The 288,358-nt window shown below is 36.9% G+C and overlaps 2 protein-coding genes across 3 annotated transcripts; both read right to left on the bottom strand.

Moving 5' to 3' along the window:
* Positions 1-49,673: 49,673 nt before the first annotated feature.
* Positions 49,674-54,711, bottom strand: SPIN3 (spindlin family member 3). The gene is given in 2 exon segments (XM_014861373.3): positions 49,674-53,721; positions 53,723-54,711. Coding segments are annotated over 2 exon segments (774 nt in total). The 5' UTR covers positions 53,995-54,711; the 3' UTR covers positions 49,674-53,219.
* A 101,691-nt stretch (positions 54,712-156,402) lies between these two features.
* On the bottom strand, positions 156,403-158,389 carry LOC106836456 (spindlin-2). 2 transcript variants are annotated; one of them, XM_014849367.3, is made up of 2 exons: positions 157,963-158,389; positions 156,403-157,348 (listed from the first exon to the last, which is right to left on the bottom strand). In XM_014849367.3, exons 1-2 carry the CDS (start codon positions 158,279-158,281, stop codon positions 156,570-156,572), a joined length of 1,098 nt encoding a protein of 365 aa, XP_014704853.1. In that variant the 5' UTR covers positions 158,282-158,389; the 3' UTR covers positions 156,403-156,569. The 2 variants fall into 2 exon arrangements, with proteins under 2 accessions (XP_014704853.1, XP_014704871.1); XM_014849385.3 differs by having other exon boundaries at positions 156,403-157,368; positions 157,963-158,334.
* Positions 158,390-288,358: the final 129,969 nt, after the last annotated feature.

Raw genomic sequence — 288,358 nt, 5'->3', positions numbered from 1 at the left:
GTGAAAGAAAGTGCTCATCCTGTCCTGCCTAGTGCACCAGCTCAGCTGGTCCCATGCCAATGCAGTGGTCCCACACAAGAGCACCTGGGCATGTATGTGTGACCTGCCAAGCAGCTGCCGACAGTGGGCAAATGCAGATGAGCCCTACTGGCACATCTTCTAGCACGCAGCAGGTTCAGAAAACACAGCTCCTGCCCACCTCAGAGGTGATAGGTGGAATGTGCTACCTGATACTATTAAAAAGGCCCTAGTAAAGGATCAGTTCATCAAAAAATATGAAAACTACAGTAACAATACGGAGCAGAAGGAAAATGACAAGTCTCCAAATACCAATCCTAAAGTCACAGAAATTTATGCTGTAAATGGCAGAGAATTCAAAAGACATCATAAAGAAGCTCAATGAGCTCCAAGAAAATTCAGAAAGACAGTTAAATGATCTCAGCAATAAAATTAATGAGCAGAAGGAATAGTTCACCAAGGAGATTGAGAATATTAAAAAACAGAAATTCTGGGGGCTGGCCCCGTGGCCGAGTGGTTAAGTTCGCGCGCTCCGCTGCAGGCGGCCCAGTGTTTCGTTGGTTCGAATCCTGGGCGCGGACATGGCACTGCTCATCAAACCACGCTGAGGCAGCATCCCACATGCCACAACTAGAAGGACCCACAACAAAGAATATACAACTATGTCCTGGGGGGCTTTGGGGAGAAAAAGGAAGAAAATTAAAAAAAAAATCTTTAAAAAAAAAAAAAACAGAAATTCTGGACACGAAGAAAACAGTTACGTAAAAAACAAAATACAATTCATTTTTTTCCATCAGTTTTTTTTTTTTTTTTTTTTTTTTTTTAGATTCCACATGTGAGTGAGATCTTACGGTATTTCCCTGTCTGACCTATTTTGTTAGCATAATGCCCTCAAGGTCCATCCATGTGGTCACAAATGGCAAGATTTCATTCTTTTTCATGGCTGAAATATAGTCCATCGTGTGTGTATACCACATTTTCTTTATCCAGTCATCCGTCAGTAGACACTTCCCAGTTTACAGAGAAGGAAACCGAGGCTCAATTATGTGAAATTAACTTGCCAAAAATTCATAGTAACCAAGTGGTGGAGCCAGGCTTTAAGTTCAGGTCTGTGTATGACTTCAAAGCCTGTAGTTTTTTTCCTTGTTTTTTTGAGGAAGATTAGCCCTGAGCTAGCATCCACCACCAATCCTCCTCTTTTTGCTGAAGAAGATTGGGCCTGCGCTAACATCTGTGCCCATCTTCCTCTGCTTTATATGTGAGATGCCTGCCACGGTGCAGCTTGATAAGTGGTGTGTAGGTCTGCGCCTGGGATCTGAACTGGTGAACCCCAGGCCACTGAAGCAGAGTGTAAACTTAACTGCTATGCCGCTGGGCCATCCCCTGTACTTTTGTTTGTAAATATTAATTAATTTGTTTGTCTAATATTAATTATCAAAATCTAGGCTTTTTACAATAGTCACACATAATTCTGAGTTTCTTCACTCATCTATTCAAATGATTTGACACTTCCTAATATCTTTAATATTAAGTTCTCATATATCCAGAGTTAAAACAACTACAAAGTTTAATTTATGCTCTACCTACACCCAGACACCCTCCTTATTTTTAAGAATGAGATAAATGGCAAATAGGATTGCCCAGGACAACTCTTCTATTTGGGGCCTTCAGGGAAGGAGGAGGTTTGGATAGTTGAAAGTTTTGATTTTTTATTTTAATTTTTACTTTTATAGCAGTAACATTGGATTATAACATTATGTAACTTTCAGATGTACATCATATTTCGAATTCTGTGTAGATTACATCATGTTCACCACCCAAAGACTAATTATAATCCATCACCACACATGTGAGCCTAATCACCTCTTTCACCCTCCTCCCTCCCCCTTCCCCTCTGGTAACCACCAATCCAATCTCTGTTGCTATGTGTTTGTGTGTCGTTGTTTTTGTCTTCTACTTATGAGTGAGATCATATGGTATTTAACTTTCTCCCTCTGACATTTCACTTAGCATAATACCCTCAAGGTCCATCCATGCTGTCACAAATGGCCAGATTTCATAATTTCTTATGGCTGAGTAGTATTCCATTGTGTATATATACCACATCTTCTTTATCCATTTGTCCCTTCATGGGCACCTAGGTTGCATCCAAACCTTGGCTATGGTGAATAATGCTATGATGAACAAAGGGATGAATGTATCTTTAGGCATCTGTGTTTTCAAGCTATTTGGATAAATACCCAGCAGTGGAATAGCTGGATCGTACAGTAGATCTGTTCTTAATTTTCTGAGGATACTCCACACTGTTTTCCATAGAGGCTGCACCAGTTTGCACTCCCACCAGCAGTGTATGAGTGTTCCCTTCTCTCCACATCCTGTCCAACACTTGTTGCTTCCTGTCTTGTTAATTATAGCCATTCTGACCAGAGTGAGGTCATATCTCATTGTACTGGTGATTTTCGTTTCCCTGATAGTTACTGATGTTGAATGTGTTTTCATGTGCCTGTTGGCCATCTGTGTATCATCTTTGGAGAAATCTCTGTTCAGATTTTTTGCCCATTTTTAAATTGGGTTGTTGGGTTTTTTTGTTGTTGAGACGTATGAGTTATTTGTATATGGTGAATGTTAACCCATTATCTGATAGATGGTTTGAAAATATCTTCTTCCAATTGTTAGGTTGTCTTTTCATTTTGTTGATGGTTTCCTTTGTTGTGCAGAAGCTTTTTTAATTTGATGTAGTCCCATTTGTTTATTTTTTCTTTTGTTTCCCTTGCCCAGTCAGACTTGGTACTGGAAAATATGCTGCTAGGGCTGATGTCAATGAGCATGCTGCCTATGTTTTCTTCTAGAAGTTTCATGGTTTCAGGGCTTGCATTCAAAGCTTTAATCCATTTTAAGTTGATTTTTGTGCCTGGTGTAAGATAATGGCTGTCGTTTTCCCAACACCACTTATTGAAGAGACTCTCCTTTCTCCATTGTATGCTCTTGGCTCCCTTGTCAAAAGTTAGCTGTCCACATATGTGTGGGTTGATTTCTTGGCTCTTGATTCTGTTTGATTGATCTCTGTGTCTGTTTCCATGCCAGTACCATGCTGTTTTGGTTACTATAGCTGTGTAGTACATTTTGAAATCAGGGAATGTGATACCTCCAGGTTTCTACTTTTTCCTCAGAATTCCTTTGGCTATTCGGGGTCTTTTGTTGTTCCACTTAAATTTTAGCATTCTTTGTTCTATTTCTGTGAAAAATGTTGTTGGAACTTTGATAGGAATTGCATTGAATTTATAGATTACTTTAGGAAGTACAGACATTTTAAAAAGGTTAATTCTTCCAATCCAAGAGAACAGAATATCTTTCCATTTCTTTGTGTCTTCTTCAATTTCTTTCAATGATGTTTCATAGTTTTTAGCGTACATATTTCACGTCTTTGGATAAGTTTATTCCTAGGTATTTTATTCTTCTTGTTGCAATTGTAAATGGGATAATATTCTTAATTTCTCTTTCTGCTACTTCGTTGTTAGTGTATATAAATGCTACTGATTTTTGTATGTTGATTTTTCATGCTGGACTTGACTGTATTCATGTATTGTGTCTAAAAGTTTTTTTTAGTGGATTCTTTAGGGTTTTCTACACAGAAAATCATGCCATAAAAAAATGGTAACAATCCCACTTCTTCTCTTCAAATTTGGATCCCTTTTATTTCTATTTATTGCCCGATTGCTCTGGCTCTGACTTCCAATACCATTTTAAATGAGAGTGGTGAAAGTGAGCATGCTTTTCTGGTTCCTGTTCTTAAAGGGATACTTTTCAGTTTTTCTCCATTGAGAATGATATTAGCTGTGGGTTTGTCATATATGGCCTTTGTTATGTTGAGGTATTTACCTTCCATACCAATTTTATTTAGAGTTTTTATCGTGAGTGAATTCTGTACCTTGCCAAATGCTTTCTCTGCATCTATAGAGATGATCATGTGATTTTTATTCCTCATTTTGTAAATGTGGTGTATCACATTGATTGATTTGTGGATGTTGAACCACCCCTGCATCCATGGAATAAAACCCACTTGATCATGATGTATGCTCTTTGTTTTAGGAAGATTAGCCCTGAGCTAACATCTGCAACCAATCCTCCTCTTTTTGCTGAGGAAGACTGGCCTTGAAGTAACATCCATGCCCATCTTCCTCTACTTTATATGTGGGATGCCTACCACAGCATGGGTTGCCATGTGGTGCAATGTCTGCACCTGGGATCAAAACTGGCAAACCCAGGGCTGCCAAAGTGGAGCGTGTGAACTTAACTGATGTGCCACCAGGCCAGCCCCATGGTGTATTCTCTTCTTAATGTATTGTTACATTCAATTTGCTAGTATTTGGTTGAGGATTTTTGCATTGATGTTCATCAGTGATGTTGGCCTGTAACTTTCTTTCTTTGTGTCGTCATTGTGTGGTTTTGGTATCAGGATAATGTTGGCTTTGTAGAATGAGTTAGGAGCCTCCCCTCCTCTTCAATTTTTTGAAACAGTTTGAGAAGGACAGATATTAAGACTTCTTCGAATGTTTGGTAGAACTCACCAGAGAAGCCATCTGATCCTGGACTTTTATTCTTTGGAGGTTTCTGATTACTGCTTCAATCTCCTTACTGGTGACTGGTCCTATTCAAATCATCTACTTTTCCGTGATCCAGATTTGGAAGGTTGTAAACAATAGAGCTGATGATATGGAGGAGAAAGTCACTGATTTAGAGGATAGAAATATAGAAATTGTTCAGGTGGAGGAGGAGTAACAGCTAAGATTTTGAAAAACTGAAGAAATTCTTGGAGAAATATCTGAACTCAATTAGGTACTGTCACATAAGATTATAGGTATTCCAAAGTGAAAAGAGAGGGAGAATAGAGAAGAGAGCTTGTTGAAAGAAACAATAGCTGAGACCTTCCCAAACCTGGGTAAGGGGCTGAATTTTCAAGTAAAATAAGCTAACAGGACTTCTAATTATACCAATGTAGAAAGATCTTCTCTAAGAAATATATTAGTAAAACTGGCAAAGTCAATGATAAAGAAAAAACATTAAGGGCAGCCAGGCAGAAAAAAATAACTTACAGAGGAAACCCTATCAGGCTTTCAGCAGATTTCTCAGCAGAGACCTTACAGGCTAGGGGAGAGTGGAATGATATATTCAAAATTCTGAAAGACAAAACCTTTTATCCAAGAATATGCGATCTAGGGAAATGATCCTTCAGACATGATGGAGAAATAAAACCTTCCCCAGATAAACAAAAGCTGAGGGAGTTCATTGCCACAAGACCCCCCCTTCAAGAAATGATCAAGAAGGCCCTTGTACCTGAGAAAAAAATCAAGAAAGGGTTTACAAAGCCTTGAGCAAGGAGATAAATAGGCAGACAAAATCAGAAAATGCCAGCTCTCTATCAGGACAGGTTACCAAACCCTTAATTATAACATAAAAGATACAAGGAAGGAAAGCATAAAAAACCTAGAAACACATCAATTTAGTCACAAACTCACAACACAAAACAATAATTTGTGACAATAATAACTCAGAAGGGGAAGAGAAAAGGAATGGAACCTGCTTACCCTAAGGAAATAAGAGCCATCAGAAAAAGGACTATCTCATCTACGAGATTTTTTACACAAACCTCACAGTAACCACTAAACAATCAGAACAGAGACACAAATGATAAATAAAGAGAAAACTGAGAAAACCATCATAGAGAACTACCAAACTAAATTGGCAGTCTAAAATACATGGGCTGAGAAAGAAGGGAAATACAGAGCAACCAGAAAACAAGTGATATAATGGCAGCATTAAGCCCTCACATATCAATAATCACCATAAATGTAAAGAATTCTCCAATCAAAAGACACAGAGTGGCTGGAAGGATTAAAAAGCAGGACCCAACATTATGCTTCCTCCAAGAAACACACCTCAGCTCTAAAGACAAACACAGACTCAGAGTGAAGGGATGGAAGACGATACTCCTAGCTAATGGCAACCAAAAGAAAGCAGGTGTTGCCATAATTATATCAGGCAAAGCAGACTTCAAGATAAAAAAGGCAATAAGAGGCAAAGAGGGGCAGTATATAATGAAAAGAGGGACATTCCACCAAGAGGACATAAACACATAAATATATGTGCGCCCAACACAGGAGCACCAGAGTACATAAAGCAACTATTAACAAACCTAAAAAGAGATATTAACAGCAACACAATAGTAGTAGGGGACCTTAAAACCCCACTCACACCAATGGATAGGTCATCCAGACAGAAAGTCAACAAGGAAATAGCGGACTTAAATGAAAACCTAGATCAGATGGAATTAATATATATATATAGAACACTCCATCCCAAAACAGCGGAATACACATTCTTCTCAAGTGCACATGGAACATTCTCAAAGATAGACTATATGTTGGGAAACAAGGCAAGCCTCAAAAAATTTAAGAAGATTGAAATCCTATCAAGCCTCTTTTCCGACCATAATGCTGTGAAACTAAAAATCAACTACAAGAAAATAGCTGGGAAGGTCACAAATATGTGGAGCCTACACAACATGCTACTGAACAACCAATGGATCATTGAAGAAATTGAAGGAGAAATCAAAACGTATCTGGAGAGAAATAAAAATGAAAATACACCAAACCAACTCATATGGGATGCAGGAAAAGTGGTCCTAAGTGGGAAATTCACAGCAATACAGGCCCACCTTAACAAACAAGAAAAATCTCAAATAAGCAATCTTCAACTGCACCTAACAGAACTAGAAAAAGAAGAACAAAGCCCAAAGTCAGCAGAAGGAGAGAAATAATAAGAATTAGAGCAGAAATAAATTAAATAGAGACCAAAAAGAACCCAAAAAACAAAAAACAGGAGAAAAGATCAATGAAACTAAGAGCTGGTTCTTTGAGAAGATAAACAAAATTGACAAATCCTTAGCCACACTCACTAAGAAAAAGGAGAGAAGGCTCAAATAAATAAAATCAGAAGTGGAAGAAGAGAAATTACAACAGTTACCAGTTACCAATAGGAGAATACTATGAAAAGCTATATGCCAACACATTGGACAATCTAGAATAAATGGATAAATTCTTAGACTCATACAACCTCCCAAAACTGAATCAAGAAGAAAGAGAATCTGAATAGACTGATCACAAGCAAAGAGATTGAAAGAGGAATCAAACACTTCCCCCAAAATAAAAGTCCAGGACCAGATGGCTTCTCTGGAGAATTCTACCAAACATTCAAAGAAGATTTAATATCCTTCTCAAACTATTCCAAAAAACTGAAGCAGACGGAACACTTCCTAACACATTTTACGAGGCCAACATCACCCTGATCCAAAAGCCAGACAAGGGCAACACGAAGAAGGAAAATTACAGGTCAATACCGCTGATGAACGTAGATGCAAAAATCCTCAACAAAATATTGGCAAACTGAATACAGCAATACATTAAAAGGATCATACACCATGATCAAGTGGGATTTATACCAGGGATGCAGGGATGGGTCAACATCCACCAATGAATCAAAGTGATACAACACATTAATAAAACGAGGAATGAAAACCACATGATCATCTCAATAGAGGCAGAGAAAACATTTGACAAGATCCAACATCCATTTATGATAAAAACTCTCCATAAAATGGGTATAGAAGGAAAGTACCTCAACATAATAAAGGCCATATATGACAAACCCACAGCCAACACCATACTCAATGGAGAAAAACTGAAAGCCATCCCTCTGAGAACAGGAACAAGAAAAGTGTGCCCACTCTCGCCACTCTTATTCAACATAGTACTGGACGTTTTGGCCAGAGCAATTAGGCAAGAAAAAGGAATAAAGGGTATCCAAATTGGCAAGGAAGAAGTGAAACTCTTGATATTTGCGGATGACATGATTTTATATATAGAAAGCCCTAAAGAATTCATCAGAAAACTATTAGAAATAATCAACAACTACAGCAAAGTTGCAGGGTACAAGATCAACTTACAAAGATCAGTGGCATTTCTATACTCTAATAATGAACTAGCAGAAAAAGAACTCAAGAATACAATCCCATTTCCAATCGCCACAAAAAGAATAAAATATCTAGGAATAAATTTAACTAAGGAGGTGAAAGACCTATACAATGAAAACTACAAGATACTATTGAAATAAATTGATGATGACACAAAGAAATGGACAGATATTCCATGCACATGGGTTGGAAGAATAAACATAGTTAAAATGTCCATACTACCTAAAGCGATCTACAGATTCAATGCAATCCCAACCAGGGTCCCAATGATATTCTTCACGGAAATAGAACGAAGAATCCTAAAATTCAAATGCGGCAACAACAGACCCCAAATAGCTAAAGCAATCCTGAGAAAAAGGGAACAAAGCTGGAGGCATCACAATCCCTGACTTCAAAGTATACTACAAAGCTATAGTAATCAAAACAGCATTGCACTGGTACAAAAACAGATGTACAGGTCGATGGAACAGAATTGAAAGCCCAGAAATAAAACCACACATCTATGACAGCTAATCTTCAACAAAGGAGCCAAGAATACACAATGGATAAAGGAAAGTCTCTTCAGTAAATGGTGTTGGGAAAACTGGAGAGCCCACATGCAAAAGAATGAAAGTATACCATTATCTTTTGCCATATACAAAAATTAATGCAAAATGGATTAAAGACTTGAAGGTAAGACGTGAAACCATAAAACTCCTAGAAGAAAATATAGGCAGTACACTCATTGACATCGGTCTTAGAAGGATCTTTTCAAATGCCATGTCTACTTGGGCAAGGGAAACAAAAGAAAAAATTAAAAAATGGGGCTTCATCAGACTAAAGAGCTTCTGCAAGGCAATGGAAGCCACAAACAAAATGAAAAGACAACCCACCAACTGGGAGAAAATATTTGCAAACCACATATCTGATAAGGAGTTCATATCCAAAATATATAAAGAACTCATACATCTCAACAACAAGAAAACTATAAACCCAAATGAAAAATGGGCAAAAGATATGAACAGACATTTTGCAAAAGAAAATATACAGACACCCAACAGGCACATGAAAGGATGTTCAACATCATTAACTATCAGGGAAATGCAAATCAAAACCACAATGAGATATCACTGCACTCCCACCAGAATGGCTATAATTGAGAAGACAGGAAACAATAGGTGTTGGAGAGGAGGTGGAGAGAAGGGAACCCTCATACACTGCTGGTGGGAATGCGAACTGGTGCAGCCACTATGGAAAACAGTATAGAGATTCCTGAAAAAATTAAGAAGAGAACTACCATACGATCCATCTGTTCCACTGTGGGTATTTATCCAAAGAGTGTGAAAACACGAATGTGTAAAGATACATGCACCCCTATATTCATCACAGCATTATTCACAATAGCCAAGACTTGGAAGCAACCTAGGTGCCCATCATGGGACGAATGGATATAGAAGATGTGGTATATATACACAGTGGAATACTACTCAGCCATAAAAAACGATGAAATCTGGCCATTTGTGACAATATGAATGGACCTTATTATGCTAAGCAAAATAAGTCAGAGGGAGAAAGTCAAATACCATATGATCTCACTCAAAAGTGGAGGATAAAATGACAAGCAAACACCTAGAGACAGAGAGTGGATTGCTGGTTACCAGAGGGGAAGGGGTAGGGAAGGGGTGAAGGGGTGATTAGGCACATGTGTGTGGTGATGGATTGTAATTAGCCTTTGGGTGTTGAACATGATGTAATCTACGCAGGAATCAGAATACAATGATGTACACCTGAAATTTATATAAGCTTATAACCCGATGTTACCACAATAAAAAAAATAAAATATTAAAATATAGTAAAAAAAAAACCCAACTTTGACTGGAATGTCATATTTGAAAATGATGAATAGAATTAGATATGACCATACAGGTTTAAGGAACTAAGGTTGATATTATGGAGCCAAGGCCTCGGAAAACTGGCTGGGTGCCTGAGTTACAGTGTTCCCAGCCTTATAAGTGAGTAAAGAAGATCACTTCCTGTAAGGGATAGGAACTATAAGATAACTCGGGGACCTTAAGGAGAGGGAATTCACGCAAATCTATAGGTATTGAAGGCACAATATGGTGGCGAGTTCTTGGCTTGGCTTCCTAGGCTCAAGAGGCTTTTAAAAAGTCAAATCTGAGTTACTTTACAAAAGTTCCAGTAAAGCAAACTCAAAAAGGCCTCTGTGGGGGCTGGCCCTGTGGCCGAGTGGTTAAGTTCGCGCACTCCACTGCAGGCGGAACTGTTTCACTGGTTCGAATCCTGGGCACGGACATGGCACTGCTCATCAAACCACGCTGAGGCAGCATCCCACATGTCACAACTAGAAGGACCCGCAATGAAGAATGTACAACTATGTACTGGGGGGCTTTGGGGAGAAAAAGGAAAAAAATAAAATCTTTAAAAAAAACAAAACTGCTTTAAAAAAAAAAAAAGGCCTGTGTGGTCAATTACCATTCTTGCTGCATTTATGCAAATAATCAAGCCAAATGAAGGTGTGTGTCTGTGTGTGTGTGTGTGGGGGGGGGGTAATTGTAGAGAGAAATTTTGTTTCACTATAAAACTATAGCACACCCTTGTGGGTTCTCAATTCTTCTAGTTTCCTCCAATATCTGGTTGCAACTCTCCAAAATAACATTTACAATTTTTCTCCCACCCTCTTGAACTAGTGCCACTGATAACTAAAACCTGCCTCCCCAGATCCTTATTGGGACTATCTAGAGAAGCTCATATGACCTGAAGCTGGATATTTCCATGCTGTACTCTTAGAAATAACCATGACTGTGACACTGATGTCTATTCCATCACCAAAGACATTCAAACTGCTAATCAAGAAATTTATCAGATTCCCACTGCCATCCTTAACTCCATCATCTAAAAATGCTTCCAGCTCAAGTATATAAATCTTGTCTAATAGCTGCCCTCTGAACTTTGCAACCGGGTTTCCAAATACTGATCTTTGTTTTTCTTTTCCTTTCATAGAAATTCCCCTCATTAAATGCCTGACTGAATCATTCAGTAAATACCCTCTACTATCAAGTTGCAACAAATAATTCAGCTGGTCTTTAATAAACAAAAGGCAACGGTATAAGAAACGGACTTCTATTGTTCAGGGCCAAGAAGAATGTCTCTTCTTTCCTTGAACGACAGGAGGGACTGACAAAGATTTTCTTGGTGACCAAACTCTGCTCAGGCTCTTTTAAACTCTCTTCTCAACTAGGCCCTGACTTTTGGGCTTCCATATTTGTCCCTGCATTGTCAATGTTAGCCAGAATCCTGCTAAGTAAGTTTAGCCAGAATCCCCCATCCTCGATATCTGTCCACCCTCACTATTCAATGGAGTTCCTCATCCTGCACCATCCCCCAGATGATGTCTGATCACCCTGGCCTGCCTTCAACAAGAATCCCACTAGGTCAGTTTAGCCAGAATCCTCCCTGCTTACCCCTGATGTTTCCTCTTAGTAATTTTCCATCCACCACCTTAGTAATCCTCCCCCACCACCCTGCTCTTTGGCTGAAACTTCCTATTTTTTCTTGTTGTATTCAGGGTACAGCCTGATCTCTCTCCCCTACTGGAAGACACCATTGCGGAGGTCCCTATGCCTATCTTGATGGTCCTGAATAAAGTCTGCCTTACTGTCTTTAACAACTGTCCTGAATGAATTCTTCAACATCAGGATGTGAGCACCTCTTCCAGACATCCAGCCACACCAAGGCTGGAGTTTGCCACAAATTCCCCTTCTTGCCCTCCCCTAGCTGTGACCTAGCGGCATTCAAATGCACCAATGAAATCCCTTCATGCCCCTCACTTGTATAATCCATCCTGACCCCCAATTAAAAGCACTTGCCCACCAGTCTTTACTCTCTCTTGGCTCCCCACCTGCTTGGTTGAGCTAACTCCCTTGCCACTCCTCCCATATCCTGCATGATGTGCCATGCCTCCCTCTTCTAAGACCTGTGAGTATAATAAATCCTTTATTTTCATATATCTCTCAGTTTAATTTCCACAAGCATGTTGGAGTGATCCTTAAGGATCCCACAAAGGTGGTTTGCTCTCTTATTTACAATACAAATTCCTCTTCAGTGGAAGATCCGATTTTATCTCCAGATTCATGATAATCTTTAATCTTTATGTTCTAGACATTTCACATTCATTTATCTTTAATTCATAAAATAATCCTGCGTAGGCATTATCATAGCTCTTCAAGCTTAATTCTTCCAGTTTTTCTCTTACACAGTGATGTTCTGCTAAATTAATGACAGGAAAGTAAGCAGCTCAAAAAAATTATTCAGTATAAAAATCATTTATAAAGGATCCTCTTTTTTTTCCTGTATTTCAACTCTTTTTTTCCCCAATTCTTTCACTGAGGTCATATTGGTTTATAGCGTTGTATAATTTCAGGTTTACATTATCATATATCTGTTTCTGTGGAGACTGCATAGTGCTCACCACCAATAGTCTATTTTTTATCTATCACAATATATATGTGCCAGTATACGCCTTTCGTCCACCCCTCCACCCCCTTCCAATCTAGTAGCCACTAATCTGTTCTACTTAGCCATGAGTTTGTTCATATGCCACATATGAGTGAAATCATACAGCATTTGTCTTTCTCTGTCTGGCTTATTTTGCTTAGCATGATACTCTCAAAGTCTGTCCATGTTGTTGCCAACGGGATGACTTTGTCTTTTTTCCAAAGGAGATATACAGATGGCCAACATCTGAGTAGTATTCCATTGTATACATATACCACATCTTCGTTATCCATTCATCAATTGATGGGCACTTGGGTTGCTTCCACATCTTGGCTATTGTGAATAGTGCTGCAATGAACATTGGGGTGCATAGATCTCTTCGAATTGTTGATTCCATGTCCTTTGGATAAATCCCCAGCAGTGGAATAGCTGGATCGTATGGTGTTTCTGTTTTTAACATTTTGAGAAACCTCCATACTGTTTTCCAAAGTGACTGCACCAGTTTACATTCCCACCAGCAGTGTATGAGGATTCCCTTTTCTCCACATCCTCTCCAAAACTTGTTATTTTTTGTCTTGGCAATGGGAGCCATTATGACAGGCATAAGGTTATACCTCATTGTAGTTTTGATTTTCATTTCCCTAATAACTAGTGATGCTGAACACCTTTTCATGTGCCTGTTGGCCATCTGTATATCCCCTTTGGAAAAATGTTCATATCCTCTGCCCATTTCTGATCGGGTTGTTTGTTTTCTTGTTGAGTTGTATGAGTTCTTTGTATATTTTGGAAATTAACCCCTAGTCAGATATACGATTTGCAACTATTTTCTCTCAGGTGGTGGGTTGTCTTTTCATTTTGTTCATGGTTTCCTTTGCCTTGCAGAAGCTCTTTAGTCTGATGTAGTCTCATTTGTTTATTATTTCTTTTGTTTCCCTTGCCTGGGTAGACATGGTATTTGAAAAAGTGCTGCTAAGATTGATGTCAAAGAGTGTACTGCCTATGTTTTCTTCTAGAAGTGTTATGGTTTCAGGTCTTATATTCAAAGCTTTAATCCATTTTGAGTTAATTTTTGTGTATGTTGAAAGATAATGGTCTGCTTTCATTCTTTTGCATGTGGCTGTCCGGTTTTCCCAACACCATTTATTGAAGAGACTTTCCTTTCCCCATTGTTTGTTCTTGGCTCCTTTGTAGAAAATTAACTGTCCACAGATGTGTGGCTTTACTTCTGGGCCCTCTATCCTGTTCCATTAATCTGTGTGTCTGTTTTTGTGTCAGTACCATGCTGTTTTGATGACCATAGCTTTGTGATATATTTAGAAGTCAGGGGTTGTGGTGCCTCCAGCTTTGTTCTTTTTTCTCAGGATTCCTTTGGCCATTCAGGGTCTTTTGTTGTTGCGTAGAAAATTTTATGAGTCTTTGTTCTATTTCCGTGAAGAATATCATTGGGATCCTGATTGGGATTGCATTGAATCTGTAGATTGCTTTACGTAACATGGAGATTTTAACTATGCTTATTCTTCCAATCCATAAGCTTGGAATATCTTTCCATTTCTTTATAACTTCTTCAATTTCTTTCAATAATGTCTTATAGTTTTCAGTATATAGGTCTTTCACCTCCCTGGTTAAATTTATTGGTAGATACTTTATTCCTTTTGTTGTGATTGCAAATGGGATTGTGTTCTTGACTTCTCCTTCTGCTAGTTCATTATTAGTGTATAGAAATGTAACTGATGTTTTAAGTTGATCTTTTACTCTGCAACTTTGCTGTAGATGTTGATTATTCTAATAATTTTACCGTGGATTCTTTAGGGTTTTCTATATCTAGCATCATGCCGTCCACAAAAAGCAAGTGTTTCACTTCTTTCTTTGCAATTTAGATACCATTTATTTCTTTTTCTTGCCTAATTTCTCTGGCCAAAACTTCCAGTTCTATGACAAGTAGGAGAGGTGAGAGTGGGCACTGGTGTCTTGTTCCTGTTCTTAGAGGGAGGGTGTTCAGTTTTTCACCAATAAGTATGATGTTGGCTGTGGGTTTGTCATATATGGCCTTTGTTATGAGGAAGTACTTTCCTTCTGTACCCATCTTATTCAGAGATTTTATCATACATGGATGCTGTATCTTGTCAAATGCTTTCTCTGCATCTCTTGAGATGATCATGTGACATTTATTCCTCATTTTGTTACTGTGGTGTATCACACTGATTGATTTGTGGATGTTGAAGGATCCCTTCGTCCCTTGATCATGGCGCATGATCCTTTTAATGTATTGCTGTATTTGATTTGCCAATATTTTGTTAAAGATTTTTGCATCTATGTTCATCAGCAATATTGACCTGTAATTTTCCTTCTTTGTGTTGTCCTTGTCTGGTTTTGGGGTCAGCATGATGTCGGCCTCATAGAATGAGTTAGGGAGCATTCCATCTTCTTCAATATTTTTGGATTAGTTTGAGAAGGATAGGTATTAAATCTTCTTTGAATGTTTGGTAGAATCCTCCAGAGAAGCCATCTGGTCCTGGACTTTTGTGTTTTGGGATGTTTTTGATTACTGTTTCAAACTCCTTACTTGTGTTTGGTCTATTCATGTTCTCTATTTGTTCTTGATTCAGTTCTGGGAGGTTGTATGCATCTAAGAATTTATCCATTTCTTCCAGGTTATCCAATTTGTTGGTGTATGGTGTTTCTTATTATTCTCTTATAATCCTTTGTATTTCTGTAGTGCCCATTGTAGTTTCTCCTTTTTCATTTTTAATTTTATTTATTTGAGCCTTCTATATTTTTTAGTGAGTCTGGCTAAGAGTTTATCAATTTTGTTTATCCTCTCAAAAAAAACAGCTCTTAGTTTCATTGATCATTTCTATTGTTTTTTTAGTCTCTATTTCATTTACTTCTGCTCTAATTTTTATTATTTCCCTCCTTCTGCTGACTTTTGGCTTTGATTGTCCTTCTTTTTCTGGTTCTGTTGGGACTAGTTTAAGATTACTTCTTTGAGATTTTTCTTGATCATTGAGGTGGACCTGTATTGCTATGAATTTCCCTCTTACAACTGCTTTTGCTGCATCCCATAAGAGTTGGTATGTTGTATATTCATTTTCATATGTCTCCAGTTGTTTTGTGATTTCTTCATTTATCCAGTGATTGTCCACTAGCATGTTGTTTAGTCTCCACATGTGTGTGACGTTCCCAGCATTTTTCTTGAGGTTGATTTCTAGATTCATAACACCGTGGTTGGAAAAAGATGATTTAAAATATGATTTTTTATGAAATAAAATATGATTTCCATATTCTTAAATTTCTTGAATATTGTTTTGTTTTCCAAGATATGGTCTATCTTTTAGAATGCTCCATGTGCACTTGAAAACAATGTGTATTCTGATCTTTTTGGATGGAATGTTCTCTATATATCTATTAGGTCTCTCTGGTCTAGTGTTTCATTTAAGTCCACTATTTCCTTGTTGCCTTTCTGTCTGGATGATCTAACTATTGATGTAACTGGGGTGTTGAGATCCCTCACTGTTATTGTGTTGCTGTTAATTTCTCCCTTTAGGTCTGTTAATAGTTGCTTTATATACTTTGGTTCTCCTGTGTTAGCTGCGTATATATATTCATAAGTGTTAGTCCTCTTGGTGGGAAGTCCCTTTTCTCATTATATGCTGCCTCACTTTGTCTCATTGTCCTTTTTATCCTGAAGTCTGCTTTGTCTGATATAAGCATGGCTACACTTGCTTTCTTCTGTTTGCCATTTGCTTGGAGTATTATCTTCCATCCCTTCACTCTGAGCATGTTTGTCTTTAGACCTGAGATGTGTTTCCTGGAGGCAGCATGTTCTCAGGTCCTGTTTATTAATCCATCCAGTCACTCTGTGTGTTTTGATTGGAGAATTCAATCCATTTTCATTTGGAGTGATTATTGATATATTAGGGCTTAATACTGCCATTTTATCTCTTGTTTTCTGCTTGTTCTAATGTTTCCGTTGTTTCTCTTCCCTTATATTTCTTTTTTTTAAATATTTTTTTATTTTTCCTTTTCCTCCCCAAAGCCCCCCAATACACAGTTGTATATTTTTAGTTGTGGGTCCTTCTAGTTGTGGCATGTGGGATGCCGCCTCAGCATGGCCTGATGAGCAGTGCCATGTCAAAGCCCAGGATCTGAACCAGCAAAACCCTGGGCTGCCGCAGCGTAGCACATGAACGTACCCACTCGGCCAAGGGGCCAGCCCTCTTCCCTTGTATTTCTGACTGCCGTTTCAGTTTGGTGATTTTCTGTGATGCTTTTCTCAGTTTTCTCTTTATTTATGATTTGTGTCTCTGCTCTGATTTTTGGTTTAGTGGTTACAGAGATGATTGCATAAAAGGTCTCATAGATGAGATAGTCAATTTTCTGATAGCCTCTTATCTCCATTAGCCTAAGCAGGTCCCATCCTTTTCCTCTTCCCATTCTGAAGTATTGTTGTCACAAATTATTCTTTTTCGTGCTGTGAGTTTGTGATTAAATTGAAGTGTTTATAGTCATTTTTGATGCTTTCCTTCCCTCTATATTTTAAGTTATATTTAAGTGTTTGGTCACCTGCCCTGATAGAGAGCTGCAATTTTCTCATTTTTTCCTGTCTCTTTTTCTCCTTGCTTGAAGCTTTGTAAGCCTTTGCCTTTTTGTTTCATGCAGGAGGGCTTCCTTCATCTTTCCTTGTAAGGGAGGTCTAGTGGTGGTGAGCTCATTCAGCTTTTGTTTATCTGGGAAAGCTTTTATTTCTCCATCATAACTGAAGCATAGTTTTGTTGGATAGAGTGTTCTTGGCTGAAGGTTTTTGTCTTTCAGTATTTTGAATATATTATTCCATTGTCTCCTAGCCTGTAATGTTTCTTCTGAGAAGTCTGCTGACAGCCTGACGGGGGCTCCTTTGTAGGTTATTTTCTTCTGCCTTGCTGCCCTTAATATTTTCTTTTTTGTCATTGACTTTTGCCAGTTTTGCTAATATATGCCTTGCAGAAGGCCTTTTTGCATTGATGCAATTAGGAGTTTTATTGGCTTCAGGTACTTGTAAGTCTTGTCCTTTCCCCAGGTTTGGGAAGTTCTCAGCTATTATTTCTTTGAACAAGCTCTCTGCTCCTTTCTCCCTCTGGAACACCTGTAATCCTTATGTTGCCTTTCCTAATTGAGTCAAATATCTCTTGTATTTCTTCATTTTTAAAAAACCTTACTTCTCTCTCCTCCTCCACCTGAAGCATTTCTAGATTCCTGTCCTCTAATTCACTAATTCTGTCCTCCATAAGATAAGCTCTATTTTTTATGGTTTCCAGATTATTTTTTGTTTCGTTAATTGTGTTCTTCTGCTCCAGAATTTCTGCACAGTTTTCTTTTTAAGGGCTTCAATCTCTTTGGAGAAGTATTCCTTCTGCTCATTAATTTTATTCCTGAGCTCATTGAGCTATCTTTCTGAGTTTTCTTATAACTCTTTGAGTTTCTTTATGACCACTATTTAAAATTCCCTGTTGTTTAGATTAAGATTTTCTGTGACTTCAGGATTGGTTTCTGGAGACTTGTCATTTTCCTTCTGCTCTGAACAGTTACTGCTGTTTTTCATGGTGTTTGATGAACTGATCCATTGCTGGTGCATTTGCGGTAATATCAGGTCACAGATTCCACCTGCCACCATTAGTGGGGAGGAGGACCTGTGTTTCCAATCCTGCCCCTTCTGCTGGAAGTTGTGCAGGTATGGCTGCCCTGCATTTGCATGGGCTGGCCACAGCTGCTTGGCAGGTCACTCTCATGGGGACAGGGCCTCTATGCTCAGTGGGTGGGTTGTGCAGGTGCAGGCCAGCCCTGCACTCATGAGTGGATGGGCTGAGCTCCTGTGCTTGGTAGGCAGGGCTCCTTCGTGGGAACTGTGCTGCTGCCACTTGTTGGGGAGCATTCCCATGGGTAGGGCCACCTTGGTGTGGTGAGGACTCCTACATGCCTGGCTATGTCTGAAGACATTTGCACATGCACCAGGCTGCCCCCACCTCCTCTTACAGTTGTGCTGGTGGCTGAGCTTGGTGGGCGGGGCTCCTTCATGGGGGCTGAGCTGCTGCAAGTCAGTGGGGAGTGTACCCATGGGCAGGGCCACTGTGGAATGGTGGGCACTCCCATGGGCTGGGCTACCACACTGGGTTGTCCCTGCCTCCTCTTGCAGTTGCTCCCAGCCACTGTGTGAGGCTCTGTGCCCTGGCTCCCTGCTGCTGGGGAGGGGGAAGGGTGTGCTCACATAATTCCACTGCTTCCTGGGGATCCAGCCCACCTACCTTCAGATGTATAGCTGCATGGATCTCTCAGGCATCCAGTTGTGCTGTGTGGGAATCCTCTGTTGTTTACTGAATGTCCGTCTAGTTGTAAGGTAAAGAGGGAGAGACAAAGGGACCAGCTCACTCTGCTATCATGCTGACATCACTCTCTAATGGATGTTCTTGTATAGAGTTAAGGAAGACTGCAAAATGTCCTAATACTCTATAACAGGTTTGGCAAGCTTTAAAAAAGAATCAAATAGTAAATATTTTAAGCTTTGCAGTCCATATGGTCTCAGTCACAACTACTCAGCTTTGTATCAAAAGTAGCTATAGACAGTATGTAAATGAAAGTATGTGGCTATGTCTCAATGAGACTTTATTTACAAAAACAGCTGGTAGGCTGGATTTGGTTCCCTGGTCACAGTTTCCTGCTCCCTGTCAGTACATGTTTTCTAAAGGAAGAAGTCTATATACGATGTGTGTTTAATCATAAGGCAGGAGAGGTGGTGAAAATAAAAGTGATTAAGAGGAGCATAAAGGTGATACTGATGTTGCATCATTAGAAGAAATATATTTATTCAAAAGATAGATTTGATATCTGCTCACGTTTTAAAGAGTTACACTTTGAGGAAAGACGCTTAATGCTTTCCTCAAATTCTAAAATAAGACTGAAGGAATACTTGGATGGATTTTCACATGCATTGGCATACCACACACTGATTTTATGTAAGTTCAGCATATCCAACTGGACAGACGTGAAAGAATGCATTCTTGCTACTTCATTATACCCTCATCACAAGAACAAACAGGACAATGGCTCTAAGACAAAAGGAAATGGAAGTTATCACTGACTGGCCCTATAAAATTATTAGGAAAATAGAGGAAGGTGCAAAGCAGACCCAGGTCAATTTTAAAATACCATGTAAGCCAGGTGCCTTGATAACTGTTAAAGTAAAGTCTCTTAAGGCCAGGAGGCCAAGCCAAGAACTCTCCACCAGATTTTGCCTGCAAGAGCTATAGGTTTGGGTGAATTTCTCTCTTCTTGAAGTCTCCAAAATATCCTGAGCTTCCTGGGCCTGCCAGGAAGTGACCTTTCTTACTCACCGGTATGGCAGGGTACCTTATAGATCAGGTACAGGGTTTTTCATGCAGGTATATAGTATAGATATATCAGGTTTTTCTAAGGGGAGCTTTATAAACACTGGCTCCTTACAGTCAAGCTTAGTTCCTTAAAGGTGCCTGGTCACATCTGATTCAATGGACATCACTCTAAAATTTAACATTCCAGTCAGAGCCTTGGTAATATCACCAATGTTTCCAATTGTATCCAGCTACAAGGAGAACAGATCCTTATTGAACTTATGCAGATAACTATATTGCCAGAAAAATGAGAATATTCACTAAGAGTTTCCAAATTTTGGAGGGATCAGGTGAGGAGAAAAGATAAATGCTTCAATTCTGTTTACAAAGGTGTAACTTACCAAAGTCCTGTAAGTTATAGATAGCTTAAGAGAAAAGAAAAAGGTTTCCTTAAATCTGGAAAACAAAACATCAAAGAACCAGCAACCTTTCAAACAAAAAGTTAACTTAAAAATTCTAATCATCCTCATCAGTTCATTCAGTCCCATGTAATCAATTCTTGTTCTGTTTGATCTTGGCTTAGCAGTTTTATGAATCCATAAGTTTCTTTGTTAGTTCTCGAAATTCTGATTCAGTCCACTAGCATAGTCTCAAAGTTATTCAAGTGATGTCATCATAGAGTATTCTCATTTGTAGCTAATTATAAATACTTTCAAAGGAGAATTAGAGTAAAACAATAACTGTGAATGACAAAAGACTTAAAATGGCCATGGTTAAAGATCTGATTAGAGTTCATTTGGTAAGGGAATTTAGTTATTTCTGTGGCATACAAAATTTTAAGATAATAATTAGATGAGAGTAGCAACAAATTTCTGTGAACTTCATATAAATTCCAAAATACCTATATTAATAACATATATCCATACACACATAACCTAAGAAGATTTATCATCACTTCTTATGTGACAGTGCTTCCCACATAATTTAGCAGACCAATTAAACCTAAATAGTTTGACATCCCTCTTTCACAAGATGAAAGCCAAACCCTTTGAGATTTTCCAGGGGCCCTCTGAAAAATCTCAAAGGTAGTTTGAGGACAAAAAGACTCCATTTAGAATTTGATTTTGAGACGTTCCAAAAATGTCAAAGGATTGAATACTTTGTGAAATAAGATCACAGGTCACTGTGAAACACGAGTTATCCATTTGGCAAAAGTGGCAATAAACAATTTCAAATATAAATATAGAAGGTTGCATGATTCTCAAAAGAAAAAAAATTAGCTCTCTTATTATTGAGAAAACTCAATTTTCCTAAGTAACGAAAGACCTGATAAAGACAACATGAAGCACAGGAAATCGTTCTGAGAAGACAGAAAGTCTTGATTTCTCAGGCAAATTACTAAAAGATAAAGAAAAATATTTTTTACAATCTCTAATTATGACTAGATCAATAATCTAAGAAAACTTTTTCATTTTTACAGAAAGAAAACCAAATTCTAGTTTTGTATCACTGTACTATTAATACTAAGGTTAGTTAAAAAAAAAAAAACCTTATAAATAAATCCATCCAACTTTCGGCAGCTTTGACCACACAAGAAAAGATTCCTTTTCCATAAAACTTCAAAAAAACATGTTTTTAAAAAAAATCCATTCAGTTTTTGGCCTACTCTTTTATTCTTTATCATTCTGGAATGACTAGTTATTCTAATTTAGAATAAAATTAGTCTCTTTTTCCCTTAAGAGAAATAAGCCCCTTGGAACGGAACTGAAAGCCCGGAAATAAAACCACACATCTATGGACAGCTAATCTTTGACAGAGGAGCCAAGAACATACAACGGAGATGGGAAAGTGTCTTCAATGAAGGGTGTTGTGAAAACTGGACAGCCACCTGCAAAAGAATGAAAGTAGAACATTATCTTGTACAATACACAGAAATTAACTCAAAATGGATTAAAGACTTGAATGTCAGACCTGAAACCATAAAACTCCTAGAAGAAAATATGGGAAGTAGGTTATTTGATGTTGGTCTTAGCAGCATGTTTTCAAATACGATGTCTACTTGGGCAAGGGAAACAAAAGAACAAGTTAACAAATGGGACTACATCAGACTAAATAGCTTCTGCAAAGCAAAGGAAACCATGAACAAAATGAAAAGACAACCAATCAACTGGGAGAAAATATTTGCAAATCATTTATCCAACAAGGAGTTGATCTCCAAAATATATAAAGAACTCATACAAATCAACAACAATAAAACAAGCAAACCGATCAAAACATAGGCAGAGGATATAAACAGACATTTTTCCAAAGAAGATATTCAGATGGCCAACAGACACAAGAAATGACGTCAACATCAGTAAATATTAGGAAAATGCAAATCAAAACTACAATGAGATATCACCTCACACACGGCTATAATTACCAAGAAAAACACCAACAAATATTGGAGAGGATGTGGAGAAAAGGGAACCCTCATACACTGATGTTGGGAATGCCAACTGGTGCAGCCACTATGGAAGACAATCTTGAGATTTCTCAAAAAATTAAAAATAAGAATATGATATGATCCAACTATCCCGCTACTGGGTATTTATCCAAAGAACTTGAAATCAATGATCCAGAGACTTATGCACCTCTATGTTCATTGCAGCACTATTCACAATAGCCAAAACGTGGAAGCAACCCAAGTGCCCTTCTATGGATGAATGGATAAAGAATATGTGATATATATATACAACGGAATACTACTCAGCCATAAAAAAGACAAAATCCTCCCATTTGCAACAACGTGGAAGGACCTTGAGGGTATGATGTTAAGTGAACTAAGCCAGAGACACAAAGATAAATACTGCATGATTTCACTCATACGTGGAAGATAATAAATACATGGACAAAGAGAACAGATTAGTGGTTACCAGAGGGTTAGGGGGTTGGGGGGTTGGCGAAAGGGGTAAAGGGGCACATATGTACAGTGACGGACAAAAATTAGACTACCGGTGGTGAGCACAATGAAGTCTACTCAGAAATTGATAAACAATAATGCACACCCGTAATTACACGATGTTATAAATCATTATGATCTCAATTAAATTACTGGAAAAAATAAATAAAATAAAAGACAAAAATCCATTTGTTGTCTGAATAAACTCATTTTTTAAAAAAACAAAAACAAAAAAGCGCCAAAGCCCTTCATATCTTTCCTAATCGAAAGCACATCTGAATCTCTTTGCATACAGCGTGTTTTTCCTTCACTCTCATTATTCCTAGTCGTTTCATTTACATATGTATTACAATTTTTAACCATTAGCAATCCTAATTTTCAGTGAAATCTAGGAAGCAGAGAATTGTGGACGGTCTGCCTCATACTATCATTCTGTTGCAAAATTATGAATACATTATTTCATAATTTTCTAGAGGCATATGTCTTTTTCATAGTAGAATTTCTCATGTGTATTAACAGACTCAAATAAATTTAGATTTTCTATACCATATAAAAATAAGAATCCAAAAGTAAGTAAACTTAAACTTATTTTAGCAATTAATGTTCCAATATTCTATCCTATTTGGGAATGATCTAGATATTCAATGAATAGCCATCATTTAACTTAATTTGTTATATTTTTAAGGTTTCAACTTACCAAAAATATTTTTGAACCATTTTCAAGTACACATATTATAAAACATAATTGTTGCTGAGAAGGTCATTTGTTAACTTTTATCCCACTTGCGTCTATTTAATTCAATTTGTCCTTAGCAGTTATGCTTGAATTGATCATGAAAATTTCATGAGACATTAAACAAAGATAGCCATCATCTTAAGTCACTTTTCTTGTTGACAAATCAGGTGAGTATCCAAAAAAATTTTAACCAGAATCAAAGAACCTAAAGAGTTAAACATTTGATTCTTCTATTGCTGTCTTCCACACTTGATATTCATTAAGCAGTTAATTTTTATCGTACCGTTTGTTCTTAGATTGGATTTATAGTTTTATAGTTTTCAACATCTAGTATGGATAACATAAGCTTGTCTGACTAGTAAGCCTAGGTAGAAAAATTTTTACATCTATATTATGTTTAATGTTGACAACTCTGAATACATATCTGTTTTTATTTTATCAGCAATTTTAAAACTAACTTTGTTTACCAAAGATTATCTCAGACCATGTGAACATAATAAAAAATTTTAAAAACCACTTGAGTTACTTTCTATATTTCTGACAGTTTTAGGAAAATAATTTATATGGTGCTCATTTCTCTCTAAACAAATTTAATACAAATCCTTTAAGGGATTTTATGAATTAACTTGGCAATACCATCCAGAGAGAGAAAAATATCACAAATATGTAACACACATGAACATACAGACAGATGCAAACTGAGATCTTACAGTTTTCATTGGAAAATTTTAGTCATGAGTCAATAAAGCATAGTAATATAAAATCACTGGTTTATCTGTACTTTATATTTTTATTTAAATTGTGTTTCCAGCAAGTGAGGTAAGTTAAGGTTACCTGTTTAGTAATATTTGTGGAGGAGACGTTAAGATTTTCTTTTGCCATGATATGTAATCTTACGGAGGCTGTGGACTAAATCTTAGGAGAGTGACAGGGAAAATACTTACCAGCTGTCCGGATGTCTCCAAAGTGCATATGAGTGGAAAAAAAATCCAGTTCTGTTTCCAAATAGCCCTTTTTCTTCTTTTCAGCCTCAGGTGGTTGCTTTCAGGGGTCACTGAATCCCTTGAGAGCTCCCAATGGGGTGGGTATGGGACCTAAAATTCAAGTGCTTTAAGGGGCTTCGAGGCCGAAGTGGAAAGGCAAAAGTATGATGGGGGTGGACAGAGGGATAGAGGAAGTAAGGATTTGAAGAGGGACATATCAAAGGTTTCAAGGGAGTTGGAAGGAAAATTGAAGGTGAAAGGGGGGAAAGGAGGAGCAGAAACAATGGGAAACGAGAGGCCTTAGAAGAGACAGTTTGGAGAGACTAGAAGTTTCCCAAAGAAGCCAAAAAACTTCCCAGTTATCCTCAGCAAAATCATGCCAACAAGAAAGGAAAAAGAGTTCCCATTGCATATAGTCAGTAGGGGTTCAAGAACGGAGTTCCAGTCAACTGGGACATGCCCATGGGAGAAACGGGATCCATTACAGAGAACAGAAAGTTCTCATAAAGGACCAGGAAGAAAAGACTTCCAGCCTAGGGAGACAGGGAATAATCCCCACGGAGGACAAGAAGCCAGGAAGAAGACTTTCCAGCCCAGGAGGTACTTTCAAAAGAAGCCTGGAACTCTAACCCAGCTTCAGAGAGTATACACAAAAGCTTAAGAATCAAAATCTGCCCTTACTAGCTTCAACAGATGTTTGTCCAGAGCAATGGTTCAGGAGTCAGACTCACCAATGGATACCCAACTAATCAGTCAAGAGTGAAGAGAAAGGCTTCAAACGTGCACATTTAGGGTGCTGGGTGAGAGGTCCAATGATGAATCTGATCCTATCTGAGTCGCAGCACCATAACTATTAAAGAAAAAATTATTCATGGCCCTTGTTAAAGATGGTAAGAAAAACTTCATTCAAGGGAGAACTATTGTGATAATTATAGTGCTACTGCAAAGGGGTCTTGCAGCGGGGAAGAAAGCTGACAGGCTGAACCCTGAATACAACAAGGAAAACATGGGAATTTTTAGCCAAGGAGCAGGGTGGTGGGGGAGGGGTCAGTGGATGGAAAATTACTAAGAGGAAACATCAGGGGTAACCGGGGAGGATTCTGGCTAAACTGACCTAACGGGATTCTTGTTGAAGGCAGGCCAGGGTGATCAGACATTATCTGGGAGGATGGTGCAGGATGAGGAACTCAATTGAATAGTGAGGGTGGTCAGATGTCAAGGATGGGGGATTCTGGCTAAACTTACTTAGCAGGATTCTGGCTAACATTGACAATGCAGGGACAAATATGGAAGCCCAAAAGTCAGGGCCTAGTTGAGAAGAGAGTTTAAAAGAGCCCGAGTTGAGTTTGGTCAAGGAGAGAATCTTTGTCAGTAGGTCAAGAGTGTCATGTTGAAGATGAAGCTACAGGTAGAATTTCCTTGTGAAAAGTATGAAAGATGAAAAGTTTATTAATTAGAGATAAATGACACTGTGTTGACAACACATTTAACCCATGTGAAGTGTAGTATAACGGTTCCTAAACTGCAGTACCAATGGTAGAATGTTAGATGATCTAAGGCGTAAGGTATCTCAAATATATGAGGGCACTTGCCCATATGCCACTAGATGGCACATTATTGTGGGAAATAATTTAATAGTCAAATGCATCTTCTCAAGAAAATAGTATAGCATAGGTAGTACAAAAGTATGGAAAAATCACAAAAGTGGTACATGAATGAATTTGGGATGAGAAACAGTGTTGCATCAGAAAAATCACTATTATATACATTTTGGGGATACATATGTAATGAAATTATAAACATTAGTAGGAAGGACACTGTTGAAGAAAATAATCCATAACCAGTCTATAAATGAAAATTTGGGTGAGTTTATTCTGAGCCAAAATGTGAGGACCATGGCCTTGGGCCTTTCTTCCCAAAGGGAGGAAGGGCACCAAAGAAGTGGGGTGTACAGAGTGGTTACATACCCTCAAAGAGGATATTTAACATATGATTGAAATGTCCCTTTTACAATAGTGATGAGACTGCTCTGTCAGCACGGTGATTGATGGACACAGCAGGTAGGTCTGCTGTCTAGGTGGACGCAGCAGGGCGACAGGTCTGTTGTCTCAAGCTGGGTGGCCACAGGTGAGCTGGGTGGTCAAAGGTGAGCACAGCAGTCAGTTCCTAGCCTAAGGAAAGATGCTTATCCATAAGGAAATGCCAATGTGGGGGGAAGTTGCACCTTTATCTTAAGGGCATTTGTTCTTGCCACAGTAAGTGTTTAAAGCAGATATACAATGCATGCTCAATGGCCACGTCAGGCTCTTTTGGAAAAACAAAGTCAGGCCGAATTAGGTTTACACCAAATGGCTTCCTCATATACTCCAATATATCCTACTGCTTGCCATTTCTATTTGTCAACACACACCAACCTTAGTTCAGGGGCAAAGGGAAAAAATGGAGAAGGGACACAATAAGGGATACAAATATATCTCAAACATTTTATTTCCTTTTTAAAAAATGAAGGAGGAAAGGAGAAGTAGCAGCAGTAGCAGCTTGCTCCAAGAATCAAGAAATATTTGTTCAAGGCCTGACTCTTATAGGACATTACTATGTTACCTTAAATCCTTTCGTCTCTCTGTACCTGTTTCATACTCGGTACAAATGAGGAGGTGGGCTATATAATCTCAAAGCCACAAACAGCTCTAGAATTCTATGGTTCTGTTCTCAACAAGGGTCCTTGTTTGTGCATGCTTAACGCCTTAATTTCCATGTACCCAGTTAGTAATCTTCTACGTATCTAATTAACAAATTGACATTTTGTCTACTGCTTCAGATGAGGCAGGGAATTGAAGAGAAAACAAAAAGGAAATATATTATTGTAATATAAACATTGAAACAACTTGGAATGCTGAGGGAAAGAGCCTGTAGCATAAGGATCAGGAAATAGTAGTAAATAGTGCAGGAATAGGAAACAGTGAAGCTGGAAAGGGAGAAAGGACTCAGGTCATGAAGGGCCTTGGATGCCAGGCTGAGAAGGTGGTCTTCAGTCAAGGGGGGGGGCATTTTACAAGTGTCCGGCAGGTCAGCATCCTCCTGAGGCACACCTAGAAAGTTCGAATTCACACACTGTGACGCCATCAATCATTAAAAGCCATATCAATAGAGTTAAAGCTTTTGCGGAGGGCACTACCACCACGAATATACTGATGAATTTTCAGATGCATTGGCATGCTAAAAAACAGTTTTATATAAGTTCCACATATCCAGTTAGACAAATGTGAAGGAATGCGTTCTAAGTACTTCATTATATCCTAATCACAACAGCAGGCAGGACAATGAATGTAAGAAAAAAGGAAATGCGAATTACCACCGGCTGGCCTGATAAAATTGTTAGGATGATAGAGGAAGGAGGAAAGCAGGCCCAGGTCAGTTTTAAAGTACCATGCAAGCCAGCTGCCTTGAAACAATCACAGGCTCTGTCCCAGTAAGGCCCCCTGGGGAACTCTGAAAAAACAAAACGGAAAGCAAAACACTCTGAAATACACAGGAGGTTTGTGCCCAAAAATATTCCTCATAGTTACTTAGAATAATCCTGCCTCGGAGTAGCTCTGCATGAAGGAAGTCACTAGGTGAGCCAAGATATAACCATGTGATGGAGTGGCCCGTGGATGTGGTAAATCCCATCCACAGTGAGTTCTGAATACCTTGGGGGGAAAGCCAATGACTATAATGTGGAAAAGAGAGAGCCCTGATGTATTTGTTGGATTAAAGAATGAGGCATCCTGACATGCTAGTCTTTTAGATGTGCCTGTCCTCCACACAGACTTGATGGGTTTCAGGGCAGTCCTCCCCAATATGTGCTACTCTGGTATGTGGATTATTTTGAGCTGAAGACAATAAAGGCTCAAAATACTCAGGAAGAGCCTCTGACCTCCATTCCCCCAAACTGCCTACAGGAATTTAACATAGAAGTCCTGTTCCAGGAAGGAGCTCATACCATATGATAGCTATAGTATGATGTAAAATACGTGTGATAGAAAAACATGGACAAACCCATTTTTTGGCCCAGCAAAACCTGTTTAACAAAAATTTGCATCCCATCTCCATGTAAATTGTCTTCCCCTCTGAAATTCCAAATCACTAGCCTCCACATCCTCCTTGTGTGTAGTTGAAGACACTTAAACAGGCAGCCTCAGCCAGAAGGCTGGGTTTACTTTCTCCTGGGTTTCTCCCATGTATACATGCTATTAAACTTTGTTTTATTTTCTCCTGTGTTTTTAATAATTTGACCAGCCATAAGAACCTTAAGGAAAGTGGGAGGGGGGACTCTCCCACTTCCCCAACAGACTGTACAGATGCCAGTTGCCTTCCCCTCATTGCTCTGCTCTTCCTCTGCTGGTTGCTAAGCTGGGGCACTCACAATTGCTGCAAGCTTTCAGTGCAGCTCCCTGTATTGTACTGTTGTTGTCAGCTCTCTTTGGGGCAGGGCAGGCCTCTGGAAAGTTCTAGTTATTCTAACCTGTGGTAATAGTTTCATGAGCATAGATGGGTGGGGCCAGACCCAGGTGCAGCTTCCCACAATTGTTTCAGGCATTGGATGGTGGGGGAGATCCACTGTGTGGCTGTTTGTGATGGCCAGCCTCACAAGTCTGCTGCAAGCCCACATGCTCTGCAGCCATGGGCCCATACACCCCACTGCTGTGGGTCCAAGGGTCAGCTATGGGCTTGCTTGTCAGGGGATCTGGTCCCTGGGTATTCTGCCTGCTGCTTGGCTGCACCTGATTGCTTTGAGTGCTCTAGTGTTCAGGGCAGACCCCAGTGCTAGCAGGCTAGAGGAAGGATTCCAATGGCACCTGCCAGCATCTGTGTCAGCACAAGTGAAGTAGGTCACAATAATGGCTGCTGCCAATGTCTCAGTCCCTGGGGGTGGGGTACTGGGTCTGTCTTCTTTTCTATCTGTGTTTTTTTTGCTAGTTTGTGGGTAGATTGAGTCTTTGCATGGGCCCTTTAAGAGCAGATTCTTCTTTCCTTGAACTTCTACAGTTTTCCTAGATGTATTTCTTTTAGGTTTGCAAAGCCAGCAAAGCCAGGTATTAAGGGATATGTCTCTTTTGTGCTGGGTTGAAGGGCTGGGTGCCCAATTGGAGTTCAGATCCCCTACTCCTCTGGATTCTTTGTTCTATTTCCATGAAGCATGTCTTTGGAATTCTGATTGGGATTGCATTGAATATGTAGATTGCATTAGGCATTATGGACATTTTAACTATGTTTATTATTCCAATCCATGAGAATGGTATATCTTTCCAGTTCTTTATGTTATCTTCGATTTCTTTCAATAATGTCTTATAATTTTCAGTGCATAGGTCTTTCACTTCCTTGGTAAAATTTATTCCTAGATACTTTATTGTTTTTGTTGCGATGGTAAATGGAATTGTATTCTTGAGTTCTCTTTATGTTAATTTCTTATTAGCATATAGAAATGCAACACATTTTTGTAAGTTGATTTTGTACCCTACAACTTTGCTGTAGTTTTGATCATTTTCGATATTTTCTGATGGATTCTTTAGGGTTTTCTATATATAAAATCAAGTCACCTGCAAACAGCAAGAGTTTGATTTCTTCCTTGCCAATTTGGATAACTTTTATTTCCTTTCCTTGCCTAAGTGCTCTGACCAAAAACTCCAGTACTATGTTGAATAAGAGTGGTGGAGTGGGCACACTTGTCTTGTTCCTGTTCTCAGAGGGATTCCTTTCAGCTTTTCCCCATTGAGTATGATGTTGACTGTGGGTTTGCCATATATGGCCTTTATTATGTTGAGGTACTTTTCTTCTATACCCATTTTATTGACAGTTTTTTTCATAAATGGATCTTGGATCTCGTCAAATATTTTCTCTGCATCTATTGACATGATCATGTGGTTTTATCATGTGGTGTATCACATTGATTGATTTTCAGATGTTGAACCATCCCTGCATCCCTGGTATGAATCCTACTTGATCATGGTATATGATCCTTTTAATGTATTGCTGTATTCAGTTGGCCAATATTTTGTTGAAGATATTTGCATCTATGTTCATCAGCGAGATTGGCCTGTAATTTTCCTTCTTTGCAATGTCCTTGTCTTGCTTTGGGATCAGAGTGATGTCGGCTTCATAAAATGTCTTAAGAAATGTTCCATCATCTTCAGGTTTTTAAATAGTTTGAGAAGGATAAGTACTAAATCTTTGAATGTTTGGTAGAATTCTCCAGAGAAGCTGTCTGGTCCTGGACTTTTATTATTTTGCAATGATTTTGATTGCTGTTTCAATCTCTTTACTTGTGAGTATTCTATTCAGATACTCTATTTCCTCTCTATTTAGTTTTGAGAGGTTGTGTGGGTAAGAGAATTTATATATTTCTTCTAGATTGTCCAGTTTGTTCGCATATAGTTTTTCATAGTATTCTCTTGTAATCCTTTGTATTTTTGTGGTATCTGTTCTAATCTCTTCTCTTTCATTTCTAATTTTATGTATTTGAGCCTTCTCTGTTATTAGTGAGTTTGGCTAAAGGTTTGTCAGTTTTGTTTATCTTCTCAAAGAAGCTCTTAGTTTCACTGATACTTTCTACTGTGTTTTTGGTTTCTATTTCATTCATTTCTATTTGGATTTTTATTATTTCCCTCCCTCTGCCAACTTTGGGCTTTGTTTGTTCTTCTTTTTCTAGTTCTATTAGGTGTCGTTTAAGGTTGATTATTTGAGATTTTCCTTGTTTGTTAAGGTGAGCCTATATTGCTATGAATTTCCCTCTTAGGACGCTTTTTCTGCATCCCATATCAGTTGCTATGTTGTATTTTAATTTTCATTTGTCTCCAGATATTTTTGATTTCCCTTTTAATTCCTTCAATTATCCATTGTTTGTTCAGTAGCATGTTGTGAAGGCTCCACATCTTTGTTCCTTTACCAGCTTTTGTCTTGTAGTCAATTTCCAGTTTCATAGCATTATGGTCAGAAAAGATGCTTGATATGATTTCAATCTTTTTAAACTTTTTGAGTGTTGCCTTGTTTCCTAACATATGGTCTATCTTTGAGAATGTTCCATGTGCACTTGAGAAGAATGTGTGTTCTGCTGGTTGGGGACAGAGTGTTCTATATATATTGATTACCTCCATCTTTTCTAGTTTTTCATTTAATTCCACCATTTCCTTGTTGACTCTCCATCTGTATGATCTAGTCATTGATGTAAGTGTCACACTAAGGTCATTATTATTCTGTTGCTGTAAATATCTTCTTTTAGCTCTGTTAATAGCTGCTTTATGTACTTTGGTGTTCCTGTTTTAGGTGGATATATATTCATAAGTGTTATGTCTTCTTGGTATAGTTTCCCTTTTATCATTATATACTGCCTCTCTGTGTCTCACATTGCCTTTATTACTTTGAAGTCTACTTTGTCTGATATAAGTATGGCAAAACCTTCTTTCTTTTGTTTGCCATCAGCTTGGAGTATTGTCTTCCATCCCTTCACTCGGAGCATGTATTTGTCTTTAGAATGGAGATGTGTTTCCTGGAGGCACCATGTTGTTGGGTCTTGTTTTTTAATCCATCCAACTAATCTATGTCTTTTGATTGGAGAATTCAATAGATTTACATTTAGAGTAATTATTTTTTATTGCTATATGAGGGCTTAATGCTGTCATTTTATCACTTGTTTTGTGGTTGCTCTGTATTTCCCTTATTATCGTCCTGTGTATTTGGGTCAGCCAATTAAGTTCAGTGGTTGTCTATGATTGTTTTCTCATTATGTTTCATTTGTGCTTCAGTTCCGATTTTTTGTTTAGTGCATACCATGAGGTTTGTATAAAAGATCTCATATATGAGATAGTCTGTTTTCTGATAGCCTCTTATGTCCTTAGTCTAATCAGTTTCCCTCTTTTTACTCTTCTCCTTCTAAGTCATTGTTGTCACAACTTACTCCATTTTGTGTTGTGAGTGTGTGGTTAAAACGAAGTCATTATTGTTATTTTTGATCTTTTCCTTCCCTTGGTCTTTAATGTTATATTTAAGTGTTTACTAATCTTTCTCATTTTGTCTGCCTATTTATCTCCTTCTTCAAGGCTTTGTAGCCCCTTTCTTTTTTTTCATGTATGAGGTCCTTTTTGATCGTTTCTTGTAGGCAGGAGTCTTCTGGCAATGAACTCCCTCAGCTTTTGTTTACCTGGGAAAGTTTTTATTTCTCCATCATATCTGAAGGATATTTTCGCTGGGTGGAGTATTCCTTCCTCAAAGTTTTTGTCCTTCAGAATTTTGAATATATCACTCCTCCCTCTCCTAGCCTGTAGGGTTTCTGCTGAGAAATTCACTGAAAGCCTGATAGAGGCTCCTTTGTACCTTATTTTCTTCTTCCTTGCTGCCCTTAATACTTTTTTCTTTGTCATTTACTATTGCCAGTTTTATTAATATTTGCCTAGGAGAAGGTCTTTTTACACTTTTGTAGTTAGGGGTTCTATTAGCTTCTTTTATTTGTAGTTCCAAGGCCTTCCCTGATTTTGGAAGTTCTCAGCTATTATTTCTTTGAACAAGCTCTCTGTTCCTTCTACTTCATTTCTCCCTCTGGAATATCTACAATTCTTATGTTGCATTTCCTAATTGAGTCGGATAGTTCTTGGAGAATTTCTTCATTTCTTTTAAGTTTTAGTTCTCTCTCCTCCCTCTGAAGCATTTCTATACTTCTATACAGTAAATTGCTAATTCTGTCCTCTATAATATCAGCTCTCTTATTTAAGTACACTAGATTTTTCTTTATCTCATTCATTGTGCTTTTCACCTCCAACTTTTCTGATTGGTTTTTCTCTAAAGTTTCAATCTCTTTTGTGAAGAATTCCCCCTGTTCATAACTTTTATTCCTGATTTAATTAACTATCTCTCTGAGTTTTCTCATTGAGATTTTTTATGTTAGCTATTTTGAATTGTATGTCATTGAGATTATAAATTTTTGTGTTCTCAATTTTGATTTCTGGGAACTTGTCATTGTCTTTCTGGTGTGGAGTGTTAATATACCTCTTCATACTTTTGATGGTGTGGATTCTGCCTTTGCATAGTGGTAGTATCTGGTTGCAGATTCCACCTGCTACCACTGAGGGTGCAGGAGTTGTGTATTGTGAGCCCACCAAGGTCCCTTGCCACTGTGCCTGTACTTTGGAAGCTATGCTTACACAGCCCATCTGCATTTGCTTGCTTGCTGCTGCTGCTTTACAAACACTATGCACAAGTGCTCTGGCAGGCATCCCTTGCTCTGGCTGACCAGCTGAGCTGGTGTGCCTGGTGGAGGGAGGATCACTTTCTTACATGTGCCTGATCCTGGTCAAACTTTATTTTGCCCTCCCAGGCTGCTCAGTTTGGTGAATACACTCTGATTGCTTAGGCTCCTTGGTGGGGAGCATTCCCACAGGCCGGCAGGTAACTCAGAGAGTGAAGGTTTTCCCATAGAGGACTGCCCCCTTCCCCATCTCCTCTCAGAGGTGCACACAGTCCCATGGCTTAGTTCACTGCCATTGGGGGAGGGAAATGAGGCCCCCTTAAATCCTTCTACTGACTCCCTTGGGGTCCAGCACCTTCACCTTTGGACTTATGGCTGTGTGGGTCTCTCAGAAGTCTATTGTGTTGTGTGAATGTCCTTGTTGGTTTATGAATGTTCTTTTCATTGTATGTTATGGAGAGAGTTTAAGGGAAGAGCTCACTGCACCATGATCCTGACTCCACTCCTTCCATTGCTCCTCTGGGAAAAGCTCTGTATTTTTGAGATTGCTCCCAGTCATGAAGCACCACAACTAAAGTGTGGATTTTTTCCTCAGTAGGGCTGTAGTTCCACCTCTTCCACCCCTGTTCACATTGTCCCTTGCTGCTGAGGTTCCTTATATCTAACTTCCAGATCTCTCTCAGAGGAAATTGTTTCACAGGTAGTTATAGATTTGTTGTGGGAGGAGGCAAGTTCAGTATCCTCCTATGCTACCATCTTCCAAACTCCTCTATTTTTGCTGATTCTATAAGGAAGAGATACTACTAGGAACTAATTTATAGGAAGAGTTGATCCTTTATCCAGTATCTACCTATAATTAGTGTGGACTGAGATGTCCAAACACTGACTTAATATTGCCCCTCATGATTAATACACAGCACTGTTGACAACTTTATAGGTGTTTCCCCACTCTTTTTCTGCCTAGATACTTACCAAACACTGTGAGGTATGTAGGGCAGATATTGGTTCCACTTGAAACTTAAAGCCTTAATTTCCATGTACCCAGTTAATTATTTATTAATTATCTAATTAACAGATTGGTATTTCACCTATTAGTAGAGAATATGGCAGGGAATTAAAGAGACAAATAGGGAATATAGTGAGTGAAATCAGCATTGTGGTACCTTAAGGCATTCCTCTTTTTTATCTTCTTATTTTAACAATGAATTAGACATTCATCCAAGAATGAAGTGCCTTTATGGGTGTTGTGGGTTCTAGCACCATACAGCAAGAGACTGAGGAGGAGTCTCACCTACCTCACATCTGGTAACAGACCTCAATATGGACTGCAGAACCAATGGAGTCAGTGAACCTTCCCAGACCCCTCTCCACCTGGTAGGAAAAAAACCTGGGGAGTGTTGACATTGGCAGACTCATGCTTGAGAGAGAATTGTCAGAAGTCCAGCCTTCTTGAGGGGAGAGTATAGCACACCATTGAAGCAAAATATACAATTTTGGTTGAACAGAGATGGAGGTAAAAGAAAATTTCCTGGCACCACTCCTCCCCTCCAAGGAAACACTGCATGGGGCTGATCTAGCCAGTGGGGGTGCTAGCTCCCTGGAGGAAAAGGAGGGCCATGAGTGAGTGCCCAGTCACAGCAGTTTTGTAGGACATAGCTGGAAAAACCTATTTCTCCCCAGGAGTACCCAGAGGACAAAGGTGAAACCTCTCTGACTATAGGGTGGGGGAAGTTGGGAAATAGGCAGATAAGAATTTCAAAATACATTAAAGGGATTGTGCTCATCAGGAAGTCCACCCTCAAGCCTCTGGGAGTACCACACTCAGGGAACTCTCTACTGGGTCATAGGCATGCCCAAAGCCCCAAGTTCTAAATCCACACCTCTCTTCACTCTGCAGTCTTCTCATTGTGCAGACCTTCCTGTGCAGCAGTGAGAGAGAGCTCTGGTAGACAGAGATTGTGTTCATAAAAACAGTCCACTCTCTGTGGGGAAGGGAAAAGTCTCAAACACATAGAGTTACCTTCCAGAAAACAATAGGAAGGTTTCCAGTACCCAGCTTCATTAATCGTAAGAACCAGAGAATACGCAAAAGCTTAAGAATTGTGACACAAGGTGATGTCAGCATCATGGCAGAGTGAGCTCTCTCCTCAGACTCTCCCTCCTAAGATACAATGAAAAGGACATTAATATATAAACAGAGGACATTCAGATAACATGAAAGAAGTCTGAAAAACCCATGCAGCCATATGTCTGAGGGTGCAGGTACTGGGCACCCAACAGAAGTAGAAGGAGGTAAGGGAAATTTCTTTTCCCTCCTCCTACACCAGTGACCCTGTGCTCCAGACTGTGTGGCTCTGAGAGGAGAGGGAGGGACAGCCTTCCGTGGGAACACCTTAGCTCTTCAAAGTCCCTCATAACCCATGGGAAAGCCCCACCCAGAGGGGCTTAAGTGACTGGGGGTGTTTCTTCATCAAGCTAGCACTCCAAGAGATCATATAGTGAAGGCAGAGCAAGAATGCCCCTAGGATTGTACAGGCAAAAGAAAGTGCCCTTCTCCACTTCTGGCACTCCAGCTCAGCCACTTGGCTAGAGTGCCACACAGATAGAAAAGCAGAAGCTGGGAACGAGCCAGCCTTGGATCACAGTGAGCTCAGAATACACAACTCTTGACCCCCACCCAGTGGCATCAGGTGGAAGCTGTGATCAGATACTATCACTATGCAGAGGCATAAATTCATGCCGTGAAACAGCATGAAAAAATATATTAAATCTCCAGACCAGAAGGAAACTGACAAGCACTCAGAAATCAATCCCCAAGGCACAGATATCTACAATATAAATGACAAAATTCAAAATAGTTATCATAAAAAAACTCACGAATTACAAGAAACTACAGATAGTTCAATGAAATCAGGAACTTCTTTACAAAAGAGATTGAAACCATAAAGAAGAAAAAAATCAGAAATGTTAGAGATGAAAAACGCAATGGTTGAGATAAAGAAGAATCTGGACTCCCTAAATAATAGAGCTGATATTATGGAGGAACAAATCTGTATTCTGGAGGACAAAAATATAGAAATGCTTCAGATGGAGGAATAAAGTGAACAAAGACTAAAAAGAAATGAAGAAATTCACCAAATATCCAACTCAATTAGGAAATGCAACATAAAGATTATAGGTATTCCAGAGGAAGATGAGAATGAGAATGGAGCAGAAAGCTTGTTCAAAGAAATAATAGCTGACAACTTCCCAAAACTTGGGACAGAGCTGTAAAAACAAGTGGAAGAAACCAAGAGATCTCCTCAGTATATCAACCTCAAAAGACCCCCTCCATTGTATATATTAGTAAAACTGGCAAAAGTCAATGACAAAGTAAAGTATTAAGGGCAGCAAAGCAGAAGATAATAATGTACAAAGGAACCTCTAACAACTTTTAACTGGATACCTCAGCAGAAACCTTACAGGCTGGGGGAGAGTGGAATGATAAATTCAAAATTCTGAAAGACAAAAATTTTCAGCCAAGAATACTCCATCCACTGAAAATATCATTCAGATATGATGTAGAAATAAAAACTTTCCTGGATAAACAAAAGCTAAGGGAGTTCTTTGCCATAAGACCACCCCATACAAGAAATGCTCAAGAAGGCCCTCATACCTGAAAAAAAGAGAAAGAGGCTACAAAGCCTTGTGAAAGGACAGAAATAGGCAGACAAAATGAGAAAATTGCAGCTATCAGAACAGGTTAGCAATCACTTAATTATGACAATAAGGATAAAGGGAAGGAAGACCTAAAAAATACATATAATCTCATTTTAACCAAAAATTCACAACACAAGATGGAATAAGTTGTGACAAAAACAACTTAGAAGGGGAAGATGACAGAGATGGAATCACCCTAATCTGAGGAAATACGAGGATATCAGAAAATGGAATATCTCTTCTATGAGATTTTTTAAATACAAACCGCATGGTTACCACTAAATAAATAATCAGAACAGAGACTCAAATGTTAAATAAATTGAAAACTAAGAAAACTATCATAAAAAACTACCTAACAGAATTGGTAGTCTGAAACACATGGGACAAGAAACACAGGAAATGTAGAAGAACTGGAAAAGAGGGATAAAATGGCAGAATTACGCCCTCATATATCAATAATCACTCTAAATGTAAGTGGATTGAATTCTCCAATCAAAAGACACATAGTGGCAGGATGGATTAAAAAAACAAGACCCAACAATATGGTGCCTTCAGGAAACACATGTCAGCTCCAAAGACAAACACAGGCTCAGAGTGAAGGGATGGAAGACTCTACTCAAAGCTCATGGCAAACAAAAGAAAGCAGGGATTGCCATACTTAGACAAAGTAGACTTCAAAATAAAAAAGGCTATGTGAGACAAAGAAGGGCAGTATTTAATGATAAAAGGGACACTGCAACAACAAGACGTGACACAGATAAATATGCACACACCCAACAAAGGAGCACCAAAGTACAAAAAGCAACTATTAACAAAACTAAAGGGGAGATATTAACAACAACACAATGCAGTAGGGGACCTTAACACCCCAGTTACATCAATGAATAGGTCATCCAGACAGATTCAACAGGGAAATGGTGGATTTAAAGGAAAAACTAGACGAGATGGATGTTATAGATATATATAGAACACTCTATGCAAAAACAGCAGAATGCGCATTCTTCTCAAGTGTACATGGAACATTCTCAAAAATAGATCATATGTTGGGAAACAAGGCAAGATTCAATAAATTTAGGAAGGTTAAAGTCATATCAAGCTTCTTTTCTGACCATAATTCTATGAAACTAGAAATTAAATACAAGAAAAAAGCTGAGAAAGGACAAAGATGTGGAGACTAAATAACATGCTAGTGAACAACCAATGGATTATTGAAGAAATTAAAGGAGAAATCAAAAATATTTGGAGACAAATGAAAATTAAAATATAACATAGCAACTGATATGGGATGCAGCAAAAGCCATCCTAAGAGGAGAATTCATAGCAACACAGGCCCACCTCAACAAACAAAAATCTCAAATAAGCAGTCTTAAACTACACCTAACAAAATTAGAAAAAGAAGAACAACCAAAGTCAGCAGAAGGAGGGAAATAATAAAAAATAGAGGAGAAATAAAGGAAATTGAAACAAAAATGAAAATAGAAAGAATCAATGAAATGAAGGCCTGGTTCTTTGAGAAGATAAACAAAATTGACAACCCCCTAGCCAGACTCACTCAGAAAAAACTGAGAAAGTTCAAATAAGTAAAATTAGAAACAAAAGAGAAATTACAATGAATACCACAAATATACAAAGGATTATAAGAGAATACTATGAACAACTAGACGTCAACATATTGCACAATCTAGAAGAAAAGGATAAGTGCTTAGATTCATACAACCTCCCTATACTGAATCAAAGGAAATAGAAAATTTGAATAGACCAATCAGAAGAGATTGAAACAGTAACCAAAAATCTCCCCTAAAACAAAAATCCACAACCAGGTAGCTTCTCTGAAGAATTCTACCAAACATTCAAAGAAGATTTAATATTTATCCTTCTCAAACTATTCCTAAAACCTGAAGAAGAGGGTACACTTCCTAACACATTTTATGAGGGCAACATCACTCTGATCCCAAAGCCAGACAAGGAAAACACAAAGAAGGAAAATTATAGGCCAATCTTACTAATGAACATAGATGTAAAACTCCAAAACAAAATATTGGCAAACTGAATACAGCAATACATTAAAAGGATCACATACCAAGATCAAGTGGTATTTATACCAAGGATGCAGGGATGGCTCAACATCCACCAGTCAATCAAGGTGATATATCACATTAATAAAATGAGGAATAAAAACCACATGATCCTCTCAATACATGTAGACAGAGCATATGACAAGATCCACTATTCATTTAAGATAAAAACTCTCAATAAAATGGGTATAGAAGGAAATTACCTCAACATATTAAAGTTCATATATGACAAAACCACAGCCAACATCATACTCAATGGGGAAAAACTGAAAGGAATCCCTTTGAGAACAGGAACAAGACAAGGGGTCCCTACTATCACCACTCTTATTTAACATAGTATTGAAGGTTCTGTTCAGAGCAATTAGGCAAGATAAAGAAATAAAAGGAATCCAAATAGGCAATGAAGAAGTGAAATTCTCGCTGTTCACAGATGACATGATTTAATATATACAAAACCCTAAAGAATCCATCAGAAAACTATTATAAATAATCAACAACTACAGCAAAGTTGCAGCGTACAAAACTAACTTACAAAATTCTGTTGCATTTCTATACTTTAATAATGAACTAACAGGAAGAGAACTCAAGAATACAATCTCATTTTCAATCGCAACAAATAGAATAAAATATCTAGGAATAAATTTAACCAAGGAGGTGAAAGACCCATACAATGAAAACTATAAGACATTACTGAAAGAAATTGATGATTACATAAAGAAATGGAAAGATATTCCATGCACATTGATCAGAACAAACATAGTAAAAATGTCCATACTTCCTAAAGCAATCTACAGATTCAATGCAATCCTTATCAGAATCCCAATGAGAATCTTCATCGAAATAGAACAAAGAATCCTAAAATTAATATGGAGCAACAAAAGACCCTGAATAGATAAAGCAATCCTAAGAGAAAAGAATAAAGCTGGAAGCATCACAATCCCTGACTTCAAAATATCCTTCAAAGCTATTTCAACCAAAACAGCATGGTACTGGTAGAAAAAACAGGCACACAGATCAATGGAATAGAACTGAAAGCCCAGAAATAAAACCACACATCTACAGACAGGTAATCTTCAACAAAGGACCTAAGAACACATGATGAAGAAAGGAAAGTCTCTTCAATAAATGGTGTTGGGAAAATTGGACAGCCACATGCAAAAGAATGAAGGTATACCATTATCTTTCACCATACACAAAAATTAACTGAAAGTGTATCAAAGATATGAAGGTAAGATCTAAAACCATAGAACTCCTAGAAGAAAATATGGGCAGTACACTCTTTGACATTGGCCTTAGAGGGATATTTTCAAATACCATGTCTCCTTGGACAAGGAAAACAAAAGGAAAAATAAACAAGTGGGACTTAATCAGACTAAAGAACTTCTTCAAGGCATAGGAAACCAGGAATAAAAGAAAAAGACAACCCATCAACTGGGATAAAATATTTGCAAATCACATATCTGACAGGGGTTAATCTCTATGATATATAAAGAATTCATATAACTGAATAACAAAAAACACAAACAACCCAATCAAAAAATAGGCAGAGGATATGAACAGACATTTTTCCAAAGAATATATACAGATGGCCAATAGGCGCATGAAAAGATGTTCAACATCACTAATATCAGGGAAATGTAAATCAAAACTACAGTAAGATACCACTTTATACCCGTTAGAATGGCTATAATCACCAAGACAAAAAATAACAAGTGTCGGAGAGGTTGTGGAGAAAAGGTAACCCTCATACACTGCTGGTGGGAATGCAAACTGGTGTGGCCACTATTGAAAACACGATGGAGATTTCTCAAAAAACGTAAAACGGAAATACCATGTGGCCCAGCAATCTCAGTACTGGGTATTTATCTCAAGAAGTTGAAATGTTCTTTGCATCATTACTCACAATCGCCAAGATGTGGCAGCAACCCGAGTGCCCATCAACTGATAATTGGATAAAGAAGTTGTGGTTTATATATACAATGGGATACTACTCAGCCATAAAAAAGACAAAATCATCTCATTTGCAACAACATGGGTGGACCTTGAGGGTATTATGTTAAGTGAAATAAGCCAGACAGAGACAGAGAAACACCATATGATTTCACTCATATTTGGAAGATAAACAAACACACAGAGAAAGACAACAGTTTAGTGGTTACCAAGGTGAAGGTAGTTTTAGGTGGGCACAAGGGGTGAAGGGATGCATGTCTATGGTGACTGAGAAATAATAACGTACAACTGAAATTTCACAATGTTGTAAACTATTATGACCTCAATACAAAAAAATTCAAATTATGACACAGCAGGGAGAAAGAAGAATGGAATAGACATACCCATACAAAGACAGAGAAAACTGCATTATAATAACAATATCATCAAACAGACTATCTCATGTGATGGCAACTAGCATAGATTCACTGAGGTGTGTGCTACTTCAAATGTGAAAGTGGCAATGCAAAACTATAAGGAATATTAAAAATGAAGGAAACATATCCTCACAAGAAGAAAATAATTCTCTAATCATTGAACTTAAAGGCACTGAATTTTGTAAACTAGCTGATAAAGAATTCAAAATAGCTGTTTTGATGAAATTAAATGAACTAGAAGGAAACTCAGAAAGATAATTCAATGCAGTCTTAATAAGATATATAATCAAAGTGAGATTTTTGCCAAAGAGATAGAAATCATAAATAAGAACCAAACACAAATTCTGGAGCTGAGGACTCAATGAATGAGATGAAAAATGCAGGAGAGAGCATCTGTAGTAGAGTAGGGGAAATTGAACATAGAATAACTAAGTTAGAGGATAGGAATGTTGAAATAACCCACTTAGAACAGAACAAAGAGAAAAGAATGATAAAGGGTGAAGAAAGCTTATGTGATCTATGGGATCCCATAAAAGGAACAAATATTAGAATGAATGTGCTTCCAGAAGGATAAGAGAGGGAGAAAGGAAGCAGCAAACCTATTTAAAGAAATAATGGCTGAGAACTTCCCAAACGTGGGAGAGACTTAGACATCCAAGTTCACACAGCTTATAGATCACCCTACCATCTCAATGCAAAAAGACCTTATCCAAGACACATTATAATGATACGTTCAAAAATTGAGGACAAAGAAAGATTTTTAACAAAAGCTAGGAAAAAATGATTGTACCCTACTGTGAACCCCCATTAGGCTACTACCAGATTTCTCAGCAGATACCCTGTAAGTCAGAACAGAGTAGAATGACATATTGAAAATTTGAAAGAAAAAATTGCCAGTCAAGAATACTCTATCCAGCAGAGTTATCCTTCAGATGTGAAGGGGAAAGGGAAGAGTTTCATAGCCAAACAAAAGCTTGGTGTCTTCATCATCACTAGACCTGCCTTGCAAGTAATGCTGAAGGGAGTTCTTCTAACATTGGGCTTAGTTTGTTCTTCTTTTTCTAGTTCATTGTTCTTTAAAGTGAGGTTGTTTATTTGAGATCTTTCTATTTCCTTAATATATGCATTTATAACTATAAATTTCCCTCTCAAAATTGCATTTGCAGCATCCCTTACACTTGGTACATTGTCTTCCCATTTTCTTTTGCTTCAAGACATTTTTTTATTTCACTTTTAATTATTCTTTGATCTACTGGTTGTTCAGCAGTGTGTTGTTTAATTTCCACATATTTGTAGATTTTCCAACTTTTTTCTTGTGTTAACTTCTAGTTTCATACCATCATGTTCAGAAAAGATAGCTGGTATGATTTCAACCTTCTTAAATTTGCTAAGACTTCTTCTCTTCATATGCAAAATGGAATCTCAAAAGGAATAGTCACAATATCACTCAGGGGAACTGATGCTATCCCAAGTATATGAGGTTTTAGAAAGGAGTAGGCTAAGAATGATGTGAATTATTATATGACTGGGTCAGTTTGAAAGTGTGTGTACAATGATTTGTCTACTTAAGTGTTTAAGCAAGGGAGATTTTATAGCCAAGGAATAGAGCCATGAGAATCAACAAATATGCAAAAAATAACAAACCAACAAATATCCATGGGAATCAACAACTTGAGTAGACCTGGGTAAGTGGGAAGGGTGAAGGCTCTGCAAGGTCAGTACTATGCTAGTATGGGAGGTGACTACTGAGGTCCCTGCAGAGACTATCTGCACCAGAAATATTCTGTGTTCCATAACTAAATACTGGTAAGAAGAGCCAAATCACTGAATTACAGCATCTGGATAGGGCTTGGCTGTGTGTATAAAGCACAAAGGACTAATATAATAGAGTCTCAGATGAGCAAAGGCTCTCTTTCACTGGCCCTGTCTTCTTTGTGCTTAGTCAACTGAGTTTTGAGCTAGGCTTTGGTGGCCCATCTCCCCTCTCTCCCTTTGACTAAGACACTCTCTTCTGTGACAGAGTACCTCATCTACTCCATTTGCTTTCTGCTGTGTTGTGGAGTAAAAAGATATTTAAAATATAAACCTCTTACCTTCTAGGTGTTTGCTGATATCCTGGTGATCTCATTCATAACATTGTCGTGGGTTGAGGGAAACCACATTGTCCCTCAAAATCTTTCCAGCTCTAGAGGTATCTGAGGAAGGAATAAGTTGAGGGTGCTCATACTGGTGGACACATTACTTTGCTACATAAAAGACAATGTCATGTATTGGTTCTTGGTGATGGGCATTTTTATTCAAAGGAGCTGAAAAGAAAAATAAAACATATTGGAGAGGAAATTTGAGATGGGATGTAAATAACTTGTCAGAAAGAGGTTTAGGGGGGCAGGTAGGTGGCTAAAAATGAAGGACTTCCAGGATACCACACCCTTCGTTTAACTCCTTCCTCACTTGTCTTGACTTCTTACTCTCTTTTGCTTGTCTCCTCTTCTCCCTGATCTCTTTGTGGCCCAGCGCTCTGCTCATGGTCATATACTCTTCTCCGTATGCACTCATTCCCAAGGGTGATCTCATAAAGTCCCATGGCTTTAAATACCATTTATATACAGAAACTCCCAAATTTGTGTATCCAGCTCAGTCAGACCTCTCCTCTCAATTGCAGTCTCATATATTCAATAACAGCTCAACATCTCCACTTAGATGTTTTAAAAACACCTCAAACTCAACTTGTTCAAAAGTGAATTTCTGCTGAACCCTCTACACCCACCCAAACCGTAGCCTTCTTCATCTCTGTTGATGTCAACTCCATCCTTCAAGTTATTTAGTCCAAAAATCTTGGAGCCATCCATGACTCCACCATTTCTCTCATATTCCACTTCTAATTTGTGAGAAAATCCTGCTGCCTCTTCCTTCAAAATATATTCAAAGTCCAAATTCTCACCACCTCCATTGTTACCTCTCAGGTATCATCTCACACCTGGGTTCCTACAACACCCTGACTAGTTTCCCTGGTTCCACACTTTTCCCTCTACAGCTTGTGCTCAAAACTTCACAGAGACCTTTTAAAAACATAAGTCAGGTCAATTATCTGCTCAAAACCTGCAACAACTCTGTGGACATGGAGATGTAACACCCAAGTTCTTTTTCATTGACAGACATATTACCCCAGCTTCAGCAGTCATCCCCATTAAGGATTGCCTCAGTTGCAGAGATCATCCTTGTCCAAGGTTACATCCTTTCCCAGGGCAGCCTATATCCAATGACTGATCAGTGTATGGGTTTGTGGCTGACATTGTCATTGAGTCCTTATCAGAGCTTGACTTCTCCCTAGGTGCTACTGCTTTTTTCTCATTTCTTCCAGGTATTCACCCCAAAAACATTGCTTAACAAACTTTCTGAAGGATTAATTTTGTTTCAGAGTTTTCTTCCTGAGGAATCCAACCTGTGACAGGCTCCTCATTTAATACTGAGTCCCTACAATGCCTTACAAGTCCTTATATGATTTGGTCCTTTATGGCCTCTCTGACTTCTACGTCTCTCTCCCTCACTTATGTAGCTCCAGACAAAGTAGCCTCCCTGCTGGTCATTGAATATGCTTAGAGCACATATACCTTAGGGACTTTCCTTTAGCAGTTCCTTTTGCCTGGAATGCTCTTTCTCTAGATATATGCTCAACTAATTCCCTTACTTCCTTCATTTCTTTACTCAAAATCACCTTCTCCATGAAGTCTACCCCAATCTCCTTATTTAATATTGCAAACTACTGCTTCCTTTACCTCTTATCCTGCTCTAATATTCTTTTTGCTCACAGCAGAAAAAAAACTTCATAATGTCAGTTTATGACATCCCACACAATTTATTTACTTATTATGTTTATTGTTTATTGTCAGCCTCCTCTCGTTTGCATGTAAGCTCCATGAAGACAGGGATCATTGACTGTTTTGTTCACCAAAATATCCTGAGTGCCTAGTTATATCCCAAGTACTTGGAACAAAGTAGGTACTAAGTAAATTTGTTGAATAAATAAATGAATAAAGGAGATTTAACAGTATGAACAAAGTGTGTATTGAGGGAGGGTGTTAGAGAAAGAAGAATGGGAAAACCATAGTTATAAATCACTTTGAATTCTCGCTTGGTGATCTTGTTTCTTTCCCATTTATTTATGTAAATGTTAGCAAAAATAATAATTAGAAGAGCACTTGGCATCAGGAGACCTAGGTTCATGTCCAGCACTCTTACTAGCTTTATGACCCTTGTTTTCTTTTTCTCTCTAGTTTGATTTCCTTATCTGTAAAATGGAAGTAGTAACACTTAGCTCCCAGTACCCTGTGGAGATTAAGAACATGTGCCTGGCACATACTAGGTGTTCAATGAATACTTATTGCCATCCCATCACCCTCCAGAGATGAATGATATAAACTAAATTGTGCAAATGTCATGTAGTGTGTGCTTGAAACAATAAACACAAAAATGGGTACTCACATTCATTATATTACATATGGGCTTCAAATTTAACTCTGTGCTGCATCCCTGTTTCATGAATTTGGGGTAGGGGAAGAAATCTGCCCAATTTCTACTTAATCAGTGACCTCTTAAGCCTCTTCATTTCATTTCCAGGATCAGGGTAACAATTGAAAAAATGCACGAACATGTTGTCTGTAATAGCCTTTGATCTCCAACAAAACAAAACAAAACCCTGAAAACAACAGGGACATAGTGACTCAGCTGTAGAGAACAGCGGAGAAGAATCATCAGCTATAGGTCTCAGTATTAAACACACGGCTGAATTAATAACCATGGATAAATAATTTCAGCTATCCCAGCCTTCCCACTTGTTTTTCTTTCTAGATCACTCCTCCTCCTCCCTCAAAGCCAGCATGGGCTGGTTTCTCATCATTCAGTTGTCTGCTCAAATATCTACTCAGTTAGGCCTTTTTCTGAAAAGCCATAGCTGAAATAGCTCCCTTATTTCAGTTACTCTCTATCTCACTGCTTTGCTTTGTTTTCTTCATATGACTTAACATTATTGAAATTGTATAGGTTATTTATCTACATAATTGTTGTTTTTCCCCCTCTCTGAGAATCTAAGCCCCCTAAAAGTATGGACCTTATCTATCTCCTTCATCACTATTGGCCAAGTCCATCAAATGTAGTTGAATAAATGAATGATTTAACCTACAAAATAGGATACACCTTGCCCTCCTAACCACCCAGGAATGTTATGAAGATTAATGAGTTCTCTGAGAAAGTTCTCAGGAAAGGAAAGAGCTTTGTACATCCAAAGAATTATTTAAAGTCACATTTCAGTAACAGAATTTCTGGACTGTATTCACTAGCTAAATGTCACTGGTGCATTCCTAAATATAAAGGTTTACCAAAAGGACATGGGCTCTACCCTCTTGAGAACTAAATGGAATTCATCTTTATTAAGTACCTGCACTGCACTATGTTATATGCAAGTTTCTAAGTTATATGCAGTTTCTTGTTTAGTTTTCAACAGAACTGAGTAAGATAAGGATTATTATCCACAATAATAGGCTTAGGAAGATTAGGTCACTTGCCCAAAATCACAGAGCTAGTGGAGTCAGGAATTAATGCCCACTCTACTGACCTCACTCTTTCTCCTAGTCTATGTTCTTTTGAGGAGCATGTGGCCTTCAGATCTATGTTTCTTAGGCCAAAGTTAACCATACTATCTCCATAGTTGAAACTGGTCTATCTGAAAATAGGGAAGAAAATAGAGCTTTGCTAGCTTAGTTACTTGTTTGCTGAAATCCTAGTTGAAAGAGATCTGGGTAATTTGGAAACTTGAGGATTGGAGAAGCCAAACTTTTTTACCCTAAACTAGGTTTTCTGAGAGCAAGGGCAAGGTGATGGGAGATTTATCAGGAAATAAGATTAGGGGCAAGAAAAGACTAATTTCCCAATTGGTATTGATGATGATAAGAATCATCTGGGATGTCTGGCAGACCTTTTTCAGGTCCCTCCACTACCCTGCCAAGAAATTTTGATTCATTAAATTTAAGGTGGGGCTCTGGAATTTATATTTTAGCAAGAATTCAAAGTAAACTCATTTCAGGTAAGTTAAGGAAATAATGACTCTGCCTTCAATTTCCACCTACAAGTCAGTGATTCTCAATGTTGGGTCCCAGGACCAACAGCATCAGTCTCCTGTGAGAACTTGTTAGAAATATAAATCCTTGGACCCCACCTTAGACCTACTGAAGCAGAATCTCTGTTGATGGGTCCCAGTAATCTGTAGTTTAACAAGTTCTCCAGGTGATTCTAATATGTGCTAAAGTTTGAGAACTACTATATTAAAGAAACCCCAGCCCTGGCCAACAACAAAAAAACCTGATTATTTAACCCAAGACAACTCTAAGGCACAAAAAATGGCATAAGATGAAGTAGACTGGTAAACATGTTCATCCCCCTTAAAGTGCACCCATTCAAGATACGTCTCCAAGGGAGACCTTTTCAGAGAACAAAAAGAGGCTGGCTGACCAGAGAACCCCTGCCAGGGCAGAGAGTCTTTGTCTAACAGGTTAGGATATAAGCTTCGAGTCAGAAACTACTGTGTATTGTTTCCTATTTTCTCCCTTTTTCAAATGGTAGTTTTCATTATATTTCTTTGGTTATTTCTCCACAACTGCATATTGGCTATGTTGGGGTAAAGGGTAGTTTGTAACTTAATTACAAATGATGAGACCACTAGGATGATAGATCTGAAAATGGCTTCATACCAACTAGAGATCCTAAATTTAATACTAAATGCAGTAACTGGATAAGACTTTAGGTTCTTTCTCCTCTGAGGACATGAATTCACTACATGTAGGTGTGGGCATTTTTGAAAGCAGATCTGTGGGAAGAACGGTGTCCATGGATGCTTACTACCTAAAGTAAGAAGCTATACTAAACATTTCTGATTAGTTCATGGCATTCACTCCACATGTCACTGATTTTATTAGTAATCCATTTGGTTTTAGGGAGATATATCCTAGAGTTCAGGGATGGAACACATGCCTTGGCTAAGCCAATCAGTGCATTTTATCCATGAGACTTCAATGATTAGTCCAGGTAAGCCAATTCAGAATGCATCACAGGACATAGATTGTCTTTCTCTAGACTAGAACTGCTATAGCCTGGAACTGCTGGTCCAATTTTGCTACTGTGAAGAAAGGAAGCCTGAGAATGAAAATGACATACAGAGGAGGGACAATGCTAAAGAATCATAGACTGAGCCTGAAGACCAATCAAACTGTGCATGAAGCCCATCTAACCTCTGGATTATTTTAGTTACATGAATCAGTGGTGCTTGGTAACTGTTTAAACCTGTTTAAAATGGTCTTCCTATTACAAACAGGAAAGCATTCTGTCAGAAAAGGCAAATAAAAACTATCAGCATTAATTTGCATATGCCAGTAGATGTGAGTGCAAGCTGGAATAAAAACATGATTGTTCATGTCATTTTTGTATTGTTGATTATGTTACCCTCTTTTTTCCCACAGCTTCAATTTATAGTTGATTTTCCCTTATTTTCCCTCACTAAAAATAAACTGGCCTCTCTCAAGGGGATCCTTTAACAAATTTGATCATCTTCACATATATTTCACATTCTACTAATCATAAAAATTTGCCTGGAAGAAATAATGGGTTTTCAGGGACATGTAAGTTTTCATTAAATTAGGTTGAGGTTTGAAGGTTTGAATTAATTACACCTCCTTCCCTTATAGATTCAGAATCAACTAAAAAATATACACAGCAATAAAAGAGGGATTAAAATACCAGTTTTAATATATTGTTAAGTGAAAAAGCAAAATTCAGAACAGCATGTACAGATGCCACCATTTGTCTTAAAAAACCGATACACATACATATATAATATGCTTGTAAATACATGGATTATCTCTGGAAGGATAGATACCTAGTAACTGCTAACAGTGGTTTCCTCTGGAAAGTAGGACTGGGAGACTGAGGCCAGGAGTAGGAAGGAAGAAAGGATACTTACTTTTTACTGTATACCCTTTTGTATTATTTGGATTTTACCAGAGGCATGTGTCTTTTTTTCAAAAACAATTTATATATTAAAATTTTTAAAAGAATAAAAACAGATACCAGCTTTATTGCAGATAGATCTGGACTGGAGTACATGGTTTGGATTTCAGCCTGAAACGAGCTTCTACCCCAAGTCTAAAGACAACGAGATCTCACTCCAGAGGGAGAGAGGAGTCTATAGAGTGACATTTACCCAGCCACGTAGTGAAGGACTGCAGTCTTTCCCATACCTTACCATAAGGAATTAGCTCAAGAGCCAAGAGGGGCATATGCTGCTTCTCCATAATAACCATTTCCCCAATTTCACCAAGTTATTCCTCCTCCCATATGGAAGACTGAATGGGTGGCAAGTGGAGATGGGTAGAAATTTTCTTCCAAATATTTTTGAGAAGTTCAAGTCCGTTTTTTTGGTCAGGATCATGGAGAAAGGCAGAGGATAGATCCCATCATACTCTTGGATCTTTATTCTCTTAAGCCACAGTGGTCAACACCCAAGACTATGGTTAACAAAGAGGGCTTGGCTGTCCCCTTTGGGGGAGACCAGCAATATCTTAGGAATGTCTTGATCATCTCTGTGTAAGACTGGTGAGTAGTTCTGCTTTTGCCCCTAGAAACCTCTGAAATAAGTTAGAAAAGAAGAGCAATTACATTAACTCCAAGGTTACATTACACTCTAGGCTGAAAATTCACTATGTTAGTCTCGATTTACAATTATGTCCAGCCATATTATCTGGAATTAGCTTACAAAGATTATATAATGAGCCCCAAAGATAGCAATATAAGACTTCAAATAGTACAATGTCAACAACAATATAAAAATGCCTTAATTTGAACTATATGTAATCCATACCAACTATTAAACTCCAAGGGAGAAATAAATGCCCCAAATTAAATTTCTATTTAAAAGTCCAAAGGAATTAAAGTCCAAAATTCTGCCTTTCTCAATTTCTTGTTTTTCTCATTTCAGCCATACAGATCTCATAAAGATGTCTGGACAGATATAGGGTTCCTTCAGCAGCTGCAGCCTGGGCTGTCTTCCCCATGATTGGGTATACTTTCTTCAGGTCTTCAAGGGCTGAATTAATCTAACCCTACAACTGCATGTCATACATTTTTAAGAGTCCACAGGGTTAATAGGACATAAGACTATCACAGTATCAGCCTCACATCCAAAATATTAGAAAGCATAGTAATCTCCAGTCACTAGAACAGATATTCCAAGCAAATTTATGTCCCCAGGACTTAGTACATTGGGTAGTACAGATGCACATTGCTGTTGTCAGTAAAATATCTGAGCAGAGACTTAGGGGCATCAAAGATAAGAGAAGTAGACAGAGAAAACATAAGAGAAAAGAGAATATCTTTTTGGTTTCATCCTCAGTGGGCTGCCCGTCTGTCTGTGCTGGTAGTCTGGACTTTATGGCCTGTGAACTTAAACTAACTTGGAAGATATTTCCCAAGTGCTTGATTGTAAATGCCATAAGTCACAACCCCAAATTTTCAGAAGTCCAAGGCCTGTTACTGCTAATGTAGTTTCTATCAGAAGCCCAATGAGAAAGCATTGGCTTTGGCTAGGTGCTTCTCTCCAAAACCTTGCTTACTTTTCAATCTTGCTTTCCTAGGCTTTGGCTAACCTTCACTAAATCCTTCAATAATGGAAGGTACAAGGCCTGTTCCATTATTTATTTTTCTGCTACAGTAGGGCTCACCCTTATCTGCACAGGAGTTTCTTAGGGCCAGCAAACAAAGAAGGTAAAGTTGAAACACAACACTAACAAATATCTATTAAATTTCTATCTACCAATGCCAGCACTTAAAACATCATTAAGCCTATTGATCATCCAGCACTGATTCTAATCTATGTGTTCCACAGTCTTGCTAGGACACCATAATAGATGAGCCCACCAGTTCCTACATGGGAGCAAAGCCTATTTTCAGCCTCCCTTAGTTCTAGCAAGTGCCTTGCACACCTCATATGCTGGAACTCGGAAGTCCCCTAGGAATCAAATCTAAAACCTAATCTAAAATTTCTCAGAGTCTCTCTTGGTATAGGAAAGAAATTTGTATCTCAGTCTGATTCCAAATTTTTGCTCTTTCACTTTGAGGTCTTGGACAGATCTACGAATCCTTGCTAAACCCAGCCTTTACCCTGTGACTGAGGACTCTACTTAGAACCTGGCTTAATGCTCCATTGGGCTGGCAAAGCCCATGTGTGCTAAAGTCTGTCTGCACAGCCTGCGTCTGTAAAAAACCATTCCATGTCTGCAGGCACCAGACAGAGCCATTGCAGACAACAGAAACCCTAAATGCCACTGACGACCAATCTTAATTTCTCCACTTCTAGTTTGGTTCCCAAATGCTTGCCCTCTTATCAATTTTGTAAAGTTTCTCAGCCTATGCTCATGTATTAAAATGCAAAGTAATTACCCTCTTGATTTTGAACCAAGTTGAGCAATAGGTTCAAGAATCAGAAAGGGGGCAAAATGTTAGCCTTACTTTTAGTACAGTTAGAACTGAAAACGCAATTTGGACAGGAAACCAAAATAGGCTTCCCACTCCTCCTCAAACCAGACTTTTAAAGCTACCTGAGGGGCCTGCCTGGTGGTGCAGCAGTTAAGTGTGCACGTTCCGCTTTGGTGGCTTGGGGTCCACCGGTTCGGATCCTGGGTGTGGACATGACACCACTCATCAAGCCATGCTGTGGCAGGCATCCCACATATAAAGTAGAGGAAGATGGGCACGGATGTTAGCTCAGGGCCAGTCTTCCTCAGCAAAAAGAGGAGGATTGGCAGATGTTAGCTCAGGGCTGAGCTTTCTCAAAAAAAAAAAAAAATACCTGAGGGGAGAGTTGAAGTTGCAAAGACACACAGCTAGTCACACTGAATATCTCAGGAAGCTTGACACTTCATTAAGTGCAGACAGTCCAATCGCCCAAAAGAATGAAGCAAGAAGTGTTTAGCTATCTTTAACCTATTAACACCACCAAAGATAAAAATATGGGCCAGTAGATGTCAGACTTTACTCTTTTCACTAATTAGATCAATCAAACGTTCTCTTGGGAGGAGGAACTAAGTAAAAGGTTTGGAGAGAAGGGCAAAAAGTTTCTTCCAAAAATGTCTGAGAGGGTAGAAGTTCCAACTGGACGCCAGGCAAAAGCATGCAAAAAGGGAGAAGATGGTTCTTATAAATTGGAAAGCAATCAAGACTTTCTGCGTGCACAAATTTTACAAGTAGTCTCACATATGCGGCAATTTTCAAGATGATCTCTAAAATGTTTTTACCAAATCATAGACATAGATATGGAAATCATCATCAAATTTGATGAAGTACACAGAGGGCTTTGCTTCTACCTGATGAATAACCATGCCTGTTCTCTTGGAGCCATCGTCTTTGGCATATTCCACCTGTTTGCCTACTAAGCTGTCTATGACTTCTCCTGGCTCCCTCTCTGAGGGAAGAGAATCAGGGGAATCTGGAAGAATGTGTAGGTCACTGTCTTTATAATCATCTAAGAGCTGGTACATATATAATACAAGATCTTTCTCATAGGTAATGTAAAACCACGTGCTCATGATAGGCGCCTGAGCTAAGACCATTTCCCTCCATTCATTTTTGGAACCTTCCTCTGTCTCAAAAATATGTTCCACTGCTTTGCCAATCATAATTTCTGTTAAGTGTGTATCATTAATTCTAGATGATGCAACTTTACTAGGAAGGACTTCAAGTGAGGACACTCTTTCATCTCTGTGAAGTTCCAATCCATAAACAGTCAAATCCATCATATTTGATGAGATACAGAGAGGGATTTACAGGTACCTGATCCAAAACAGTTCCCTTCTACTGTGTCAGAGGTTCATCTCCATCCTTCCATCCATGCTGAATTCTGCAGCCCACGATGTTCCTCCGAGGCTGGGAGGTGGGTCTGCTCCTATGCTGCTTGTGGGCAACCTTTCTCTTCATCACGGTAACAGACACACTTGCATCACCTGCGCCTGTTTTGGACTGCTGCCCTGCATCTGCCTTTCCAAACGGGGTCTTCATGCCTGTGAGGAGCACAACAGCAAGGCGGGCCGAAAAACGAAATTAAGAAAAAAATTCAGTGCATGACACGGTGAGCTTTTTCTCCTAATTAGTGCACTCCGTGCACCCGCGCCTGTTTTTCCCGAAAGCTACACAGGAAAGCTTGAAATCAGGGCCTCCTGGCTGCGTGCCTGCAGTAATCTTCTTCCCCAGCTCATTCCGCCTCAGCTAAAGCAAGGGAGGTGCGGTTAGAGTCAACGAAATAGGGCGCAGCCCCCTATTCCTACCGCCTGGCATCCAACGCTGTCCAGGCCCAGGGGCACAGACTTCTCAAGGCCGAGAATCACAGGCCTCAAATCGGACACCTCGCTGCTGCCTCCGCTGTGAGCCTGTGGTGAAAGAGGATAAGCAGCCAAGGAGTTGGGTGCTTGTAAGACCTGGGAAGGCAGGATCCGTAGGCGAGGAGCGTGTGTTGGAGTGCGGCGGGGCAGGCGAAGAGGATGGCAGTTGTGTCTCCAGCGCTCGGCTCGCGGGCCCTCCGCCTTCCTGTCGGCGGCAGCGGCCACTCTGCCACATTGGGCTCCCAGCAGCCGCTGTCGCCACCGTGGCCATCTCCTCCCTCTTTCCGAGGGGCAGCTTCCCTCCAAGAAAGAGACCTCCCCTTCCTGCCAAACAGCGCGCGGCCCACCCTTTCCCCAATTCTCATGCCCACCACTGCCCTGGCCGGGAAGGCGCTCATTGGCTCCAGGTCCCGCCCCGCCCCTTTCCAAAATCAGCAGCAGCCGGCCCATAACCCTTCTGCCTAACTGCCTGGCTTCCCTTCCCGGTTCAGGGCTTCCAGGCTCCCCACCCTCACCCCCACCTCAGTGCCCCTGCCCCATCTGCTTTCCATCTTCTAGGAATTTGCTCTTCCCTTTCCCACGTGCCCTTCTGGAGTTATTCTTTATTTAGAGAACCCTCCCTTTCCCATCATTAAGGGGCTTTGAGGTAGGCGAGAGAAATGCGCTAGTGCTCAATCTGCCATCTTGACCCCATCTCTAGGTAATTTTTACCGACTGGTCATTCTTGGATTTTATTTCTTGAGGAGATTTTTTTCTTTTTCCTTTTTTCTCTTGTTCACCAATTGCAAATGAATTGTATGCACTATGTGGGCATGGCGTAAAATTCAGAAAATTTACGTGAAGAAGAAAATGATCAACTATAAACCCACCTCCTATTTGCAAGGGCTCGTAGCAAAATATTAACACTTTACATTCCATTTTTAATAAGCTCTTACAAAGTTGGGATAACTTTGCATATGCATTTTCATGGCATGCCCTTTTCCATACAGAATAAGCATTTGCTTAGGTTATTAGATACTATCTTAAACAGGTTTTATAGTAGTTTCATTAAAATCAGCATAAGAACATTTTCATAATTTAACCATTCCATCTGATCTTAAGATGTTTAGTTTTTTTAAAAAAAAGATTATAAATGATCCTTGCACACAAATTATTAGTCTGTTCTCTTGAACAGAATAATCTAGATAACAAACCTATAATCAAAACTTTTACTATAATTATAATAGGAATTTAGTATTTCAACACTAGATTTGTGAGATTATACATCTTTAATGACTCATTTTAGAAATGTTTCAACCATTTTTTCCATTACAGCCCTCCTAGTGGATGTAAAGTAGTATCTCCTTGTGGTTTCAATTTGCATTTCTCTAATGACTAATGATGAGCGTCTTTTCATATGCTTGTTTGACATTTGTGTATCTTTGGAGAAATGTCTATTCAAGTTCTTTGTTTATTTTGAAATTGGTTTCGTTTCTTGTTGTTGTGTTGTAAGTGTTCTTTATAAATTCTGGATTTGAGACCCTTTATCAGATATGTGATTTAAAAATATTTTCTCCCTTTCTGAGGATTGTCTTTTCACTTTCTTGACAGTGTTTTTAATGCACAAAGTTTTTCATTTTGGTGAAATCCAATTACATATTTTTTATTTATTGCTGTTCTTTTGATGTCATTGCTAAGACGACATTATCAAATCCTCGGTCTTGAAGATGTACCCGGATGTATTCTTATAAATATTTAGTTTTAAGCTCTTATATTTATGTCTTTGATCTATTTTGAGCTAATTATTATATTTGGTGTGAGGAATAGGACCAAATTCATTATTTTACCCATGGATATCCCATTATCCCAGAACCATTTGTTGAAGAGACAGTTCTTAGCCAATTTAATTGTCTTGGCACCCTTGTTGAAAATCAATTGACCATAGATACATTGGTCTATTTCTGAACTCTCAATTCTATACCACTGATCTATATAGGTCTATCCTGTGCCAGGACCACACTTTTTTGATTACTGTAGCTGTATAGTAAGTTTTGAAATCAGGAAGTGAGAGTTCTCCAAAAATGCTACTCTTCAAGATTGTTTTGGCAGATCACGGTCCCTTTCAATTCCATATGAATTTTAGGATTGACTTTTCCTTTTCTGAAAAAAGAATGGGCCATTGTGATTTTGATAAGATTTGCATGCTGAATCTGTAGATAAATTTGAGGAGAATTGCCATTTCAACAATATTGTCTTCCAATCCGTGAACATAGGGTGTTTCATGAGCATGAGGTATCTTTCAATTTATGTAGGTCTTCTTTAAATTCTTTCAGCAACGTTTGTAGTTTTAGTTAAGTGTATTTCTAAATTATTTTGTAGTTTTTGTTTTTTAGACCGGCACCTGAGCTAACCTCTGTTGTTAATCTCTTTTTTTTCTTTTCTTCTTCTTCTCCCCAAAGTGCCCCAATTGTAGTTGTGGTCCTTCTGGTTGTGTTATGTGGGACGCCACCTCAGCATGGCCTGATGAGCAGTGTCACGTCCGCATCCAGGATCCAAACTGGTGAAACCCCAGGCCGCTGAAGCAGAGCGCACAAACTTAACCACTCTGCCATGGGGCCGGCCCTAGCTTTTGTACTTTTTGATGCTATCATAAATGGAATTGTTTTCTCAATTTCCTTTTTGAATTGTTCACTGACTGTGTATAGAAATACGATTGATTTTTGTGCATTGATATTGTTCCTGAAACTTGGCTGAATTCTTTTAATAGTTCTAATAGTTTTTCAAGGGTTCTTTAGGATCATCTATATATAAGATTGCGTCATCTGCAAATAGAGATAGTTTTACATCTGTCTTTCTAATCTGAATGCCTTTCATTTATTTTTCTTGTCTAATTTCCCTGGCTAGAAACTACAGTATAATATTGAATAGAAATGGTGAGAGGAACTATTGTTCTCCTGTTAATCTTAGGGGAAGATTAAATATTTCACTATTGAATATGAAGTTAGCTCTGCATTTTTCACATATGTCTTTTATCTTGTTGAGGAAATCTTCTATTCCTAGTTTGTTGATTGCTTTTTATCATGAAAGGAGTTGGATTTTGTTAAATGCCTTTTCTTTGTCAATTGAAATGATCATGTGTTTTTTAACAACTTTATTGAGATATCTTTGACATATAGAAATTATATGTATTTAAGGTGTACAACTTGATGTTAATATATATGTTTATATAAATATATATTCTCTTTGTCTTTTGATGTATGTATATACACACACACACATTGTGAAAAGATGACCACAATGAAGCTAAATAACTTATCCACGTCTACATAGTTACCTGTGTGTATGGGGGGGGGGGTGCATGTGTTTTTTTTCTTCATACTATTAGATGTATTACAGTCATTGATTCTTTTTGGATTTTTTAACTGGAGTAAAATAGACATAACATAAAATTTACCATTTTAACCATTTTTAAGTGTACAGGTCAGTGGCATGAAGTGCTTTCACCTTGTTGTACAACCATCACCACACTCCATTTTCAGAAATTTTTCATTATCCCAAACAGGAAATATATACCCATGAAAAAATAATTTCCCATTACTCCCTCCCTCAGCCCCTGGTAAACTCTTTTCTCCTTTCTATCACTATGAATTTGCCTTTTCTTGATTCTGATTCCACTTCACATGAGTGGATTCATAAAATATTTGTTCTCTTCTGTCTTTTAACCTAGCATAATGTTTTCAAGGTTCATCCATGTTATAGTGTGTATCAGAATTTGATTCCTTTTTAAGTCTGTATAATATTCTATTGCACATGCCACATTTTGTTTGTCTATTCATCTTTTAGTAGACATTAGGGTTGTTTTCGACCTTTGGCTGTTGTGAATAATGATGTTATGAACATTAGTGTACAAGTATCTGTTCAAATTCCTGTTTTCAATTTTTTTGGGTATGTACTAAGAAGTAGAGTTGCTGGATCATATGGTAATTTATATTTAACATTTTGAGTAACTGCCAAACGTTTTTCCACAGTGGCTGCACCATTTTACACTCCCATTGACAATGCACAAAGATTCCAATTTCTCCATGTCTTTGTGCACAGTTGTTATTTTTGGTAAGAGCCATTCACTTGGGTATGAAATAGTATCTCATTGTGCTTTTCATTTACATTTTACTAATGATTAGTTATGCTGAATATCTTTTCATTTTCTTTTTTGTTTTTTCTGGAAGATTGGCTCTGAGCTAACATCTGTGCCAATCTTCCTTTTTTTTTCTTTCTTTCTGTCTGCAAAGCCCCAGTACATAGTTGTATATCCTAGCGGTAGGTCATTCTAGCTCCTATGTGTGGGATGCCGCCACAGCATGGCTTGATGAGTGATGCATAGGTCTGGGCCCAGGATCTGAACTGGTGAATCCCTGGCTGCTGAAGCAGAGCGTGCAAACTTAACCACTTGACAACAGGTCTGTCCCCCTCTTTTCATATTCTTATTGGCCATTTGTTCACATTCTTTGGAGAAATGTCTATGCAAGTCATTTGTCCAGTTTTTATTGGGTGGTTTGTTTTTCATTGTTGCATTGTAGGAATTCTTTCTATATTCTGGACATTAATCCTTTAGAAGATATATGATTTGCAAATATATTCTCCCATTTTGTGGGTCACCTTTTCGCTCTGTTGATAGTATCCTTTGATGCACAAGTTTTTTAATTTTGATGAAATAGAATTTATCTATTTTTTCTTTTGTTGTCTGTTTTTTGTGTCATATCCAAGAAATAATTGCCAAATCTATTATCATGAAAGTTTTCCTCTATGTTTTCTTCAAAGAGTTTTACAGTTTTATAAAACTCTTACATTTATGACTTTGATTCATTTTGAGTCCATTTTTTGGATGTGATGTAAGATGAGTCCAGCTTTATTCTTCTGCATGTGGATATCTAATTTTCCCAGAAATGATTGTTGAAAAGACTTTCCTTTTCTCATTTAATGGTTATGGCACCCTTGTCAAGAATCCTTTAATATAGAGCCAGCCCTGATTGCCTATTGGTTAAGGTTTGGTGCTCTCACTGCTTTAGCAGCCTGGGTTTGTTTCACAGTTGCAAAACTATGCAACCCATCTGTCAGTTGAGATGCTGTGGCAGTGGCTCACATAGAAGAACTAGAAGGACTTACAACCAGGATATAGAACCATGCACTGGGGCTTTGGTGATGAAAAAAAAAGAGGAAGATTGGCAACAGATGTTAGCTCAGGGAAAATCTTTCCCTGCAAAAAAAAAAATGGTTTGACATATATATGCAAGGATTTATTTCTGGACTCTCTATTCCATTCTATTGATCTATATATCTGTCATCATGCCAGTACCACACTGTTTTGATTACTGTAGCTTTGTAGTAAGTTCGAAATCAGGGAGTATAAGTCTTTCAACTTTGTTCTTCTTTTTCAAGTTGCTTTTGCCTATTAGGGTCCCTGAGATTCCATATAACTTTTGGGATGGTCTTTTCTATTACTGCAGAAACATCATTGGGATTCTGATAGAAATTGCATTGAATCTGTAGATAGCTCTCAGTGTTACTGTCATCCTAAAGGACTAACTTTAGCATTTCTTTTAGGACAGGTCTAGTTAATGGGCTCCCTTGGTTTTTGTTTGTCTGAAAATATCTTTATTTCACCTTCATTTTGGAAGGACATTTTTGCCATTATAGAATTTTCAGTTAAAGTTCATTTTATTTTCATCACGCTAAATATATTATCTCATTGGCTTCTGGACTCCAAGGTTTCTGCTGATAAACAACTGAAAATCTTTCTGAAGATCCCTTACACATGATAAGTCACTTCTCTCTCTGTTTTTTTCTTACAAGCCTTGTAATTCCTTTTCTCATTTACAAAAGATCCACTTAATACCATGTTCAAAATTAATATTAGAAGGTAATTTTAATATAAGCTTATTACTTGTCTTTTCCCCCCTCTCATAATACTAGAACTAGAATGGGAAAACATTACCTCCTTGGGCTTTTTTTGTATTTGAATAGAAGATATACTGTCTTATTCCTTCCTCTTCTCCACTATTTTAGAACAGAGCAGTAGTTTTGTTTCTGTTTTTGTTTTTTACCTGAGGTAATATCTGTCTATAACATAAGACAGATTTCAGATGTACAGCATTATAATTTGACTTCTGTACACACTAAATTGTATTCACCACCAAAAGTCTAGCTGCCATCCATCACCATACAAATAACTCCCTTTACCCATTTTGTCCTCCCCTCACTCCCCTTCCCCTCTGGTAACCACCAATCTGTTCTCTGCATCTATGTATTTGTTTGTTTGTTATTGTTGTTTTTAATCTTCCATATATGAGTAAAATAATACAGTATTCATCTTTCTCTGTATGACTTATTTCACTTAGCAAAATACCCTCAAGCTCTATCCACATTGTTGCAAATGACAAAATTTCATCTTTTTATGGCTGAGTAGTATTCCATTGCATATATGTATACTATATCTTCTTTATCAAATCACTTGTTGATGGGTACTTGGGTTGTTTCCATGTCTTGGCTATTGTAAATAATGCTGCAGTGAACATAGGGGTGCATATATCTCTTTTTTTCCAGTAATTTTATTGAGATCACAATGGTTTATAACATTGTGTAATTTGGGGTGTACATTTTTATCAATTTCTGAATAGAATTCATTGTGCTCACCACCAGTGGTCTCCTTTTTGTCCATCACCGTGCATATGTGCCCCTTTACTCCTTTTGCCCAATCCTGAACCCCCTTCTCCTTTGGTAATCACTAATCTGTTCTCTTTATCCATGTATTTGTTATCTTCCACATATGAGTGAAATCAGACAGTCTTTGTCTTTCTCTGTCTGGCTTATTTCACCTAAAGTCATACCCTCAAGGTCCATCCATGTTGTTGCAAATGGGACAATTTTGTCTTCTTTTAATGACTGAGTAGTATTCCATTATGTGTGTGTGTATATATATATATATATATATATATATATATATATATATACTACATCGTCTTTGTCCACTCATTTGTAGAAGGACACTTATCTTGTTTCCATGTTTTCACTGTTGTAAATAATGCTGCAATGAACATAGGTGTGCATATATCTTTTTGAATTAGTGTTTTTGTATTCTTTGGATAAACACCCAGAAGTGGAATAGCTGGATCATACGGTAGTTCTACTTTTAATTCTTTGAGGAATCTCCATAGTGTTTTCCATAGTGGCTGCACCAATTGACGCTTCCACCAGCAGTGTATAAGGGTTCCCTTTTCCTCATATCCTCTTTGTTATTTGTTGTATTTTTAATAATAACCATTCTGACAGGTGTAAGGTGATATCTCATTGTGGTTTTGATTTGCATTTACCTAATAACTAGTGATATTGAACATGTTTTCATGTGCCTGTTGGCCATCTGCATATCTCCTTTGGAAAAATGTTCAGATCCTCTGCCCATTTTTTTATTGAGTTCATAATACTTCACATCATTGTGAAATTTCAGTTCTACGTTATTTCCTGTTACCACATAAGTGTTCCCCTTAACCCCTTGTGCCCATCCCCACCCCCTTCTCCTGAAACCATTGAACTGTTTTCTTTGTGTGTTTGTTTATATTCCACATATAAGTGAAATCATATGGTGTTTGTCTTTCTCAGTCTGGCTTATTTCAATTAGCATAATACTCTCCAGGTCCATCCATGTTGTTACAATTGGAATGATTTTGTCCTTTTTATGGCTGAGTAGTATTCCATTGCATATATGTATACTATATCTTCTTTATCAAATCACTTGTCGATGGGCACTTGGGTTGTTTCCATGTCTTGGCTATTGTGAATAGTGCTGCAATAAGCATAAGGGTACACACGTTACTTAGGTTTGTTGATTTCAACTTGTTGGGGTAGATGCTCAGTAGTGGGAAAGCTGGGTCATACGGTATTTCTATTTTTAGTTTTTTGAGGAATCTCTATACTGTTTTCCATAGTGAGTGCACCAATTTGCATTCTCAGAAGCAGTGCATGAAGATTCTCTTTTCTCCACACTCTCTCCAACATTTGTTATTTTTAGTCTTAGTGATTATAGCTATTTTAACAGGTGTTAGGTGGTATCTTAGCGTAGTTTTGATTTGCATTTCCCTGATAATTAGTGATATTGAACATCTTTTCATGTATTTATTGGCCATCTGTATATCTTCTTTGGAAAAATATCTGTCTATATCCTCTGCCCATTCTTTGATCTGGCTGTATGCTTTGTTGTTGTTCAGTTGTGTGAGTTACTTATATCTTATGGAGATTAACCCCTTGTCTGAAATATGATTTGCAAATATTTTCTCCCACTTGATGGGTTGTCTTTTTGTTTTCATCCTAGTTTCTTTTTGCCTTGCAGAAGCTCTTTAGTCTGATGAATTCCCACTTGTTTATTTTTTCTATTGTTTCCTTTATCCGAGAAGACATGCTATTTGAAAAGATCCTTTTAAGTTCTATGTCAACGAGTGTACTACGTATATTATATTCCAGGAGTTTTATGGTTTCAGGACTTATCTTCAAGTCTTTGATCCATTTTGAGTTTATTTTTGTGTATGGCATGAGATAATGGTCTAGTTTCATTCTTTTGCAAGGGTTTGTCTAGATATCATAACAACATTTATGAAAGAGACTATCTGTTTTCCTTTGTATGTTTTTTGACCTTTGTTGAAGTTTAGCTGTCCATAGATGTGTGGTTTTATTTCTGGGCTTTCAGTTCTGTTCCATTGATTTGTGTGCCTGTTTTTGTACCACTACCATGCTGTTTTGATAACTATGGTTTTGTATTACATTTTGGAGTCAGGGATTGTGATGCCTCCAGGTTTGTTCTTTTTTATCAGGATTGCTTCAGAAATTCTGGGTCTTGGGTTGCCCCATATAAATTTTAGGATTCTTTGTTCTATTTTCGTGAGTAATGTCACTGCGATTCTGATTGGAATTGCATTGAATCTGTAGATTGCTTTGGGTAGTATGTACACTTTAACTATGTTTATTCTTCCAGTCCATGTGCATGGAATCTCTTTCCATCTCTTCATGTCATCATCTATTTTTTTCAATAATGTAATAGTTTTCGTTGTATAAGCCCTTCACCTCCTTGGTTAAATTTATCCCTAGATATTTTATTCTTTTGCTGTGATTGTAAATGCAATTGTATTCTTGAGTTCCCTTTCTCTAAATTCATTATTAGAGTATAGAAATGCAACTGATTTTGTACCCTGCAATTTTACTGCAGTTGTTAATTATTTCTAATAGTTTTCCAATGGATTCTTTATGGTTTTCTATATATAAGATCATGTCATCTGCAAACAGTGAGAGTTTCACTTATTCACTCCCTATTTGGATTCCTTTTATTCCTTTCTCTTGCCTAATTACTCTGGCCAAAACCTCCAGTACTGTGTTGAATAAGAGTGGTGATAGTGAGCATCCTTGTCTTGTTCCTGTTCTCAGAGGGATGGCGTTCAGTTTTTCCCTATTAAGTATGATGTTGGCTGTGGGTTTGTCATATTTATTGTGTTGTGGTAATTTCCTTTTATCCCCATTCTTTTAGGAGTTTTTATCAGAAATGGCAATTGGCCTCCAGAACTGTGAGACAGTAAATTTCTGCTGTATGACCTAATTTGTACTACTTTGTTACAGCAGCCCTAGGAAACTAATACAATGTTTAAAGGTATTGTGGAATAAATGAACTCTCTTATAGTATAGAAACACTTTTCCAAAGTTTAATAAACCCCAGTTTTACTTCAATTTATATATTTTTCTGTAAAATTAAGTAAAATCTGTGGAATGGTTTATTTTCCTAATAATAACATTATATGAGACTATTTTATGAAATTATTTCCATTTAATCCAAACACTTACCAACTGACCTCTTTCTGCATACAGGTTCGGAAATGTATCTGGAATGTGGTCACTTTATTTTAATCGTGGTGGATACTAAGTGGTAAGATTTTGGTTGATTGTTTTTCTCTTTCTTTGTACTTGTTTTTGTTTGAAATGTTTTTCAATGGGCATGAATCCTTTATTTAAAAGTCCTAATGTTGCAAAAAAATATCCTTGTATTTCAGTCCATATCTACATATCTCCTTTTTTGAAAGCTATGGAACCTTAAATGGAGTTTGAATATTATTAGGGCTTATTCAAACCTGTGGTTAAATTCCTTTCTAGACTATAACAGTTTATAATCATACAAGCAATGCATTATGATGCCTGCCTTATCACACTATTGCAGCGCTTAGTATTATTATTAAAATATCAATTCTATGGACTGAAAAAAAAAGAAATGGCCATTGGATCTTGTGAAATGCTTCCTCTGCATCTATTGAGATGATCATGTGATTTTTATTCCTCCTTTTGTTAATGTGGTGTATCACATTGATTGATTTAAGGATCTTGAACCATACCTGTGTCCCTGGTATAAATCCCAATTGATCATGATGTATGATCTTTTAGATGTATTGCTTTACTCAGGTTGCCAATATTTTCATGAGGATTTTTGCATCTATGTTCATCAGTGATCTTGGCCTGTAATTTTCCTTTTTTTGTTGTCCTTGTCAGGCTTTGGTATCAGAGTGATGTTGGCATTGTAGAATGTGTTAGGAAGTGTTCCATCTTCCCTGAGTTTTTGGAATAGCTTGAGAAGGATAGGTATTATATCCTCTCTGAAAGTTTGATAGCATTCTGCAGGGAAGCCATCTGGTCCTGGGCTTTTATTTTTTGGGAAGCGTTTGATTGCACTTATAATCTCTTTACTTGTGATTGGTCTATTCAGATTATCTATTTCTTCTTGATTCAGCTTTGAGAGGTTGTACGAGTCTAAGAATTTATGCATTTCTTCTAGACTGTCCATTTTGTTGGCATATAGCTTTTCATAGTATTCTCTTATAATCCATTGTAGTTCTGTGGTATCCATTGTTATTTCTCCTCTTCCATTTCTAATTTTGTTTATCTGAGCTTTCTCTCTTTTTTTCTTTGTATGTCTGGCTAGAGGTTTGTCAATTTTGTTTATCTTCTCAAAGAAGAAGCTCTTTATTTCACTGATCCTTTCTACTGACTTTTTTTGTTTCAGTTGTATTTATTTCTGATCTGATTTTTATTATTTCTCTCCTGCTGTCTTTGGGCTTTGTTTGTTCTTTTTCTTATTTAGTTAAGCATAGTTTGAAATTGCTTATTTGGAATTTTTATTGTCTGTTAAGGTGAGCCCCTATTGCAATGAATTTCCCTCTTAGTACCGCTTTTGCTGCATCCCATATGAGTTTGTATCGTATGTTCTCATTTCCACTTGTCTCCAGATATTTTTTGATTTCTTCTTTAATTTCTTCAATGATCCATTCGTTGTTTAATAGCATGTTGTTTAGTCTCCACATTTTTGTCCTTTACTTAGCTTTTTTCTTGTAATTAATTTCTTGCTTGCTGCCATTCTGATTGGAAAAGACGTCTGTTATTATTCAGTCTTTTTAAATGTATTGACGCTTCCTTGTTTCCCAACATATGGTCTATCCTTGAGAATGTTCCCTGTGCACTTGAGAAGGATGTGTATTCTGCTGTTCTTGGATGGATTGTTCTCTATATGTCTATTAAGTCCAACTGGTCTAGCTTTTCATTTAATTCCACTGTTTCCTTGTTGATTTTCTGTCTGGGTGATCTATCCATTGATGTGAATGGAGTGTTGAGGTACTCTACTATTATTGTGTTGTTATTAATATCTTCTTTTAGGTGTGTTAATAGTTGTTTCATGTACTTTGGTGCTCCTGTATAGGGTGCATAGATATTTATAAGTACTATGTCTTCTTGGTGGAGTGTCCCTTTGATCATTATATATTGCTCCTCTTTGTCTTTCTTTCTCTGTCTTATCTTGAAGTCTACTTTCTCTGATGTAAGTATTCTGACACCTGCTTTCAGTTTGCCATTAGCTTAGAGTATCATCTTCCATCCCTTCACTCTGAGCCTGTGTTTGTTTTGGAGCTGAGATGTGTTTCCTGGAGGCAGCATAATGTTGAGTCTTTTTCTTTAATCCATCTCACGACTCTGTGTGTTTTTATTGGAGAATTCAATCCATTTATGTTTAGGTTGTTTATTGATATATGAGGGCTTAATGCTGCCTTTTTATCACTTGTTTTCTGATTCTCCTGAATTTCCTTTGTTTCTTGTCTTGTGTTTTTTGGTTTATCAGTTGAGTTATGTAGTTTATTATGTTGTGTTTCTTTGTTTTATCCCTGTTTATTATTTGTGTCTCTGTTCTGCTTTTTTGTTTAGTGGGTACCATGAGGTTTGTATTCAGAATCTCATAGATAAAATGGTCCATTTTCTGATGGTCTCATCTCCTTCAGCTAAACTGATTCAATCTCTTTCCTCTTCCCAACCTAAATTGTTTTTCTCACATCTTATTCCGTCTTGTGTTGTGAGTTTGTGGTTAAAATGACAAGATTGTCTTCGTTTTTGTTTTCCTTCCATTTATCTTTAATGTTATACTTGAGATTTGCTAGCCTCTTCTAATATATAGCTACAATTTTCTGATTTTGTCTACCTATTTATCTCCTTACTCCATGCTTTGTAACCCCTTTCTCTTTCTCTTTTTTTTTAAGGTATGAGGGCATTGTTGAGGATTTCTTGTAAGAGGAGACTTCTGGCTACAAACTCCCTTAGCTTTTGTTTACCTGGGAAAGTTTTTATTTCTCCATCATATCTGAAGGATATTTTCACTGGATAGAGTATTATTGGCTGAAAGTTTTTGTCCTTCAAAGATTTGAATATGTCATTCCAGTCTCTCCTAGCCTGTAAAGTTTCTGCAGAGAAATCCACTGAAAGCCTGCTATGGGTTCCATTATGGGTTATTTTCTTCTGCCTTCTCCCCTTAGTATTTTTTCTTTGTCATTCACATTTTCCAGTTTCATTACTACATGCCTTACAGTAGGTCTTTTTACATTGACATACTTAGGAGATCTGACAGACTCTTCCACATGGATTTCCATCTCCTTCTTTAGGTTTGGGAAGTTCTCTATTACTTCTTTGAACAAGCTTTCTTCTCCATTCTCCTTCTCTTCTCCCTGTTGAATACCTATAATTCTTATGTTGCATTTCTTAGTTGAGTCAGATATTTCTCAGAGACTTTCTTCATTCGTTTTTAGTCTCTCTTCTCTCTCCTCCTTTATCTGGAGCATTTCAATATGTCTATCCTCGATTATGCTTATTTGGTCCTCTATGACATCCACTGGAACATTCAGGGAATCCATATTTTGTTTTATCTAATTGATTGTGTCTTTCTTCTCCAATATTTCTGATTGAGTCTTCTTTGTAGTTTCAATCTCTTTTGTGAAGTAGCTCCTGAACTCATTGAGTTGTTTCTCTACATTCTCTTTTAAGTAATTGAGCTTTTTGATGATAGCTATTTTGAATCCTCTGTCATTTAGATTATATGGTTCTGTGTCTTCACCACTGATTTCTGGGTACTTGTCATTTTCTTTCTGGTCTGGAGATTTAATATAATTTTTGATACTGCTAGAGGTTGTGGCTTTGTTTTTTCACATCCTGGTATTATTTGGTCTCAGTTACCACCTATTGCAACTGCATGGGGGTCAAGAGCCACATATTCTGAGCCTTCTGCCTTTTGCCAGGATCCCAGGCAATAGAGCTGGGTGCTGGGTGGGAAGGAGGAGAGCTTTATTCTGCATGCTCTTGCAGGCTTACTTGCTCTGCTCTTGTTATCTTCTCTCCTGGGTTGTTGGCTTGATGAGCTCATCCCCATGTCAGCTTTCACCTTGGCAGGGGCTTTCCCCTAGGCTTTGAGGAAGCTCAGTGATCTTTGATGTTCTCATGAATGAGCATCCCCTCCCACCTGCCTTCCCTCTTGGAGGCTGTGTGCAGTCCCAGATCGCTGTCTTTTGGGGAGTGAGTGAATTTTTCTCTTATCCCCTTCCACCTCCTCTGAGGGAGGCTCCAGCCTCTCCACCTTCTGACATGTGACTGCATGGGTCTCTCAGATGTCTTTTGTGTTGTATGGATGTCCTCTGTTGGAGTATGAATGTCTTTTTTATTGTATGGTGGAGGAGAGAGATTGCCAGAATAACTCACTTCACCATGATACTGACATCCTCATGCTCATTTTTTAATCGTTTTTTTTTTAGTTATATAAGTTCTTTATATATTTTGGATATTACCCCTTATTGGATGTATGATTTGAAAATATCTTTTCCCAATTGGTAGGTTATCTTTTCATTTTGTCAATGATTTCCTTCACTGTGCAGAAGCTTCTTGGTCCCGATGTAGTCCCATTTGTTTATTTTTCCTTTTGTTTCCCTTGCCTGTGGAGACATATTCAAAAAGATACTAGAGCAGTAGTTTTAATTGCTCCAAACTCAACCCAATATTTGACACTGAAATTAATTTTATGGTTAATTTTACTACACTTAGGACATAAATTATATTGTGAAAAAGCCAGCTTGTGAAAAATTTAAAAGCTGTCCACATTTCCCACGTGCCTCATCCTGCAGTTTACCGGTTAACGTTACTGTTTCTCTGATGAAAAGTATCAATTTTAGCAACACTTCTCCCTTTTTAATTTTACCATCATTTGAGGTTTCATACCTTGCCTGGAACTGCTTGTCAAATTCGGAGGTCTGAATGCTACAATCGTCTCACAGTCACTAACTCACTAAGTGTTTATTGTGGATTCCAGGATGCTCAACACTCTCTTGGCCTTGTAGGGGAGAGAAAATACCAGAAACCGTCCCTGCTTTCAAAGAACTTAAAGTCCACTTATGGGAGGAGGTCATGGACCAAAAAAACATTGTAAATAAAGCAGATTTAAGAAAGCAGCTCTGATATGAAAGAAGACATGCTATTTGCATCCTGAGTAGGAGAGACTGGGAATGGCAGGAATGGCCAGGTTGGGCTTCAGAGAAGAGGAGAACTTTGGCCTGTGTGTTCCAAGTTCACATCCTGCTTAAAATTATCTTCCTAGAGTTCCCTGACTTGGCACCCCCCCCAAGTCAATCATTCCCTTGTCTGGGTTAGCATTGTATTTTGGATATTCTTCTGGTAGTGCAATCATCATATTGCATGACAAATTGTAACTTTTCTTACCCTACTGAACTGGGAGTTCCACCAGCTCACAAGCTTTGTATTTTGGCAGCCCAAGCCCCCAGATCAGCCCAAGGACTCCAGAATGTGAACTGAATGAAGGAGGGAGTATTTAATGAAGGAGGAAAATGACTAGAGTACAGTGTGTGACGCTTGGAGTGGGTCTCCCTTTCCCCCACACTGGCCTCCCTTTCCCACCCTTCTAGGTTTGTATTTGCATATGGGGCCATGGGAAGCATGGTGGAAGAGTGCATCAGAAAGCCAGACAGGACAGGGAGTTCTCCCTAACAATCATCTGGGAGGGGAAGCTGAGCTCTGACTGTGTCTCATACATCGAGGATTCCCAGAGAATTCACACACCACTGTCCCAGTCTCTGGGACTTCAGATCCACCATATGAAAGCTTGGGAGGTTGAGTGTCCTCTCTTGATTTCCCGAAAACATAGACAAAAACAGAATTTGAGGTGGACTTTTGTGGGGAATGGCTCTGTGTGTGGCTAGGGTTGATTGATCTCCCCAGATCTGCAGGTCTGGGATCACCTGAGTCCATATTGTGAGCCTGGTGAGCAGACAGCTGTCAATGGTAGGCTTTTGATTGGATGGTTCCCTGCTGAAAACTGCTCTCCCTGGGCTCTTTCATGTTTCTGGGGAGGATGACATGAGATGATGTCTGGAATGCACCTGGCACTCAGTGAGTGCTCAGTGTGCTCAGATTAGGATGGCTAATCTTTTCATTGGCCCTCATGGCCAAGTATGCCAGGGAATGACAGAATCAGAGGAAGGAGCCTTCCAGGTTCCCTCTTCTTTGGTCTCCTCCCTCATAGGAGGACCGAACTGAAAGCCAAAACATTTCACTGTCTTCCCGGGGGGCCAGAAAGGAGGGAGGACTGGGTTGTGGGAGCTGGAGGAAAGAGGGGACCAGGTCAGCATGAGACCCTTGGGTAGGGTCGTGACACCCTGGGAGGCCTGAGTCCCTGGGAGAACATGCCTGCTGGAAGCACCCACTGGGAATAGCAGGAAGAGTGACCTGAGCAGGTAGTGAGAGTTATAGAAGGCTGGAGAACAGGGGACACTGAGGGTCAGGATCTCAGGAGACAGAGATACAGGGAAGAGGATGGAACCAGGAGAGAGGGCTGAGTATACATGGGGAGCTTCACTTTTCTGTCTCATTTCCCCTCAGAAATGGTCTCTTTATTCTTTTATAATGGATGTGTTTATAGCTAAAAATTTCTTTCTAACCACTACTTTCACTGCATCCCATACATTTTGATATGGTTTATTTTTGTCATCACTGCTAAGTGTTTTCTAATTTCCTTTGACCCCCTGGATATTTAAGTGTGTTATTTAATTTCTACCTACTGGTGAATTTTCCAGTTTCCCTTATAATATTGTTTTCTATTTTCATTTTTTTTTTTGTCACAGAAGATAGTTTGTATGATTTCAATCTTTTTAAACTTATTGAGATTTGCTTTGTGGCCTAACACATGATTTATCCTGGAGAATGTTCCATGTGCACTTGAGAAGAATGTGTATTCTGATCTTGTTTCATGGGTGTTCTACAGATGTTTGTTAGGTATCTTTGCTCTATCTTGGTGTTCAAGTCCTCTTTTCTTTACTGATGTTCTGTCTAGTTGTTGTAATACATTATTGATAATGAGGTATTAAAGTCTCCAACTATTGTTGTAGAACTATTTCTCCCTACATTTTTCCCTTTAATTCCCTCCATTTTTGCTTCACATATTTGGGAATCTGTTGATAGGTGTGGATATGTTTGCAATTGTTATATCTTATTTATGGATTGATCCTTTTATCAATATAAAATGTCTTTGTCTCTTAAAACAATTTTTGACATAGTCTATTTTCCCTTTTATTAGTATAGCAACCACCCATCATTTTTGGTTACTATTTGCATGGAATATTTTTTTTCATCCTTTCACTTTCTACCTAGTTGTTTCTTTGGATCTCAAGTAAGTCTTTTGCTGGTGGCATATTTGGAAAGTTTAATTTATTTACATTTAAAGTAGTTACTGATAAGGAGCTACTTCTGCCCTTTGCTATTTGTTTTCTACATCCATTATACCTTCCTTACTCCTCAGTTTCTCCATTAGTGCCTGCCTATTCAAATGACTTTTTCTGGTGTTCCATCTTGTTTTCATTTGCATTTCTGTGATAGCTAATTTTATGTGTCAACTTAACTAGGCCACAAAGTGTCCAGATATTTGGTTAAACAATATTTCTGGATATATGAAGGTGTTTCTGGATATGATTAGCACTTGAATTAGTAGATTTATTAAATCAGATTGCCCTCCCAAATGTGAGTGAGCATAATCAAATCCATTGAGGGCCCACATAGAACAAAAAGGCAGAGGAACAGAGAATTTGCTCTCTCTCTCCCTCGCTGCCTGACAGCTTGATCTGGGACATCAGTCTTCTGCTCTCAGACTATGACTTACAACACCTCCTTTCCTGGATCTCAGGCCCTCAGACTTCACTTGAAACTCAACCACTGACTCTCCTAGGTCTCCAGCTTACTGACTGCAGATTGTGGGACTTAGCCTCCATAAGTGTATGAGCTCATTCCCTACAATATATGTGTACTATTGGTTCTGTTTATCTGGAGAAACCTATTACAGTAATTGGCACCAAGAAAGGAGGTGCTACAGTAACAAATATATAAAATGAGGAAGCAACTTTGGAATGGAGTAATAGGTAGAGGCTGGAGGAATTTAAAAGTACATGCTAGAAATATGGACGTTAAGGGCAATTCTAGTGAGAACTCAGAAGGAAAAGAGGAGAGCTGTAGAGAAAACATCCATCTTCTTAGAAAATATGTAAATAATTATGAACAAAATGTGGGTAGAAATATAAACAATAAAGGCCATTCTGGTGAGGTCTCTGATGGGAATGAGGAACACATTATTGGATAATAGAGAAAAGGTGATCCTTGTTATAAAATAGCAGAAAATGTAGCCAAATGCTATCATTGGGTAGAATGTAGAACTTGTAAGAGATTCTGGGGACCTTTCAAACATTCTTTTTGGATATACCTTCTCTAGACTTTTGTGTGTAGAATCCTAATTAGAGGGGTTTGCTGGTTTCCTTTTTTTCAGGAGCTCATAAACTATTGTTCCCTAGGTGTTTGTCTGCTGTACCATATGAGTCTTTTGAAGCAGTGGCACACAACCTAGCTTTGTTTTGTTCTTAGTAGCCCCCAGGAATTTAGAATATGCCAGGTCTCGTCAGTGCCCTGTGTCAGGCTAGACAGAAAGAAGTCCCTGGGTCCACTCCCGTGGAAAGTGAGAATGTTGTATGTAGAATCCAGTCTTCTCCAGAGAGTGGACAGGAACTGGGAGTTTCCTTCCTATTGTGTGATTCTGTTGCAAAGGGAGAGCTATAGTGAGAAGGTGCCATAAATTTTCCTCCTGGCTTTGAATTGGTTGGTTTCACAATTGCCTAGAGTGCAGAGTCTCTTAACTGGTTTCTGGATTTTCCATAAAATAACAATTTTGTGTATTGTTGTCGAATCAGTGTTTCCAGGGGAGGAAGGAGGGTCTAGGACTTCCTATTCTGCCATCTTGCTGACACCATCCCTCTATTGAAGTACTTTTTCTCTTTAATCAAAAATAAATTGAGGGGCCAGCCCAGTGGCATAGCAGTTAAGTTCACATGCTCTGCTTCCATGGCCCAGGGTTTGCCAGTTAGGATCCTGGGCACGGATCTATGCATCACTTATCAAGCCATGCTGTGGCAGGCGTTCCACATATAAAGTAGAGGAAGATGGGCACAGATGTTAGCTCAGGGCCAGTCTTCCTCAGCAAAAAGAGGAGGATTGGCAATGGATGTTAGCTCAGGGCTAATCTTCTTCAATAAATAAATAAATAAATAAAGTAAGTAAGTAAGTAAATAAAACTGAGCATATTTGTGTGGGTCTAATTTTCAGTTCTATATTCTGTCCATTGATCTGTGTGTCTATCTTTCTGCCAATACCACAATGTCTTGACTAATGTAGCTAGATACAAAGCCTTAATATTGAGTAGATTGATTTATCCTTCTTTATTCTTTTTCAAAACTGTTTAAGCTCTTTTAGGGCCTATGCCTTCCCATATAAATTTTATAATAAGCCTTTCTCTGTCTGTACACAAAAAAATCTTGCTGAAAGTTTGACAGGAATGGCATTAAACCTATAGATCAAGTAGAGAGCTGATATATTTACTGTGTTGAGCCTTATGATCTGTGAACATGGTATGTCCATTCCTTTATTTTGTTGTTAGTGCCATGAGTCAATTCTGACTCCTAATGACCCTGTCTATAGCAGAGCAGAAAAACCTTTCCCAGTCTTTTTTGCACCATACTCTCACCTTCCAGGTGCTATATCAATGTGTCATTACTATTTATAGGGTTTTCATGGCCAATTTTTTCAGAAGTGGGGGGCCCGCTAGATCCTTCTTTCTAGTCTATCTTTCTGGTCTGCTGAAACCTGTTCACCTTGGGTAACCCTGCTGGTATGTGGAATTCCAGTAGCATAGCTTTAAGCATTATACCAACACTCAGCCACCACAGTATGACAACTGACAGATGGGTGGTGTGGTTCCCTGACAGGGCAAAAACCTGGGCCATGGCGGTGAGAAGAGCCAAATATTAACCACTAGACTACCTATTATTTTATTTAGATCTTATTTAATTTCTTTCATCAGCATTTTTAAAGCTCAGCATACCAATCCTGTACATGTTTTGTTAGGTTTATTCCTATTTCTTTTTCATTGGAGTGATTGCTAGCAGTGTTGTGTTTTTAATTTCAGTTTGCATGTTTTCATTGTTAATATGTGAAAATGTGATTGTGTATATGCTGAGCTTGGATTCTGTGACCTTCCTGAACTCATCTGCACTCTATTAGTTGTAGGAACTTTTTTTCGATTCCTTAGGATGCTTTACATAGATAATTATGTCATCTGCAAATATACTTTTATTTCTTCCTTTCCAATTTGTATGCTTTTTGTTTCTTTTTCTTGTCTTATTATGCTGGCTAGAACTTCCAGTACTATGTTTAATAAAATTGATGAGTGTGAATATCCTTGCTCTTTTCCTGATCTTAGGGGAAAGCATTCAGTCTTTCACCATTAATTATGATGTTCCTGTAGGTTTTTTGTAGGTGTTCTTTATCAAGTTGAGGAAGTTCCCTTCTATTCCCTATGTGCTTAAAGTGTTTAAAATTGTTATTGTGAATAGATATTGCACTGCAACAAATACATTTTCTGCATCAATAGATATGATTGTATAATTTTTCTTTATCTTGTTGATATGGTAGATTATTAGCATTGTGTACCTGCAGCAAATCCCACTTGGTGGTTTAATTATTTTCAAACTTTGTTAGAGTTTGTTTGCTAATATTTTGTGGATAACTTTTACATGTATGTTCACGAGAATTATCAGGATGAAGTTTCCTTGTTTTTGATACTGTGGTTTTGATACCAGAGTAATATTGGCCTCAAAAAATGATTTGTAAAGTATTCCTTCTGCTTCCATTTTTTTTTTTGCAAGACATAGTGTATAATCGTTATCTTTTAAACTTTTGACAGAATTACCCAGTGAAACTATGCAGGCCTGGAGATTTCCTTTGGGGATATTTGCAAGTTATGTATTCAATTTCTTTTCTTTTCTCTATCTCTTTTTTTTTTTGTTGTTGAGGAAGTTTGGCCCTGAGCTAACATCTGTTGCCAGTCTTCCTCTTTTTAGCTTGAGGAAGATTGTCACTGAGCTAACATCTGTGCCAATCTTCCTCTATTTTGTATGTGAGATGCTTCCACAGCATGGCCTGATGAGCGGTGTGTAGATCCACACCTGGGATCCAAGTCAGTAAGCCCCAGGCCCTTGAAGTAGATTGCATGAGCTTAATCACTTCACCACCAGGCTGGCCCCTCAATTTCTCTTTTTAAAACATTGTTTGATTGAGGCCATATTGGCTTATAACACTGTATACATTTCAGGTGTACATTATTGTATTTCAGTTTCTGTATAGACTGCATTGTGTTCACCACCAATAGTCTAGTTTTTATCCATCAGCATATGTATGTGTTACTTTATCTCTTTTGTCCTCCACCCACCCACTGGTTACTCTGGTAACCACTAATCTGTTATCTTGTATACAGTATTTGTATTTCTCTGTCTGACTTATTCTGCTTAGTTTAATACACTCAAAGTCCACCCATGTTGTTGCAAATTTTGTCTTTTTTATGGCTGAATAGTATTCCATTGTATGTGTGTATGTGCCACATCTTCTTTATCCATTCATCCATTAATGGGCACTTGGGTTGCTTCCAAATCTTGGCTATTGTAAACAATGCTGCAGTGAACATAGGGATGAATAAATCTCTTTGAATTGTTGATTTTATGTTCTTTAGATACAAAAGAACACTAGTGGGATAGCTGGGTCATATGGTATTTCTATTTTTAATTTTTTGAGAAATCTCATACTGTTTTCCATAGTGGCTTCACAAGTTTGCAATCTAACCAGCAATGTATGAGGGTTCCCTTTTCCCCACATCTCCAACATTTCTTATTACTGATCTTGTTAATTATAGTCATTCTGAGAGGTCTAAGGTGATATGTCATTGTAGTTTTAAGTTTAATTATCCCTAATGATTATTGATGTTGAACATCTTTTCATATGCCTATTGTCCATCTGTATATCTTCTTTTGAAAGAATGTCTGTTCATATACTCTGCCCATTTTTGGATAGGGTTCTTCATTCTGTTTTTGTTGAGCTGTACGAGTTCTTTATATACTTTGGAAATTAACCCCTTGTCAGATATGTGATTTGCAAACATTTTCTCTCAGCGTATGGGTTGTCTTCTTGTTTTGTTGATGGTTTCCTTTGCTGTGCAGAAACTTTTTAATCTGATGCAGTCCCATTTGTTAATTTTTTCTTTTGTTACTCTTGCCTGAGTATACATGGTATTTGAAAAGATACTGCTAAGACCAATGTCAAAAGTATACTGCTTATATTTTCTTCTAAGAGTTTTATGGTTTCAGGTCTTACATTAAAGTCTTTAGTCTATTTTAAGTTAATTTTTGTGTATGATGTATGATAATGGTCTACTTTCATTCTTTTCCTTGTGGCTGTCCAGTTTTCCTGACATCATTTGTTGAAGAGACTTTCTTTTCTCCATTGTATGATCTTGGCTACTTTGTCGAAGATTAACTGTCCATGGATGTGTGGTTTTATTTCTGGGCTCTCAGTTTAGTTCCATTGATCTATGTGTCTGTTTTTCTGCCAGTACCATGCTGTTTTGATTAGTATAGTTTGTAGTTTAATTTGAATTCAGGGAATGTGATACCTCCAACTTTGTTCTTTTTTTCTCAGATTTATTTTGGGTATTTGGGTCTTTTCTTGTTCCTTATAACTTTTAGTATTCTTATTCTATTTCTGTGAAGAATGCCATTGGGATTCTGATTAAGATTGCATTGAATCTGTAGATTACTTTCTGTAATATGGATATTTTAACTATGTTTATTCTTCCAATCCATGAGCATGAAATATCTTTCTGTTTTTTATGTCTTCTTCAATTTCTCTCAATAATGTCTTAGAGTTTTCGGTGTATAAGCTTTCACCTCCTTGGTTGAATTTATTCCTAGATATTTTATTCTTTTCATTGTGAGTGTAAAAAGGGTTGTATTTTTGATTTCTCCTCCTGCTCTTTCATAATTAGTGTATAAAAATGCAACTGATTTTTGCATGTTTATTTTGTACCCTGCAACTTCACTGTACTTTAAAATTATTTGTAACAGTTTTTTGGTGGATTCTTTATGGTTTTCTATATAGGGAATCCTCTCATCCAAAAATAGTGACAGTTTTACTTCTTCGTTTCCAATTTGGATATCTTTTGTCTCTTTTTCGTACCTAATTGCTCTGGCGAGGATTCCCAATACTATGTTGAATAAGAGTGACATGAGTGGGCATCCTTGTCTTGTTCCTCTTCTCAGAGGAAGAGCTTTCAGTTTTTGCCTTTAAGTGTTATGTTGGCTGTGGATTTTTCATATATGTCCATTATTATGTTGAGAGACTTTCCTTCTATAATCATTTTGTTGAGAATTTTTATCATAAATGGATGTTGGATCTTGTCAAATCCTTTTTCTGCATCTCTCATTAACGTGATTTTTAGTGTTTGTTTTGTTAATGTGTGTTTATTGACTTGCAGGTATTGAACCATCTCTGCATCCCTGGAATAAATCCTGGTTGATCACGCTGTATGATCCTTTTAATGTATTGTTGTATTCAATTTGCTAATATTTGGTTGAGAATTTTTGCCTCTATGTTCAGCGGAGAGATTGTCCTCTAATTTTTCCTTTTTTGTGTTGTCCCTGTCTGGTTTTGGAAACAGGGTAATGTTGGCCTCATAATGAGTTTGGAAGCATCCCATCCTCTTCAATTCTTTGGAAGTCTTTGAGAAGGATAGGTGTTAAATTTTCTTTGAATATTTGGTAGAATTCACCAGACAAGCCATTTGCTCCTGGAATTTTGTTTTTTTGTAGATTTTTGCTTCCTGTTTCAATCTCTTTACTTGTGATTGGTCCATTCAGATTATTTATTTCTTCTTGGTTCAGTTTTGGAATGTTGTATGATTTTAAGGTTTTGTCCATTTCTTGTAGGTTATCCAATTCACTGGCATATAGCTTTTATAGTATTCTCTTATAATCCTTCGTATTTCTGTAGTGTCCTTTGTAATTTCTCCTCTTTCATTTCTGATTTTGTTTATTTGAGTCTTCTTTCTTAGTGAGTCTAGTGAAGGATTTTTCAAATTTGTTTCTTTTTGAAGACTCGGGTCTTAGTTTTATTGATCATTTCTATTTTATTTTAGTCTAATTTCTTTCTGATTTGAATTATATTTCCTTCCATCTACTGACATTGGGTTTTGTTTGTTCTTATCTTTCTACTTCTTTCAGATATAGTGTAGGATTGTTTATTTCAGATTTTTATTTTCTCAGGTAGACCTTTATTACTGTAAACTTCTCTGCGAGTACCACTTTTGCTGCATCCCGTCCATTTTGGTATGTTGTATTTTTATTTTCATCAGTCTCTATGTAGTTTTTGCTTCCTCCTTTGTTTTCTTCATTGATCCAATGTTTTTTCAGGAGCATATTGTTTAGTCTCTACATATTTGTGACATTTCCTGCTTTTTTCTTGTAGTTGATGTCAAGTCTCATACAATTGTTGGAAAAGATACTTGACATTATTTCAATCTTCTCATCTTTATTGAAGATGGCTTGTTTTCCAACATATGGTCTATCTTTGAGAATGTTCCATGTGCATTTAAGAAGAACGTGTATACTACTGTTTAGGATCCAATGTTCTCTATATATCTATTCAGTCCATCTGGTCTAGTGTTTCATTTAAGGCTGCTATTTCCTTGTTGACTTTCTGTCGAGATGATCTATCCATTGATGTAAATGGGGTGTTAAAGTCCCATACTATTATTCTGTTGCTGTCAATTTCTCCCTTTTGTTCTCTTAATAGTTGCTGTATATACTTTGGTGCTCCTGTGTTAGGTGCATATATGTTAACAAGTGTTATGTCCTCTTGGTGAAATGGCCATTTTATCATTATATAATGCTTGCCCTTGTGTTTTTCTTTTTGTCTTGAAGTCTTTTTTTTCTGATATAAGTATAGCTACACCCACATTCTTTTTCATGCCTTTTGCATGCTTTTTGCTTCTGTGCCTTCATTCTGAGTCTATGTTTGTCTTTAGAGCTGAGATGTGTTTCCTGGAGGCAGCATTGTTGGTTCTTGTTTTTCGGTCCATTCAACCATTCTGTGACTTTTGATTGATGAATTCAGTCCGTTTACATTTAGAGTGATTGTTGATATATGAGTTCTTAATACTGCCATTTTGTCTTTTGTTTTCTGGTTGTTCTATATTTCTAATGTTTCTGTTTCCTTGTATTTCTGTCCTGTCCGTTTGGTGGTTTTCTGTAATATTTTTCTCATTTTCCTTATGATTTGTGACTCTGCTTTCATTTTCTGTTTTACTATTACCATGAGGTTTGTATAAAATATTTCATAGTTGAGATAGTTCTTTTTCTGAAAGCCTCTTATCTCATTAGATTATGCAGATTCTGTCATTTTCCTCTTCCCCTTCTATGTTTTTGTCGTCACAACTTATTCTTTATCCTGTTGTCAGTTTGTGACCAAATTGAAGTTGTTCTAGTTATTTTTGATGCTTTCTTTCCCTTTATCCTCTATGTTATAATTAAGTGTTAACCTACCTATTCTGATATAGAACTGCAATTTTCTGATTCTGTTTATTTATTTCCTTTCTCAAAGCTTTGTAAATCTTTGAATTTTTGTTTCAGGTAGGAGGGCTCTTTTCAACATTTGTTATAAGGCAGTTTTAGTGGTGATGAACTCCCTCAGCTTTTGTTTGTTTGGGAAAACTTTTATTTCTCCATCATATGTGAAGGATAATTTCACTGAATAGAGTATTCTTGGCTGATAGTTTTTGTCTTTCAATATTTTGAATATATTATTCCACTTTCTCCTAGCCTGTAGAGATTCTGCTGAGAAATCCACTAAAACTTGATTGTGGTCCCTTGTAGGTTATTTTCTTTTCTCTTGTTGCCCTTAATATATTTTCTTGGTCATTGAGTTTTGACAGTTTTAATATTTATGTCTTGGAGAAGGTCTCTTTACATTAATGTAATTAGGAGTTCTATTTCATGTACTTGTATATCCAGTGCCTTTCCCTGGTTTGGGAAATTTTCAGGTATTATTTCCTTGAACTAGATCTCTCCTCCTTTTTCCCTATCTTCTCCTTCTGGGATACCTATTACTCTTGTGTTTCTTTTCCTGAGTCAGGTATTTCTCAAAGAATTTCCTCATTTTAAAACAAATCTTAGTTTTCTCTCCTCCGCCTTCATCATTTCTAGATTTCTATCTTCAAGCTAACTAATTCTCTCCTCCATATGGTTTCCTCTATTTTTAATGCTTTCTACATTATTTTTCATCTCATTAATTGTTCTTCATCTCCAGAATTTGTGGGGATTTTTTTAGAGTTTCATTCTCCTTGGTGAAGTACTTCTTCTGTTCATTAATTTTAACCCTGAGCTCATCGAAGTGTCTTTCTGAGTTTTCTTGCAACTCACTGAGTTTCTTTATGACAAGTATTTTGAATTCTCTGTCAGATTGTAATCTGTGTCTTCTAGTTTGGTTTCTGGAGAGTTGTCATTCTCTTTCTGTTATTCCATATTACTGTATTTTTTCATGGTACTTGATGAATTTATCCTCTGCCAGACATTTTTGGTAGTAACCACCTTTCTTATTTGCCTATGTCTTTTGTTGATTTTGTTCTGAGCACCTTCTGGTTTTGAGTGTCTGCACTTTCCACTCTCCACTGCCTCTGCTAGAGGCATTGTGTGTGCCCTCCTTGTGCCACTTGTGCCTATGTACTTTCTAGTGCCTTGCTTCTTACAGTGTCTCTTCAGTCTCAGGTGTTGCCACTGGGGTCACTAGGGTGTGAACACTTCTGCTTCTTAGGTTGCCCGGGTCTAGTGTTCCTCCACTGGCTCTCTGCAGGCTCTCCACGAAATCATATGCTACTGCCCAGATGCCACCTCTGCTTCTGCTCCCAGTTTGTCTGTGGGTGCTGTCACAGGTGTTGCTGTCTCTGCTGGAGGCCCAGGGCTCCAGGGAGTTGTATGCAGCCCTCACTGCTCTTGAAGCCAGTGTCAGGAGTGCTGCCACTGCAGGCTGGGTCACTAGTTCTTCTGTGGTTCCTGAAGCATTTGATCACAGGTTTTACCTGCCTCTGCTTTGGGGGAGCAGGGGCTAAGCAGGAAGAGGGTGTTGGTGCTGCTTGCTCATGCAGCCTCTGTTTCTGGTGTTAGCTGGTGTGTTTTGAAAACTCAGGTCAGGTGGCCCCACCTCAGCTAGGAAAATTCGAGTTTTGCATGCTGTCCTCACTGTTGGAAAGACCTGGCCACTGCCAGGGAGAGGAAGGGGGAATATATGCTGAATCTATCCATGGATGGACAGGGAGCAAGCCACATACTTTTTTCTGCCCTTGCAGCATCCACTTGCAGGCAAACAGGCTGCATATTGTTTTTGCTCATGTAGTGTCCAATCAGAGTTACATGAGCCAGATCCACTGGGGGAGGTTTAGGGACCCAGTGGCACCTGCTGTATTGACTTCTGTAGTCTCTAGTCATAGGTGCACATGCTGGGTCCACTGGCAGGTGGACAGGGAGCAAGCGGCACCTGTTTTTTTCTGCCCCTGCAGCATCTTCTCACAAGTGTGCAGACCACGTATGCTAGGGGATGTGTAGAGATGCCTTTTGTTTCTGCTCCTGCAGTATCCTCTTCCAGGTACACATGTTGGTGTGAGGATCCATGCCCTGGATTACCACTGCTGGGGGAGGAGGAGGAGCCTGCTCTCCTAGTTCACTGCCTCCTTGGGGTCCAATGCACCCACCTTTTAATGTATAGATGCATGGCTCTCTTAAGCATCCTGTTGTGCTGTGTAGGGAATCCTCTGTTGGCCAGTGGACGTCTGATTCATTGTAACTTAAAGGGGAGAGACAAAGGGAATAACTCACTCCACTGTGTTGTTGACATCACTCAACTCAATTTCTTTCATTTTTATAGGACTATTCAGATTATTTTATCTTGGTTTTGTTTTGATACTTTGTGGTTGTTGAGTATTTGATACATTCCTTCCAAATTGTCAAATTAATGAGCATAATAGTGTTTATAGAATTTCCTTATCATTTAAATGGCTGTAAGAACTGTAATGATATCCTTTGTTGCATTCCTAATATTAGTGATTTGTGTCTACCCTCTTTGCATCTATGTCCATCTTAGCTTGCTACATGTTTATCAATTTTATTGATATTTCTGAAGAATAAACTTTTTATTTTATTGACTTTTTTCAATTCTACCAATTTTTATTCTTATCTTTATTATTATTTTCCCTTCTGCTTGCTTTGGGAATAATTTACTCTTCTAATTCTAGTTTCTTGAATTAGGAACATGGATTATTGTTTCAAGGCCTTTCCCATTGTCGCATGTAAACATTAAGTGCTTTAAATTTTCCTCGTATCACAGTTTTAACCTCATCCCACAAGTTGTAATATATTGTATTTTAAATAGTATTTGGTTCTATGCATTTACATAGTTTTATTTTTTTAAAGTGTATCATTCAAATTTTTTGACAAATGAATATATTTGTTTAACACAAATTCTTATCAGAAAACAGAATATTACCATCATTCTGGCAGTTCCCTCATTACCCTTCTTTCATCTCCACAACCTCAGAGGTAGCTACTTTGAATTTTTTTTGTCAGCATAGATTAGTTTTGTCTGTTTTAGAATTTCATATAAATGTAATCACACAGTATGTACTTTTTAAATATATCTTCTTTCACTCAGCTTAATGTTTTAAAGCTTCGTCCACACTATTATGTGTATCAGAATTTTTCTTTGTATTGCTGATTAGTATTCCATTGTATTAGTATACTTTATTTTGTTTAGCAATTAAAGCTGCTATGAATGTTTTTTTATGAGCCTCTTTGTGGAAATGCTTTCCCAAATCTTGGCTACATGCCTAGGAATGGAATTGCTAGGTTATGAGTAGGTGTATGTTTAGTTGCATAAGAAACTGTCAAACATTTTCCCAAAGTGGTTATACTATCAACAGCATATTAGAGTTTACATTGTTCTTCATTCTTTCAACATTTAGTGTTGTCAGCCTTTTTTTATTTTAGCCGTTCATGTGGGTAGTAATATCTCATTGTGGTTTAATTTGTATATTACTTGTGATTAATGGTATTAAGCATCTTTTAAATTGCTTATGGGCGATTTATATATCTTTGTGAATTGTCCTGTTCAAGTCAATCCAAAATGACTTATTTTTAAAAAACTTTTTGAGGTATAGGAATTCTTTACATATTATAGATACTGATTCTTTGTCAAAAATGTTTTGCAAACATTTTATCTCAGTCTGCAGATTGCTTCTGTATTTGATTAACTCTGTATTTTTATAGGCAAAAATTTTACATTTTGTTGTAATCAAATTTATCAATTTTTATATGGTTATTGTTTTTTGTATCCTGTCTAAGAAATCTTTGCATACTTAAGTTGTGAAGATAATCTTCTATATTTTCTTCCAGAGGCTTTATAGTTTTCACATTTACATCTAGGTCTGTGATCCATCTTGAATTAATTGTTTGTGTATAATATAAGGTAAGAGTTAAGGTTTATTGTTTTTCCATTTGCATACCCAATTCCACTATGTAATTATTTTTCCAGCTATATTGAATATAATTAACATATAACATTGTATAAGTTTAAAGTGTACAATGTGTTGATTTTATACACTTGTATATTGCAATAAGATTAGCATAAAGCATTAGCTAACACCTTCAGTATGTCAGAAAATTACTATTTCTTTTTTGTGATGAGAACCTGTAAGAGCTATTCTCTTAGCACTTTCAAGTGTATAATACAATATTACTAACTATAATCACAATGCTATGCATTAGATCCTAAGAACTTATTTATTTTATAACTGGAAGCTTGTACTCTTTGATCAACATCATCCCATTTCGCCCATACCCCAGTCCCAGATAACAACCATTCCAGTCTCTGTCTCTACAAGTTTGACATTTTTAGATTCCACATATAAGCATATAAGTGAGATCATACACTATTTGTCTTTCTATGTCTGACTTATTTCACTTAGCATGATGCCCTCAAGGTTCATCCATGTTGTCACAAATGGCAGGATTTCCTTCTTTTTTATGGCTGAATAATAACCCATTATATCTATATATACACCACATTTTCTTTATCCATTCATCTGTCAATAGACACTTAGGTTGTTTCCATGTCTTCTGGGCTACTATAAATAGTGCTGCAATCAAGGTGGGTGTTCAGATATCTCTTCAGGATCCTATCTTCATTTTTTATGAATATATGCCCAGAATTGGGATTACTGGATCATATGGTAGTTATATTTTCAGTTTCTTGAGGTACCTCCATACTGTTCTCCATAGTGGTTATACAAATTTACAATCCCACCAATAGTGCACAAAACATTTTTTCTACACCTCTTTGCCATAACATATCTCTTGTATTTTTGATGATAGCCATTCTCAAAGGTGTGAAGTGGTGTCTCATTATGGCTTTGCTTTTCATTTCCCTGATGATTAGTGATGTTGAGCATTTTTTCATATACTTGTTAGTTATATGAGTGTCTTCTTTGGAAAGACGTCTACTTAGTTTCCATGCCCATTTTTCAATTGAATTGTTTGGGTTTTTTGTTAGAGTTGTATGAGTTTTTTCTCTTTTTGAAATGAACCCTTATCAGATATATGGCTTGCAAATATTTTCCCCCATTCTGTAGGTTCCCTCTTCATTTTGTTGATTTTTGTGTGTGTGTGTGTGTTGGAGCTTTTCAGTTTAGTCTAGTCTCACTTATTTATTTTTGCCTTTGTTTCTCGTGCTTTTAATTTCATATCTAGACTATTGTTTCTAAGACCAATGTCAAGGAGATTTTTCTCTGTTTGAAAATTTTTACCATTTCAGGTCTTATATTTCAGACTTTAATCCCTTGTGAGTTACTTTTGGTGAGTGGTGTAAATTATTGGTTCAATTTCACTCATTTGTATGTGGTATCCAGTTTTCCTACTCCACTCATTAAAGAAACTATGGTTTTTCCATTGAGTATTCTTGGTTCCCTTGTTGAATATTTGTTGGCTATATATGCGAGGTTTTATTTCTGGACTATTGACTCTGTTCCATTCAACCAAGTATCTATTATGGTACCAGTACCCCACTGTTTTGATTACTATAGCTTCGTAGTATAACTTGAAATCAGAACTTCTGATGCCTCCAGCTTTGTCCTTTTTACTCAGGATTGCTTTCGCTATCTAGGGTCTTTCATGTTTCCATACAAATTTTAGCATTGTTTTTTCTATTTGTGTGAAAAATACCATTGGCATTTTGATGGAGATTGCATTGACTCTGTAGATCACTTTGGGTAGTAGGGATATTTAAACAGTATCAGGTTTTCCAATCCCTGAACATGGAATATCTTTCCATTCACTTGGGTCTTCTTCAATTTCTTTTACCAATGTTTTACAGTGTTCGGTGTACAAATGTTTTACCTCCTTGGTTAAATTTGTTCCTAAGTATTTTATTGTTTTTGATGCTATTTTTAATGAGATTATTTTCTTTATTTCTTTTTCAGATATTTCACTAACATATAGAAAAACAACTGATTTTTGTATGTTGACTTTATATCCTGCAACTTTACTGAATTTGTTGATTAGTTCTAACAGTTTCATGATTGAGTCTTTAGGATTTTCTACAAGCAAAATCATATTATCTGCAAATAAAGATAATTCTACTTTTTCCTTTCCAATTTGGATGCCTTATGTATTTTTTCAACTAAATACAGACTTTGTTCATTTAAAAGTTTTTCCATTTTGTTCCAGAATCCAATCAAGGATCCCACATTGCGTTTAATCGTCATTTTTTTTTAGTTTCCACCAATCTGTGATAGTTTCTCCATATTTCCTTGTCTTTCATGACCTTGACACATTTGAAGACTACTGGTTATGGATTTTGGGGAAGGATAGCAGAGAGGTGACGTACATTCATATTTGTGTCATATCAGAGTGTCCATCACATCAACTTGAATTATCACTGGTAACCCTGCTCACTTGGTTAAGGCGGTGTCTGCCAGATTCTCTATTGTAAAGTTATTCCTTTCCTCTTTCCATACTCTCCTCCGGAGGTCTGCAGTTTTTTTCTGTAAAAAGATGATAGCAAATATTTTCCTCTTTCTGGCCATATGGTTTCATCTGATAGACCATATTAACTCTGCCTAAATAGTAGAAAAGCAGCCATAGACAATACAAAAGCATGTTCAAATGTGTGTTTCAATAAAATTATCTGATCTCTGCTCTTTTCATTAGAAGAGAGTCACTAAATATATGCTTAAGGGGTGGGGAATTAAATTCTATATCTCTTGAGGGAGGAATATCAAAGTATTTGACATAAGTTAAAAATTATTGATTTATTGATTATCATAGTAATCAATAAATATTTTGGAGGAGATACTTTGAGGCTATACAAATATCCTCTTTCTTCCTAAAGTTTCTCCCACTAATTTTAGCATTCAGCAGTGAATCTTGCCTGAAGTAATTATTATTGTTCCATTCTCATGGTGATTTTTAATTTCCCTCATTTATTCTATAAGCTGTAATTATTTTGTAAGGAAGAGTTGTCCCTGCTCCATGTACTTATTATTCCAATCATTTATATATTAATATGGCGTCTTGGATATTTGTCTTATTCTTTGAGAAATGATCTATTATTTTATTTATTTTATTGCTCACATTGTTACAGCTTTTGTATCAGGAGCCCATCTATTTGGGCTCCTGGTGCATGTTTTTTCTTTCCTGCCCCAATGCTAGAGTTGACCACTGCTCCAAAAAGCACTAGTTCCTTTTTTTGGAGAATGGTATTTAAAAACCCATATCTGAGATGTAGGTGTGTTCATTGCTGCTGGAGTGTTACTTCTTTTTGGTCCTTTCAGTAGACAGAGCTAGGGAATGTTATATGTTTACTAACCTATGTATAGGAATATATCTATATTTATTTATTTTTCTTTTTATTTATGTATCATTCATTTATAACGTAAAAATTTCAAGTGTACATCATTATATTTCAATTTCTGTATAGACTACATTGTGTTCGCTACTCAGATTCTAATTGCCATCTGTCACCACACACCTATGCCTTTTTACCTCTGTCACCCTCTCCTTCCACCTTCCCCTCTGGTAACCACCAATCTATTCTCTATATCTATCTTTCACATATGACAGAAATCATTCGGTAATTGTCTTTCACCATCTGATATTTCATTTAGCATAATACACTCAAGGTCCATCCATGGTGTCACAAAAAGCAAGATGTTTTTTGTGTTTGTCTTCTGATTTTTTTTAAAGGTAGCACTAAGCATTTAATTTTTATTTAATTTTTTTTAGGTTAGTCTTACTTTATTATCCAAACTGACAATCTGACATTTTTTAATTGCGGTAACATTGGTTCATAACATTATATAAATTTCAGACGTACATCACTATATATTTTCTTTTCTGTGTAGATTACGTCATGTTCACCAGCCAAAGACGAATTACAATCCATCACCACACGCATGTGCTTAATAACCCCTTTCTCCTTCTTCCTTCCCCCCTTCCACTCTGTAGCCACCAATCCAACCTCTGTTTTTGTGTGTTTATTTGTCGTTGTTTTTATCTTCTACTTATGAGATCCTATAGTATTTGACTTTCTCCCTCTGACGTATTTCACTCAGCATAATACCCTCAAGTTCCATCCATGTTGTCACAAATGGCTCGATTTCATCATTTCTTATGGCTGAGTAGTTTTCCATTGTGTATATATACCACATCTTCTTGAACCATTCATCCCTTTATGGGCACCTAGGTTGCTTCCAAGTCTTGGCTATTGTGAATAAAGCTGCAATGAACATAGAGGTGCATACATCTTTATGCATTCGTGTTTTCTTGTTCTTTGGATAAATACCCATCAGTGGAATAGCTGGATCATAACTATTTTTAATTTTTTGAGGATTCTCCACCTTGTTTTCCACAGTGGCTGCACCAGTTTGCATCCCACCAGCAGTGTATGAGGGTTTCCTTTTCTCCACATCCTCTCCAACATTTATGGCTTCCTGTCTACTTAATTATAGCCATTCTGACGGGAGTGAGGTGATATAGCATTGTAGTTTTGACTTGCATTTCCCTGATAGCTAGTGATATTGAACATTTTTTCATGAGTATTTTAGCCATCTGTATCTCTTCTTTGGAGAAATGTCTGTTCAGATCTTTTGCCCATTTTTTAATTGGGCTTTTAGTTTCTTTGTTGTTGAGTTGTATGTGTTCTTTATATATTTTGGATATTGACCCCTTATCAGATATATGGTTTGCAAATATCTTCTCCCAATTGTTATGTTGTCTTTTCATTTTGTTGATGATTTCCTTTGCTGTTCAGAAGCTTTTTACTTTGATGTAGTGCCATTTGTTTATTTTTTCTATTGTATCCCTTGCTCAGTCAGACCTGGTACTTGAAAATATGCTGCTAACACAGATGTTGAAGACTGTTCTGCTTGTGTTTCTTCTGGAAGTTTAATGGTTCCAGATATTACATTCAAGCCTTTAATACATTTTGAGTTATTTTTTGTGTATGTTGTAAAATAGTGGTCTAGTTTCATTTTTTGCATGTGGCTGTCCAGTTTTCCCAACACCATTTATTGAAGGGACTTTCCTTTCTCCATTCTTGGCTCCCTTGTCAAAAATTAGCTGTCCATAGATATGTGGGTTTATTTCTGGGCTTTTGCTTCTGTTCCCTTTGTCTGCATATCTGTTTTTGTGCAAATACCGTGCTGTTTTGTTTACTATAGCTTTGAAGTATACTTTGAAATAAGGGAGTGTAATACCTCCAGCATTGTTCGTTTTTCTCAGGATTGTTTTGGCTATTCAGAGTTTTTTTGTTCCACATAAATTTTAGGATTTTTTTCCTCCATTTTTGTGAAAAATGTTGATAGGGATTGCATGGAATCAGTATATTGCTTTAGGAAGTATGGACATTTTAACTATGCTAATTCTTCCAATCCAAGAGCGTGTAGTATCTTTCCATTGTTTTTTGTCTTCTTCAGTTTCTTTCAACAATGTTGTATAGTTTTCAGTGTACAGAACTTTGACCACCTTGGTTAAATTTATTCCTAGGTATTTTGTTTTTAGGTTTCAATTTCTAGTGGGATTGTATTCTTAATTTCTCTTTCTGCTACTTCATTGTTAGTGTAAAGAAACATGACTCATTTTTGTATGCTGATTTAGTATCCTGCTACTTGACAATATTCATTATTTCTAACAGCTTTTGGTGGATTATTTAGGGTTTTTTAGATATAAAATCATCTCATCTGCAAATAGTGACAATTTCACTTCTTTCTTTCCAATTTGCATCCCTTTTATTTCATTTTCTTGCCTGATTACTCTGACTAGTACTTCCAATACTACATTAGATAAGAGTGGTGAAAGTGGGTATCCTTATCTGTTTCCTATTTTTAGAGGGACACCTTTCAGTTTTTCTCCATTCAGAATATTAGCTGTGCGTTTGTCACATATGGAATTTATTATGTTGAGGTGCTTTTCTTCTATATCTATCTTATTCAGTTTTTATCATAAATTGATACTGTATCTTGTCACGTGCTTTCTCTGCATCTATCGAGATGATCATATGATTTTTATTCTTCATTTTGTTAATGTGGTGTATCATGTTGATTGACTTGCATATATGGAACCATCCCTCCATACATGGACTAAATCACAATTGATCCTGGTGTATGATCCTTTTAATATATTGTTGTATTTGATTTGATTTGATCATATTTTGTTGAGGATTTTTGCATCCATGTTCATCGGTGATATGGGTCTTGTAATTTTCTTTTTTTGTGTTGTCCTTTTCTGGTTTTGGTGTCAGGGTAATGTTGGCTTTGTAGAATGAGTTAGGAAGTTTCCCCTCCTCTTCAATTTTTTGGAAGAGTTTGAGACGGATAAGTATTAAGTCTTCTTTGTATATTTGATGAAATTCACCAGTGAAGCTGTCCAGTCCTTGACTCTTATTTCTGGCAAGATTTTTGATTACTGTTTTGATCTCCTTACTGGTGATTGGTCTATTCAAGTTCTTTATTTCTTCTTGATCAGTTTTGGAAACGTGTATGGTTCTAACAATTTATCCATTTCTTCTTGATTATCCAATTTGTTGGCATATAACTTTTCATAGTATTGTCTTGTAATCCTTTGTATTTCTGAGGTGTCTGTTGTAATTGCTTCTCTTTCATTTCTGATTTTATCTATTTGCACCTTCTCTCTTTTATTCTTGGTTAGTCTAGCTAAAGGTTTGTCATTTTTGTTTATCTTTTCAAACAAACAGATCTTGATTTCGTTCACTTTTTTCTATTGATTTTTAGTCTCTATTTCAGTTATTTCTGCTCTGATTTTTATTACTTCCTTCCTTCTACGGATTTTGGGTTTTGTTCTTCTTTTTCCAGTTCCAGTTCCTGTAGGTGCACTTTTAAATTGTTTATTTGGGGTTTTTCTTGTTTGTTGAGGTAGGCCTCTATTGTTATAAACTTCCCCCTTAGAATGACTTTTGCTGTATCCCATAGATTTTGGCATGTCATATTTTCATTTTCATTTATCTCCAGGTACTTTTTGATTTCTCTTTTGATTTCTTCATTTACTCAATCATTGTTCAGCAGCATTTTGTTTAATCTCCACATATTTATCACTTTTCTGATTTTCTTCCTGTATGTGATTTCTATTTTCATACCTTTGTGGTCATAAAAGATGCTTGACATTATTTCAATCTTCTTAAATTTATTGAGACTTGTTTTGTGGCCTAATATGTGATGAATCCTGGATAATGTTCCATGTTCACTTGAAAAGAATATGTATTCTGTGGTTTTTGAATGGAATGTTCTATAATGTAACTACTAAGTTCATCTGGTCTAATGTGTTGCTTAAGGCCAATGTCTCATATTGATCTTCTGTTTGGATGATCTATCCATTGGTTTATGTGGAGTGTTACAGTCCCCTACTATTATTGTCTTACTGTCTATTTCTCCTTTTATGTCTGTTAACAATTGCTTCATATATTTAGATACTTCTATGTTGGGTGCATAGATATTTATAAGTGTTTTTCCTTTTGTTGGATTGTTCCTTTTATCAATTTGTAGTGCCCTTCTTTGTTTCTTGTTACAGCTTTTCTTTTAAAGTCTATTTTTTATGATATAAGTATTGCGACCCCAGCCTTCTTTTCATTGTCATTTGCATGTAGTATCTTTTTCCGTCCCCTCACTTTCAGTTTGTGAGTGTCTTTACGTCTGAAGTATGTCACTTGTATGCAGCATATATTGTCCTCTTGTTTTTTATCCAATTGACCACCCTATGTCTTTTGATTGCAGCATTCAGTCCAGTGAAATTTAAAGTACTTATTGATAAAAATGTACCTATTTCCCTTTTGTTACTTTATCTCTGGGTGCATTAATAGGTCTTCTCTTTTCCTTTCTTCCCTTGCTCTCTTCCCTTGTGATTTGATGGCTTTCTTTAGAATTATTCTTTCTTTCCTTGGTCTTATATTTTTTGCATTTATTATAGGTTATTGATTTGTGATTTCCATGAAGTGCATATATAACAGTCTACACATCTAGCAATCTATATTGAGTTGATTGTCTCTTTAGTTTGACCTCTTTCTAAAAGCTCTATTCATTTGCTCCCCTCCTCCAACCTTTTATGTTTTTGATGTCATATCTAACCTCTTACTTTGTTTCTGGGTTTCCATTACCTCTTATCATTGTAGTAGATAATTTTCGTATTTCTGCCTTTTGTCCTTCATATTATCTTCATAGGTGGTTGATTGGCTGATTTTACTATATTTTTGCCTTTACCAGTGGTTTTATTGCCTTATTTTTTGATAATTTTCTTATTCCTATTTGTGGTCTTCTTTTTACCACTTAAATAAGTCCCTTCAAGCATTTCTTATAAAACTATTTTCTTTGTGATAAACTCTTTAATTTTAGCTTGTCTGGGAATCTCTGTCCTTCCATTGTGAATGATAACCTTACTGGGTAGAGTATTCTTGGCTACAGGTTTTGTCCTTTCAGCAATTTAAGTATATCATGTCACTCCCTTCTGTCTCATAAGGTTTCTGTTGATCAGTCAACTGATAGCCTTATGGAATTTCACTTATATGTCACTTGTTGCCTTTCTCTTACAGCTTTTAGGATTCTCTCTTTATCTTTAATTTTAGACATTTTAATTATAATGTATCTTGGTGTGGGCCTCTTTGGCTTTATCTTGTTTGGTACTCTCTGCACTTCCTGTACTTGGATGTCTGTTTCCTTCCTTAGGTTAGGAAAGTTTTCAACTATTATTTCTTCAAATAGATTTTCTGCCCCTTTGTCTCTCTCTTCTCGTTCTGGGACACATAATACGAATTTAAATGCACTTGATGTTTTCCCAGAGTTCCCTTAGACTATTCTTATTCTTTTAAATTCTTTTTTATTTTATTTGTTCAGCTTGGCTGATTTCCTCTAGTCTTTTGTTCAGCTTGTTGATCCATTCTTCTGTAGCATCTATCCTGCTATTGAGTCTCTCTAGTGAGTTTTTCATTCCAGTACTGTATTCTTCATTTCTGATTGGTCTTTTTTGGATTTTCCAATTATTTGTTGATGTTCTCACCATCGTCTTTGAGTATTCTCCCAAGATCAGTGAGCATCCTTATGACTTTTTGCTTGAACTCTTTGTCAGATAGATTGCTTATTTCTGTTCCATTTAGGTGTTTTTCTGGGGTTTTCTCCTGTTCCCTTGCTTGGAATGTATTTCCTTGCATGATCATTTTGCCTGTTTGTGCTTATATCTATGTATTAGATGGGTCAGCTACGTCTCCTGATCTTGGAGAACTGGCTTTATGTAGGAGACACCTTTTGATGCCCAGTAGTGTGCTTCTCTCTTGTCACCAGTTCCAAATGTTCCAGGTGTGACTCCTGTTTGGGATATCACAGGGTTGTGACAGGGTTGCTCTTGCTTCAGCTGCCCAGGGAGTCCAGGATGTCCCCCTGACTTGCTGGTTGTAGTTCTCAGCTGCATGTGGCTCCTATGGCCTCTTCAGTCAGTTTGTCAGGTTTGGGGAGCCCTAGCACTGTTGACTACAAGTCCTAATAACACAATCCTATTGTAGTTTTTCTGTTCAGTAAGTAGGCCCCCTGTGTGGCTGGTTGCTAGGCTCAGGGGCTTACAATTGCTTTAGGCCTCTGGTCTGCAAGGCTGTTGTCATCCTTCTCAAGATTTCAGCTGAGTGGAGCAGGCCCCAAGCATGGGAGTACCCAGTTATTTCAGGCTTGGTAAACTGGGGCTCATGCCCTATGTGGCTGTTAGAGAAGCACAGGTATTTTACCCCTCATAAGCCCCACGGCCCACAGGCCCACAGCCACCATCAACACAGTCCTGGGCAGTGCACACTTCCAGACTCCCTGGAGAGGACCCAGTTGCCTCATTGTGGAGGCCCTCACACACTCCAACAACACCCCACACTCTCCAACTGCTCCCCATGTGTGCCTTGCCCCACAGATTAAGACCCACTTGCCTGCCTGCAGATGGTCCAATCACCCAGTCCATGCAGGCTGTAAGGTTGCCCAAGGGCTTGCTGTTGTGTGGGGTCATTCCCTAGGGTGGGCTGCCTGCCCTGGATGACTGGATTAAATCAGTGTTCTAGTCGGGGAGGAAGACCCTGGGCTAACAGGCCAGGGGAAGGACTCCAATGGTGTCCGCCAGTGTCTGTTCTCATTTCCTTTGGATTGACCTTAGGTGTGGAACTGCTGGATCATATGGCAGTTCTATTTTTAATACTTTGTGGAACTACCATACTGCCTTCCATAGTTTCTGCACTAATTTACATTCCCACTAACAGGGCACAAGGGTCTCTTTTTCTCCATATCCTTGCCAAGACTTTCTATTACTTGTCTTTTTGATAATAGCTATTCTAGCAAGTGTGAAGTGATATCTCATTGTGATTTTGATTTGCATTTTCCTGATAATTAGTGACATTGAGCATCTTTACGTGTACCTATTTACCATTTGGATGTATTCTTTGGCAAGTTGTCTGTTTAGTTCCCTTGTCCATTTTTAAATATGATTGCTATTTATTTATTTTTGCTATTGAGTTCTTTGAGATTTTTTAATATGTTTTGGGTAGTAACTATTTATCAGATATATGATTTGCAAATATTTTCTCCCATTTGGTAGATTGCCTTTTCAGTTTGTCAAGACCAATGTCAAAGAGCCTATGTTTTCTTATGGGAGTCTTATGGTTTCTTGTCATATGTTCAACTTTAATCCATTTTTTTGTTGATTTTTATGTATGGTGTAAGATAGTGTCCAATTTTATTCTTTCGGATCAACATCATTTATTGAAAAGACTGTCCTTTCCCCATTAGATATTCTTGAGTCTTTTATCATAAATTAATTGACCATGAATGTATAAGTCTATTTCTTGGCTTTCTATTCCTTTCCATTGATCGATGTGTCTATTTTTATTCCAACACCATACTGTCTTGATTACTATACATTTGTGATATAGATGGAAATCAAGAACTGTGTGATACCTCCATCTTTGTTCTTCTTTCTCAAGATTGCTTTGGCTACTTGGAGTTTAGTGGTTCCATACAAATTTTAGACTTGGTTGTTCTATTTTTATGAAAAATCGCACTGAATTTGATTCTAGTTGCATTAGAATCTGTACATTACTTTGTGTAGTATGGACATTTTCACTTCCTTAATTCTTACAATCCATGATTGTGAAACATCTTTCAATTTATTTGTGTCTTCCTCAATTTCTTTTGTCAGTGTCTTATAGTTTTCAATGTACAGGTCTTTCACCTTCTTGGAACCCTTATTATGTGAATTTTGGTCTGCTTGATGTTATTCTGTAAGCCCCGTTAGCTATCTTCACTTTCTTTCTTTCTGCAGCTCTGATTCAGTGAGTTCTATTGCCCTGTTTTCAGGTTTGCTGATTCTTTCTTTTGCTTCATGGAGTCTGTTGTTGAACCTCTCTATTGTAGTTTTCCGTTTAGTTATTTTATTCTTCAACTCTGTGATTTCTTTTGTAACTTTCTTATATTTTCTATCTGTTGACATTCTTACTTTGTTAATTTATTGTTCTCCTGACATCAGTGAGCATCTTTATGATTATTATTTTGAACTCTTTATCAAGTAAATCACTTATCTCTGTTTTATTAAGGTCTTTTTCTGAGGTCTTATCTTGTTCTTTCATTTGTAACATATTCCTTTGTTTCTTCATTTTTCTTGACTCTCTGTGTTGGTTTCTAAGCATTAGATAAAACAGCCACTGCTACTAGTCTTGAACGAGTGGCCTCATGTAGGAATAAACCTTATTGTTTAACCCTGTCCTAGCTCTTTGTTGTCTCTCAAACCTTTGTGATTGTCTGACTAGCCTACTTTGTTCTTAGGGCTCTCAGTAGTTGATTGTGTGACAAGACCTGCCAGTGTCTCAAAGGGAAGAATCTCGATCAGCACCTAGATTAAGGCTGATTGGAAGCCAGACACTAAGGAGGCAACTTTTACCTCTTTCAGGGGAAGAGTGGGAAACGGGTATTTCTATCTTCTCCCTTTCCACTGCGTCCTGTGGTAATAGCCGGTGTTTCTTTGCTTGCTACCATCTCATTGAACCCATGAATACCAGCCTTGCTGGCCACCAGAGCCAGGCTACCAAGGGATGTGTCTTCTGGGAAGCAGCCAAAAAACCCAGCATGCCATGCCTGTGCACCAGCTGCTTTCTCAGCGACACTGGAAACCAAACATGGGGCAAAGGGAAAGAGTGAAGGTGGCAGCCACCAGCATCCATAGTCTCTGGAAAGGATTTTAGTCAGCCTCTAGATGTGTGTTAAACTACAAATCTGCCCTTCAGGCCACAGTTATGAAGATAAGCTAATAGGCTGCTTTCACAGAAAGGCTGCATGCACTCCATTCAGTCAGCTGCCTCTATGCTTATCCCTGGGGCAGGTGAGTCCAAGCTCACATGCCCTTTAAGAATTGTTTATCAGTTTGCTATAGCCTGTGTGCCTCATGGATGCAAGCCCCATTGGCTTTCAAAGGTAGATGTTTTGGGGGCTCATCTCCCAGGAGTAGTTTTTAAAAGTTGGGTTTCAGATGTGGAGTTCAAACCTTCCACTCCTCAGGGAGAAACGTAAAGTTTTTCATTCCCTCCTGATTGTGGGTTGCTGCACCAGGGGTGGAGTTTATGATGAGGTTGTCTGAGCCTTTCCCACCTGCTTTGGTGTGGGATTTTTCTCATTTGCCTGATGTGTAGGAGTCGCTCAGCTAGTTTTTGGGTTTCTTTGAAAGGAAATTGGCTTGTGTTGAAGCAACTAATCCATTATCAATTTATAAATAAAAATTGAAGTGAGGTTATTATGAGCCCATTTGAGGACTATAGCTCATGAAATCTTTTCCACCCAGGAGGGAAGCTCTCTAAAGAAGTGGGATGTACAGAGTGGTTATATACCATCTTGGAACAAGGAACATGCGTTACATATGACTGGAATATCTCTTTTACTCCTGTCGTGAGATACTTAGCTAGCACAGCAGGTCAGTAGTTATAAGAACACAGCAAGTCAGCAGTCAGCATATCAATGGTTACAAGATGAGTTAAAGCAGGTCAGTAATAAATCCTTAGTTTCTGGTAAGAAATGTTTATCCTTAAATACATACTGATAAGGGGGAGGCAACATCCCTATCTTTAAGGGCATCATTCTTGTCTTTGGGACATAGTAAATGTTTAAAGCAGGTGTACAATGCATGCTCAACAGGAACATCAGGCTGTTCTGGAAAAACAAGGTCAGACCAAATTAGTTTTAAGCCAAATAGCTCCCTCATATATTCCAATATATCCAATTACTTTTCACTTATTTATCATCTGTATGTAGCTGTAGATTTGGTGTGCCTGTGGGAGGAGGTAAGATCCTCCTACATCACCATCTTGAACCAGAATTCCTATGTATTTAAAAATTTCTCTTGATACTTCCTTTTCCATCATGGAGTATTTAAAAGTATGTTGTTCGATTTCCAAGTATTTAGAGATTTTCCTTTTGTCTTTTTGTTATTGACCTCTAGATTGATTCCCTTGTGGTCGGAGATCATACTTCATATGATTTCAATTCTTTTGAATGTTGAGGTTTGTTTTGTGGTCCAGGATATGGTCTTTCTTGGAAAATGCTTCATGGTTACTGGAAACAAGTGTATTATGTTCTTGTTGAGGGGATTGTTCTATATATGTCAATGAGATTCTCTTGGTTGATGGTGGTGTTCCATTCTTCTATATCTTTTAAAAATTTCTTGTCTTGTCATTCTATCAGTTGTTAATTGTGGGATGTTGAAGTCCTCAGCTATAATGGTGAATTTGTATCTCCTTCAGCTGGGTCACTTTTGGATTCATGTAATTTGAAGCTCTGTAGTTTGATGCATACCCATTTAGGATCAGTGTGCTTTCTTTGTAATTGATCCTTTTGTCATTATCATTATTCCTCTTTTCTCCTTGTATTGTTCTTTGCTGTGTTATTTATTTTTTCCTGCTGCTGTTGTGACCATGCATGCTTTATTTTAATGAAAGTTTGCATGATACATATGTTTTTCCATTCATTTACTTTTAGCCTCCTTATTGGTCATGTTTTTTATCCACTTAGCAAATTTATCTTGTAATTGATGTATTTTGATTATTTACATTTAAAGTAATTATTGCTACGTTAGGGCTTCAGTTTGCCATTTTTTATTCTTTTATGTTCACTTCATCTGTTTCTTCTTCCTATATTTCTCCTTTTTTTTCATTTCTGTGAGTTACTTGAACATTTTTTAAAAATTCCTTTTTGATTTTTATAGTGTTTTTGAGTACACCACTTTGTGTAATTTTCTTAGTAGTTGTTCTTATTATTACAATATAGATGTATATCTTATCACATTCTACTGGTTTTGGCTTTTTACTATTTTGATTGAAGTGTACAAACCTTACTTCCATTTAAATTCCTTTTTCCTCCCCACTTTTTCAATATAACCATCTTAAATATTCTATCTGCATGCATTGAGCACCACTTCAACTGTTATAATTTGTGCTTAAATCATCAAATATGAATTAAACAACTCTTGAGGAGAATTTTAATCTTTTATCTTTACCCATAGTTTTACCCATTTCAAAATTCTTTTCTTCCTGAGGTTCCAAGACTTCTTCTATTATCATGTCTTTTCTGTTTGAAGGACTTATTTTAGCCATTCTTTAAGGGTGATATGGGAGCAACAAATTCTCCTAAGTTTCCTTTTCTAATAATGTTTGTGTCACCTTTATTCTGAAGCATATTTTTACCAGATATAAAATTCTTGATTGATAGTTATTTTCTTTTAGCGCTTGCAAAATAGTATACCTTTTCCTTTGGAAGTCCATGGTTTTAGATGAGGATTCTGCTGTTATTCATATTGATGTTATCTTATTAGGCAATATGCCATCTCTGTCTAGCCTCTCTCATAATTTGTTCATTTTCTCTAGGTTTCAGAAGTTTGATTATGATGTGATTTGCTGTGCAATTCATTTGGTTTACATTGTTTGATGTTCACTACCTTCTTGAATCTGTAAGTTTATGCCTTTCACCACAAGTGGGAAGTTTTCAGTCAGTCTTTCTTCAAATATTTTTTTCAGACCCACACTTTTTCTCTTCTTCTTGTGGGACTCTGATGATGCAAAAGTTGGATCTTTTGTCATTGTTCCACAAGTCCAGAGACTTTGTACCCCTGCCTCATTTTAGTCTATTTTCTCTCTGTTGCTCAGATTAGATAATTTCTTTTGGTCTTCTTTTGGGTTCATTTTAATTTTGAATCCATTATTGTACTCATCCAGTAAAATTTTTATTTCTGTTATTCTATTTTTCAGTTATAAAAGTTCCCTTTGTTCCAGCCCCAGTGGCCTAGTGGTTAAGTTCAGGATGCTCCACTTTGGCAGCCCAGATTTGGTTCCCAGGCACAGACTTACACCACTCTGTTAGCAGCTGTGCTGTGCTGGTGGCCTACATACTAAAAAACAATAGAGGAAGATTGGCATCTATGTTAGCTCAGGGTGAATCTTCCTCAGCAAAAAAGTTCCCTTTAACCCTTTTTCTTATTTTCTATATCTGAGCTATTATTTTCTACACTTTCATTTGTTTTGAGAGTGTTAGTAATTGCTCACTGAAGGATTTTATGACTTTGCTTATAGTGCTTGGCAGTTACTTCTAACATCTGAGTCCTGTCAATGTTGATGTCTGTTGATTATCTTTTCTTGTTCAAGTTGTGATTTTCTTGTTTCTTAGTATAATGAGTAATTTTCTGATGTATCCTGGGCATTTTGTGTACTATATTGTTAGAATTGGAATCCTAATTAATCTTCCTTTTTTGCAGATAGTCACCCTGTTTAGGTGTTGCCTGCCATTCCTGGTGCTGGAGGATGTTCAGATTTCTACTAGGCCCTACTGTCACCAAAGAAGTGGAAAGTGAAGGGTTGAATTTTACTATATTATTTGGGTGGAAACTCAGCTCCCCACTGGGCCTTGCTGACACTGGGATGAGTGAGGAGTGCTGTCTAGATCAACCTCTCATTGCTTTATTCTGCCTCACTGATGCCAAGTGAAAGTGTAGGCTCAGCTTCCCTGCTGCCTCTTCTTGCTACTGCTCTGGCTAAGAATTGGAGTGCTGGCTTCTTTTTCCAGACATGGGATCGAAAATAACCTTTCTGCTCAGTTCCACTGGCACTACCCTAGGAGGGGAGTTGCAGCATCACCTATTTCCACTGGGTGGAGGTGGGATGTTCAACTGCCTGTTCAACCATGCCAACATGACTCTGGTAAGTAATTGGATAATCTCCCACTTCTGCGGAATGGGGGATAAATCATCTCGCCATTTATCTTTACCAATATTACCATGGTGGAGTAATTGGAGCTCTGCTGCCTACTTCCAAGAGACAGGAGCTGGGTAAAAGATCAGCACTCCACTCTGTCCCACTGAAATTGATGATGGAGGTGTTTTTCTCTTTGTACTTGGCTAAGATAGGGTAAGTATTGCCAAAATGTTTTTCTATTCTATTAGGCCACACTTTTCTCAGTTTTCTGGATAGAGTGAACAGGCTTTTCTTGGAGCCGTTTTCGTCTGTGCTTGTTGGCAGTACTGGTTTTGAGGCCTCTGCAATGCTTTGTCTGGGATATATGGGAGGCCATTAAATTAACAGAGAGAATGCACTGTCAAGTCATTTCTCAGGACTGAAGTTCCCTAGATAGTTCACCTACTTTTTTCCACTTGTCAGAGATTTCCTATATTTGTAGTCTTATGTCCAGGGATTTTTACTTGTAAGGAGGAGGACCTGGGAGGAGTGAGGCTACTCCATCTTGGCCAGAACTGAAAGTTCCTCTGGACCAGAAACACACTCACTTAAGCTATCAGGATGAAGCCTGGTCAGTCCTCAGGCTAAGAAGATCCAAGAATAGCGGATTCCACTAATGTAATTTTTTTTTAAAGATTTTATTTTTTCCTTTTTCTCCCCAAAGCCCCCCAGTACATAGTTGTATATTCTTCATTGTGGGTCCTTCTAGTTGTGGCATATGGGATGCTGCCTCAGCGTGGTTTGATTAGCAGTGCCATGTCCGCGCCCAGGATTTGAACCAACAAAACACTGGGCCGCCTGCAGCGGAGCACGCAAACTTAACCACTCAGCCACGGGGCCAGCCCCATTCACTGATGTAATTTTAAGACATAATAATTTTATCTGTGCTCACAAGCATGAGATAAAAGACAGAAATATATGGCTTGGGAGAAATATATGGCTTTGGTAAAATTCGTAAACGTCTCCAGAGAGCAGTTTTCATTATTTATAAGCTATAAAAATGACCATTACCTGAGCAAATAGTTCTACCATTAAGATCTATCATGAACAAACAAACAGAGGTACAGTAAGTGATTCAATTTAGAGGGCATTCATTTTTAAAAGAGAGGTATATAATTAATTGGAAATAATATAAATCCCCAGTGATATGCTAATGGTTACATGATGGCACATCCATGTATTAGTATTTCCACTATGTACATAAAATTTCAAAGATTATTGAATGACTTGAAATGCTTAAAATATACTATGCTAAACAGTATCACATAGAATGTGTAACAGAACATAGAAGCAGTAGCACATAACACATATTTGCATATAACCCCAATGTAGTAGAAATATTGAATGTCTTTATGTGTGTGTGTGTTTAGTATATTTGTGTATATATGTTTAGTACAGGATTTATCACTTTTTAATGTAAAAATAGTCAATAGTCGTGGTAAAAAATGTGAGAAGTGAAGAGAGGTATTTATTGACTCTGCCTGATCTTAAGTTTCAACAAAGTTTCCATACAATGCTGCAAAGTGACTGTATTAGTTAAAATGGTTTTGGAGGCAAACCATAGAAACTGAACTCAAAATAGAATGCATGGTTAATTTATTTTCTCATGTAATACAATTCTCAAATTTGGTCAGGAGACTGTTTTGTTAAGACACTCATGCCTTTTCTCTAGTATTCTCTTAACTCTTCCTTCCTCTATATACTGCCTTGATCCTCAGTCTGATTTCTCTTATAGCAGTGACAAACCAAGTTACATGCTCTCTTATCATAGAAAGAAATAGAATTTATTCCACAAACTCTGAACTACGGTATTTTTATTTGGTGATTCTAGATGTATCTTTGAAATTAGACCTGGGTTACTTTAATAATTTACATTGATAAAGAGAATTACATTAACATAAGAAGCTTATATTAGTCAGAACCCACCCAAAGAGTGTGGTATGTCGCTGTTCCACAAGGGGAAATAGGAGAATAGATATTTCAGACAATACCACATTACCCACTCCAGGGTTATGGAGTCTATTATTCTTTGCCTTCACATTTCATTGATTGGTTTAGTAGGATTCCTTTTACTAGGGGAAAGAGATGAGATTCCTTTGGGAGCATATGAAACCAGGACAGAGAGTCTGGAGATATAAATGACCTTGTTATTATGTCATTTAAGAACTACTAGAACAGAATTTCTTAGGAGCTGTCAGTTGTCCGTTGTTCCTAGTAAAGGAAAAAACACTGGAAATGGGAAAATTTTCTAGTATTCTATCCAAAGAGAGTAAACTCAACATAAGATACATATACAAAGTTATTTTCAAACTCCAGCATTCAAAGCCTTTCACAATTAAGCATCAGCCTACTTTTCCAATTTCATGTCCTGTGACTTATTTCAATCAATCATATTCTTTAGCCATATTGTACTAGCCACCATACTCAAAACAGGGCATGTAATTTTAAGCATAAAAAACTTTCCTGGTGAAAATCTGTACACTGAAAGCTATCAAACATTATTGAAAGAAACTGAAGAAGACATAAAGAAATGGAAAGATATTCCATGTTTATGCATCATAAGAATAAATATAGTTGAGATGTCCATATTACCTAAAGCAATCTACAGATTCAGTGCAATACCAATCAGCATCTCAATGACATTCTTCACAGAAATAGAACAAAGAATCCAAAAATTTGTATGGAACAACAAAAGATCCCAAATAGCCAAAGCAATCCCGAGAAAAAAGAAAAAACCTGGAGGCATCACAATTCCTGACTTCAAAACATATTACAATGCTATAGTAATAAAAAAAACATGGTACTGGCACAAAAATAGACAAGTAGATCAATGGAACATAATTGAAAGCCCAGAAATAAAACCACACATCTATGGAAAGTTAATTTTTTATAAAGGAGCCAAGAACATACAATGGAGAAAGGAAAGTCTCTTCAATAAATGGTGTTGGGAAAATTAGACAGCCACATGCAAAAGAATGAAAGTAGACCATTATCTTTTGTCATACACAAAAATTAACTCAAAATTGATTAAAGACTTGAATGTAACTCCTGCAATCATAAAACTCCTAGAAGAAAATATAGGCAGTACAGTCTTTGACATCTGTCTTAGCAGTATCTTTTTGAGTATCTTTCTATTCAGGCAAGGGAAACAGAAGAAAAAATAAACAAATGGGATTACATCAGACAAAGGTTTCTGCAAAGCAAAGGAAACCATGAACAAAATGAAAAGCCAACAGACCAAGTGGAAGAAAATATTTGCAAATCATTTTCCAACAAGAGGTTGATCTCCAAAATATATAAAGAACTCATACAACTGAGCAAAAAACCCAAACCAAAACAAAACAAATAGCCCAACCGAAAAATGGGCAGAGGATATGAATAGATAGTTTTCCAAAGAAGATATTCAGATGGCCAATAGACACATGAAATGATGTTCAACATCACGAATTATTAGGGAAATGCAAGTCAAAACTACAATGAGATATCACCTTACCCCACTCAGAATGGCTATAATTACCAAGACAAAAAACAAATGTTGGAGAGGATGTGGAGAAAAGGGAATCCTCATACACTGCTGGTGGGAATGCAAACTCATGCAGCTACTATGGAAGACAATGTTGAGATTTCTCAAAACATTAGAAATACCATACGACCCAGCTATCACACTACTGTATATTTATCCAAAGAACTTGAAATCAATGATAAAAGGAGACTTATTCACCCATATGTTTATTGCAGACTTATTCACAATAGCCAAAATGTGGAGGCAACCCAAGTGCCCTTCTACACATGAATGCATAAAGAAGATGTGGTATATGTATACAATGGAATACTACTCAGCTATAAAACAAGACAGAACCGTCCCATTTGCAGCAACATGGATGGACCTTGAGGGTGTGATGTTAAGTGAAATAAGCCAAACAGAGAAAGATAAATACTGCATGATTTTGCTCATATGTGGAAGATAAATACTTGGATAAAGAGAACAGTTTAGTGGTCACCAGAGGGGAAGGGGTTTGGGGGTGGGCAAAATGGATAATAAAGGAGTACATATGTATGGTGATGGATAAAAATTAGACTACCAGGGATGAGCACAATGAAGTCTATTCAGAAACTGATAAATAATAATGTACACCTGAAATTACACAATATTATAAACCATTATGCTCTCAATAAAATTACTTGGAAAAAAGCTTTCCTGGACTCAATATTTAAATAAAATAATACTATATCTTTTTTAAAATCAGAAATCTAGCAGATTAATCAACTTTCCCCCCATCATGCATGTAGGAGAAGAGGAATATATCAATGGCCATTTTATGATTTGATAGAGCAATTTTAGAAATATTTACTTTAAGATCACAGAGATATAAATTAAAACATTATTACCAAGGAAAAATTATCAAATATGACAATAAATCAGAATTACAGAATGATTCATGAAGAATACACTTACTGGACATGGCAACAATTTCTTAAACTTAGGCGTTCTTAAACAATCTTTTATTCAAATTATACTTCTAACGACAGAGTTCTATTAACAGAGAACAGAATACATTGGTAAAGCTATGAATATTAACAGGTTGGAAAAAAATTAGTAATTATGTTAGCTTACTGGGCCTGCCATAATAAATTACCACAACTGAGGCAGCTAAAACAACAGTAATTTATTCTCTCACAGTTCTAGAGGCCAGAAGTCCAAGGTTTCAGCAGGGTTAGTTCCTTCTGGAAGCTCTGAGGGTGAATCTGTTCTATGCCTCTAGCCTAGCTTCTGGTGGTTACCAGCAATCTTTGGAGTTCCCTGGTTTGTAGACACATCACTCCAATCTCTGCCTCCATTTTCACATGGTATTCTTCCCTGTGTCTTTTGTCCAAATTTCTCTCTTGTAAGCATACCAGTCATTGAATTAAGGCCCACCATAATCCAGTATGACTTCATCTTAATTTGATTATATCTGCAAAGACTTTATTTACAAATAAGCTCATGTTTACAGGTGCTGAGAGACAGGACTTAAATATACCTTTTGAGGGAACACAATCCTATCCATTACACTCTCAAAATACATAATGATGGCATTGTATTATAACTGATGGTATAAACTAAGTATTTTTAGTTCATACTGCTAAAAAATAAATAATTTAATTAATAAAGGAGAAGAGACAGCTATGACTTATGGAAAAATTCCAGTTAATAAATGTAGAAGGATTGAGGGAAATATAAGATCACTATCAGACAGACACCACAATAATAATTTTTACCGGCAAGATTTACCAGTAAATGCTATAATTGGTGGGCAAAAGTTGTAAGAGAAACAGGATATTTGCAAAGATTTAAAGTATTTCCTCCAAGATATTTATTAATTATAATGAGAAAAAGGGTAAATTTACAGTGGAGAAAACCTTAACCAAGTAATCAAGTTTATAATCAATAACAAGTCATAGCAGTATCACGTACTCCCTAACATAATGCACTGAAGAGGATAAAACATTTCTTCTATGATATTCTTGCCAAAAATGCATGACCTCCACCTGCTTGACAGAAAACATCAGAAAGCACAAATTGAAGGCTATTTTACTTCAAAAGTGAATCAGTATATTGCTTTAGGAAGTATGGACATTTTAACTATGCTAATTCTTCCAATAGAAGAGCATGGAATATCTTTCCATTTCTTTGTGTCTTCAATTTCTATCAACAATGTTTTTTAGTTTTCAGTGTACAGATCTTTCAACTTTTTGGTTAAATTTTTTCCTGGATATTTTATTCTTTCCGTTGCAATTGCAAATGGGATTGTATTCTTAATTTCTCTTTCTGCTACTTTGTTGTTAGTGTATAGAAATGCAACCGAGTTTTGTATGTTGATTTTGTATCCTGCAACTTTACTGTATTCATTTATTATTTCTAGACATTTTTTGGTGGGTTCTTTGGGGTTTTCTCTATATAAAATCATGTAATCTGCAAATAGTGACAGATTCACTCCTTTCTTTCCAATTTGGATCCCTTTCACTTATTTTTCTTGCCTGATTACTCTGGGTAGGACTTCCAATACTATGTTAAATAAGAGTAGTGAACATGGGCATTCTTGTCTGATTCCTGTTCTTAGAGGGATAGCATTTAGTTTTTCTTCATTGAGAATGATATTAGCTGTGGGTTTGTCATACACAGCATTTACTGTGTCGAGGTACTTTCCTTCTATACACATTTTATTCAGAGTTTTTATCATAAGTGGATGCTGTATCATGTCAAACACTTTCTCTGAACCTATTGAGATGATCATGTGATATTTATTCTTCATTTTGTTAATGTGGTGTATCACGTTGATTGACTTGTGGGTGTTGAACCATCCCTGCATCCCTGGAATAAATTGCACTTGATCCTGGTGTATGATCTTTTTAATGTATTGTTGTATTCTATTTGCTAGTGTTTCGTTGAGGACTTTTGCATTGATGTTCATCAGTGATATTGGCCTGTAAGTTTATTTTTGTGTCATGACCTTGTCTGGTTTTGGTTCAGGATAATGTTGGTTTCATAGAATGAATTAGGGAGCTTCCCCTCCTCTTCAATTTTTTGGAAGACTTTGAGAAGGATAGGTATCAAAGTCTTCTTTGAATGTTTGGTAGAATTCACCAAGGTAGCTGTCTGGTCCTGGACTTTTATTTGGGGGACATTTTTGATTACTGTTTTGATCTCCTTACTGGCCATTGGTGTATTCAAATTCTCTATTTCGTCTTGATTCAGTTTTGGAAGGTTGTATGATTCTAAGAATTTATCCATTACTTCTAGATTATCCAATTTGTTGGCGTGTAAGTTTTCATAGTATTCTCTTATAATCTTTTGTATGTCTGAGGTGTCTGCTGTAATTTCTCTTCTTTCATTTCTGATTTTATTTGCACCTTCTCTCTTTTCTTCTTGGTGAACCTACCTCAATGTTTGTAAACTTTGTTTATCATTTCAAAGAGGTAGTTCTTGATTTCGTTGATATTTTCTGTTGTTTTTTTGGTCTTTGTATCATTTATTTCTTCTTTTATTTTTGTTATTTCCTTCCTTATACTAATTTGAGGCTTTGTTTGTTCTTCTTTTTCCAATTCCTTTAGGTACACTGTTAGATTTTTTATTTGGGATTTTTCTCTTTTGTTAAGCTTGGCCTGAATTTCTATAAACTTCCCTCTTAGAACTGCTTTTGCTGTATCCCGTAGATTTTGGCATGTGGTATTTTCATTTTCATTTGTCTCCAGGTACTTTTTGATTTCTCCTTTGATTTTTTCATTGACTCAATCGTTGTTCAGTAGCATTTTGTTTAATCTCCCCATATTTGTGGCTTTTCTGATTTTCTTCCTGTAGTTGATTTCTATTTTCATACCTTAGTGGTCAGAAAAGATGCTTGGTATTATTTCAATCTTCTTAAATTTATTGAGACTTGTTTTGTGGCCTAATAAGTGATCAATCCTGGAGAATGTTCCATGTACATTTGAAAAGAATGTGTATTCTGTGGTTTTTGGGTGGAATGTTCTATATGTATCTACTAAGTCCATGTGGTCAAATGTCATTTATGGTCAATGTTTCCTCATTGATCTTCTGTTCAGATAATCTATTCAATGGTGTAAGTGGAGTGGTAAAGTCCTGTACTATTATTGTGTTAGTGTCTGTTTCTCCATTTTTGTTTTTTAATAATTGCTTTATATATTTAGGTGCTCCTATGTTGGCTGCATATATATTTATAAGTGTTATGGCCTCTCGTTGGGTTGTTCCCTTTATCACTATGTAGTGCCCTTCTTTGTCTCTTGTTACAGTGTTTGTTTTCAATTCTTTTGTTTTTGATATAAGTATTGCTACCCCAGCTTTCTTTTCTTTGCCATTTGTGTATAGTATCGTTTTCCATCCCTTCACTTTAAGTTTTTGAGTGTCTTTAGGTCTTAAGTGACTCTCTTGTATGCCGTATATATATGGGTCCTGTTTTTTTTATCCCGTTGGCCACCCTATATGCCTTTTTATTGGAGCATTTAGTCCATTGAAATTTAAAGTAGTTATTGACAAAAATATACTTATTGATACTTTGTTACTCTTTCTTTGGGTGTTTTAGTAGGTCTTCTATTTTCCTTTCTTCCTCTGTTGCTGTCTTCCCTCGTGGTTTGGTGGCTTTAGTGTTACATTTGAATTCATTTCTTTTAATTTTTGTGTGTTTATTATTGGTTTCCAGTTTGTGATTTTCATGACGTTCATATATAACAATCTACGTATTTAGCAATCTTTGTTCATTTGATTGTCTCTTTAGCTTGACGTCGTTCTAAAAACTCTTATCTTTTGCTCACCTCCTCCAACATTTTCTGTTTTTGGTATCATATCTAACATCTTATTTTATGTCAATGCCTCTTATCATTGAAATAGAAAATTTTAATACTTTTTTCCTTTGACCTCCATATTATCTTCATAGGCAGTTGACCTACTACCTTTACTGTATTTTTTGCCTTTTCAGTGATTTTATTGCCTTTTGAAAATAATTTCTTATTCATATTTGTGCTCTTCTATTTCCTACTTAAATAAGTCCCTTTAGCATTTCTTGTAATACGAGTCTCTTGGTGATAAACTCCTTTAATTTTAGCTTGTCTGGGAAATTCTGTATCTCTCTTCCCATTCTGAGTGATAACCTTGCTGAGTAGAGTATTCTTAGCTGCAGGTTTTTTTCCTGTCAGCACTTTAAATCTATCACGCCACTTCCTTCTAGCCTGTAAGGTTTCAGCTGAGAAGTCAGGTGATAGTCTTATGGCATTTCCTTTGTACATCATTTGTTGCCTTTCTTTTGCAGCTTTTAGGATTCTCTCTTCATCTTTAATTTTGGACATTTTAATTCTAATTTTGTCCTTGTGGGCCCCTTTGGGTTTATCTTGTTTGGTGCTCTCTGTTCTTCCTATACCTGGATGTCTGTTTCCTTCCTTAGGCTAGGAAAGTTTTAAGCTATTATTTCTTAAAATAAATTCTCTATCTCTGTGTCTTTCTCTTCTCCTTCTGGGACATCTATAACACAAATGTTAGTGCACTTGATGTTGTCCCATTGTTCCTTATACTGTTTTCATTCTTTTTAATTCTTTTTTCTTTTATCTGTTCAGCTTGGGTGATTTCCTCTAGTCTTTTATCTACCTCACTGATTCATTCTCTGTATCATCTACTCTGGTATTGAGTCCCTCTAGTGGATTTTTCATTTCCATTATTGTATTCTTCATTTCTATTTGTTCATTTTTATATTTTCCAATTCTTTGTTGATGTTCTCACCATGTTCATCTAGTCTTCTTCCGAGATCAGTGAGCATCCTTATGACATTTTGCTTGAACTCTTTGTCAGGTAGATTGTTTATTTCTGTTCCATTTAGATTTTTTCTGGGGTTTTGTCCTGCTCCCTTGCTTGGAACATATCCCTTTGCCTCCTCATGTTGCCTCTTTCTCTTTGCTTTTGTCTGTTTATTAAGTGGGTCAACTATGACTCCTTATCTTGGAGAAGTGGCCTTATGTAAGAGACACTTTTTGAGGCCCAGCAGTGTACTTCCCTCTTCCCACCACTTCCAAATATTCCAGGAGTGACCCCTATTTGGGCTGTGTTTGTCATTTTGTTATGATAGGGTTGCTTTTGATGCAGGTGCCTCGGGAGTCTATGCTGTCTCCCTGGCTGGCTGGTTGTAAAGCTAAGTTGTGTATAGCTGCTATGGACCCTTCATTCACTTTATCAGGTTTGGGGAGCCCCAGCACAGTTGGCTGCAAGGTCTAATAGCACACTGCTGTTACAGTTTTGCTCTTAAGTGAATAGGCCCCCAGCATGGCTGGTTGTGAGGTTCAGGGGCATACAATTTCTCTAGGCCTCTGACTTGCAATGCTTTTGTCAGCTCTCTCAGGACTGCAGCTGAGTGGGACTGGCTGCAGGCATGAGAGCACCCTATTGTTTCAGGCTTTTGAAGGCAGGGTTCATCCTCTATGTGGTTGTTGGAGAAGCACAGGTCTGCCCCTGATAAGCTGCTTGGCCCACAGGTCCACACACACCATCAATACTGTCCTTGCCCATGCACATGTCTCGACCCCCTGGTGTGTACACAGTTGCCCCACTGCAGATGCACCCACGCACTCCAACAATGCCCCACCCACTCCACTTGCTCCTCTCACATGCCCTGCCCCACAGAGGCAGACCCCTTCACCTGTCTGCAGAGGATCATTCACCTAGTCTATGCAGGTTGAAAAGTTGCCAAGGGATTGTTGTTGGGTGGGGCTAGCCTCTAGGGAAGGCTGCCTGCCCTAGAAGAGCTGGATTGAATCAGCAGTCTAGTGGGCAGGGAAGATCCTTGGCTAACAGGCCTGAGGAAGAACTCCAACGACATCTGCCAGTGTCTGTGTCAGTACACCTGTACTAGGTCACAGTAATGGCTGCTGCCAATTTCTCAGTCTCTGGAGAGGTCTCACATCTCACCAAGATGCACCCATAGCCTATCAAATTAGTGTCTTTTCACCAAAGGACACTTTTCTTTCTGGTGATTTTAGATTGCTTTCTGAAACAGGTGAATTTATGCATTGGCCCTTTAAGAGCTGTTTCTTTTCTGCTTATGTGGAACAGGTTTTCTAGGGGTATTCCCTGTTGCAGTTAATAATGAGCAAAGCCAAATATTATGATACTCATCTCAGTTGTGCTGAGTCTGAAGGATGCTTATAGTGATAATTTTCCACCACTCAGGTTCCGCACTGCTCACGGGAAGGCTGTGTACCTTAGGATTGCTCCTGGATGGCTGTGAAGTGCCATGGCTTATGAAGGTTGCTTTTTTCTCTCCAGAAAGGGATTTCTGCCTCTTCCACCTCAGTCAGGACTGTCCCTGTTGCAGGTTATTTTTATCCACTGTTCAATTCTCTCTCAGGGGTAATGTTTGCAAGAATAGTTTCAACTTCGTTGTGTTTGTGGGAGAAGGTGAGCTCAGAGTCTCCCTATGCCACCATCGTGACACTAACTCCTGGTGTGTGATATTCTGACCCAGCTTAATGGCAGTTGTCACTGTAGTATATTGGATTGTATAGGTGGCCCTTATCCACAAAAATTATGAGCTCTTACAAGGCAAAGACCACTTCTTACTAACCTGTGCCTCCTCAATACCTGGCACAGAGCTGGAGACATTATTGTCTTATCAATACCTGGCAAATATGTGCACAGGCACACACAGCAGAGGGTGAGCTAGGATAATGGAAGACACTTAAAAATGTATGATTTAATCATGTTAAGGTCTTCCTTATGAAATGCAAAGGGAGGGCAGAGAGGGACTCCACAGAAAACAGGAGAACCCTTCTGAGGGAAGTGAGGCCTAGGTCTCTAAGGAATACTGTCTTGAGTCAGATGACTCCCAGGACTTCTGATCTACCTGCACCAGAGCAAATTCTCCTCAATCTGCATGCAAACTACTTCCTCCTTTCAATGGATAAAATAGCAATGGGCTTCCATGGATGATATTTTTACATGTCTAAAAGCTTCACACTTCTGTTTCAACAATCAAAAATAGAACATTGTCTCCTAAGCTCAGAAAACTAGGGGTCCAATTGATGACAAACACCAAGAAGATATCTGAAGAACAGGTGAGTGGTAAAAGACAACGTATCAATCAAGAGGAAAACTACAGAGATAGGAAAAAATGCCTCCTTAAAGGAATGATATTCATCATATCACTGAATCTACATCTATCTCCTGTTCCTTCCCAGGAAGAAACTGATTTCACTATCTTTTGTGTCTCTCCTTGAATAGCCATCTCAATTTACCTCAGAAATATATTTCTGAAGACAGAAGATAATCTTGATACTAGAGAGAGAGAGAGAGAATGGAAAAAAGGAATACATATTCCAAGATAAGATTGGATTTTCATTAAATTTCTCTTCAAAATATTAAAAACCTAAATTATATTCAACACGGTCTGATTTGTATACTTCCACATCTTTCCCCTGTTCAGATAAACACATATGCAATAGGGCTGCTTTCATATTATATCTATTATTATGAAATTTACTTACTCAGGAATACATTATCTTTGTCACTCCCCACCAAGATAAGTAGCTATAAATCTATCACATAAAACATAATTTTATATTGAAATAGTTTGACTCACAAAAATTTGAAAAATTTTACAGAGTTCTCTTCTGTTTCACCTAGGTTTCCCTGGTGATAATACCCTTTCATTTTTATTTTGTGCAGCTTCATTAGCATATAATTGACAAAAAATCCTTGTAATATATTTAAAGTGTACAACGTGATGTTGATATATATATATATGTATATATACATTGTGAAAGGATTCCCACAATCAAGTTAATTAACAGCTCCAACACACACGTACTTTTTTTGTTAAGAACATTAAAGATCTACTTAGCAAATTTCAATTATAAAATAAGTATTATCAATTAAAGTCACAATACTATTCATTAGATCTTCAGAACATATTCATCTTATAACTGAGAGTTCATACTCTTTCATCAACCTCTCCGCATTTCCCCACCCCGCCCCATCCCCTGGAAACCACCATCCTACTCTGTTTCTTCGAGTGCATTACATTTATTCCATTTGTAGGTGATACTATGCAGTATTTGTCTTTCTTTGTCTTACTTATTTCACTTAGCATAATGCCCTCCAACTTCATCCATGTTGTCTCAAATGGCAGCATTTCTTCTTTTTTGTGGCTGAGTAATATTCCATCATATATGTATACACCACATCTTCTTTATCCATTCGTCTGTTGATGAACACTTAGGTTGTTTCCATATCTTGGCTATTGTGAATAATGCTGCAATAAACATGGGAGTTCAGATGTCTCTTCAAGATCCTGTTTTCATTTCCTTTGGATGTATACCTAGAAGTAGGATTGCTGGATCATATGGTAGTTCTATTTTCAATTTCTTAAGGAACTACCATACTGCTTTCCATAGTGGTTATACCAATTTACATTCCCACTGTGAACAAGGGTTCCCTTTTATCCACATCCTTGGCATAGCTTGTTATCACTTGTTTCCTTTATGATAACCATTCTTAAAGTTGTGAGGTAAGATCTTACTGTGGAAATGATTTGTATTTCCCTGATGATTAGTGATGCTGAGCATTTTTTTCATGTTCTTGTTAGCCATTTGTATGTCTTCTTTAGAAAAAAAAAAATGTTGGGGCTGGCCAGGTGGCGCAGCGGTTAAGTTTGCACGTCCCGCTTCTTGGCAGCCCAGGGTACGCTGGTTTGGATCCCAGGTGCAGACGTGGCACCACTTGGCATGCCATGCTGTGGTAGGTGTCCCACATATAAAGTAGAGGAAGATGGGCATGGTGTTAGCTCAGGGCCAGTCTTCCTCAGCAAAAAGAGGAGGACTGGCAGTAGTTAGCTCAGGGCTAATCTTCCTAAAAAAAAAAAAAAAAAAAAGAAAAATGTCTATTCAGTTCATCTGCTCATTTTTTAAATTGGAATATTTGTGGCTTTTGTTAAACTTGTCTGAGTCCTTTGCATTTTGGATATTAACTCCTTATCAGATATATGGTTAGAAAATATTTTCTTCCATTGCATAGGTTTCCTATTCATTCTGCTGATGGTTCCATTGCTATACAGAAGATTTTTAGTTTGATGTAGTCCCACTTGCTTAGTTTTTCTTTTGTTGCTGTGCTTTTTGTTTTGTATACAAAAATTTGTTGCCAAGACCAACGTGAAGGTTTTCCCCTATGTTCTATTCTAGGATTGTTATGGTTTCAGGTCTTATATTTAATATTTTAATCCATTTTGAGTTGATTTGTGTTTATGGTCTAGGATGGGGGTCCAGGTTTATTCCTTTGCTGTGGACATCCAATTTTACCGGCACCATTTATTGATTAGACTGTCCTTTCCCTATTCTGTATTCATGGTGCCTTGTCAGAAATTAATTGACCAAAAATGCATGGGTTTATTTCTGGGCTGCCTATTCTGTTACATTGATATATTTCTTTTTTTATGTCAATACAATATTGTTTTGATCATTATCACTTTGTACTATAGTTTGAAGTCATTCGGAAGCATGATACCTGCAGCTTTGTCCTTTTTTCTCAAGATTTCTTTGGCTATTTGGAGTCTTTTGTGGTTACATGTGAATTTTAGGATTGTTTGTCTTTCATCTGTGAAAAATGCCATTAGGATTTTGATAGAGATTGCGTTGAATCTGTAGATGACTTTGGGTAGTAGGGACATTTTAACAGTATTAATTTTTCCAATCCAAGTGCACTGAATATCTGTCCATTTTATTTGTGTCTTCTTCAGTTTTTCATCAATGTTTTATAGTTTTCAGTGTTCAAATCTTTCACCTCCTTGTTTAAATTTATTCCTAAGTACCTTATCCTTTTTGATGTTATCGTAAGTGAAATTTTCTTAATTTCTCTTTCCAATAGTTCATTATTAGTATATAGAAATGCAGCTGAATTATGTGTATTGATTTTATATCCTCAATGTTACTGAACTTAGTTCTAACAGATTTCAGTAGATTCTTTAGAGTTTTCTATAAATAATTATCGTCATCTATAAACACACATTTTACTACTTCTTTTCCAATTTGGATGGCTCTTATTTCTTTTTCTGACAAATTGTTATGGTTAGGACTTTCATTAATATCTTAACTAGAAGTAGCAAGAGTGGGCATCCTTATATTGTTCCTGATCTTAAAGAGAAAACTTTCAGCTTTTCACCGTTGTGTATGATGTTAGCTGTGGCTTGTCATATATGGCGTTCATCATGTTGAGCTACATTTTAACTAAACCTAGATTTTTGAGAGTTTTTATCATGAAAGGATGATAAATTTTGTCCAATGCCTTTTCTGCATCTATTGAGATGATGACATAATTTTTATCCTACATTTTGTTAATGTGGTTTATCACATTTATTGATTTGTGTATGTTGAACCATCCTTGCACCCCACAGTTAAATCCCACTTGGTCATGGCGTATGATCCTTGTATGGTATTGTTGAGTTCATTTTCCTAATTTTTTTTTGAGGATTTTTGCTTCTCTGTTCATCAGAAATATTGGTCTGTAATTTTCTTTTCTTGTAGTCTTCCTGTCTGGCTTTGGTATCAGGGCAATGTCCTCATAAAACGAGTTTGGAAATATTTTTTCCTCTTCTATTTTTTGGAAGAGATTAAGAAGCATTGGTATTAATTTTTAAATGTTTGGTAGAATTCACTGATGAAGCCTTCTAGTCCTGAACTTTTCTCTATTGGGAGATTTTTGATTACTGGTTCTAGCTCCTTAGTCATTATTGTTCTGTTCATATTTTCTATTTCTTCATGATTCAGTCTTGGTAGGTTGCAGTTTCTAGGATTTTATCCTTTTGTTCTAGGTTTCTAATTTGTTGGCCTCTAATTGTTCATAGCAGCTTCCTATAATACTTGATATTACTTTCTTATTAGTTGTAATGTCTCCTCTTTCATTTATGGTTTTATATATTTGAGACACCTCTCTTTTTTTCTCAGTCTAGCTAAACTTTTGTCAATTTTGTTAATCTTTTCAAAAACCCCTTAGTTTTATTGCTGGTTTTGGATGTTTTCCTATTTCATTTATTTCTGCTCTCATCTATGATTTCCTTCCTTATGCAAACTTTAGGCTTCATTTGTTGTTTTTCTAGTTCCTTATAGTTTAAAGTTAGGTTGTTTTTTTGAGATCTTTCCTTTTTCTTAGAATACAAGTTCATCACTGTAAATTTTTTTCTTAGAATCACGTTTGTGGCATCCCTGAAGTTTGGTATGTTGTATTCCGTTTTCATTTGATTCAAGTTATTTGTTTTTAATTTTGCTTTTGATTGCTTCTTTGACTCATTGGTTGTTCAGAAACATGTTGTTTAATCTCCACATATTTGTGAATTTTCTGGTGTTCCTCTTGTTATTGATTTCTAGTTTCATAGCCTTGTGGTTGGAAAAGATGCTTGCTCTCATTTTAATCACCTTAAATTTCTGAAAACTTCTTTTGTGCCCTAAAATATGATCTATCCTGGAGAGTGTCCCATGTGCATTTTCAAATAGTGTATATTCTATTGCTGTTGGATGAATGTTCTATTTATGTCTGGTGGGTTCCTCTGGCCTAATATGTAGGTTAATTTCAGTGAGGATCTATCCATTGATAAAAGTGGGGTATGTAAGTACCTTACTATTATTTTATTGCTGCATATTTCAGAGCTGTTAGTGTGATCTTAATATCGTTAGGTGTTCCAGTGTTGGGTACATAAATATTTACAATTGTTATATTGTTTTGATGAACTGAACCATTATATAATGACCTTCATTGTCTCTTCTTACAATTTTTGGCTTAAACTCTATGTTGTCTGATGTAAGTGTACCTACTCCTCCTCTCTTGGTTTCCACTTGCATAGAATATCTTTTCCATCCTTCTATTTCAGTGTATGTGTGTTCTTAAAGTTGAATTGAGACTCTTGTAGGCAACATACAGTTGAGTCTTTTCTAAATCGATTCAGCCAGTCTGCTCTTTGATTTTAGAATTCATTCCATTCATATTTAATGTAACTATTGATAGGTAATGAGTTACGATTGCCATCTTGTTTGTTGTTTTATGGCTGTTTTGTTTTTCCTTTGTTTCTTTCTTCCTCTTTTGCTCTATTCCTTTGTGATTGGATGATTTTGTGTAGTGGGATGCTTTGATTCCTGTCTCTTTTCATTTGTGTCTACTATGGGTTTTTGTTTTGTAGTTACCTTGAGGCTTACAGAAGACATCTTACAGATATAATTGTCTATTTTAAGCTCATAACAACTTAACTTTAAACATGCAAAAACTCTACATTATTGCTCTCCTCTTCCTATCTTGTGCTTTTTAAATTGAGTTCATAAGCGTTTACAACATTGTGAAATTTCAGTTGTACATTATTAGTTGTGTGCCACCTTTTAAGTTCTCACCTTCACCCTTTGTGCCGACCCACAGACCCCCTTCACCCTGGTAACCACTGAACTGTTCTCTTTGTGTGTTTATGTATCTTCCACATATGAGTGAAATCATCTGATGTTTGTCTCTTTCTGGCTTATTTTGCTTAACCTAATATACTCCAGATGCATTCATGTTGTTGCAAATGGAATGATTTTGCATTTTTTTGTGGCTGAGTAGTATTCCTGTGTGTGTGTGTGTGTGTGTGTGTGTGTGTGTGTGTTTGTGTATGCCACATCTTCTTTATCCAATCCTCGGTTGATGGGCACCTGGGTTGCTTCTGGTTTTGGCAATTGTGAATAATGCTGCAATGAACATAGGGGCACATAAGTCACTTTGAATTGTTGATTTCAAGTTCTTTGGATAGATACCCAGTAGTGGGATAGCTGGGTCATATTTCTATTTGAAAAATCTCCCTACTGTTTTCCATAGTGGCTGCATCACTTTGCATTCCCACCAGCAGTGTATGAAGTTTCCCTTTTCTCCACAAATTCTCCAACATTTGTTATTTTTTGTCTTAGTGATTCTAGCCATTTTAATGGGTATAGGGTAATATCTTAGTGTAGTTTTCATTTGTATTTCCCTGATGATTAGTGATGTTGAACATCTTTTCATGTGCCTACTGGCCGTCTGTATATCTTCTTTGGTGAAATGTCTGTTCATATCCTCTGCCCATTTTTTGATGGGGTTGTTTGATTTTTGGTGTTCACTTGTGTGTTTTCTTTATATATTATGGACATTAACCACTTGTTGCATATATTATTTGCAAATGTTTTCTCCCAAATGGTGGGTTGTCCTTTTGTTTTGATCTTCATTTACTTTGCCTTGCAGAAGCTCTTTAGTCTGATGAAGTCCCACTTGTTTATTTTTTCTTTTGTTTCCTTTGTTCAAGAAGACATGGTATTCGGAAAGATCATTTTAATATTGATGGCAAAGAGTGTACTACGTATATTTTCTTCTGAAATTTTTATGGTTTCAGGTCTTACCTTCAAGTCTTTGATCCACTTAGAATTTATTTTTGCATATGGCATAAGATAATGGTCTACTTTCATTGTTTTGCATGTGGCTGTCCAATTTACTCATCACCATTTATTGAAGAGACTATCTTTTCTCCACTGTATGTTCTTAGCACGTTTGTCAAAGGTTAGCTGTCCAGAGATGTGTGGTTTTATTTCTGGGTTTTCAGTTCTGTTCCCCTGATCTGTGTGCCTGTTTTTGTACCACTACCATGCTGTTCTGATTACTATAGCTTTGGGGTACATTTTGAAGTCAGGGATTGTGATGCCTCCAGCTTTGTTCTTTTTTCTCAAGTTTGCTTTAGCTATTTGGGGTCCTTTGTTGCCACATATGAATTTTCAGGTTCTTTGTCCCATTTCTATAAAGATTGTCTTTGGGATTCTGATTGGGATTTCACTGAATCTTTAGGTTGCTTTGGGTAGTATGGACATTGTAACCATGTTTATTTTTCCCATCCATGTGCATGGAATATCTTTCCATTTCTTTATGTCATCATTGATTTCTCTCAGTAATGTCTTATAGTCTTCATTATATAGATCTTTCACCTCCTTTGTTATTTTTATTGCTAGAATTTTTTTTCTTGTTTTTGCAATTGTAAATGGGATTGTATTCTTGAGTTCACTTTCTGTTAGTTCATTATTGGAGTATAGAAATGCAACTGATTTTTGTAAGTTGATTTTGTACCCTGCAACTTTGTTGTACTTGTTGATTATTTCTAATAGTTTTCCGATGAATTCTTTAGGGCTTTCTATATATAAAATCATGTCATCTGCAAACAGCAAGAGTTTCACTTCTTCATTTCCTCTTTGATTCCTTTTATTTCTTATTCTTGTCTAATCGGTCTCGCCAAAACCTCCAGTACAATGTCAAACAAGGGTGGTGAGAGTGGGCACCCTGTCTTGTTCTTGTTCTCAGAGGGATGGTGTTCAATTTTTCCCCAATGAGTATGATCTTGGCTGTGGGTTTGTCATATATGACCTTTATTATGTTGAGGTACTTTCCTTCTATTCCCATTTTGTTGAGTTTTTATCATAAATGGGTCTTGAATTTTGTCAAATACTTTCTCTGCATCGATTGAGATGATCATGTAGTTTTTATTCCTAATTTTGTTAATGTGGTGTATCACATTGATTGATTTGTGGATGTTGCACCATCCCTGTGTCCCTGGTATAAATCCCACTTGATCATGGTGTATGATCTTTTTGACGTATTGCTGTATTCTACTTGCCAATATTTTGTTCAGGGTTTTTGAATCTATGTTCCTCAGCTATATTGGCCTATAGTTTCTCTTTTTGTGGCATCTGTGTCAGCCTTTTGTATCTCGGTGATGTTGGCCTTGGAGAATGTGTTAGGAAGTGTTCTGTCTTTTCTAATTTTTTGAGATAGTTTGAGAAGGATTGGTATTAAGTCATCTTTGAATGTTCGGTAGAATTCTCCAGGGAAGCCATCTGGTCATGGACTTTTACTTTTTGGGATGTTTTTGGTTACTGTTTCAATCTCTTTACTTGTGATTGGTCTATTCAGATTATCTATTTCTTCCTGGTTCAGATTTGCGAGGTCATAAGAGTCTAAGAATTTATCCGTTTCTTCTAGATTGTCCAATTTGTTGGCATATAGCTTTTCATAGTATTCTTTTGTAATCTTTTGTATTTCTGTGGTATACATTGTAACCTCTCCTCTGTCATTTCTAATTTTATTTATGTGAGCTTTCTCTCTTTTATTATTTTTAAGTCTGTATAGAGGTTTGTCAATTTTTTTTATCTTCTCAAAGAACCAGCTGTTTGTTTCATTGATCCTTTCTACTGTCTTTTTTGCTTCAAGTACATTCATTTCTGCTCTTTTTGTTATTATTTATGTCCTTCTGCATACTTTCAGCTTTGTTTGTTCTTCTTTTTCTAATTCTGTTAGGTATAGTTTAAGATTGTTTATTTGGAATTATTCTTGTTTGTTAAGGTGAGCCTGTATTGTGATGAAGTTTCCTCTTAGTACCACTTTTGCTGCAACCCATATGAGTTGGTGTGGTATGTTTTCATTTTCATTGTCTCCAGATATTTTTTGATTTTTCCTTTAATTTCTTCAATGAACCATTGGTTGTTCAGTAGCATGTTGTTTGGTCTCCACGTCTTCTTCCCTTTCTCAGCTTTTTTCTTTTTAATTTCTATTTTCATAGCATTATGGTTGGAAAAGATGCTTGGTATTATTTCAATCATTAAGTTTATTGAGGCTTGCCATGTTTCCAAACATGTGGTATATCATTGAGAATCTTCCATGTGTGCTTGAGAAGAATGTGTATTCTGCTGTTTTTAGATGGAGTGTTCTATATATATATCTATTAGGTCCATCTGGTCTAGTTTTTCATTTAATTCCACTGCTTCCTTGTTGACTATCTGTCTAGATGATGTATCCACTGATGTGAGTGGAGTGTTGACATCCCTGACTCTTACTGTGCTATTGTTAATGTCTTCTTTTAGATTTGTTAATAGTTCCTTTGTGTACTTTGTGCTCCTGTGTTGGGTGGATAGATTTTTTTTTTAAGTACAAAGACTATGAATTTTTTAAAAGATAGTCCCCTGAGCTTACTTGTGTTGCCAGTCTTCTTTTTTTCTTTCTTCTCCCCAAAGTCCCCTAGTGCATAGTTGTATATTCTAGTTGTAGGTCCTTCTGGCTGTGCTATGTGGGACACTGACTCAGCATGGCTTTATGAGTAGTGCCATGTCTGCATCCAGGATTTGAACTAGAGAAACCCCAGGCTTCTGAAGTGTAGCATGAAAACCCAACCACTCACCATGGGGCTGGCCCATGAATAGAAATTTATAAGTGTTTTGTCTTCTTGGTGTAGTGTCCCTTTGATCATTGTATACTGCCCCTCTTTGTCTCTTTTCACCTATCTGATCTTAAAGTCTTCTTTGTCTGATATACATATTGCATCCTCTGCTTTCTTTTGTTTGCCATTAACTTGGAGTATCATCTTCCATTCCTTCACTCAGAGCCTGTACTTCTCATTGGAGCTAAGATATGTTTCTTGGAAGCAGCATATGGTTGGGTCTTGTTGTTTAATCCATCTCACCACTCTGTGTCTGTTGATTGGAGAATTCAATCCGTTTACATTTAGAGTGATTATTAATATATAATGGCTTAATGCTGCCATTGTATCCCTCATTTTCCAGTTCTCCTTCATTTACTTTTTTTCTTGCCCTGTGTACTTCAGACTACCAATTCACTTAGGTAGTTTTTATGATGGTTTTCTCCTTATTTATTATTTATGTCTCTGTTCTTCTGTTTTGTTTACTGGGTACCATGAGAGTTGTAGGCAAAATTTCATAGATGAGATAGTCCATTTTCTGATGACCCCTTATTTCCTTAGACTCAACCAATTCAGTCACTTTTCTCTTACCCTCCTATCTTTTTTTTGACATCTTATTCCATCTTGTGTTGTGAGTTTGTAGTTAAAATGACAAGATTATCTTTGTTTTTGGTGTTTTCCTTCCCTTTATCTTCAATGTTTTACTTCAGTATTTGCTAAGCTGCTCTGAGGGATAGCTACAATTTTATGGTTTTGTCTACCTATTTGTCTCCTTACTCAGGACTTTGTAACCCCTTTCTTCCTTTTCTTCAGGTATGAGGGCCTTCTTGAGGATTTCTTGTGGAGGGATCTTGCAGTGATGAACTCCCATAGCTTTCGTTTATCTGGGAAAGTTTTTATTTCTCTATCATATCTGAAGAATATTTTCTCTGGATAGAGTATTCTTGGCTGAAAATTTTTTCTTTCAAAGATTTGAATATATAATTCCACTCCCTCTTATTCTGTAAGGTTTCTGCTGGGAAGTCTGCTGAAAGCCTGATTGGGGTTCCTTTGAGATTATTTTCTTCTGCCTTGCTGCCCTTAGTATTTTTTCTTTGTCATTGACTTTTGCCATCTGCACTACTGTATGCCTTGCAGTAGGTCTTTTTACATTGATATTGTTAGGAGATCTGTTGAACTCTTCCATGTTGATATCCATCTTCTTCCCCAGGTTTGGGAAGTCCTCTGCTATTATTTCTTTGCCCAAGCTTTCTGTTGCATTCTCCTTCCTTCTCCCTCTGTAATACCTATAATCCTTATGTTGCATTTCTTAATTGAGTCACATATTTTCTGGAGACTTTCTTCATTTCTTTTGAGTCTTCATTCTTTCTCCTCCTCCATCTGAAGCATTACCATATTTCTGTCCGCAATTTGCTGATTTGTTCCTCCATGATATCAGCTCTATTGTTCAGGGAATCCATATTCTTCTTTATCTCTGCCATTGTGTTTTTCATCTCCAATATTTCTGATTTTTTTTTCTTTATAGTTTCAATCTCTTTTGTGAAGTAGCTCCTGAATTCCTTGAACTGTCTATCTGCATTGTCTTTTAACTCATTGAGTTTTTTAATGATAGCTATTTCAAATTCCCTGTCATTTAGGTTATAGGTTTCTGTTTCTTAAGGATTGATTTCTGTGTACTTGTCATTTTCCTTCTGCTCTGGATATTTAATATATCTTTTCATACTGCTGGACAGCATAGATTTGTGCTTCCACATTGTGGTAGTATTTGTTCACCACTCCCAACTGTCACCAGTGGGTGGGGTTCAGGAGCTGCATATTCTGAGCCTGTTGTTATCTGAAGGACGGTGCCCAGGTGTTGGGCTGGGCCACTGGGCAGGGGCAAGGGGCACTTGCTTTCTCTTGCATGATCTCAGGTGCTTCTCATTCTGCCATCACTCTATTCTCTCCTGGTGTGTTTGCTTGATGAAGACACCCCTGAGATAGCTAGTCACTTCTGTGTGGGCCTTTACCCTGTGCTGTGAGGGACCTCAGAGATTTATGGTGTTCCTGCAGAGGGCTGCCACTCTTCCCTCTCTTTCCCCTCAGAAGGTGCATGCAATCCCTGGGTCACTGCCCTTCAAGGAGCATGAGAAGCTTTCTCTTCCCTTGTTCCACTTCCTTGTGGGGGCCTCTCACACCTCCACCTTTCCACATGTGGCTGCATGGATCTCTCAGACATCTTTTATGTTGTGTGGATACCCTTTGTTGGAGTATGAATGTCCTTTTCATTCTATCTCAGAGGGGAGAGTTTACAGGGAGGGCTTAGTCTGCCATGATGCTGACGTCACCTCCCCCATCTTGTGTTTTTGATGTCACAATTTACATCTGTTTATATTGTGTATCCATTAACAAATTAGTGTAGAAATAGTTACCTTAATACTTTTGGTTTTCAACCTCTACATTTAAGTTGTTATTTATGCACCACCATTACAATATTCAAGTATTCTTTGTTTTACTATATATTTACCTTTAGCATTTTCATGGTCTTTCATGTCACTAATTTGCATCATTTTGTTTATGCTTGAAGAACTCCCTTTAATATTTTTTATAAGGCCTATCTAGTGGTGATGTACTCTTTCACCTTTTGTTTTTCAGGGAAATTTTTATCTTCAGTTCTAAAGGACAACCTTTCTGGGTAGAGTATTCTTGATTGGCAGTATTTTTCTTTCAGTGCTTTGCATTTATCATCCCATTCCCTTCTGGGCTGCAAGATTTTTCCTAAAATATCCACTGATTGCTTTACAAGAGTTCCCTTGTATGTAACAAGATGATTTTTCTCTTGCTACTTTTAAGATTCTGTTTTTAACTTTTTACAATTTAACTAAAATGTGTCTTGATGTTTCTCTCTTTGGCTTCATTTTATTTGGTATTCATTAGATTTCCTGGATCTGGATATCTATTTCTTTCCTTAGGTTTGGAAAATTTTCAGCTACTATTACTGTGATAGGCAAAAAACATAAGCTTTTTCTTTCCTCTTTCTCTCTTTTCCTTTCTCTCTTTCTGTAATACCTATAATGCATATATTGATCCATTTGATGGTTTCCCATAAGACCATTAAGCTATCTTCCATTTTTATTCCTTTTTTACTTTTGTTTCTCTCAGATTATTTCCACTGCCCTGTGTTCAAGTTTGCTAATCCTTTCTTCTGCTTGATCTTGTGTATTATTGAACCCCTAATTGAATTTTTCTGTTCACTTGTTGCGTTTTTCAGCTCAGTGTTTTTTATTTGATAATTAAAAAAATATTTTATATCTCCTTGATGAAATTTTTACCTTTATATGCATTGCTCTCCTGACCTCAGTGAGCATCTTTATGACTATTATCTTGATCGCTGTGTTTGGTATAAGTCACTTATATACCTTTCATTAGGGTTCGTTACTGGAAACTTATGTTGTTCTTTTGTTTAGAACATATACTTCTGTTTCTTTGGTTTTCTTGACTCTCTGTTTTGGTCTGTACATTAGATAAAACAGACTTGCCTCATGTACAAGATGAACTTCATCACTTAGCCCAGCCTGTGCTCCTGGTTTCTCTTAAAGCTTTGTGATTGTCCAAGTTGCCATCTTTTTTGCTTAGTGGCTCCCAGCAGTGTCCAAAATGCATAGGAAATGCCCACACACCTGTTCTGACTCCCAGAGGGGTACTAATTGCCTGGTCCTTCAGTTCTTTGATATAAACTAATTGAAAGCTGACCTTCAAGCAGCATCTTGTAAAGTCAGAACATTAGATATGAAGTCTAACCCCTATGATGGAGAAACCAGGAGCAGGATGATTTTCCTTCTCACTCTGTACTGAGCCAGAGGGAATAATCACTGGGAGTGCTCGTGTGCCCAAATAGAACCATCTCTTTGTTGTGTGTGGTCCCAAGGGACTCATGAGTGCCAAAGTTCATCAGCTCCCAGATGTAGATGATTTGGGAGCCTGTTCCTCAGGTGGCAGCCACTGATTGGGAAAGTATGCAGTCAAATCCCTTCTTGGAAATAACTGAGGGATGAATGGTTTTGCCTGCTCCCTCTGCACTGAGCCTGGGGGTATAGATTTAGGAGTCCTCACACACATGTTTACAAACTGCTTCTTTTGCTATAGTCCTGTGGGACTTGTGAATGCAAGCCTCATTGTCTACCAGTGCTAGGAGATTTCAGGGCCCATTCTTCAGTGGTAGCCTTAAAAGTCAGGGTGCTAGACATGTTTTCTAAATCATTCACTTCACTCTTTAGGGAGAAGCTGGGAGTTGAGGGTTTCCTCCTTATTGTAAGACACTGTGCCAGGAATGGGCTTCATGGTGAGAGTATGGCTCAGCCTTTCTTACCCATTTTGTTGTAGATATTTTCTCAGGTGTGCAATGTGTAGGAGTCAGTCAACTAGTTTCTGAATTTTTCTCAGAGAAAATTGATCCATGTACAACCATATATTTAGTTCATCCATGCAAGGAGGAAAAGTCAGGAGCCTCCTATCTGGCCATTTGGTGATGTCAGCAGAGATAATACATTTTTAAAATTACTTCTTTGCTGTTTAAAATAAACGTAACTAAAATTTGCCGCTTTACCATTTTATTTTTGGTGAGAAAGATTACCCCTGAGCTAACATGTGTTGTCAATCTTCCTTTTTTTGCTCAAGGAAGACTGTTGCTGAGCTAACATCTGTGCAAATCTTTCTCTATTTTGTATTTGGGATGCCACCGCAGCATGACCTGAGCAGTGTTTAGGTCCACACCCGGGATCTGAACCCGCCAACCCTAAACTGCCAAAATTGAGTGCATAAACTTAACCACTATGCCACCAGGCCAACCCCCATTTTACCCATTTTTAAATGTATAATGTAGTGGCATTAAATACATTGACACTGTCATGCAACTATCAATACCATCTATCGACAGAACTTTTCATCTTCCCAACCCAAAACTCCATACCCTTTAAACAATGACCCCCATTCCCCTCTTCTCCCAACCCCTGCCAACCACCATTCTACTTTCTGTTTCTTTGAAATTGACTTTTCCAGGTAACTAGTATAAGTAGAATCATACAATGCTTGTCCTTTTATGTCTAGGTTACCCCAGCATGATATCCTTCAGGTCTGTCCATTTTGTAGGTATCATAATTTTATTTCTCTTTAAGGTGGAGTAATATTACATTATATGTATATATCACATTTTTTTAGCGATTTACCCACTGATGGACACTTGGATTACTTCCACCTTTTGGATATTGTGAATAATGCTGCTATGAACATGGGTATACATATCTCTTAAGCATCTTATTTTATTGTTTTGGATATACACCCAGAAATAGAACTACTGGATTATATTCAAATTCTATTTTTAATTTTTTGATGAATTGCCATACTGCTTTTAATAGTGACTCCACCATTTTACATTCCCCCCAACTGTGCACAATGGTTCCAATTTTTCCACATTCCCACCAACACTTGTTCTTTTCTCTGTTTTTTTAAATAGCCATACTAATGGGTATGAGATGATATCTTATTGTGATTTTAATTTGCATTTCCCTGATAATTACTGATGTTGAGCATCTTTCTATATACCTGTTGGCCATTTGTACATTTTCTTTGAAGTAATCTCTATGCAAGCCATTTGCCCATTTTTAACAGAGTTTTTTGTTGTTGAGTTGTGGGAATTCTTTATATATTGTGGATATTGACTACTTATACATAATTTAAAATATTCTCTCCCATTCTATAGGGTGCCTTTCCATCCTTTTGATTGTGTTCTTTGATACACAGAAATTTTAATTTTGATGTCTTCAAATTTACCTATTTTTACTTTCATTACCTTCACTTTTGGTGTCATATTCAAGAAATCATTGCTAAGCCAATGTCATGAAGTGTTTTGCATTTGGTTTTTTTTAAGAGTTTTATATTCTTAGTTCTTATCTTTATGTCTTTGATCCATTTTATGCTCATTTTTATATGGGGTGTAGGATAAGGATCCTACTTCATTTTTTGGATGTGGATATCCAGTTTTCCGCCACTGTTTGTTGAAAAGACTGTCCTTTCCTCATTGAATGGCCTTGGCAACCTTGTTGAAAATCATTTGGCCATATCTGGGAAGATTTATTTCTTGCTTGTCTATTTTACTACATCAGTCTTTATGCCAATACCACAGGATTTTGATTATTGTAGCTTTGTAATAAACTTTAGAGTCAGGAATTGTGAGACCTCCAACTTTATTCTTGTCTTTCAAGATTGTTTTGACCATTTAGAGTCCCGTGTGATTCCATATGAATTTTAGGAGTCATTTATCTATTTCTGCAGAAAAATCTATTGGGATTTTGATAGAGCTTGAATTAAATCTGTAGATTGCTATGGATGCTATTGACATTTTAAGAATAATGTCTTCCAATCCATGAACATAGGATGTGTTTCTGTTTATTTTTTGTTCTTTAATTTCTTTCAGGAACACTTTGCATTTTTCTTTTTACAGGTCTTTTATCTCCTTGGTTAAGTTTATTTCTACATATTTTAATCTATTTGATATTGTAAATGAAATCAATTTTTTTAACTTCCTTCTTGCATTGTTTATCATTAGTATATAGAAATGCAACAGATTTTTCACGTTGATTTTGTATCCTGTGACTTTTCTGAATTATTTTATTACTTCTAACAGGGTTTTTTGGTGAAATATTTAGGATTTTCTACATATAAAACCATGTCATCTATGAAACAAGATAATTTTATTTCTTGCTTTCCAGTTTGAATGCCTTTTATTTCCTTTTAATGTCTGATTGCTCATGTTAGGACTTCCAGTACTATGTTAAATACAAGTGGCAAACATGAACATCCTTGTCTTGTTTGTGATCTTAAAGGAAAAGCTTTCAGTTTTTCACCATTGAGTATGATGTTACCTGTGGGCTCTTCATATATGGCCTTTATTATGTTGAGATATTTTCTTCTAATCCTAGTTTATTGAGTGTTTTTATCATGAAAATGTGTTGAATTTTCTCAAGTGCTTTTTTTTATCAATTAAAATTATCATGTAGCTTTTTTTCTCCAGTTTGTTAATGTGGTGTATTACACCTATTGATTGTCATATGTTGTACCATTCTTGTATTCCCAAAATAAATTCTATTAGCTCATATTGTATAGTTATTTTAATATGCTCCTGAATTTGATTTGCTAGTAATTTTTTGCATATTTTTGCATCAATATTCATAAGGGATATTTCTCTGTAGTTGTCTTGTCTCTGTCTGACTTTGGTATCAGGAATGAGTTACAATTTGTTCTCTATTTTAATATTTTGGAAGAATTTCATAAGGATTGGTTTTGATTCTTTAAATATTTGGTAGAATTTACCAGTGAAATTATTTGGTCTCAGGTTTTTCTTTGTTGAGAGGTCTTTGATTACTGATTCAATCTCCTTATGGGATATAGGTCAAATGGGATTTTCCACTATTTTACAATTTAATTTTGGTAGACTTTGTTTTGCTAAGAATTTGTCTATTTCATCCAGGTTATCCAATTTGTTGGTATACAATGGTTTCTAATATGCTTTTATAATCCTTTTTAGTTCTGTAAAATAGATAGCAATATCTCCACTTGTATTTCTGACTTTATAATTTGAATCTTCTCTGTTCTTTCCTTTGTGTTCTTAGCTATAGTCTTTTCAATTTTGTTAACTTTTTCCAATGACCAACTTTTGGGTTCATTTATTTTCTCAATTTTCTAGTCTCTGTTTTATTTATCACCACTCTATTTCCTTCCTTCTGCTATCTTTGAGTTTGGCTTGCTTTTCTTTTACTAGTTCGTTAAGATTGAAAGTTAGATTATTTTGTTGTTTGTCTGCTTTTAAAATGTATGCATTTGTAGCTGTAAATTTCCCTCTTAGCTCTACTTTATTTGCATTCTATAAGTGTTGGCATGTTATGCTTTTTATTTTCATTTGTTTCAAGGTATTTTCTAATTTTCCTTGTGATTTTTTCTGATATATAAATGACAACAAATAAGATATATTGGAGTATATTAGGAAGCCATTTGGGTTAAAACTAATTTGGCCTGACCTTGTATTTCTAAAAGGGCCTGATGTGACCTTTTGAGCATGCATTGTACATCTGCTGTAAATATTTAGTGTGTTCCAAGGAGAAGAGAATGATGCCCTTCAAGATAGGGATGTAACTTTCCCCATTGGGCATTTCCTTAAGGATAAGCATCTCTCACTAAACTAAAGATTAATTACTGACCTACTGTGCTCACCTTGTGACCACTCACCATCTGACCACCAACGTACTGTGTTCACCAATCTGATGTGCCAGCAAAGCAATCTTATGACTATTATAAAAAGGACATTCCTATCATATGTGATGTATGCTCTTTGTTCCAAGAAGGTATGTAACCACTCTGTACCCCCTACTTCTTTGGAGTGCTTCCTTCTTTTGTGAAGGGACACTCCTAGGCAATCTGGTCCTCAGGGTTGGCTCATAATAAACTCACTCCAATTTTGATTTATAGATTGTTTACGGATTATTTGCATCAACAGTTCTTTGACTCATTGTTTAAGAGTGTTATTTGTTTTTTTACATATCTCTGAATATTCTAGTTTTTTCTTATTTATGTCCAGTTTTATTCCACTGGGATTGGAATATACTTGTATGATTTCAATATTTTAAACTTAATAATACTTGTGGTTTTACCTATTATTTTGGTCTATGCTGGAGAATCTTCCATGTACACTTGAGAAAAATGTGTATTCACCTTCTGTTGGATGGAATGTTCTGTATATGATTGTTAGGTCCAATTGATTATTCTTTAAGTCCATCATATCCTTATTGATATTCTATCTGGTTGTTTTATCCATTATTGGAAGTGGGATATTGAAGTCTCCGATTATTTTTCTAGAACTGTGTGTTTCCCCTTCAATTCTTGTAATGTTTGCTTCATATATTCATCATGATGTTTGGTGCATATATGTTTATAATTATTATATGTTCTTGATGAATTGATCCTTTTATCAATATATAATGTCATTCTCTGTGTCCTTTAACAGGTTTTGACTTAAAGTCTCTTTTTCTCATATTAGCTTAGTCATTTCAGATTGTTTTTGTTTATGATTTGGACAGAATATTTTGTTCCATTCTTTCACTTTTAACCTATTTGTGTCTTTAGATCTAAAGTGAGTCTCTTGTATGAAGCATATAATTGGACCAGGGTTATTTAAAACTGATTCTTCCAATCTAAGTGTTTTGATTTGGAGAGTTTAATTTATTTACAGTTGAAGTCATTACTGCTATGGATTACTGTTTTGTGTCAGTCTCAGCCTATTGATAGTAATGCTATTGGCTACAAATGCCTGAGGGCACTCACTTAGGCCCTGGTGAACTCCCCACAGGCATCTCCCATTTTGAAATCAATGTTACAACTGGACCAAAACTTTTGGTTCTCATTATGATTACAAGATGCCCTTCAAAACAACCATTCCGAAATTTTGAAGAAAAAAGGAGTTTATATTACCTGCAGGCCCTGAAGCATACAAGGCACACCTGGCACACAGCAAGGTTGTAGGTAGAGATAGAGAATGGGCCTGGGGTTGTGCTTTTATCCGTGTTGAGGGTGTGAGTCTAAGGTTTCACAGGCTCACTCATTATTGGCCAATTTTTTTAATTGGCCAATTTAAAACATAAGTGCAGGAATTTAAATCATAGGAAGAAAGAAAAAGAAAAAAGCAGCCCAAATGGCCAGTTATCTAAAACAACAAAGATTTCTAAAACCAGTTTGCCTCATGGTGGGGGTGGGAGTGCACATCCTAGCTCTTTGTCTAGTCAGATGGCTGGCAACGTGTTTATTTGAGATAGACTTTGATGAAGTGGATGCCTCTTTGAAATGGATGCCTTGGCAATCAAGGCTTAAGTCAAGTACTTGCATTACAAAAATTAAATACAACTGTCAGGGCTTATACTACAATCCACCCTGTGATGCCAAGGCTTCAGAGTCAATAGTGAGGACATTAACAGCCTGGGTAACAGATATGTTAAAAGTCAGGAGTAGGATGCATTGTAACCAAGAAAATATACATCTAAATAAAATTATAGGAATGAGTCTTATAATAATTATACAGCCAATAATCTGAAATACAGTCCATAGCCATTGTCCCAAACTTGAAGGGTCCAGCCATGAAAATAGGTTGGTGATCTTGGGGGCCCTGGGAATCTGTTCAAAGATTTGGGTAATATTGGGTCATTTGCTGTAAGTAGGCTTGAACCTGTCCTGAGTTGTTGATTTACATGCTGTAAGTGGTCTCAGGGAGGGCACAAACTCCTCCCTCCTTGGCCAATAGATAATCTAGGGCCAAGCAGTTATTCAAAACCATTTTAGCAAATTTATAAGACTGTTGTACAAGGACAAGTGTTTTATGGAGTCACTGTACATGTTGGGTTAAGGTGGCCAATAATTGTTGGTTGGCCTCAATTACCTGATTCTGGGTGGCTAGGGCCATTGCACCTGTGCCCAGTTCAGCTAGTCCTAGTAAGAACTAAAATACCCAGGACTAAAGGAATGAAAATAGCTCTTTTGGGTTGGTGGTAACCAGCCAGGTTAACAAATGCAGGGGATTTTTAAACTGCAGGACAAACTTCCAGTAGCAAACCAAGGGAGACAATGGTGCCTTGTAATATGTGGCCAGGGGGAAGCTGATCAGAGGGCCGAGAAAGAGAATAATGCACTAGGTGAGAGCCTTGCAACATGGGCCCTCAATAAAATCCAAAAGTGGAAATTCCCAGTGTAAAGTATTCACTAGAGCCTCTGGCAAGAAACCCGAGAATTTGCACCCATTCATTGGCCATCTCTGCTGTATGAGTTCTGGTGGTACAGTAAAAGGGGTCTACAGGCCAACAGCTGCTTGTGCCTGGGCACAGAATGAACAAGGTGGCCTCAAAGGCTACTCCAAAATGACTCCTTGAGGAGTAGTTGGAGTGAAAAATGGGTGGGGCATCTAATTGATGAAGAGTCTGGGGCTATAATGTTGTTGTTAGAGTTGGCTGAAATTGAATATATCAGCTGAGTAAGCATTTAAGGTGGGATACAGGTGGTTCAAGACCAAACAAGTCTAGCAATTTCTGACTCCCAGGATGTAGGTAGCCTTCTCAGCCCATTGGATGAAAATGTTTGTGGTGTTTGTGAAGTGTTTTGCCAGTGTCATGAAAGATATAGAGGGAAGTGTGGTGAAAGAGGTCATAGTGGCATTGGAGTAATCATGGAAGAGATCATAATAGTGTTGGAGGAAATCATGGTAAGAGCTTAAGAGCTTGCTCTGGCCAGCAGAAGCCATGATCAGGAATTCCTTTGTAAGCACATAAAATTGGAAAGTCAAGGGGAGCCCGTAAGGGCCATAGTCTAAATAGGCTGTATGTGTAGGCTGGGGAGCTATCTGCTTCTGAGTGCATATTTTGGCCTGCCACAATGAAGAAATATGATGCAATGCTGCCCTGCAGTCAGCAGGAGACATACTCATAGTCTTACAGCCTTCTTGGTATAGGGTAGGGTCAGCTGGCAAGCACCAGGCAAATATGGCAAAATAATATTCCAGTGGACCATCCCTTGATTCCATCAGGGCAATACATTTTGTCCACTGTTCCTAGAAAGTCTTAGTCCCCCTTTTGGTGTTCTGCGGAGCTTGCTGTAAATTGGGAAGTGGTGCCATCTGGATGAGTGGTACGTCTCCAATGTGGTGATATGTCTCTGAGGTGTCATCTCCAGTGTAGGAGGCACAGTCATCTCCAGCAGTGAGCTCTTGGGTTGTGGCAATGTCATCTGAAATGGTGTCCTCTCTAGTGATGAGTCTGTTTCCTTCAGGAGTGAGGTCCTCTGGAATGGTGGCCACTCAGGGGCGGGTGATCCTCCTATGCTGCTATCTAGTTGGGGTATTGGTCATTGGCTGGGGGTAGGCTAGCCTGATATAACCTGGAGGCTTCCCTGAGGATTGAACTGAATATCTGATGCCTTCCGCTAGTGTAAGACATTGTTAAGAGCTCGCTGGGGTCATTAAGGACACATTTAGCCATGGAATGGGTGGCTGCCTCTTCATTCTCTGAGGAGTTCATCCAAAGCACATAAGGCTTCTGGGCACATTTATATCCCAAGCTAAGGGAAATCTTATGGATGCTATTTAGGCATTCTTAAGACTAACCCATGATGGCAATGGACAAATCATGAGAGCACAGTCCTTGTAAGCAGATGGTTTTATGTACAGGCAGTCACCGGGCCAGTTAGCTTCTAGCAATATTTTATGTACAGAAATCAGGGGGGATGAGTGTCATTTAAACATCACATCCAGAGGGCCCATTCCCTGTAAAAGGATTCAATCCTTTTGTCAGTCAGACTCAGTGTCATGCTAGCCTGAGTCCCTCCAAGAGGGCTCTCTAGCATTCCCTGCTTTTCTACCCTGTGATGCAACTGTGAGCTGGATCAGTATTATTCCAGCATTATATCTGTGTGATGGTTAGGCCCAAGGGGTCTACCAGTAACCCTATCACCCAGGTCATACAAGGCAATAAGAATAGACATAGCCATACAGAGCATCAACACTTGATGAGTTTGGGTTGGGTTCTTTCTGGCTGAGCTATTTTTATATTGATTAACAGCTGAAGGTGGTTGCTCTCAGTGAGAAAACCATGGGTTACCTCATCTAGCCTGGGGTAAGGCCACAATTTGTAGCTTTCTCACCATACTCTCATCTCTGAACATGGCTTAGATCTACAAAGTGGAGAGCTTCTTTTCCTCTTTCAGACACCCAAACTGAGCCACTGGTTGGTCTTGGAGTGCTGATTTCTACTTCCCGTAAATTAGGAGCAAAATTTAATTTTATCAGCCAGCACTTTTAGGCACTATATTCATAAAAAGTGGCCAGCGTGTAGGTGGCTCTGTCATTGACTAGTAGCCCTGAGGAACTCAAGGGTTTGTTTGGAAGTATTTCACTGTTTTTCCAAATTGTTTTTTCCTTTTGTTATGTTAAGGAGATGCAATCACCAACCACCCTGAACCAGACCAAGCCTCACCATAAAAGCTACACCTATGGCCTTTGCCTTATTTTTAGTGCTAAAATCTCTCCAGGGGGAGCTTAGGCCTTATTACTGCAACCTGCAGTGTATGTGGAAGCATGTTTGCCAACTGAGCATGCACAAGTGAATACCCACCTCTCCCTCTTGAATATTCATTCTCCATCTGAAATAAAAGTTCTCTACTTTCCTTTGTTCAGGGACACCATTACTTTGGAAATGATTCTGCATGGTCTCCTATTTGCTGCATATATACTTTACTGTGTGAGACACTACTTCTGGTGGAGAGTCTTATTTAACTTGCCAAGAGATGAACCCACTTTGATTTTGGTAACAGCTCCTTTGGGAGAGTCCTCACCATTGTCAGTATTTTCAAAGAAATGATCTTGCACTAACTTAGTGGGCTTTTGGCCAGTGGGCATTCAATGGTGAGAAGCTCATACTGGAGTATCCACCCTGGATTAGGTCAGCGTGAAGCAGATGGTGAGATGATCAAAAATTCATAGTGGAAGAGGGAAGTGGAGTCAGAGGAAAAAATAAAAAGGACATCATCTTGGAGGGTAAAAGCTTGAGAATTGCCAGAAATGAGAAAAAGTGGAAATTTGAGGGGTATATAATAATTGATATATGGAGTATGAAGGCCCAGGGGGTGAAAATTAAGTAAAATGAGGGCATGGAGCAAGAGTTAATTCTATTTCAGGGACCATTTGCCTGAAAATAATTAAAGTAGTGTCTCTTTAAGAAGGCCGTTGTGATGCTCAAGGAGGCCAGCCGCCTTGGGGCAGTAGCCTAGATGGAAATTCCAAAGAATATTATGATGGAAAGCCCATTGTTGAGTCTCTTGAGAGGTAATGTGGGTGCCCGTGGTCAAAGTCAATAATGTCTGGTGATCCAAAATGAATAAGAATAAATTTACTAATAAAAGAGATTACCTCTTTTGAGGAGGAATTCTGGGCAGGAGTCGCCAAGAGTCACCAATACTTTCTGTGAAAGTATTGATGATTGTGATGGCATCTGGAAGCCTCAGCAGAGGGGTTCAGTGAGCCAATAAAATCAATCGGCCAGGGGAAGTATAGTCTGTCTCCTTGGGGAATATGTCCCCATCTGGATAGTTTCCAGTATTTGGTTTGGGAACAGAGAATGCACTCATCTATCACAACTTGGCTGCTGCTGAGAGGGAAAGTCCCCTTACTTGAGCCCAAGTTGTTAAGGCATAAATTTTCTGATGACCCAAGCTTGTGTGAGCCCATTTCATGAATTTCTTGGAAGGGTTGTTACCCTGAAGAGTCTGTACCTGGCAAAATGTGGAGGGCTTAGTAAAGAAGTCTGAAATATTGTTAAAAATAGCTTCTGGTGTGGAGTAGTTAGTGTGTGTGGAAACATGAGTAACAATTATAGGAATTGGGGGCTCTGCTAATTTCTTCTATATCTGGGCACCCCAGATGGGCTTGCCTCTTATGAGAAAATGGTCCCTTAGCTATCGGCCAATCAAACTGCCAGGCCATTATCAGCAGCCCAGGAATCTGTGATAATGTAAAGCTGCAAAAACCCCTGTTTTATGGCTTTCTTAGGGGCTAGGTGAACAGATACAATTTCCACCAATTGGGCTGAGCCGGGAGTGCCCTCCTTGCCTGGAGAGGTACCAAAGGGCAGGTGGAATGCCCAAGGCCTCCAGACAGTTACATTGCATACAACGGTGGTGCTGTCATCAGTGAAGAACACTGATTCTTTGTCCTTCTCAGACAGTTGGTCCAAAGGGGCTCCTCAAGCAGCTAGACAGAGGGGGTGGTGCTGCTATGACTTCCTGAAGGCTCTAGGGCAAGGGGCTGAGTCTGGTGAAAGCCACATCCTCCTGTAATTTGGAAAGGCCTTTGATGTCAGATTTAGCTCTCTCCTGAAGTTACCATTTCCAATTCACCAAAGAGGCATCAGTGGTTGTGCTGAGCTTCTCCTTGGAGGCATCTCTAACCCAGGGGATTATAGGAACTTGTGTACAGAGTAGTACTGGGTGGGGGCTGGTTAGGACCTTGGTTTCTAAAAGAGACCAAGAAGATGCAAAATCCGGCATTCAAGGAAGTGTGTCGTGCTGCCATTGGGGTTAGACCCTCAAACAAAAACTCCATAGGAAGCCAGGTGGAGTCATGTTTGGTCCAGAGACTCCAGGAGGCAAAATCAGATGTGGCCAAGGACTCGACTTGGGATGTAGAGCAAGGACTAAAAGTAAGGCTTGTTCGATGGCCTACTAAGAAGTGTTGATGAAAATAATCCATAATCAATCTATAAAGTGAAAATTGGCGTGAGTTTATTCTGAGCCAGATCTGAGGACGAGCTTAGCCTAGGGCCTTCCTTACCCACGGAAGGAAGGACATCAAAGAAATGGGATGTACAGAATGGTTATATACCCTCAAAGAGCATGTTTCACATCTGATTAAAATGTCCCTTTTACAATAGTCACAAGTTTTCTCTCTTGGCACAATGATTGATGGACACAGCAGGTAGTAGGTCTGCTGTCTTGGTGAACACAGCAGGAAGCAGATCTGTTGCTCAAGCTGGTTGGTCACGGGTGAGTGCAGCAAAGCAATTCCTAGCCTAGGGAGAGATGCTTATCCTTAAGGAAATGCCAATGTGGGGGAAGTTGCATCTGTATCTTAAGGCTATTTGTTCTTCTCTTTGGGACATAGCAAATGCTTAAAGCAGATATACAATGCATGCTCAGTGGCCATGTCAGGCTCTTTCAGGAAAACAAGGTCAGGCCGAATTAGATTTACTCTAAATGGCTTCCTCATCTACTCCAGTACATCCTATCGCTCACCATTTGTTTGTCAGAAGCTTCCAAAGCACGCTGTTGAGTTTCACCCTAATGGCAGATGGCAGACTTGTGTATGATTGCATATATAGGGTGAAGAATTAGTCAGAGATGAGGGATGAGTTGTCTCTACAATATAAACAAATCTAGTATGTATTGTGCTTAAATGTGGTAGCTGGTTTAATGGTGAGCAACTGATGTTTGACTTGGGGGTAATTTCAAGGCCCTGAGAGGACCAGATGATGCCTAGAAATTTGACAGATGAGGTGGGGCCTTGGGTCTTGTGAGGAATGATCATCCAGCCATGCTGGTGTAGGTAGTCTGTGAAGGTGTGCAAATCTGCCTGTACTGCTTCCTCAGAGGGATCCTTTAGCATAATACCATCAATATAATGACAAAACAGCACCTTTCCAAATGTAAGGTTTTTAAACATTGGTGGAAGAGGTTATGTGCAGTTGCAGGGCTGGTTAAATATCTAAATAGGAGCTGCACAAATGTATATTGAGTCCCTTCAAAAGTGACAGCAAATTGGGCTTGACCTTCCTCTGTGATGGGAACAGAACATATTAGCTTGATCAATGACTGAGAAGGATTCTCCGTGGGCCTGCTGTATAGCCTCAATCAGTTCTATAATATTAGGAATTGGAGCCTTAATCAGGGGAACTTTCGCATTGAGATTCCAATAGTCAATGGTGTGGTGCAATACATTACAGCCTGGCTTAATTATTAGCCAGATGGGGCTAGTGGAAGGGGAGATTGTGGGCCTAATGATTCCCCCTCTCCAGCATATCTTTTATTTATTTTATTGAGGTCTTATTGGTTTATAACATTGTAAAATTTCAGGTGTACATTATTATATATCAGTTTCTGTATAGACTGCATCATGCTCACCACCAATAGTCTAGTTTTTATCTGTCACTGTGCATATGTACCTCTTTATCCCTTTCACTCACCCCCCCAACATCCTTCCCATCCAGTAACTACTAATCTGTTCTCCTTATTCATATGTTTATCTTCCACATATGAGTGAAATCATATGGTGTTTGTCTTTCTCTATCTGGCTAATTTTGCTCAACATCATACCCTCAGTTCTTGGATTTATAAATTCATGTATTTATCAAATTGGTTAGTTAGCCATTATTTCTTCAAATAATTTTTCTGCAACTGTCTCTCCCTCTTCTCCTTCAGGGACCCCCGTAATGTGTGTGTTGGTCCACTTGATGGTTTCCTGCTGTCCCATAAGCTCTGTTCATTCCATTCTTTATTCTTCCTGCTCAGACTCAACAATTTCATTTATTCTATCTTTGTGTTCACTAATTCTATCTTCTGCAAGTTGAAATCTGCTGTTTCTCCCCTCTAATATTTTTTTCATTTAATTTATTGTACTTTTGAGCTCTAGAATTTCTGTTTGGTTCATTTGTTTAATTTGTATCTTTTGTTGACATTCTTATTTTCACACTATATCATTTTCATAATTTACCTTCGTTCTTTGTTCATATTTTCCCTTTGCTCTTGAGTATATTTAAAATTTGTTTTAAAGTCTTCATTTGACTTATTTCACTTAGCATAATACCTTCAAGGTCTATCCATGTTGTCACAAATGACATGATTTTGTCCTTTTTTGTGGCTGAGTGGTATTCCATTGTTCATATATACACCATATCTTCTTTATCCCTTCATCTGTTGATGAGCACTTGGGTTGCTTCCAAATCTTGGCTGTTGTGCATGTTATAAACCAATGTGACCTCAATAAAATAAGAAATAAATAAAATAAATTAAAAAATAAAGCCTTTGTGTCTTAAATCTTATGCTTGTTTCCTTTTTGTGTTTTTTGATGAAGATTACCTCTGAGCTATCATCCACAGCTATTCCTCCTCTTTCTGCAGAAGAAGAATGGCTCTAAGCTAACATCTGTGCCCATCTTCCTCAATTTTGTATGTGGGACACCTACCACAGCATGGCTTGATATGTGGTGGACACATCCATGCCCAGGATCCAAATTGGTGAACTCCAGGTCACTGAAGTGGAGCATGTGAACTTAACTGCTACACCACCAGGCCAGCCCCTGATGCTTGTGTTTCTTCAGGGATAACTTCTGCCACTTTATTTTCTTTCTTTGAATGGGCCATATTTTTATATATCTTTGTACGGTTTGTCAACTTTTCTTGAAAATTAGATATTTGACTTATAATGTGACAACTGTGGAAATCGAACTTTTCTAAAAGTTATTTGCAAGGACTATTGCTTGTCATGTGTGATCACTGCAGTTTGTTTGCGTTTAGCTTGTGTTCAGTTAATATATGGCAGATATTTCCTTATATGCCAGGAGCTTGAAGAAACAAACAGAAAATACACAAAAAATAGAGCTTCCATCAGTATTTTCAGAATAACTCCGTGGTGGAGTAGTCCTTCACTGATCAGCAAGATTTGCTCTATGCCTTAAGGACCAGACTAAGTTAAAAGCTAAAGATCTTCTGAAGTCTTTCCTGAACATCTGTCTTGCCTAGGCAGGTGTGTGGCTTTTCAAATTCCTCCATATTAAAAGTTTCTTTTGAATTATCTAATTTTCCAGAGTCTTACCCTAGCTTCTCTATGTGTATCTCCATCTATAATCTCTTACCTTAGGCACCTGTAGGTTTGTAGTCTGCCTTGTGTCTTTTACAGTCATTGCCCACTGTTTTTTCTGCTTCAATCTTGAGTTGTGCTGAACAAGTACCTCGCTTAGGTCCTTCAGACATTCCTCAGACTCTTTAGAACAGACATACTCAATAATTTGCAAACAAGGCCTGCTATGCTACTTCCTGTTTGAGAAGAGTACTGGTAACAAAGCTGCTGCCTGCTTAAGACCTTGTTCACAGCCACTGGGTCAGGGTGGGAGGACAGTATATAAAAACACCACAAAACTGGGGCTGGCCCCGTGGCCGAGTGGTTAAGTTCGCGCGCTCCGCTGCAGGCGGCCCAGTGTTTCGTTGGTTCGAATCCTGGGCGCGGACATGGCACTGCTCATCGAACCACGCTGAGGCGGCATCCCACATGCTACAACTAGAAGGACCCACAATGAGAAATATACAACTATGTACTGGGGGGCTTTGGGGAGAAAAAGGAAAAAATAAAATCTTTAAAAAAAAAAAAAAACACCACAAAACTTTTTCAGTATTTCAAAGATGAAATTTTCTCGATTATGCTTGTTGTTTGGTTGCTATAAACATTGGTTCATACAGCTTTTTATTGTTTTCTCTTGATGTTTCTGTGGCAGAATGAGAGCTTGGAGCTTCTCAGTCTGCTATTCTGCTGATGTTACTCTCCATTTTTGAAGGATAATTTTACTCATAACAGAATTATTTCTTCAATTTTTCTTTTCTTTCAGCATTTTGACTATGTCAACCCATTACTTCCTGACCTCTATGGTTTCTCATGGGAAATCAGTGATTAATCTTATTGAAGATCTCTGTACATGATGAGGCCTTACTCTTGCTGCTTTCAATGTTTTCTCTATGGTTGTGTCTTTCAACAGTTTGATTTCTGTTTGTCTACATGTGGATCTCTGAATTTATCCTACATCAAGTGGAGCTTCTTGGATATGTAGGTTAATGTTTTTTATAAAATTTGGGAATTTCTTGGCCATTGTTTTTTTCACATACTCTATTTTCCCCTTTCCCCTGTAATTCTGGGACTCTATGCATATGTTGTTATGTTTGTTTCTATACGTTTCCAATGTTCTTTTCATTCTTCATTCTATTACTTTGATTTGATAATCTTAATTCACCTATTGCCAAGTGTGTTGGTTTTTCCTTTTTCCAGCTCAAATCTTCTACTGAGCCCCTTTAGTAAATTTTCCATTTCAGTTATTGTACTTTTCATCTCCAGAATTTCAATTTGGTTTTTTAAAAATAATTTATATCACTTTATTTATATTCTCTAATTTGTCATTGTTCTCATACTTTACTTTTGAAGACAATATATTTTTGCCATTTGAACATTTTAAAAATAGCTGATTTATGTCTTTGTCTTTAACTAAGTCCAACCTCTGCACTTCTTCAGGGATAGTTTATATTGATTACTCTTTTATCTGGTATATGGTATATGCTTTCTTGTCTCTTGCATGTTTCATAATTTTTCTGAAAAATGGACTTTTCAGATAACATTGTCGACGAAAATAATCCATATCCAATCTATAAATGAAAATTTGGGTGAGTTTATTCTGAGCTTAAATCTGAGGATTATAACCTGGGAGAGTCTTTCCACAAAGGAACAGAACACTCCAAAGAGGTGGGGGGGGGGTATACAGGGTCGTTATATACCCTCAAAGAGGATGTTTCACATATGATTGGAATGTCCCTTTTACAATAGTCGCGAGACTACTCTGTCGGCACAGCGATTGACGGAAATAGCAGGTAGGTCTTCTGTCTAGGTGAACACAGCAGGGTGGCAGTCTGTTGTCTACAGCTAGGTGGTCACAGGTGAGCTGGGAGGTGAGTGCAGCAATTAGTTCCTAGCCTAAGGAAAAATGCTAATGTTGGGGGGAAGTTGTATCTTTATCTCAAGGGCCTTTGTTCTGGCCATAGGAAATGTCTAAGCAGATATGCAATGCGTGCTCAATAGCCAGTCAGGCCCTTTTAAAAGGAGGAAAAAAGAAGTCAGGCCGAATTAGGTTTATACCAAATGGCTTCCTCATATACTCCAATATATCCTATTGCTTGCCATTTTTATTTGTCATTTCCCCCTTTTGATCTCTAATCTTTCGATAGAAAGTATTTATGATAAAATATTGTCCCTCAGCACCAGGGTGGTTGCTGCCTGCCCTGGGTCCATCATGTCCCTCGGTGCTAGGCTTTTATGTTATTTATTTGCCTAGTCGTCCACGTTGGGGGGAAATAGTGGACAAGCATGGAAGTATATTTATTAACAGAGGAAGCATTTCATATGTTATGTAATTAATTTAGATTGTTGCACAAACATTGCATATGCACTTTTCTATGACACCTTGCATTTACATTGTATATGATTATAGAACAAGTACAGTAATGATAAGAACAGCATTTTTGTAAGGATTAGTCTGAAATGAATTCTTAGTCATAGTCCGTATCAGAAAAGGAAATTTGTCCAGGGTTATAAGACAGACTGACCATCTCAAGCTGTCGAGCAATGATTACTTTAGTTTGTATTGCTACTCTTACAACACTGAGTAAAGAAAACAACAATTAGTTTGAATATTATGATCAGTACAAGGATTCCAATAAGTAATAGAAATAGGAATTCCAATCCGCATTGAAAAAGGGAACAGGTACTGAAAGGGAACCAATGAAACAAATCAAACTAGGTGCAGGATCGCATAAGGCATCCACCTGCTTCTTCATGTGCTTTAGCAGAGATGACACATTGGAAGATTCATCAGGTATAAAAACACAGCATTCAGTCTGAATGATTGCACACGTGCCACCTTGGGATGCTGTAAGAATATCTAAGGCCATTCTATTTTGAAGGACAGCCTTTCACATTAAAGTCATTTCAGTATTTAATAAGGCTATTCCTGCTTGACTATCATTAAGGGCTTGTTGAGTAAATTTAGTCAGAGCTTCTATATGTAATATGACATCTTCTAGCCCCGAGGAAGGAGCAAACATAGCTGCAAATACAGTCATACCAGTGAAACACTGAACAAGCCCATCTGGCCTTAAAGAGAGGGAGATTAGCAACAGGTTTTAACTCAGCCTGACTCCTTCCCTGCTTTTAAAGGAAACTCAGGGTGAAGTGTTTTAGCCATCCAGGCAGTAGCCAAGGCCAAAGATTTGTTCCACATAACCATTGAGTTCCATTAGGAGTCACTCGATAAATTCCTGGCTTTCAAGACCAGTCTGTTCCAAATTAATCACTTTAAGTATGATAGCATTCCAAACAATTATAAAATAGGTATACAGTTTAAGCATAACAAAGGTTTAAATGACGAGATATAAGGTTGGGAATACAGGCCTGGTCCTGAGTCTTGGGACAGCTGTCTACAACAGATCTTGTCTTCTTCTCCTCCTGGTATTGTCCTTTCCAACAGGGCTGCAAAGAGTCTTATTTGATGTCTCTTTCAATAAATAAATTCTTCAGGTTACAGTCCATGATCCTTAAGTTCTGGGACTTCTCTGTGAAACAATCAGCTACAAATCTTTCATTTCTTTTAAGCACCACAATAAGACCATGAAAACAATGTAATACATCCCTTAAGCAAAGCTGGTTCATATATTTCTTCATTTAATTGCATAGGCTGTTGTATTATTTAAAAAGGAGACAGCTGATGTTTACAAAAAGTATAGATCTAAGATTAAAGAGCACTAGCATAAGAAGTTTTGGCCATGAGAGAGTAAATGCTTCTGAAAGCTTGCCAATTAAGTTCTAGTTGTGCCATTAGTTTTACCAGTCCTGAGGATCGAGGATGGTAAGCACAGTAGAAATGCTGCAATATTGGCCAAACATTACAAATAGATTTGAGTCCCCCCAGTCACTGTGTAACTCGGGAGGAATTCCTCAAACAGGAATTTATTCTTTTCGATAATAATTTACCTAAAGCCATCGCTCTTCTGCAAGGAAAGGCCTCAAAACAATGTGAGAACATACAGATCATTACAAGATATGTTTATCCTTGAGATGGGGGCATTTGGACAAAGTCCAATTGTCATACCTCAAAGTGTCCCTTAGGGAGGGAAAGTGGCCTTGTGACCCATAGAGTGGGTTTCTTATTGGGCCCGAACCACATCTGCGAGGGGGTGTCAAAAATTCCCCCTTTTGACTGCCATATCTGCTTCTCTTGTTCCGTGGCAATTTCTTGAGCCTGTAGAAGGAAATCTTTTACTGGGTTAGCAGAGTTAACAGAAAGTAGCAGGTATTCTTGAGGCTAGACAGTGTAACATCCTCACTTATCATTTAAGTAAGACTCATTTGTAAACCAAATTAAACAATAGAATGCAGTCGTGGTCTTCTCTCCCTTGTGATGTTGGAAACAAGGTAACAAGGTTAATGGTTGGAGCAAATTATAAATTAGTTCCTGTGTCCAGGGGGCAGGCAGTCAAGAAGACTTCTAGATGTCAGAGTTAAAGCATCTTTTTGCAGCATGAAAGGTCTCTGATGATGTCATCGGGCATTCAGGTATCTTTTTGAGTGGCTTACAGCTTACACAGCAACAGATAGGAATCTCTCTTAAGTTTCTATCAAGTTGTTCAGCTTCAGTTTGCAAGGTTTCAGGAAAAAGAGCATGACCAATTCTCAATGATTCCAAATGAAAATGAGGGAAAAATTGAAAACATTAGTTTGGAAGTTTGTAACCAGATATTTCAGTAGAAGAATTCAGGATGCAGCTCAGTTCACAGGTAGAAAAAGCCTCAAAGACAATTAACAGAACTAGGATCTAATATCCACAAATGCGTATTATAATTTTTCACTGAAACAATTTTTCTCTCTAAAATCACCCTCATTTTTACCAAAGATAGTCAAGTTAAGACTAATTGGTTTCCCAAAATAAGTTTAGTTTCAAGAAACTTGGCCCGATTATTTACATAAGTGCAGCAAGAATAGCAATTGATCATATAGGCTCTTAAATCTGCTTTGCTGGAATTTTTTATGAGGAATCTCAGATTGAACTTTAAAAACTTCTTGAGGCCAGAAAAGCCAAGCCAAGTATTTGTGCCATGAGGCCTTGCCTGCAATACCTTAGATTTGGGTGACTTTCTCTCCTTTCTTGAGGTTCCCCAGAATATTTCGAGGTTCATTGCACCTGCCACATAAGCAAGCTTCCTTACTTACCAGGTAAGATTGCTGGAATCTCTCTCTGTAAAGCAAGGTACCAGGCCCATATTTCCAAGTGGCTTTATTTCCAGAAAGTCAACCTTATTCCTCAAAGGCAGTATTGTCATATCTGAGTCTGTATCTTTCTCTCAAACATGACATTCCAGTCAAAGTTTTGGTAAGATAACAAATGTGTCCTGTTACAAGGAGAACAGATTCTTATTGAACTTATGCAAATAACTATATTGCCACGAAATAACCATACTCACTCACAAAGAGTTTCCAAATTCTCGAGGGATCAGGTAGGGAGAAAAAGACAAATGTTTCAGTTTTGCTCACAAAGGTATAATTTCACTGATTGCTATAAGACATGGTTAGCATAAGAGAAAAGATTTCCTTAAATCTGAGAAAACAAAACAACACATCAAAAACAATATTTCAAACAAAAGTCATAAAAAAATTATAATCATCCTCAGTTCATTCAGTCCTGTATAACCGGTTATTGATCTTAATCTCTGTTAGCAGTTTTGTTTTTTAACATTGAAACTCATTTGCTTAATTGGATTTACTTTAATGTCAGTCTATGTGACCAGGCATAAAACTCCTTTCAGAATTTCTCCTTCACAAAACTTCTACAACTTTCTTTTTGCCTTCAGAATTTGTCCCATGCTTTCTTTCTTCCCTTCTAGTACATTAGGACAAATTTATCTTTCTTAACCAACCAAACAAAAATATTTCCATTCTTTATACCTTCTTTACTGAAAACTTACATTTTAAGTTTCCTTGAATGCAGAGCTGTTTTCCTTATTAATTTCCAATAGCTTTAATTACATATGTTAATTAGAACTTTTAACCATTAACAGACCCTAGTAAACACTAAAAGGTAAGCAATTACAAATTGTCTTTTATATCAGCATTCTAAACACTTCATAATTTCTAGGAACACATCACTTTACAGTAAAAGACCCAAAGACTTTTAGCATCTCTGCAATAAAAACCAAAAGCAGATAAACTTAGATGTTTAGCAATGTTTGTTCTATCCAATCCAAAAATTACCCAGATACTCAGATTTTTATCATTTAACTTAACTTGGCAAAACTCAAGATTGTTACCAAAAAGAATTTGAAGGTGTTTTTTTCCCCAAGTATACAGACCATAAAACAGTTATTGTACCCACTTTTATCTATTTAAACCGTTTGTTTCCAACACTTATGTTCAGATTACCTACGAAAACCTCATGAGACATTAGACAAAACTGGTCCTCATTTAAAGCTATTATTTTGCTGACGAATTTCTAACAGACAACATGAACTTATTTGACTAGTAAACCCAGGCTGCATGCCTGCATCATATGCAAATGCCAACAACTCTGACAACAACACTATTTTCAATCAAACCAACAAACTTAAACAAGCTTTCATTTACCAAAGGTTAATTCACAAGACGTTAACTTTGAAAGATACTGGGTTAATTTCTACTACATTTAGAATTTATGTAAGCACTTACTTTAAGCCAAAACTCTTGATTTCTCAGAAACTGGGTTTTAACTCAAATTACATTCCAGGTTGATCTACCTGTCCAACTGCATCACAAAGGCACAGAGAAACACAAGTTTTCAATTTTACAGAAGGTCCAGGTTCTGGTCAGGTCCAGCCTGAACTTAACCTCAACTTGGTGACAACAGAAGAGATGATGAGCAAAACAGACAAAGAAAAGAAGAGATGAGATCATACCTCGCCCTCATGGCCTCTTCCAGAGGGTTATCAAGATAAGAGTCACACAACAGTTCCTATGCTGGGCACACAACCCCAGCAGGACAGTTCACAGAATAAATCACAGGTCTCCTACCCTTATAACTGACTCACTAGGTGACTAAAATACTCAATGAGTCAACTGTCAAGAGAGGGCACCCCACTTAGGGTTGCTGGGGTGATCAGGCCCAGAAACCCAAAGTTGGGGCTCCCAGGGGTGGAGCCTTTGACTCTTTAAAGATTTCTTTGTTTCCCGGTTGCAAAGCTAAAAAGGAGGCGAAAATGGCCATTGTAACTCTACGAGAGATGAAGACATTTGGGTTAGTTCTATTCAGAAAAACTTTTTTGTAAGTGCTTACTTTAAGTCAATGGACTAGAGCTCTTTAGAAAAGAAGAAGGAGATGAGCTCTGAGATTCCAAAGGCAGCTGCAGAGGAGATGGAAGGGATAAGCGGGGTGGGACGGTTTCTGGCTTCTTATCCTTTTTAAATTCAGATACAGTCTCTGCCAATTTATGGTTAGTCTCCTGTAAAGAATTCACTTTATCATTATTACGTTTTGAAGCCTCTAAATGCCAATCATAATAAGCTTCCCATTCTTTTGCTTTAGTTTTAGAGCCAGCTCTCTCTACCTGTGCGCGCAAATACAGTAGCTTTGAGATATCGAACATTCCCCACTTTGGCCACTTAAGTCATCCTTAGTTAATCCTTCCCATTTTGTTAGATACTTGCAAGCATTGTTTTCATACAGGAAACCAGCTGGAGTTCCATTGGGAGGTCGTCCATCCGGGAGCTGGCCGGCTTTAAAAAGCACGGGTTTCCCATTTTCTTTTTGCTTGTCTGTTTTTCTTTTTGTTTTTTTAAATAAAGTCTGAACAACTTCTAAGGACAGTGTAGTGGGTCAGAAGTGTGCTGCTTGTGAGTGTTACTCCCCATAGAAAGGTCATAAACACTCTCTTACGTGCCTCGGTTTTTCCCTCCAGCCAACTAATACTGCCGTGGGAGCTCGGAGCGCGGGGTGACCAGCCCTTATGTGTGTGTCCCCGGGTGAGCCTGTAATTAATTACCATGAATGAGAGTGGAGTTCCCTATGGGACTGCTGCACGTTGCGAGGATTAATCCTCTGACACTCCCGCTGAGGTCCTTAGTCACCTAAGGGTGCCTTTTGGTAAAGGCTGGGAGGAGCAAGTGTTCCTTTTCTTCGGAGCTGAAGACATTCAGTCTCTCATTTCTCTATCAAGCAGTTTGTTCAGACTCTATAAACACAATTCTTTCCAATTCAAAGCCAAATTAAAAGGACAACCAACCCAGCTCACTCCAAGCTCCTCTAAGCCCCTGAGGCTTAGGAATTCTCTCTAGGTTTTTTTCTACCTAGGAACTGTACTGGTACCCCTCAAAACCTCTAGTCTTAAGACTTTACCCAGCTCATATAAACTCTTGGACCGTCAACTTAAAGTAAGGAGGTCCGGGTTTCAGGAGAACTCACCAAGGTCACCTGAAGAATGCAGTGATCCAGGGGGCTCAATGGGCCCTTATTGGTACCGAATGCCGGTTCAGTGTAGATTCCAGGTGGCCTCTGGTGGGTTTCTCTGAAATCCTGCCGCAACTACGCCAAGAACTGTCAACGAGAATAATCCATATCCAATCTATAAATGAAAATTTGGGTGAGTTTATTCTGAGCTTAAATCTGAGGATTATAACCCGGGAGAGTATTTCCACAAAGGAACAGAGCACTCCAAAGAGGTGGGGGGGGGGGTATACAGGGTCGTTATATACCCTCAAAGAGGATGTTTCACATATGATTGGAATGTCCCTTTTACAATAGTCGCGAGACTACTCTGTCGGCACAGCGATTGACGGAAATAGCAGGTAGGTCTTCTGTCTAGGTGAACACAGCAGGGTGGCAGTCTGTTGTCTACAGCTGGGTGGTCACAGGTGAGCTGGGAGGTGAGTGCAGCAATTAGTTCCTAGCCTAAGGAAAAATGCTAATGTTGGGGGGAAGTTGCATCTTTATCTCAAGGGCCTTTGTTCTGGCCATAGGAAATGTCTAAGCAGATATGCAATGCGTGCTCAATAGCCAGTCAGGCCCTTTTAAAAGGAGGAAAAAAGAAGTCAGGCCAAATTAGGTTTATACCAAATGGCTTCCTCATATACTCCAATATATCCTATTGCTTGCCATTTTTATTTGTCAACATAATATGGCAACTTTGGAATTAAGTTTATCCTCCTTCCTCAAGGTTTGTTTTGTTGCTGTTTGTTACAGTAGTTGTTGGGTTTTTTCACACTTTTCTCAACTAATTCTGTAATATTTATGCTCTTTCATGTGTGGCCATTGAGGTCCCAAATTCAATCAGCTTAGCAGTCAACAATAATCTGTCAGTGATTTCCTTAATCACCTGGGAGCAATAAGTCTACCAGTCTCTGAGTACGTTGGGGCATACCTCCAACACTCCACCAGGTAGTTTACCACTCTGCCTTAGCTTTTGTTTACTGCTTTCAGAGATCTTAAAGGTCCACCATAAGTCAGAATTTAGGGCCTTCTAATGTCTTTCCTGAGCATGCATACAGCCCTACAAATGCAGGTGGCCTTCCATATTCTCATGAATATATCAGAGATTATCAAAGCCTCTAGGGACACTTCATTCATTTATTTTAAGCTATTTAGTCTATTGTTTGCCCCCAACTGTTATCTATTGCCTCAGGCAGCCATAATGTGAAAACATTAAACAAATGCCCCTCCTACCCCTCAAGAAGCTATTAGTAGTGGATAAGTTTGAGTGAGGTCAACAAAAGACAAGCCTTTGACTGATGTCTTCCAGAGAGCTACCAAACAAGTCAATTTATGTCTCTTCTTTGGGAACAAGGCTTTGAAAGAGCTTCAGCCTCATTCTGCTCTCTTCAGTACTCAGAATGTAGCCTGTTACTAGTCAAGCTACTGAAGACTGGAGAATGGGAGATGAGACTAGGATTAGTTACAATACCACAAAGCTCACTGTTCTTACTGAGATTCATTCATTTTTCTTGACTAAATATTCCCTGGGTTGCTACAAGCCTTTGATTAATTTCCAGAGTTCTCAAAATGTTGATTCTGATAACTTTTGCCTACACTGCTTTCAGGTAGGGGCAAACATTTGGAGGTCCTTACTCTGACCTTTTTATGGACGCCTCCACTATTAACCTTTTTAAAAGAAATTCATTAAATACATAACATAAAATTTGCCTTTTAGCAATTGTTAACTTACTATATCTCTGAATTTGCCATATTTAATCTATGAGTGAAATCATACAATATTTGTTATTTTGTGTTTGGCTTATTTCACTTAGCACAAATTTTTCATTGTTCATCAACATTGCAGCATGTCTCAGAACTTCATTCCCTTTTCTGACAGAGTAATATTCCATTTTATGTCTATATTATATGTCTTAGTCAATTCAGGCTATTCTAACAAATTACCATAACATATGTCTTATAAACTAAAATTTATTTTTCAACAGTTCTGTAGGCTGGAAGTCTGAGATCAGGGTGCCAGCATGGTTTGGTTCTGATGAAGTTCCCAACTTGATTATTTTTCAATAATCAAGGTTGATTATTTTTCTTTCCTATGTATGTTATAATGTTTTTAGTATATGCTTATACCTACTAAAAAGATAGAATTGTCTTGAATGTTTTAAAATTTTCATTAATGTTAGCTATCTTCATCCAGGCAGAGACTGCTTCCTGTTGCTAGAGACTCCATTTGGATAGTCATCAGTCCCATAGCCTTATAGCTCAAAGAGGTCATTACAGCTGTGGGACCCAAAAGGTAGAGAGCATGACACAGCTTGCTGGACAGTTTCCATAGCAAAATGTTGCTTTGGGTCCCACTCAAAAGATGATGATTTGTGGGTGTCTGATATAAAGGACCAAGCAGAATGCCCAAAGAATCACAAAGAACTTCCAATATCCAAAGTATCGTTAGGTGCTGGGCCTCTTTTTTGGTGGTGTGGGGATGAAGAGAGAATTTTTCTTTGCCTGAAAGACTGAGTATTGCAAATATGCTTACATAGTACTTGGCAAGCAGGCTCCTGAATTTTTTTGGAGATTTTTGGCCACTCTTCCTGGGGGATGTGTCACACCACAGGCTGGGCTGTTGAGACTGAGGCTTCTGACTACCAACCATCAGGATATCATGTATATAGTGAAAGTTTTGGAAAACAGAGTGTAGCAGCACTTGTGCTAAATCCTGACCTATCTAATTTTGGCAAATGGCAGTGGAGTTTACATAACCCTGAAAAAGTATGAGAAACACATATTGGAGACGTTTTCACATGCATGCAAAAAGATCTTGATTCTCAAGTGCCAGTAGTATGGCCAGTACAATGTTTAAAACAGTGTACCATGAGTCATTAGTGTGTGTAATGGATTCAGTTAGAATCACATTGTCTGAGACAGCTGAGACTATAGGAGAAACAACTGAAGTTATTTGAAAACAATCTACTATAAGCCTTCAGCTCCCCTTAGACTTTTGCACATAGCTGTCCTTGAACCTTTTACTACCTGTGCTTCCTTTTAGTCTTTAATCTGGGATGTGATTTTTTTTTTTCCTGTTGGGATTCTATACACTCCAGAGGGTGCAGGGAGGCTGGTGGAAGAAAGATTTATGTGTTCCACTAATACTTCCCTACATGTAGCTGAATCTTATCTGGCACTTTTGGGGCAGGGAAATACAAGCATCTCTTCCAACTATATATTCAGATTTAGAGGTAATACCTAGAGTGCACAGAACTGGCACAAAACGTTTCACTCACAAGGCTATATTGGCTTCCTTTCCCCCACTGTAAACCCAGCCCAAACCCCATTAGCTCATTTTCTTTTTTTTTTCCCCTTAGGAAGATTGGCCTTTAGCTAACATCTGTTGCCAATCTTCCACTTTTTATTTTTTCTCCCCAAAGCCCCAGTGCAGTTGTATAATCTAGTTATAAGTCCTTCTAGTTCTTCTATGTGGGATGCTGCCACAGCATGGCTTGATGTAGGTGTGTAGGTCCAAGTCCAGGATCCAAACTGGCAAACACCTGGCCATTTAACCAGAGTGCATGAACTTAACCACCATGCCACTGGGAAAGACCCCCATTAGCTCATTCTTGATGTCATTTTCTTCCACAGGTCTGAGTGGAATAGTCACTTGAGCATCCATATATAATAGGGCCCTAAAAGTTTAATTCTCTCCCTTTGCCAAAATTCCCCAGTATATTCAGATAGGTGCATATGACCTTTGATCTCCACTGGGTACAAGGAGTTCTCAGCTCTTATCCTGCAACCACTTCCCCAAATCCTCCTTATTAAAAGAGGGGGGACTATTTATTGCAGAGTTTGTCTGTACATTGACCACCAATGCTCATAAATTACCCTCAAATTCTATTAATTGGCTTGTGAGGTCCTCATTCTTCTTCTTACAGAAAGCCATTCTTTGTCAGCATCCTATCCTCATTGCTACAAGTATCAAGAACTGTGAAAATTATTAAAGTTTACTCTATTTTTGAGCTAACAAGGTAGGCTGCCAGGTTTCTCAGATGCTGGTAGAAGATACAAGACTTCTAGATCAGAGACAGAGAATAGTTTATTATTCACAGTAATAGCAATAGCCTAAATACCTGCATTTTCGCCCTAGAAGCCTGAATTCCACTTCCCACAGGGTGACACAAAATGGTCACATGACACTTACATATAAAATAGGTTTGCATTACAGGAGAGAAAACCTCAGTTTGGGAACCTCAAACTTTTATAATGGGCAGTAAGCATCCCTTCCCTTTGCTCTTGAAGGACACATTATCCTTATTATATTGGAACAAGCATTCTTGTCCTTTGCTCCACTCTCTTATCTTCCAAAGATTCTAAGCAAACCTGCTCTTTACTTCAGAGACACACATTGTCTCTATCTTCCAAAGCCGTTTGCCATTCAAACATCTTTTAAAAGGTAGCTTAAAACAAAGAATAGTCAGTGTCTTGCTTGCAAGATATAGAGAAACACGTGAGACACATGCAGAATTGCCTTCCAACAATACCTGACTGAAATTGCTGGAAATATGCCATCTTCAAACTCACTAGTTAATGGCAAATTTCTCTCTGACTTAAACTCTCACCTACAGTGTATAGGACCTCCCACTTGTTTAACTGGTCAGTACATACTTTCAAACTTCACGTGTGTTGCTGATCCAACGTGTGTGAAATCAGGTTATATTAATTTCCATTTTCCTACTTACTGATGAGATTCACATAGTAAACGAATATTTATTAAGTATCTATTATACGCCAAGTACTCTTCTAAGGACTGGGGAAACATTGGTGAGTGTAAAGGAAGAAAATCATGCACTTTCAGGGGTTACATTCTGGTAGGGAAACAACCATATTAACAAAGTAAACTATATAGGATGTGGGAAGATGATATATGTTATGGAAGATAGAATTAGGTAATGGGGAACAGATACATGTTTATTGACCAGGTGATCTATTTGTGAATTGCCTGTTCATATTTTTTGCCAAGTTTTCTATGGACCATTTTTTTTCACATTGTATATATATATATATATATATATATATATATATATATATATATATATTTGCTAAAGGTATGCCTTTTTTTTGTGTGATCTGACCCTGAGCTAACATCTGTTTCTAATCTTTCTCTTTTTTTTCCTCCCCAAAGCCCCAGCACATAGTTGTATATCCTAGTTGTAGGTCATTCTAGTTCCTCCATGTGGGATGCGGTGACTGCATGTCTTGATGAGCTGTGCGTAGGTCCATGCCCAGGATCTGAACCAGTGAACCCTGGGCCACTGAAGTGGAGCCTGTGAACTTAAACACTTGGCCATGGGGCCGACCCCTGAATGTATTTTTATTTCATTCATTTTAACTATCAAAGTTTGTAGCCTGATCTCATTTTACTCTAGTTGTATATGATGATTTTGAAATTAGGGGCTTGCATATTTTAAAATAATCAAATTTACCAAACTTTTCCTTTATTACCTGTGCACTGTAATTCCTTTAAACAAAATCTTCCCCATTTCCATAAAAATAATAAATATCCTCTTACATTTTCTTCTAAAAGTTTTATAATGTTATTTTTGAAATTTAACTACTAACATTTTTTCACTTAGAATTTATTTTGTGTAAGGCCATATTAAAAAAGAGATTAATCCTGCATCGTTTATTGTATAAAATGCTTTTTTGTCATTCATTAGAAATGTCATCACTATTATGATTCCAGTTTCCTATATGCAAATCTGTTGCTAGGTCTCCCCTGTTTCATTGGCATATGTAGCCTCCCTTTTTCCACCCTTGACCTCCTTACAGACTAAGCTCCAGAGTTGCCAGTGTGATCCTGTTAAAATATGAGACCAATCACATCACACCTCTGCTGAAAATACTCGAATGGCTCCCCATCACACTCTGGGTAAAAGCCAAATTCTATTCTCTGACCTCCAAGGCTCTGACCTATCTGCTTCTCCTGGATCCCCATCACCTCTCTGAACTCACTTCCTGATATTCTCTACCTTGCTCACTCAGCTCCAGCCATGCTGGTACCCTCAGTGTTTCTCCAACATGCCAGCTCCACTCCTGCCTTGGGGCCTCAGCACTTGCTGTCCCTCTATCTGGAATGCTCTTTCCCTAGACAGCCACAGGGTTAGTTCTCTCATTGCCTTCAGCTCTTTACTCAAAAGCCATGTTCTCAGTGAGAAGGCCCTGGCCTCCCTATCTATCCAGTATCGGCCTGCTCTCTGGGAATTTCAATTTCCCATTCCTTGCTTTACTTGTTCCTTCTTAACACTTGTCATTTTGAAAATACTTTATATTACACTCATTTTATCTGGGCTATTGTCTGTCTCCCACACTAAAATGAAAGCTCCATAAGGGTAAGATTATTTGCTTCTTTTGTTAATTATCATATCATAAGTACCTGTGCCTAGAAGAAAGACTAACTGGCACAGAGCCTACCTGAAGAAAGCATGGGCAGGGAGTAGGGGGTGGGGGAATGGGGGCAGGTTGGGGGGATGATGATAAAGCAAATACATTAAAAAGCAAATGGGGTCAAAGTAAGCCAAGAGGGGGGCTAGGCAGTTTCCCTGGGTGTAGCCCCAAAGCTACAAAAGCAAATGCCTCCAGGGGACAACTTGGCATTTTATTAGAGTGAAGCAGGCCAGCTGGGGGTGTGGCCAACTTGAGAAAGCACTCAGAGTCTAAAATGGGGGCAGCCCTACCTCAGACCCAGCTGCCAGTGTCCTTGTTGGAATGTGGGTCCTAATCCTCAGTTTATTGTTTTTGTTTTTCGGGGTTTTTCCAGGTGAGCCAGAAATGTGGATTTTCGTAATGTGAAATCTCCCAAATGTCTAAGTAGCTACTTTAAAAACAGAAAACGATAAAAGCACAAAGATCAAACAAAACATGACAGCTGGCTGAAACTGGCTCATGGGTGGCCTGCAGGTACCTGTTAGATTAAATTGTGTGATGTATGAAAGTAAACTAATCCTTGCTATGGTGAGGTGGGCTTGCCTTGTGTAATTCTTGAGGCAAACAGTTTGAGGTCATGTAGGGTAGAGAGAATGAACTGGAATTACCACTTTCTTCCAACTCCTGAAAGCTCCCTGCCTCCCCCTCCCCCTGCTATGCATGGAGTTAGGGAAGCCTGGGCAGTGGGAAGTCACTAGGACTCTTTCTTTGAGGGCAAGGGTATATTTTAGTGAAGTGTAGGGTGGGGAAACCAGAGAGAGGGTTTTGAAGGGAACTTCCACAGCAGGATGGGGGAAAGGCAACGGGGATAGAAGAGAAGGACACAGACTTATGTCTGGACACCCTATCTCTGAGGGAATTTATGGGGGTTATTGCACCCTCTCCCCACCAACCACCACCCCTCTGCATGGCACTATACAGCCGAAGGAGTTAGTTATACAGAGTCACAACTCCCAGCCCGACTGTTCCATGCCATCTATCTCACCTGGAAACAGAGGTGCACAAACTTCCATCACAGCTCCCTGTGTGCTTGGGGTGGGCAAGACTGGCCAGTAGGTACCTGTGAAGGGTGGTCAGTAGCCACTAGCTTTGTCAGGGTATAGCCAAGGTGGGGCTTCTGGAGGCAGCAGACCTCCATTTGGTGGAGCGCTGGGTGGAGCCACCTGTGGTTTCAGGCAGCTGCTGAGAGAGGCACGCACTGTCAAGTACTCCCCATGCCCTGGAGAGAAACATCCTCTGATGCCCCTCTTCTATAGGGAAGAACAAGGTACAGTCCAGCAGGAGGAAGAACTGCGAGGGGACTGCTGTACCTGGGGTCAGCAAGCTTCCATTTTTCTGGATAAAATACTTTCCAAATGCAAGGTGGCACATCTCTTCAAGTCCTGAGTGCCCCACTGACCCATTCCCCCCAAGAATTGTTCATCCAATGTAGGGGAAACGAACCAAGGCCTTCAGGTCCAAGATTTACTGCACTGGGTCTTCTGGGAAATGTGAGAAGGCGACCCACAGCCCTGTGCTTATGGGGTGCCATGTTAATGTGTTTAGGCTGAGGGTTGGGGTTCGGCTTGGCAGGTGTGGCGCAACTCCCTGAAATAAGAAAAGCCTTTCAGGTATAAACTTGGCTTCTGCTTAACTATGGAGTCATTCCTGTCACACCGCCCTTCTAGGGAACCACCAGTCCATCTGGCTTCTTGAAAGTTGCCACATCCTTTCCGCACAGAGCCAGGGAGGGCATCATGGATACTGCCAGAAGTTCAACTTTTTCCTGGGGCCTTCCTATCTCTCATGGGCCCCAGTCCCTATACCTCTTTTTCTGTATTCTCACTTCCTTTGTCAGCCTTTCTTCTTAGAATTCTTCCTTCCTCCGTGTCCCTCCCCTTCTGGCCCCTCACTTATGCATAGACCCTCCCTGTGAGTATCCTTTAGCTTCTCCCCAGATCCCTGCCAACTTTGTCTTTCTCCCCCTTGCTCTGGACCTCTTCTAAGCTTCCTTGTGTCCATCTCTACTCAATTTATTCTGTCTGTCTTCCTCTAAGCCCCAAGATCTCACTCTCCCTCTGTTATTCTTCAACCCCTCCCAGGTGGGTGCCTCCCTCTCTTAAGTCATCCCTCCCCCCCAGGGATGGGGGTAGGGAGGGCCCCTCCCCACCTCTTCCTAAGCAGTCATCTCCCCTTCTCCCTTCCCCTACAGTCCATCTCTAGTTCCTTCTCCTTCCCCCTCCCTAGACCAGACCAGCTAAGTCCTCTTCCATTTTTAGATGGCTGACTATGATACTCACTGAACTTATTCACAGCCTGAATTTACAGCTGTTCCTTCCTTCATGCCCCATCTGCCAAACACACCCAATCTTTTCAACATGACAAAGTCCTGACACACAGCATGTCATATCCACATACACTTGTATTTTTCAGAACAAAACAACAGTTAGGCGGGCAAAGATGCTGAATTAACAGGGACCCTTGAGCTTTCAGTACACTGAAAAGCAACATTATTTTGCATGTCTATAAAGTATACACTTTCCACAAATGTGGCAAGTCTTACCCAAACAGTTAGGACTTTTTCACCAAATCATAGACATAGATATGGAAATCATCATCAAACTTGATGAAATACACAGATGGTTTAGCTTTGACTTGGTGAATGACTTTACCTGTCCTTTTGGAGCCATCTTCTTTGGTATATTCCACATGTTTACCTATCAGGCCATCTATAACTCCTTCTGGCTCCCTCTCTGCTGGAGGAGACTCACTGGACTCTGGCATAATACGGAGGTCTCCTTCTTTATAATCGTCTAGAAGCTGGTACATGTACAAGACAGGATCTTTCTCATAGGTAATATAAAACCAGGCTTTCATGATAGGTGCTTGGGCTAAGACCATCCCTCTCCATTCATCTTTAGAACCATGTTCACCCTCAAACATATGTTCCACAGCTTTACCAATTATGGTATTTGCAAGGCGTACATCTCTAACTCGAGAAAATGGCACCTTATCAGGAAGGATTTTAAGTTTCAAAATCCTTTCATCTCTGTGAAGTTCCAGTCCATAGACACAGTCAATTCCATCATATTTCACCAGATAAAGAGAGGGATTTATAGGCACCTGATCCAGAACGGTTCCTTTCCACTGGGTGATGGGCTCATCACCTTCCTTCCATCCGTGTGAAATTCTGCAGCCCACGATGTTTCTGCTGGCCTGGGATGAAGGTCTGCACCTCTGCTTCTTTTGAGAGTTCTTTTTCTTCCTCATATTTGCCGATCGGGTGTGATGATCGACAGCTTCCCTGGTTTGCTGCCCTGCAGCTGTCTTTTTGTGAGGGGTCTTCATACCTGCAGTGGGAGGAAACAAGCTAGGGAGAAACATTTAGTGTATTATAGCGTGAGATTTTTTTTTCTCTGTATTGCAAAGTCCCTGGGCACCAGGTACTTTGCTAACCAAGTTATTCAGATGTGTCCAGCCGGAATACTGGATATCAAGACACTATTGGATGCTTGTCTGCAGTGCCCTCCCTCCAGGCTCCTTTGGCTGTGCTGTAGGGTTAGAGAGGTGGTTGTGGTGATTGAGGCCCCAACAAGAGAGAGCAGGCTCCTTTGCATAATGTCTCATCCTGTGTTGCCATCCTAGCATCCCCACACCAAAGACAAATATTTACCATTGCTTACCCCAATCCATCTCTCCATTTCCAACAATATAGTCCCCTTGTCCCCTGACCACTGCCATCTGCTCTTCATCCCTCTTGCCTCCCATCCTCACGTCTTCTGCGTGGTATTCGCCGCTCCTTCGCGTCTCTTCTTGGTCATCCCCTTGTTCACGCTGGGCGCCCACAACAAACCTATTTCCCTTCTGGCTACCTTTGTACACCATCCAGGTGCTCTTTGGCTCCCCCTCTCCCAGTCCACAAATCACCCTTCTCAGTTTCCCTCATCTCCCATCCAGCACTTACCCCAATTTTCCCGTCTTGCACCCACCGACCCCGTCCTCCGGTTTTCTAGGCCCGCGCCCACCTCCCCAAGGCCAGGGATCGCGGGCCTCACGTGCCCAAATTGGACACCTTGCTGCTGTCTCCGCTGTGAGCCTTTGGTGAAAGAGGATAAGCAGCCAAGGAATTGGGTGCTTGTAAGACCTGGGAGGGCAGGATCCGTAGGCGAGGAGCGTGTGTTGGAGTGCGGCGGGGCAGGCGAAGAGGATGGCGGTTGTGTCTCCAGCGCTCGGCTCGCGGGCCCTCCGCCTCCCTGTCGGCGGCAGCGGCGCCTCCGCCACATTGGGCTCCCACCAGCCGCTGTCGCCGCCGCAGTCTCCTCCCTCTTTCCGTAGCGCAGCTTCCTGCCAGGAAACAGGCCTCCCCTTCCTGCCAAACCGCCCGCGGCCCACCCTTTCCCCAGTTCTCACACCCAGCACTGCCCTGGGCCGGGAAGGCTTTCGTAGGCTCCTGGTCCCGCCCCGCCTCTTTCCAAAATCAGGAGCAGCCGGGCCCACAACCCTTCTCTCCAACCACCTAGCGTTCCCTCCCAGACTCCCCACCCCCACCTCAGTGCCCCTGCCGCTTCTGCTTTCCGTCTTCTAAGAATTTGCTGTTCTCTTTGCCAGGTGCCCTTCTGGAGTTATTCTTTATATAGAGAACCCTGTTTTTCCCGTCATTTAAGGGGATTTGAGGTAGGATGAGAGAAATGGGCTGGTGCTCAACCTGCCATCTTGACCTAATCTGTAGGTAATTTTTACTGTATGGTCGTTCCCAGACTTTACTTCTTGGAGATAATTTTTTCTTTTTCCTGTTTTTCACCGATTGCAAAAGAAATGCATGCACAGTGTGGACAATGTGTAAAATCTAGAAAATTTACTCGAAAATAATCTACCCTAAATTCACTTCTCATTTCCCAGTGCTTGCAGCAAAATATCAATACTTGTTATTTCCTTCACTTTTTTCTAATCTCTTAGATATCTGGGATTATTTTGCAAATTCAGTTGTTAAAAAAATCTTCCTGAAATCATTTTCCGATATTTTGAAAATACAGTAGAAATAACAATAATGGAAATACTAAATACTCTCCGTTCAAAATTAATTTTGCTTATTTTTATTGAAGCATTTGAAAGTAGAAATAAAATATTACCAATAAAACGTAATTATTTTTTCCTCTAGCTCTGATCCTATTTCCTTCCCCCTAACACTGTCGCTCAATTTTTGTGTATCTTTAACAATATGTTTATATATATAATTATATAAATATATATTTATATTTACAAATGGATACTATGCATTTTTTGTCTCATATTTACTTTTTAAGTGTGCACTACGAAGGATCATTACTTCATACCGTGGGGGAAAAAGAATAATTCTCTTTCAATGGCCCACAGTTGACATTTCTGGGAGATGGCCCTGGGTCGTTATGACCCAGGTGTATATACTGTGCAACTAACAAGAATATGACATCTCTACACTTTGTAAAACTAATCAATATGTACTTCATTAAACAATCTTATTTAGCACTTTTTTTAACTATATAAATCCACTGTTACAGATATTCAAGATAGTGTTTTGTTTTTTCTTAATGGTTATATTGTCAGCAAGCCTGAAATAGAATTATGATATGTCTCATAATGTAACTTGGCTGAGATTTATTTTAAATGTTTTATCACATGTATGCTATTTTTCTGCATCTTGCTTTTGCTACTCAATATTTTGATTTTTAAATTTCTCTATGTTGTATCTCTAACATTCCTTGTTACCTTCATACTTTATTGCAGAGTATACATATATGACATTTTTGTCATCTAGTGAACCATATATTCAAACATCCATTCTGCTCTTGACGATCATTTTGGTTCATTTCAATATTTCATTATTACAAACAATGCTACAATGAACATTATATATTTTCAACAAGTACAGTATATCTTCCTGTACTTGTTCCAGAGTTTCTGCAGTGTATACACTAGAAGAAGAAATATTGATGTATGTATAAGCACTTCAAAGTTCCCAAATGGTGCCAAATTGCTGCATTAATTAACTGTGCTAAATTATGGTATAATCAGCATAATAGGTATTTCATTTTCTCTACATCCTAGTCACCTTTTTATATTTTCATATTTTTAGTGTATGCCAAACTAGTCAGTGAGGAATGGCAGCTCGTTGTTTTAGTTTACAGTTTTCTGATTATTACTGAGTTTAAACTTATTTTCCTGCGTTTTTTGACCATTCAGTATTCCTATCATATGAGTTTCTCTTCACATATTTTTGAATTGTTTACATATTTTTTCATTCATGTAAACATTGATGACTCTAAAGTTAGTCAGTTTCACATATTCTATATAAAATTTTGTATTTACACATAAAATATTGGAGTCCCTTCCCTTTTTAAATGATTAGAATACTGCAAATAAATATTTACAAGCATTCACAATCACAGTTGTTTACTCCTCTGATTGTTATCCTTGTTATGAACTTGTTGTTTTGCCTTTTCTACTTATGTACCCATAGAAAATATATTTTGCATATCAGTGTATGTGACATAATATTAATTTTGAAACGCACTTTTATTTTGTATGCTAATAAAAAATGACCACCAATTAAACTGTGATAAGCCGTGAAGTGTAAGATATATAACACATTTAGAGATGTTAAAATGTGAAAAACTAAAATAAAGGAAAAAATAAAGAAAGTAAATGGGTATAATAGAATGCTACTCTTTTCTCTAAAAACATATTTGAAAATTTTGTCTTAAATTAGATGAAGTATGGCATTATTGGTATTTTTTTTTTTTTGGAAGGAAGATTGGACTTGAACTAACATCTGTAGCCAATCTTCTTTTTGCTTGAGGAAGATTGTCGCTGAGCTAACATCTGCGCCAATTTTCCTCTATTTTCTATGTGGGACGCTGCCACAGCATGGCTTGATGAGTGCTGTGTAGGTCTACACCCTGGATCTTAACCTGCAAACCCTGGGCTGCTGAAGTGGAACGTGTGAACTTAACCACTATACCACTGGGCCAGCCCTTATAGGTGAATTTTTTAAAAAATAAGATGTGTCATGTTTCTTCTGTTTTCTACAACTTGCTTATTTTTGCATCAAGCAGTATGTTTTTGGGTTATATCAGCATAAAAACATGTGAATTTTTCCATCTCAAAAACACCCTCCTTCTGATTCCACTTACATTTCCAGCTTCCACCTCATTTTTCTACTCCCTTTTGCAATGAAACTCCTTGAAGGAATTGCCTATTCATTGTCTTCAATTTTTTCCTCCCATTGTCTCTAAAACGTACTCCTACTGTACTCTGGTTGCCCCGCCCACTTCCCCACCACTCCATGAAAACTGCTCTTCTTAAGGTCATCTGTGATGTCCAATTTTCATTTATTAATCTCCATCTAACTTTATCAGCAGCCTTTGGTCATCTCATCTTCCTTAAAAAACTTCTCTATTTGACACTCAGGATCCCACACTCTCCATGTTTTTCTGGGAACTCACTGGCTATTGCTTAGCCTGTTTTTATTCACTCTTCATTATCACTCCCATATCCTAACGTTTTATCTCAGGGCTCAGTTGATAGACATCTTTTCTAAGCTCTTTCCTTTGGTAATCTCATGCAGGCTCATGGCTTTAAATGTCATCTATAAGTTGAAAAGTCTCAAATTTATATCTCTGGTCTGACTTCTCTCTGTACTTCAGACTTGTAAGTCCAGTTACCTACTTGACATCTCCATGGGGCTGTCTAACAAAGTCAGTATACTAGAACTGAGATTCTTATATTTCCCCTAAAACCTGCTTCACCCACAGACCTACCTCTCCATCACAGTAGATGGCAAATTCATCTTCCCATTTGCTCAGGCTATAGACTTAATGTCATTCTTTCTCACAGCCTATGTCTAATTCATCATCACTATGTTGCCTCTACTTTCAAAATTTATCCAAAATCTAACCATTTTCATCAAACTAGCACCACCTTAATTTGAGTCATCATTCCATAACTAGTTCATTGCAAAGGACTCTTTACTAGACTGATTGCTTGCACTTTTGTTCCTTTATAGTCTGATCTCATATATCGGTGAAAACCTACAATGGCTCCCCATTTCACTCAAAGAAAAAGGCAAAGTACTTGTAGTTTCTTATAAGACTATATATGATCCATCCTTTTTGCCCCTACTCTATTATCTTTCTGATATCATCATCTACTACTCTGGCTCATAACATTGACGTATATAAAATTTCTGTGTTCATTGATCAGATAGGTTGAATATCAGCAATTCCAGATGGTTCGACATATCATCCAATTGTGCTCCTTGTACACTGGCATCATTGGTGCTCCTTGAACAAGCAACATGTTCTTCCACCTCCAGGTCTTTGCACTGGCATTCCTTCTTATTGAATATTCTTATTCATTATCTTCAGTTTTATGCTCCTCGTATTCAAAATGAGGGCTACCTTGAAGACTTCATTTAAAATCACTACCTCAATGCTCCCAATCTTCATCTTGCTCAACTCTTATGCACATTACTTGTGTTAATCAGTGTATGCTTACTTCTTTTACAAATACTATCCGAACCTTAAATAAAAAGTGTAAAATAAAAAAAGATATTTCTCACACATGAAACAGTTCAATGCAGGTGTTTCTGGTCAGTGGGCAGATTTCCTAGAATTGGTAATTCAGGGAAGAAGTCACTTGATCTCATCAAACCTCATCCATTTTTTGTGACTTCCTGGTCCTCGGCCAAATTCTCTCCATCCAACTGGCCAAGAATTGAAGAAAGAGAGAGATAGGAGAGGTTTTCTAGAGAAATGCTGTCTAATAGAAATATTAAGATGAGTTCTAGGCTGAAGAGAGCCAAGAATACTCAATGGAAAAAAGACAGTCTCTTCAATAAATGGTTCTGGGAAAACTGGATATTCACATGCAAAAGAATAAATCTGAACCCCTATCTTACACTGTTTATAAAAATTAATTTGAAATGGATAAAAGGCTTAAATGTGAGACCTGAAACCACAAAATTCCTGCAAGAAAATGTAAGGAAAAAACTCCTTGACATCAGTCTTTGCAATGATTTTATGGATACGACACCCAAAGCACAAACGACAAAAGCAAAAATCAAGTGGGACTAAATCAAACTAAAAATCTCCCACACAGAAAAATTAACAATCAACAAAATAAAAGGCAACACACAGAGTGAAAGAAAATATTTTCAAGCCCCATAGCTGGTAACAGGTTAATCTCCAAAATATATAAGTAACTTATACAACTCAATAGTCAAAAACCAAAAAATCCAATTAATAAATGGGCAAAAAAAGGACATTTTTCCAAGTAAGATATTCAAGTGGCCAATGGGTCCATGAAAAGCTAGTCAACGTCACTAATCATTAGGGAAATGCAAATCAAAAGCGCAATGAGATATGACCTCGCACCTGTTAAGATGGCCCTATGTTCATTGCAGCATTATTAACAATAACCAAGACATGGAATCAACCTAAGAGTCCAATGATGGCTAAATGGATAAAGAAGATGTGAGATATATTTATATAAGCGATAAAAAAGAAGGAAATCCTGTCATTTGCTGCAACATAGGTGGATGTAGAAGGCATTATGCTAAGTGATTTAAATCAGACAAAGAATGACAAATACTGTATAATTTCATTTATATGTGGAATCTAAGAAACCCAAACTCATAGAAACAGAGAACAGATTGGTAGTTGCCAGGGTTGTGGGGTGTGGGGTGGGAAATGGGTGAAGCTGGTCAGTTATAAGATGAATAAGTTCTCAGGATGTAATGTACAGCATGGTAACTGTAGTTAACAATTTGTTGTTAGTACCATCAAGTTGATTCCAACTCTTAGAAATCGTGTACAGCAGTGCTGAACCGTACCGGGTCTTTTTGCACCATCCTCTCACTTTCTGGCACTGTATCTGACAAGGCTCTGTTGCTATTCATAGGGTTTTCATGGTCAATTTTTTTGGAAGTGGATGGCCAGCCAGGTCCTTCTTTCTAGTCTGTCTTAGTCTGGAAGCTCTACTGAAACCTGTCCACCATGGGTGACCCTGCTGGTACTTGGAATACTTGTGTGATAGCTTTCAGCATCACAGCAAGATAAAGCCACCACAGTACGACAATCGATAGGTGTGTAGTGTGGTCCCCTGACCAGGAAACAAACCCAGGCCATGGCAATGAGAGCACCTAATCTTAACCACTAGACCACCAGGGCTGGCTATAGTTAACAATACTGTGCTGTATAATGGAAAGTTGCTAAGTGAGTAGATTTTAAAAGTTCTCACTACACACATTTAAAAAAATGTAACTGTGAGATGATGAATGTGTTTAACCTTATTGTGGTAATCATTTTGAAATATGTACATATGTAATGTCACTACATTGTGCACCTTAAATGTATACAATGTTATATGTCATCTCAATAAAACTGAAAAAATGTCATATGTGTAATTTAAAATTTATAAAACTATCACATTAAAAAAGAAAAGGAAACAGGTAAAATTAATTGCAATAATGTATTTAACCCAACATACCCAAAATATTGAACTTTAACCATCAATATAAGGATTATTAATGAGATATTTTGTTATTTTTTTATACAAAGTCTTCAGAATCTAGTGTGTATTTTACACTTATAACACATCTCAATTCAGACAAGCCATCTTTCAAATGCTTAATAGCCATATGTGGCTAGAGGCAACCATATTGGTAGGCATAGCTCTAGACATCCTATGGCATAGGCCTTTAAATGGTACCTATCATTTCTACCAAAATTCCATCTGGCCAGGACTCGGACACAAATTCCCAATCTAACTGGAAGAGATCTAGGAAATTCAAATTAGCTGAATACTTCAGGAAAAGATGAGAAAAAACAATATATCTGAACATAATTTCTGCCACAGTACTAAGTGGGGTGAAATATTGAACCTTTCATAGTTCTCGGCAAAGGTGTTCTTTCTCTCTCATTTATTTACTTATTCAAACATTTATTAACATCAATATGGACTCATAGATATTTATTGAATTCTCTGGGTAATAATCAAGTACAAATTTATTTTATGCCCAATAAAGTATTCAATATTATTCCCAAATTATTCCCAATGTGACAATTGGGGACATGTTCAATTTGATTATGTTGACCACAGAATTTATTCCATTATTCATTTGCTTATTTGTAACTTCTTTATCCAACAGTGAGAAACCTGGGTCGTATTATCTGCAATGTATTTAATTAACTGTTCAACCCATGGACATGTAAAGTGGTTTTAGAATTTCTAACCCATGCCCATGTAAGAAACAAATTTCCCAATTTACCAACTTGAATAGATACTGGTCTTAGTGTATAGTTCTTTTTGTCTCTAGCCACACAGTATTCAGATAAGATACTGTTTTCCAAAGTCACTTAGTTACAGTTACTTTTCTTCCCCATCCCTTTCATTGTGCTTATGTCATTGTAATAGAGTTGGGTTCATTTGTCACTGTCTGTATCTTTGGTTTTACTGATATTCTAGTTGTTTTTTTCTTTTGGTTCACATACAGTAAAATTCACTCTTTTCGGTGTGCAATTCTATGGGTTTGACCCATTCGTGAAACTATATGTCCAATACCATAGCACCATACAAACAGTTCCATCACTTTTAACAATTTCTTCATATTGCTTATTTGTAATCAACACCTCCTCCCACTCCAAATCACAGGCAACGACTCATCTCTTTTCCATCTCCATACTTTTACCTTGTTCATGATGTCATTGTAAATGAATCATACATATGTAGCATTTGGAGTCTGGCTTCTTTCACTTAGCAAAATTTATTTAAGATTCATTCATGATGTATGTGAATGAATAGTCCATTCCTTTTATTTCTGAGTAGTATTCCATTGTATGAGTGTATCACAATTTATTTATTCCTTTTGATGGACATTTGAGTTGTTTTCAATTGTTGGCAATTAGAAATAAAGCTTTTATAAACATCTGAGTAGTTTTTTGGGAACATAAGTTTTAATTTATTTGGGTAAATATATAAGAGTGGGATTGGTGGGTTGTATGGTAACTGTATATTTAACTATAAGAAACTTCTTATGAAGTTTTCCAAAGTAGTTTTATCATTTTGCATTCCTTCCAGCAATGTACAAGTTTCATTTGCTCTGCATACTCGTCAGCATTTGGTATTGTCAGAATTATTATTTTAACCAGATTCATAGGTGTGCAGTGACCAGTTGCATCATGATATTAATTTGTATTTCCCTAATGATTAATGATGCTGAACATCTTTATATGAGTTTATATGTCATCTGTATATTTTCTTTGGTAAAGTGTCTTGTCTGAATATTTGCCTTTTTTAAAAATTGAGTTTGTGTTTTCTTATTGTTGAGTTTTGAGTGTTTTTATCTATGTGATTTATAAATATTTTTCTCTCTGTCTGTAGCCTGTCCTTTTAGTCTCTTAACAGTGCTCTTCACAGAAGTTTTTGATTGTAATAAAGTCCAATTAATTTTTTTTAAAAACTAGATTGAGTTTTTGGTTTCATATCTAAAACTCTTTGCCAAACCAATGTGGATTTTCTCCAATGTTTTCTTCTATAAGTTTTACATTGTACATTTAGGTGTATGACCTATTCGAGTTAACTTTTGTTTAAGGAACGAGGTATGTTTTGAGGTCCCCTTTTCCCATGTGGTTGTCCAGTTTTCCAGTACCATTTGTTAAAAATATTACCTTTTTTCATTGAATTGCCTTTGCCTCTTTGTCAAAAATCAGTTGACCATATTCGTGTGCATCTCTTTTGGCCCTTTTTATGTTGTTCCACTGAACAAGTTGTCTATCTTTTCGCTGAAATCCCACTCCTTTTATTCCAGCTTTATTGAGATATGATTGACATATCCTATCATATTGTACAACATGAATTTTTAAGGATGTACAATGTGATGTTTTAATATATGTATACACTGTGAAATGATTACTACAATCAACTCAAATAACACATCTCACCTAGTTTCCTTCTTTTAAATAAAAACTCACTCTCTTGATTACAGAGCTTTAGAATAAGTCTGGAAATCGGACAGTGTGACTCTTATAATGTTGTCCTTTTATTTTTCTACACTTCTTTGGCTGGTCTAGTTACTTTGCTTTTCTATACAAATTTTTTAATAAGCTTGTTGATATCTACAAAAATCTTGATAGATTTTGTTCAGTCTGTACATCAAACTGGAAGAATTGATATCCCAACACTATTAGCATTCTTTTCTTTTTTTTTGAAATATTTTCTCTTTGGTAGGAGAGTACTTCTTAGTGTTACCCTTTTCTCCTAACGAGAAAAATCCCCCCATTAACATTAGGCAGCCAGGCAGATTATATTGAAGTAGATCTTGTTACAGTTTTCTGAGAATAGCCTATAGAGGAAGACAATAAGATTTAAATAAAGTCAAATTACCACTGTCCCAGGACAGATTCTTCTAATAGATACAGTTCTTGACATTCAGTAATCTTTATTTATTCTCTTATTACCATTTAATGTCTGACCCAGTGACCTGAAAGATTTAATGCAGGTACTGAATATGCCTAATTTTCACTGGGCAATGGCTTATACTTGGTAATTGCTGTGCTAATGTTAGGTTGGTTTCCTTGGGGCTCTAAGCTTTATCAATTAAAATCGAGTTGATGTATGGCCCCTCAGGTACACCTATGATTATCATTGTTCCATTGCCGTGAAAATAAGAAAGTCATATTCTGGAACATTTAGAATATATTTACCTCTTCATGATGAGACAGGTTGGTGATGAAGAATTGATATCCCAACTCTATTAGCATTCTAATCCATGGTTAATTTGTTGCTAAGATGTATGAGTTCTTTATATATGTTGGATATTAACCCTTTATCAGATATATGATTTGCAAATGTCTTCTCTCAGTTGTGAGGTTGTCTTTTCATTTTGTTGATTTTTTCCTTTGCTGTGCAGAAGCCTTTTACTTTGATGTAGTCCTTTTGTTTATTTTTTCTATTGTTTCCCTTGCCTGGTCAGACCTGGTACTTGAAAATATGCTGCAAAGATTGATGTCGAAGAGTGTACTTCCTATGTATTCTTCTGGAAGTTTAATGGTTCCAGTTCTTACATTTAAGTCTTTAATCCATTTTGAGTTAATTTTTGTGTTTGGTATAAGACAGTGGTGGAGTTTCATTCCTTCCATGTGGCTGTCCAGTTTCCCCAATACCACTTCTTGAAGAGACTTTCCTTTCTCCGTTTCTTGTTCTTGGCTCCCTTGTCAAAAATTAGCTGTCCATAGATGTAAGGGTTTATTTCTGGGCTCTCAATTCTGTTCCATTGATCTGTGTGTCTGTTTTTGTGCCAGTATCATGCTGTTTTGGTTACTATACCTTTGTAGTATATTTTGAAATGAGAGAGTGTGATACCTCCAGCTTTGTTCTTTTTTATCAGGATTGCTTTGGCTTTTGGGGTTTTTGTTGTTCCATATAAATTTTAGGACTCTTTGATCTGTTTCTGTGAAAAATTTTGTTGATAGGGATTGCATTGAATCTGTAGATTGCTTGAGGAAGTATGGCCATTTTAACTATGAGAATTCATCAAATCCAAGAGCATGGAATATCTTTTCATACCTTTGTGTCGTCTTCAATTTCTTTTAACAATATTTTTCAGTGTACAGATCTTTCACCACTTTGGTTAAATTTGTTCCTAGGTATTTCTTTGGGTTGCAATCGTAAATGGGATTGTATTCTTAGTTTCTCTTTCTGCTGTTTGGTCGTTAGTGTAAAGAAACATGACTGATTTTTGTATGTTGATTTTGTATCCTGCTACTTGACTATATTCATTTATTATTTCTAATAGTTTTTGGTAGATTCTTTAGGATTTTCTTTATATATAATCATATCATTTGCAAATAATGACAGTTTCACTTCTTCCTTTCCAATTTGGATCCATTTTATTTCTTTTTCTTGTGTGATTGCTCTGGCTAGGACTTCCAATACTATGTTAAATAAGAGTGGTGAAAGTGGGCATCCTTGTCTGGTTCCTGTTCTTAGAGGGATAGCTTTCAGTTTTTCTCTATTGAAAATGATATTAGCTGTAGGTTTATCATATATGGCCTTTATTATGTTGTGGTACTTTGCTTGTATACATATTTTATTCAGAGTTTTTATCATAAATGGATGCTGTATCTTAAGTGCTTTCTCTGTATCTATTGAGATGATCATGTGATTTTTATTCTTCATTATGTTAGTGTGGTGTACCACATTGATTGATTTACAGATGTTGAACCATTCCTGCATCTGTGGAATAAATCCCACTTGATCCTGGTGTATGATCTTTTTAATGTATTGTTGTATTTGATTTGCTAGTATTTTGTTGAGGATTTTTGTCTTGATGTTCAACATTCATATTGGCCTGTATTTTTCTTTTGTTGTGTTGTTCTTGTGTAGTTTTAGTATCAAGGTAATGTTGGCTTCATAGAATGAGTTAGGAAGCTATCTCTCTTCAATTTTTTGGAGGAGTTTGAGGATAGGTATTGTCTTCTTTGAATGCTTGGTAGAATTCACCAGGGAAGCTGTCGAGTACTGGAATTTTGTTTTTGAGGAGGTTATGATTACTGTTTCTATCTCCTTACTGGTGATTGGTCTATTCAAAGTCTCTATTTCTTCTTGATTCACTTTTGGAAACTTGCGTGATTCTAAGAATTTATCCATTTCTTCTAGATCATCCAATTTGTTGGCATATAGATTTTTGTAGTATTCTCTTGTATTTCTGAAATGTTTGTTGTAATTTCTTTTTCATATCTGATTTTATTTGAGCCTTCTCTCTTCTTTTCTTGGTGAGTCTAGCTAAAGGCTTTTCAATTTTGTTTATCTTTTCAAACAATCAGATCTTGGTTTCATTGATTTTTTCTATTGTTTTTTGTTTCTATTTCATTTATTTCTGCTCTGATTTTTATTTCCTTCCTTCTGATGATTTTGGGCTTTGTTTGTTCTTCATTTTCCAGTTCTCTTAGGTTCACTATGAGATTGTTTATTTGGGATTTTTCTTCTTTATTGAGGTAGGCCTGAATTGCTATAAACTTACCTCTTAGAACCACTTTTTACTGTATCCCATAGATTTTGGCATGTCATATTTTCATTTTCATTTGTCTCCAGGTATTTTCTGGTTTTTCCTTTGATTCCTTCATCATCCCAGTTATTGTTCAGCAGTGTTTTGTTTAATCTTCACATATTTATGGCTTTTCTGACTTTCTTCCTGTAGTTGATTTCTAGTTTCATACCTTTGTGGTCATAAAAGATGCTTGGAATTATTTCAATCTTGTTAAATTTATTCAGCCTTGTTTTGTGACTTAATATGTGATCAATCCTGGAGAATGTTCCATGTGCATTGAAAAGAATATGTATTCTGAGGTTTTTGAATGGAATGTTCTATAGGTATCTACTAACTCCATCTTATCTAAGGTGTTATTTAAGGGTAATGTTTCATGTTGATCTTCTGTTTGGATAATCTATCCATTGGTTTAAGTGGAGTGTTAAAGTCTCCTACTGTTATTGTGCTATTGACTGTTTCTCCTTTTTTGTCTGTTAATAATTGTGGTATATATTTAGGTGCTCCTATGTTGGATGCATAGATATTTACAAGTGTTATATCCTCTTGTTGGATTGTTCCTCTTCTCACAATGTAGTCCTCTTGTCTCTTGTTATGGTTTCTGTTTTAAAGTCTGTTTTGTCTGTTATACGGTTGCTACCCCAGCTTTCTTTTCTTTGCCATTTGCATGGAGTATCTTTTTCCTTCCCTTCACTTTCAATTTGTGAGTGTCTTTAGGTCTGAAGTGTGTCTATTATATGCAGCATATGTATGGTTTTTGTTCTCTTATACAGTTGGCTACCCTATGCCTTTTGATTGGAGCATTTAGTACATGACGTTTAAAGTAACTATCGATAAATATGTACTTATTTCCATTTTGTTACTTTTTTCTGGGTCTTTTAGTAGTTCTTTTTTGTCCCTTTCTTCTTCTCTTGCTCACTTCCCTTGTGGTTTGATGGCTTTCTTTAGTATTATTTGGGTTCCTTTATCTTAATTTTTTGTGTATTTCCTATAGGTTTCTGGTTTGTGATTTCCATGAGGTTCACATATAATATTCTATGTATATTGTAATCTATATTCAGTTGATGGTCTCTTTAGTTTGACCTCTTTCTAAAAGCTCTACTCTTTTGCTACCCTTCTCTCACCTTTTGTTTCTGATATCATACTAACCTCTTATCTTCTGTGTGTGTATCCATTAACCTCTTATCATTGAAATAGATAATTTTAGTGCTTTTCTTTTTGCCCTTCATATTATCTTCTTTGGTGGTTTATCTAACTTTACAGTATTTTTGCCATTACTAGTGATTTTCTTGCTTGTTTTTTTTTGGATAATTTTCTTATTTCTCTTTGTGTTTTTTTCTTTCCCACTTAAATAAGTCCCTTTAACATTTCTTGTAAGTCCTGTTTTTTTGGTGATAAACTGTTTTAATTTTTGCTTGTGTGGGAAACTCTTTATCTCTCCTTCCATTCTGAATGATAACTTGCTGGATAGAGCATTCTTAGTTATAGCTTTTCTCCTTTCAGCAATTTCAATATATCATATCACTCCCTTCCTAGCTTATAAGGATTCTGCTGAGAAGTCAGTTGATAGCCTTATGGGATTTCCTTTCTATATCACTTGTTGCCTTTCTCTTGTGGCCTTTTTCTAAAGGCCAAATTCTAATTCTCTCCTTATCTTTAATTTTGGACATTTTAATTATAATGCCTCTTGTTGTGGGCCTCTTTGGGTTTATCTTGTTTGGTGGTCTCTGTGCATCCTCTACTTGAATGTCCATTTCCTTCCTTAGGTTAGGAAAGTTTTCAGCTATTATTTCTTCAAATAGATTCTCTGCCCTTTTGTCTCTCTCTTCTCCTTCTGGGACACCTATAATACGAATGTTACTGCACTTGATGTTGTCCCAGACTTCTCTTAGACTGTTCTCATACTTTTTAATTCTTTTTTCTTTTATCTGTTCAGCTTAGGTGTTTTTCTGTAGTCTTTCATCTAGCTTGCTGATCCATTATGTATCATCTACTCTGCTATTGAGTCCCTCTAGTGAATTTTTCATTTCCAGTATTTTATTTTTTATTTATGATTGGTTCTTTTTTATATTTTCCAATTCTTTGTTGATGTTCTCACTGTCTTCACCTAGTCTTCTCCCAAGATCAGTGAGCATCCTTATGACTTTTTGTTTGAACTCTTTCTCAGGTAGATTGTTTATTTCTGTTTCATTTACTTCTTTTTCTGGGATTTTGTCCTGTTCCCTTGTTTGAAAGTATTCCATTGCCTCCTCATTTTGTCTCTTTCTCTGTGCTTATATCTATGTATTAAGTGGGTCAGCTATCTCCTGATCTTGGAGAAGTGTCCTTATGTAGGAGACACCTTTTGATGTCCAGTAGTTTGCTCTCCTATCACCAGCTTCAAATGTGCTAGGAGTGACCCATGTGTGGGCTATGTGTGTCCTTCTGTTGTGACAGGGTTGCTCTTGCTACAGTTTCCAAGGGAATCTAGGCTGTCCCCCTGACCTGCTGGTTGTAGTGCTCAGTTGTGTGTGGCTGCTATGGATGCTTCAGTCATTCTATTGGATTTGGTTAGCCCCAGCACAGTTGACTTCAAGTTATAATACCACACTCGTGTTTCAGTTTTCCTGTTATGTGAGTAGGCCCCCAATGTGGTTTGTTGCTAGGCTCAGGGGCTTAAAATTGCTATAGGCCTTTGTCCTGCAAGGCTGTTGCCAGGTTTCTCAGGATTGCAACTGAATGTAGCTGTCCCAGGCACAGGATTACACAACTGTTGCAGGCTTTGGAAGCCAGGGCCAATCCCCTATGAGGCTGTTTGAGAAGCACATGTCTTCTGCCCTTGATAAGCCCCATGCTCCACAAGTCCACACACACCATCAACACAGTCCTGGCCAATGCACACTTCCAGACCCCTTGAAGTGGACCCAGTTGCCCCACAGCAGAGGCCCTCTCCCACTCCACCACACCCCATACTCTCCACTGACTCCTCATGCATGTCTTGCCCCACAGAGGCAGACCCACTTGCCTACATGCAGAAGATCCATTCATCCAGTCCATGCATGCTGAAAGGTTTCCCAAGGGTTTGCTGTTGTGTGGGACCAGTTCCTAGGGTGGCCTGCCTATCTTGGCTGAGCTGGATTAAATTGCTGCCCTAGTGGGTGGGTAAGACCTTCGGCTAACAGGCCAGGTGAAGTACTCCAATAGTGTCTGCCAGCATCTGTGTCAGCATGCCTGTAGATCACAATAATGGCTGCCACCAATGTCTCAGTCCCTGGATAGATCTCACCTCTTACTGAGATGCACCCAGAGCCTACCAGGTAAGTCTCTTTTCACCAAAGGACTATGCACCTTTCTTTCTGATGATTGCAAGTTGCTTTCTGAAACAGATGAATTTATGCATGAGAATTTTAAGAGCTGGCTTTTCTCTGCTTCTGTCCAATACCTTTCCTTAGGGTATACCCCATTGTAGTTAATAGCCAAGAAAACCATATATTGAGACTATTTCAGTTGTGTTGAGTCTGAAGGATGCTTATAGTGGCAACACCACCCTACTCAGCTCCCCCACTTCTCCAGTGAAAGCTGAGTACCTTATGATTGCTCCCAGCCAGCCAGCCATGAAGCTTTGTGGCTCATGAAGGTGGCTTCTTTTCTCTTCAGACAGGAATTTCTGCCTCTTCCATCTCAGTCAGGACTGTCCCTTGTTGCAGGGGTTCTTTTTATTCAGTTTTCAGTTCTTTGTCAGGGGTAATTGTTCCAAAAATAGATGTAATTTGGTTGTGTTTGTGGGAGGAGGTGAGTTCAGAGTCTGCCTACACCACCATCTTGCCACTTTCTCAGGTGAATTTATTTTTAAGAGTTATTTTTATATTCTCAATTGTCTTGCATTGATATTTGTGTCAATCCTAATGCCAGACTTCTTAGTTGACTGTTTTTTTTTTCGTTCAGAACTTTTAATATATCATTCTACTGCCTTCTTGCCTTCATAATTTTGATGAGAACTCTGCTCTTAATATTATTGAGGATCCATTGTATGTGCTGAGTCACTTTTGTCTTGCTGTTTTCATGATTCTGTAATGATGGATATCTCAGGTCACATGGGAACTTTGTGGCCCATGGTTAAGTGTTCAATCTCTACTAAGGCCCAGTAGCAGGTGAAAAGCTGTATCTCAAAGGGAGAGTAGTTACCTGCAGATTATGGCAGGGCTTCCCTCCAAAATCCTAAAGATATGTGCTGTGATTCAACTATGGAAGCCTGCCACAGTCTCCCAACAGCATCCCTATCTGCCACTGATACTTTAATCACCATTTATTCTGCAGGTCAATTTCACCCAAGGGGCAGAGCAGCTTGCACAACAAACATTACCTTTTGCCTAGCTTTCTGTTGTTCTGAGCCCCACTCAAAATTCAGAGCTTTTTGTGTCACTTGGTTAATGAGCCAGAGTAGCACAACCAGTTGAGCAACAGGTGACCTTCAAAATGCAAAAAGGCCCACTAAGTGTTTTGTCTCTTTTTTGATTGTAAGAAGAGCAACATACAAAAACTTCTGCTTAACATTAGAAGAGATATCTCAACATACCCCACACCACTGGAACCCTAGAAATATCATTGAGTTAGAAAGTCCCTGAATTTTTGTCAGATTTATTTCCCACAGTGTGACTTACAAATGTCTTATGAATAAGTCTAGTGTAGTTGCTACTTCTTTCTCACTAGTTACCATCAACATAATGCCATCAATGTAATAGACCAGTATGAAATCTTGTGGATGAAAAAGGTGGCCAAGACTCTTGTGAACTAAATTATAATGTAAGGCTGGAGAGTTGATACATCCCTCAGGTAGGACAGTAAAGGTGTTTTACTGGCCTTGCCAGCTGAAATCAAACTACCTCTGATAAAGTTTATTGACAGATATGGAGAAAAAAGTCATGCACCAAATGATTAACTGCATACTAGTTACCAGGGAATGTACTAATTTGCATAAGCAATGAAATCACATCTGATATAGCAGCTGCAGTTGGAATCATCTCTCGGTTAAACTTATGACAATTCACTGTCATACTGCAGGATCCATCTGTCTTCTGCACAGGTCAAAGAGGCAAGTTAAATGGGTATGTAGTGGGAATCACCAGTCCTCCAGCAAATGGTGATACTAATGTCTGCAATCCCTCCAGGAATGTGATATTGCTTTTGGCTTACTATTTTCCTAGGTAGAGGCAATTCTAGTGGCTTCTATTTGGCCTTTTCCACCATAACAACCCTCATTGCATAGGTCAGGAAACCAATGTGGGGATTCTCCCAGCTACTGAATATGTCTATTCCAATTATGCATTTCAGAATTGGAGAAATAACAGGATAGTTTGAGGCCCCACTGGCCCCACTGTGAGATGGATCTGAGCTAAAACTCCATTGATCACTTCACCTCCATAAGTCCCTACTCAAAATGGTGGACTGCGGTGCCTTTTTGGGTCTCCTGCCGGTAGTCTGTTCAGAACCAGTATCTCATAGTCCTCAAAAGTTTCAATGTTTTCCCCACAATGTACAATTTATCTGGTGACAAATAAAAATGGCAATCAATAGGATATATTGGAGTATATGAGGAAGCCATTTGGTATAAACCTAATTCGGCCTGACTTTGTTTTTTCCAAAAGGGCCTGACTGTGGCTATTGAGCACGCATTGTGTATCTGCTTAGACATTTCCTATGGCCAGAAAAAAGGCCCTTGAGATAAAGGTGCAACTTCCCCCCACATTGGCATTTCCTTAGGGATAAGCATCTTTCCTTAGGCTAGGAGCTGATTGCTGCACTCACCTTTGACCACCCAGCTCACCTGTGACCACCCAGCTGGAGACAACAGACTGCCACCCTGCTGTGTTCACTGAGACAGAAGACCTTCCTGCTATTTCCATCAATCGCTGTGCCAACAGAGCAGTCTCGTGACTATTGTAAAAGGGACATTTCAATCCTATGTGAAACATCCTCTCTGGTTGTATATAACCACTCTGTGTACCCTACTTCTTCGGTGCCCTTTCTTCCTTAGGGAAGAAAGGACCCGGGCCATGGTCCTCAGATTTCAGCTCAGAATAAGCTCACCCAAATTTTCATTAATAGATTGGTTATGGATTATTTTCGTCGACACTGGTAAAGATCATAGGTCACATTAGGAAAGACTGAGAAAAAGATTATCAGTAGAAATTTTTGGACCAAAGTTCTTCCATTAGCAGTTCCAGCCACCTTTTCACTCAACAAGTTTGGCTTTGTAAACTGGCTCAAGTCTGGGAGTAATGGAGGATTTGTGACTTTCTTATGATTCAATTTAGATTTTTGTTTATTTAAACTAGAAATTTTCTACTTATACAGATTAGGTGAGAATTTAGTAGGCTTCTTATCTATTTCATTTCTGGGAACTCCATGATCAACTAGTCAATGCCATAGACCTCTGTGAGTTGGACTATTTTGATTGCTATTTGTCTCTCCTCTTCATTATGATAACCTCTCCCACCTTGCTTTTGGCAGTTTATTGCTGCCACTTTGCTCCTACCATCCTGGTAACCAATTACTCCCGTTGCATTTAGATTTCTCAATTCAGTGATGTAGTTCCCACTGTAAATTCTGGCCTACAGAGATTGATCACAGAGCTCTTCAAGGATGCCAGGACTTTCACAAACTTGTTTCTCACGCTGATAGTGAAAAGTACATCTTCTGGACCTTCTCCAGGTTGGTGAATATGTCTTAAATGACAAATTTATTCTAACATTTCAGTCCTTCTAAGCTTTTGAATCCTTTCCTGTACATTAAACAAAGGCGAGAATTTTTAACTCCCTCTGGGCCACCTTTTGGCCCATGTTTCAGTTAATCAACCAAACTGTTAGAGTTTTTGCTAATCTCTGAGCTGCAACATACAGAATCTCTGCTTAGTGAGCCCGTATCCATAAATTCAGTGTGATCCAAATTTGTGTTCCTTCCACCATTATCCCACACTCTTAATATCCATTCCCCTACATGTTCCCCAGATTTCTGTCTGTGAAAACTAGAAAATTTAAGTAGTTCTTCTGAAGTATAGTATAACTGCTCATGAGTCACACTTTGCTTCTCACCCTTAGGGCCCTGCAGGTTCTTGAGTCTAGTGACAGGTCTAAAAGCAAAGAGGGGTTGTGGGGGTGGGTCTTAGAGAGAATCAGTATTGTCTTGAAAGGCAACTGCCTCAGGGAAGGCCATTATAGTTTTCTCAGTCAATGAATGAGTAATCTCCTGAAGTGGGCATAGTTTGCCTGGGAGTGGAAGGGCTACTTCCACTGGGAGTTGGGGAGGCTGCATCCACTGGCAAAGAAGAAACATAAGAATTAGCAGTTCAATGTCCCCAGTTTCATTAGAATCTTCCCACATGCCTCCATTCCAACTTTCAGGATCCTATTCCTTCCCAATCAGGACCTCTCTTTAACAGCAGACACTCTGTGAAGGTGAGAGTTCAACTTGTGTTGTAATTCAGCCTTCACAGGATGAGATGCTGGTTTTGATTTTCAATAATCTTAACCCTGAAGCTACAGTAAATAAGGGTCTCCTTCAGGCACATATGAAAGCTCTCAGGTCATTTATGCAGTGTTTGAGCTGGGAATTCAAATCTCAAGGCTTATGTGATTATGGAGGCCAGCAAGCCCCCAAATCTGCAGGTTGAGTCAGTAAGCAGGAGACCCAGGAAAACCAATGGTTTCATCCTAGTCCATGTTCAAAGGCCTGATAACCAAAAGAGCTGATAGTGTAATTTTAGGGTGAAGACCAGCAGGCTCAAGATTCAGGAAGAATCAATGTTTAAATTTGAGTCTGAAGGTAGGAAAAAATCCTGATACTCTAGTTAAAAGGCAGTCAGGTAGAAGGAATTCCTTCTTATTCAAAAGAAAGGTAAAGATTCTGGGAAGATGGCAGAATAGCACTCTGAACTCACCTCCTCCAATGAACACAACAAATGTACAATTACCTGTGAAAAAATTTCCTCTGAAAGAAATGGAAACTGGATAAGAACTTCCACAACAAGGAAAATCACTGACAGGGGTGGAAGAGGCAGAAATACACATCTGATGAGGAAAAAAACACATCCTAGCCATGGCGCTTCATGATCAGGAGCAATTTAGAGTTATGAAGCTTTTCCAAGAGCAACACAAGGATCTGAGTAGGGAATCTATGCCATAATAAGCACCTCAGCCTTTAGATTCAGCACAACTGAGACAAGATCCCACAATGCCTGGCTTTGCTCTCTTTGAAAACCAACAGAGAATACCCCCAGAAAAAACTATTGAACTTCAGAGAAAGTAAAACCTGGTCTTAAAGGCCCACACACAGATTTACCCATTCCAGAAACTAGCAGAAAAACATTAGAAAGAAATTTGCATAGTCCATTGGTAAAAGAGACTCACTAAGCTCTGAGTGAATCTCAAGAGAGGCAGAAGTCACCTGTGTCCAATCGCCCAGGAACTGAGACCCTGATGGCAGCCAGTATTATTACCTAGTTCAGTTGTGCTGATACAGACGCTGGAAGGTGGCATTGGATTCTTTCCTCTAGCCTATTAGCACAAGGTTTGCCCACCCACTACAGTACCAATTTAATTTAGTACAGCCAGGGCAGGCAGCTAACCCTAGGGATAAGCACTGCCAACTAGCAAGCCCTTAGCAACTTGTGGGTCCACATAGGCAGGATGTGTGGGATCCTTGCAGCAGGGTGAGTGGGTCCACATTGATAGGGCATGTGTGAAGGGCAGGCATGCATTGGTGGTATGTGTGGGCCCATGGGCAGTGGGGTGTGTTGGCTGAAGCAGACATGTGCCACTGACCATCACAATCATACAGAGAACCTACCACACTTTCAAATGCCTGAAATGATTCTGTGCAGCTGTACCTGGGGCCAGCTCCACCCATTGGCGCTCTTGAGAGAGCCAACAACAGTGACACCCTGCAGGGGGCTGCAACAGAGGACTGCAGCAATTGTAAGCCCCATCCTAGCCACAAGAAACATGGGGGGCCTAACTCAACAGAAAAACAGCAGTAGTTGTGAGCTATTAGACCTCAGAGCCAGGCTTGCTAGGGCTGGCCCTACTGAATAAAGTGACTATAGCAGCCACACATGGTTAAGCCTTACAACCAGCCAGCCTGGAGTCCAGCCTAGCCTAACCATGTGAACACAACCATAGCAACCCTGAGACAACAGAAGGGCATATGTAACCCAACACCGGAGACACTCTTGGAGCATTTGGAACTGGTGATGAAAAGGAACCACGTTGCTGCTCCCCATAAAGAATCTCTTACATAATGCCACATTTCCAACATAGGGAGATGTAGCTGAGTGACCTAATACACAGACTATAAGCAAAGAGAAGTATGCAAAGTGAGGAGACAAAGAAATATGTTCTGAATAAGGGAACAGGACAAATCCTCAGAAAAAGAACTAAATCAATCAGAGATTAACAATCTACCTGATAAAGAGTACAAACTAATAGTAATAAGGCTGCTCACTGATTTTGAGAAAAGAATAGATGAACACAGTGAAAATTGAAGAAAAGAATTGGAAAATATAAAAATGAACAAATCAGAACTGAAAAATACAAGAATGGAAATGAAAAATTCAGTATAGGGTATCAACAGCAGAGGAGATGACACAGAAGACTAGAAAGAGGAAAAATAAAAAGAATGAGGAAATCTAAGGGACCTCTGGGACAACATCAAGCATACTAACATCTGCATTCTAGGTGTCATAGAAGAAGAGAGAGACAAAGGGGCAGATAACCTATTTGAAAAAGTAATAGCTAAAACCTTTCCTAACCTAAGGAAGGAAACAGATGCCCAGGTACAGAAAGAACAGAGAGCACCAAACAAGATGAACACAAAGAGGCACATTATAATTACAATGTCAAGAATTAAAGATGAAGAGAGAATCCTAAAAGCTGCAAGAGAAAGGCAACAAGTTACATACAAGGGAAACCCCATAGGGTTATCAGCTGACTTCTCAGCAGGAACCTTACAGGCTATAAGGGAGTAGCATGATATATTCAAAGTGCTGAAAGGAAAAAAAACCTTACAGCCAAGAATACTCTACCTGGCAAGTTTATCATTGACAATGGAAAGAGAGATAAAGAGCTTTCCAGACAAACAAACCCTAAAGTAATTCATCACCATCGACCTGGCCTTACAAGAAATGTTAAAGGAACTTCATTAAGTGGAGAAGAAAAGGCCACAAATAGAAAGAAGAAAATTTTCAAAGAAAAAATATCACAGGTAAAGTCAAATATATAGTAAAGGTAGTGGATCAACCACCTCCAAAGCTAATATGGAAGCCAAAACAAAAAAGTACCAAAAATATTTATCTCCATAATAAAAGGTTAAGGGATACAAACACACACAGAAATGAGGTTAAATATGGTATCAAAAACAAAATATGGAAAGAGGGGAGTAAAACTGCAGGGCTTTTTAGTAAGAGGTCAACCTTAAGGGACTATAAACTTAATATAGATTGCTATTTACCAAGGTTATTATGTATGAACCTCATGATGATCACAAACCAGAAACCTACAATAAATATATGAAAATTAAAGAGAAAGCAACCCAAGCATAATACTAAAGAAATCCATCAAAACAGAAAGGAAGTGAGCAAGAGAAGAAGAAAGAATAGAGAACTACTAAGGCATCAAAAAAAGTAACAAAATGGCAATAAATGCATACTTATCAATAGCTACTTTAAATGTCCAAAAGTGCCAATCAAAAAGCAGAAGGTGGCTGATTGGATGATAACTCAAGAACCATATATATGCTGCATACAAGAAAGACACTTCAGACCTATAGACACTCATAAGCTGAAAGTGAAGGGGTGAAAAAAAATACTCCATGCAAATGACAATGAAAAGAATGCTGGGGTAGCTATATTTATATCATACAAGATAGACATTAATACAAAATTGTAACAAGAGGCAAAGAAGGGCACTACATAATGACAAAGGGATCAATCTAACAAGAGGATACAACACTTGTAAATATCAACACACCCAACATATGAGCAGGTAAATATATAAACCAATTATTAACAGACATAAAAGGAAAAATCGACAATAACACAATAATAGTAGGGGACTTTCACAATCCTATTATGTCACTGGATAGACAGTACAAAAAGATCAACAAGGAAACATTGGCCTTAAATGACACTCTAGACCAGATGGTCTTAATAGATAAATTCCAACCAAAAACTACAGAATACACACACTTTTTGGTTGCACATGTAGTGTTCTCCAGGATAGATCATGTATTAGGCCACAAAATAAGTCTCAATATATTTAAGAAGATTGAAATAATAGCGAACATCTTTACTGACCACAAGGCATGAAATTGAAAATCAACTACAAGAAGAAAGCTGGGAAAGCCACAAATACATGGAGATTAAACAAAATGCTACAGAATAACCATTGGGTCAATGAAGAAATCAAAAGGAGAAATAAAAAAAATACCTAGAGATAAAATAAAATGAAAATGTTACATGCCAAAATTTAAGGAATACAGCATAAGCAACACTAAGAGGGAATGTTTTTTTGAGGAAGATTAGCCCTGAGCTCTCTGCTGCCAATCCTCCACTTTTTGCTGAGGAAGACTTGCTCTGAGCTAACATCTGTGCCCGTCCTCCTCTACTTTATATGTGGGACACCTACCCCAGTATGGCTTGCCAAGTGGTGCCATGTCTGCACCCAGGATCCGAACCAGTGAACCCTGGGCTGCCGAAGCAGAACATGCAAACTTAACTGCTGTGGCAACAGGCCAGCCTCTAAGAGGGAATTTTTAGAGTCCTAGCTCAAGAAACAAGAAAAACCTCAAAAACAATCGAGCAGTGCACCTAAAAAACTAGAAAAAGAGAAAAAAACAAAGCCCAAAATCAGTAGAAGGAAGGAAATAACAAAACAGAGCAGAAAGAAATGAAATAGAGATTAAAACATTAGAAAAATTAGTGAAACTAAGAGTTGGTTCTTTGAAAATATAAGCAAAATTGGCAACCCTTAGCTAGACTCATCAAACAAAGAAGAAAAAAGATTCAAATAAATAAAATCAGAAATGAGAGATTACAATGGACAGCACAGAATTACTAAAGATTATAAGAGAATACTATGAAAATCTATATGCCAACAAATTAGATAATCTAGAAGAAATGGATAAATTCTTAGAATCATACACTTTCCAAGACCAAAACAGGACAAAGTAGAGAATTTGAATAAACTAATTACCAGGAAGGAGATTGAAAAAGTAATCAACAACCTCCCAAAAAGAAAAGTCTAGGACCAGAGAGATACCTGGGAAAATTCTACCAAACATTCAAAGAAGAGTTTATACCTATCCTTCTCATACTCTTCTAAAGAATTAAAGAGAAGGGGAAGCTTCCTAACTCATGCTACAAGGCCATCATTACACTGATACCAAAACCAGACAAGGACAACACAAAAAAAGAAAAATGGCAGACCAATATCACTGGTGAACAGAGATGCAAAAATCCTCAACAAAATATTAGCAAATCAAATACAACAATACATTAAAATTATCAGACACCATGGTCTAGTGGTATTTATTCCTTGGATGCATGGATGGTTCAACATCTGAAAATCATTCAGTGTGACAAAATAAACAATGTTTTATTTTATTTTTTGTTAATAAACAATATTTAACCAAATAAAGAATAAAAATCACATTATCATCTCAATACATGCAGAGAAAGCATTTGACAAAACACAGTATCCATTTATGATAAAAACTCTGAATAAAATGGCTATAGAAGGAAAGCACCTCAACATAATTAATGTCATATATGACAAACCCACAGTTAATATCATACTCAATGGTGATGAAATGATATCTACTCCTCTAAGAATAGGAAGAAGATGAGGATGCCGACTCTCACCACTCTTATTCAACATAGTACTGGAAGTCCCAGCCAGAGTAATCAGGCAAGAAAAAGAAATAAAAGGGATCCAAACTTGAAAGGAAGAAATAAAATAGTCACTATTTGTGGATGATATGATTTTATATATAGAAAATCTTAAAGAAACACTTTAGAGTTTTTATGTGCCAAAAAACTTTATCCACCAAAAAAGCTATTTGAATTAATAAATGAATATGGTAAAGTTTCAGGATGTAAAATCAACATACTACAATCAGTTACATTTCTATACACTAACAACAAAATAGCAGAAAGAGAAATTAAGAATACAGTCCTTTTACAATCACAACAAAAACAATAAAGTACTTAGGAATACATTTAACCAAATACGTGAAAGGCCTGTATGCTGAAGACTATAAAATATGGTTGAAAGAAGTAGAAGTACTCACAAAGAAATGGAAAGATATTTCATGCTCATGGATTGGAAGAAATAACATAGTTAAAGTGTCCTTACTTCCTAAAGTAATCTACATATTCAATACAATCCCTATCAAAATCCCAACAATATTTTTCATAGGAATAGAACAAAGACTCCAAAAATTTATATGGAACAACAAAAGACCCTGAGTAGCCAAAGTAATTCTGAGAAAGAAGAACAAATCTGGAAGTATCACACTCCCTGATTTCAAAATATACTGCAAAGCTATAATAATCAAAACATCATGTTACTGGCACAAAAACAGACACAGAGATCAATGGAACAGATTTGAGAGCCCAGAAAAAAACCAACACATCTATGAACAGCTAATCTTTGACAAAGGAGCCAAGACTATATAATGGAGAAAGGAAAGTCTCTTCAATAAGTTGTGTTGGGAAAACTGTACAGTCACATGCAAAAGGATGAAAGTGGATCGTTTTCTTACACTATATGCAAATATTAACTCAAAATGGAGTAAAAACTTGAATGTAAGACCTGAAACCACAAAATTTGCAGTAGAAAACATAGGCAGTACACTCTTTGGTATCCATCTTAGCAGTATATTTTTGAATACCATGTCTCACCAGGCATGGGAAACAAAAACAAAAATGATCAAATGGGACTATATCAAACTAACAAGCATCTACACAGCAAAGGAAGCCATCGGTAAAAGGAAAAAACAGGGGCCTGCCCAGTGGCACAGTGGTTAAGTTTGCACGTTCCACTTCACAGTGGCCCAGGGTTCACTGGTTTGGATCCCAGATGCGGACATGGCACTGCTTGGCACACCATGCTGTGGTAGGTGTCCCACATATAAAGTAGAGGAAGATGGGCACAGATGTTAGCTCAGGGCCAGGCTTCCTCAGCGAAAAAGAGGAGGACTGGCAGTAGTTAGCTCAGGGCTAATCTTCCTCAAAAAAAAAAAAAGAATAGAAAAAACCTAAAACTTGGCAGAAGATATTTGCAAATCATATATCTGGTAAGGGATTAATAGCCAAAATATATCAAGAACTCAGAGAACCCAAGAACAAAGAAACAAACAACACAATTAAAAAATGGGCAAAGGATCTGAACAGACATTTTTTCCAAAGAAGACATACTGATGGCCAACATGCACATGAAAGGATGTTTAACATCACTAATTATTAGAGAAATGCAAATCAAAACTACAAGATATCACCTCATGACTGTCAGTATGGCTATAATTAACAAGACAAAAATAACAAGTGTTGGAGTGGATGTAGAGCAAAGGGAACCCTCATTCGCTGCTGGTGGGAATATAAACTTGTGCAGCCACTATGGCAAACAGTATGGAGGTTTCTCAAAAGATTAAAAATTGAAACACTATTTGATCCAGCTATCCCACTAGTGGATATTTATCCAAAGAACATGAAATCAACAATTCAAAGAGATTTCTGCATCCCTATGCTCATTGCATCATTATTCACAGTAGCCAAGACTTGATAGCCACCTAAGTTCCCATCAATGGATGAATGGGTAAAGTTGTTGTATATATACACAATGGAATACTACTCAGCCACAAAAAAGATGAAATTTGACCTTTGCAGCAACAGGGATGGACCTTGAGGGTATTATGCTAAACCATGTAGGTCAGGCAGAGAAAATCAAACACTGTACAGTTTCCCTCATAAGTGGAAGATACAACAACTACAACAGTACACAAACACATAGATGCGGAGATTAGATTGGTGGTTATCAGAGGTTAACAGGGGAAGGAGGAGTGTGAAAGGGGTAATAGAGCACTTATTTATGGTGACAGATGGTAATTAGCCTTGGAATAGTAAAAATGATATAGTCTACAAAGAAATCAAAACATGATGTACATCTGAAATTTATATAATGTTATAAACCAATGTTACCTCAATAAGAAAGGAAAACGGATATAAAAAGAGTGGATATCTTGTATTCTGTGAAAGGAAAACATTTCAAATAAAAAAAAGCTATAAAATTAAAAAAAAAGGTTAGCCTTTCTGTTCTATTGAAGCCTTCAACTGATTGGATGAGGCCCATCCACATTAGGAAGGGCAATCAACTTTTCATAGTCTGCTGATTTAAAATGTCATCTCATTAAAATTGACTCTCACGGAAACACCCAGAATAATGATTTACTGGATACCAGGGCACCCTGTGGCCTGGTGAAGTTGACACATAAAATTAAGCACCACAACGTTGGTCTAGTAAGTCTTCTAGTCTTTGTTTAGAGGATCTCTGTGTCTCTTGGGGCATGTCTTCAATGTTCCAGCAGACTGTTTATAACTCTTCCTCAGCCTTCACTTTTTGTTATGCAGATCCTCAAGGTCAGGCCAAGTTGAGAGCCTAGGGCCTTCTTAGGTCCTTCCTGAGCATACGCATAGCTCTGCACGTGTGTGTGGCCTTTTAGGTTCCCAGGAATATGTCAGAATTTTTTGAAGCCTCCTAATAGCATCTATTTTCTCAGTTTTCCTTTTAGGTTTTTTTTTTTCTAGTGGGTTACCCCCAAGTACTTTATCTGCCTTAGACAACTGCAGTGTTAAACAAATGTTGTTGATTGTTTTGTTTCTGTATCCCTGTAGATAGTGGTATTCCTAGAGAGTGGACTCTAAGATCAAATAAATTCATGTCCTGAGAATGGAGATTTTTGAGGAGTTGACAGGCATATAATTTACATTCTCTGGAGATGAAGATTTCAGAAAAGTTCCAAGCCCATTCTGTCCCCTCCAGAGGCTTTTAGTCTACTGATTTATACATCTGATCTTGCTGTAACATTGTTGGTTTTCAAGGATACCATAGAACTGGGAGGGTGTTGGGAACAGAGGAAGATTAATTTCCACAAAGCACTCTGTTCTTACTGAGATTCAACCATTTTTTTCCTTCAATAAACACTCCTGTGTTGTTTCATGCCTTTTCTTAATTTTCCCAGTTCTAAAAACACTTATTTCAATAGTCTTTGCCATTGCTATAGGTTTTATGAATAATTGGATTTTTGAAGGTCCTTATTTGTCATTATGGAAAATACCTCGATATTCATTGATTTCTGAATGTTAATCTTTGCTCTCCTGAAATATACTCAACTTGATCTTTATTATTTCCGGATTACACTTGCTAATATCTTGTTTAGGATTTTTGTGTCTATGTTCATGAGAAGTATTGATGTGTAGCCTTCTCTTGCAGCATTTATGTAAGGCTTTGATATCAGTAATGCTGGGTTCACAATATAACTTAGAAGGTGTTCCCTATTCTATTTTTTGGGAGAGTTTATGTAGAATTGGTATTATTTCTTCCTTAAATATTTATTAGAACTTTCCAGTGAAGCCATTAGAGCCAGGGCAATTTTCTTTGAAGATTTTTTAACTATGAATTAGATACAGTTAATACAGAATAATGTATGATTATTCAGGTTGTCTTTTTTTTCTTGAGTGAGCTTTAGTAGTTTTTATCTTTCAGGAAACAGGTCCATTTTGTTGACATTCTCAAATTTGTGTCCATAAAGTTCTGTATCTTGTAACTATCATTTCAACATGTCTATGGTCTGTGGTGATATCCCTGCTTTATAACAGATATTAGCAAATTGTGTTTTTTCTCTATTTTTGGATGTGTTACTAGTCATTTATCAGTTTTTGTACTTTAGTTGAACCCATTTTAATTTCATTGTTTTTTCCATTTTTATTTTTATTGATTTCTCTTTTTACATTATTCCTTTACTCGTATTTGATCTGGGTTTAATTGAAATTTATTTTCCTATTTGTTGTGTTGGAACATTAGATCATTGATTTGAGAACTTTCTTTTTGTAGCATGTAATATATAAATTTACCTTTAAACATTGCTTAGCTACATTCTACAAATTTTGAAATGTGTTTTCATATGCTTTATCTTCAAAATTGTACTAGTTTTTAGCTTTGTATTGCTTCGTAACAACCACAAATGCAGTGATTTAAAAGAGCACAAATATATTATCTCAGAGTTTTGTATGTGAGATGTCTGGGAAGGCTTGAAAGGGATTCCCTGCCCTTGGTCGCACAAGGCTTAAATTCAGATTACTGGACTGGAATCTTACCTAGAAAGTGTACGGAAGAATGTGCTTCCATGCTTACGTATGTTGTTGGCAGAATTCAGTTATTTGCAGTTTTAAAACTAAGGTCCCTATTTCCTTGATGACTGCCAGCCAAAGTTTGCCCTTATCTTCTATAGGGGACCCCCATTCCTTTACATATGACCCTCTTCATCTTTTTTAACTGAGTATAATTGACATACAATATTATATTGGTTTCAGGTGTACAACATCATGATTCATCATTTGAATACATTGCACAATGATCACCACAATAAGTCTAGTTACCCTCTGTCACCACAAAAAGTTAATACAATATTATTTACTAGAGTCTCCATGCTGTACATTACATCCCCATGACTTATTTTATAACTGGAACTTTGTACCTCTTGATCCTCTTCACCCATTTCACCTACTCATCAACCTCCCTCGCCTCTGGCAACCACCAGTCTGTTCTCTGTATCTGTGAGTCTGGCTTCGTTGTGTTTCTTGTTTGTTTTAGATTTCATATATAAGTGAAATCACACGGTATTTGTCTTTATCTGGTTTATGTCACATAGCATAATACCCTCAAAGTCCATCCGTGTTGTTGCAAATGGCAAGATTTAGCTTCTTATGGCTGAGTAGTATTTCATTGTATACATACACCACATCTTCTTTATCCACCCTTTTATCAATGGACACAAATTGTTTCTGTATCTTGGCTACTGTAAATAATGCTGCAATAAACATAACAGTGCATATTTCTTTCTGAGTTAGTCTTTATTTCCTTTGGATGAATACCCAGAAGAGGAATTGCTGGGTTGTATGGTAGTTCTATTTTTAATTTTTCGAGGAACCTCCGTATTGTTTTCCATAATGATGGCACCAATTGACATTCCCACCAATAAAGCACAAGAGTTCCTTTTTCTGCACATCCTCTCCAACACTTGTTATTTCCTGTCTTTTTGATAATAGCCATTCTGACAGGAGTGAGGTGATCTCTCATTATGGTTTTGATTTGTATTTCCCTGATGATTAGTGATGGTAAGCATCTTTTCATGTGACTGTTGGCCATCTGTATGTATTCTTTGGAAAAATGTCTATTCAGATTCTTTGCCCATTTTTTTTTTCAGGGAAAGAATTGCCCTGAGCTAACATCTGTTGCCAATCTTCCTCTTTTTATTTTTGCTCTCCAAAGCCCCAGTGCATGGTTGTATATCCTGGTTGTAACTCCTTCTAATTCTTCTATGTGAGCCACTGCCACTGCATGGCAACTGAAATATGGGTGGTGTGGTTCTCTGACCAGGAAATGAACCCAGGTCACCAAAGTGGTGAGAGCACCAAACTTTAACCACTAGGTCATCAGGGCTGCCTTTGCTCATTTTAAAATCAGATTGTTGGTCTTTCATTGCTGAGTTGTATGAATTCTTTATATATTTTGGATATTAACACCTTATCAGATACATGATTTGCAAATATCTTCTCCCATTCAATAGGCTGCCTTTTAATTCTGTTGGTGATTTCCTTCACTGTGCAGAAGATTTTCAGTGTGATGTAATCCCATTTGTTTGTTTCTGCTTTCGTTTCCCTTGACTTTGGAGTCAGATTCAAAGAAGTATCACTAAGAGCGATGTCAAGGAGCTTACCACCTATATTTTCTTCCAGGAATTTTGTTTTCAGGTCTTACATTAAGGTCTTTAATCTATTTTAAGTTAACTTTTGTGTATGATGTAAGATAGTGTTCCAGTGTAATTTTCTGCTGTCAAGTTTTCCCAACACCATTTATTGAAAAAATTGATTTTCCCCATTGTATATTCTTGCCTCCCTTTTCATAAATTAATTGACCATGTATTTGTGGGTTTATTTCTGGGCTCTCTATCCTGTTCCGTTGTCATATATGTCTGGATTTATGCCAGTAACATACTGTTTTGATTACTATAGCTTTGTAATATAGTTTGAAATAGGGGAACATGATGCCTCCAGCTTTGTTCTTCTTTCTTAATATTTCTTTGGCTATCCAGGTTCTTTTGACAATATTAATTCTTCTAATCTGTGAGCATGAAATATCTTTCCATTTATTTCTGTCATTTTCAATTTCTTTCATCCATATCTTATAGTTCTCAATGTACAGGTCATCCACTTCCTTGGTTAAATTTATTCCCAGATATTTTATTCTTTTTGATCCAACTGTAAGTGGACTGTTTTCTTAATTTCTCTTTCTGATAGTTGATTGTTGGTGTATAACAATGCAAGTGATTCTTGTATATTGATTTTGTACACTAAAACTTTACTGAATTTATTAGTTTAATAGTTTTTTCATGTAGTCTTTAGGGTTTTCTATATATACAATGATCTCATCTACGAATAGTGAGTTTTACTACTTCCTTTCTAATTTCAATGTCTTTTATTTTTTTCCTACCTGATTGCTCTGGCTAGGACTTCCAATACTATGTTGAATAGAAATGTTGAGAGTGGGCATCCTTGTCTTGTTCCCCATCTTAAAGGAAGGACTTTCAGCTCTTCACCAGAGTATGATGTTAGCTGTGAGCTTGTAACATATGACCATTATTATTTTGAGGTACATTCCATCTATACCCACTTTGTTGAGAATTTTTTTCACAAAAGAAGGTTGAATTTTTTCAAATTCTCTTTCTGCTTCTATTGAGATGAGCATATGATTTTTATCCTTCATTTTGTTAATGCAGTTTATCGCTTTGACTGATTTGAGGATGATGAACAATCCATGCATCCCTGGAATAAATCCCACTTTTTCATGGTATATGATCTTTTTAAGGTAGTGTTGAATTTGGTTTGCTAATATTATGTTGAGAATTCTGCATCTATGTTTATCAAGGATAGTTTTCTGTAAATTCATTTTTTGTGGTGTTTTTTTCTGGTTTTGGTATCAGGGTAATACTGGCCTCATAAAATGAGTTTGGGCTCATTCTCTCCTCTTCAAGTTTTGCAAAAGTTTCAGAAAGATAGGTATTAAATCTTCTTTGAATGTTTGGTAGAATTCACCAGCGAAGCTGTTTGGTCCTGAACTTTTGTTTGTTGGGGATTTTTTGATTACTGATTCAATCTCCTTACTACTAATTGATTTATTGAGATTTTCTATTTCTTCATAATTCAGTCCTGGAGGATTGTATGTTTCTAGGAATTTACCCATTTCTTTTAGGTTGTTCAATTTGTTGGCATATAATTGTTTATAGTAGTCTCTTATTGTCTTTTGTATTTTTTTGGTATCAGTTGTAACTTCTCTTTCATTTCTGATTTTATTTATTTGAGGCCTCTCTATTTCTTCAGTGAGTCTCTCTAAAGGTTTGTCAATTATTTTATCTTTCAAAGAACCAGCACTTAGTTTAATTAATCTTTTCTGTTGTATTTTTAATCACTGTATCATTTATTTTACCTCTGATCTTTATTATTTTCTTCCTTCTGTTAATGATAAACTGTGTGTGTTCTTCATTTACTACTTCCTTTAGATGTGAACTTAAATTGTTTACTTGGGATTTTTCTTCTTTGTTAAAGTAAGCATTTGTTCTTATGAACTTCCCCCTTAGAACTGCTTTTCTTGCGTCTCATTGGTTTTTATATCTTATATTTCCATTTTAATTTGTCTCAAGACTTTTTTTGGGTTTCTACTTTGATTTATTTCTTTACCCATTCGTTATTCAGTTTCATATTGTTTAATCTCCACAGAGTTGTGTTTTTCCAGTTTTCTTTTTGTAATTAATGTCTAGTTTTATACAATTGTGTTAGAAAAATATGCTTGATATGATTTCAACCTTATTAAAGTATTGAGACTTGTTTTGTGAGCTAACATATGATATATCATGGAGAATGTTCCATGTGCACTTGAGAAGGAAGTGTATTCTGTTGCTTTTAAATGGAATGTTCTGTAGATATACCAATTAAGCCCATGTGGTCTATAACGCTTCCTTTTTTTCATTTATTTGGTATTTCATTTTATATTTTTATCTTTTTTAATGAAGTAACATTGGTTTATAACATTATATAAATTTCAGATATACATCATTATATTTCAATTTCTGTGGAGACTTCATCATGTTCACCAACCAAAGACGTCTGCCATGATACCCATACACCTTTTTGCCCTCCTGTCTCCTCTCTTCTCTTCTGGTAAACACCAATCTAACCTCTGTATCTATGTGCTTTGTTGTTGTTGGTTTTATCTTCTACTTATGTGTGAAATCATACAGTATTCGACTTTCTTCATCTGACTTGTTTCACTTAGCATAATACCCTCAAAGCCCATCCATGTTGTCACAAATGTCAAGACTTCATCTTTTTTTATAGCTGAGTAGTTTCCAATGTGTATATATACCATATCTTATTTATTCAACCATTGATGAGCATGTATTTTGTTTCCAAGTCTTGGTTATTGTGAATAATGCTGCAATGAACATACAGGTGCATATATCTTTTCTCATTTCTGTTTTCATGTTCCTTGGATAAATACTCAGAAGTCGAATAGCTGGATAATATGGTAGTTCCATTCTTCACTTTTTGAGGAATCTCCATACTATTTTCCTAGTGGCTGTTCCAGTTGCACTCCCACCAGCAGTGTATGAGAGTTCCCTGTTCTCTACATCCTCCCCAACACTTGTTATTTCTTGTCTTTTTGATAACAGCCATTCTGATGGGAGTGTGGTGATATCTCGTAGTTTTGATTTGCATTTCCCTAATAATTAGTGATGTTGAACATCTTTTCGCGTGCCTGTTGATCATCTGTATATCTTCTTTGGAAAAAGATGTCTGTTCAGATCCTTTGTCCATTTTTAATTGTGTTGTTCATTTCTTTCTTGTTGAGTTGTATGAATTCTTGATATATTTTGGATATTAACCCCTTATGAGATATATGATTTTCAAATTTCTTCTACCAATTGTTAGGTTGTCTTTCATTTATTTGATGTTTTCCTTTGCTGTGGAGAAGATTTTTAGTTTGACATAGTCCCTTTTGTTTATTTTTGCTTTTGATTCTCTTATCTGGTGAGACATGGCATTCCAAAAGATGCTGCTAAGACCAATATCAAAAAGCATGCTGCCTATGTTTCCTTCTAGAAGTTTTATGGTTTCAGGTCTTACATTCAATTCTTTAATGCATTTTGAGTTAATTTTTGTGTGTGGTGTAAAATAATGATCTACTTTGCCTTTTGCATGTGACTGTCAGTTTTCCTACCACAATTTATTGAAGAAACTTTCCTTTCTCCATTGAATATTCTTGGATCTTTGTCAAAATTTAGCTGTCCATATATGCATGGGTTTATTTCTGGGTTTTTGATTCTCTTCCATTGATCTATGTCTGTTTTTGTGCCAATACCAGCTGTGTCGCTTACTATAGCTTTGTACTACATTTTGAAATCAGGGAGTATGATACTTCCAGCTTTGTTAATTTTTCTCAGGATTCCTTTGGCTATTTGGAGTCTTTTGTTGTTCAATATACATTTTAGGGTTCTTTGTTTTATTTCTGTGAAAAATGCCATCGAGATTTTGATAGGCATTGCATTGAATATGTAGAGTGCTTGAGGAAGTATGGACATTTTAACTATGTTAATTATTCCAATCCATGAACATGGAATATCTTTCCATTTCTTTGTGTGTTCTTCAATTTCTCTCAAGAATATTTTACAGTTTTCAGCGTGCAGGTCTTTCATCTCTTTGGTTAAATTTATTCATAGGTAGTTTATTCTTATTGGCAATTACCAGTGGGATTGTATTCCTAATTTCTCTTTCTGCTATTCTGTTGTTAGTGTATAAAAACGTAACGGATTTTAGTATATTGATTTTGTATCTTGAAACTGTACTGTATTCACTTATTACTTCTAACCAGTTTTTGGTGGATTATTCAGGGCTTTCTATATATAAAATCATGTCATCTGCAAAGAGTGACAATTTTCCTGCTTCCTTTCAAATTTGGATCCCTTTTCTTTCTTTATCTTGCCTCATTGCTCTTGCTAGGACTTCCAATAATATGTTAAATAAAAGTGTTGAAAGTAGACATCCTTGTCTGGTTCCTGTTCTGAAAGAATAGCTTTGACTTTTTCTGTGTTGAGTATGATATTACCCTTGGGTTTGTCTCATATAACCTTTCTTAAGTTTAGGTACTTTCCTTCTATAACTATTTTATTCAGATTTTTTTTTTTTTTTTTACCATAAGTGGATGCTGAATCTTGTCAAATGCTTTCTCTGACACTATTGAGATGATCATGTGTTTTTTCTTCATTTTGTTAATGTGCTGTATCATGTTGATTGATTTGTGGATTTGAAAGATGCTTGCATCCTTGAAATAAATGCCTCTTGAGCATGGCGTATGATCTTTTTAATGTTGTATTCAATTTGCTACTATTTTCTTGTGGATTTTTGCATCTGTGTTCATGAGTGATGTTGGCTTGTAATTTTTTTGTGTGTGTTGTCCTTTTCTGGTTATGGTATCAGGGTAATGTTGGCCTCATAGAATGAGTTAAGAAGCTTCCCCTCCTCTAAGTTTTGGAACAGTTTGAGAAGGATAGGTATTAAGTTTTCTTGTAATGTTTGCTAGAATTCACCAGGGAAGCCATCTGGTCCTGGACTTTTGCTTTTTGGGATGGTTTTGATTACTGTTTCAATCTCTTACTGGTGTTCAGTCTATTGAGATTGTCTATTTCCTCTTTATTCAGTTTTGGAAGGTTATATGATTCTAAGAATTTATCCATTTCTTCTAGATTATCTAATTTGCTGATTGTAGCTTTTTGTAGTATTCTCTGGTAATCTTTCATATTTATGAAATGTTTGTTGTAATTTCTCTTCTTTCATTTCTGATTTTATTTATTTTTCTTGTATTCTTGGTGATTCTAGGTAAAGTTTGTCCATTTTGTTACTCTTTTCAAAGAACCAACTCTTAGTTTCATCATTTCCTTATCTATTGCTGTTTTTAGTCTCTATTTCATTTTTTTTCTGCTCTCATTTTTATTATTTCCTTCCTTCTGTGGATTTTGGCTTTTGTTCTTCTTTTTTCTAGTTCGTTTATGTGCACTGTTAATTGTTTATTCAAGATTTTTCTTGTTATTTAAGGTAGACCTGTATTGCTACAAACTTCTCTCTTAGTATTGCCTTTGCTGTAATCCATACATTTTGACATGTCATGTTTTTATCTTCTTTTGTCTCCAGGTATTTTTTGATTTTTCCTTTTATTTCTTCATTGAACCAATAGTTATTTAGCAGAATTTTGTTTAATCTCCACATTTATGGCTTTTCAAGCTTTCTTCTTGCAGTTGATTTCCAGTTTCATATCACTGTGATCAGAAAAATTGCTGAGTATTATTTCAATATTCTTAAATTTATTGAGACTTGTTTTGTGGCCTAATATGTGATCAATCCTGGAGAATCTTCCATGTGCACTTGAAAAGAATGTAATTTATGCAGTTTTTGGATGGAATGTTGTGTATATATCTAGTAAGTCCATTTGGTTTAATGTGTCATTTAAAGCCAATGTTTCCTTATTGATCTTCTGTTTGTATGATCTATCCATTGATGTAAGTGGATTGTTAAAGTCCCTTACTATTATTGTGTTACTGTAAATTTGTCATTTTATGTCTGTTAATAATTTCTTTATATATTTAGGTGCTCCTCTGTTAAGTACATAGATATTTCCAAATATGTCCTCTTGTTGGATTGTTCCCTTTATCATTTTGTAGTGCCCTTCTTTGTCTCTTATTACAATTTTTCTATTAAAGTGTATTTTGTCTGACATAAGTATTGCTACTCCAACTTTCTTTTCATTGCCTTTGCATGGAGTATCTTTTTCCATTCCTTCAGTTTCCGTTTACGAGTGTCTTTAGGTCCAAAGTGTGTCTCTTGTATGCTACATATATAGGTCTTGTGTTTTTATCCATTCAGCCATAACTATTTTATTGCCTTTTTATTGCAGCATTTAGTCCATTGAAATTTAAAGTAGCTATTGATAAGTCTGTACTTATTGTCATTTTGTTACTTTTTTCCTGGGAGTTTTAGTAGTTATTCTCTGTTCCTTTTTTCTTCTCTTGTTCTCTTTCCTTGTGATTTAATGGCTTTCTTCAGTATTATGTTTGGGTTACTTTCTCTTAATTTTTTGTGTATTTATTATATGCTTCTGCTTCATAATTATCATGAGGTTCATATATAGAACCCTATGTAAATAGCAATCTAAACTGTTGATGGTCTCTTACATTTGACCTCTTACTAAAAGCCCTATTTTTTATTCCCTTCCTTCCACATTTTATGTTTTTGATATGATATTTAACCTCTTTTTGTGTGTTTATCTTTTAACCACTTATCGTGGAGATAGATATTTTTGGTATTTTTGTCATTTGACCTTCATAGGAGATTTGTCGGTGGTTGATCCACTACCTTTACTGCATATGTGCCTTTACCAGTAGCATTTTTTCTTTCATGACTTTCTTATTTCTATTTGTTGGCTTTCTTTTCCCACTTATCACAGTCCCTTTAGCATTTCTTGTAAGGCTGGTTTGTTGGTGATAAATTCCTTTAGTTTTTGGTTGTCTGGGAAACTCTTTGTCTCTCCTTCCATTCTGAATAGTAATTGTACTGGGTAGAGTATTCTTGACTATAGATTTTTTTCCTTTTGGCACATTGATTATATCATTCTCTTCCCTTTTATCTTGTAAGCTTTCTGCTGAGAAGTCAGCTGATAGCCTTATGGGGTTTCCTTTTTATGTAATTTGTTGCCTCTCTCTTGCATGCAGTTTTTAGAATTCTCTCTTTAATCCTTGACATTTTAGTTTTAATGTATTTCTCTGGGCCTCTTTGGGTTCATCTTATTTGGTGCTCTCTGTGCATCCTATACCTGAATGTCTGTTTCCTTCCCCAGGTTAGGGAAGTTTTCAGCTATTATTTCTTCAAATAGCTTCTCTGCCCCTTTGTCTCTCTCTTCTCTTTTTGGGACACTTAAAATATGGATGCTTGGGTGCTTGATGTTGTCCCAGATGTCCCTTAGACCATCCTCATTCTTTTAAATTCTTTTCTATGTTCAGGCTGGGTGATTTCCTCTACTCTTTCATCCAGCTTGCTGACCCATTCTTCTGTGTCATCTACCCTACTGTTGATTCCCTCTAGTGAATTTTTCATTTCCATTATTGTATTCTGCAGTACTCATTGGTTCTTTTTCATATTTTCCAATTCTTTGTTGGAGTTCTGTGTTCATCTATTCTTTTCTCACTGTCAGTCTTCATCATTATGGTTTTTAGTTTGTAGACTATCAGATAGATTGTTTATCTCTGTTTCATTTAGTTATTTTTCCTAAGGATTTCTCCTCTTCCCTTATTTGGAGCATATTCTTTTGTCTCCTCATTCTGCCTACTTCTCTGTGTTTATGTCTATGTATTAGGTAGATCACCTACATCTCCTGATCTTGGAGATGTGTCTTTATATAAGAGATGCTTTCCTCTCATCACCAGTTCCAAATGTTCCATGCATGTTCCCTGGGTCTGCTACATGTCCTTTTCTGTTGAGGTCGCATTGCTCTTGCTGCAGGCACATGGGTAGGCTAGGTTGGCTCCCAGGCCACCTGGCTGTAAGGCTTAGCTGTGTATGGCTTCTACAGTCACTTTAGTCACTATATTGGTCAGGGCAAGCCCCAGTACAGCTGGCTGCAAGGTCTAATAGTACACATCTGCTGCTGTTTTACTGTTAAGTGGGTCACACCCCCAGTGTTGCTGGTTGCTAGCCTCAGGAACTCTCAATTGTTGTAAGCCTCTAGACTGCAAGGCTGTTGTTAGCTCTCTCAGGAGTGCAGCTTGGTGGGACCAGCCCCAGGTGTATCAGCAGACAGTCATTTTGGGCTTTGGAAGATGGGACAGATCTCCTGTGTGGCTGTTTGAGAAGGCCAGCAGCACAAGTCTGCTGCAGCTGATAATCCTCACTGCCCTTGGGCCCATACAACCCACCAATGCAGTCCTGCCACCCACATAAGCCCTGCCCTACTGAGGCAGACCCACTCACCCTGCTACAAAGGTGCCATACAACCAAGCTACAGGGACCTACAAGTTCCACATGGTCTTGCTGGTGCATGGGAGCAGTCCCTATGGCATGCCGCCTGCCCTGGCTGAGCTAGATTAAATTGGTACTCTAATAGCTGGGGCAAACCTCTGTGTTAACAGGCCACAGGAAGAAATTCAACATCATCTGCCAGCACCTGTGTCAGCAAGACTGTATTAGGTCACAATAATGGCTGCTGCCTGTGTCTCAGTCCCTTGGGTGTGGGCCCAGGTACCTTATGCCTCTCTAAGATGTGCTCAGAGCTTTTCAAGTGAATCCCTTTTACCAAAGTACTATGCATCTTTCTTTCTGGTTTTGTGTTGCTTTCTGTGTGATTTTGTGTTGCTTTCTGGAAAAGGTGAACCTGGGCATGGGGCCTTTAAGAGCAGGCTTTTCTTTCTCTTATGTTCAATAGCTTTTCTGGAGGTGTTCCCCATTGGTGTTAATAACCAGCAGAGCCAGGTTTTATGACGGTCATCTTGGTAGTGCTGGATTCAAAGGCTACTTATTATGACATAGATCTCCTGCTCGAATATCCTGCTCCTACAGGAAAACCTTCATATCTTAAGAGTTCTCCTGGCCATGAAGCACTGCAGCTATAATGTGTTTTTTTCCTCAACAGAAGGGTGTTTCTGCCTCTTCCATCTCTGTCAGGGATGTCCTTTGTTGTGGGGGTTCTTTTTCCAGTTTGCTCTCAGAGGAAATTGTTCCACAGGTAGTTATAGGTTTGTTGTTTCTGTGGGAGGAGATGAGTTCTGAGTCCTCTCACACCACCATCTTCCCAGCATTCCCACTAATGTTTCCTTATTGATTTTCTGTCTGGATGATATATCCATTGATGCAATAGTGGGGTATTAACTCCCCACTATTAATGTATTGCTGTCACTTTTTCCTTTTAAGTCTATTAATATTTTATTTATGTATTTATGTGCTCCTATGTTGGGTGCATATATATTTACAAACATTGTATCTTCTTGCTGGATTGTCCCCTTTATCATTATGTAATGCCCATCTTTGTCTTATTTTACATTCTTTGTTTTAAAGTCTCTTTTTTTCTGTTATATGTATATCTACCTCACCTTTCTTTTGCTTTCCATTTGCATAAAATATCGTTTTCCATCCCTTCGCTTTCAGTCTCTGTGAGTCCTTACATCTGAAATGAGTCTCTTGTAGGCAGCATCTAGATGGGTTCCATTTTTTTATTCATTCAGCTTCTCTATCTTTTGATTGGACAATTTAAAGTAATTATTGATAGTTATGTCCTTATTGCCATTTTGTTAATTATTTTCTGGTTGTTTGGTAGCTTTCCTCCATTCTTTTTCCTTCTCCTGTTTTTTTCCCTTGTGTTATGCTTAGGTTCCTTTCTCATTATATTTTGTGTATCTACTCTAGGTTTTTGCTTTGTGGTTACTATGAGGCCCACGTATAAGAGCCTATATATATGTAAAAGTCTGTTTTAAGTTGATAAAATGTTAAACTTTTTAACATGTTCTAAAACTCTGCATTTTTACTCCCTCTCCATGTTTTGTTTTTTGATGTCATGTTTTATTTTGTGTACCCCTTAAATAATTATTATCATTATTGTTGTTTTTACTAGTTTTGTCTTTTAACCTTTTATACTAGCTTTGTAATGGATTAATCCATAACCTTTACTGTATATTTACCTTTACAAGTGATATATTTGCTTTCATATCTTTTCTTGTTACTAATTATTGCCCTTTCTTTTCAGCTTACAGAAGTCTTTTTAATGTTTATTGTAAGGCTGGCTTACTGGTGATGAATCCTTTAGCTTTTATTTTTCTGAAAAGCGCTTTCTCTCCCCTTCAATTGTGAATCATAATTTTGGCAGGTAGAGTATTCTTGGTTGGAAATTTTTTCCTTTCATCCCTTTGAATATATCATGCTACTCCCTTCTGGCCTGCAAAGTTTCTACTGAGAAGTCTGCTGATAGTCTTGCAGAGGTTCTTTTGTATGTAACAAGTTGTTTTTTTCTTGCTACTTTTAAGATTCTCTCTTTATATTTAACTTCTCATTATACTGTGTCACAGTATGGGTTTCTTTGGGTTCTTCTTACTTGGAACTCTCTGAGCTCCCTGGATCTGGATGTCTTTTTTCTTTCTCAGGTTAGAAATATGTTCAGCCATTATCTTTTTTAAATAAAGTTTCTGCTCCTTTCTTTCTTTCTTCTCCCTCTAGTATCCCTATAATGTGAGTGCTATTCCACTTGACGTCCCATAGATCACTTAAGCTATCTTCACTTTTTATTTTTTTTATTTTGCTGATCTGTTTTGGTGAGTTCCATTGCCTGTCCTCCAGATCACTGATTTCTTATTCTGTTTCATCTAGACTGCTTTTGAACCACTCTAGTGTGTTTTTCAGTTCTGTTTTTGTACTTCTTTGCTCTGTGACTTCTCTTTCACTTTTTTACACAGTCATTTGCTACACAATGATCTTTCAGTCAATGACAGTGGTCCCTTAAGATTATAATTGAGCTGAAAAATTTCTATTGCCTTGTGACAGTGTAGCCACTATAAATTTATAGTGCAATACATTACTCACATGTTTGTGGTCATGCTGGTGTAAACAAACCTACTCTACTGCTAGTTGTATAAAAGTATAGCATATACAATTTCATACAGTACACAATAATTAATGATAATAAATGACTGTTACTGATTTGTATATTTACTATACTGTACTATACTTTTTGTTATTTTAGAGTGTTGTCTTTCTACTTATAGAAATAAATTGCTGTAAAACTGTATTGTGTGTTACACTGGCAGCAGCTTCTTAAATCTCATGTTTACCACATCTCTTCATTGCATCATTTCCCTTTTTCTTGATTTAGTGTTGTGTTGTTTTGTTTATCATGACCCCTAAGCATACAAAATCCACTGTTAGTGCCATATTGAGTTATTGACCTGGAAACAAAATTAAAAATGATTAATAATTATGAAGGTAAAAAATCAGTGATGATTATTGCTTGCCAGTTAGGCACATCCAATTCCACCCTACCTACAATCTTGAAGAACAAGAACAAAATAATGGATGCTGTCAAAGGATCTGCTTTAATGAAAGCGAAGAGATTAACAAAAATTTGAGAAGGGCCTACATCAGACAAGGAGAAACTTCTGATGACCTGGATTGAAGAAGTAACAAAGAAGTATATTCCTCTCAGCATCGTGACAATCATAACCACGGAAAAAGTTTATGATGTTGAAAGAAAAGACTGAACTTAACTACAATGTTGAATTTTCTGCTAGTTCTGGGTGGTGTAAACTGTTGAAAAATTGCTATTCATTACATACTATGAAAGTGAGCACAAAGAATTTTTTAAAACTCTAGATAAGCTGATCATGGAGGAAAAACCACTTGCCAGAGAAAATATTCAATATGGATGAACTCTCCTTATTCTAGACATAGATGCCTGAAAGGATCTTCATCCATAAGGAAGTCAAGTCGATGCCAGGTTTCAAGTATTTTAAGAATGGGATAACAGTATTGCTTGAGGGCAATATTATAGGCTACAAATTAAAATCCTCTGTGATCTGGCACAGTGACAAACCCAGGGTATTCAAGATATCAATATTCACACATTGTCAGTGTACCATAGGAGAAATAAGAAGTCATGGATGGCCCAGCTCCTCTTCCAAGATGCCCTCCTGAATTGCCAGTGAAAGGGAGAAGTACTGTTTGGAGAATAAAATACTTTTGAAGATTTTGCTTATTTCTGATAAAGTTTCCAGACATCCTCCCCTCATTGGTTATCTCAATATAAAAGTCGTGTTTCTTCCTCTAAACACCACTTCTTTGATCCAGTCAATGGATCAAAGAGTTACAGCAGCTTTTCATGCCTACTACCTGGAGGACCGTTGCCAAGGTTATCACCGCAACTGAGGAAAACACTGAGAAAACTCTGATGCAATTCTGAAAAGATTACAATATCTGTGACTGCATCAATAACCTTGCTTGGGCTTGGGGTTATGTCACCTAAGAAGGTATGAATGGCATCTGGAAGACACTCAAGAGGTTTGTCCACAACTTCAAAGGAATTTCTAAGGAGGAGATTGTGAAAATCAACAAGGCTGTAGTTGTGATGGCAAACAACTTTAACCTGCATCTGGATGAGGATGACATTAATGAGCTCCTAGAAGTGGTTCCTTAGGAATTGACTAATGGGGACTTGTTGGAACTGGAACAGAAATGCATAGCTGAAGAGTAGAAAGAAAAGAAAACTCCAGGAGAAGAAAAGCCCCAGAGAAATTCACAGTGAGGGGTTTAGCAGAAGCTTTTGTAGTCCTCAACAAGCTCCCTACAAAGTTTGAAAACATGGACCCCAACATTGAAAGGTTTTAATTAATAAAGAGGAAGGTTCATAGTACATTATCTGCTTACAGGCAAATCTATGATAATAAAGAAACAAATGAAGCTAACCATCATGGACATATTTCTAGAAAGAGTGACATCTACTCAAGAAGAGCATCAGGCAGGTTTTTCAGAAGGTATTCAAGAAGAAGGCATTGTTTCAGGAGATGACAACTCCATGCATGTTATTGTCCCTAAAGATCTTCCAGTGGGACGAGATGTGGAGGTGGAAGACAGTGATATTAATGATCCAGACCCTGTGTAGGCCTAGGCTAATGTTTGTGTTTGTGTTTTAGTTTTTAACAAAAAAGTTTAAAAAGTGAAAAAAAGAAAGAGTTAAAAACAGAAAGAAACTTATAGAATAAGAATATTAAAAAATTTTTTACAGCTGTTATGATCTGTTTGTGTTTTAAGCTGTGTTATTACACAAGAGTTGAAAAGTTAAAAAAATTAGAAAGTTTGTAAAGTTAAAAAGTTACGATAAGTTAAGGTTAATTTATTATTGAAGACAGAAAAATATTTTTAAAAAAATAAATTTAGTGTAGCCTACATGTACAGTGTTTATAAAGTCTACAGTAGTGTACAATAATGTCCTAGGCCTTCATATTCACTCACCACTCCCTCACTGTTTCACCCATACCAACTTCTATTCCTGCAAGCTCCATTCATGGTATGTGCCTATACAAGTGTAGCATTTTTTGTCTTTCATACTGTATTTTTACTGTAACTTTTCTATTTTAAGATATGTGTAGATACACAAATATTTACCTTTGTGTTACAATTGACTACAGCATTTGGTCCAGTAACATCCTGTACAGGTTTGTATCCTAGGGGCACTAGGCTATACCATAGAGTCTAGGTATCTAGTGGGTTATATCATCTAGGTTTATGTAAGTACGTCCTGTGATGTTTGCCCAATGATGTAATCGCCTAATGGCACATTTCTCAGAATGTATCCCTGCCATTAAGCAGCACATGACTGTACATATTTCTATCCATTGTTGTGACTGTGCACAAATGAACCAGGCTAAATGCAAAAATACATTGGGAATACTCCACAAATCAACAATTGAATATTAATTTTAAAAAATTTTAAAATTTCAGAAATAAAAGTAGAAAACAATTTTAACATGTATGAGACAGTGCTGTTTTTAATTTAGTTTACAGAAGGAATCTTAGAAGTAGAGTTCATAGAAAGGCAATATTTAGTTCTATTTACATTCATTTTACAACTCTGCTCTGTACAAATTTAATTCTAAGTATGAAAAATATTTAAATAGCTTACTGCATATAAAGTCTTTTCATTGAAGCATTAACAGTGAATAAAATAACCTGATTATCTTTGAACAAAGCTGACCATTAAAAACCATTTACACTAAAAGTTTGTAAGAGCCAGACGTTTATTAAGTGCAGAACATAATGTCAGCCTACAGCTATACTTTTATAAAGGCTAAGCTTATTTATATGGCATATTGTTCTATATACTACATCCCAATTTATATTTAATTTATATAGTTAGTTATTTTATAAATTTTTTATGAAACAGTAGATTATATTTAATGTAATCTATATTTGCAATTTCATCCAGTAAGAATTTCTTCTCAGTAAAAAAATATAAAACTTTTTATATTTTCACAGGATTTCTCAGGCTTTACTGCTGTGCAAATTGTTTTTAGTATATCCATTTTTAAATTATTGGTAGAACACAAAAAAATTACATCCTTAATCATGTGTACCTTAAATATCAACTTTTTATTTTAATACACTTGCAAGCACTATACAAAATTGAAACTACATAAAGGAAAAAATAGTGCTATGAAGAAGCTTTAGAATTCATCTGGGTGAGAGGGCCATGAGTATGTAAGAGACATCACAGTGATGGTGGCTGTGCAGCCCAAGCCAGCCTTGACACTGGATCCCCCTAGGCCTGGTGCCTGAACACAATATTTTCTCTGTCTCTGGATTCAGACTCTGGGGCCCAAAAGCTGCTAAGGCAGTCTATGAGAAGTTTTCGCCTCCAATTTTGTATTCCAGAAATCCCTAGGTATTATCTAGACAAGACAGATGTTATAAAGGATGTCAGCAACATGGTGGAGAGAGTTCCCTTTATCTCTCCCTCTTTGATCTACAACTAAATGGGCACTCATTGACCAATGGAGGGCAGCTACTCAGCACATCAGGACATCTGAGAGACTCACAGAGCTATACATCTGAAGGAGGATGGACTGGACCCCAGAGAAGTAGTGGATATAGGTAATCACTCCTCTACTCTTCCTCAGCAGCCCTATGTGCAGATGCAAATGCTTTCCAGGTGGTGGGAGTGCCCATAGTGCCACTTTGGTCCCACAAGTTGGAATGTGCCTTGGCATGATTGTAAGAAGGGGCAGCAGCAGTCCTAAGCCTGCACACAAATGCTTTCCTGGCCCACAGCAGAGCCCATTGTGCTGATGTGGTCCCAATGAGTGGCTCAAGCTCATACCCATGAAGAAGCCCAGCCCACCAAGCACAGCAGCCATAAGAAGAGGCAACAGAAGATCTACATGCATGCATGAATGCTTTTCAAGTTGGTGGGAGAGCCCATGGTACCACAGCTGCCCCACAAGGGGGAAAGTACCTCAGCATGACTGTAGGAAGTGGTGATGGCTGCCCTGAGCCCATGTGATAATGTTTTCCTGGTGAGTGGGAGCACCCATCATATCCTCACAGCTTTCAGTAGGCGGGGCAGGATCAGAAACACAGCTCCTGCTACCCTCCAGTGGTAGCAGGTGGAAGCTGTGAACTGATGTTACCACAATGTAATGGCAAAGGATTAATTTATCAAACACCATGAGAAACTACAACAACAATTCAGAGGAGAAGGAAAATGACAACTCTCCAGAAACCAACTCTGAAATCACAGAAATTTACAATCTAGAGGACAGAGAATTTAACATAGCTGTCATAAAGAAGTTCAATGAGTTAAATAAAACCCAGAAAGACATTTTAAAGAGCTCAGGAATAAAATTAATTTAAAGAAGGAATACTACACCAAAGAGATTTAAAGTATAGACAAGAAACAGAAATTCTGGATATGAACAACACAATTAATGAGATTAAAAATAGTCTAGAATTCTGAAAAAAATAGAGCTGATGAAAGGGAGGAAATAATTAGTGATGTGGAGGATGATACATAGAAAAGCTTCAGGTAGAGGAAGAGAGGGACCAAAATTTTTTAAAAAATGAAGTTCTCTGAGAAATATCTGATTCAATTAGGAAAAACAACATAAGGATTATAGGTATTCTAGAGAGAGAAGAAGGAGAAAGGAGCAGAGAGCTTGTTCAAAGAAATCATAGCTGAGAACTTCCTAAAGCTAGGGTAGAAACTGGACTTACAAATACATGAAGCCAATCGCATTAGAAATCCTAATTACATCAATGCAAAAGACCTTCTCCAAGGCATATAATAGTAAAACTGGCAAAAGTCAACAACAAAGAAAAATATTGAGGGCAGCAAGGCAGAAGAAAGTAACCTACAAAGGAACCCATATCAGGCTTCCAGTGGATTTCCTGGCAGAAACTTTACAGGCTAGTAGAGAAAGGAATGGTATATTCAAAATTCTGAAAGACAAAAACTTTGCCAAGAATACTCTATCCAGTGAAACTATCCTTCAGATACGATGGAGAAATTAAAACTTTCCCAGGGAAAAAAAGCTGAGGGAGATCATTGCCACTAGACCTCCCCTATAAGAAATGAGCAAGGATGCCCTCATATCTGAAACAAGAAGGCAAAGATCTACAAAGTTTTGACCAAGGAGATAAATAGAAAAAATCAGAAAACTGCAGCACTCTTTCAGAACAGGGTAGCAAATATTTAATTATAACTTAAAAGCAAAGAGAATGAAAGTATCAAAAATTTGTAACAACTTGGATGAGGAAGAGGAAAAGGACAGAACATCTTTAGGCTAACGGAGATAAGAGGCTACTAAAATCAACTCTCTCATCTAGAGGATCTTTTATACAAACCTCACAGTAACTACTAAACAAAATATCAGAGCAGAGTCACAATTCGTAAAAAAGTGAAAACTGAGAAAACTACCACAATGAAATGGCAGTCAGAAATACGAAGGAAGAGAAACGATGGAAATATAGAACAACTGGAAAATAAGAGATAAAATGGCAGTATTAAGCCCTCATATATCAAAAATCACTCAAAATGTAAATAGATTGAATTCTCAAATCAAAGACACATCGTGGCTGGATGGGTGAAATACAAAACCCAACATTATGCTGCCTCCAGGAAACACATACCAATTCTATAGACAAACATAGCCTCAGAGTGAAAGGATGGAAGATGATACTCCAAGAAATGGCAAACAAACCCCACAAAGCAGGTGTCCCTATACTTATATCAGACAAAGCAGACTTCAAGAGAAAAAAGCCAATGAGACAAAGATGGACAATATATAATAATAAAAGAGATTTTCCACCAAGAGGATGTAACATTTCTGAATATAAATGCACCAACATAGAACACAAGAGTACATAAAGCAATTATTAACAAGCTTAAAGGGAGAAATTAATAGCGGCAACACCCCCACTTATATCAATGGGTAGATCATTAGGTGGAAGAAGGAAAATCAACAAGAAAATAGTGGATTTAAATGAAACACTTGATCAGATGGACTTAATAGATAATTATAGAACATTACATTCAAAAATAGCAGAATACACATTTTGCTCAAGTGCACGTGGAACATTCTCAAAGATACGTTGGGAAACAATCAATAAGTTTAAGAAGATTGAAGTCATATCAAGCATCTTTTTCTACCACAATGCTATGAAACTAGACATCAACTACAAGAGGAAAGCTGGAAAAATCACAAAGATGTGGAGAGTAAACAGCCTTCTACAGAACAACCATCAGATCAATCAAGAAATCAACAGACAAATCAAAATGCATCTGGAGACAAATGAAAATGAAAATACAGCACACTAGCGGGATTCAGGATAAGTGATTCTAAGAGGGAAATTCATAGTAATACAAGCTCACCTAAACAAACAAGAAAAATCTCAAATAAGTAATCTTAAAGTACACATACGGAACTAGAAAAAGAAAAACAAACAGAGCCCAAAGTCTGCAGAATGAGAGAAATAATAAAAATTAGAGCAGAAATAAATGGAATAGAAACTAGAAATATAATAGAAATGATTGAAGAAACTAACAGCTGGTTGTTTGAGAAGATAAACAAAATTGACAAAACCTTAGCCAGACTCACTAAGGAAAAAGAGAGAAGGCACAAAAAAATAAAATTAGAATTTAAAGCAGAGAAATTACAATGGATACCCCAGAAATGCAAAGGATTATAAGATAACATTGTGAAAAACTATATGGCAAAAATTGGGTAACCTAGAAGATATAGATAAATTCTTAGACTCATACAACATCTCTAAACTGAATAGAGAAATGTAGGGAATCTGAATAGACCAACTACAAGTAAAGATATTGCAACAGTAATCAATAACCTCCCCCAAAACAAAGTCCTAGATAATATGACTTCTCTGAAGCATTCTAACAACATCCAAAGAAGATTTAATGCCTATCCTTCTGAAACTATTCCAAAAATTTGAAGAAGATGGAATGCATTGAAACTCATTCTATGAAGCCATAATTACCCTGATGCCAAAACCAGGCAAGGAAAGTCCATAGAAGGAAACTTACAGGCCAATATTGCTGATAAATATAGATGCAAAAATTCTCAACATAATATTGGCAAACTGAGTACAGCAATACATTAAAAGGATGATACACTAGGATCAACTGGGATTTATACCAGAGACGTAGGGATGGTTCAACACCTGCAAATCAATCAAGGTGATACACCTCATTAACAAAATGAGGAATAAAAGACACATGATCATCTCAATAGATGCAAAGAAAGCATTTGACATGATCCAACATCCATTTATGAAAACATTCTCAATAAAATGAGTATAGAAGGAAAATATCTCAACGTAATAAAGGCCATAGATGAAAAACACACAGCTAACATTATAGTCAACAGGAAAACACCAGAAGCCATTGCTCTGAGAACAAGAACAAAGCAAGAGTGCTCACTCTCACCACTCCTATTCAAGATAGTACTGGAGGTTTTAGCCAGAGCAATGAGGCAAGAAAAATAAATAAAAGGAATCCAAATTGCAAAGGAAGAAATGAAACTCTCACTGCTAGCAGATGACTTGATTCTATATATAGAAAACTCTAAAAAATCCATCCGAAAACTATTAGAAATAATCAACAACTACAGCAACGTTTTAGGGGAGAAAATCAACTTACAAAAATCAGTTGCATGTCTACATACTAATAATAAACTAGCACAAAGAGAAGTCAAGAATACAATCCCCTAAAAAAGAATAAAAATCTGTGAATAAATTTAACCAAAGAGGTGAAAGACCTAAACACCTACACATCTATAAAGAAATGGAAAGATATTGAGTATGGAGATTCATCTGAACTCTCTAAAAGTAAACATGGCTCTGGACACAGTTTCATATGAGAAATAATTATTGAAAAATTCAACTTGTTTATAAAATACTTGAACACAGGAGCACCAAAGTTAATAAAGCAACTATTAACAGACCTAAAGGAAGATGTTAAAAACAACACAATAATAGCAGGGGAGCTCAACACCCCACTCACATCAATGGAAAGATCATCCAGACAGAAAATCAACAAGGAAATAGTGGAGGTAAACAAAAAGCTAAAACAATTGGACTTAATAGACATATATAGAAGACTTCATCCAAAAACAGCAGAATACACACTCTTCTCAAGTGCACATGGAACATTCTCAAGGATAGACTATATAATGGGAAACAAGCAAGCCTCTAGAAATTTTTTAAAAAATTGAAATAATAACAAGCATCTTCTCTGATCATAATGCTATAAGGCTAGAAATTAATTACAAGAGAAAAGTTGAGAAAGGCACAAGAATGTGGAGACTAAACAATACGCTACTGAACAAGCAATGGACCATTGAAGAAATTAAAGAAGACATCAAAAAAATACCTGGAGACAAATGAAAATGATAACATGCCATACCAACTCATATGGGATACAGCAAAAGCTGTATTAAGAGGAAAATTCATCTCAATACAGACACATCTTAACAAACAAGAAAAATTCCAAATAAGCAATCTTAAATTACACCTAATCGAATTAGAGAAAGAAGAACAAACAAAGCCAAAAGTCAGAAGAAGGAGATAAATAATAAATATGAGAGCAGAAATAAATGCTATTGAAACAAAAATGGTGGCAGAAAGGATCAATGAAACAAAGAGCTGGTTCTTTGAGAAGATAAATAAAATTGTCAAATCCCTAGCCAGACTTACAAAGAAAAAAGGGGAGAAAGTTCAAATAAACAAAATCAGAAATGAAAGAGGAGAAATAACAACAGTCTCCACAGAAGTACAACGGATTATAAGAGAATACTATGAAAAACTATATGCCAACAAAATGTATAACCTAGAGGAAATGGATAAATTCTTGGACTCCTACAATCTTCCAAAGCTCACTCAAGAAGAAGCAGACAATTTGAACAGACCAATCACAAGGAAAGAGATTGAAACAGCAATCAAAAACATCCCAAAGAATAAAACCCCAGGACCAGATGGCTTTTCTGGGAAATTATACCAAACTTTCAGAGAGGATTTAATACCTATCCTTTGTAAGCTATTCCAAGAAATTAGGGAGGATGGAACACTTCCTAAGACATTCTACGAGGCCAACAGCATGCTGATACCAAAGTCTGACAAGGACAGCATGAAAAAAGAGAACTACAGGCCAATATCGCTGATGAACATACATGCAAAACTTCTAAACAAAATTTTGGCAACCAGAATTCAGCAATTCATCAAAAGGAAAATACATCATGATCAATTGGGATTCATACCAGGGACACATGGATGGTTCAACATCCGCAAATCAATCAACATGATAGACCACATCAACAAACTAAGGAATAAAAACCACATGATCATCTCAATAGATGCAGAGAAAACATTTGACAAGATCCAACAGCCATTTATGATAAAAACTCTGAAAAAAATGGGCATAGAAGGGAACTACCTCAACACAATAAAGGCCATATAGACAAACCCACAGCCAACATCATACTCAATGGGCAAAAACCGAGTGCCATTCCCCTGAAAACAGCAATGAGACAAGGATGCCCTCTATCACCACTCTTATTTAACATAGTACTGGAGGTCCTGGCCAGAGCAATCAGGCAAGAAAAAGGAATAAAAGGAATCCAAATAGGGAGGGAAGACGTGAAACTCACTGTTTGCAGACGACATGATCTTATATATGGAAAACCCCAAAGAATCCATTGGTAAAGTTTTAGAAGTAATTAACAACTACAGCAAAGTTGCAGGACGTAAAATCAATCTGAAAAATCAGTAGCATTTCTATATCTAATAACAAACTAACAGAAAAAGAGCTCAAGAACACAATACCATTCACAATCGCTACAAAAAGAATAAAATACCTCGGGGTGAATTTAACTAAGGAAGTGAAAGACCTACACGAGGAAAATTACAAGGCCTTTCTGAAAAAATTGGATGATGACATAAAGAGATGGAAAGACATTCCATGTACATGGATTGGAAGAATAAACATAGTTAAAATGTCCATTCTACCTAAAGCACTCTACAGATACAATGCTATCCCAATCAGAATCCCATTGACATTCTTTACAGAAATAGACCAAGAATCCTAAAATTCATATGGGGCAACAAAAGACCCCGAATTGCTAAAGCGATCCTGAGAAAAAAGAACAAAACGGGAGGCATCACAATCCCTGACTTCAAAACATACTACAAAGCTACAGTAATCAAAACAGCATGGTACTGGTACAAAAACAGGTGCACAGACCAATGGAACAGAACTGAAAGCCCAGAAATAAAACCACACATCTATAGACAGCTTATCTTCGACAAAGGAGCTGAGGGCATACAATGGAGAAGAGAAAGTCTTTTCAAGAAATGGTGCTGGGAAAACTCGAAAGCCATATGCAAAAGAATGAAAATTGACCATTCTTTTTCATCATTCACCAAAATAAACTCAAAATGGATCAAAGACCTAAAGGTGAGACATAAAATCATAAGGCATCTGGAAGAAAATGTAGGCAGTACACTCTTTGACATCAGTATTAAAAGGATCTTTTTGGACTCCATGTCTTCTCAGAGAAGGGAAACAATAGAAAGAATAATCAAATGGGAATTCATCAGACTAAAGAGCTTCTTCAAGGCAAATGAAAACAGGATTGAAACAAACAAACAAAAACAACCCACTAACTGGGAAAAAATATTTGCAAGTCATACATCTGACAAAGGCTTAATATCCATAATATATAAAGAACTCACACAACTCAACAACAAAAAATCAAACATCCCGATCAAAAAATGGGCTGGAGACATGAACAGACATTTCTCCAAAGAAGATATATGGATGGCAAATAGGCACATGAAAAGATGTTCATCATCGCTGATCATGATGGAAATGCAAATGAAAACGACACTAAGATAGCACCTTACACCCATTAGAATGACAAAAATATCTAAAACTAATAGTAACAAATGTTGGAGAGGTTTTGGAGAAAAAGGAACCCTCATACACTGCTGGTGGGAATGCAAACTGGTGGTGGGGTGCAGCCACTATGGAAAACAGTATGGAGATTCCTCAAAAAGTTAAAAATAGAACTGCAATACGACCCAGCTCCCCCGCTACTGGGTATCTATCCAAAGAGCTTGAAGTCAGCAATTCCAAAAGTCCTATGCATCCCAATGTTTATTGCAGCATTATTTACAATAGCCAAGACATGGAAGCAACCAAAGTGCCCATCAACAAATGATTGGATAAAGAAGATGTGGTATATATATACAATGGAATACTACTCAGCAGTAAAACAGAACAAAATCGTCCCACTTGCAACAACATGGATGGACCTTGAGGGAATTATATTAAGTGAAATAAGCCAGATAGAGAAGGACAATCTCTGTATGACTCCACTCGTATGAGGAATTTAAAAATGTAGACAAAGAGAACAGATTAGTGGCTACCAGTGGAAAGATGGGGTGGGGGTGGGCACAAAGGGTGAAGGGGTGCACCTACAACACGACTGACAAACAATAATGTACAACTGAAATTTCACAAGATTGTAACCTATCATTAACTCAATAAAAATTCAAAAACAAAACCAAAAACAGTATGGTACTGGCAGAAAAACAGACACACAGATCAGTGGAACTGAACTGAAAGCCCAGAAACAAAATAGCACATCTATGGACAGCGAATCGTCAACAAAGAACCCCAGAACATACAATGGAGAAAGGAAAGCCTCTTCAATAAAAAGTGTTGGGAAAACTGGACAGCCACGTGCAGATGATTGAAAGCAGACCATTATCTTGCACCATACACAAAAATTAACTCAAAATGGATTAAAGACTTGAATGTCAGACCTGGAACGATAAAAGTCCTAGAAGACAATATAGGCACTACACTCTTTCACATTGGTCTTAGCAGCATCTTTTCAAATACCATGTCTACACAGGCAAGGGAAATAAAAGAAAAAAATAACAAATGAGACTACATCAGACTAAAAAGCTTCTGCAGGGCAAAGGAAACCATCAGCAAACGAAAAGACAACTCACCAACTGGGAGAAAATATTTGCAAATCATATATCTAACAAGGGGTTAATTTCCAATATATATAAAGAACTTATACAACTCAACAACAAAAAAACTGACAACCCCATTGGAAAATGGGTGGAAGATATAAAAAGCCATTTTTTTCCGAAGAAGATATACAGATGGCCAACCGGCACATGAAAAGATGTTGGACCTCTCTAATTATTGGGAAATGCAAATCAGATCTACAATCAGGTATCACTTTCTGCCTGTCATAATGGCATCATTACCATTAACAAGACAAAAAAATAACAAGTGTTGGCCATGATGTGGAGAAAAGGGAATCCACATACAGTGCTGATGAAAACAGAAACTGGTGCAGACACTTTGGAAAAGAGTATGGAGATTACTCAAAACATTAAAGTAGAATTATCATACAACACAGCTATCCCATTACTTGGTATTTACCCAGAGAACATGAGATCAGCAATTCAGAGAGATTTATGCACACTAATGTTCATTGCAGCATTATTCACAGTAACCAAGATGTGGAAGCAACCCACGTGCCCATCAAATGATGAATGGATAAAGAAGATGTGGTGTGTGTGTATACTGAGCCATATAAAAAAGACAAAATTGTCCCATTTGCAACAACATGGATGGACCTCGAGTGTATAATGTTAAGCAAAATAAGCCAGAGAAACACAAATACTGCATCATTTCACTCAGTTGTGGAAAATAAAAAAACATATGGATAAAGAAAACAGATTAGTGGTTACCAGAGGGGAATGGGGTTGAGGTTTGGGTGAAAGGGGAAAATGGGTACATATGTATGGTGACAGATAAAACTTAGACTGCTGCTGCTGAGCACTATGCAGTCAATACAGATATTGATAAATAATAATACATGTATGAAATTACACAATATTATAAACCATTATGATCTCAATAAAATAATTGAAAAATACTTGAAATTTATTGGTAAATGAAGTTTTCTAATATTTACACACAATAATGAAAGTCTATGAGTGATTGAAATTTGCTAAGAAACATACTCCCACCCCCTTTTGCGCTGTCTGAACAAGCACTCAGTTACTGTATGACCTCAGAGTATGAGTGGTAAAGAAAAAACAAGTAGCTTCACCAGACCTCTACTGAATGCTTGAAATATCAGGAACATTTGTTTTTTTATTTGTTGTAGTAAAGATAGTCACATTCAGTTGAATATTCTGTGCCAGTGCAGCCATCATGGCAGACTTTGGTAAAATTCATCCAATGTTTTAGTTTCTTTTCCATTTTTTCTTTCAAGTTCGTTCAGTAATTAACTTCATTAACTGCTTAGTGCCTTCCAGTATGGAATTGAATATATCAGTATTTCTAGGTACTATAAACCATATTGTCAATTCTGCTGATAAAAAAATAATGTCAGTCTTTTTTAGTGCAAATTGTATTTGGAACTATTTGATGTTATTGTAAATAAAATTGTTTTCTTAATTTACATTTCAGATAGTTCATTGTTTTGTAAAAAACACAGCAGAGTTTTTGATGTAGCTTTTGTATTCTGCAATATTATGAATTAGTTTATAAGTTCTATCATTGTTTTGGTGGTATCATTGGAGTTTTTTTATATATCTGTCAAGAATAAGTTTTACTTATTACTTTGTGATTTGGCTGCTTATCATTGCCTAATTGCTGTGGTTAGCAGTTCAAGTACAGTATTGAATAGAAGTGGTGAGACTGGGCATCCTTTTCTTGTTCCTGACAAGTTTTAAAAGAGGAAAAGCTTTTAAATTTTCACCATGGAGTATGATATCAGCTTGATATTAGCTCTGGGCTTTTCATATATAGCCTTTGTGATTTTGAGGCACATTTCTTTTTTTTTTTTTTTTTAAGATTTTATTTTTTTCCTTTTTCTCCCCAAAGCCCCCCAGTACATAGTTGCATATTCTTCGTTGTGGGTACTTCTAGTTGTGGCATGTGGGACGCTGCCTCAGCGTGGTTTGATGAGCAGTGTCATGTCCGCACCCAGGATTCGAACCAACGAAACACTGGGCCGCCTGCAGCGGAGCGCGCGAACTTAACCACTCTGCCACGGGGCCAGCCCCGAGGCACATTTCTTCTATCATAAATTTAGTAAAGTTTTTATCATGAAAGGATGTTGTATTTTGTCAAATGCTTTTTCTGCATCTATTGAGACGATCATATAATTTTTATACTTCATTCTGTTAATGTGATATACCACACTTATTGATTTGTATATGTTGAACCATCCTTGCATCACAGGAATAAATCCTATTTGCTCGTGGTGTATGATCTTTCTAATGTACTGTCGAAATCAGTTTGCTGATATTTTGATGAGAATTTTTGCATCTATATTCTGCAGGGATATTGATCCACAGTCTTTTTTTCCTTGTAGTGTCCTTTTATGGCTTTTGTATCAGGGTAACTCTGGTATCATAAAATGAGTTTGGATGTGTTCCCACCTTCTCAGATTTTCAAAGTTTCATAATGATTAGTATTAATTTAACAATGTTTGTTAGAATTTACCAGTGAAGCTGTCTGGTCCTGGGCTTTTCTTCATTGGGAAGTTTTTGATTCTGATTCAAACTCCTTATTCATTATTGGTCTATTCAGATTTTCTATTTTCAAGATTCACTCTAGGTAGATTGTATGTTTCTAACAATATATCCACTTCTAATAGGACATCCAATTTTCTTGCATATAATTTATTATAGCTTTTTGTCATACTCTTCAAATTTCTGTGTTATTAATTGCAATGTCTCCTTTTTCTTTTCTGATTTGATATATTTCAGTTCTTCTTTTTCCTTGTATAGAGTAGCTAACCAAGAAAAATTTTGACAATTTTATTTGATATTTTCTGTTGTCTTTGTAGTCTCCAATTCATTTACTTCTGCTCTAATCTTTATTTCATTCCTTCTAAATTTGGATTTAGTTTGTTCTTCTTTTTCTAGGTACTTTATGCGTAAAGTTAAGTTGTTTACTTGAGATATTTTCTATATTTGTATGTAGGCATTCCTTGCTATGAACTTTTCTCTTAGAACTACTTTTACTACATCCTATTAGTTTTGATATGTTGTGTTTCCATTTTAATTTGTTTCAAAATATTTTTGACTTCCTTGTGATTTCTTCTGTGACCCATTGGAACACATCAGGAGTGTGGTCTTTAGTTTTCCACATATATGTGAAATTTCCAGTTTTCCTTCTAGTACTCACTTCTATTGTCATACTATTGTGGTTGGAATAGATACTTGGTATGGTTTCAATCTTCTTAAATTTGATAACTTGTTTTGTGGCTTAATATATGTTCTATCCTTAAAATACTTTATGTAAATGTGAGAAAAGTGTTTATTCTGCTGCTGTTTGATTCAATGGTTTTCATATGTCTGTTAAGTCCATTTGTCCTATTCTTCTATTTAAATCTGCTCGTTCCTTATTGATTTTATATCTGGATGATATATTCATTTTTGAAAGTGGGGTGTTGAAATTCCCTATTATTATTGCATTGCTATCTCTTTCCCCTTTCAGGTTCTATTAATATTTGCTGTTTATATTTAGGTACTCCAAGGTTGGGTGCATATATATTTATAATTGTCACATACCCATGATGTATTGACCCCTTTTTCATTATATAATGACCTTTTCTGTCTCTTGTAACAGATTTTGACTGAAAGCCTATTTTATCTCATATAAGTATAGCCACCACTGCTTCACTGCTTTCTTTTGGTTACCATTTGCATGCTATATCTTTTTACATCCCTCCTCTTTTAGGCTATGTGTGCCCTAAAGCTAAAGTGAGTCTCTTGTAAGCAGTATATAGCTGAATTTTTCTAAATGTAGTCAGCATCTCTGTGTTTTTATTAATTGAGTTATAACATATAATACTGTGTAAGTTTAAGGTGTACAACATGTTGGTTTGGTACATTTATATATTGTAATATGATTACTATAGTAACAGTAGCTGACATGTTTATTGTGTCACATATTTATAATATTTTGGTGTTGAAAACAGTTAAGATTTAGTTTCTTACTAATTTTGAAATTCATAATACAGCATTGTTGACAATAATCACTATATTGTTCTTTAGGTTTCCAGAATTTATCTATTAGGTATAGGATTGTATACTAAAACATAATCTCCCTCAGTTTTTGCTGAGGAGAAGCACAAAATGGACCTGTTGTCTCTCTCCCCTCCCTTTCATTGCCCTGAAGCCCCGTCCTATATTGCCAGGCATTAATCCCTGTGGAGTTTTCCCTCCTCCTCACTTCCATTTCCGCAGTGCTTGGTCAGGTGAAAGTCACTGCCCTTGAGGAGGAGGAAGTGGTAGCTTCCCTCACCTTCCTACCCCTGGGTGGTGCCTGTGGTCCTGGAGAGTAGATGCCACCACCACTGCTGCTCACCCTTTCCCCATGTCCTTGGGCTGGGCTACGTCAAGCTATAATGCCCTCAGACTTCATCCCATTGCTCAGTGAAACCCAGATCTGGAGTCACCCAAGTCCTTTAACTCGCAAGATTCTCTGAAGTTACACCCATCACAGAATTTTCATAGAGCTGAACTATTGTAAGGTCAGCAAGGTGCCATTTTAAAGCATATTTTTATATATTGATATACTAAGAGTTATCACTCTAGGTTAATAAATGAAGCATAAGCATGGCATCAGCATCATGGCTGAGTGAATTCTTTCTTTGGACTCTCCCTTCTAAGATACCACCAAAAGGACATTCATACACTAATAGAAGACATATACACACCACAAAACATGTCTGAGAGACCCATGCAGCCATGTGCTTGAAGGTGGTTGTGGGGCTGGATACTCTGCAGGAAGTGGAAGCTGATCTGCAGGAGCTCTGTGGAGTGAAATGGGCCACGGTGGCAGGAAGGGTGCAGGTGAAAAGAACACCCCATCTCCCCAGCACTCCAGCCCCAGAATCACCCAGAGCAAACCACAGAGAGCTTGGTGGTAGTTATGGGGAAACTGCACAGACCCAGAATCATCCAGAGCATGGCACAGAGTGTGGCAGCAGCAGAGGGGAAAGTGCACAGGTGAGGGAACTGTCCCATCCCTGCCTGGCACTCTAGCCCCAGGATCACCCAGATCACAGCCCAGACAGCTTGGCAGTGATGGCAGGGAAAGTGTACAGGTGAAGAGAGGTGCCCCACCCCACCTGATACTCCAGCCCCAGAATTATCTGGAGCATAGTGTGGAGAGTGTGGCAGTGGCAGCAGGGAAAGTGCACAGGTGAGGAGAGTTTCCCCATCCCTGCCCAGCACTCCAGCTTCACTATCTCTCAGAGCATGGAGTGGAGAGTAAGGCAGCCATGGCTAGGGAAAGGGAAAGTGCACGGTTCTGTAACTTCCCAGAGCTCTGTACAGAGAGGCAAGTGGGGGCTGGAGGTGGCACTGGTGAAGGAGAGTACCAGTCCTCTTGTCCAGTGATCCAGATCTGCCATCAATCAGTCATTCAGAGAGAAAAGTAGTCAGTGACTGGGGCTAGGGAGCCCCTGCTTGTGCCAGGCCCAAAATACACAGCACCTGATACCCACCCAGTGGATGTATACAGCAGCTACAACAAGATAAGAGCACCATGAGCAAGCAAAAATCCACTCTATCAAGCAGTAGGAGTAAGTATATTAAATATCTAGACAGAAAGTGACAAGTACCCAGAAACCAACCCTGAAGGCATAGAAATCCATAACCTAAATAACAAAGAATTCAAAACAGCTATCATAAAAAACTCAATGAGTTACAAGAAAACACAGAAAGACAAATTAATTAATTCAGGAGCTTCTTCACAAAAGAGATTGAAACCATAAAGAAGAACCAATCAGAATTGTTGGAGATGAAAACCACTGTGGATGAAATAAAGAAAAATCTAGATTCCCTAAACAACAGAGCTGACAATATGGAGGACAGAATCAAGCAGTTAGAAGATAGTAGTATAGAAATGATTCAGAGGGAAGAGAAGAGGGAACTAAGACTAAGAATAAATGAAAAGACTCTCAGAGAAATATCTGATTCAATTAGGAAATGCAACATAAGGATGATAGGTATTCCAAAGGGGGAAGAGAAGGAGAATGGAGTAGAAAGCTTCTTCAAAGAACTAATAGCTGATAACTTCCCAAACCAGGGAAGGGAGCTGGAAATCCATGTGAAAGAGACCTCAGATCTCCTAACTTTGTCAATGTAGAAAGACCCACTCCAAGGCATATAGTAGTGAAACTAGCAAAAGTCAAGGACAAAGAAAATATATTAGGAGGAGAAAGGCAGAAGAAAATAGCTTATAAAGGAACCCCTATCAGGCTTTCAGGGGATTTCTCAGAAGGAACCTTAGAGGTGAGGAGAGAGTAGAATGATATATTCAAAATCCTGAAAGACAAAAACTTTCAGCCAAGAATACTCTATCCAGTGAAAATCTCCTTCAGATTGTAACCATCCCTGACGCAGGAAGGGTTAATAATCACTGGAAAAGGCTTGACAACAAACTGTGACCTGGAGGTGAGAAGGCCAGTTAGCCAATGACGGGTAAGACCTCCAATGGGAGGCAACCTAAGCCAGGCATGGTCGCCCAGGGGCACAGATGGAGACACAATATCAGGAGCAGGAGGGGCCATTGCCTAGGAGGCCTTGCATGCTCCGAGATAAAAACATATGAGCACAGCAATAACATGATAATATCAAAACAGAGGCCAAGGGAGGGCTCCTTTAGAAATCACTAAGAATTTTTGGCATTCACTAATTACATTGTCCAGAACACCTGTGTATGTTCAACAGATGTAAGCTATGTATATATTGAAATGCTGGTTATGATAAACTCAGAGTGGCCATCAGCCCTCTCCGCATATATCCTGGTGTGTACATTGGATCACAACACTGACACAGATATGATAGAGAAATAAAAACTTTCCCAGAAAAATAAAAGCTAAGGGAGTTCATTGCCACAAGACCCCTCTCCCTAAGAAATCCTCAATAAGGCCTTCATACCTGAATAAAAAGTTAGGAAAGGGGCTACAAAGCTCTGAGCAAGATGAATAGGTAGGTAATAATCAGAAAATGCCAGCTCTCTATCAGATCAGGTTAATAAGCACGTAACTTTAACATCAAGGATGAAGAAAAGGAAAACACCAAAACAAAAATGATCTCATCATTTTAAACACAAACTCACAACAGAAGATGAAAAAATATATGACAAAAATAACTTAGAAGGGGAAGAAGAGGGGGATGGAATCACTGTAGTCTAAAAAAATAAAAACCTATCAGAAAATGGACTATCTCAACTATGAGATTTTTTTATATGAACCTAAGGGTAACCACTAAATAAATATTTAGAGCAGAGATATTTACAATAAACAAGGAGAAAATGAAGAAAACCAACAGAGACAACTACTTAACCAAATTGGTTATTTGAAATACACAGGACAAGAAACAAAAGAAATGCAGAAGAACCAGGAAATGTGCAATAAGATAGCAGTATTAAGCCCTCATATATCAATAGTCACTCTAAATGTAAATGGATTGAATTCTCCAACCAAAATACACAAAGTGGCAGGATGGATTAAAGAAAAAGACCCAACAATATGCTGCCTCCAGGAAACACATCTCACCTCTACAGACAATCATAGGCTCAAAGTAAAGGGATGGAAGAAAATGCTCCAAACTAATGGCAAACAAAAGAAAGCAGGTGTTCCCATACTTATATCAGACAAAGTAGACTTCAAGATAAAACTAGTAAAGAGAGATGTACAGGGGCAGTATGTAATGACAAAAGAGACTCTCTACCAAGAAGACGTAACACTTATAAACATGTATGCACCAAACACAGGAGCACCAAAGTACATAAAGCAACTATTAACAAAGCTAAAAGGAGATATCAATGACAACACAGTGACAATAGGGGACCTCAGTACTCTGCTTACATCAATGGATAGGTCATCCAGATAAAAAGTCAACAAGGAGATAATGGATTTAAATGAAAGACTACACCAGATGAACTTAAAAGATATATAGAGAGCACTCTATCCCAAAACAGCAGAATATACATTCTTCTCAAGTGCACATGGAACATTCTCAATGATAAACCAGATTTTGCGAAACAAGGCAAACCTCAACAAATTTAAGAAGATTGAAATAATATCTACCATCTTTTCCAACCATAATGCCATGAAATTAGAAATCAACTACAAGAGAAATGCTGGAAAAAGGACAAAAATGTGGAGACTAAACAACATGCTACTGAACAGCCAATGGGTCATCAGAGAAATAAAGGGAGAAATCAAAAAATATTTGTCAACAAATGAGAACAAAACACTATACCAACTCTTATGGGATGCAGCAAAAGTGGTCCAAAGAGGGAAATTTTCAGCAATATAGGCCCACATTAACAAATAATAAAAGGCTCAAATAAACAATCTTAAACTACACCTAACAGAATTAGAAAAACAAAAAGAAAAAAAAAGACCAAACTCAGCAGAAGTAGGGAAATAATAAAAATTAGAGGAGAAATAAATGAAATTGAAACAAAGAAGGCTGTAAAAGGATCAATGAAACAAGCAGCTGGTTCTTTGAAAGGATAAACAAAATTGACAAACCCTCAGCCAGACTCACTAATAAAAAAAAGAGAAACGGCTCAAATAAATAAAATTAGAAATGAAAGGGGAGAAATTACAACTGATACCATAGAAATGCAAAAGATTATAAGAGAATATTATGAAGAACTACACCCCAACAAACTGCACAATCTAGAAGAAATGTTATCTTAGACTCTTACAATCTCCAAAAGCTGAATCAAGGAGAAATAGAGAATCTGAAAAGAATAATCACAAGTAAAGAGATTGAAATAGTAATCAAAACTCTCCCCAAAAATAAAAGTCCAGGACCAGGAAGCTTCTCTGGAGAATTCTACAAACATTCAAAGACAATTTATTACCTATTCTTCTCAAACTATTTCAAAAAATTGAGGAAGATGGAAATGTTCCTAACACATACTACAAGGCCAAAATCACCCTGATCCCAAAGCCAGATAAGGACAACACAAAGAAGGAAAATTACAGGCCAATATCGCCAATGAACATAGATATAAAATCCTCAACAAAATATTGTCAAACCAAATACAGTAATACATTAAAAAGATCATACACCATGATTAAGTGGGATTCATACCAGGGACACAGGAATGGTTCAACATCTGCAAATCAATCAGTGTGATACAGCACTAACAAAATGAGGAAGAAGAACCACATGATAATCTCCATAGATGCAGAGAAAACATTTGGCATGATCCAACATCCATTCATGATAAAAACTCTCAATAAAATGGGTATAGAAGGAAAGTAGCTCAACATGATAAAGGCCATACATGACAAACCCACAATCAACATCATACTCAATGGGGAAAAACAGAAAGCCATCCCTCTGAGAAGAGGAACAAGACAACGGTGCCCATTCTCACCACTCTTATTCAACATAGTGCTAGAGGTTTTCACCAGAGCAGTTAAGCAAGAAAAAGAAATAAAAGGAATCCAAATAGTCACTGAAAAAAGTGAAACTCATGCTGTTTGAAGACAAAATGATCTTATATATAGAAAACTTAAAAAATCCTTTGGAAAACTATTGGAAATAATCAGCAACTGCAGCAAAGTTGCAGGGTACAAAGTCAACTTACAAAAATCAGTAACATTTCTATACTCTAATAACGAAATAACAGAACAATAACTCAAGAATACAATCCCATTTACAATCACAACAAAAAGAATAAAATATCTAGGAATAAATTCAACCAAGGAGGTGAAAGACCTATACAAAGATAACTATAAGATATTACTGAAAGAAATCGATAATGACATAAATAAATGGACAGATATTCCTTGCACATGGGTTGGAAGAATAAACATAGTTAAAACGTCCATACTACTTAAAACAATCCACAGATTCAATGAAATCCCCATCAGAATCCCAATGACATTCTTCACAGAAATAGAACAAAGAATCTTAAAATTCATATGCGGCAACAAAAGAGACTGAATAGCCAAAGAAATCCTGAGAAACAAGAATAAAGCTGGTGTGATCACAATCCCTGACTTCAAAACATATTACAAAGCTACAGTAATCTAAAAATCATGATACTGGTACAAAAACAGGCACACAGATCCGTGGAACAGAATTGAAAGCCCAGAAATAAAACCACACATCTACAGGTAGCTAATCTTTGACAAAGGAGCCAAGAACATACACTGGAGTAAGGAAAGCCTCTTCAATAAATGGTGCTATGAAAAGTGTATAGCCACGTGCAAAAGAATGAAAGTCGATCATTATGTTTCTCCATACACAAAAATAGACTCAAAATGGATCCAAGACTTAAAGGTGAGACCTGAAACCGTAAAACTTCTGGCAGGAAATATAGGAAGTACACTCTGACATCAGCCTTAAAACGAGATTTACACATAAGAAGTCCATTCAGACAAGGGAAACCAAAGAAAAAATAAACAAGTGGGACTTCATCAGACTAAAGAGCTTCTGGAAGGCAAAGGATCAAAATGAACAAACAACCCACCAACTTGGAGAAAATATTTACAAATCATATATCTGATAAGCCGTTAGTTCCATAATATATAAAGAACTCACACAATTGAACTGCAAAAAAAATAAACAACCCAATCCAAAAGTGGGCGGAGGATATGAACATTCTTCATATGAACAGAGACATTCTTACAAAGAAAATGTACAGATGGCCAATAGGCACATGAAAAGATGCTCAACATCATTACTCATCAAGGAGATGAAAATCAAAACTACACATAGATATCTTATGCCCATTAGAATGCCTATAATCACCAAGACAAAAAATAATAAATGTTGGAGAGGTTGTGGAGAAAAGGGAACCTTCATCCACTGCTGGTGGGAATGTAAACTGGTGCAGCCACTTTGGAAGACAGTACGGGGATTTCTCAAAAAATTAAAAATTGAATTGCCATATGACTCAGCTATCTCACTACTTGGTATTTATACAAAGAACCTGAAATCAATGATACGAAGAGGCTTATGCAACCCTATGTTCATTGCAGCGTGATTCACAATAGCCAAGACCTGGAAGCAACCCAAGTGCCCATTGACTGATGATTGGATAAAGATCTTGTGGTATACATATACAATGGAATACTATTCATACATAAAAGGTGTAATTGTCCCATTTGCAGCCACGTGCATGGACGTTGAAGGCATCACTCTAAGCGAAATAAGCCAGATAGAAAAAGACAAACATCATATGATTTCACTCATATGTGGAATATAAACAAACTTATGGGCAAAGAGAATAATTTATTGATTACCAGGGAGAAGAGGGGAGGGTGGGCACAAGGGGTGCAGTGGCACATTTATATGGTGTTTGACAAATATTAATGTACTAATGAAATTTCAGAACGTTACAAACTATTCAGACCACAATAAAAAAATTTTAAAGAAATATCCCTGATCCCCTACCCTCTGCCCCTGGTAACCACAATTCTAATCTGTTTTCACAAGTTCAGTTTTTTTAGACTCCATATGTGTAATATCATAGAGTATTTGTCCTTCTCTGTCTGATTTATCTAACTTAGTCTAATTCCTTCAAGTTCCATCCATGTTTTCACAAACGGCAGGTTTTCCTTCTTTCTCATGGCTGAAAAATATGCCTTTAAATCCATGTATGTATCTACGTGTACATATATATATATATATATCACAATCATGTGTTCTTTATTCATTCATTTATCCATTGACAGACACTTAGGTTGTTTCTATAGCTTGACTATTCTGAATAATGCTGAAATAAATATGAGTGTGTACATATCCCTTCAAGGTAGAAAACTCAACTCATTCACATTTATACTGAAAAGTGGGGTTGCTGGATCATATGGTGTTAAATTTTTTCAATTTTTTGACCAACTACCATGCTCTATTCTATAATGGATGTACAAATTTACATTCCTATCACCAGTGTGTAAGGGTCCCATTTCTCTACATCCTCACCAACACTTGTTATCACTTCTCTTTCTCATAAAAGCTGTCCTAACAGATGTGAGGTATATCTCATGGTGGTTTTCATTTGCATTTTCCTGATGATTAGTGATGTTGAGTACCTTTTCAGATACTCATTGGCCATTTGAATATCTTCTTGGCAAAAATGTCTTTTCATTTCTATTGCCTATATTTTAATTGAACAATTTTCTTTTTCTCCTTTTGTATTGTATGAGTTATTTATATATTTCTGATATTAGTCCCTTATCAGATTTATGGCCTGAAAATATTTACTCCCATTCTATAGGTTGTCTTTTCAATTTATTGATTTTTTCTTTGCTGTGAAGTAGCTTTCTAGTTTAATGTCATTCCACTTGTTTATTTGAGGTTTTCCTGCCTGTGCTTTTGGTGACTTAGCCAAGAAATCATTGCGTAGACTAATGTAAAGAATCTTTTCCTCTATATTTTCTTTTATGATTTCTGGTCTTACTTTAAATATTTTACCTATTTTGAGTTAGTGGTTTGAGAATGGATAAAAAACAAGATCCAATGATATATCACCTATAAGAGTCTCACCTTGGCTGTAAAGACATTCATAAGTTGAGAGTGAAGGAATAGAAAAAGATATTTTGAGCAAATAGTAACCACCCAAAAATCAGGAGTAGCTATACTTATATCAGAAAAAATAGACTTTAAACTAAAAATGGTAGAAAAAGACAAAGTAAGTCATTATAAAATAATAATGGGGTCAATTCATCAAGAAGATATAATAATTGTAAGTATTTATGCGCCCAACTTTGGAGAACCTAAACACATAAAGGAGAAACTAACAGAGCTAAAAGGAGAAATAAACATCAATACATATGTATAGAAATTAAACAATAGTCTGACAACCAATGGATCAAAAATAAATTAAAGAGGAAATAAAAAAGTATATTGAGACAAAAAAGTGTAACACGGGATGCCAAATCTTATGGGACGTTGCAAAAGCAGTTTTAAGAGGAAAGTTCATAGAAATAAACACCTACATTAAGAATCAACAAGATCTCAAACAAACAACTTAAATGCATACCTTAAGGAACTAGAAAAAGAACAACATCCTAACCCCAAAGTTAGTGAAAGAAAGGAAACAAAAAAGATTAGAGCAGAAAAAATAAATTAGAGCATAGGAAAACAGTAGGAAAGATTAATCAAACTAAGAGTTTGTTCTTGGAAAAGATAACAAAATTTTCAAAACTTTAGCTAGACTAACCAAATAAAAAAGAGAGATGACCAACTCAACAAAACTGTAAATGAAAGGGCAGTTATTATAACTGATATTGCATAAATACAAGGGATAATTAGAGGCTATTGTGAACAACTATATCCCGAAAAACAGAAAGACCTAAGTAAGTTGGAAAAAATTTAGAAACATACAACATATCAAGACTGAATAATGAAGAAATGGAAAATATTAAAAGACAAGTCACTTGTAAGAAGACAGATTCAGTTATCAGAAATCTCCCTAAGAAAGAGCCCAGGACCAGACAGCTCCACTGGTGAATTTTACCAAACCTTTGGAGAAGAATTAATATCAATCTTTCTCAAAGTCTTCCAAAATATCAAAGAAGAGTGAACACTCCCAAACTCATTTTGCAAGGCTTGCATTACCCTGATACCAAGGACAAAAAAGGAAACTAAAAGTAAAATACAGGCCATAATTCTCAAAAAAAAAAAAACTAGCAAAAAGAATTCAGCAGCACATTAAAAGAATCATTCACCATGACAAATTGGGATTTATTCCTTTGATCCAAGATGTTTCAACATAAGCAAATCAATGTGGTACATTATATCAATGGAATGAAAAAATTGTATGATCATCTTAATAGACACAGAAGAAAAAGCATTTGAGAAAATTCAACATCCGTTCATGATAAAATTTCTTAACAAATTAGGTATAGAAGGAATATACATCAATATAATAGAGGCCATATATGACAATCCCGTGGACAACATCATACTCAGATGTGAAAGTTATAAGTTTTTCTGCTAAGATCAGAACGAGACAAGTGTGCCCACTCTCACCAATCCTATTCAGCATAAACTGAAAGACCTAGCCAGAGAAATCAGGTAAGAAAAGTAAATAAAAGGCATCATAATTGGAAAGGAAGAAGTAAAATTATCTCTATTTACAGATGGCATGATTCTAGAAGACTCCATGAAATGTTTTAAAATTTTTGGTAAATATATTTGATCTAATCAATGGATTCAGCAAAGTTTGAGGACACAAAATTAATATATAATAATAGTAGTGTTTACATACATGAACAATTAGTATTTTGAAAAGGAAATAAAATGATCATATTTACAATAATATCAAATGCAATAAAATATTTAGGAATAAATTTAACCAAAGAGTTGAAAGTTCTCTATACTGAAAACTACAAGGTATTAATGAAAGAAATTGAAGATCACACAAATAAATGGAAAAGTATCTCATGTTCATGGATTGGAAGAATTAATACTGTGCAAAGTCAATATTACCTGTATCTATTGATTTAATGCAATCTATATCAAGATTTTGATGGCATTTTTTACAAATGTAGAAAACAATCCTAGCAGTTTCATGGAGCCACAAAAGACCCTGAATAGTTAAAGCAATCCTGAGAAAGAATAACAAAATGGGAGGCATCACACTGCCTGATTTTAAGCTATATTATAAAGCTATAGTAATGAAAACAGTATGATATTGGCATAAAAGTAGAAACATAGACCAATGGAGCAGAATTGAGAGCCGAGAAATAAACTTAAGCATATACAATCAACTAATATTTGACAAGAGATCCAAGAATACTCAATGAAGAAAAGATCGTCTCTTCAATAGATGGTGAAGGAAAAATTGGATATCCACATGTAAAAGAATAAAACTAGACCCCTGTTTTACACCACTCACAGAGATAACACAAAATGAATTAAAGACTCAAATGTAAGACTTGAAGCCATAAAACCCCTAGAAGAAAACATAGACAAAACTTCCTTCTTATGGCTCTTGGCAATTTTGGGGGGTATGACACCTGAAGCATAAGCAAGAAAATAAAAAATAAACAAATAGAACTATATCAAACTAAACAGCTTCTGATCAGCCAAAGAAACAATCAGTAAAATGAAAAGCCAACCTATGGAATTGTGAAAAAATGTTTACAAACCATGCACTAGATAAAGAATTAATATCCAAAATATACAGGAAACCCATACAACTCAATAGCAAAAAAACAAATAACCTAATTAAAAAGTGGGCATAGGACCCGAATAATATTTTTGCAAAGAAGATATATGAATGGCCCACAGGTATATGAAAAGATGCTCAAAACGACTGTTCAATGGGGAAATGAAAATCCAAATCACATTTAAGTCTTTGGATCAATTTTGAGTTAATTTGCTTGAGTGATGTAAGGTAGGGTTCCAGTTTCATTCTTTTGAATGTGGATATCCAGTTTTTAGAGCAATATTTACTGAAGATACTGTCCTTTACCCATTGTATGTTCTTGGCACCCTTATAAAAAATTAGTTGACTGTATACGTGGATGGTTATGTCTTAGGCTTTCTATTTGTTTCCACTAACCTATGTGCATGTTTTTATGCCAGTACAGTACTGTTTTGATTACTATAGTTTTGTAAAATTGCTTGAAACCAGGTATTGTGATGCCTCCAGCTTTGTTCTTTTTCGCAATTACTTTGGCTATTTGGGAACTTTCATGCTCCAAACAAATTTTAGGATCATTTTTTTCTATTTCTGTGAAAAATATCATTGGAACTTTGAACAAGATTTCATTGATTCTGTAGATTGTTTTGGATTATGGACATTTTTACAATATTAATTTTTTCAGTCCAGGAACAAAGGATATCTTTCAATTTATTTGTGTCCTTTTCAGTCTCTTTTATCAGTGTTTGATAGTTTTCAGTGTACGGGTCTTTCATATGCTTCATTAAATTTTTCTCTAAGTATTTTATTGTTTTCAATGCTATTGTAAATGAGATTGCTTTCTTAATTTCTATTCAGATAATTCTTATTATATAGAAATGCAAATGATTTCTATATCTTGATTTGGTATCCTGCAGTTTTACTGAATGTACGTATTAGTTATAATGTTTTTTAGTGGAGTGTTTAGGATTTTCTATATATAAGATCTTGTCATCTGTAAGTAGAGACAATTTTACGTCTTCCTTTCCAATTTGTATGTTTTTCCTTTCTCTTTTTTTGCCTAATTGCTATGGCTAGGACTTCTAGTACTATGTCAAATAGAAATGGTGAGAGTGGGCATCATTTTCTTCTTCCTGATTGTAGAGGTAAGGATTTTAACTTTTCATCAACTAGTATGATGTTAGTTGTGGACTGATCACATACAGCCTTTATTATGCTGAGGAATATTTCTTCTACACCCAATTTTTGGAGTTATCGTAAAAAAAATGTACTTTGTAAGGTGCTTTTTGGATCTGAAAAGATGATCATATAATTTTACATTTTATTCTATTAATATAGTATATTATATTTATTGATTTATGTATGTTCAACCATCCTTGCATCATGGGGATAAATCTACTTGATCATGGTGAATGATCCTTTTAATGTGGTGTTCAATTTATTTTGTTAATATTTTCTTTTGCTTTTTTGCATCTATATTTATCAGGGATATTGTTCTGTAATTTCATTTTCTTGTGGTATCTTCATCTGATTTCAATATCAGGGTAATGCTAGACTCATAAAATGAATTTGGGTGTGTTCTCTCGTTTTCAATTTTTTTGGAAGATTTGAGAAGGATTGGCATTAATTATTTTTAAATGTTTGGTAAAATTCACCAGATCTCTGATCCTTGACTTTTCTGTGTTGGTAGTTTTTTATTACTGATTTAATCTCCTTACTCATCATTAGTTTATTTAGTTTTCCTATTTCATCGTTTTTCAGTATTGGTAGGTTATTTCTTTCTAAGAATTTATCCATTTCTTCTTTGTTGTCCAGTTTGTGGAGATATAACTGTTCATAGTAGTTTCTCATAATTCTTTGTATATCTGTAGTATTAGTTGTACTATCTCCTCTTTCCTTTCTGATTTTATTTATTTGAGTCTTCTTTCTCCTTTTCTTAGTAATCTGGCTAAAGGTTTATCAATTTCCTTTATCCCTTCAAAGAATGAGCTCTTAGTTTTATTGATATTTTCTGTTGTTTTTCCTGGTCTCTATTTCATTTATTTCTACTCTGATCTTTGTTAGTTACTTCCTTCTGCCAGTTTAAGGATTAGAGTGTTCTTTTTCTAGTCCCTTGAGGTGTAAAGCGAGTTTTTTTTAATTTGAGATCTTTCTTGTTTCTTAATGTAGGAATTTATCACTATACACTTCCATCCTAGAACTGCTTTTGCAGCATTTCATAGGTTTTGGTATGTTGTGCTTCCACTTTTGTTTGTTTCAAGACATTTCCTGATTGCTCTTTTGATTTCTTCTTTGATCCATTGGTTGTTCAGGAGAATGTCTTTTAATCTCCAGGTATTTGCGAATTTTCTAGCTTTCCTCCTGTTATTGATTTGTTGTGTCATGCTATTATGGTTAGAAAATATACTTGCTATGATATAAATCTTCTTAAATTTGCTATGACATGTTTTGTGATCTATCACGTGATGTATCCTGGAGAATGTTCCAGTTGCACTTGAGAAGAATGTGATTTCTCCTGCTGTTGAATGGAATGTTCTATATACATGTTAGGGCCATTTGGTCTAAAATTTTATTCAAATCCATTATTTTCCTATTGATTTTCTCTCTGGATGATGTATCTATTGTTGAAATTGACTTATTATGTTAAGTGACATAAGCCAGACAAAGAAAAATCCCATATTATTTCACTCATATGTGGAAGATAAATACTTGGACGAAGAGAATAGATTAGTGGTTACCAGAGGGTAAGTGGGTTGTGAGTGAGCATAAGAGGTAAAAGAGCATATATGTATGGTGACTGACAAGTAATAATGTATAACTGAAGTTTCACAATATTATAAAATGTTATGACATCAATTAAAAGGAAGATTGTCTTTTCTATTTCTGTGAAAAATACAATTGGAATTTTGATAGAGACTGCATTGAATCTATAGATGCCTTTGGATAGTGTGGACATTTTAACATTAACTCTTCCATTTCATAAATATAGGATATCTGTTCATTTATTTGTGTCTTCCTCAATTTATGTCATCTATGTATTATTGTTTCAGTGTGTAGATCTTTCTTTGGTTAAACTTGTTGCTAAGTATTTTATTGTTTTTGATGTTATTTTAATTGGGATTTTTTTCTAAGTGACTCTAACTTTATTTTCTGAATTTCTTATCTTTAAATTGTATCACCAAAAGAACTTGATCTTCTTTCCAAGTAAATTCTGATTTCTTACTATTTGTGAAGTATTTTAGCTTACTTACATTTGTCTTTGTAGTTTAAGATGCATATATCCTCCTTGAATTTACCACACCTACCACTTAGAAGATTTGCATTGCAGAAGACATATACATGTTTATTCTGTGCTTCTCTTGTTAGTTATTTTCAAGGTAAGGGTTATCTTATCAAAACTTGCTGAAGTAAAAGTAGCGTATGTGAAAGTTTATGTTTGCATGTCAATATCATATATATTATCATTTTTATTTTTTATTATTTATTTTATTATATTTAAGTTTATTTTTATTGAGATACAACTGCCATAAAATGTTGTGTAAGATTAAGGGGTAAAATGTGTTGATTTTATACATTTATATATTTGAAAATCATTACCATAACGGCATTAGATAATACTTCTATTCCATCAAACAATTATCATTTCTTTTTCTTGGTGGGAACAATTAAGATCTTGTCTCTCAGTAACTTTGAAGTTTATAATACAATATTATTGACTATAATTACTGTGCTGTGCATTAGATCTCCAGAATTTATTCATGATCTAGTTGCAAGTTTGTAGATTTAAACATCTCCAAAATACCTCCAACATCCAGCCTCTAGTAACCACCATTCTACTTTCTGTATCCATGAGTTAGACTTTTTCAGATTCCACTTATAAATGATATCACACAGTATTTCTGTTTCTGTGTCTCACTTATCTCATTTAGTGTAATGCCTTCAAGGCCCACCCATGTTGTTTCAAGTGGCGGGATTTCCTTCTTTCTCATGGCTGCATAACATCATTTTTATCCATTCATCCATTAACAGATACTTAGATTGTTTCAATATCTTGGCTATTGTGAATAATGCTGTAATAAACATGAGAGTACAGATGTGTTTTCTACATCCCATTTTTATTTCCTTTGGATATATACTCAGAGGAATTATTGGATCATGGATAGATTTGATTTGTCTATCCCTGGTGATTAGCAATATTGAAAATCTTTTCATGTGCCTGTTGGCCATCTATATGTTTTCCCTGGAAAAACCGTCTGTTTCACTCCTCTGCCCATTTTTTAATCTAATTGTTTATTTTGTTGTTGACTTATGAGTTCTTTATATATTGTGAATATTAACACCTTGCCAAATATATGATTTACCAACATCTTCTACTATTCATTATGTTCACCTTTCATTTTGATAATGGTTTCCTTCTATGCTCAGAAGTTTTTGAGTTTGATATAATCCTATTTATCTTTGCTTTTTTCCCCCTTGCCTTTGGAGCCAGACCCGCAGAAACATCACTAACACTGATGTCAAGAAGCTTACTGCCTATGTTTTCTTCCAGGAATTTTATGATTTCAGGTTTTACATTGAAGTCTTTAAATAATCTTGAGTTAATTTTTGTGTATGGTGTAAGATAGTGGTCTAGTTTCATTTTTTTGCATGTGGTCGTCCTGTTTTCCAAACACCACTTGTTGAAGAGACTATCATTTCTCCATTGTATGTTCTTGGCTCCTTTGTCATAAATTAATTGACCATATATGTAAGGGTTCATTTGTGTGCCCTCGATTCTTTTTCATTGATATGCGTGTTTTTATGCCAATACCACAATCTTTTGATTACTATAGTATAGTGTGAAATCAGGGAAATGATACCTACATTTTTGTTCTTCTTTCTCTAGATTACTTTTCTATTCAAGGTCTTTTCTGTTTCCATACAAATTTTAGAATTATTAATTTTTAGTTCAGAGATGAATGTCATTGGAATTTTGATAGAGATTAAATTGAATATGTTGATTGCTTTGGATAGCATGGACATTTTAACAATATTAATTCTTCCAACTCATGAGCATAACATATTTAACATTTATTTGTGTCTTCAATTTCTTTTAGCAATGTCTTATAGTTTTCAGTGTATAGGTCTTTCACATCCTGGGTTAAATTTATTCATAGATATTTTATTCTTTTTGATGCACTTGTAAATGGGATTTTTTCTTGATTTCTCTTTCTGATATTTCACTATTACTTTATAGAAACGACACAGATATCTGTATATTGATTTCATATCTGCAACTTTATTGAACTCATTTATTAGTTCTAACAGGTTTTTGGTGGAGTCTTTATGGTTTTCTATATATAATATTATGTTATCTGCAAATAAAGTTTTAATCTTACTTTTTGATTTGAATGGTTTTATTTGTTTTTCTTGCCTATTTGCTATGGCTAGTGAGTCTAACTAAACTGGTGAGTTTGTCAATTTTGTTTATCTTTTCAAAGTACAAGCTCTTAAGTTCATTCATCTTTTCTGTTGTCTTTTTAGTATTTATTTTCACTCTGATCTTTATTATTTTCCTTCGTCTACTAGCTTTGGGGTTCATTTGCTGTTCTGTTTTTAAATTTTGGGGGGTGTAAATTTAAATTGTTTATTTGAGCTTTCTCTTGTTGCATGAGATAGGCCAGTGTTACTATGAACTTCCCTCTTAAAATTACTTTTATGTGTTTGCATAGATTTTGGTATGTTGTATATCTGTTTTCACTTGTCTCTGGGTATTTTTTAATTTTTTCTTTGATTTCTTAATTTATCAAGTAGCTGTTCAGTAAAATGTTGTTAGATCTCCATCTATTTGTAGTTTTTCCAGTTTTCTTATTGTAACTTATTCCTAGTTTCATATCATTGTGATCAGAAAATATACTTGATATTATTTCAGGGTATCAAGTCTTGTATTAAAGTCTTTAATGCATTTTAACTTGATTTTTGTGAGAAGTATAAGGTGGAGGAGTCAAATTTATTTCTTTGCATGTGGTTATCTAGTTTATCCAAAACCATTTGTGGAATAGACAATCTTTTACTTGATTATTCTTGTCTCACTGGTCATATATTAGTTGACTGTCTATGTGAAGGCTTATTCTTGGGTCTGTATTCTGTTTCATCATTCTATGTGTCTATTTTGTTCCAGAGCTATACTATTTTAATTACAATAGTTTTGTAGTATAGTTTGAAATCAGTAAGTGTGATGCCCAAGGCTTTCTTCTTCTTTCTCATGATTGCTTTATCTTTCTGGATCTTTTTTTGTTTTATGCAAATTTTGGGATTGTTTTTCTATTTCTGTGAAAAACATCATTGGAATTTTAATAGTGATTGCATTGAATCTAGGGATAACTTTGAGTTATATGGACTTTTTAACAATATTATTCTGGGAATATAGGATATTTTTCCATTTGTTTGAGATTTTTAAATTATTTTATTGAGGTCATATTGGCTTATAACATTGTGTAAATTTCAGTGTACATTATTATATTCCAGTTTCTCTATAGACTCCATCATGTTCACTACCAATATTCTACTTTTTATCTGTCACCATACATATCTGCCTTTTTACCCCTTTTGCCCTCCCCCCCTTCCCCTCTGGTAACCACTAATCTGTCCTTATCTATGTGTTTCTTTATCTTCCAATGTAAGTGAAATCATATTGTCATTGTCTTTCACTGACATTTCACTTAGCATAATACCCTCAAGGTTTATCCATGTTGTCTCAAATGGCAAGTGACTGTCTTTTTTATGGCTAAGTAGTATCCCACTGTATATATAATCCACATCTTGTTTATCCACTCGTCCACTGATGGACACCTGGGTCTCTTCCATGAGTTGGCTACTGTAAATAATGCTGCAAAGAACATAGGGGAGGACATAAATCTCTTTGAATTGTTGAGTTCAACTTCTTTAGATAATTATCAAGTAGTGGGATAGCTGTATCATATAGTATTTCTATTTTTAAGTTTTGAAGAAATCTCCATAACATTTTCCATAGTGGCTTCACCCGTTTGCATCCCCACTAGCAGTGTAAGAGGGTTCCCTTTTCTTCATATCCTCTCAAACATTTGTTATTTTTTGTCTTGTTGATTATAGCCATTCTGACAGGTGTTAGGTGATATCTCATTGTTTTGATTTTCATTTACCTAATTATTAGTGATATTTAACATCTTTTCATGTGCCTGTTGGCCATCTGTATATCTTCTTTGGAAAAATGTCTGTTCATATCCTCTTTCCATTTTTTGATTGGGTTGTATCTTTTCTTGTGGTTCAGTTGTATGTGTTCTTTATATATTTTGGAAACTAACCCCTTGTCAGATAAATGATTTGCAAATATTTTCTCCCAGGTCATGTGTTGCCTTTTCATTTTCTTCATTGTTTCATTTGCCTTGCAGAAGCTTTTTAATCTGATGTATTCCCATTTGTTTATTTTTTCTTTTGTTTCCCTTGCCTGAATGGACATGGTATTCAAGAAGATGCTGCTAAGATTGATGTCAAAGAGTGGACTGACTATATTTTCTTCTGGGTTTTATAGTTTTAGGTCTTACATTCAAATCTTCAATACATTTTGAGATAATTTTTTTGTATATGGGATAACAGTCTACTTTCATTCTTTGCATATGGCTCTCCAGTTTTCCCAATACCATTTATTGAAGAGACTTTCCTTTAGCCATTGTATTTTCTTGTCTGGTTTGTTGAAGGCTACTGTCCACAGATGTGTGGTTTTATTTCTGGGATTTCAATTCTGTTCTATTGATCTGTGCATCTGTTTTTGTGCCAGTACATTGGTATTTCAATTACTATAGCTTTGTTCTTTTTTTCTGAGGATCACTTTAGCTATTCTTGTTCTTTTGTCAATATAAATTTTAGCATTCTTTATTCTATTTCTGTGAAGAATGTCATTTGGATTCTGATTGGAATTGCATTGAATCTGTCAATTGCTTTAGATAATTTGGACATTTTAACTATGTTTATTCTTCCAATCCATGAGCACGGATGGTGTTTCTATCTTTTAATGTCTTCTTCAATTTATTTCAATAATGTCATAGTTTTCAATGTATAATAGATCTTTTACCTATGCGGGTAAATTTACTCCTAGATTTTTTCTTTTTGTCGCAATTATAAATGGAATTGTATTCTTGACTTCTCTTTCTGCTGGTTTGTTATAGTTTATAGAAATGCAACTGAATTTCATAGGTTCATATTGTGCCCTGCAACTTTTCTGTAGTTGTTCATTATATCTAACAGTTTTCTGGTTGTTTCTTGAGAGTTTACTATGTATGGAATCATCTCATCCAAAAACAATGAGAGTTTCATTTCTTTCTTTCCAATTTTGATTCCTTTTATTTCTTTTTCTTGCATAATTGCTCTGGCCCAAACCTCCAGTAGTATGTTAAATATGAGTGGTGAGAGTGGGCACTCATGTCTTGTTCCTGTTCTCAGATGAATGGCTATCAGGTTTTCCCTGAGTATGATGTTGGCTGTGGGTTTGTCATATATGTCCCATGAAGACTACATCATGTTCACCACCCAAAGGCTAAGTTCAATCCATCACCACACACATGTGCTTATCACCCCTTTAGCATTTCCCTCTTACCCCTTCCCCTCTTGTAACCACCAATACAATCTTTGTCTCATATGTGGCCTTTATTATGTTGAGGTGCTTTCTTTCTATACCCATTTTATTCAGAGTTTTTACCATAAATATATGTTAGATCTTGTTAAATGCCTTCTCTGCATCTATTGAGATGATCATGCGATTTTTATTCCTAATTTTGTTAATGTGGTGTGTCACACTGACTTGTGGATGTTGGACCGTCCCTGGTATAAATCCCACATGTTCATCAGTCACATTGGCCTGCAACTTTCTTCCTTGGTGTTGTTCATGACTGGTTTTGGTATTAGGGTAATGGCCTCCTAGAGTGAGTTAGGAAACATTTTTCTTCTTCAATTTTTTGGAATATTTTGAGAAGCATAGGTATTAAATCCTTAAATGTTTGTAGAATTCTCTAGAATTCTAGATAAGCCATGTGGTCCAGGATTTTTGCTTTGGGGGAAGTTTTGATTACTGTTTCAATCTCTTTACTTGTGATTGATCTATCAGATTCTCTATTTCTTCTTGATTTAGTATTAGGAGGTTGTATGAGTCTAAGAATTTATTGATTTCTTCTAGGTTATTCAATTTGTGGGCATATAGTATTATTGGATCTGTCTGAGTGTTTATCTATTTTGTTTATCTTCAAAGAACCAGCTAATAGTTCCACAGATCCTTTCTCTTGTTCTTGGGGTTTTGGTCTCTGTTTCATTTATTTCAGTTCTAATTTTTATTATTTCCCTCCTTCTGCTGACTTTGTGCTTTGTTTGTCTTTCTTTTCCTAGTTCTTGTAAGTGTAGCTTAAGATTACTTACTTGAGATTTTTCTTGTTTGTTGAGGTGCACCTGTTATGCTATGAAATTCCCTCTTAGATCTGCTTTTGCTGTATCTCATAATAGTTGGTATGCTGTAATTTTTTTATTTCATCAGTTTTTATTTACTTTAAACATTGCATAGCAGATAAAGATATTTCAAATCATTTATATAACTTTGTGTTCACATGCTTGTTTTAGGTAAGCTTGTCTTTACTACGTTATGCTATAAACATGATGGGTAAATTTTTAATTTATTTTAGTGCAGTAACATTGGTTTATAACATTGTATAAATTTCAGGTTTACATATTATATTTAATTCCCGTGTAGAATACATCATGTTCACCACCCAAAGACTAATTACAATCCATCACCATACACATGTGCCTAATCACCTCTTTTGCACTCCTCCCTCACCCCTTCCCATCTGGTAACCACCAATACATCCTGTCTCTATGTGATTCTTTGTTGATTTTTTTATCTTTCACTTTTGAGTGAGATCATACAGTATCTTTGGCCTTCTGACTTATTTCACTTAGAATAATACCCTCCAGGGCCATCCATGTTGTCGCAAATGGCTGGATTTCATCATTTCTTATGGCCAAGTAGTATTCCATTGTGTGTATATATCACCTCTTCTTTATCCATTCATTGATTGATGGGCACCTAGATTGCTTCCAATTCTTGGCTATTGTGAATAATGCTGCAATGAACATGGGGTGCATGCATCTTTACACATTTGTGTTTTATGTTCTTTGGATAAATAACCAGCAGTGGAATAGCTGGATCATATGTTACATCTATTCTTAGTATTTTGAGGAATCTCCATTCTGCTTTCCATAGTGACTTCACCAGTTTGCAATCCCACCAGCAGTGTATGAGTGTCCTCTTTTCTCCACATCCTCTCCAACACTTGTTATTTCTTCTCATGTTAATTATAGCCATTCTGACGAGAATGAGGTGATATCTCATTGTAGTTTTTATTTGTATTTCCCTGATGGTCAATGATGTTCGACATCTTTTCATGCACTTGTTGACCTTCTGTATATCTTCTTTAGAGAAATGTCTGTTCATATCTTTTGCCCATTTTTAATTGAGTTAGTTTTATTGTTGTTGAGATGTTTGAGTGTTTTATACATTCTTCATATTAATCCCTTATCAGATATTTGGTTTCAAATATCTTGTCCTAATTGTTAGATTGTCTTTTCATTTTATTGATGGTTTCCTTTGATTTGCAGAAGACTTTTAGTTTGATGCAGACCCATTTGTTTATTTTTTCTACTGTTTCCCTTGCCTAGTCAGTCATGGTACTTGAAACTAAGCCACTAAGACCGATATCAAAGAATGTACTGCTTATGTTTTCTTCTGGCTTTTTTATGGTTCCAGGTCTTACATTCAAGTCTTTAACTCATTTTAAGTTAATTTTTGAGTATGGCGAAAGATAATGGTGTATTTTAATTCTTTTGCATATGGCTGTCCAGTTTTCCCAACACCATTTATTGAAGAGACTCTCCTTTCTCCATCGTATGCTCTTGGCTCCCTTGTTGAATATTAGCTGTCCATAAATATGTGGGTTTATTTCTGGGCTCTCGATTCTGTTCCATTGATCTGCGTGTCTGTTTTAGTGCCAGTACCATGCTGTTTTGGTAATCATAGATTTGTAGCATATTTTTAAATCAGGGATGGTGATATCTCTAGTTTTATTCTTTTTTTCTCAGAATTCCATTGGCTATTCAGGATCTTCTGTTGTTTCATATAAATTTTATGAAAATTGCTCTATTTCTGTGAAAAATGTTGTTGGAGCTTTGAGACTGGTTGCAATGAATCTGTAGATTGCTTTAGGAAGCATGGAAATTATAACTATGTTAATTCTTCCAATCCTTGATCACAGAATATCTTTCCATTTCATTGTGTGGGCTTCAATTTCTTTGAACATTTTTTTTTTTTAGGAAGATTAGCCCTGAGGTAACAGCTGCCAATCCTCCTCTTTTCACTGAAGAATAATGGCCCTGAACTAAATCCGTGCCCATCTTCCTCTACTTTATATGTGGGACGCCTAAAATAGCATGGCATGCCAAGCGGTGCTATGTCTGCACCCAGGAGCTGAACTGGCAAACCCTGGGCAGCCAAAGCGGAATGTGCGCACTTAACCGCTGCGCCACTGGGCCAGCCCTGAACAATGTTTTATAGTTTGCAGTGTACAGATCTTTCACCTCTTTCATTAAGTTTATTCCTAGATATTTTGTTAATTTTGTTGCAATTGTAAATGGGATTGTATACTTAGGTTCTCTTTCTGCTACTTCCTTGTTAGTGTATAGAAACAGAACTGATGTATGTTGATTTTGTATCCTGCTACTTGACTGTATTCATTTATTATTTAAAAAATTTGATTGGTGAATTTATTAGGGTTTTCTCTCTATAAAATCATGTCATCTGCAAATAGTGACAGTTTCGCTTCTTCCTTTCCAATTTGGATACCATTTATTTCTTTTTCTTCCCTAATTACTCTGGCTAAGACTTCGAATACTATGTTAAATAAGAGGTGAAAGTGGGAGTCCTTGTCTGGTTCCTGTTCTTAGAGGGGTAGCTTTCAGTTTTTCTCCATTGAGAATGATATTAGCTGTGCGTTTTTCATATATCCCTTTATTATGCTGACGTACTTTCCTTCTATACCCATTTTATTTAGAGTTTTTATCAGGAGCGGATGCTGTATCTTGTCAGATGCTTTCTCTGCATCTATGGAGATGATCATGTGAATTTTATTCTTAATTTTGTTACTGCAGTGTGTCGCCTTGATTGATTTGCAGATGGTGAGTCATCACTGCATCCCTGGGATAAACTTGAGTTGTTCAAGGTGTACCATTTTTCAATTTACTGTTTTATTCGATTTGCCAGGATTTTGTTGAGACTTTTTCATCATTGTTTATCCGTGATATTGCCTTGTAGTTTTGTTGTTATGTTGTCTTTGTCCTGTTTGGGTATTGGGAATGTTGGCGTCATAGAGTGAGAAAGGAAGCTTTCCCTCCTCTTCAATTTTTTGGAAGAGTTTGAGAAACATAAGAATTAAGTCTTCTTTGAATGTTTGGGACAATTCACCAGGAAAGCCTTCTGATGCTGAATTTTTACTTTTGGGGACATTTTTGATTACTGTTTTGATCTCGTTACTGGTGATTGGCCTATTCCAGTTCTCTATTTTTTCTTAATTCCATTTTGGAAAGTTGTATGATTCTGAGAACTTATCCATTTCTTCTACATTATCCAATTTGTTGACATATAGCTTTTCATAGTATTTTCTTATAATATTTTGTATTTCTGAGGTGTGCAGTCTAATTTCTCCTCTTACATTTCTGACTTTACTTATTTGAGACTTCCCTCTTTTTTTCTTGGTGTGTCTATCTAAAGGGTTGCCAACTTCATCTTTTCAAAGAGTGAGCTCTTGGTTTCATTAATTTTTTCTATTTTTTTAAGTCTCTATTTCACTTATTTCTGCTCTGATTTTTATTATTTCCTTCCTTCTATTGATTTTGGGCTTTGTGCATTATTCTTTTTACAGTTCCTTTAGGTACACGTTTAGATTGTTTATTTGAGATGTTTCTTGTTTGCCTGTATTGATATGAGCTTCCCTCTTAGAACCACTTGTGTTCTATCCCATAATTTTTGCATGTAGTATTTACATTTTTAGTTTTTTCCAGGTATGTTTTGATTTCTCCTTTGATTTCTTCATTGACCCCAGTGTTGTTCAGTCGCATTTTGTTTAATCTCCACATGTTTTTGACTTTTCTGATTTTGTTCTTGTAGTTGATTTCTAGTTTCATACCATTGTGGTTCAAAAAAGATGCGTGGTATTATTTCAGTATTCTTAAATTTATTGAGAATTGTTTTATGCCCAAATACGTGATCAATCCTGGAGAATGTTTCATATACATTTGAAAAGAATGTGTATTCTGCAGTTTTTGGATGGACTGTTCTGTATATATCTACTAAGTGTGTCTGGTCTAATGTGTCATTTAAGACCAATCTTTCTTTTCTTATCTTCTGTTTGGATCATCGATCCATTGGTGTAAGTGGAGTGTTAAAGTCCCCTACTTTTATTGTGCTACTGTCTATTTCACCTTTTATGTCTGTCAATTGCTGCTTTATATATTTAGGTGCTCCTATGTTGGGTGCATAGATATTTACAATTATTGTATCCTCTTGTTGGATTGTTCCCTTTATCATGATATAGTGCCCTTCTTTGTCTCTTCTTACAGTTTTTGTTTTAAAGTTTATTTTGTGTAAGTATTGCTACCCCAGCTTTCTTTGCTTTGCCATTTTCATGGAATATCTTTTTTCCTCTCTCCACTTTCAGTTTTTGAATGTCTTTAGGTCCAAAGCGTGTCTCTTGTGTGAAGCATATATCAAGGTCTTATTTTTTACCCAGTCACCTTACTTATTTTGATTGATGCATTTAATACATTGACATTTACAGTAGCTATTGATAAATATGTAGTTATTGTCCTTTTATTAGTTTTTTCTGGGTGCTTTAGTGGTTCTTGTTTGTTCATGTCTTCTTATCTTGCTCTCTTCCCTTCTGTTTTGATGGGTTTCTTTATTATTATGTTTCTGTTCTGTTCTCTTAATGTTTTGTATATGTATTATAGGTTTCTGGGTTGTGATTACAAAGTTCATATACAAAGCATATGTATATTATGGTATATAGAATCTATCTTAAGTTCATAGTCCCTTTAGTTTGACCTCTTTCTAAAAGCCCTTGTCTTTTATTCTTCTCCTCATGCATTTTTTTGATTTTGATATCATATCTATCCTCTTTTTGTGTGTGTTTATCTGTTACCCACTTATCATGGACATAGGTAATTTTAAGAATTTTTTCTTTTCACCTTTGTATTATCCTCATAGGTCATTGATCTGCTACCTTTACTGTATTTTTGCCTTTACTGATGATTGTACTGCTTTTATTTTATAATTTTCTTATTTTCATTTGTGGTTTTCCATTTCCCACTTAAATAATTCCCTTTACTCTTTCTTGTAAGACTGGTTTCTTGGTAATAAACTCCTTTAATTTTTTCTTATCTGGGAAACTCTTCCTTTCCTTCCATTCTGAATGATAAACTTGGCTGGTAGAATGTTCTTGGGTGTAGGTTTTTTCTTCCAGCAATTTAAATATATTGTGCCACTCCCTTCTTGCCTGTAAGATTTCTCCTGAGAAGTCAGCTGATAGCCTTATGGTGTTTCCTTTGTATGTCACTTGTTATCTTTCTCCTGTGGGTCTTAGGATTCTCTCTTTATCTTTAATTCTTGACATTTTAATTGTAATGTGTCTTGGTGTGGGCTCCTTTGGATCTTTCTTGTTTGGTGCTCTCTGCACTTCCTATACCTGGATATCTGTTTCTGTCCTTAGGTTAGGAAAGTTTTCAGCTATTATTTCTTCTAATAGCTTCTCTGCCCCTTTGTCTCTCTCTTCTTCTGGGACACCTATAGTAAGAACCTTAGTGCACTTGATGTTGTCCCAGAGGGCCTTTAGACTGTTCTCATTCTTTTTAGCTCTCTTTTCTTTTATCTGTTCACCTTGGGTGCTTTCCTCCAGTCTTTTGTCAAGTTTGCTGAACTGTTCTGTATCATCTGCTCTGCCATAGAGTCCATATAGTGATTTCTTTCATTTCCATTATTGTACTTTTCCTTTCTGATTGGTTCCTTTTTATATTTTCCAATTATTTGTTGAGGTTCTCACTGAGTTCATCCGTTCTTCCCCTAAGATCAGTTAGCATCATTATAACTTTTTCTTTGAACACTTTTTCAGGTAGATTGCTTATTTCTGTTTCATTTAGTTCTTTTCCTGGGATTTTGTCCTCTTTCCTTACTTGGAAAGTGTTCCTTTCTCTCCTTATCTTGCTTCTTTCTCTGTGCTTATATCTATGTTTTAGGTGGGTCGGCTACATTTTGTGTTCTTGGACAGGTGGCCTCACATAAGAGATGCCTTATGAGGCCCATCAGTGTGCTTCCCTCTTGTCGCCAGTTCCAAATGTTCCAGGAGTGACCCCCGTGTGTGCTACATGTGTGATTCTGTTGTGTCAGGGCTACTCTTGCTGTAGGTGCCCTGGGATTCTAGGGTGTACCCCTGGCCAGCTGGTTGTAATGCTCAGCTGCATGTGTCTGCTATAGACACTTCAGTCACTTTCTCAGGAATTGAGAGCCCAAGCACAGTTTGTTTCAAGGTCTAATAGCACATTAATGTTGCAGTTTTGCTTTTAAGTAAGTAGGGCTCCAGTGTTGCTGTTTGCTAGGCTCAGGGGCTTACAATTGCTGTAGGCTTCCAGCCTGCAAGTGTCTTGTTAGCTCTGTCATGATTGCATATGAGTGTGGCTGGCTGCTGGCACAGGAGCACCCGATTGTTTCAGGCTTTGGAAGGTGGGCCCCAACCCCTATATGGCTGTTTGATTAGCATAAGTCTTTTGCAGCTGACAATCTCCACCACCCATGGGGCCACTCACATGGTCAACACACTCTTGCCCAATGCATGCACAGTGACCCACTGAAGCAGACCTAATCAGCCCACTACAGAAGGCCAACACACTCCACCAATGCCACACACACTCCACCTGTTCCTTGTGCTTGCCCTGGCACTCAGAGGTAAACCCACTCACCTGGTTGCAGAGTATCCAGGCACCCAACCTTTGTAGGCCTAGAAGTAGTCTGAGTGTTTGCTGTTGGGCCTTGCCAGTCCCTAGTGCAAGCTGCCTGCCCTGGATGAGATGGATTAAATCAGTGCCCTAGTGGGTTGGGCAGACCACGGGCTAACAGGCTGGTGGAAGAGCTCCAATGGCATCTGCCAGCATCTGTGTCAACACTCCACACAATAATGGCTGCTGCCAATGTCTCAGTCCCTAAAGAGGTCTCCCTCTCATGGAGATCCACCCAGAGCATATGAAGTGAGTCTGTTTTCACCAAATGACTGTGCACCTTTCTGTCTGCTGATTTTAGATTGCTTTCTGAAATGGGTGAATTTGTGTGTTGGCCCTTTAAGAGCTGGCTTTTTTCCCCTTATGTCTGATAGCATTTCTGGGGCTATTCCCCATTGTTAATAACAAGCAAAGGCAGATATTATGATGCTTGTCTCAGTTGTGCTGAGTCCAAAAGATGCTTATAGTGATAACACTCCCTTGCTCAGATCCCCTACTCCTCTATGGAAGGTTATGTACGTTAGGATTGCTCCCAACGATCTGTGAAGCACCACAGCTTATGAAGGTGCACTTTTTTCTCCCCAGAAAGTAATTTCTGCCTCTTCTACCTCAGTCAGCACTGCTACTTGTTGCAGGGGTTCTTTTTATTCAGTTTTCAGTTCTCTCTCAGGGGTAATTTTTCCAAGAGTAGTTGTAAATTGGTTGTGTCCATGGGAGGAGAGGAATTCAGACTATGCCTATGCTGCTGTCTTGCCACCAGTCCCTCTTCGGTTTCTATTTGCATGGAATATCTTTTTCCATCCCTTAACTTTCAATCTATGTGTCCTTACATCTCAAGTGAGTCTTTAGGCAGCATATAGATGAGTCATGTTTTTTTAATCCATTCTGTCACTCTACGTGTTTTCATTGAAAAATTTATTCTAGTTACATTTAAAGTAATTATTGATAGGTTGGTACTTATTGTCATTTTGTTAATTGTTTTCTGGCTCTTCTGTAGTTCCTCTATTCCTTTATTCTTTTCTTGCTTTTTTCTTTTGTGATTTGATGATTTTTTCATAGTTGTATGCTTAGATTCCTTTGCTTTGACTGTCATGTATTTACTATAGATTTTCTCTTATGGCTACCATGAAGCTTACATAAAATAACTTATACTTATAACATTGTATTTTAAATCACTAAGAATTTAAGTTTGAACACATTCTAAAGCTCTGCAGTTTTACACCTCCATGTGTTTTATGTTTTTGATGTCACAATTTGCATCTTTTTATCTTGTATATCCTTTAACAAATTATTGTATTTACAGTTTTCACTACTTGTGTGTTTCAACCTTCATGATAAATTTATAAGTGATTAACTCATCATCTTTACAACAGTAGATTATCCTGAATTTTACTATATATTTACCTTTACCAGTAAGATTTACACTTTCATTTGTTTTCCTGTTACTAATTAGTGCCAGTACATTTCAGCTTAAAAGAATCCTTTAACATTTCTTGTAAGGATGGTCTAGTGGTGATTAACTTTTTTAGCTTTTGCTTGTCTGGAAAGCTCTTTATCTCTCCTTCAGTTCTGAATGACAAATTTGCCATGTATTCTTGGTTTGAAGTTTTTTCCCTTTCAGTACTTTGAATATATTGTGCCACTCCCTTCTGGCCTGGAAAGTTTCTGCTAAAAAATCTGATGATAGTGTTATGGAGGTTCCCTTGTACATAAGTTTTTTTCTCTTGTTGCTTTTAAGATTCTCTCCTTATCTTTAACTTTGACACTTTAATTATAAAATGTCTTGGTGTTGGCATCTTTGGGTTCATCTTATTTAGAAATTTCTTGGCTTCCTGACCTGGATGTCTTTTCTTATGCTCATGTTAATAAATTTTCAGCCATCATTTCTTCAAATATTTTTTGAATACCTCTTTCTATCTCTCTTCTCCTGTGATCCCTATAATGCGAATGTTGTTCTATTTGATGTTAGGCCTTTAAGTTATCTTCACTTTTTTCATTCTTTTTTCCTTTTGCTTCTCTGATTGGGTGAGCTCCACTGTCTGCTTTTGAGTTCAGTGACGCTTTCTTCTGCTTCATGTAATATGCTGCTGAACCCTTTTTAAGTTCATTTATTGTTTTGTTCAGTTCTGCGAAATATTTTTGGTACTTTCTTATATTTTATATCTCTTTTTTGATGTTTTCACTTTGTTAATCCATTCTTCTGAGTTCAGCGAGCATCTTTATGACCACTATTTTGAACTCTTCATCAGGTAAATCATTCATATTCATTTCATTAAGATTTTGGAGGTTTTTTCTGTTCTTTCTTTTGGAACATATTTCTCAATTTTTTCATTTCTCTTTGACTCTCTATGTTGTTTTCTAAGCATTAGATGAAAGTCACTTCTCTCAGTCTTGAAGGATTGGCCTCATGTAGAAGATAAATTTTTTTTGTCCAAATTTTCCCTAGCTCTTGTTTGTCTCTTAAACCTTTTTGATCTTTCAAGCAGCCTATTTTATTTTTAGTGCCTCCCAGTAGTTGGAGTTATGTCAAGAACTGTCTGTGTCCCAAAGGGGAGGACCTCAGCCAGCACCTAGATTCAGGCTGATTGGAAGCCAAACCCTCAGTCAGCATCTTTCAAAGTGTGCAACTATATACACAAGTGTTGTGTCACTGGCTACCAGAGACAAGCAATCAAGGGGCATCCCCTTGGTAGCAGCCTCAAATACTGGGGCACAAGATATAAAAACCTTGGTACCAGACATGTGAGCAAGCTCCGCTCTGGATGATACTGGCATTCTGGAACATGGCAGATGGAGAGCAGGAAGGTAGTATTCATCTTCTGAGGTCTCTGTAGAGGATTACAATCAGCCCTTAGATATGCATTTAATTGAACCCTGACACTCAGGCTGCAGGTATGAAGATGAATCAGCAGGCCTCATTCAGAGATAAATTGGATGCCTCAGTGTGTTGCCTCTCTGCAATGCCCTAGGATTGGTAGTTGGTTAAGAACTTTTTTCCTGTTGGTTACAGTCCTGTGGAACCTGCAAGCATAAGCCTCACTGGTTACTAGAGCCAGGCAATCTAGGGTTGCCCCTTGAGTAGCAGACACAAAAATCAGGGTGCCAGATGAAGTACTAGCTCTTTTCCAGGAAATAATTGTGAGCATTCGTGATGCAAAGGAAGACTGCAAAGATAGCACCCATAGCCTCTAACCCAAGAGAGTATAGGCCCATAAATGTATTAGTAGGCCCATAGATGTGCATTGAATTAGATGCCTGCTCCTCAGGCTAATGTTTTAAGGTAAGCAAATGAGCATCTTTCACAGAAAATCTGGGTTTGCTGCCTCTGTGCTGGGCTTGGGGTGGCTGAATCTAAATATGCAAGCTCTTTAAGAGCTGTTTCTCAGTTTTCTGTAGCATTGTGAGTCTCATGGATGTAAACCTCCTTGGATTTCAAAGCTGTGTGTTTTGCTTATCTCTCAGATACAGGTCTTAAAGTTGGGGTGCTCAATGTGGGATTCAAACCCTGCACTCTTTAAGGGGGAACTTCTGTGTTTTGGGTTTCCTCCTGGTTGTGAATTGCCACACCAGGTGTAGGGTTTATGGAAAGATTGTGTTTCAGCCTTTCCTACCTGCTTCAATGTGGGTTCCTTTCCTCCTTCACTCAATGTGTAGGAGTCAATCCGGTAGTATTTTGGGGGGTTTTTAGAGGAAACGTTTCCATATGTAGATGTAGATTTTGGATGTCCTTAGAGGGGGTGAGTTCAGAATATTCTTTTGTTGCCATCTTGATCTGGAAACTGTTCATTTTCATCATTTAATTTTTTTAATTTTTTTCGGATGTACATCATAATATATTTCAAATTCTGTGTAGATTACATCATGTTCACCACCAAAAAACTAATTATAGACCATCCCCTGACATGTGAACCTAATCACCCCTTTTGCCCTCCCCCCTCCCCCCTTGGTAACCTATGGTAACCACCAATCTAATCTACAATGCTATGTGTTTGTCATTGTTTTTAATCTTCTACTTATGAGTGAGATCATATGGTATTTGATTATTTCCCTCTGACTTATTTCGCTCAGCATAATACCCTCAAGGTCCATCCATGTTGTCACAAATGGCCGGATTTCATCGTTTCTTATGGCTGAGTAGTAGTCCATCGTGTATAAATACCACATCTTCTTTATCCATTCGTCCCTTCACGGGCACCTATGTTGCTCCCAAGTCTTGGTTACTGTGTATAATGCTGCATGGAACATAGGAGTGCAAGTATCATTATGCCTTTGTGTTTTCAAGTTCTCTGGATAAATAGCCAGTAGTGGGATAGCTGGATCATATGGTAGATCTATTCTTAATTTTCTGAGGATACTCCATACTGCTTTCCATAGAGGCTGCACGAGTTAGCACTCCCACCAGCAGTGAACAAGTGTTCCTTTCTCTCCAAATCTTCTCCAAAATTTGTCATTTCCTGTCTTGTTAATTATAGCCATTCTGACCGGAGTGAGGTGATACCTCATTGTAGTTTTGATTTGCATTTCCCTGATAGCTAATAATGTTGAGCATCTTTTCATATGCTTGTTGGCCATCCGTCTATCTTCTTTGGAGAAATCTCTGTTCAGATCCTTTGCCCATTTTTTAATTGGATTTTTTGTTTTCTTGCAATACAATCGTATGAGTTCTTTATATATTTTAGATATTAACCCATTATCAGATACATGATTTGAACATATTTTCTCTCACTCTGTATGTTGCCTTTTTATTTTGTTGATCATTTCCTTTGCTGAACAGAAGTTTTTAGTGTGATGTTGTCCCATTTCTCTGTTTTTGCTTTTGTTGCTTTTACTTTTAAAATCATTAACAAGACCGATGTCAAGGAGCTTACTGCATATGTTTTCTTCTAGGAGTTTTATGTCTTCAAGCCTTACATTCAAATCTTTAATCCTTCTTGAGTTAATTTTTGTGTATGATGTAAGATAGTTTCTTCTCTTGCGTGTGGCTGTCCAGTTTTCCCAAAACCATTTATTGAAGACCCAATCTTTTACCCATTGTGTATTCTTGGATGATTTGTCATAAATTACTTGACCATATACGTGTGGGTTTTTTTCTGGGCTCTCTATTATATTCCATTGACCTATGTGTCTTTTTAATGTTAATATCATACTTTTTTTATTACTATAGCTTTTAATACAGTTTGAAAACAGAGAATGTGATGCCTCCAGCTTTGTTCTTCTTTGTCAGGATTGCTTTGGTTATTCAGTGCATTTTGTGGTTCCATACAAGTTTTAGTGTTCTATTTCTGTGAAAAGTGCCATTGGAATTTTGACAGAGATTGCATTGAATCTGTAGATTTTTTTGAGTAGTATGGACATTTTTACAATACTAATTCTTTAAATTTTTGAGCACAGAATATCTTTCCATTTGTTTCTACTTTTCAATTTCTTTCATCAATGTCTTAGAGTTTTCATGGAACAAGAATTTCAACTCCTTGGTTAAATTTATTCCTAGATGTTTCATTTGCCTTTTCAATATATTTGTTGCTTTTTTCTGCTGTGCAGAAGCTCTTTTGATTGATGTAATACCATTGACTATTTCAGCTTTCGATGTCTGTGCTTTTGGTGTCTTATTCAAGAAATTATTGCCAAGACTAGTGTCAGTTTTCTCCTATGTTTTGTTCTGGGAGTTTTACCATTTCTGTTCTTAAATTTAAGTTTTTAATCCATTTTATGCTAATTTTTGTGATTGATGTAAGATAGGGGTCCAGTTTTATGGTTTTGCATGTGGATATCCAGTTTTCCAAGCACCATTTATTGAAGAGGTTATCCTTTCCCTATAGTGTGTTCTTGGCAGCCTTGCTCAAAAATTAGTAGACTGTAGATGCATGGGTTTATTTCTGGGCTCTATAGTCTGTCTCATAGATATATTTGTCTCTTTTTATGCCAGTATTATGCTGTTCTGATTACTATAGCTTTGTACTATGGTTTGAAATCCGGAAGTGTGATGCCTCTAGTTTTGCTCCTTCTCCAAATTGCTTTGTATATTTGGGACATTTTGTGGTTCCATACAAATTTTAGAATACTTTTTTCTATTTGTAGGGAAAATGTCATTGGAATTTAGATAGAGATTTCAATGAATCTGTAGATTGCTTTGGATCATAGTATGTGGACATTTTCACAACATTAATCCTTCCAGTCTAAGAAAAGGATATCTTTCCATTTATTTGTGACTTTAGTTTCCTTCATTAACGTCTCATAGTTTACAGTGTATAAGTATTTTACCTCCTTGATTAAATTTATTCTAAAGTATTTTAATGTTTTTAATGTTATTGGGAATGGGGTTGCTTTCTTAATTTTTCTTCTTTCAGATAGTTCTTTGTTAGTGTATAGAAGCACAAGTAATTTTTCTAGTTTTATTTTGTATCCTGAAAATTTTCTGAATTCATTCATTATTTCCAAGAGGTTTTTGACAGAGTCTTTAGGGTTTTCTATATATAATATCACTTTATCTGCAAACAGATAATTGTTCTTCATCATTCTTATTTGAATGACCTTTATTTCTTTTCTTACCTAAAAGCTATGGCTAGGGTTTTCCAGTAGTATGTTGAATGGAAGTGATGAGAGTGGGTATCTTTGTCTTGTGCCTGATCTTAGAGGAAAGGATTTTAACTTTTTACTGTTGAGTATTATGTCAGCTCTGGGCTTAGCATATATGGCCTTTACTATGCTGAGCTACATTTCTTCCATAGCTAATTTTTAAAGGTTTTTATCATGAAATGTGTTAAATTTTTTCTCTACATATTGAAATGTTATTACGATTTTATCTTTCATTCTGTTAATGCGGTGTACCACATTTATTTATTTGTATATGTTGTACCATCTATAAACTACAGGGATGAACCTAGTTGATTTTGGTGCATGATTCTTTTAATGTGTTGTTGAATTTGGTTTGCTAGTGCGTTGCTGATGATTTTTGCATCTATGTTCATCAGGGATTTTGCCCTGTAATTTTCTTTCCTTGTAGCATCCTTGTCTGGCTCCAGAATGATGGTAATGCGGGCATTGTAAAGTGGGTTTGGAAGTGTTTCTTCATAGTCCATTCTTTGAGAGTTTGAGAGGGATTGGTATTAATTCTTCTTAAATTTTTGGTAGAATTCACTTTAAAAAATTATTTTATTAAGGGCACATTGGTTAATAAGATTGTGTAAATTTCAGGTGTACATTATTATATATCAGTTTCTGTGTATACTGCATTGTATTCACCACGAAAATCCAGTTTCCATCCATCATCATACATATGTACCCCTTTACACTTTTTGCCCTCACCTCACCCTCTTACCCTCTGGTAAGACCACCAATCTGTTCTCCTTATCTACGTGTTTATTTATCTTCCACATTCGAGTGAAATTGTATATTATTTTTCTTTGTCTGACATTTTGCTTAGCATAATATGCCCAAGGTCCATCCATGTTGTCACAAATGACACAATTTTGTCATTTTTAAGGTTGAGTAGTATTCCATTGTATATATATGTATATATCCCATCTTCTTTATCCATTCATGCATTGATAAGCATTTGTGTTACATCCAAGTCTTGGTTATTATGAATAATGCTGCAATGTACATAGAGATGCATATATGTCTTGAATTACTGTTTTCATGTTCTTTGGATAAATATCCAGAGTGGGATAGCTGGATTACATGATAGTTTCATTTTTAATGTTTTAGAAATCTTGATACTCTTTTCCATACTGATTCAAACAGTTTACATTCCATCAGCAGTATATGAGGGTCACCTTTTCTCTGCATCCTTCTAATCACTTGGCATTTCTTGCTTTTTAATAATAGTCATTCAGATGGGTGTGAAGTAATATATCTCATTGTAGTTTCGATTTGCATTTTCATAATAAGTAGTGATTTTGAACATCTTTTCATCTGCTTTTTGACTATTTGTATATCTTCTTTGGAAAAATGTCTGTTCATATCCTCTGCTCAGATCTTGATTGGGTTGTTCACTTTTTTGTTGTTGAGTTGTATGAGTTCTTTATATATTTTGGAAATTAACCTCTTGTCAGATATATGATTGGCAAATATTTTCTCCCAGTTGGTGGGTTGTCTTTTCATTTTGTTTATGGTTTCCTTTGTTATACAGAAGGTTTTAGTTTGATGTAGTCCCATTTTTCAATTCTTTCTTCTGTTTCCCTTCCATGAAAAGACATGATATTCAAAAAAGATACTGCTAACATCACTATCAAAGAGCATACTGCCCATGTTTTCTTCTAGTAGGTTTGTAGTTTCAAGTCTTACATCCAAGTCTTTAATCCACTTTGAGTTAATTTTGGTGTATGGTGTAAGAAAATGGTCTACTTTCATTCTTTTCCATGTGATTGTCCAGTTTTTCTAACATCATTTATTGAAGACACTTTCCTTTCTCCCTTGTATGTTCCTAGCTCCTTTGTTGACTAGCTGTCCATAGATATGTGGGTGTATTTCTGGGCTCTTGATTCATTCCATTGATCTGTTTGTCTGTCTTTGTGGAAGTACCAGGCTGTTTTTACTATTATAGCTTTGTAGTCTAATTTGAATACAGAAAGTGTGATAACTCCCGCTTTGTTCTATTTCCTCAGGATTCCTTTGGCTATTCAAGGTCTTTTGTTGTTCCATATAAATTTTAGGATTCTTCGTTCTATTTCCTGCAGAATGTCATTGGGATTCTGATTGAAATTACATTGAACTTGTTTATTGCTTTAGGTAATACGAACATTTTAATTATGTTTATTCTTTCAATACATGAGCATGGGATATCTGTCCCTTTCTTTAAGTCTTCTTCAATTTCTTTCAATAGTGTCTTAAAATTTTCAGTGTATAGGTCTTTCACCTCCTTGGTTAAATTTATTCCAAGATATTTTGTTCTTTTTGTTGTGATTGTAAATTGGATTATATTATTCAATTCTCTTTCTCCTAGTTCATTATTAGTGTATAGAATTGTAACTGATTTTTCTATGTTGATTTTGTACCCTGCAGCTTTATTGTATTTGGTAATTATTTTTAATTATTTTTGGTGGATTCTTTTTTTGACAGTGGTCAATATTTATTAATTGAGATCTAATTGACATATAACATTATATCAATTTCACGTGTACAACATAATGATTCGATATTTGTATATATTGCTAAATTATCATCACAATAAGTCTGGTTAACATCCATCATCATATATAGTTATAATTTTTTTATTTTTTACTTGTGATGGGTACTTTTAAGATCTACTCTCTTAGACACTTCCAAGCATTCAATACAGTATTAACTATAGTGTTTTAGTGGATTCTTTAAGTTTTCTATGTATAAAATTGTGTCATCTGCAAATAGTGACAGTTTTTCTTCTTCCATTCCAATTTGGGTTCCTTTTATTTCTTTTTCTTCCTTAATTCCTCCAGCTAAAAAAATCCAAAAAAATACTATGTTGAATAAGAATGGCAATATTGGGCATCCTTGTCTTGTTCCTGTTCTTAGAAGAAAAGCTTTCAAATTTTCACGATTGACTATGATGTTGACTGTGAGTTTGTCATATATGGCCTTTAGTATGTTGAGGCACTTTCCTTCTATATCCATTTTATTGAGATTTTTTCATAAATAGATGTTGAATCTTGACAAATATTTCTCTGCATCTATTGAGATGGTCATGTGATTTTTATCTTTCACTTTGTTAACATACTGTATCACTTCCCTGCATCCCTGGGATAAATCCTGGTTCATCATGGTGTATGATCCTTTTTATGTATTGTATTTGATTTACTAATATTTTCTTGAGGATTTTTCCATCTATGTTCATCAGCACTATTGGCTTTTCATTTTCCTACTTTCTGTTCTCCTTGTCTGGTTTTGGTATCTGGGTAATGTTGGCCACATAGAATGAATTAGGAAGCATCATAGTCTCTTCAATATTTTGGAAGAGTTTGAGAGGGATGAGTATTAAATCTTCTCTGAATGTTTTGTAGAATTCACCAGAGAATCCGACTGGTCCTGAACTTTAGTTTTTTGGAATGTTTTTGATTACTGTTTCAGTCTCTACTTGTGATTGGTATATTCAGATTCTCTATTTCTTCTTGATTCAGTTTTGGGAGTACCAACAAACAAGTACAGTCTGGGAGTACAGGTAGACCTGTATTGAGATAAACATCCCTCTAATATAGCTTTTGCTGTAATCCATAAATTTTGATATGCTGTGTATTCGTTTTAATTTGTCTAAAGGTAGTTATTTTTGGTTTTTCCTTTGATTTCTTCATTGATCTAATAGATGTTCAGTATCGTGTAGTTTAGTCTCCATATACTTGTGACTTTTCCAGCTTTCTTCTTGTAGTTGATTTCTACTGTCATACCATTGTGGTCAGAAAAGATGCTTAACATGATTTCAATCTGCTTGAATTTAATGACGCTTGTGTTCCCCATCACATATTGTCTATCTTTGAGATTTTTCCATGTGCATTCGAGAAGAATGTGTCTTCTGAGGATTTTGGATGGAATGTCCTATATATATCAATTGAGTCTGTCTGGTTTAGTGTTTCACTGAATGCCACTCTTTCCTTTTTGACTTTCTGTCTGGATGATCTATCCACTGATGTAAGTGGAGTGTTAAAGTCCCCTACTATTTTTGCATTGCTATCAATTTCTCCATTTAGTTCTTCTAATAGTTGCTTTCTGTACTTGGTGCTCCTATGTTACATGCATATATATATTAATGTGTCATATCTTCTTGGTGAAATGTCCCTTTAACAATATATAATATCCATCATAGTCTTTTGTTCTCTTTTTCGTCTTAAAGTCTGTTTTGTCTGATGTTTTCAGTACACCTACCTTCCTTTGGTTGTCATTTGCATGGAGTATCATATTCCATCCCTTCATTATGAGCCTATGTTTGTTTTTAGAGCTGAGATGTGTCTCCTGGAGGCAGCATATTGTTGGGTCTTATTTTAATCCTTCTAGCCATTCATGTCTTCTGATTGGTGAATTCAATCAATTTACATTTAGAGATTATTGATATATGAGGGCCATTTTATCTTTTGTTTTATGGCTGTTCTATATTTCCATTGTTTATTTTTCTTTGTATTTCTCTCTTTCATTTCAGTTTGATGGTTTTTTGTGGTGTTTTTCTGTTCCCTCTTTATTTATGATTTATGACTCTGCTCTGAATTTTGTTTTGTGGTTACCATCAGGTTTGTATAAAACATCTTATACAGGAAATAGTCCTTTTTATACCTATAGCATCTTACCTCCACTAGCCTATGCAGGTGCCAACCTTTTCCTCTTCTCTTTCTATGTTTTTGTTGTCACAAATTATTCTTTGTTTCGTTTTGTGAGTTTGTGACCATGTTAAAGTGGTTATAGCTATTTTTATGCTTTCTTTCCCTTTAGCCTATATATTAAAATTGTTTACTAACTTATTCTGATACAGAGCTGCAATTTTATGATTTTTTCTGTCTATTTATCAACTTTCTCAAAGCTTGGTAAACGTTTGCCTTTTTGTTTCATGTAGGAGGGCTCCTTTCAACATTTCTTATAAGTCAATTCCACTGGAGATGAACTTCCTCAGCTTTTGTTTGTGTGGGAAAGCTTTTATTTCTCCTTCACATCTGAAGGAAAACTTTGCTGGATAGAGTCTTCTTGCTGATAGTTTTTGTCTTGCAATATTTTGAATATATCATTCCACTTTCTCCTAACCCATAGAGATTCTTCTGAGAAATTTACTCATAGCCTGATGGGTATACCTTTTTAAGTTATTTTGTTCTCTCTGGCTTCCCTTAATATTCTTTCTTTCTCATTGATTTCTGAGAGTTTTAATATTATATGCCTTGGTGAGAGACTTTTTGCATTGAGATAATTAGGGGTTTTATTAACTACGTGTACTTGTACATCCAGTTCATTCTTCAGGTTTGGGAAGTTCTCAACTATTGTGTCTTTGAATAAGCTGTCTCCTCCTTTATCCTGCTCTTCTCCTTCTGGGATACCTATTATCCTTGTGTTACTTTTCCTAATTGAGTTGGATATTTCTCAGAATTTCTCCAATTTTAAAAATCTTAGTTATTTCTCCTTTCCACCTGAATGTTTCCTGGATTTCTATCTTCAAGCTTACTAATTCTGTCTTCCATATGATCTGCTTTGTAGTTAATGCTTTCTAATTTATTTTTCATCTCATTAATTTTGTTTTTAAGCTCCAGAATTTGTTTTTCCTTTTTTTAGAGTTTCAATCTCTTGGTGATGTAGTCCGTCTGGTCATTAATTTTATTCCTGAGCTCATTGAAATATTTTTAAGAATTTTCTTTTAACTTGTTGAGTTTCTTCATGGCAACTATTTTGAATTCACTGTCAGTTAGATTGTAACCTCCTGTTACTTTTACTTCATGTTTGGTTTCTGGGGAGTTGCCATTTTCTTTCTGTTTTGCCGAGTTACTGTAGTTCTTCATGGTCCTTGGTGAAAAGTTCCTCTGCTGGGACATTTGTGATAGTAACCACCTTTTTTATTTGGGTAAGGCTTTGATTGCTTTGGTTCTGAGATGCTTCTGATTTTAGTTGAGAGCCTGCAACTTCCACCCACCGCTGCTTCTGTTAGAGACATTGTCAGTGCCCTCCTTTTGCCCCTGAGTTTGTTGATGTCTTGTTGCTTATGATGTCACTGCAGTCTCAGGTGTCATCATTGGGGCCACCAGGCTGTGAGTACTTCTGTTGCTCTGGGGTTGCCTGAGTGTGATGATCCTTACTGACTTTCCATGGTCTCTCCATGGACTCAGATGCTGCTGTTGTGTGCACCCCCTGCACTGGCTAGTCTGGGGGTGTTGGCTGTGCTACTTCCAGAGGCACTGAGCTCATGAGTGCTGCTGTCACTACTTGTGGCCTGGAGACCCAGGGACTTGTATGCAGCCCCCTAGGCTGGTAGAGCTGGTGTTGTGGGTGTTGCAAGTGGGGACTTGGTCAATAGTTCTGCTGTGGTTCTTGAAGTCTCAAATTGCAGGCTTCACCTGCCACTGTGAAGGGGGGGCAGGGGCTAACATGTAGTGATTGTCATTGCTTTATGCTTTTGCAGCCTCTGGTCACTGGTTCAATCCATTGTGTTTTGAAAACTCTGGTCAGGGAACCCCATCCCAGCCTGGAAAATCCATATTTTGTACACTGTTGCCAATGTTGGAAAGACCAGGCCACTGCTTGAGGAGGGGAAGGGAGGGCTCACTGAGTCCACTCTGGGTCCTGAATTTTCAGGACATGTGCACCACCTGTCACTGATGGAAGGGGCAGGGGCTAAGCCACAAGTGACATGTCTGCCCCTGTAGCCACTGTTCTCAGGCACATGTTCTGGATCTACTGGGAGGGGGCAACAATTAAGCCAAAAGTGCTGTGTTTGCCCGTCTTTTCCCAGGCACATGCACAGGATCTGTATTATGGATCACCCTTGCTGGGGGAAGAGTGGAGGCTGTTCCCCTAGTTCCACTGCCTCCTGGAGGTCTAGTCCACCCACCTCCAGATGTATAGATGCAGAGATCTCTTAGGTGTACTGTTGTGGTGTGTAGGGAGTCCTTGGTCAAAGGATATCAGTTGGTTATAATTTACAGGGGAGAGACAAAAGGAATAACTCACACTACCATGATGCTGTCATATCTCTAGAATTCACTCTTGAAGTCATCTATACCAGGGCTTGTATTTCTTGGGAGATTTTTGATTACTGACATTCTCCTTACTTTTTATTTGTTTGTTCAGATTATCTATTAGTTCATGATCCAGTCTTGGTAAGTTGTAAGTTTCTGTAAATCTCCCCATTTCTTCTAAGCTATCTAATTTGTTGTCTTATATTTGTTCTATGTTGTCTCTTATGGTCCTTTGTATTTTTGTGGTATCACTTGTAATAATTCTACATTCATTTAAAATTGTATTAATTTGCCTTCTCTGTATTTTTCCTAGTGGTCTATTAATTTTGTTTATCTCTCAGAATATCCAACTTTTATGTTTATTGATCATTTCTACTGTCTTTCTAGCCTCTATTTTATTTATTTTTCCTTTAATCTTTATTATATCCTCCCTTCTACTAAATTTGGGCTTAGTTTGTTTTTTCTTTTCTAATTTCTTGAAGTATGACATGAGTTTATTTGTTTGACATGTTTATTTCTTCTTAATTCAGGCACTTATTTGTATAAACTTCCCTTTTAGAATTGCTTTTGCTGCTTCCCATAAGTTTTGGTGTGTTGTGTTTCATTTTTCTTTTTCTCAATATATATTTTCATTTCCCTTTGATTTCTTTTTTGACCTATTGGTTATTCAGACATGTGTTGCTTACTTTCCACATATTTGTGAATTTTCCAGATTTTCTTTTCCTTTGATTTTTATTTTCATACCTTTAATGTTGGAAAGGATACTTGATATGATTTCAGTTACTTAAAATTTGTTTAGACTTGTTTTTTGACCTAACATATGATTTAATCTAGAGAATGTTTCATGTGTGCTGGAGAATAATGTGTATTCTGATGCTGTTAGGTGAAATCATCTGTATGTCTCTTAGTTTCATTTGGTCTAAAGGGTAGCTCCATTCCATTATTTTCTTATAGATTTTGTCTGTATGATCTATCCATTGTGGAAAACATGGTATTATTTTTGAATTGCTTTATTGTTTTGAATTGCTACTATTATTTAATTGCTTTATACTTTTGCCTTTAGATTTGTTAATAATTTTTAATGTGTTTATTTGTTGTAATATTGGGTGTATGTTTAATTAAAATTGTTAAATCCTCTTGATGAATTCACCCCTTTATCATTATACACTGACCTTTAATTGTCTCCTGTTATAGCTTTTGATTTAAAATCTATTTAGTCTTGGAGAAAGACAAATACTATATTATTTCACTCATATGTGGAAGATGCCTAATACATGGAGGAAGAGAACAGATTAGTGGTTACCAGAGGGGAAGGGGGTTGGGGGGTGGGTGAAAGGGATAAAGGGGCACATATGTTATGGTGATGACTGAAAATTAGCCTACTGGGGATGAGCATGATGAAGTGTATTCAGAAATTGATAAGCAATATGTACACCCCAAATTACACAATGTTATAAATCATTATAGTCCCAATAAAATTACTTGAGAAAAAAATCTATTTAGTCTGATACAAGTATATACACTTCCACTCTCTCCTGCTTTCCATTTTCATAGAATATCTTTTTTCATTCCTTCTGTTTGAGAGTATGCATGTCTTTAAAGCTGAAGTCAGTCTTTTGTAGGCAGCTTATAGTGGGGTCTTGTTTTCTTATCCATTCAGTCACACTACGTTTTTAATTCCAGAATTTAAATCATTTATATTTAGAGTAATTATTGATTGGTGAGGACTTACTATAGCCATTTTGTTAATTATTTTCTGATTGTTTTGTGGTTCTTTTGTTCCTCTCTTGCTTTCTTTCTTTGTGAATGGATGATTTTTGTATTGGTACGTTTTGATCCTTTTCCTTTTTTTATTTGTATATGTATTACAGTTTTTTGCTTTGTGATTACCATGAGTCTTTTATATAACATCTCATTGTTATAATAGTCTTTTAAGGTGATAACAACTTGAACTCGATTGCAAAAAATGTTCTACATATTTACTTACCTCCTCTACATTTTATGTTGCTGATGTACAAACTTTCATCTTTTTTGTATTGTATATTCATTAACAACATAGTGTAGCTATATTTATTTTGACACTTTTGTCTTTAACCTATATGCTCCAGTTAAATGTGATTTGCACAACACCATTGCAATAGTAGAGGATTTTGAACTTGATTATATATTTACCTTTACTAGTGAATTTTATGTTTACAAAAGTTTTTATGTCACTGAGAGGATTTGGGGAAGATGGCAGCATAGGAAGACTCTGAACTCACCTCCTCCCACAGACACAACAAATCTACCACTACCTGTGGAACAATTTCCTCTGAGAGAGATCTCAAAACTGGATTAAAAAGAAACCACAACAAGGAACAACACTGACAGGGGTAGAAGAGGCAGAAATGCATCTCTGCTCTAGAAGAAACCACATCCTAGCCACAGTGCTTCACAGCCAGGAGCAATTTCAAAGGTATGAAGCTTTTCCTGGGGTGGGGGGATCTGACCAGGGAATCTATGCCACAATAAACATCCTAGCCTTTAGATTCAGCACAACTGAGATGAGATCCCATAATACTCAGTCTTACTGGATTTGAAAAGCAATATGGAATATGCCCAGAAAAGCTATCAAACTTTGGAGAAAGAAAAACCTGCTATTAAAGGTCCCACACACAGATTCACATTCTGTATACCAACACAAAAACATCAGAAAGAAAAGTGCATAGTCCCTTGCTAAAAGAGACTCAGTTACTATGCTCAGAGCACATCTTAGAGAGGCAGAAGGCAGCTGGGTCCATACCCCCAAGGACTGAGATACTGGGGGCAGTCATTATTGTGACTAAGTTCAGTCATGTTGACACAGACACTGGAAGCTTCCATTGGATTCTTTCCTGTAGCCTGTTAGTGCAGGGGTTTGCACTGCCCACTAGAGCACCAATTTAATTGAATTCAGCCAGAGAAGGCAGCTCGCCCCAGGGACTAGCTCCAGCATGTATCTGGGGTGTGTGGGACCTCTGCAGTGGGGAGAATGGGTCTGCCCTGCAATGGTGGGACATGCATGCAGGCAGGCCAGCATTGGCAGAATGTGTGGGTCTGTGGTGGGGTCATCTTGTCTACAGTATACTTGTGCCACTGGCCATCTCAACCAGCTATGCAGGGGATCTGCACTGCTTTCCAACTCCTGAAACAATTGTGTGTGCCATGCCTAGAACTGGCCCCACCCATCAGTGCTCCTGAGAGTCTACAACAACCACACTTTGCACAGAGCCACCCTGGAGGACTGCAGCAATTGTGAGCCTATGAGCCAATCAACCAACCACACTGGGGGGCAGAGTAACTTAATGGCAAAGCAGTAGTAGTTGCCTGCTATTAGATCTTGCAACCAGTTGTGCTGGAGCTTGCCCTGCCCAATAAAGTGACCTTAGCAGCCACACACAGCTGAGCATTACAACCACTCAATCTTGGGACCAGTCTCGCCTACCCATGTGCCCACAGCAAGAGCAACCCTGCCACGATAGAAGGGCACATGTAACCTACACAAGGTACAACCCTGGAACATTTAGAACAGGTGACAATAGGGAAACACATTGCTGGTTTCCCATGAGGCATATCTTACATAAGGCCACATTTCCAAGATCAGGAGATGTAGCTGATTTACTTAATACATAGATATAAGAACAGGAAAATAGGCAAAATGAGAATAAAAGGAATATGTTCCAAATAAGGGAACAGGAAAAGTCCTCAGAAAGAGAATGAAATGAAGAACAGGAAGCACAGAGAGCACCACACAAGATGAACCCAAAGAGGGCCACAACAATACACATTATAATTAAAATGTCAAGAATTAAAGATAAAGAGAGAATCCTACAAGCTGCAAGAGAAAGGAAACAAGTTACATAAAAAGGAAACTCCATGGGGCTATCTGCTGACTTTTCAGCAGATGCCTTACAGGCTACAAGGGAGTGCATGATATATTCAAAGAGTTGAAAGGAAAATCCTACAGCCAAGAATGCTCTACCCAGCAAGTTTATCATTCAGACTGGAAGGAAAGACAAAGAGCTTTCCAGACAAGCAAAAACGAAAGGAGTTTATCACCAACAAACTGACCTTACAAGAAATGCTAAAGAGACTTACATAAGTGGATAAAAAAGACCACAAACAGGAATAAGAAAATTATCAAAGATATCACTGGTAAAGGAAAATATGCAGTACAAGCAGTGGTCAACTGCCTATAAATCTAGCATGAAAGTCAAAAGCTAAAGTACTAAAAACATCTATCTCCATGATAAGAGGTTAAGGGATACACACACACACACACAAAGTGGCTAAATATGATATGACAAACATAAAATTGTGCATGAGGGAGTATAAGCGTAGGGCTTTTAGTAAAAAGTCAAATTTAAGAGACAATCAACTTAATATTGATTGCTATCTACATACATTATTATATATGAACCTCACTGTAATTACAAACCAGGAACATATAATGAATAACAAAATAGAAAGAGAAAGAAATCCAAACATAATACTAAGGAAAATCATCAAATCACAAAGGAAGAGAGTAAGAGAAGAAGAAAGTAACAGAGAAGAACTACCGAAGGACACAGAAAAAAAGTAACAAAATGGCAATAAGTACATTCTTATGAATAGCTACTTTAAATGTCAATGGACTGAATGCTGCAATGAAAAAACATTGGGTGGCTGAATGGATTAAAAAACAACACCCATATATATGCTGCATAAAAGAGACAGAATTCACATCTGAAGACACTCATAAACTGAAAGTGAAGGGATGGAAAAATATACGCTATGCAAATGGAAATGAAAAGAAAGCTGGGGTGGCAATACTTACATCTAAAAAATAGACTTTAAAACAAAAACTGTACCAAGAGATGAAGAAGGGCACTGCATAGTGATAAAAGAAACATTCCAACAAGAGGACATAACACTTGAAAATATCTATGAACTCAACATAGGAGCACCTAAATATATAAAGAAATTATTAACAGACATAAAAGGACAAATTGATTGTAGCACAATAATAGTAGGGGAATTTAATACTACACTTACATCAATGGAGAGATTATCCAGAGAAGATCAATAAGGAAGCATTGGCCTTAAAAACATACTAGAGAAGAAGAAATTAGTAGATATGTACAGAACAGTCCATCCAAAAACTGCAGAATACACATTTTTTTTAATGCACATGGAACGTTCTCCAGGATAGATCACATATTAGGCCACAAAACAAGTCTCGGTAAATACAAGAAGACTGAAATAATACCAAGCATCTTTTCTGACCACAGAGGTATGATACTAGATACCAATGACAAGAAGAAAGATGGAAAAGTGACAAATATGTGATTATTAAACAAAATGCTACTGAACAACTGCTAGATCAACAAAGATATCAAAGGAGAAATTTAAAAAATATCTGGAGAGTTTTAACTAGAATGATTAAGTAAGAAATAAAAATGATTGAAATTGGACAGGAAGAAGTAAAACTCTCACTATTTGTGACACATGTGTCTATATATAAAAAACCCTAAAGAATCCACCAAAAACTATTAGAAATAATAAATAAATATAGTAGAGATGTAGGGTACAAAATCAACATACAAAAATCAGTTGCATTTCTATACACTAACAATTTACTAGTGGAAAGAGAAATTAACAATACAATCTCACTGACAATCACAGCAAAGAGAATGAAATCTCTAGTAATAAATTAAACCAAAGAGGTGAAAGACCTGTACATTGAAAGCTATAAAACACTGTTGAAAGAAATTGAAGGCACAAAGACTGGAAAGATAGTCTGCACTCACAGATTGGAAAAGTTAAGTAGTTAAAATGTCCATACTTCCTAAGGCAATCTACAGATTCAAGGCAATCTGTATCAAAGTCTCAATTACATGTTTCACGGAAATACAATAAAGAATCCTAAAATTTATATGGAACAACAAAAGACTCTGAATAGGCAAAGGAATCCTGAGAAAAGAATAAAGCTGGAGATATCACACTCTTTGATTTTAAAATATACTAGAAAGCTATAGCAATCAAAACAGCATGGTACTGGCAGAAAAATGGCCACACAGATGAATGGAACCAATCTGAGAGCCAAGAAGTGAACCCACACATCTATGGACAGCTAAGTTTTGACAAGGGAGCCAAGAACACAGAATGGAGAAAGGAAAGTGTCTTCGATAAATGGTGTTGGGGAAACTGGACAGCCACAAGCAAAAGAATGAAAGTAGACCATTATCTCACATCATACACAAAAATTGACTCAAAATGGAGTAAAGACTGGAATATAAGTCCTGAGACCATGAAACTCCTAGAAGAAAACATGGGCAGTATGCTCTTTGGTATTAGTCTTAGCAGTATCTTTTCGAATACCATGTCTTCTCAGGCAACAGTGACAAAAGACAAAATAAACAAATGGGACTACATCGAACTAAAAACTTCTGCATGGCAAAGGAAACCATCAACAAAACAAAAAGACAACGAAACAACTGGGAGAAGATATTTGCAAATCATCTAGCTGATAAAGGATTAATATCCGTGCAAGTCAACAACAACAAAAATGAAAAACCCAATTAAAAAATGGGCCAAAGGATCTGAATACACATTTTTCCAAAGAAGATATACAGATGGCCAACAGGCACATAAAAAGATGTTCAATATCATTAATTATTAGGGAAATGCAAATCAAAACTACAATGATGAGTCATCTCATGCCTGTCAGAATGGCTATAATTAACAGGAGAAGAAATAAGTGTTGGAGAGGATCTGGAGAGAAGGAATCCTCATACACTGCTGGTGGGAATGTAAACTGGTGTAGCCACTATGGAAAACACTATAGAGATTCCTAAAAAAAATTAAGAATAGAACTACCGTGTGATCCAGCTATTTCACTTCTGGGTGTTTCTCCAAGGAGCATGAAAATACTAGGTCAAAAAGATATTTGCACCCCTATGTTCATTGTAGCTTTGCTTACAATAACCAAGACTTGGGAACAATTTAATTGGCCACCAATGTATAAATGGATAAAGAAGATGTGGTACATATACACCATGGAATACTACTCAGTCAGGAAAATAAGATGAATTCTTTCCATTTGCAACAATATGGGTGGACCTTGAGGGTATTATGCTAAGTGAAATAACTCAGACAGGGAAAGTCAAATAGAATGTGATTTCACTCATAAGTAGAAGATAAAAACAACAACAACAAACAAACACATAAATACAGAGATTAGATTGATTTTTACCAGAGGGGCAGGGGGTTGGATGGAGGGTAAAGGGGTGATAGGGCACATATGTACAGTTATGGAAGGTAACTAATCTTTGGCTGGTGAATATGATGTAGTCTACACAGAAACTGAAATATAATGATGTACACCTGAAATTTATATGTTATAAACCAATGTTACCTCAAAAAAAAAAAGAATAATTTTCATGTTACTGATTGTCTTCCTTTCATTTCATCTTGAAGAACTCTCTTTAATATTTCTTCTAAGGCAGGTCTTGTGGTGGTAAATTCCTTCAGCTTTCGTTTCTCTGGGATGGTTTGTATTTCCTATTCATTTCTAAAGGACAACTTTGCTGGGTAAAGTATCCTTGGTTGGTAGTTTTTTAAAAGCTATTGAATATGCCATCACACTCTCTCCTGGTCTACTAAGTTTCTGCTGTGAAATTTGCTCATAGCCGTATTGGGGTCTCCTTACATGTAATGAGTCTTCTTTCTCTTGTAATTTGAAAATTCCCTTTGTCTTTGACTTTTGCGAGTCTAATTATAATGTGTCTTGGTGAAAATATCTTTGGGTTGAATTTGTTTGGAGTTCTTTTAGCTTCATGTATCTGAATGGCCATATCTCTCCACAGATTTGGGATGTTTTCAGCCATTACTACTTTAAATTATTTTTATTTCCCTTTCTCTCTTTCTTCTCCTTCTGGTTCTCCCACATAATTCTCGTGGGCTTTCTTGATTCTTTTAAAATTCTTTTTCTTTTTTCTCTCCTGATTGTATAGTGTCAAGAGGTCTGTGTCCTAGTTCACAGATTCTTCTCCTTGAAAAAAACCTGATGTTGAAAATCTCTATTGCATTTTTCATTTTATTCATTGTATTATTGAACTCCATAATTTCTGTTTGGATATTTTTTATGATTTCTAGGTTATCGTTGAACTTTTCATTTTGTTAATACATTATTTTCCTGAATTCATTGAATTGTTTAATCTATGTTCTCATGAATCTTGGTGAAACTTCCTAAAAATAATTATTTTGAATTCTTTTTCTGGTAACTCACAGATTTTCACTTCTTTTGGGTAAGTTAGTAGGAAATTATTGTGTTCCTTTGGTGATGTCACGTTTCCCTACTTTTTCATGTTTCTCATGACTTTTATTGTATATCCGCACATTTGTGGGAGCAGTCACCTCTTCCAGTCTTTTTGGACTGGCTTGGTGTGGAAAGACTTTCACTTGAATGTGGCTATGAGGGCCCCAGCTGGGTGGAGTGCAGCATCTTTGGCTCCTGGGAAGGCACAGGGGCATATTCTCCAAGCAACTCCTTTAGGTGATGTCAACTTCAGCAAAGACTCGGGGACTTTCTGTGGCTAAGACTGTGGAGGTCCTGAGGGTGGCAGTTTGTTGCCAATGCTGTTGAGTTCTTTGGAAGTAAAAGCTGCTCTGGTGTTTATATTTTCCTTTTTTGGCTGTGGGATGATATTGTAGCTCGAGGTGTCCCTCTTGGCAACAGTTTTGGCACACTGACCATCAGTAGCAATGGAGCCAGGGTCATGGGATCAAGTACACATGGAGCTAACAATAGCATTTGGGTCCTGAGGCACAGGTGCACTTACTGCATCAAAAGTACCAGTGTATGAAGTATGGATGTGTACAAATTTCCTGTAGAACTGGGCTCTGGGTCTCTGGGGTTTGTAATAATTACTCAGGCTGTGGGGATGGGGAAATGCAGCTGCAGCATGGGCTCTGAAATGACAGGTTGCAACACTGACTTGGGCCTATGGTGCAGGTAGCAGTAGCAGCATGGCCTGGGAATGGTGAGTCAAAATCCCAACTCTGGCCCCAGAGGTCAATTGCAGAATAGCAACAACACATCGCTGGTGATGGCCCATTAAAACCACATGTTGTGACTCAGAGGGTGCAGTGCAGAGCAGTAGTAGTGCTGTCCCAGGGACACTGGGTCAAAGCCATGCCATGGGACCTGGGTTTGGCTGCAGAGTAGCTCTTTTCTTGTAGATAGTGATATGCTGTGGCATCCTGATTCCAGAGAACAGGGCACAGCAGTGAATGGAGCCCCTGGGGGCATGTCTTACCTCAGTGACAGCTTGAGCCCCTGGAAGGTGATACAGCGGTGAAGACTCCAGGTAGCTCTGTCAACTGGCATCAGCATTGATAAAGACGGTGGAAGCCCTTGGAAGCAAAGTCTGCAAACAGCGATAGCAGTGAGGCTTTCTGGGATTCCCCTGCTCTTTTTTTCCCTGTGGGGTAATATCTTTACCAAGGGATCCCTCCTGGTGCCAAGCTGCTCTGGACTGGCCACCCTCAGTTTCTGAGCTCCATAGGTTATCTGCTGCTGCTTTGCTGTAGTCCAGAGTTTTACCAGAGGTTTATTTTTTTGTTGTTGCTAGGCAAATGAAGTAGACACACCACAAATACATTTTATTATAAAGAATTGGATTTACAGAGAAGTAGCATGAAGTCCTCACTCTGACAATAAATCCTCGTTTTAATCAATGTAGGCTAATAGGCAATAAAGGAGCATTTATTTTGAAGGATACAAATATGTGATATTGTTACACAAAGATCTTTTAAAGATAAAAAAGCAAATATTACAATAGAAAAAATGATAAAAGGGAATTCTATGAATTAAACTATTTAACACAATGGAAGATATTTTCAAAATAACAAGAAGACAAGTGCAGTGGAGAACATTTTTGAAAACATATATTTGACAAATTGCCTACATCCAGAATGTATACGGAAGTACTACAACTCAATAATAAGGAGACAAACAACCCAATAAAAATGATCAAATTATTTTAACATATACCTCCAAATTAAAATACATATTTGAATATATACTTCCAAATGGCCAGTGTGCACAGGAAATGTGCTCAACATCAATACTCATGAGAGAAATGCAAATCAAAACAATAATGAACTACAAGTACACACCCACTAGAACAGTTAAAGACTAACATGCCAACTATGGATGAACATGTGAATCAACTGGGAACACTGTAGATTAGTGAAGCAAATGCAAAGTGGTACAGCCATCATGGACATCACTTATTCACAGGATCACCAGGAGTCGGATCTGACTTGACAGCATTTAACAACAACCACCACTTTGCAAAATAGTACGGCCGTATCTTAGGTGAACATACGTTTACCATATAATCTAGTAATTGCATTCCAAAGCATTTACTCAAGAGAAATAAAATCATATGCACACACAAAGATGCAGATATATAAGTAACCAAAATCTGGAAGCAGTATACATACCCATAAGTGGTAAAGGGATAAATTATAGCATAGCCATACTATGAAATAACATTCAGGAAAAAAAATGAAATATAATATTAATACATGTAATAACATGTATGAATTTCACAATAGTATGCCAAATGAAAAGTAAAACAAGATTTTGTACTGTATGATTCCAAATATATTCAGTTCTGAAAAAGCATAAATATAATTACTGAAGGCAGATCAGAGGATGCTTGGGGCCAGAGGGATGGGATGCAGTGACTCAGTGCAGTAAGGAAGTAGGAATTTTTTGATAAATAAAAGATTCTATTATAATTTACACAACTGTAAACAATTACATAAATTCATCAAAGTTTATTGTGTGAATTTCATTGCATGCAAATAATAATTCAATGAAAATTTAAATTAGTGAATTTAATTGTTTAATGATTGTTTTTGTGGAAGAGACAAGCTTTAGGACCTCCTAGCCTTCCATCTTGTCGGCAAACTAATTCCTCGTGTTTCTAAGGAGGTGGAGCAATGGGAATTCTCATTCACTTGTGGTTGGTATGGACATTTGTACAAACACTTAGGCCTATGTTATAACCCAGATTGTATTCAAGGTAATCTCGAACACATGTATACCCAAATATATGTCCAAGAATGTTTATAAGAGCGTGACTGCAATAGAAAAAAAATGACTAAAATCACCCATATATACATCTAGTAAAATGGATAGATATTTTGTATATTCATAAAAATCAAGAGTAAAATGGATAGTTATTTTGTGTATTCATAAGATAATACAATACAGTTATAGTTTCTAATACAATTACTACTAGCAACATGTGGAAATACAAATTTAAAATTAAATTAATTAAAATTAAATGTAATTAAAATTTTAGTTTCTCAGTCACCCTAGCCTTATTTCAAGTAGTTAATAGTCACATCTGGCTACTGCATTAGATAGCACACATATAGAATACTTAAATCATTACAGAAAGTTCTATTCAAGAGTACTGCTATAGACCAATGAAATAAGTGAACTCCTTTACACATCAATGTGAATAAAATTCAGAAACATAATGTTCAATGAAAGATGAAATTCATGGAATAAATTCAGTATGAACATATTCATATAATTTTAGAAAATAGGTAAAATCAAATTATATATTATTTATGAATACATGCACAAGTAATAAAATTATAAGGAAATGAGTTACAAAACATTCAGGATAGTAATTTCCTTGAGGGGAGTAGTGAAGAGGATGTAATCAGGAAATGGGTACACAAAATCCTTTAAAGTACTGGTAAAGATTGACTGTTTGCCCTGGGTGGTGGTTGCCCATGTATTTACTTTCTTAGTATTCTTTATACAGTTCATATATGTATTGTTTATTTGTTTATTTAACGATAAAAAATAACAAATTAAGAGATGGCAGGCAAAGCCAGGAGGTTTGTTTCTTCCTCCTTGTGGTTTGATGAGTAGTTTGATTTAACTAATTATCAAGACTCCTTCATTCAAACACAGAAAACAGTCCACATTGTATTTTGTTCAGTCATTTGAATCAGGGTTTGCTGCTACCAGTTCATTAATATACTAAAGAAAACATTTTAAAGTAAAATAGAAGAAATAATAAGAGCACTCTGATAATGTGTATCTGGATGCTTTTGTTCTAAGTAAGAGAAAATTCTATCCCAAAATAGTGAAGATAACCAGCTGACCACCAAAACACATTCTTTCCTCCTTCCATGATCAGAATCTAGTTTGGTACTACATTTCCATCCCATCTTCACGGTAGGTCCAGACATTTAACCAGGTTGTCACCAACAGAATATAAGCAGAAGAGGTGAATGCCATTTTTGGAGTAGGGCTCTTAAGAAAGTGGGTATGCCTCTCTTCCTGCTTAGAGCCAGCTGAAACCCTGATGTGTAGGTGACTAATATTTAACCTTACAGATTAAAACAAAGCCGTTAGAAATTTTGGAGCTGAACAATGGAAAGACCTTTATTTCCCAATAAACTTTCTGTTAACCTGCCAACCTGGAACACTCTCCTAAGAGTATTATGTAAAAAAAAAAAAAAATAGCTTTTTTCCCCTCTTCCACAGCATTTATAGTTCTCTAAACCAGAATGCATATTTTGACATTGATGGCTTAGAACAGCAATTCTCAAGGAACTCTAGTCTAGAGATCTGCTTCTTGAGAAAAGAAATCAGTGGTCCTGTATGTTTGGGAGAGGTGCATACTCTACCACTGTACTGGGTATTAACTCTGAGAACTCTCATAGCTTTGTTAAGTAATATTTTTGTTTTTAATTGTGGTAAAGATGAAATAACAAAATTTGTCATCTTAACCATTTTTAAGTGTGTTCAGAAAATTATATTCATATTGTTGCATAACAAATCTACAGAACATTCATCTCGCAAAACTGTAACTTTATACCCTTTGAAGAACAACTCCCCATTTCTCCCTTCCCCAGCCTCTGGCAAACAAAATTCTACTTTCTATTTCTATAAGTTTGACTACTTTAGACACCTCACATAAGTAGACTCATACAGCATTTGTCTTTTTGTGACTACCTCATTTCACTTAGCATAATGTCCTCAAGGTTCATCCATGTTGTAATACGTAACAGGATTTCTTTTTCCTATAAGGCTGAATAATATTATATTGTATGCATATACCATATTTTATTTATTCATCCATTGATGTACATTTGGGTTGTTTCCATTTTTTGGCTATTGTGAATAATGCTTCAATGAACAGAGTTGTGTGAATACCTCTTCGAGATCCTGCTTTCAATTCTTTTGGTTATATTTCCAACAGTGGGATTGATGAATTATATTAACTTTTTGAGGAACTTCCATGCTACTTTCCATAGTGGCTGAAACATTTTACATCCCCACCAACAGTGCACAAATTTTCCAATTTCTCTACATCCTCGTCAACACTTGTTCTTTTGGTTTTTTAAATAGTAGCCATTCTAATGAGCGTTAGTTTTAAGCCACATTAGTATTCCATTCCTTGTTATAGAAGCTTAGCCTTTTATTCTAATATGGAAAATATGCTTCAACAATAAAAGAAATCTATTGGCTTATATGATAAAAAGTTCAGAGGCAGGATCCACTTCAATTGCGACTTGATTTAATGAAACTTAGTGATGGAATGTGGGATTATGTCTTTTTTTATATCTTCTAAGATGTTAGCTTTATCCTTGTTCTGGTTTGTCCTGGTGGTTGTGAGGTGAGTGCCACCACTAACCACAATCTTATTAATTTACATCTTATATGACCTCTGTTCCCCAACCACCAAACAGAAGTCATGGGCTTCATTTTGTCTGGACAAACTTGGTCCCCACACTTGATCCAATTATTTTGTCCTTAAGAATGGCATTATACTAAATAATTTAGTCCTAGGCAGGTTCCTCATCCCTATGTCAGTCATTGTGGCAAGAAGGACTATATTATGATTAATGGCTTAAAATACTCAGTGCTCACTCTTGGAGTTGAAATTGGGTCAATTCCATTCATGCCACAATGCAGATATACAATAGGGGAAGTGTTGTATCAATAGTAGGAAGTCAACCAAAAATGTCTACTATAGTGTATTTCTTTGGCTAACCAGTATTCACATTCTCCTCCCTTCACATAAATATATTTTCTAAACTATGCTTATATAAATAAAATATACTAGTTCCCCAATGGGAAACGCTTTAAAGAAAATTATTGAATCCAACTCCAAATGTCTCTGGACAATTTGTAGACCTTGTCATCAGGTCTATATGTATCATTTAATGGTCAAGTGTTCAATAATTAAATGTTAATTTATTTGTGTTAAAACACTGAATATACTAATATGGAGAGAGAACATGAAAATCATTATAAAATCATCCATTTTGAAAAAGGAAGAATAGGAAACACTACATCACAAAACGTATGCTGCTTGACAGAATTAGGGAACAATCTAGTGCTAGCTGTGTAGGGACTGTCCTTGCTCAGTCATTTTGGCTGCCTTTGCTTCTGCTTGGTAGAATTATATCAATTGTACATTGTTCTTCATATTTTATGGCATGGGGATTATAGATAATTCCTCTCTTCAGCAGTTAAATCGCTTTGGAAACCCACTTAATATGGATGTGAATTTGGCAGCCTTGGAACAACTTGGGTGTTTCACAGTCTCAGTAGGCTTTTATATTCTTTGTTGTTATAATTTCAAAAAAAAGTATAGTGGTTTTCTAGTTTAGTTTCTTCTAGTATATTTTACATTTTAGTACGTATAAACCACAACACCTTGAACCAATTATCAAATTGTGAATCACTTATGATGCTTCTGGTTTAAAGCTACAAAGCCCTAATATAATTGCATAAACAACAAAGGGAATATATTGGCCCATGTAACTGAAAACTTCAGCTGTATGGCAGTTTTCAGGAAATGATCTAGTATTCAATTATATCACTGGAGACCTAATATCTTTTTATGCCTCAATTCTTTCATGATTTCAGCTTCATCCTGCTTTTCAACTGCAGACAACATAGTTTCATGAGAATAAGATGGATGTACAAAGTAATAGGGACTAAAACCTTCCTTATTTACATCCAGTAGGGAAGGGAGAGCATCTTTTGTATGAAATATAGAATTAAATTATTTACATCCTTCAGAATGGAAGAAGTTAAGCTATGTGTTCACTACTACAAAGGGACTACCCTGTGTTTATTTGTACGTGGATATCCGAGACAATCAGTGCACTGGTTCAGGGGAGCTAGCATTATATTGATGTAATGATTTTTAAACTTTTCATTTTAAACTAATCAACAATTTTTGAAATATTTATTTGGAATTAATCCCACTATAAAGAAACTGTACTGTGTATATTGTATTTTTATTGTGGTAAAAACATATATAACATTTACAACTTTAACTATTTTAAGTGTATAATTTAGCAGTATTAATTACATTCACATATTGTGCAACCATAACCACTATCCATTTTGAGAACTTTTTTTAACACCCCAAACAGAAACGCCATACCCATTAAACAATAACTTCCCATTATACTCTGCTCCAGGCCCTGGCATCCTCTACTTTACTTTGTGTCTCTATGAATTTGCCTATTCTAGATATTTCATATAAGGGAAATCATACAATATTTGCCCCTTTTCTATCTGGCTTATTTCACTGTTATGTTTTCAAGGTACATCAATTTGTAGTTAATATCAGAACTTCATTTCTGTATGGCTAAATAATATTCCATTGTACATATATATTATAATTTGTTTATCCATTCATTTGTTGATGGACACTTGAGTTGCTTCTACCTTTTGGCTATTATAAATAGTACTGCAATGAACATTGGTGTGCAAGTATCTTTTGGATTCCTGTTTTAAAGTATTTTAAGTATATACACAGGAGTAAAATTGCTGGTTCATGTGGTAATTCGGTTTAGCTTTTGAGAAATTACCAGACTCTTTTCTACAGCAGCTGTACCATTTTAAATTTCCTCCAGCGATGTATAAGAGGTCCAATTTCTCCACATCCTTGCCAACACTTGCTATTTTTAATTTTTTAAGTTATAGCTGCCTTAGTAAATGTAAAGTGGTATCACATAATGGTTTTGATTTACATTTCTTTAGTGACTAATAATGTTGGGCATTTTTTCGTGTATTCATTGGCCATTTGTATATGTTCCTTAGAGAAATATCTATTCAAGTTCTTTGATAATTTTTTAATTGATTGTCTTTTTGTTGTTGAATTTTAGGAATTCTGGATATGAAATACATATCAGATATATGATTTCCAAAGTTTCTCCTTTTCTGTGGGTTGCCTTTTTGCTTTCTTGATAATGCCCTTTGATGCTCCAAAGTTTTCAATTTTGATAATGTCCAATTTATTTATTTTTTCTTTTGTTGCTTGTGCTTTTGATATAATATCTAGGAATCTATTGCCAAACCCTAGGTCATGAAATTGTATCCTTATGTTTCATTCTAAGATTTTTATGTTTCTAGCTCTTATATTTGGATACAATTCATTTTGAGTTAATTTGTGTATATGGTGTGAAGTAGGGTCCAAATTTACCACTTGTTGCTTTTTTTATTGCGGTAACATTGGCTTATAACATTATATAAATTTCAGCTGTACTTCATTATATTTTTATTTCTGTGTACATTACATCATGTTCAGAATGTCAAACTCCAGATGTCATAGCACCATTTGTTGAATAGACTGTTCTTTCCTTATTGAGTGGACTTGACACCATCGTCAAAAGTTAATTGGCCAGATATGTGGGTTTATTTCTGGATTTGTTTTTATATCTATTCTTATGCCATTATCACATTCTTTATTTTATTTTATTGTAGTAAGAACACTGATCATGAGATTTGCCCTTTTAATAAATTTTTAAGTATACAATAGATTATTGCTGACTGTAGGCACAATGTATTCTTATGCCATTGCCATATTGCTTTGATTACTCTACTTGTGTAGTAAGTTTTGAAAAGAGGAAGTCTGAGTTCTCTAAATTTGTCCTTTTTCAAGTTTGGTTTGGCTATTCAAGGTCCCTTACATTTCCACATAAATTTTGAAATAGGGTTTTGTATTTCTGTGAAATACTGTTGGAATTCTGTTGAATCAATCGACTATTTTAGGTAGTATTGAAACCTCAACAATATTACTTCTTCCTATCCATGAACATGTGGTACCTTTTAATTTATTTATGTCTTTTTAAATGTCTTTCAGCAATACTTGGTAGTGTTCAGTGTATAAGCCCTTTATCTCCTTAGTTAAATTTAGTCAGGTATTTTGGTCTCTTTGATACTACTGAAAATGGAATTGCTTTACTACTTTCCTTTTTGGATTGTTCATTGCTGTTTTATAAAGACACAAATGATTTTTGTGTGTTGGTCTTATATCCCACAACTGTTCTGAATTTGTTTATTAGCTCTAGTAGCTTTCCTGTGGATTCTTCAGGATGATCATGTCATCTGCAAATAGAGATACTTTTACTTCCTTTTCAACTTGGAGGACATTTATTTACTTTCTGGTCTAATTGCTCTGGCTAGAACTTCCATTGCAATGTTGAATGGCAGTAGTCAAAGTGGGCATCTTTGTATTCTTCCCAATCATAGGTGGAAAGCTTTGTTTTAGTCTTTCACCATTAAGAATGTTGCTAGCTCTGGATTTTTTATAAATATCCTTTATCATGTTGAGGAATTTTCCTTCTATTCCTAGCTTTGTGAGTATTTTCATATAAAACATTGTGGGATTTTGTCATCTTCCCTTTTTCATCAATTGAGATGATCATACTTCCCCCCTTCATTCTATGAATATGGTATATCACATTAATTGACTTTCATATGTTGATCCACCCTTGAATTCATTGGACAAATCCAACTTGGTCACAGTATACAATCTTTTCAATATTCTGTTGGATTAGATTTGCTAGTATTTTCTTGAGGATTTTTGCATGTATGTTTATAAGGGGGATTGGTCTGTAATTTTCTTTTCTTATGATGTCTTTGCCTTGATGTCAGGGTAATGCTGGCTTCATAGAATAAGTTAGGATGTCTTTGTCTGGTAAATCCAATGTATGTACCTAGCCAGAGATGGTTTTTGTCAATTTATTTCATTTTTCTTGAATGGGCTATAATTTCCTGTTTCTTTGCATGCATTGTCACTGCTGATAAATAAACATTTGAATATTAAAATTTATGTGGTGTCTCTGGAAATCAGATTGTTCTCCTTTCCTAGGGTTCAGCGTTGTTTTGATTGTTTACAGCTAAAATTTTCTGCTTGTTTAGTGATTTCTCAAACTATTTTTCAGAAATACTATATTCCTTGTCATGTGTAATCATTTAAGTCTCTGTTCTTTAACTTGTATTCAGCTGTTTTGACACAGATTTCCTTGAACAGCAAGAGCCAAAAACAAAAACAAAGAAGCAAATTTTAAAAATGCCCCTCCCAGCCTTTGCAGATTGGCTCTTTGCAGGCATCCACATTTCAACACATAACAAGGTTTATACTGAGCCTAACAAATAGCCCAACGTGAAAGCTCATGGTTTTCTAAGGTCTTTTCTGAACATATGTCCTGTTTTGGGCATGTGCATAGTCTTCTAAATTCCCCCATATAAGAAGATGCTTTTGAATGTCCTAATTTCCTAAAGACTCTCTTTCCATCTTCTGCTCCTGGGGTTTTGGCGTCTAGAATATGTTTTGACCATTATTTTTTACCTCAAGCATCTGTTGTTTGTTCAGCTTTAAGCATTTTTGAGAAATTCCCCCTACTTTTTTGGCCTGAGTTTCAAGTGCAATGAAATAGAGATGAATGTCTTACATAATTTCTTCAGTAGCCCTTATATAGGTTAAAATAGACACACACAATAGTTTTCGAATAAAGTGTGCTCTGCACCCCTTGGCACCAGAAACCTGAGTCTCATTCTGAGAATGTGAGATTCCCTCTTACAACTGTCATAACACTGTGGAGTGTGTGAGACTAGGGCAGGTAAACATGCCACAAAGACTTCCTAGCATTTTGAAGTTGCCTTTTTCCTGTCTTGACCTTTATTTGGTTTCTATAAGCCTTTGATTGCTTTCCATAGTTCTGACAAAGTTGATTTTGAAAATTCCTGCTTATTTTTCAGTGCTTTTATCAGGAAGAGCTTTGGGCTACCCTCTTGCTGAGAACACTTTCCCTCCTATTTATTGGTATGCGTATATATGTGCTAATTACTATGCTAAGGGGCTAGTGTTATATTGATTTAATTTTTGTTATTTATTTTGAATTCTGTAATCCCTCCAGAAGAGATGGAAAAATAGAACAGAGTTACCATATATCTTTAAGTAGTTTCTATAATGGAACATCTTACATAACCATGCTACAATTATAAAAAGATATAAATTGATGATACAATAGTATCAATTAAACTGTATGCCATACCCAGATTTCACCTATTGTTTTTCTTAATGTACTTTTTCTGTTCCAGGAATGAATTCAGGATCCCAAACTGCATTTAGTTTTCATGTCTCCTTAGTCTCCTTCAGCTTGTGATACTTCATAAGATATTACTTGACACTTTGAAGAGTATAGGTCAGGCATTTTATAGAGTGTTCCACAATTTATATTTGTCTGATATTTTATATGATTATATTGCGGTTATACATTATTGGGAATAATACCACAGAGGTGATGTGCCCATCTCAGTGTATAATATCAGAGATTACATGATGTTGTTATATCTTATTACTATTGATATTAACCTGGTCACTTGCATAAGGTATGTTTATTTCTACTGGGGAGTCACTGCTTAGTCCTTCTTATCTTCCAGAGCTAAGGTATCTGTCTATCTATCTATCTATCTATCTATCTATCTATCTATCTACCTATCTATCTATCTATGAAATATGCGTATGTATACTAACCCATGGAAACACACATATCCACATTTATTCTGTATCTATCTCTATGTGTATATATGTATGCATGTGCCTATATATCAATCATCTATCTATCTACCTCTTTGTCTACATCATTGGTCTAACTGTCTGTCTGCCTGTCTGTCATAAAAGGCCTTCAGTTTGTAGGAATGTTTTGGGATTTAATCTAGCACCAGAGTTTGTTCTACCTTCCCCTTGTTTATTTGTAATTTCTTTCTCTGGTAGTGAGAAGCCTGGCTTTCATTTCCTACAATATGTTTACTTGTCCAGCCCTAGTGTATATGTTAGTTTCAGAATTTTGTGAGAAATAATTTTACCAACTAAGGTACATTGCTCATGTACCAGACTTCTTGTCTTTAGCCTTTCAATATCCAGTCAAAACATCATTTTGTAAAGTTCTGAGGTCACCTCATTTTTACCGTACCCAGTCCGACAAAATTGTGGGTCACTTATTTATTTTCTTTCATGAAATACCTTTTTAAATGTTTTGTCAAGTTTATTTTTTGTTTATTTTATCGAGATATAATTGGCATATAACATTGTGTAAGTCTGTGTATAACGTGTTGATTTAATACATTTATATATTGCAATATCATTACCACCATAGCTTTAGCTAACTTCTACCATGTCACATAATTTTCATTTATTTTTTATGGTAGAACATTTAAGATCTATACTCTTAGCAATATTTTAGTATACAATACAGTATTGTTGACGAAAATCACTATGCTGTGTATTAGATCTCCAGGACTTATTTATCTTCCGGTTGCAAGTTTGTACCTTTTAACAATATCTCCAAATTCCCCCCACCTCCCAGCTCCTAGTAACCACCATTCTGCTTTCAGTTTCTATGGGTTTGGCTTTATTAGATTTGACATATAAGTGATATCATTCAATATTTCTGTTTATCTGATTTATCTCATTATGCATAATGCCCTCAAGTTCCAACCGTGTTGTCCCAAATGGCAGAAAGTCCTTTATCCTTGTGGCTGAATTATATATATATATAGATAGATAGATATAGATATATATATATGCGTATATATATGTATGTATATATATATGTATATATATCCTCACAAATTCTTTATCAATTCATCTGTCAGTGAACACTTAGGTTCTTTCCATGTCTTGTTTATTGTAAATAATGCTGCAATAAACATGAATCTAAAGATATGTCTTCAATGACAGTATTGTTTTTCCTTAGGATGTACACTCAAATGTGGAATTTCTGGATCATATGGCAGTTGTATTTTTAATTTTTTGATGAATCTCAATACTGTTTTTCATAGTGGCTGTATCAATTTACAATCCCACTAACAGCGTGCAAGCCTTCCCTTTTTTCAAAATCTTCACCAGCATTTGATGTCTCATCTTTTAGGTAATAGCCATTCTAACAAGCATGAGGTGATACCTCATTGTGGTTTTGATTTGCATTTCCCTAATGATTAGTCATGTTGAGCACATTTTCATGTACCTGTTGGCCATCTGTATATCTTCTTTGGAAAACATATCTACTAAGTTCCCTTTTTTTGCCCATTTTTTAATTGGATGATTTGGTTTTTTGCTAATGATTGTAGAAGTTCTTTAAATATTTTGGATATAAAACTCTTATTAGATATATACCTTCTCCCATTTCATAGATTGCTTTTTAATTGTGTTGATTGTTTCTTTTCTTGTGCAGAAGCTTTTTAGTTTGATGTAGGCCCACTTGTTTATTTCCTATTTTGTTGCTTATGCTCTAGGTGTCATATCCAAAAAATCATTGCCAAAAACCATGTCAAGGAGCTTTTATCCTATGCTTTCTTCTAGGAGGTTTAGTATTTCAGATTTTAAATTTAACTCTTTAAGTCATTTTGAGTTAATTTTTGTGAGTGGTGTAAGATAGGGATCTAGTTTCATTCTTTTGCATGTGAATATCCACTTTTCTCAGTACTTTTTCTTGAAGGGACTGTCTTTTCTCCATTGTGTATTCTTGGTTTCCCTGGCAAATATTAGCTGACCATACATGCATGGGTTTATTTCTGGACTCTCAATGCTGTTCCACTAGTCTATGTGTCTGTTTTTATGCCAGAATCATGCTCTTTGGATTAGTATAGCTTTATAATATGCCTTGAAATTTGTTTTTCTTTCTTAAGATTGCTTTGGCTATTAGGGTTTTCTGTGGTTCCATATAAATTGCAGAATTGTTTTCTCTACATCTGCCAAAAATACCATTGAAATCTTGATTGAGAATGCATTGAATTGATAGATTATTTCGGGTAGTATGGACATTTTCAAAGTATTAATTCTTCCAATCCATGAACATGGGACACCTTCTCATTTATTTATGTCTTCTTCAATTTCTTTCATCAATGTCTTGCAGTTTTCAGTGTGGAGATCTTTCACCTCCTTGGTTAAATTTATATTTAAATATTTTATTGTTTTTGATAATCTTGTAAATGGAATTGTTTACTTCTTTTTTCAGATAATTTGTCATTAGTGTATGGAAATCCTACTGATTTTTGGACGTTAACTTTCTAGCCTGCAACTTTACTGAATTTGTCCATTACATCTAACAGGTTTTTGGTAAAGTCTAGGATTTTCCAAATATATAATCATGACATCTGAAAATAGAGATAGTTTTACTTCTTCAGTTTCAGTTCTGAGGCTTTTTGTTTCTTTTTCCTTCCTAATTGCTCTAGCTAGGACTTACAGTTCTATGTTGAATAGGAGTGGTGAGAGTGGGCATCTTTGTTTTGTTCCTGATCTTAGAGGAAAAGCTTTCAACTTTTCACCATTGAGTATGAGGTAAGCTATGGGCTTGTCATACATGGCCTTTATTATTTTGAGGTATATTCCTTCTATACCTAATTTGTTAAAAGCTTTTATCATGAATGAATTTTTCATTTTCTCAAGTGCATTTTTTTGCATCTATTGAGATTATCCTATAATTTTTTTTGTATTAGTCTATTAATGTGATGCATCACATCTATTAATTTGCATAGGTTGACCCATCCTTGCATCCTAGGGATAAATTCTAAGTGAATGTGGTGGATGATACTTTTAACGTGCTACTGAATTCAGTTTGCTAATATTTTATTGAGGAATTTTGCATCTCTGTTCATCAGTGTTATTGGCCTGTGGCTTTCTTTTCTTGTAGAGTCATTTTCTGGCTTTGGTATCAGGATGATGTCTTTGTATAATGAGTTTGAGTGTCACAGTTCTGGCACATTTTGAGAAGGACTGGCAATAATTCTTTTTTAAATTTTTGGTACAGGGGCTGGCTCCGTGGCCGAGTGTTTAAGTTCGTGTGCTCCACTGTGGCGGCCCGGGTTCGGATCCTGGGCGTGGACATGGCGCCGCTCGTCAGGCCATGTTGAGGCAGCGTCCCACATCCCACAACTAGGAGGACCTGCAACTAGGATATACCACTGTGTACAGTGGGGGTTTGGGGGGATAAAGCAGAAAAAAAAGATTGGCAACAGTTGTTAGCCCAGGTGCCATTCTTAAAAAAATAAATAAATAAAAAAGATTAAAAATTAAAAAAATGTTTGGTACAATTACCTTGTGAAGCTGTCTGATCCTGGACATCTCTTCATTGGAATATTTTTGATTACCAATTAATTCTCCTTACCAGTGACTGTCTTCCTGATTTTCTCTGTCTTCCCGATTCGGTCTTTGTAGGTTGTATGTTTCTAATAATTTTAAAACTTTGTCTATGCCTTTCTTCTTTTGTTGTATAGATGTTCACCATTTATATACACCATATGTATATAAATGTTCATTTATACATTTGTTGATTTGGGCCCTCTCGTTTTTCCTCGGTTAGTCTATCCAAAAGGTTGTCAATTTTGTTTATGTTGTTCAACGATCCAATTATCAGTTTATTTAATCTTTTCTACCGTTTTCTAGTTCTCTATTTTATTTATTTCTGCTCTAATATTTATTATTTCTTTCCTTCTGCTAACTTGGGCTTAATTTGTTTTTCTTTTTTTGCATCCTTGAGGCATAGGGTTAGATAGTTTATTTGAAGTCTCACTTGTTTCTTAATGTTGGTGTATATTGTTATAAACTTTTCGCTTACAACTGCATTTGCTGAATCCCCTGTTTTGGTATGTTGCATTTCCATTTACCTTTGTCTCCAGATATGTTTTTATTTCCCCTTTAAATTATTTTTTGATCCATTGATTGTTTAATTTCCATGTATTTATGAATTTTCCAGTTTTTCTCCTGTTATTGATTTCTAGTTTCATACCATTGTGGTCCAAGAAGTTACTTGGTATGGTTTCAATCTTCTTCAACTTGCTAAGACTTGTTTTGGATCCTATAATATGGTCTATCCTAGAAAGTGTAGAAAGTGTGCAATGTGCAATTGTGAAGGATGTATATTCTGCTGTTTCTGATAGAATGTTTTGTATATGTCTGTTAGGTCTATTTGGTCTATAGAGTTATTGAAATCTGCAGTTTCCTTATTGATTCTCTATCTGGACAAACTATCCATTGTTGAGAGTAGGGTATTAAACTCCCCAACTATTATTGTATTACTATTATTTCTCCATTTAGTTCTGTTAGGTTTTGCTTTGTATATTTATGTGCTCCAATATTGGGTACATGAATATCTAAAATTTTTATGTCTTCTTGATGGATTTATCCCTTTATCATGAAATAATGACCTTCTTTTTCTCTTTTTTACCCTTTTTAGTTTAAAGTCTGTTTTGTCTGTTATAGCTACCTTTCTTTTTTTTTTTTTTTGGTTGCCATTTGCTTGAAATGTCTTTTTCCATCCCTTCACTCTCAGTCTATGTTTGTCTTTAAAGCTAAAGTGAGTCAGTGTAGGCAGCATGTTGCTGGATTTTGCATTTTTAGCCATTCTGTCTTTTAAATGTAGAGTTTAATCCATTTATATTTAAAGTAATTATTGATAGATAAGGACTTTTGCCATTTTGTTGTTTTCTGACTGTTTTATAGATCTATTGTTTCTTGTTTCTTATCTTGCTGTCTTTTTTGCATTTTGATGTATTTTGGTATCAGAATGGTTTGACTTATCAAGGACATTTGTGTAATTACTACAGGTTTTTCCCCTTGTGATTATTATGAAGCTTACATAAACTATCTTAAAATTATAAAACACTATTTGGGACATAAAACAACTTAATATTTCTAAGGTTTACATTTTCATTTTTTCTCCCTTTCACATTTTAGGTTATTGATTTTACATTTTACATATATTTTATACTGTCTCTAATAACAGATTATTGTAGCTATGGTTATATTTAATGTGTTTGTTTTTAACTTTAAACTAGAGTTGTAATTGAATTAGGCACTACCAGTACCACATTACATAATCTAACTTTAAGTATATATTTACCTTTACCAGGTAGATTTTCATTACCTTATTATATTTTTATGATGTTAATTAGCATCATTTCCTCCCTCTCAAAGAAATCACTTTAGCATTTCTTGTAAGGCAAGTCTACTGGTGATGAACTCCTTCAGCTTTTGTTTCTCTGGTAAAGTTCTTATCTCTCTTTCATTTCTGAAGAACAGCTTTCCCTGGTATAGACTCCTTGGTTGACAGTTTTTTCTTTCACTATTTTGAATATATCATCCCATTCTCTCCTGTTCTGATAAGTTTCTGATGAAAAATTTGCCCATAGTTTATGAGGGTTCTCTTGTATGTAACTTGTCTCTTTTCTCTTACTGCTTTCAAAATTCTTTCACTCTGAGGTTAGGGGGGTGGTGCTACTGACTGTGAACTCTTGGATAGGACTGTTGCCTTTGTTTCTTGCCCAAGTGAGGCTATAGGATGGGTTCTGCAGTTTCCCGGCTCCTCTGGTCAGTCATCCTAGATGGTTGGGACTGGGTACTGTACTCAGCAATAGGCAGGGCTATGAATTAGCTTCCCTGCCTTGGCAGGGCAGCAGAATGGCCCCAAGGTCTGCAATGCTTGTTGATTGTAGACCCAAAATAGGCTAGACTGTGCACTGAATTTTATAGGCAGATGGAGCCAGTAATTTCACACTGTGGACTGTAAAATCCATGGGCTCTGTTTTCTGTTCAAGTGCCACTGTAAGCAGGGCTGTAGGATAGGCTAGGGAGCTTCCTATGTGCTCCAGTTAGGTCCCTTGTTAGGTGGGCTGAAGGCTGTTTAGTAGTGGGTGGGGCTATGAATTAGTTTCTCTGCCCAGGCAGGGCTTCTGAAGGCCTCAAGGCTGGCAAGGCTTTTGTGTGGAGATCAAATTACATATAACTGTGTACCATGTTCCCTGGCCTAATGAGCCACCATCTTGGTTCTGCAGATATGTAGGGCCACAAACTGGGTTCTCCACCCATGCTTCACTGTAATCGGAGTTGCAAGATTGGCTACACAGATTCCCAGAAGCTTTGGTTATATTTCCTGGTTGTGTTGGGCTGGAGGCTGTATTCATTGTTGGGCAGTGATATAAGTTAGCTTTCCTGCTTTCTTGGGGCTGCATAACAGGCCCCAGGGCTGGCATAGTTCTTTGTTTGGGAATTAAATCAGACAGACCTGTGTCCTGATCTCCCTGGACAGATGAGGCTTTTGTCTTAGCCCTGAAGATGCAGAGCTGCTGGCTGGGTTCTCTACTCAAGTACTACTGTAATCAGGGAAGAAGAGTGGGGTCTCAAGATTTATGGGAGCTCTAATTAGGTTTCCTTGTTAGCAGGGTTGGAGACTGTATTCAGCAGTGGTCAGAACTATGAATTACCTTCCCTGTCTGGGGGTGGGGACACAGAGCAGGCTCCAAGGCTGATAAGACTCTTGTTTTCCAGGAAGCTAATCAAACAGACCTGTGCACCGAACTCTCTGGCCAGAAAGGGTTGCTGGCTTGTCTCTGCAGGGGAGTAGAGACGCTGTCTGGTCTCCCTGCTTGATTGTTGCTGGGCCAAGCTTTTTCCCAGGTACTCAGGTCAGGTTTCTGGTTGGGGCATGGCCAGAAGCTATCCTTAGCACTGGGCAAGGGTATGAATTATCTCCCTTGCTGGGCATGGTGTCAGAACCACTTCCAAGGCCACCAGGCTCCTTTTTGAGGGGCTTGCTCAAGTAGAACCACATCCCAAGTTCTCTGGCCAAACATGGCCACCTACTTTGCTTTGCTGATAGGCAGTGCTGCTAGTTAGACTCTCTACTTGAGTGTTGCAAGGCTATATAGCACCCAAGTTTTTCAGGCCAGACTTCCTGTTTGGACAAGGCTTAGATATATGCTCAGCAGAGGACAGGGCTATGATGTAGTTCCCCTGCCCAAGTGGAGCAGGAGAACTAGTTCCAATCAGTTTTACATGTATTCCCACAGGCTTTTTTGTCAGGCAGGGCTGTGAGGTACATTCAGTAGTGGGTGGTGCTATTAATTACCTCCTTTGACCAGGTAGAGTTGGACAGCCAGTTCCAAGCAGCTTTCCAGGTGTTCTGGCCAGGCTTTCTGTTCAGGTGAGGCTATGAATTAGCTCCCCTGCCTAGGTGGAGCAGGAGAACAGGCTCCAAAGCTGGTAAGGTTATTTGTTTGTAGTCTTGACTCAGGCTGACCTGTGTCCCAAGTTCCCTGGACAAATGAGGCCTCTGGCTTTACTCTGCTGATCATCAGCTCTGCTTGCTGGACTCTCTGCTCCCTGGTTGCTAGGCTGTGCACCTTTTCAGGTGTTTTGGCCAGGGTTTCTTGTTATGCACGGCTGGTAGCTATACTCAGCTGAGGATGGTGCTTTGAGTGATTTTCCCTGCTGGTATGGAGCAGGAAAGCCTGCTCCAAATAGCTTCTCAGATGTTCTGGTGGTCTTTCTCATTGTGCAGGGCTAGGAACTACACTCAGCAGTGGAGGGGGCTATGACTTAGATCTCCTGCCTGGGTAAGAGGAAGGACCAGGCTCCAGGTATGACAAGGCTCTTTCTTGAGTTCCCAGGTCAGGCAGATCTGTGGCCCACTGTGTTCCCTGGTCACACTGTGCTGTTTTGGCTCTGCAGATGAGCAAAGCTGCTAGTTGGGTTTACTGCTTGGGCTCTCTATGTAGGAACTTGGTCAGCCACGATTTGAGTGCTGATTGCTGCAAGCCCTTTCTCCTTTCTCCATTACAATCTGATTCCCAATGATAAAGCTCCAGAGATTCCCCTGTAATCCCTGTGAAGCAAGAAAATAATTAGCTTCTTGGGGACAGGGACACCCAAGAAGCAACTCACAAGGCTGGGAAAGCTGGAGGTCCACCATAGGCACTCTTGTCCTAGTGGAGGAAATGTAGGCTTGAGGGAGACTTATTGGTGCAATGCTGTGCCAAACTGGTAGAGGGGCAAATGCACTGTGTATAGCCACTCCTTTTACTATTCTAATGAAGTTTGTCTCAGTCTTTGTGATGCAGGGGATGCTTCAGCCTTACCCACATATTTTAGAATTTTCTAAGTGGTTTCTTGTCCAGGAATAGTTCTCTGTTGTTCTTCCTTTGAGGGGAAGCAAACTAGGAAATGACCTGTGTTCCATCTTAGTGACATCACCCCTTCTATATATTTTAAGTATTTTGTTTAATGTTTTTAATATTAACTCTTATTGAATATTTGGTTCACAAATCCTTTCTCCCATTCAGTAGGTTGCCTTTCCATTTTGTTGATTCTTTCTTTTGCCTTGCAGAAGATTTTAAGTTTGATATAGTCCCTCTTATTGATTTCTGCATTTGGTATTTGTGCTTTTGGCGTCATACCAAAAAATCATTGCTGAGACCAATGTCAAGGAGCTCTTCCTTTCATGTGTTTCTAGGAGTTTTATGGTATGCAGTCTTATATTTAAGTCTTTGTTTCATTTCCAGTTAATTTTTGTGAGTAGTATAAGTTTAGGGTCAAATTTCATTTGACTAAAATTTTATCCACCTTTGCCAACATTTGTTGAAGAGACTATCCTATTCCCAGTGGGTATTCTTGGCTCACTTGCTGAATATTAGTTGGGTGTATATTTCAGGGTTTAATTCAGGGATCTCTATTATGTTCTATTGGTGTATGTGTCTGTTTTTATGGCGATACTATACTGTTTTAATTACAATAGCTTTGTTATAATTTGAATTCAGGAAGTGTTATATCTCTGGCTTTTTATACTTTTTTAGGATTGCTTTATCTAATCAGAGCTTTTTGTGGTTCGGTACAAATTTTAGGAATGTATTTTCTATTTTTGTGGCGAATGCCATTGGCTTTAAATAGGGATTGTGTTGAATCTATATGTGGGTTTTGGGTAGTATGGGCATTTTATCAATATTAATTCTAATCCATGAACAAGGAATGCATTTCCATTTGTGTCTGCTTTGATTTCCTTCTACAAAGCCTTGCAGTTTTTGTTATATAGATTTTTCACTTCCTTAGTTAAATTTATTCTTGCAACAAAAAAAATAAAATACCTAGGAATAAACTTAACCAAGGAGGTGAAAGACCTGTACACTGAAAAGTAGGAAACATTGTTGAAAGAAATCAAAGACACAAAGAAATTGAAAGACATTCCTTGCTCAAGGAATGGAAGAAGTAACATAGTTAAAATGCCCATACTATGTAAAGCAGTCTATAAATTCAATGCAATCCCAATCATAAGCCCACTGACATTCTTCACAGAAATAGAACAAAGAATCCAAAAATTTATGTGGAACAACAAAAGACACCGAATAGCCAAAGCAATCCTGAGAAAAAAGAACAAAGTTGGAGGCATCACAATCCCTGACTTCAAAACATACTACAAACCTATAGTAATCAAAACAGCATAGTACTGGCATCATAAATGAAAGCCCAGAAATGACACCACACATCTACAGACAGTGAATTTTTGACAAAGGAGACAAGAGCATACAATAGAGAAAGGAATGTCTCTTCCATAAATGGTGTTGGGAAAACTAGACAGCCACATGCAAAAGAATGAAACTACACCATTTTCTTGCACCATACACAAAAATTAACTCTAAATAGATTAAAGATTTGAATGCAAGACCTAAAGCCATAAAATTCCTAGAAGAAAATATAGGCGGGACACCCTTTGCCCTTGGTCTTAGCAACATCTTTTCGAATGCCATGTCTACTTGAGCAAGGGAAACAAAAGAAAAAGTTAAAAAATGGGACCACATCAGACTAAATAGCTTCTGCAAAGCAAAGGAAACCATGAACAAACAGAAAGACAACCCACCAACTGGGAGAAAATATTTGCAAATCATTTATCAGACAAAATGTTCATCTCTAAAATATATAAAGAACTTATACAACTCAACAACAAAAAACCCCAAACAACCTGATTAAAAAATGGGCAGAGGATATGAACACACATTTTTCCAAAGATATACAGATGGCCCACAGATACATGAAATGATGCTCAACATCACTAAGTATTAGCGAAATGCAAATCAAAACTACAATGAGATATCACCTTGCACTGGTCAGAGTGGCTATAATTACCAAGACAAAAAGCAACAAATTTTGGAAATGATGTGGGGAAAAAGGAACACTCATAGACTGCTTATGGGAATGCAAACTGTGCAGCCACCATGGAAAACAGTATGGAGATTTCCCAAAACACTAAAAATAGAAATACCATACAATCCAGCTATCCCACTACTGAGTATTTCTCCAAAGAACTTGAAATCAATGATTCAAAGAGACTTATGCACCCCTATGTTCATTGCAGCATGATTCTCAACAGCTGAGATGTGGAAGCCACCCAAGTGCCCTTCTATAGATGAATGGATAAGGAAGATCTGGTATATATATACAGTGGGATACTACTCAGCCATAAAAAAAGAAAAAATTGCCCCATTTGCAACAACATGGATGGACCTTGAAAATATGTTAAGCGAAATAAGCCAGAGAAAGACAAATACTGCATGACTTCACTCATATGTGGAAGATAACAAATACATAGATAAAGAGAACAGATTAGTTGTTACCAGAGGGGAAGAGGGCTGGGGGTGGGCAAAAGGGGCACACATATGTATGGTGATGGATAAAAGTTAGTCTACTGGGGATGAGCACAATGAAGTGTATTCAGGAAATGATAAACAATAATGTACACCTGAAATTACACAATGTT

The sequence above is a fragment of the Equus asinus genome, chromosome X (genome assembly GCF_041296235.1).
Source record: "Equus asinus isolate D_3611 breed Donkey chromosome X, EquAss-T2T_v2, whole genome shotgun sequence".
Classification (NCBI taxonomy): domain Eukaryota; kingdom Metazoa; phylum Chordata; class Mammalia; order Perissodactyla; family Equidae; genus Equus; species Equus asinus.
Note: the sequence above shows the minus strand (reverse complement) of the source record. Positions and strands in the feature narration are given on the sequence as shown.

Coding starts and splice junctions, on each gene's coding strand:
- LOC106836456 (XM_014849367.3), bottom strand. CDS start 158,281: ATGTGGCGGAGGCGCCGCTGCCGCCGACAGGGAGGCGGAGGGCCCGCG. Junction 157,349..157,962: donor TGCAAGACGGGAAAATTGGG/GTAAGTGCTGGA, acceptor CTCCCACTGCAG/GTATGAAGACCCCTCACAAA.